The sequence below is a fragment of the Lepus europaeus genome, chromosome 15, assembly GCF_033115175.1.
Source record: "Lepus europaeus isolate LE1 chromosome 15, mLepTim1.pri, whole genome shotgun sequence".
Classification (NCBI taxonomy): domain Eukaryota; kingdom Metazoa; phylum Chordata; class Mammalia; order Lagomorpha; family Leporidae; genus Lepus; species Lepus europaeus.
In genome coordinates this window covers 53,326,878-53,615,235 of record NC_084841.1, presented here as the reverse complement: position 1 = coordinate 53,615,235, position 288,358 = coordinate 53,326,878, and the positions used below count along the sequence as shown (strand labels likewise).

At 42.2% G+C, this 288,358-nt stretch overlaps 3 protein-coding genes and 1 pseudogene across 15 annotated transcripts; 2 read left to right on the top strand and 2 right to left on the bottom strand.

Moving 5' to 3' along the window:
• Positions 1–3,947: 3,947 nt before the first annotated feature.
• Positions 3,948–61,695, bottom strand: SREK1 (splicing regulatory glutamic acid and lysine rich protein 1). Of its 5 annotated transcripts, none has more exons than XM_062212144.1 (12): positions 61,454–61,695; positions 52,298–52,431; positions 46,377–46,492; positions 41,516–41,680; positions 41,227–41,405; positions 39,876–40,006; positions 38,906–39,020; positions 31,846–31,965; positions 31,083–31,460; positions 18,455–18,550; positions 11,302–11,443; positions 3,948–8,431 (listed from the first exon to the last, which is right to left on the bottom strand). In XM_062212144.1, the coding sequence occupies exons 1-12, from the start codon at positions 61,612–61,614 to the stop codon at positions 8,282–8,284; spliced, it is 1,887 nt and encodes a 628-aa protein (XP_062068128.1). In that variant the 5' UTR covers positions 61,615–61,695; the 3' UTR covers positions 3,948–8,281. The 5 variants fall into 5 exon arrangements, with proteins under 5 accessions (XP_062068128.1, XP_062068127.1, XP_062068126.1 ...); XM_062212143.1 differs by having other exon boundaries at positions 11,302–11,446; positions 61,454–61,694; XM_062212142.1 differs by having other exon boundaries at positions 11,293–11,443; positions 61,454–61,694.
• Positions 15,182–16,804, top strand: LOC133774695 (solute carrier family 41 member 2-like). The gene is made up of 2 exons (XM_062212601.1): positions 15,182–15,216; positions 15,870–16,804. Exons 1-2 carry the CDS (start codon positions 15,182–15,184, stop codon positions 16,666–16,668), a joined length of 834 nt encoding a protein of 277 aa, XP_062068585.1. The 3' UTR covers positions 16,669–16,804.
• Positions 27,973–28,426, top strand: LOC133774446 (large ribosomal subunit protein eL28-like; annotated as a pseudogene).
• A 43,216-nt stretch (positions 61,696–104,911) lies between the features above and the next one.
• ERBIN (erbb2 interacting protein) lies at positions 104,912–257,290 on the bottom strand. Of its 9 annotated transcripts, none has more exons than XM_062212131.1 (27): positions 256,894–257,290; positions 207,964–208,011; positions 203,235–203,432; positions 199,430–199,547; positions 187,690–187,768; positions 186,466–186,555; positions 185,435–185,491; positions 181,202–181,265; positions 180,177–180,251; positions 178,432–178,576; positions 177,527–177,599; positions 176,894–177,023; positions 176,457–176,572; positions 175,144–175,213; positions 163,477–163,576; positions 147,356–147,477; positions 146,271–146,444; positions 144,730–144,915; positions 132,485–132,599; positions 128,434–128,617; positions 123,499–125,047; positions 115,318–115,461; positions 112,287–112,397; positions 109,316–109,444; positions 108,248–108,340; positions 106,898–106,972; positions 104,912–105,595 (listed from the first exon to the last, which is right to left on the bottom strand). In XM_062212131.1, the coding sequence occupies exons 3-27, from the start codon at positions 203,421–203,423 to the stop codon at positions 105,488–105,490; spliced, it is 4,296 nt and encodes a 1,431-aa protein (XP_062068115.1). In that variant the 5' UTR covers positions 203,424–203,432; positions 207,964–208,011; positions 256,894–257,290; the 3' UTR covers positions 104,912–105,487. The 9 variants fall into 9 exon arrangements, with proteins under 9 accessions (XP_062068115.1, XP_062068116.1, XP_062068113.1 ...); XM_062212132.1 differs by having other exon boundaries at positions 109,316–109,522; positions 128,434–128,503; XM_062212129.1 differs by having other exon boundaries at positions 109,316–109,522; positions 256,894–257,289.
• Positions 257,291–288,358: the final 31,068 nt, after the last annotated feature.

Here is a 288,358-nt window from a genome sequence, read left to right as displayed (position 1 = left end):
TACACAAAAATCCATTCAAAATGGATTAAAAATCTAAATCTACAACCCGACACCATCAAATTATTACAGAACATTGGGGAAATCCTGCAAGACATTGGCACAGGATAAGAGTTCTTAGAAAAGACCCCAGAGGCACAGACGGTTAAAGCTAAATTTAACAAATGGGATTACATCTAATTGAGAAGTATCTGTACTGCAAAAGAAACACTCAACAAAGTGAAGAGGTAGCTGACAGAATGGGAAAAACTATTTGCAAACTATGCAACTGACAAAGGATTAATAACCACAATATACAGAGATCAAAAAACTCCACAACAATAAACAAACAACCCAGTTAAGAGATGGGCCAAGAACTTAAACAGACATTTTTCAAAAGAGGAAATCCAAATGGCAAACAGACATAAAAAAATGTTCAGGATCACAAGCCCTCAGAGAAATACAACAATTAGGTTTCACCTCATCCCAACTGGAAGACAGTATGGATACCTCAAAAATCTGAATATAGACCTACCATATGACCCAGCCACCCCACTCCTTTTTTTTTTCCCCATTTTTTTTTGTTCATACTATTTGTTGAACTCTTTACTTAACATAGAGCTAATCATATGTGTATAAATCAATTGAGGATGGATCTCAGTAAAAATTAAGTAGGAATAAGAGAGGGAGTAGGAAGCTTATAACTGTAAAGCTGTATAGTTCACCATACATTCCTATGGACTTACTTCTAAGGGTATGGTTTAAAAACTTGTCATGGGACCCCAAATCCCATCAGGCTGGGTGGTAAAAACACCATCTTAAGTGTTAAAGTAGCCTCTCTGTCCCTTCATCTCTCTCTCAAGCTCTCCTTCTCCCTCTTTCCCTTCTTCACCATTTCCTTCCCATCTGTTGGGTTTCACCACCAATAAACTCTTCCCCTTAAAAAAAAAGGGGGTTAAAGTGATCATATTGTTAGTGATCATATAAATAGAAACAAGTATCTGATAATAATAGAAATTAAAAGGAGAGAATGTTCCAGCCTGGGAAGCAATCCACCCAGCAGACTCAAAGGATGGCAATCGCTTTAAGTAAAACTCTGACCTTAGAATCAGCCCTTAAGGCTTCCTGGTCTGGCTGAAAAGCCCATGACAGCATTTCAGACATGGAAAGCCAAGACACCGTGACAAAAAAATGTCCTACATGAAGCATCTATTTGAGACCCCAGCGGAAAGAAGTGGCCACCAAAGGAGGTACTTTTCTCTAAATCAAGATAACTTCCACTTTGTTTATGGTCTTGTCTAAATACTTATGGGGTTTGTAGATTCAAAAGGCTTCCATACCCCAGGCAGCTCATCAAGAGCCCTGGATGGTCACTGACCTCATACATGAGTGTAAATTGCTAAATTTACAACAGGAGTCACTGAGCACTAACTCTCCATGCAGAACCTCTGGCTCAATGAGTTCTATTATGAGAGTTAAGTGTAAAACTTGTTCTCAGTTTTTTTGTGTCCATGTGTGTGCAAACTGTTGAAATCTTTACTTAGTATAGAGCTGGTCTTCTGTGTACAAAGTTAATTGAAAATGAGAAATTTACTTAGTGGAGAATGAGACTGGGAAGGGAAGAGGGAGGAGAAGGAGGGTTGGGAGTATGGGTGGGAGGGCAGGCATAGTGTGAAGACTAACTATATTCCTAAAGTCGTACTTATGAAATTTGTATTTCTTAAAAAATAAACAACAACAAAAAGGATAAGGTTCAAAAACAAAATTATAGCTAATAAGCCAACAAAGATGAAATGAAAGAATAAAAAGCATTCAACTGGTATAGTGTAGTGCTATAGTGGTATAGCAGGTAAATCCACACCGCCTGCAATACCAGCATCCGTTATGGGCGACGGTTCGAGTCTTGAATGCTCCTCTTCCAATCCAGCTCTCTGCTATGGTCTGGGAAAGCAGCAGAAGATGGCCGAAGTCCTGGGGCCCCTGCACCCACGTGGGAGACCCAGAGGAAGCTCCTGGTTCCTGGGTCGGATAGGCGCAGCTCTGGTTGTTGCAGCTATCTGGGAGTGAACCAGCAGATGAAAGATCTCTCTCTCTCTCTCTGTCTCTGCCTCCCTGTAACTCAGCCTTTCAAATAAATAATCTCTTTAAAAAAAAAAAAAAAAAAGGGGCATTCAAAAAATACAAATGAAAATAAGGGGAAAAATAAGATACTACATTTAAATTCAATGACTTCAATAACAACATTTAATGTAACTGAGCTAAATATTTCAACCAAAAGGCAGAACTTGTCAAACTGGACAAAAGCAAGCTCAATCTCTATGCTTCCCACAAGAAACACATTTTCCATTTAAATCCACAAAGAAGTTTGATGTAAAAGGATACAATAAGACAAAATCAAGCTAATGTTAAAAAAATATTTTAACAGCAATGCTAATATTAACATCAGAAAAAATATTTCAAAGCAAGTAACACTATCAGAAACAAAAAGGATAATTTTAATAATGATACAATAGTCAACTTAATATAAGGACAAATAAAAACCCTAAACATTTATGAACCCAGTAACAGAGCTTCAAAATACATAAAGCAAAAATACTAAGAGAAATCACAAATGTAACAATCTAGTAAGAGATTTCAAGGCCTCTCACTCATGGATGGAAAAGCAGACCAAAAAATCAGTAAGGATATAGAAAACTTGAACATCAGTTACTGAGTGACATGATCTAACATTATAAATGACATCTTTCAACAACAGCATAAACACAATCTTTTCAAATGCACACAAAACACATACCAAAGTAAGCAGTAAAACAAATCTCAGAAAATTTAAGTAATAAATATACACAAATTGTAGTTTTTTTTAAAAAAAGAATTATTTGAAAAGCAGAGATGGGGCTGGCATTGTGGGACAGTGGGTTAAGCCGCAACCTGCAACACCAATATTTCTTATGGGCATCAGTTAGTGTCCCAGCTGTTCCACTTCCATCTCCTTGCTGATGGCCCTGCTACCCTATGTGAGAGACCCAATGAAGCTCCTGGCTCTTGGCTTTGGGTTGGCCATCTGGGGAGTGAATCAGTGGATTAAAAATCTGTCTCCCTCCATTCTTTCTGTATCCCCCTCCATTCTGTCTGTAACTCTTACAAATGAATAAATAAATTACAAAAAAAAAAAAAAAAAAAAAAAAAGACAAGACAGAGTGATGAGATAGATCTTTCATCGACTGATTTACTTCCCAAATGGTCTCAATAGCCAGGGCTGGGCCAGACCAGCCATGAGTCAGGAACTCAATCTGTGTCTCCCATATGGTGGCAGGGGCCCAAGTACTTGGCCCATCTTCCACTGCCTTCCCACACACATTAGTAGTGAGCTGGATGGGAAAGTGGAGCCAAGGGGACTGGCACTCCGATTTGGGATGCTATCATCAAAGGCAGCCACATAATCTGCTGTAGCACTACACCGGCCCCACAAATTGTTCTCTAATCATACTAGAATTAAGTTAGAATTAAGTAACAAACACATCTGTGGAAATTCCCAAATACGTGCATGACTGACAATTTATCATATTAAACAGGAACTCTGGACTCATACTGTCTCCATTCCCCAGGAACCCTGAGGACACAGATCGTGCATCTAATATATACTTCTGATAACTGGGAAAAGGCATTAAGACTGTTAAGACAGGGCAGCAATTTTCCTCATACAAATACCATAGTAAGCAGATTTTATGAACAAAAGGGAAATGCAAAAGGCAGCCATCACTTAATAGAACACCACAAAATGTTTAAATGTGAAAAGCCTTGACTGGAGTTCTGGCCACACCACATGAAGATTGCCCAATATATAAAAACATCAATTTTGGTAGTAATTTTGAACACTGGAAGGGTCTACTGCTACCTTTCAGTTACGAATATAAACTTTAAAACGCAAATAAATGTCCCAGAAATAGGTGAAAATACTACTCAACAGTGGCAAGATTTTAAGATTTTCATTTTATTAAAAATATAGCAACATAATAGCAGCATCATTTAATAAATCTTTACCAGTACCATTTTAAAAGTCATCCTACTCACAAATATACACCACCTATGCAGCATCTTTGTTTACATTTGAAATCTTCCCTTGATAATCCATAGCACTACTCTATTAAGCTAATCAAGATTAACATAATAATTTAACTATTAAGTTTACCTATACAGCTACACCATATACCCAAAGTTAATCTTTTGGGGGAATCAGGAATTATTCTTTTAGGTCATTTGCTAACTGTGTTTGCCTACCTTAAACTGGTAGAAATCAATCTCTTCTTTCAGTGTGATTTTCAAGAATTTGAACTTATATACATATTTAAGCAGTTATCTAACAAATAAAACCTAATTAAGAATAGAGAGAACTACTTCATCCCAATCCTGGAAAAAGAAAATTTAGAGGTAAAATATGAGAAGTCTCCCCCCAAATTAGCAATTTTCAAAATTAAAATGATAGATATAAATTTAAAAAACAAGCAACAAATTAAAACTCAACTTCTAAAAATACTATCTTAAGAAAAGTTATATTAGACACAAACTAATAATTCTAACAAATAAATTGCTACAAATTATGAAAATATCTTAGACTACAATGGAAAGATTATTAGTTATCAAATCCAACCTCAGAGAAAATGGACCAAAAATCACAAATGGCTTTAGCTTATTTTTAAAATAACATATCACTTACTGGGCAAAATTACCAATAAAAGTGTACTTAAAAAAACCCACACCCTCAAACCCAAGAATAATTGTGGAAATTAATTTTATTGTAAAAGATTTTTATCTTTTAAAGGATAAGCAGGTTCCTGCTTCCAGAGATATAATTTAGCCCTTTTAAGAACATCAACTTTTGAAATTATAAGTAGTATAAAAATTTAAAAATATTTAAACACATAAGGAATGTATGATCACTTTACTTTTACTTTGGGAGACTAGATATACTTCATACCCAACCAGATAAAATCAAGTACTATCTTTTAACGAAAATATAAAATGACCCACAGAAATATTACAATTCATCATTCCAAAAGGATTCATTTTGCTAACATAAAAATTAAAGAAAGATGATTAAATCAAACCATGCTCTATATTTCTGGTATCATGTAGATTGAAAAAAAAAAAAAGCCTATAAAAGCCTATTAATATACATATAATCCTTAAATGTGAATGTCTTCAGTGGAGAGCAGGTTTGGATAATACCATATACACAGGCAAGGACAGATTCCTGAAAATGATGAATATCACAAAACAAATTATTTTCATAACCAAAAAAAAACTATTTTTCATTATAAACGGCAGCTTTTAATTGAGCAAATCAAAACTTAAGCCTCTAATGCTCTAGTAATCAACATAGCATACATTAAAGCCCTTCAAAATGGAATTCGAAATATGGAAAATTCTAAATAAGCTGACCAGTGTTTGTAGTAGTTACAAGCTAATTAATTAGATTGAAGAAAAAATAACTAAGGAGGTAAATTAGCAGTTAAAGATTTACAAGCTGTCACACATGAAACTGACTGGCAAGCTTAGGAAGGACCATCCTATGCGGTCAGGTCAGTTTGTGTTGCTGAAAAGCAAGAATAAGAGTTCCAACAAAATTTTCCTAGAATGATGAACAGCAAGTACAATTTAAGGAAAAGCATATACTCTTGCATAATCTAGCTAAAAAAGATAATCAGAAGGTATCAATTGTAAGATGCTGTCCTCTTGGCCTTACCTCAAGTTTTTCTGACAACATCTACCTGGGATGAAAAAGAAGTTTAAAGATAAAAAACAAAGTACCTTGAAAAAAAATCTACAAATGAAAACATTATCAGCTCCAGGTCAACAAAAATCTCTCTCTCTCTCTCTCACACACACACACACACACTCTCACTAGAACCTAAATAGCTTTGCTTCCCTAAGACCAAGTCAAACGTCAAATACTGCATAATAATCTGATATTACTCTCTACAGAACCCTTGTACTCTCATTCATTTCCAGCTTCAATAAATCAGCATCTTTCAAGATTTTTACAATTTTTAAACTGAACAAATCAACAGCAGGAACCAGATTAAATGTTAATTACCAACATGAAAGACATTTAATAGAGTCCAGAGTATAAGAAAACACTCCAATTTCAAATGATAGTTTTATAGACAGCACACAAAACATGCACTCTATATGGCAAAATAATCTCTACGCCAATTAAAAGAAAAGCAGGATGAAACTAAGATGCCCTTTTGAAATGCATAAACAAATAATTTCCTCTAAAATACTTAGCTTTATTAGAGAAATGGTACTAAAAATAACAAAGATTCAAACATTTGCTCTAGTCTACTTACATATCATAAATAAGACAGCTGTTGATGCAAGACACACAATCCTACACAATCTTTCCATATGCACCCAAGCATTCTTATATCAGAATAAGCTGTTTACAGCCAACCGTATGTGGTTGAATGATTAAAATGACCATCTATACTTTACATAGTAAAGCATTTTCCAAAGTTTTAATGTACACAGTGACAAAAAAAAAAAAAAAAAAAAAACACAGTAATTCTGAACACATGAAGAGTGATTAAGCAGCTTCATAATCAAACCAGGCTTCATTACTTGCAGTAAGGGCATCTCTCATCTCTTTCCATTCTCTACCAAATACTTAAACTTCAATAGTATTAACATTAACAGAAAACTCAAGGTGAAACCAAGTAACTAACTGCTACTCAGCTTTTTAAATCTACCTATAAAAGTAACTCTTCCCATGAGGTAAGGCAACTGAGTAATTTGATTGTATTAAACTGCATTAAAATAATTATACTTGATTTTTTTAATAACATGCTAATTATAATGCATTACTTTTTTGGAAATAGAACAGTAATGAAATGAATTAAGAAACCACAACTTAAGAGTTTCGGGGGAAACCTTAGCAATGTTGTCATTTTACTACCTGCACACTTTCAGCAAAAAGTGAGCCTAAGAATGATGGATGACCTGTATCTTAAACTCAAGGAAACATACCCTTGAACATAAAACAACCTCCCGGGTATGTCTATTCTTCCTGAAAGTATAATTTCTGCACATCATTTATGAGAAGATGATTGAGAGGTAACAGTTAAGGCCATCCAATGTAGACAACTAAAAGGTTTCCTTCACTTTAAAGAAAATAACATGTTTCAATTATCACAGTATAAAACTGATGGTCCCAAAACTGCATTGTTGTTTCAAACTCTAGAGTCAGTCTTGAAAATAGGACTTCCTTCCCCTATTAGGTGAACTAAGAAGCTCTTCTGACACATCACTTGCACACTTCTCTATGGATGTAAATAGAATATCCATCTAGATTCCATATGAACTGAGAATGACTAGCACATATAAAATTCTAGAAAACAGTATACCACATTATAGAAGGCACTAAAGCTTCAGCTTGTGCTCCCATAGCCCATTCTGAAAACCCAGTTTCCTTTTGATAAGGGCACCTTTGCCACCTTTAGCTGACAATACACACTGTACTATTATTCATAATAAGCTTGGAAATGTCAAGAAAGTTTAAAAAGAAATGCTCACTTTGTGGGTAGACCCAATGATTCTAAACACTGAATACTAATACAGTATTAGTATTCAACACAGTTACTCTTCCTTTGAAAGAGAACAGTAGCATGCATTGTCAGTTGTTTTTTTAAATCCACTTATTTAAACAATTTTAATCTGTCAAACTATTTTAAAGAAAAACTGCTGTCATAAACAGTGAACAAAAGAAAACACAAGTGAGAATTTAACACAATCACTGTAAATCTTGTGAAGTAAATGTTAAAACTTCTTACATACTTTGCACTTACAAGGGGTGTGTTTATATTTGCACCAATTTCAAGCACATCAAACTGTATATACTGAAACTGTTTTTTTAAAAAGTAAAATACAAAATTCAGTAACCAGCCTTGTTTTAAAGAGCCTCCAAAGCTTATTACCAATATTTAGAGATAGTATAAATTTGGATCTCTGATGTTCTATTTATTTGTAATGGTTCATGGCAAACACTAGTAAATCACATGACAAATGTGTCAGCCACCATGGAATTGCACAGATTTTAGATGAGAAGGTTGAGTAACATCTATTTTCTCCATGTCCATGCTCTTACTCAGAAACAAGATGACCACTAAGTCACCTAACAATTGGAAAGCTGTTAGCTGCTATCTTTATGCTCAACTAGATTTCGTCCCTGCTTACTACATCCGGTTGTTGAGACTTAAAAGCTTTGGATTTGATTTCAGCGTTGAGTGCAGAGGTGCCTTGGTTGGTCCTATACTGTTTCTGTTTTGGTAGCGAGGTTTTCTTCATTTGGCTGACAATTCCCATTTTGCTGGACTTGGTTCTCCTCAGTCCTCGGTGCATCCTTGTCATCTACTTCTTTGCCCACATCTGAATCTGGTTCTTTATTGTGCTCCTTCTCCTACAATGAATATTAATGTATACTTAATATTTTCCTAAGCGTTGCCCACTTGTAAAAGCTAAATTTTGTATTTTTATCTTCTGTGCAATAACAAGACTAAATATTTTTTCCATTGTTTTCATATAAAAAACCAAAAAAGTGTCTATAAATTTGCCCTTTGTACTTTTCATAAAATTAAATGAGAATAAAATGAGTGAACCAAAAGTTGTTTAGAAGCACAGAATAAATCTGACAGAGTTGAAAGAATGGGACAGATTAGAAGAGTGAAATATTTCCAAAAGATGTCAGGACAGATTTGTAATAAGGATACCAAAAAACCAAAACCAAGGAAACGAGGAGCCAGCACTTGCTCGGCAGGTTAAGCCGTCACTTGCAACATTGGCATCCCATCTTGGCGTGCCAGTTCAAGTCCCAATTACTCCACTTCTGATACACCTGCTAATGCACTTGGGAAGGCAGAAGATGGCCCAAGTACTTGGAACCCTGGTACCCATGTGGGAGACCAAGATGGAGTTCTGGATTCCTGGCTTTGGATTGGCCCCAGAGCTGCCTGTTGCAGCCATTTGGGGAGTGAATCAGCAGCTGAAAGATCTCTGTAGCCGTCTGTGTCTCTGTCTCTGTCTCTTCCCCTTTCTCTACCTGGGCTTCTCCCTCTCTGTTGTTCTTTCAAATAAATAAGTCTTTAATTAAAAAAAAAAAAAGGCTTTCAAGAATTACGCAAATTTTGCTTTTAGCCTAAAGAGAAATAAGAACAGTGTCTGCTACATAGAAAATTATCAGTAAATATGACCAACATTACTGATAATAAACTTCTAGCACCATGAGTAAATAAAACTATAAAGTGAAAGTTCTAGAACTCAATTAATTGACTTCCAAATACAAATATACTTCGCCAATAAAAGCATTAACATAATTCATCAAGTACTTAAAATACTTATCCAAGTAGAAGCTTACTTGGTGGAATTTGGTTTAAGTATTCTAATTCAGCAAATCTAATTTAAACTATGTATTACAAAACCAATTACAACACAAAAGTTAAATTCAATAAAAAATATTCAGAAAAATAGCATCAGGTAAAAAATCTTACCAGTATAAAATTAAACACAGAATTCTGAGACTGAACAATAGAGTGATAGGGCGTAGGATATAGCTGGGTCTGGAAAATCACTGTGTCCAGAATCAGCAGCTCAGAGCTCCCTGACTGCCTGGGGTGGGTCACCATGGAGGGTTCCGTGCTCACACTGAGGACTGCACAGATCCTTTATGTGGTTCATGCCAGCACAGGTGAGGGTTGTACCACTGTGGACTAACCCTGGGCATTGAGCATCTTGGAAAGGAGGAGGTGAGGATATGATTATGCCAACAAGTTTGATCATACCCTCCTCACTGCTGACAACAGAGGAGATCTACGACACCCAACTTAGGTGTCACCCTGGATTCTCACCCCACCCTTGTCCACTGATCAGAACTCCCTGGCTCCACACAGCACAGGCCTCTGGGTATTCGCTGAAGGAGCAGAGACTCCACCAAGCCACAGAGGCATAGTTCAAAGATAAAACCCATCAGTGTAGAGAATCAGTAAGTGTTTCCACAAATGCCTAAAAATAAATGCAGAAATACAAGTAACAAGAACATGTAAGACAACATGACTCCCCCAAAGAAATACAACAACACTTTAAAAAAGGAAGTATGACGAAGAGATCGATGAAATGCCTGAAAAGGGGCATGCCATATGGGTGCCACTTTGAATCCTGGCTGCTCCACTTCCAATCCAGCTCCCTGCTAATGTGGCTGGGAAAACAGTGAAGATGGCCCAAGTGCTTGAGCCCATGTATCCATGTGGGAGACCTGGAAGAAGATCTAGGCTACTGGCTTTGGCCAGGATATCCATTAACCAACGACTGGATAAAGAAAATGTAGTATATATACACCATGGAATAATACTCAACCATAAAAAAGAAATCCTGTCTTTTGCAACAAAATGGATACAACTAGAAATCATTATACATACTGAAATAAGCCAGCCCCCCAAAAATAAATGTCATTTGTTTTCCCTAATCTGTGTTAACTAACAGAGTTCAAAAAGATGTAATGGGGGATAGTGCTGTGGCGCAGTGGGGTTAACGCCCTGGCCTGAAGTGCCGGCATCCCATATGGGTGCCAGCTGGAGATCCGAAAGCTCCACTTCTGTTGCAGCTCTCTGCTATGGCCTGGGAAAGCAGCAGGAGATTGTTCGAGTCCTTGGGCCCCTGCACCCACGTGGGAGACCCGGAAGAAGCTCCTGGCTTCGGATCAGCGCTGTTCCCGGCTGTTGCAGCCCATTGGGGAGTGAACCATCGGATGGATGGATGGAAGACCTCTCTCTCTGCGTGTAACTCTGACTTTCAAATAAGTAAATAAATCTTAAAAAAAAATGTAATATGACCACAATTGACATTTTGAGAATTATAAAATAAGCAAAGTATGTCAATGTAAAAACTGAAATAAGAAAGAAGGAGGAGTGAGGGTGTGAGTATGGGTGGGTGGAAGGGCAGGGAGGGAAGTATCACTAAGCTCCTGAATCTGTATATATGAAATATGTTCACCTTATATAAATTTTAAAAAAGGATTAAATATACTCATTGTATATTTCTAGAATTTTTCTCATTGCACATTATTCTGATTCTCGAAGGAATGTAGTTTTAAAATTTTAATTCACTCATATCTTCAAAATTTAATGAGATTTATCAATTTAACAAGTATTTTTAAAAACCAGCAATGTAAAGACACTGTTGCTCCATGAAGTTTCAGTCTAAATGTTTTACATGCAATAAAGAACAATTTCCATTAATTATCCCAAGCCCAGACACTGAATGACTTACATCGCTTACTTTGAGTGCAGTACTGTTCTTCTCCAACTTCTCCTTCCCATCTCTGTCCTCAGAACCTTTTTTTATAGAGGTTGAGCGTTCTCTCTCTCTTCTTTCACTGACATGGTCCCGTTCCTTTTCTCTCTTTTTATCCTTCTTATTTCTGCTACAAGAATATTGGCAATTTGTCAGCTTCTAAGAAATTAAAGATCTACTATAGTCTTGACAAAATACCCTTATCTAACAGAGCAACAACCAAAAAAAAAAAATTCCTTATAATTAGATGTACTAGTAATCAAAAATAGCTGTCCCTCACACAGAATTCTAAATTTTTTCTATTAAGTATGAATAATTTAGAAATACACAAAAGCAACCAGAATAATTAAAAGACAGCTAGAAAACAGACCAAAGTACATATATATGAAAATTTAGTATAATTAAGGTAGTATTTCAGATCACCACAGTTTCTAACAAGGTTTTGGGACATCTGGATAAGCACTTGGAAAGTGACAAAACTGGATCCACATCTCATTACTTCAGGCCCACATATAGAAAGTAAGTGCTGTTGGGATAGAAACCAGAGGTTTTTAAATGAAACTACACAGTACTACAAAAATCAGGGTAAATTCCTTTATAACTTGGATGAAGAGCTGAGCCAATCAGAAGCCGGAGCCAGGAGCTTCCTCCAGATCTCCCAAACAGGTGCAGGAGCCCAAGGACTTGGGCCATCTGCTGCCGCTTTCCCAGGCCATAACCTGAGAGCTGGATCAGAAGAGAAGAATCAGGGATCTGGTGCACAGATGGGATGCTGCTGCTGCAGGCAGAGGCCTAGCCACTATGCCACACCACCAGCCCCAATTGTTTCTAATCATTACTAAAACTCCAAGTACTTTAAAGAAATGATCAGGGGCCAGCGCTGTGGTGCACAGTTTAACCCTTGGCCTAAAGCACCAGCATCCCATATGGGCGCCGGATCTAGTCCCAGCTGCCCCACTTCCAATCCAGCTCTCTCCTATGGCCCAGGAAAGCAGTAGAAAATAGCCCAAGTCCCTGGGCCCCTGCACCCACGTGGGAGACCTAGAAGAAGCTCCTGGCTTCAGATCAGCACAGCTCCAGCCATTGCGACCATCTGGGGAATGAACCAGTGGATGAAAGACCTCTCTCTCTGTCTCTACCTCTCTCTATAATTTTTTTCAAATAAATAAAATAAATCTTAAAAAAAAAAAAAAGAAATGATCAGTACATCTGCCTACAGAAACTTTTATATAAAAACAAAAAGAATTAAAAAACCAACTAAACACTAGTAAGAAAAATGATAAAAGAAAAGCTGCTACCTATTTGTGTGTTTACCTTTAAAAAAAAAAATCGGGGCTGGAGCTATGGAGTAGCAGGTAAAGCCATCGCCTGCAGTGCCAGTATCCCATATGGGCACAAGTTCAAGTCCCTGCTGCTCCACTTCTGATCCAGCTCCCTGTTAATGCACCTAGGAAAGCAGCGGATGACCCAAGTGCTTGGGCCCCTGTACCTACATGGGAGACCCAGAAGAAGCTCCTGGCTTTAGCCTGGCCTAGCCCCAACTGTTCAGCCATTTTGGGGCTGAACAAAGCCAACGGAAGATTCTCTTTATAACTTTGGCTTTGAAATAAAATAAATAATCTTAAAACAAACAAACAAACAAAAACAGTATGATTAGTGCAAGAAGCCAGTAATAAAACATCACACATAGTAAGTCTATATAGGAAAAATTCAGAATAAGCAAATTCAGAGACAGTAGCAGAGGGGCTGGAAGGAGACTAATATAGGGTGTACTGCTAAGGAGTACACACTTTCTTCTACAGTGATGAAAAATGTCCAGGAAGTAAATCCTGGTGGTATTTTCAAAACATTATGAACATAACTAAAATCAAGGACTTCGCCTGCAACACCTCATATCCGGGCTGCCCCACTTCCACTCCAGCTCCCTAATGGTCTGGGAAAAGTAGTGGATGATACTCAAGTGCTTGGGACCCTGCCACCCATGTGAGACCTGAACAAAGCTCCCAGCTTCAGCCTACGCCAGTGCTAGCTGTTGTGGCCAGCTGGGGAGTGAACCAGCAGATGGAAGATCTCTGTCTCAGTCTTTCTGTAACTCTTTCAAAATAAATAAATAAATCTTTTTTTTTTTTTTTTTGGACAGGCAGAGTGGACAATGAAAGAGACAGAGAGGAAGGTCTTCCTTTTTGCCGTTGGTTCACCCTCCAATGACTGCTGCGGTCAGCGCATCTCGCTGATCCGAAGCCAGGAGCCAGGTGTTTCTCCTGGTCTCCCATGTGGGTGCAGGGCCCAAGCACTTGGGCCATCCTCCACTGCCTTCCCGGGCCATAGCAGAGAGCTGGCCTGGAAGAGGGACAACCAGGATAGAATCCGGTGCCCCAACCGGGACTAGAACCCGGTGTGCCGGCACCGCAAGGCGGAGGATTAGCCTGTTAAGCTACGGCGCCGGCCTATAAATAAATAAATCTTTAAAAAAAAAAAAAAAAAAGACTTGCACATCTTAAAGGGTAAATTCTATAAAATGTTAATTATATCTCAAGTTTGAGGAAGCTATGTGGTGCTAAGCATAGTCACTAACCACATATACATACACACACACATATGCAAGCACAAGTATATTGTGCTTTGTGGAGAAATTAAGAAGACACTTGCTTAATTTTGCAAAAAGAAGCAGAGGAAGGAAAATATAAATGACTGATCATGAACAGAAGGCAAACAAGGTTAAGGCATGTATCTTTCTAATGAGATCACAAATGAAAAAAATTTTAATTTTCCTAAGTATTTGTTTCAAAAACACAAATAAGGCCCACCTCTACAATCCTACACTTTCCATTATTCTTATCAAAAAACAAAAACCCAGGGCTGGCGCTGTGGCACAGCCGGTTAAAGCCCTGGCCTGAAGCGCTGGCATCCCATATGGGCGCCAGTTCAAGACCGGCTGCTCCTCTTCTGATCCAGCTCTCTGATATGGCCTGGGAAAAGCAGCAGAAGATGGCCCAAGTCCTTGGGCCCAAGCACCTGCATGGGAGCCCTGGAGGAAGCTCCTGGCTCCTGGCTTTGGATTGGCACAGCTCTGGCTGTTGCGGCCAATTGGGGAGTGAACCAGCGGATAGAAGATCTCTCTTTCTCTGCCTCTCCTCTCTCTGTTTAACTCTGACTTTCAAATAAATAAAGAAATCTTAAAGAAAAAAAAAAAAGAAACCTACAAGCAAATAAACAAAAGGCACCCTCTGATGGAAAAGATGGAAAACATGTTGCTTACAATGTGGTGAAGCTTTTTATACATTTCTCTTTTCTATACTTAGAAAATCAGCTAAATAACTATATGGCCAATAAGCAAGGCAATGGGATTAAACACTAAATATACAGAAATCAGGGATGGGCATTTGCCCTAGAAGTTAAGAGTTCACTTGGGATGTTTGCATCCGGCAGAGTGCCTTGGTTCAAGTCCTGTGCAACTGGAAGGCAGCAGGTGATGGCTCAAGTAGTTTGGTCCCCAGGATTGAATCCTAAGCTCCCAGCTTCAGCTGGGCCCAGACCTCACTGCTGTAGACACTTAGAGTGACAGGACAGGAGCTTGCTCTCTGTGTGTCTGCCTCTCTCCTCTCTAATATATATAAAAATAATAATGATATAGTAACCTTCCTATATACAAACCAAGCCTCCAATTAGGAAAAGACCACTTACAATAGCAACAAAAATGGAAAAATACTTAGAATAGAAAATACATATAACCTGTATGAAATAAGCACTGAATCATTCCTGAAAAATACTAAGGATGGTCTGAATAAAATGAAAAATACACCACATGCCTAGGCAGAAAGATTCACCATCTTGACGCTTCATTTATTAACAAATCTGTTTATCAATGTTCCCTAAATTGATCTATGAATTTGATGCGCTGTAACAGAAACCATCAACAGGCTTTATATAAAGAACATACACAACTGGCATTGATGCCCAAATGAAAAAACAGAACACACCAAAACAATCAGGACAGCTCAAAGAAAAAGCAATGAGAGGTATCAGGAGATCTCAAAAAGATAATTAAATAACAATTTATATTAAATAATATAACTTAAATATAAATATATATTATATGAACATGTATTGTAAAGATATATTAAATATGTGTGTTGAAATATTATCGAATATTATAATTAATGTATAATTAATATAAGTAAAATTAATATAATAATTAAATTATTCTGATTATAATTTCTTCTATGAAATAGACAAAAATCTGTAACTGATAATCTATTGCAAATGGGAATAAAGGCACTATCCTACACAGCTGGTTATAGAGTAGAAACTGCTGCCAGGCCGGCGCCGCAGCTCACTTGGCTAATCTAATCCTCCACCTGTGGCGCTGGCACCCCGGGTTCTAGTCCCAGTTGGGGCGCTGCATTCTGTCCCGGTTGCTCCTCTTCCAGTCCAGCTCTCTGTTGTGGCCCAGGAAGGCAGTGGAGGATGGCCCAAGTGCTTGGGCCCTGCACCCGCATGGGAGACCAGGAGGAGGCACCTGGCTCCTGGCTTCGGATCGGCGTAGTGCGCAGGCCGTGGCAGCCACTTGGTACACCCACTGCAGCTAGTTTTGGTGACCTTATAACTCTGACCATATTAGCTTGGATAAGTCAGGGCTTGTATTCATGTCTTGAGAATTATTACTACATTTCTCCACTAGTTGGTATGATTTTCTTAGCTCTAACTCCTATATGGATTACAGTAGCTGCCAAACATCCAGCCACAAGGACAGTTCTCCACTCAGGCTGGGAACCCGTCATAACTGCCATGGTTATAAGCAGCAGTGGAGGCCTTATTCTGGATACAACTGTATCTGACCCAAACTTTGTTGGCATTGTTGTTTACACACCTGTCATTAATGGTATTGGTGGCAATTTGGTGGCCATTCAAGCTAGCAGGATTTCAACCTACCTCAATTTACATAGCATCCCAGGAGAACTGCCTGATGAACCCAAAGGCTGCTGCTACTACCCATTTAGAACATTTTTTGGTCCAGGAATAAATAATAAGTCTGCCCAAGTTCTGCTGCTTTTAGTGATCCCTGGACATTTAATATTCCTCTACAGTATTCATTTGAGGAAAAGTGGTCATACTTCTTTAACTGTAATCTTCATAGTTGTATACTTATTTGCTGCTGTTTTACAGGTATTTACCTTGCTGTGGATTGCTGACTGGATGGTCCACCACTTCAGAAGGAAAGGAAAGGACCCAGATAGTTTCTCTATCCCTTACCTAACGGCATTGGGTGATCTGCTTGGGACAGCTTTGTTGGCCTTAAGTTTTCATTTTCTTTGGCTCACTGGAGATGGAGATGGAGATGTTGGAGACTAATCAACCCTACAAACTGCTTTCAGATTACCAAGGAGGAAGACACAAGACAACCACTTCTGGCTCTCTTTCAAAACTCTTAAATCAGTAATTTGATTTTTGCCAGGGTAATCTTCAGTTGGCCCTGAGATTCAATTAAATGGCCTTAACATTTTTTTTTAAGGAATTTGTGTTGAAACCACAATGAATAGTATTTGTGCTGCTTTTTGTAGAATAAATTATCATTTGACATAGAGATAGATACATGTTCCAACTTTGAAATTAATTAAATATGAAAAATTTTTAAAAAAAACTAACTCTGCCTGTCAAAAAAAAAACAAAAAACAAAAAACAAAAACAAAAACCTGCTGCCAACCCTTACAGAGGTTCATCTGACTATATCTCTCAAAAATTACAAACATCCTGGAGCCAGCATTGCAGCAAAGTGGGTAAAGCCACCTCCTACAATGCCAACATCCCTTATGGGATCTGGTTCCTGTCCTGGCTGCTCCATTTCTGATCCAGCTCCCTGCTAATGGTCTTAGAAAGCAGTGGAAGATGGCCCAACTCCTTGGGCCCCTGCTACCCACATGGAAGACCTGGAGAAGCTCCTGGCTCCTAGCTTCAGCCTGGTCCAGTCCTGACTGGTGCAACCATCTGGACAATGAGCCAGCAGATGGAAGATCTCTTCCTTTGTCTCTCCCTCTTTCTCTACAACTCTTTCAAACAAATAAATCTTAAAAAAGAAAAACAATTACAAACATCCTCTAATGCAATACTACTGCTGAAAATGTTTCCTGCACATCTGCATGCTACAAGTTACATATTAAGTATCACAAAAATTCTGAAAACTCTTTCTACTGCAGGCTGATTAATGCCTTATTCAAATCCCAGATACTCCACGCTTCTGGTCCAGCTTCCTGCCGATGTGCTTGAGAGGCAAGTACTTGGGTTCCTGCCACCCATATGGGAAACTCAATCAGAATTCCCGGTTTCTGGTTTTAGCCTGGCACAGCCCTAGTTTTTGAGAGTATTTGAAGACTGAACCAGCAGACAGAAGATGTCTTTTTTTTTTTTAAAAGATTTGAGAGGCAGAGTTACAGCCAAAGGGAGAGACAGAGAAGAGAAGTCTTCCATCGGCTGGTTCACTCCTCAAATGGCTGCAATGGCCACAGGTGGGCTGATCAGGAGCCAGGAGCTTCTTCCAGGTCTCTCCTAAGGATAAAGGGGCCCACGCACTTGAGCTGTCTTCCGCTGTCATGTAGGTACAGGGGCCCATGCACTTGGACCGTCTTCCACTGCTTTCCCAGGTCATTAGCAGGGAGCTGGATCAGAAGCAGAGCAGCCAGGACTCAAACTGGTGCCCATATGGGATGCAGGCGTCACAGGTGAAGGCTTAACCTACTATGTCAGGGCACTGGCCCTGGAAGTTATCTTTCAATCTCTCTCTGTTGCTGTGCCTTTCAAATAAATAAATAAATCTTAAAAATGAATAAACAAATAAAAACTGGCAAGTGCATAATAGTGTAGTTTGTACTACTTTTCATACAACCAGGAAAAAGATGGCACATGCTCATCTTCTACACCAAACTGGAAGGATATACAAAAAAATTAATGAAGTCATTACAAACAGGAACAAGGTAATGAGCACATAAATAGAAGCTCAGATTTCTGGAACACCTCAAACTTTCTGAATGATGCGAATACATTTTTCACTCAAATATATACAGTTCTAAAGCAGGCTGAGGAGAATTTGTTAAACTATTTCCTGCTTCCTCCTCTGTAGTGTCAGCAACTGGTTTCAACTTACCCTCTTGGGGAGGGAGACCTGGAAGACTTCCTTTTTATGGTTTTTGATGTTCTTGGGGATCTAGAAGAACTCCTACTCCTCCTCCTACGCCTTTCCCTAAAAGCCAAAAATACATCGTTTTAAAAAACAGCAATCAATATTAAAGGTCAATTCAAATATACAAATGTTGAAAAGCTCCTTGATACTCCCAAGTGCATAGTATTCCTCAGAGGCCAGCTGAAACTCATAACCTTTATGATTCCATTCTATTTCCTAATTTTAGAATACGGGTCTAACAATGAACCCTAAACATTATCTAAGATTTCACATTAGAAAGGGCAGAGGTCCTCCTTTTTTCACCTATTTAAATATTTTTTAAATTAATTTATTTATTTGAAAGGCAGAGTTAGAGCAAGAGATTTCCATCCAATGGTTCACTCCCGAAATGCCTGCAACAGCTGGAGGTGGGCGGATCCAAAGCCAGGAGACAGGGCTTTTTCTGCTCTCCCACACGGGTGCAGGGTACCAAGGGCTTGGGCCACCTCCTGCTCCTTCCCTGGCACATTAGCAGGGAGCGGGATTAGAAGTGGAACACCTGGGACTCAAACCATATGAGATGTAGGCACTGTAGGTGGTGGCTTTACACACTGCATCATATTACCAGTCCCTAAATGATTTCTTGAGTACAGAAACTATATTAATGATATTTCAGATTCTCAAGTTAAAACTAGTGCCGGCGCCGTGGCTTAACAGGCTAATCCTCCGCCTTGCGGCGCCGGCACACCGGGTTCTAGTCCCGGGTGGGGCACCGGATTCTATCCCGGTTGCCCCCCTTCCAGGCCAGCTCTCTGCTATGGCCCGGGAAGGCAGTGGAGGATGGCCCAGGTCCCTGGGCCCTGCACCCGCATGGGAGACCAGGAGAAGCACCTGGCTCCTGGCTTCGGATCAGCGCAATGTGCCAGCCGCAGCGGCCATTGGAGGGTGAACCAACGGCAAAAAGGAAGACCTTTCTCTGTCTCTCTCTTACTATCCACTCTGCCTGTCCAAAAAAAAAAAACACAAACCATCATTTGTCTATCAGAACCTTTAACATGCTTCTAGCTCCTTGCCGTTTCATTGAAGATTATTCTGTAACAGACCCATTGCAAGAACTCAAAGATACCCTTTCAAGAGGTGAACCAGACTCAAATATTTAAAATGAGTACTTACGTTAACATAATTTTACAGAAAAACTGCTTTGCCCTCTAACCTCCTACCACTTCACTATTGCTTTTCTTTTAACTTAAAATTAAAGGGATGGGCATTTGTCCTGGTAGCTAAAGATGACTGCCAGAAAGGCTGCTTAAGTCCCAGTTCCACTCCCAATTCTGGCTTCTTCCTAATGCACACCCTAGGAGGCAACATTGATGGCTCAAGTAGTTGGGTCCCTGCCACCCAAGTGGAAGACCCGGCTTTTGCCTGGCCCACCCTTGTCTACTGCACATATCTGGAGAGTGAATCATCTCTCTCTACCTCTCAAATATATACATACATACAGACACATATAGAGGCAGGTGTGTGCACAGTGGTTAAGTCACCGCTTGGGACAACACCAACAATTGTACAAAGAGTGCCTGGTTCAAGTTTTGGCTTCTCAGCTTCTAGTCCAGCTTCCTGCTAATGTGTACCCCTAGAAAGCAGCAGGTGAGAGCTCAACACTTAGACCTCTCTCCCCATGTGGGAGACCCAGGTTGAGTTCCAGGCTCCTGGCTACAGTTTGGCATAATTTTGGCTGTTGTAGGCATTTGGGGAATGAAGGAGAGATCTCTCTTCATCTGTTTGTCTCATTCTCACCCAGCGCCCGCTTCAAATAAGATAAAAATAAAATTTTTAAATGATAAATATTAGTATTGCATGCACTAGTTACTTAGAAACAAGTAAAACTGTTAAAATTTGGAACTTTAATCCAACAAAGTAAGAAACAGAATAATTATTTACTATTAACACACTATTTAGCTCAGGAGCCAGTGTTGAATTAAGCTGCTGCTTGCAAAGCTGCCATCCCCTATCGGCATGCCAGTTAAGTCCACTCTGTTCCAATCCAGCTCCCCACTAATGCACCTCAGAAGGCACTGGAAGATGGCCCAAGTACTTGGGTCCCTACTACCCATGTGAGAGACCAGGATGAAGTTCCTGGCTCCTTGCTTCAGCCTGGGCCAGATCTGGCTGTGGTAGCCATTTGGGGAATGAACCAGTAGATGGAAGATCTATCTCTGTCTCTATCACTCTGCCTTTGAAATAAATACATCTTTTTTTTAAACAAACTATTTCACTTAACATATTAGCAAATGATTTTATTTATAAGGATGATTAACTTAGAAATAAAGAACTTAATGATTTCCATAATTCAGGAGATGAGGCATGAGGGTATAATTTATTTAATAACCAATCTATCTAATGACATCTCACAAGGAGCTCTGGTATTCAGTGACCACATACGTGAAAGAAAGAAATTTGGAATTCAAGTTCTTCCTACTATCCTCAGTAAATTGATTCTACACTAGTAAAAGCATTTTTCTAAGTTTCTCATTCATAAACAAAGCCTAAACAATGCTCATATGTGATACATGTGGTAGAAGTTTGAGAACACAAATCAATTCAAATTACTAATGCCCTCTCTTCTTCATTATCAAATTTTATTTAAGACACCCTAAAATAGTGTTTCCTACTAGGGAAATTAGAAAAGATATTTCAATCAATGACATTCTGTAACAGTTCAGCATCATAACCTAAAGTACTTTATTCATAGCATGAGAATATCAGTATATTGTAGACTTTAATTTTGCACAAAATGGTTTTGTCTAAATCAGTATAGTTTTTTCCTTGTATGTATAGGTAGATGTAGTTACAATGACTAAGCTGATAATAATGAGTTAACTTTGGATACACAGTAATTTTGACTGTCAGTTATTTGAGAATAATGTTGTGAGTTATATGAACAAGTGGCATTGATTAGACTTAGATTTAAATTTTAATGCCTTATCTTACTAAATACACAACTGGAATATTTAACCTGCGAAATGGGCATAATTCAAGCACATTAGGGTTCCTAGGAGGATACCTGTAAAGTGCCATCAAGCAGACAGTATGGTATGCAGTAGCTGCTCAATTATTTTCTCTTTCCCTTTCTTGGTCTTACTTTTATTGACATTAACATTAATTCTAACATAAGAAATTTTTTTCAAGTATCAAAATCTGATTAAAAAATACAGATTGGGATATAATATTGGAAATTAAAATATTAAGCAGACTATTTTTCTCAGGAGTTAAAATGTTTCCTATTTAATAAACAAAACTCAGAGCATCTGAAAAGCAGAAAACTGCTAAAAGATGAAACCTCTTAACTCTTTACCAATCTCTTCTGAAAGCATGAAGCATTCAAAATTGCTCAACTCTTATGAATTAATGTGTTAACTTTTATTCACTCAGCCCTAGGGACTATACATGAACATCTACACTTTCTTAAAGATCAAGTGACTTAAAATGACCCAGAAAAAAATTAAACATGACAAAGTAATCAGAAAATTAAGTTGAAGTTATTAAAAATTAAAACATTTGGTGCTGGGAAGGTTAATGTCTAAGTCATCACATAAACACAAAGGCATATGCGACACAATCAATAAAATCACCTTGCAGTGAAAAGTAGTCACAAGGCTCAACTGATAACCACAAAGAAGGTTCAATTATTTCTTCAAGTTGTGGTTCAATGTGCTGAAATCTGGCAGTAATCTATTTTGAACCCATTTTAACATATGAATATAAAGCTGATGTCAACTTTATACTTCTGAGGCAGTTTGTTGCTGTGTTTTTGTTTTTCTTATTTGAAAGGCAGAGCGAGAGGCAGAGCGAGAGATACACAGATGGAAAGGAGGCCAGCGCTGTGGCTCAACAGGCTAATCCTCCGCCTTGCAGCACCAGCACACCGGGTTCTAGTCCCGGTTGGGGCGCCGGATTCTATCCCGGTTGCCCCTCTTCCAGGTCAGCTCTCTGCTGTGGCCCAGGAGTGCAGTGGAGGATGGCCCAAGTCCTTGGGCCCTGCACCCCATGGGAGACCAGGAGAAGCACCTGGCTCCTGGCTTCGGTCAGCAAGATGCACTGGCCACAGCGGCCATTGGAGGGTGAACCAACGGCAAAAAGGAAGACTTTTCTCTCTGTCTCTCTCTCTCTCACTATCCACTCTGCCTGTCAAAAAAAAAAAAAGGGCGGAGCCAAGATGGCGGATAGTGAGGACGTGCGCCTTAGCTTGGGAAAATAAAATTTCATAAAAGTGGAATTACTGTAGCCTCAGGAAAAGACTCAAGGAAAAAACTGCAGAGGAAACGCTTCCGGATCTAGTAGAAGTGAAACAGAGGACTTACAGGGAGCTCACCGCGTGGAAAACCAACCGAGACGAGCCGAGCAGCGGGAGAGGAGCCAGAGCCACAGAATCTCGCCAGCGCGGGAACCCAGGAGGGTAAGACAAAGACCTCAGAAACCCAAGACATTGGGTGGGGGGGGGAACAGAGGCCTCTCCCTTCACTCACCAAGCAAAACAAAGAGCACCGCAATTTTACATATGTAAAGCGCAGCCAAACTCAGTAACTTTAGCGAAACACATTGAGGGCTGCATAAACTCTTTGTGTGGTCCCAGGGGTAGATCAAACAAATACTCACAGAGGTCAGATTTCAACTACCCTCAACTCCACTCCCAACTGAGTCAAAAAAAAAAACAAAGAGAGAGAGAGAGCGAGCCAGCAAGGAGCAAGTGAGTGAGCAATCTGGGAGAGTCACTCTCTACACAGCCTTAAACCTGAAAAATCAAGCATAGCTCTCTGGCCACACCCATCACAGCCCCTAAGGATTCAACAAAGCAGACAGCTCACTTAGAGGCATAGTATAACAAGAAAAAAAACACCACAGCAAAAAAAAAAAAAAAAAAAAAAAAAAAACACCATAAATTATCTCCAACATGCCAAACAACAAACATAGAAGCCGAGGTAACAAGAGCAAGGAAGACACTATGACGCCCCCAAGTGAACAAGACACGCCAATGCAAGATTATGAAGATGAAGAGATAGAGGAAATGTAAGAAGCAGATCTCAAAAAAATGATAACATTAAGAAGTTCTCAAAAACAAATTCTTGAACTACAGAAATCCTTAATGGACAAGATAGAAAATCTCTCCCGTGAAAATGAAATATTAAGGAGGAATCAAAATGAAATGAAACAACTAGTAGAACAGGAAACTGAGATAGTGACCAAAAACCACAATGAAATGAAGAACTCAATAGATCAAATGGCAAACACATTAGAGAGCCTTAAAAACAGAATGGGTGAAGCAGAAGAGAGAATATCGGACTTAGAAGACAGAGAACAGGAAAGGAAACAGTCAAATCAAAGAAAAGAAGAAGAAATCAGAAATCTAAAAAATACTGTCAGGAATCTACAGGATACTATTAAAAAACCCAACATTAGGGTTCTAGGAGTTCCTGAAGGCATGGAAAGGGAGAAAGGATTAGAAGGCCTTTTTAGTGAGATACTAGCAGAAAATTTCCCAGGTTTGGAGAAGGACAGAGACATCCTAGCACAGGAAGCTCATAGAACCCCTAATAAACATGATCAAAAGAGATCCTCACCACGACACGTCGTAATCAAACTCACCACAGTGAAACACAAAGAAAAGATCCTAAAATGTGCAAGAGAGAAACGCCAGATTACTCTCAGAGGATCTCCAATTAGACTTACAGCTGACTTCTCATCAGAAACCCTACAAGCCAGGAGAGAATGGCGAGATATAGCCCAGGTACTAAGAGAAAAAAACTGCCTGCCCAGAATATTATATCCTGCAAAGCTCTCATTTGTGAATGAAGGTGAAATAAAGACCTTTCACAGCAAACAGAAATTGAAAGAATTTGTCGCCACTCGTCCAGCCCTGCAAAAGATGCTTAAAGATGTCTTACATACAGAAACACAGAAACACGGTAACCAATATGAAAGAAGGTAAAGGAAGGAAACCTCACAGCAAAAGACCACAAGAATCTCAAACCAGATATTAGAAAATATCTTTGGCAAATGGCAGGGCAAAGTTACTCCTTCTCAATAGTCACATTGAATGTTAATGGCTTGAACTGTCCAGTTAAAAGACACCGATTGGCTGATTGGGTTAAGGAACAAAACCCATCTTTTTGCTGCTTACAAGAAACTCATCTTTCCAACAATGATCCATACAGACTGAAAGTGAAAGGCTGGAAAAAGATATACCATGCCAACAGAAATGAAAAAAGAGCGGGCGTAGCCATCTTAATATCGGACAACATAAACTTTACCACAAAAACTGTCAGGAGAGACAAAGAGGGGCACTATTTAATGATTAAGGGATCCATTCAACAGGAAGATATAACAATTATCAACGTATATGCACCTAATCACAGGGCACCAGCTTATTTAAAAGACTTGTTAAGGGACTTAAAGGGAGACTTAGACCCCAATACAATAGTACTGGGGGACTTCAATACTCCACTCTCAGAGATAGACAGATCAACAGGACAGAAGATCAACAAGGAGACAGCAGATTTAAATGACACTATAGCCCAAATGGATCTAACAGATATCTACAGAACATTTCCTCCTACATCTAAGGACTTTACATTCTTCTCAGCAGTATATGGAACCTTCTCTAGGATTGACCAATTACTAGGCCATAAAGCAAGTCTCAGCAAATTCAAAAGAATTAGAATCATACCATGCAGCTTCTCAGACCACAAAGGAATGAAATTGGAAATTAGCAACTCGGGAATCCCCAGAGCACGTGCAAACACATGGAGATTGAACAACATGCTCCTGAATGAACAATGGGTCATAGAAGAAATCAAAAGAGAAATCAAAAATTTTCTGGAAGTAAATGAGGATAACAGCACAACATACCAAAACCTATGGGATACAACAAAAGCAGTGTTAAGAGGAAAATTTATATCAATAGGTGCCTACATCAAGAAATTGGAGAGGCACCAAATAGATGAGCTTTCAAGTCATCTCAAGGATCTAGAAAATCTGCAGCAAACCAAACCCAAACCCAGTAGAAGAAGGGAAATAATTAAAATCAAAGAAGAAATCAACAGGATTGAATCCAAAAAAAATTACAAAAAATCAGCCAAACGAGGAGCTGGTTTTTTGAAAAAATAAACAAAATTGACACCCCATTGGCCCAACTAACTAAAAAAAGAAAAGACCCAAATCAATAGGATCAGAGATGAAAAAGGAAACATAACAACAGACACCACAGAAATAAAAAGAATCATCAGAGATTACTACAAGGACTTGTATGCCAGCAAACAGGGAAATCTATCAGAAATGGACAGATTCTTGGACACATACAACCTACCTAAATTGAGCCAGGAAGACAGAAAACCTAAACAGACCCATAACTGACACAGAAATTGAAACAGTAATAAAGACCCTCCCAACAAAGAAAAGCCCAGGACCAGATGGATTCACTGCTGAGTTCTACCAGACATTTAGAGAACTAACTCCAATTCTTCTCAAACTATTCAGAACAATCGAAAAAGAGGGAATCCTCCCAAATTCTTTCTATGAAGCCAGCATCACCTTAATTCCTAAGCCAGAAAAAGATGCAGCATTGAAAGAGAATTACAGACCAATATCCCTGATGAACATAGATGCAAAAATACTCAATAAAATTCTGGCCAATAGAATGCAACAACACATCAGAAAGATCATCCACCCAGACCAAGTGGGATTTATCTCTGGTATGCAAGGATGGTTCAACGTCCGCAAAACAATCAACGTAATACACTACATTAACAGACTGCAGAAGAAAAACCATATGATTCTCTCAATAGATGCAGAGAAAGTATTTGATAAAATACAACACCCTTTCATGATGAAAACTCTAAGCAAACTGGGTATGGAAGGAACATTCCTCAATACAATCAAAGCAATATATGAAAAACCCACGGCCAACATCCTATTGAATGGGGAAAAGTTGGAAGCATTTCCACTGAGATCTGGTACCAGACAGGGATGCCCACTCTCACCACTGCTGTTCAATATAGTTCTGGAAGTTTTAGCCAGAGCTATTAGGCAAGAAAAAGAAATTAAAGGGATACAAATCGAGAAGGAAGAACTCAAACTATCCCTCTTTGCAGATGATATGATTCTTTATTTAGGGGACCCAAAGAACTCTACTAAGAGACTGCTGGAACTCATCAAAGAGTTTGGCAAAGTAGCAGGATATAAAATCAATCCACAAAAATCAACAGCCTTTGTATACACAGGCAACGCCACGGCTGAGGAAGAACTTCTAAGATCAATCCCATTCACAATAGCTACAAAAACAATCAAATACCTTGGAATAAACTTAACCAAGGACGTTAAAGATCTCTACAATGAAAACTACAAAACCTTAAAGAAAGAAATAGAAGAGGATACCAAAAAATGGAGAAATCTTCCATGCTCATGGATTGGAAGAATCAATATCATCAAAATGTCTATTCTCCCAAAAGCAATTTATACATTCAATGCAATACCAATCAAGATACCGAAGACATTCTTCTCAGATCTGGAAAAAATAATGCTGAAATTCATATGGAGACACAGAAGACCTCGAATAGCCAAAGCAATCTTGTACAACAAAAACAAAGCCGGAGGCATCACAATACCAGATTTCAGGGCATACTACAGGGCAGTTGTTATCAAAACAGCATGGTACTGGTACAGAAACAGATGGATAGACCAATGGAACAGAATAGAAACACCAGAAATCAATCCAAACATCTACAGCCAACTTATATTTGATCAAAAATCCAAAACTAATCCCTGGAATAAGGACAGCCTATTCAATAAATGGTGCTGGGAAAATTGGATTTCCATGTGCAGAAGCTTGAAGCAAGACCCATACCTTTCACCTTACACAAAAATTCACTCAACGTGGATTAAAGACTTAAATCTATGACCCGAAACCATCAAATTATTAGAGAGCATTGGAGAAACCCTGCAAGATATAGGTACAGGCAAAGACTTCTTGGAAAAGACCCCAGGAGCACAGGCAGTCAAAACCAAAATTAACATTTGGGATTGCATCAAATTGAGAAGTTTCTGTACTTCAAAAGAAACAGTCAGGAAAGTGAAGAGGCAACCGACAGAATGGGAAAAAATATTTGCGAACTATACTACAGATAAAGGGTTGATAACCAGAATCTACAAAGAAATCAAGAAAATCCACAACAACAGAACAAACAACCCACTGAAGAGATGGGCCAAGGAACTCAATAGACATTTTTCAAAAGAGGAAATCCAAATGGCCAACAGACACATGAAAAAATGTTCAAGATCACTAGCAATCAGAGAAATGCAAATCAAAACCACAGTGAGGTTTCACCTCACCCCTGTGAGAATGGCTCACATCCAGAAATCTACCAACAATAGATGCTGGAGAGGATGTGGGGAAAAAGGGACACTTTCTGTCTCTGGCAACCACAGTGTGAGGAGTCACTGCTACCGTCATGTCCACGCACCTGCAGTGGATGATCGTGTGCAACTGCTCCAGCTTCCCTACCAAGAGGAAGAAGCAGAACACAGCATCGAACCAAAAAACCTGAAGGCCCACAACTCATTCTGCTACTTTTTTCCCTCTCCCCCACCTCTACTGCTCAAATAAATTAATTTTCTAATTAAGTAAGATGCAGACCACATGCACTGGAAGACCATGGGCGTGGAGCTGGCAGCTGACAGCAAGGGTGTCATGGTGGTCATGGAGCAGAGATCTGGTCAGCAAAAACCAGCCACCTCATACGTGTGAAATATCATCAACAAGAATGTGCGGGCCACCCTCAGCAGCATTCGGCACAGGATTCACAAGAACAAATACCACACTGATCTGCGCATGGCTGCCATCAGCAGAGCCAGAAGCCGGTGATGGTGAGAAGGAAGCACACCCACCCTACCTAGAACTCCTGAGCCTCCCAGCCCCAAAACAATAGTCAGACTTGTATCACCAAAGAAAATAAACAAAACAAAAAGGTTCCAAAAACTGATGAGAAAATTTTAAACCAAATCTCTAAAAGGAAGAATAAGGACAGACGTTGTGGTACAAAGGGTTAAGCAGCTACTTGATATGTTGACATCCCCTATCAGAGTGACTGGGATTGAATCCTAGCTGCTCCACTTCTGATTCAGTTTCCTACTAATGCATCCAGGCAGCAGCAAATGATGTGATGGCCCAAGTACTTGGGCCCTTGCCACCCACACAGGAGTCTCATAGAGTTCATAGCTCTTGGCTTCAGTCTGACCCAGTCTCAGCTATTGCAAGCATTTGGGCAATGAACAAGCAGAAGGAAGGTCTCCAGCTGTCTCTCTGTCACTCTCACCTTTCAAATAAATAAATCTTTAATAAAAGAAAAAGAAAAAATAGAGCTACTGAACTTCTGATACTCAGCACAGTCCAGGGGCAGACTTTTAACCCAGCTTAGACACCAATGAAGAGGTCCGCATCCCACATCACAGTAGCTAGGTTCAACACCTGGCTCCAGCTCGCCACTCCTGCTTCCTGCTAATGCAGACCCTGGGAGACAGCAATAACTGCTCAAGTTGGGTTCCTGCCACCCTAGAGGAGACCTGGATTGAGTTCCAGGCTCTTATCCTGGCCACTGCTGGTATTTGGGAGTGAACCAGATGTAAATGCTTGTTTTCCCTCTCCTCCACCTCCACTGCTCAAATAAATTAATTTTCTAATTAAAGTAAGATGCAGACCACATAAAAAATTTCCTCTAAGCTTTAGTTTCCTCATGTTTTGAAACAATAATTACAGTCTTCACATGGGCATACTTTGTGGATTAAATAAGGTAAAGCACGAAAATATACTGATATATAAAATTTGGCAAATGATACTGTACACCAAAAATGTCTGCCTTTATCTTTCAATACTAGTCAACAGCTAGTATTTAAAACAAGCTATTAAAGCACCAATTTTAAAGATAAGAAACAGGGCTGGCATCTTGGAGTAGCAGGTAATGCCACTGCCTGTGACATCTGCATCCCATACAAGTGCCAATTCATGTCCTGGCTGTTCCACTTCCAATCCAGCTCCCTACTAATTGCCTGGGAAAAGCTGAAGATAACCCAAGTATTTGGGCCTCTGACACGTTGGAAGCTCCTGGCTCCTGGCTTTAGCCTAGCCCAGGGTTGGCTATTTGCGGACATCTGTGGAGCAAACCAGTGGATGACAGATCTCTGTCTCTCCTTCTCTGTTACTCTGATTCTCAAAATAAATAAATCTTATTTTTTAAAGATTTATTTACTTATTTGAGAAGCAGAGTTACAGAGAGAGATAGAGAAAGAGAGAGAGGGAAAAGACAGAGGTCGTCTATCTGCTGGTTCACTCCCCAAATGACTGCAACAGCCGGAACTGGTTCTACTGCTTTCCCAGGCACAGCAGCGAGCTGGATCAGAAGAGGAGCAGCGCGGACACAAACTGGCACCCATATGGGATGCTGATGCCGAAGGCAGACTTAACCTATCATGTCAGAGTGCCAGCCCATAATCCTTTTTTTAAAAAAGAGAGAAAACACATGTCCATTTCTCTCAACTTGCTTTCTATAAAAAACCACCTTTAAAATAATTTTTAAACTTACATATTTATTTTTAAGAGACAGTTTATCACAAGTTAGGAACCACAAGTATTTATAGTTATAGTATCATCTAGACTAGGAGATGTGGGTTTAGGTAACTGTAAACCTCATGGAAAGTTCTCATTCTGCAAATGTTACTATGGCAACCTGCTGCCATCTGGTGGCAGTGTACCTATTAATAATAAATTGAGACTAGTCCAGAGGGAGTAAAAAATGTAACCTTTAAAATTTACAAATAAAAGAGAATCCATATTTAAATATCATGCACTCAACAAAATGGAGAGATAAAAATTAACCTAGATGAGGGAGAGGGCATTTAAACTAGTGGCTCTGACACCAACGCATCACAGTGTCTAGGTTTCATTTCTGGCTCCAACTCCTCACTCCTGCTTCCTGCAGGATGGTTTGAGCAGTTGGGTTCCTGCCATCCACATGGGAGACCTGGATTGCATTCCCAGGCCTGCGTCTTTGGACTGTGTCCCAGCCTCAACCATTTTTGGCATTTGCAGAGTGAAACACCAGATGGGAGCTCTATTTCTCTCTCTTCCTCTCAGAAAAGTAAATAACCTAGATGACAATAAGGACAAACACTACAACATTAGAAATCATTTGGCATAATAATACTACACCATTCCAAAGAAAGAAAGAAACTTGAGATCAAATTCTATATTTTTAAAAAATATTATCTTCCCTTACCTTCCAAGAAAATCACAACAAGAATGAAAAGGTTAAAACAAAAGATTACAAAGGACTGCTAAACTTTTCAAACACCTTTGCCCAATATTATCTCGTCCTCTTCACACGTTCAATACTGGGGTAATCCCTATGCTAGAGAAATGTTCTAGTCTGCAGTCAGGGGAAAATGTTCTCATGTGACTGTACAGGTTTTACTTGCATAGAACCACCTTGTCCCCTCTCCGTTAAAAATGCATGTTTTCATTGGTTATAAGCAAACCCCTCGGTACACATTTTAAGCATTATCAAACCTGCTGGAACTACGAGATCTTCTTGATGCATTGTAACTTCGGGGTGGTGTTCTGGATTTTTTATCCTTCTTTCTTTTTTCATCTATCTCTTTGGATCTGTCCTTTTCTCGTTCCTTTTCTTTGTCCTGTTCTTTTTCCTTCTCTTTGTCTCGTTCCTTTTCATCTTTGTCCCGCTCTCTCTCTCTGTCCTTTTCCTTGTCTTTTTCCCGGTCCTTTTCCCGGTCTTTGTCCCGGTCTTTCTCTTTGTTTTTACCCCGCTCCTTTTCTTTTTCACGTTCCTTTTCCCTCTCTCTCTCTTTTTCCCTTTCCTTTTCTCTATCTTTCTCTTTCACTCTTTCCTTTTCCTTGATCTTTTCTCGTGTATCTTTTCTCTTGTCCCTTTAAAAACAAAGAAAAATTAATTAATCAATTGATAACTAAAGCAATTCTTCCCCACCCAAGCAGGACCTCCCTCTCTTTCCTTAACAATTATCAACACTAAATCATTTATAATGGCTATAAACATAACATACAGATTTCTATACAACTCAGGTGTACACAAAGCTGCTATATGAAGCAATTACCAGGCTGAGTGGAGAAGTTTGGAAACCTCATGAGTCATACTGACCATCAGATTCAAATCAATGGCAACCAATATTAATCCTAGATTATTAAAACAATCAGAAAAAAAGTTTTATTTCTCTCATTTAAAACCTAAGCCACAACAGATTTTTAACAAATGAAGCCAATCAAAATGTTTATCTTAATTTCCCCGAAAACGCACCGTGAACGTGAACGACTCCTTGATTTCCGTCGTTCTCTTGATTTAGAACGTTTTTTATGTGGGCTCTTAGATCTGCGTCTGTCTTTCTGTCGTGAACGTGATCTATTATGGGATCTACTCCTAAAGAAAAAAAAATTGTTAGAATATCAAAACCTAGTCTTAAAATTTTTAATTTTTTAAAACTGAAGATGTCTTTCAAATGTGAAAATTTTAAAATCTACCCACAAGTATTTATCAACTTCTATAAATTTCCCATTTGTGCTTTAGATGACCAGAAACAAGTTTATTTATTTGGAATATTACCAGATGTTTCTCCATCTAGAAGGCAGAAAATAGAAATAGGATTTAAAAGCTACCTTCTACACCAGACCTACATTATTTCAGGTGTGGCTTTCTTTTGCTGCAATTAATGAAATGCTTCAAATTAGTACAGACGGTTTCCCCCACAGTCCAGGTTTTCATACCATAAATTGTCTTTAACTCTTGACTCACAAGTCATTTGGCTATAATTCATCTTAGTTTTATGATTCAATAGTTTCTATAAATGGTTATGTTAATCTGTCCTTACAAATATATTAAGAACATATAAGCACAGTATAATGACAGTGCTAGCTCCATAGGAAAATAAATATCATTACTCATGAGTTAAAACCAGATAAAATCAAAGATTAGGTTGCAAACTGACATTGTTGCTGTACCTACAAACCCATCTACTAAAGAAATCTTTATTAGAATTAGCATTACAGCACAGCATGTTAAGCTGCCTTGCAATGCTGGCATTCCACACTGGAGTGCAGGCTGGAGTCCCCCAACTGCTCTGCTTCCCATCCAACTTCCTAGCGATGTGCCTGGGAGAGCAGCCCAAGTGCCTGAGCTCCTATCATCCATGTGGCACCCACATGGATCTCGTGGTTCCCGTCTTTGGCCTGGCCAAGCCCTAGCCATCGAGGGCATTTGGGAATGAATCAGAGGATGGAACAAAAATTCTCTCTCTCTGCCTCTCCTTCTTCTGTTTCTCTGCCTTTAAAATCTTTTTTTTTAAAAAAAGAAGTCATTACTAGAACTCTTGCAGGAAAAGTAATTAATATAATTTTGACTGAGCCCCCTCACCCTCTGAAATATTTGCTTTGGTAATGTTATCCTCTTTATAATGAACTATCTTATGCACTACTTTTTTAAATAGAACAAAACATGCAGCCAGCATTGTGGTTTGTATAAAGTTAAGCTGCTGCTCACAATGCCAGCATCACAAATGGGCAGTGGTTAGAGTCCCAGCTGCTCCACTTCCGATCTAGCTCCCTGCTAATGGCCTGGGAAAGCAGCAGCACATGGCCCAAGTGCTTGGAGTCCTGCCACCCATGTGGGAGACCCAGAAGAAGCTCCTGGCTTTGGCCTGGTCTAGCCCTGGCCATTGCGGCCACTTGGGGAGAGAAGCAGCAAATGGAAGATTCTGCTCTCTGTTCCTCCCTCGCTGTAGCTCTGCCTTTCAAATAAATAAATCTTAAGGAAAAAATAATAAATATAAAATAAAATGTGTGGGGTGGTGCTGTGGCACAGCAGGTAAAGCCACTGCCTGCAGTGCCAGCATCCCTTATGGGCATCTGTTCGAGTCCTGGCTGCTCCACTTCTGATCCAGCTCCCTGCTGTGGCCTGGGAAAGCAGTAGAAGATGACCCAAGTCCTTGGGCCCCTGCACCCGCGTGGGAGACCTGGAAGAAGCTCCTGGCTCCTGGCTTTGGATAGGCGCAGCTCTAGCTGCTTCGGCCAATTGGGGAGTGAACCAGAAGACGGAAGACCTCTCCCTCCCTCCATTCTTCCCTCCTTCCCTCCCTCCCTCCCTTTCTCTCTCCCTCCCTTCTCTCTCTCTCTCTGCTTCTCCTTCTCTGTGTAAAACTTTCAAATAAATAAATAAATCTTAAAAAAAAAAAAAAATCACACACCTACCTCTCTCCCTAGTGCTGTCATAAGGATTAAATCCGATAATGTATGTAAAGCTGCCAAGCACTGACACAAAGTAAATGCTTATTAATTCTTCACTCTCATTATCATCATCATTTAAAATTAACCAACTCTGTATTTTTATTTATTCCAAAAAGGTAATGAACTTGGGCCAGCGCAGTAGCGCAGTAGGTTAATCCTCCACCTATGGCGCCGGCATCCCATATGGGCGCCAGTTCTAGTCCTGGCTGTTACTCTTCTTATCCAGTTCTCTGCTGTGGCCTGGGAAAGCAGTGGAGGATGGCCCAAGTCCTTGGGACCCTGCACTCGTGTGGGAGACAGGAGGAGGCTCCTGGCTCCTTCCTGGCTTCGGATCAGCGCAGCTCTGACTGTTGCGGTCATTTGGGGAGTGGACCAGCAGATGGAAGACCTTTCTCTCTGTCTCTCCTTCTCACTGCCTGTAACTCTGCCTCTCAGATAAATGAATAAAAATCTTAAAAAAAAAAAAAAAAGAGGTAATGAACTGCCACAAGTATGCTTTATGTATCTAAAACTCATCCTAATATTTTAATGTTAGAAAAATCTATAAAATAATATACAGTTAAATGACTGCTCGTGGTAGAAGACCAAAATTATCTTTAATCTTCAATGATGAAATTTTATTTTAGACATATTTTTCAGTTAATCAAACTTTGGTTTCCAACAGCTAATTTTCAGCTGAACTACTGATCTGGTATACAGCTTTAAAAATAACACACTTCAGCTGGTGCCGTGGCTCAATAGGCTAATCCTCCGCCTGCGGCGCCGGCACACCGGGTTCTAGTCCCAGTTGGAGTGCCGGATTCTGTCCCAGTTGCTCCTCTTCCAGTCCAGCTCTCTGCTGTGGCCCGGGAAGGCAGTGGAGGATGGCCCAGGCACTTGGGCCCTGCACCCGCATGGGAGACCAGGAGGAAGCACCCGGCTCCTGGCTTCGGATCGGCACAGCGCACCGGCCATAGCAGCCATTTTGGGGGTGAACCAACGGAAGGAAAACCTTTCTATCTCTCTAACTCTGTCAAAAAAAAAAAAAAAAAAAAAAAAACCACACACACACACACTTCAGGGTTGACATTGTGGCATACTAGGTAAAGCCACACCTGTGATGCCAGCATCTTCAGACACTGGTTCGTATCCCAGCTGCTCCACTTCTGATCCAGCTCCCTAATGGTCTTTGAAAAGCAGTGGGCCAGCACCGTGGCTCACTTGGCTAATCCTCCGCCTGTGGCACCGGCACCCCGGGTTCTAGTCCCGGTTGGGGCGCCAAGTACTAGTCCCGGTGCTCCTCTTCCAGTCCAGCTCTCTGCTGTGGCCTGAGAGGGCAGCAGAGGATGGCCCAAGTGCTTGGGTCCCTGCACCTGCATGGGAGACCAAGAGGGGGCACCTGGCTCCTGGCTTCAGATTGGCGCAGCGCCCGCCGTGGCAGCCATTAGGGGAGTAAACCAGCGGAGGGAGGACCTTTCTCTCTGTCTCTCTCTCACTGTCTAAAACTCTCTGTATCTCTCTAACTCTGCCTGTTAAAAAAAAAAAAAAAAAAAAAAGAAAGAAAAGCAGTGGAAGATGGCCCAAGTGCCTGCACCCCTACTACCCACATGGGAGATCTGGAGGAAGCTCCAGGCTCTTGGCCTGGCCCAGAGCTGGCCACTCCAGCCATCTAGGATTCCATCAGTGGATAGAAGACCTCTCCCTGTCTTCCTTTTACTCTTTCAAAATAAATAAATCTTTAAACACACACACACACACACACATACGTCTTCATACCACATGTTTCATGCAAGAAGATAATTCATAGTCTGGTGAACTCTTTGTTACTAAGAACCTCAGACACAAAGGTCAAGTAGCTGGTGTTATAGTAAACTACAAGAACATTTTAGTCTACTTACAGATATTACAAGGAGCAATCTTTAAAAAAAAAAAAAAAAGGATTAGATTTATTTTGAAAGTCTCAAGTTACTGAGAGACAAAGACATCTTCCGTCCACTGGTTCAATCACTAGATAGTCACAATGACCAGGTCTGGGTCAGACTGACTGAAGTCAAGCTTTGAAAAGAGCCTTGGCTTCTATGAACTTAATAAGAAATGTTAGTATAAGATTTCTGTTCTAACTAGAACCTTGCTAAACATATAATATTTTGTTTTCCTTAAGTATTTTTCAACCTTAAGTAAGCAAAGAATTTTTTAAATAAATTAAGCACAGCAATTATAAATAACAAAAAGCATTGATCCTTTTCTTACCACCTTACCCTGCAGCTCCTGAGTGCAAAAAGTCACTGCCCAAGAGTGCTTACTGAATTTTGACATTAAATATTTCCTCATCTCTGTCTTATGCACCCACTAGCTGTCTGATTAAGAATTAATCAAAAATAGATCTAATCTGGCTAAAGATCTATCTTTAACACTTTTTATGTTTAATAATTTGCAAAATCATAGTTTTAAATAAAACTGTAAATAGCAACTTACCATCATGCTGCATCAAAGTTCACTTGTAAATCAGTTGCTTTCCATTAAAATATTATAAAATGTCTTAATAGTTCCTATGCTGGTCTGTAAAGATCACTTAACTTAAAAATATAACAATTATAGTACTACCCACCTTTTCTAACATCATCTCTATGAATAAAACCAAGTAGCAAAATTTTGACAAAGTGAAAATATATCTCCCAAGTCCTAGGCAAGGTCACAGGGACAGGAAATCTCTTCCTGTCTCACCCTAAGAGAAACGAATAGGGAAAGCAGAAGGAGAGTTTGGGGATCGGATACCATAGCTCATTATCTGTTTTTTAATTGACACAGAAGAACTATACATATTTTTAAGTATTGCACTAATTCAATACAATATATGCATACCATATGAAATGATCAAGTCAGGGTAATTAACATTTCCATCTTAAACATTTACCATTTCTTTAGTTAGGAACCTTCTGAATCTCTTCTGGTTCTTTATAAAATACATAATAATTTGTTGTGAACTAGTCAGTCTACTGTGCTGCAGAACAATAGAACGTACTCCCCAATCTAACTGTACAGTATTAGTCACTGTCCAACCTCCGTCTTCTACCTTCCCAGCCTCTAGTTAGCAGAATTCTACCCTCCAATCCTGTGAAATCAAATTTTTTAGATTCCCCATTAATGAGAAGCAGTATTTATCTTTCTGTGACTAGGGAAGCATAGCTTTAGAAGCATCTGAAAATTCTAAAGAACGTGGGCTCCTACAACCTACGCTCCTCTAAGTCTAGTGAGCAAGACCTGCGGACAACAACTCCGACCAGCAGAGGAGGGAAAGCCAAAAAAAGGCCTGTCCCCCCTCCCTGTGTCCTGGAGCATGGGGTGTTCTCCTAGGTCAAGATCTTTAAGTAAAATGTTTTTATAACCTCCTTTAAAAAGAACTATTGCCCTTTTGTATTTAAGAACTTAATCAAGGCTAAATGGATTTCTATAAGCAAGTTTAATGGTAGAATATGCTGACCAAAAAAATACATATACATACCAAGAGCTAGTCATTGCAAATGCTACATAGATAGATCTACATGAGACTTCCATGAGTAAGAACAGTAATTTTAATTTAGACTGAAAAACCCTCCCTCTCAACCCTGTAAGGAGAAAATATTCAAATATATAGTACTTAAAAACAAAGACCTTAGTTAGCTAAATTATGAAAATTTACCATAATTTCAAAAAGCAGATAAAACTTCCCATAGATTGTCATCAAGCAAAAATTGATGTTAATCACCATCAAGTTTTAGTTTGTTTCAGCCTTGGACCCTAGTAATATCTTAAAATCACAATTAAGATTCAATTCATTGGTCTTTCTTCCAACAAGTTACCACTTTTCAGTTCAACTGTATGTTTCTTCAACCTCTTTTACTCTCATGCCAAGCCATCCGCATACGGAAGTGTCCAGTCTCACACCACTGCTGCTTCTGGAAGTCTGCTTTCATTCAAGACTGACTTCTACTACACTGCCTATTTCCTATACACCAGCTTCCTTCACCACTTGGCTCTGAACTTGCCTTACTATATGAGCTCAGATAGAGAGATAGTAAAACCATATTCCAAAGGAGATTTTGCAAATCAAGAATAATGGAGAAGTATACACTAGTAAATAGCTAGAAGTACAGCTCACCAGACTTGAAGAAAAGCATCCTATTTTCCTATCTCCTTTGATTCTCCTTCATTATCACAGGAAAACAAACTTGAGCTTGGGGGTGATACTCAACATACAAACTGCACATTTGTTCCTTCCTTCTTGCCCTCCCCTGAAACCCACTTCTTTATCTAACATCCTTACAACATTCACACATGTATGCCCACATTACTTTTCCTCTCTTTTCTTGACACATAAACGTGTATGTACATGCAACATGCAATTAAGATCCACTGTATACATTTTAACATTTCATTTCCAATCAAGATCATGTTCCAAGTTTACTTTTTGAGTTTCCCCTTGAGCCAAATGCAAAGCAGTGACAGACAAAATAAGAGGAAATTAAAATGACAAAGCTATGACAAATCAAGACAGAAACAGTTTAAACACAGCACAATAGGTGGATCTGAAGCTGCAAGTTAACTCCTGTGTTTCAGGTCCAAAAGTGGGCAGAGGAGGCTCCCATCACCAGAAGTGTACCAAGACTCAAGTGCTCCATTTGACACATTGTACTGGAGACAGGGAATTGCTTGCAACCAAGATCTGGGGTGGTGTTCCCCAGGCCTGGACTACACTGGGAAAAAACAAAGCTGCAACTTAAGCAATATTTTCAGTTTCGCCACTAAGTTTCCTGTCCTCAATTTGAATAAAAAGTTTGTCACTTCTGTATAAAAACTAGTTTACTCTTAGAAAAACCAAGAATAGACCATCTTTACCTAGAAAACTTCTAAAATTGATAATTAGTTGAAATATTAAGAATTAAATATGAATTAGACAAAATTTAACTACATTATAACTAGAGTAATATTTACTGGAAACCACACTTCCAGGTGAATGCTACTGAAATTTCTAAACTGTTATTTTGACAAAAATTCATAAAATGTTTATTATTTTAAATATAAAAACTGAGAACAATATAAAATATGAGAGTCGGAATTCTCACCTGTGTTTTGACTGTGATCTTTTCCTTCTAGAATGGGATTTTGAGCTAGACCTGGATTTTGAGCGAGTGTGGGAACGAGATCGACCGCCTTTTCTTTCATTGCTCTTTCCAGACTCTGGGAGGAAAAAACCACTTTGCAGTGTAAGCTCAGAACAATTAAAGATCCCAGTTAATAATTAGGCACAAGTGGAATGTACCACATATAGTGCAAGGGGCCTACTCTCTGTACATCCTCCTCCTGTGCAATTATCCTTCAGAAACATCCAAGAAAGTCATTGCAAAAACTCGTTGAGTGCAGCCACCCTGCAGCAGTACATATAAACCAGATAATTATAAACAGGTGTTCGTAATATTTTGTTGCTGCCATAACGTACGATTATAACATGTCTGTAATTCCTATGACAGTGATTTCAAGTCTCCATTATTTTCCTAGAATTGAAGCTTAAATTCTGAATGCTAATTTAGAAAATCTGCTCAAATGTAAACTGCCTAAACATTTTTAGATTGGATATTAAACTTATTTTAGCAACACAAAACTGAGAATTAGTGTTCTTCTCTAATTGCTAAAACAGAGTATCTGTATTTTATCTAAATCATGGGCTCTCATCTGATTTTAAAATTAAAATTTGGAGAGTAAACCTGCTTAACTATAACATTTTAAATATATTTACTTGTTTCCAGCTTCAGAGTAACATACTTTGCTTGTAACAAATCAGTTTTGAATACTTAGTTTTCAATTAATATATAAAGAGCTGATTAATTCAGGCTAATGCGTCTCAGTTGAGAATCCTGGAAAGTCAAGATTGGTGCTAAGTTGTACTCTGACATGAGTAGGCCACTCATTATTTGAGTCTCAGTCTTCTTCTATGTAAAATAAAGGGACTGAACAAAATAATTTCTAAAATCCCTTCCAGTCCTAAAATTCTATGATCTTTAAACTATGATCTATATAACAACACTATGGCCTTACCTGGTTCAATAGCTGCTGAGATAAATGACTGAGCCTCTCGTACCCGCTTCATTACTTCTTCTAACTCCTTAGCTGCAGCCTGAGGTGTCATCTCAGGGGGTTTTACTATTGCATTGTTGGAGTGATTTATTCTAAATTAAAAATATTAGCATATCACAAATACACACCATAGTTTACAAGACATGAAATAATTAAATGCTCATATGATACTTATAAATCTGAGGACATCTCAAAAGCATAGTAAGAACGATATAGCAAAGTAATGGTCAAAAACAACCTCAAAACCATGAGTAAACCCTTAGCCCTCACCTGCCATTATCTCTTGCTAACAAAGTCAAATCAAAGAAAAAGAAAAGCTGAACCCTGGCTGATCTCTTCAACAACTCAAATAGGCTCGAGGAAGTGTCTTCCCACCTGGCTCAGAATTATAATGAATTAATATGTTGATACCAATGAAGCAATTTTATTCTTAATTTAAAAAATTAAGATGTTGATACCAATGAATAATTTGTTGATAATCTGGGCCCTCTGGGAGGATGAAGGGAAAGCTATATATCATGTGCACCATTTCTATTAATGCTGAACTTTGGCTGACTCAAACACACCTTCAAACCTGAGAGCCTTCTGACAAAACTCTTTGCCTAATACAAGCAGCTTTTCTAACGCACATAATTCAATGTGCCTCACTTCACCCCTTCCATATTGAGAAGACAGACACTCATTAAGAACAGTTATTTCTTCTATAATAGCAAATCTTGATCAAACTGTGAAACTGAGGGAATCATCTACAGAGTTCAGACAAAACTGTGCCTCAATAATCACAGGAAACAGAATTTCTAGTCTTGAATTTCTAAAAAGTTATTTTTTTACAACCAAGGATAGGAACAATCCTAAAAGTAAAAATAATTGGTTTAAAACACTTCTAGATACTTAATATTTTTTTCTGCAATTCTGAATTTACCAACGTTCTTATTACTAGAAATACTATAGTTCAAACCACATGAGAAGTTACCCCATTAGTCTAGTCATAATACAAAATCAACTTGATTTTGCTATAACTTATAGAAAGAGACACAAGTGTTAGGTAGAGTATATAAACAACAACAACACTGGATTGGACCTTAGAAATAGAAAATTAAGAAAATAAGATAAATGTCTTCAAATATAACTTCAGGAATTTAAAGGCTAAAATGGTAATTATCTCATGTATTTCATTTATACTTAACACAAAGTCTTCCTTTCCACACATTGCCAATTACTAGTAAAAAGAAAAAAAAAGGCCTTCATTACATCAAAGATATTTTAAATTTGTTTCAAAATCATTAAAATTTCTTTGTTTAAGATTTCTTACTTCAGTGGCCTGTCTCCAAACATAACTCCATTAAAAGCAAGGGCCCTTGGTACAGAATTTTGGTCTGCAAATTCCACAAAAGCAAACCGAGTTGGCTGAGTCTCATCACCTGCCATCCGTACAAACTTTACTTCTCCGACTTGTTTAAAAAATTCAAGTAGTTGATCAGCTGTGGTTGTCTAAAGAAACAAAGTGACACTTTAATAAAGTACACACTTCTAAAAAATCAGGTAAATGTTTATCAAGTGACAGAGTTTCTTAGACGGTCCCTCAATTGCTCATTAGTTACCTGGGAATTCAAATTTCCAACATAGACTGTTCTCCTAATTTCATCAATTTTGGAAGGATCCACATTTCCCATGAGTGGCGGCTGTGGTATCTCTCCAAGTGTCGCAATGTTGGGGTCTAGTGCTGCTGCTGGTATAGCTCCCAAACTACTAAGTGACACACCAAGCTATAACAAAAAAAAAAGAAAGAAAGAAAGAAAAACACACATAACAGGGCAGATATTTTCTATTAGTATTCAAAATTACCATTCTCCAATCTTAGCAAGAATTCAATCAATCCAACAAAAATGAGAAGAGCCTTATAGACTCCTAACTTTAGCACACTTATATTTTTGAATTTTAAGATAGTGAAGTCACATTAGTTTTGAATCCAAATAGATTTATATATATATATATTTTTTAAAGATTTTATTTATTTCAAAGGTAGAGTTACAGAGAGAGAGGGAGGGAGAGACAGAGAGAAGGGTCTTCCATCTGCTGGTTCACTCCCCAAATGGGCACAACGGCCAGAGCTGTGCTGATCCGAAGCCAGGAGCCAGGAGCTTCTTCTGGGTCTCCCACATAGGTGCAGGAACTCAAGGACTTGGGGTGTCTTCCACTGCTTTCCCAGGTGCATTAGCAGGGAGGTGGATCACAAGTGGAGCAGCCGGGAGCCGGAACTGTGGTACAGTGGGTAAAACCACCGCCAGCAATGCTGGCATCCTGTATGGGTGCCAGTTCAAGTCCTGGCTGCTCCATTTCTGATCCAGCTCTCTGCTTTGGCCTGGGAAAACAGTACAAGATGGGCCAAGTCCTTGGGCCCCTACACCCACGTGGGAGACCCAGAAGAAGCTCCTGGCTCCTGGCTTAGGATTGGCGCAGCTCCAGATGTTGCAGGTAATTAGGGAGTGAGCCAGGGGATGGAAGATTCCTCCCCACCCCCCTCTGCCTCTCTGTAACTCTGAATTTCAAATAAATAAATAGGGGCCAGCACCGTGACATAATAAGTTAATCCTTCACCTGCGGCACCGGCATCTCATATGGACGCCAGTTCTAGTCCCGGCTGCTCCTCTTCCCATCCAGCTCTCTGCTGTGGCCTGGGAAAGCAGTGGATGATGGCCCAAGTGCTTGAGCCCCTGTACCTGCATGGGAGACCAGGAGGAGGCACCTGGCTCCTGGCTTCGGATCAGCACAGCTCCAACCACTGCAGCCATTTGGGGAGTGAACCAATGGAAGAAAGACCTTTCTGTCTCTCCCTCTCATTGTGGCTCTACCTCTCAAAAAAAATAAAATAAAAAATCAAATAAATAAATAAATCTTAAAAAAGAAAAAATGGAGCAGCCAGGACTTGAACTGGTGTCCTAATGGGATGCTGGCTCTGTATGCAGCAGCTTTACCTGCTGACGTCACAGTGCTGGCCCTAAGATTCATATTTTGCAACTGAGTATTTCATGAATGTTTAAACTTGACACTAAACATGGACAATTGAGTCTCGTTGTATCATCGTATGTTAGGCAGTTATGTTAAATGAAGCTGCCATGAACAATGAACTCATATTATTGAGTACTGAACAACTATTTCTGGGAAAATATAGGGTTAAGTTACCGGGATATTCTGGTCATAATTTTGCCAATTGATACATACGCATAACCTTGCTTTATATATATATATATATTTCTGTTTAAAGTTACTTTAAGGTATGCTGTTGATTCATTAACATAAATCTCATGCCCAGCAGCACTGTAACTCCTGACAAAACACGTATTTTCTCCATAAAGCATACCAAAGTATTCCTGTACTCAGGAATACCACAGAACACTTTGGTACCATGCTTGGAAGCTGGTCTATATGATGAAGTCAATAAGAAAAAAATAATTTCAAAAAATGTGGCACTAGATAGACTGTAAAAAGTGTGCATGTTTAAAGTATGAGTGTTGAAACAAGACAGAATGTCACCTTGTTTGACTTCATCTGGGAATGTACTTATCAATTAACTCAAATTGTGTCACTATTTGTGTCCATAAGCGATCACAAAGGATTTTGCAGTTGAAAAAAATGTTTAACCTCGTAAGTGAATTCACAAATACACAACTGAGTCTGATGGTAATTCAAAAGAATGACTATGAAGAATTCAAAAAAGTCAACAATCATCACAGCAACTAATTTTGCTCAGTGATTATTAACTATGGGGTAAGCATTATGGCAAAACAAGTTAAGCCACTGTTTTTGACACCAGCATCCCAGCTGTTCCACTTCAGATCAAGCTCCCTGCTCACAGCCTGGGAAAAGCAGTGAAAGAGGACCCAAGTGTTTCGGCCCCTGCTACCCACATGGGAGACCGGGGAGAGGCTCTGGGCTGCAGCCTGGCCCAGGCCCAACTGAAGACATCTGGGGAGTGAACCAAACCAGTGGGTGGAAGAGCTCTCTGTCTCTCTCTTTAACTCTTTCAAACAAATAAATGAATCTTGGAAGGAAGGAAGGAAGAAAAGAAGAAGAGGATAGCAAAGGAAAAAGGAAAGAACTTAAGAGAATTAAATGATTTTCCCTAAAGCTACTGAGCTACCAAGTAGAAAAGGCAGGGTATCATATGGTCAGAATAAAATTGAAATACAAAATTCATTCAAGAAAACAAATTTAAAATATCAAGTCCTTACCTATCTTAACATTACTAAATTCAGTCTTTACTTCAAGCAATATGTAAACTTAACACTAGAAGAGCTAGAACATCTCAGAACAGGAAAATGTCAAGTTTTTTTTTTGTTGTTGTTGTTTTTTTCCAGAATTAATGACGTTTTAAGGAAAAGAAACAACCAGTTTCATTTCCACTTATACAATTAAAGAAAATTTTGACTACTGAGAGATATGTAAGTACACACAGCAGCATATAGTATACAAACATTTAAGTAAGCTGTAAAACTATTAATTATTAACAACTATTTCCTACAGGTGAACTCAAGTTCATGAAACCAATGTAGCACATACTCTTGATACAGCAGCCAATCTGATTTATAAGACATGTCAAATCATGTCCCCACTTAAAACATATCAATTATTTCTAAATACCTTAAGAAAACAATTTAAATTCTTTTCCTCAATCTAGGAAATTCCACATAACCAGTACTCTACCCTCCAAACTCCAACATCCACTATCTTCCCTCTCCCCTTACTCACTTCAGCCATACTGACCATCTTTCTGCTCCTTAAACACAAACATTCAGTGAGAAAAGTGTTTACCTTCCCTTTATAAGTAAATTAAAAATAAAAAATTATGAAAAAATTGCATAAGTTTCAAAAAATTTTAAAGCAAAATAAACGTAACTTTTAATTCCTTTAAAATAAGATAAAATGACTACCTCTTTTGAAAAAAAGAAAACCTAACGTCACGATTACAGGGCAGTCTCCAGAAGAACAATGTCATATAAACTTTTTTTTTTTTTTTTTTTTGACAGGCAGAGTGGACAGAGAGAGAGACAGAGAGAAAGGTCTTCCTTTTGCCATTGGTTCACCCTCCAATGGCCGCCGCCGGTGCACTGCGGCCGGCACACCGTGCTGATCCAAAGGCAGGAGCCAGGTGCTTCTCCTGGTCTCCCATGGGGTGCAGGGCCCAAGCACTTGGGCCATCCTCCACTGCACTCCCGGGCCATAGCAGAGAGCTGGCCTGGAAAAGGGGCAACTGGGACAGACTCTGGTGCCCCGACGGGGACTAGAACCCGGTGTGCCGGCGCCACTAGGCGGAGGATTAGCCTATTGAGCCGCGGCGCCGGCCTTGTCATGTAAACTTTTAAAAGTCCTAAAATTCAGCCAGTGCTGTGGCTTAACAGGCTAATCCTCCGCCTTGCAGCGCCGGCACACCGGGTTCTAGTCCCGGTTGGGGCACCAGATTCTATCCCGGTGGCCCCCCTTCCAGGCCAGCTCTCTGCTATGGCCTGGGAAGGCAGTGGAGGATGGCCCAAGTGCTTGGGCCCTGCATCCGCATGGGAGACCAGGAGAAGTACCTGGCTCCTGGCTTTGGATCAGCGAGATGCGCCGGCCGCAGCGGCCATTAGAGGGTGAACCAACGGCAAAAAGGAAGACCTTTCTCTCTGTCTCTCTCTCTCTCTCACTATCCACTCTGCCTGTCAAAAAAAAAAAAGTCCTAAAATTCTGCACTTAAGAGTTTCAGTAACCACATCTAGAATTTGGATAAATTAAAGAAAAACACAAAGTTGATTTATTAGTTCACTCCCTACCCCACATTACAAAACTTCCAATTAAGGTAAGTTTTGTATTTTGTTTTGGGTTTTTGTACTATTTTTTTTTTTAGAAAAATAGCCCTTCTTTTTAAGTGAATAATACCCAAATCTTAAATGCGAAAACCAAGAGTCCAGTAACAGTATTATCTTTACCTCTACTTGAAGACCATAAATATAGCATTAAATCACAATTTAAAGGAAAAAATATTTTTGCCATGTTTTCACCTTGCTACATTTCTCTATCAGAAAAATGCTCCTCTGCCATATTTTTTCTCATTGTGGATCATCTATTTTTTCAGTAAATTTTTTAAATGGATTTCTAATCTTCATGATCTGGGAAATTACATTATAATGTGGAAGTTACCTAGATCTTCCAATTCTCTATGCAATCTAAAATACTGAGTTTCAATATCTGATTTTCTAATGAGTAATCTGAGTTCTCAAATTTTAACAAATCCCCAATTACTTTAGAAGCAATTCTAAAAGACAGTGTAAGTCAGTGACAACCTGAGGAAAAAACAAAGACCTTTAAGTAGAGATTTCAAATTCTCTCCAAAAAAAGGTCCAAAATGGAAGTAATTTTCTGAGCTCTTCATTCAAACAATCCATAGCTGCATGTTCTGCCACTCATTGGAGGACTGGAAGTACTTACTGTAGTCAAGGGACTGGGGGTTGGTATGGGAAGCAGTCCTGCACCAGGCATCAGACTTGTCATGGTTGGAGCAGGAGCCAATAGAGAGAGGGCTTTGGATTCCTCTGGGATTTTACCTGCAGAGGCAAGTTCCAAACATTAAAGAAAGCAGAAACACCACACAAATGTTACACTATCATTTTACAATTACCCTTGCACTTAAAAAATAATAATAATAAATGAGAATCTATCTATCAGATCCATACAAAGAAATAAATAAGAACTTAAGTCTTTCCTTTTATCCTGCTCTACTAGGAAAAATAAAAGTGAGCAAAACTTCAAAGACTAACAATCTCATTAATGGAATATTATTTTAAAAATTGAATAATGTAGACAATTATTTAACACTTTGAGCTATGGGTCACCTGTACTGGAAACTTAATGTTCATGAACCAAACGATATCAAGCATGGACGCTTTCCCAGGGCGGTGTTTTCGCGGTGATCGAAAGTTGTGTTACACATGACAACCGTTCGTGTTGGCTGCATCACTAATAGCACACAGAACATCAGATACAGAAAAGAAGAACATTTTTTAAAGTTTAATCCCCAGAAATGGCAAATAACCAAATCAGTCAAAAAAAAGAAAAAGAAAAAACAAATTATGTGCGAATTGAAATTTGTTCCTTAATGAGTGCCCCTATCCTGTTACTGAAACTACCTACTTGTGATGCAAACAATTCTGATAACCTTCCATTTGATTCCATCCAATTTCAAATAAACAAGAAAACAAAAATCTATTTCACATAATCAAGCTGCAATTTAAAACAAAGCCTACACACATTCAATTAATAAGGCAGTCCACCAATATCCAGGATGCCTAAGAGTCCAGTTCCAAGAAATACGCCTCGTAAAATTGTTAAAAGTTTGGGGAATAACTAACTGCAACAAAAAAAGTTCCCAACTCTCAGGAAACTGCTTAAAACATTAACTTGTAGAGTCAATTTCAGTATACTTATCTGAAGAAGGGTGGCCTAAATGTCTTATAAACATTTTAATTGCCTAATAACAACAGGTAATTCTAAAATAATCGTAGAGACTAAGGGGAAAAAAAGCCTAAAAGCTGAAAAATTCACTTTGAATAAGTACACTGATTTGCCATATTTGTTGAACTTTAATCAATTAATTTTGGTAAGAACCGTAACTTTTACACATTTTTCCTCACCTACAGTTTAGCCAAAAAAAAAAAGTATTTCTTAAAAAGGTGACTACATACATAGGAAGAACTACTCATGTGGTAGTTAGCTACACATTTCCATTATAACTTTCTTCAGGTGTTTTAAGACAGTGTACAAAATCACACTAAGCTGAAACACAGCTTATAGTAAATTTTCAAAAAGCAATTCAATGCTTAATTTCAGTGGTAAAAATCCTACTTAAAAAAATCAGATGTGAAGACACAAACCTCTAATTAATGTTTTCTGAATATATTTCTAAACACGGATAAATTCAACATGGAAGTTAAAGCTTGCTTTAAATAAGTTGTATCTTATTTATAGGAACAGAATAAAACATTTTATTAGCTTTAGCAAATGCCTACTATTTTCTAACTTTGCAGCATGTAAGTTTATATTACTCTAAATATCTTATTTCAAAGTAAATTCTGGAAAAAAGCTTTCTAAACATGCATAAACAAAAGGTAGGTAGCCTCACTGAAGACATCAAATAACAGTAACCTATCTTATATGTATTAGTTAATAATAAACACATGTATTCATGAATATCCCAAATATACTGTTTATATTAATATCACACATTTTACTGTTACAAACAGATATTATTTCTGAAAAAGATTTATAAAACCTGAACACACTGGATAGATCAACTGAAGTTCTGAGGTACAAATCCTATGCTTTACTATCCTAATAACTGCACCTAAAAAAAGTAAGAATTCCAACCCAGTAATTTTCCAAATTTAATATTACTCGCCAATTAATAACCAAAACTATTCATAAAGACAGCGTGGGAAGACTAAACAAACAAAAAAGAGTATTCAACACATGCCAAAACATTCTGCATCATGAAGTCTTTCTCTTCTGGCTTAAATAAAGCATCAGCAGGTTGTCAAATTTGGACTTTGATGACAGTAATACACTATAAATCTCTAACTATAAATGTAAGCTAATATTTTTGTCTTACTTTAATTATCATTAAAGATACATTAACCCATTAAGTCTCAAATTCTGAATTCTGTAAATATTCAACAACATAATATTTACTTCAAAGTTACCATAAGCAATTTATTTCTTGCTCAATTTGTTTTTATATGTCCATATATATAGCACAATGGGACATAATGGTTTAAGAAAAGAAAAAGTTCCACAGTTTAATTTCCAAGATAGAACACTACCACATTCACTCTCCAAACCTGAGGGGGCTTTTAAAAAAGTTCATGGAAAATTTGTCTTTATCTCTTTGCTCAAATTTTCCACTAATTTTTTGAAGTCCCCAATTAGTGTGCATAGAAGTATAAAATGCATTTAGCATTTTCCCATATTATACTCCTCAATGACAACTGAGAAGAAAACATCTCTCATGGGATTAAAGTCTAAATCTTAATATTAAAATCCAATTAAAACTGTAATCTCAGAAACATTTTCAAAAAAAAATTTCAAGCAAACAGAAAAACACACACAAAAATAAGTAACCAATGCTTCTCAAATATCCATTCCCCACATAGGCAAAAAAGAAAAAAAAAATGAAATCTTTGTAAGTCAAGGAAGAAAGTTAAATTCTATAATGAATATCCATCATATAAGTAAAGGCTCCTTTCTCCTCCACTCAAACTGTTATAAGATATCCACTTAGTTTCCCCGATGATTTTGTAAGCCTAAAGGTCTAAGGGGAAGGATGAACATTAGAAGCAATCAGTTGGCTGCTATGTGAAATGTGGACTTGGAAAAAAACTACAAAAAAGGTTACCTTGAGATCAGAAAGTGTCCCTTAAATTCTTATCAGTGTTCTAATGTTTTGAGAACAAAATGTATCTGATCAGTCTACAAACACCAATGAGTTTTAAAAAACTATATCCTAATTTACTGCATGAAAACTTATTTCATCTTAAGGCTGAACTCTTCTAATCATCTCCCAATATAATTTGCAACACATTATGACCTTTAATGGAATACCATTTACAAAGAACTGGAGAACCAGCTCACAAGTTAAAGTGAAAGAGATTTTAACAAAACAAAAACAAAAACAAACAAAAAAAAAGGGACAAAATAAAGAAAAAGAAATGAAATTAAAGCAAAACAATAAAAAACAGAGACAGGGCGTCCATCTTCTGCGGTTCAGACTCCGATCTCATTTCCCCAATGAAGGTTTCACTTGACGGCAGGTTTAGTGGCATGGCAAACAATGCCTAACTCAGGCAAGTGTAACAGGTCTGCCTTGGCCAGTCTAGTCATCTAATAATGCACAAATATCACATAGAGAAAACATACAAAACCAAATTAATAGTCAAAATCCATCTACCAAAAATGTGGACATAAAGTTATGACTGATGATTATGCTGACACCCTTTTTTGTTTGACCTTATCCTTTTCTAAGTGTTAACATTTATTTATAAAAGAAATCTGAAATGCACGCAACAACAAAAAGAGGTCATATCTGGACAAGTATAATGAAAGTATGTTTTATTTTGAAACGGCCTATTTTATTAACAGCTAATGCTTCCAATGTATGAAACTGTTACACATCCAACACTACTTTTACAGCAAAATCTTCTCACTTCACTGTCTGCACTAAAAAATAGTCAATGAAAGAACTAAAAATACTTTTCTGAATATTTTTCCTACTGTTTTTATCATTTACGTCATGATGCTGTTTCTATAAGGTCAAGGAAAATAATGCAGCCGGGAAGTGAACAGAAGACTGCATACAGCATCACGGTGTTTCTCTGCTTCCAGAACTTACTGCACTGGGATACTTTCCTTTGGCTTTTTCAAACTCATCGCTTTTGTGGTAGAATAATACATTATTTCTTAACTTGCCGTGCATAATCAGACTTTCAACATTTCACAGAAAACCTTCATGTTTCATAAACTCATCATTGCTAATTTAATATAACTAATGAAAATATATCTGAATGCTTTTCTAATACCAGTTATAGTTTAATTAAAATTTTCACTTATAACCAAATTTCAGTAAAATTTTATAGTCTCATGTTCAAAAATAGTAAATTTTATCTCAAAACAATAGTAAAAATATTTTTAAAAAGCTGTAACTGACTTTGCATTTATTAATTATGTAAAACAAACAAAAGAAACCCCTATATACCCATAACCCTAAATATCTATGACAAACCAAAAGGGTTCTTTGCTGCATCAAAAATTCTATGGGAATATATCCAAGGTTCCACCAAAGCAATGATAAAATTCTTTCTTCCAATTAGTAAGGAGCTAATTAATAAAAGACCCTGTTGTGTTGGTGGGATAATTTTCTGTTTACTAAATCCTTCTACCTGATTTTTCTCTCTTGCAGCTTATTGGTATGAAATTTCAAGGATGAAGAACTAAACCATTAACTAGCTCCTTTCCCACCTCCCTATCCAATTTTGGTTTCACTGTACCCTTACAGATCAGCAGATAAGGATGTATTTAGCAAATAATTAACTTTGAATAAATTTTTACTTTCTCTACTCACTGTAACCCATCAAGCATGGGAAGTATACTCTGAATGTATCTGAAAAATTCCAGAACATCCTATTCTGGGACTTCAAAAATACCAGCCGAACTACGCACTATATTTGAGTGTAAGGTTTTTGACATCCCAAAATAGGCACTCTGAAATAACCTAAATCTAAAAGTATAGCAAACTGATTATATATGATGTTACATTAATGTTAACTTGGCCAATAAAACAGCTTTTAAAATTACACATGAAAGCCCATTAAATGATTTCTAGTGAACTTTTATGTTGTAAAACAGTTACCATTATCCACCAGAGAAAATCTATTTTAAGGACATTTAAATTTACAATAATCTAATACTAAAATTCATATACACATGCCATAGTCAGTGCTCTGAATAGAAGTTAATTACACACCAGAACTGTCAAAATTCAGCACAGTCTATTGTATGTGAGTGGCTCTGCAAAAAGAAGTCACTAAAAATTATTAGTAATAATTAGCTCTTAAAGCAGTGTGTCATAAAATTTAACAAGTAACTCTAAGGCCTCTAGCCTTCCTCCTATCTTCAACAACTATTTCCTTGATCGAGGCTTTGGAAAGCAGGTGGTGGGGGAGGGGGCCAGAATAATTTTTTCAATTACCACCTACCAAAAGCCAATAAAAGAAAAAAATAAATTCTAGCTGCAAACAATTATACTGAATATGAAACAATAGTCTCATAAGTAATAAAATAAGAAGATACCTGAAAGCATAAATTATGAATATGTTTCTTATAAATACCACTTAACCTCTATTTGGCAAAATGTGTACACTATTTTTATTTGTAATACTATTAATATTATACACACAGGGTAAATATTTATTTACATATACAACTTCTCATATCAAGATACTATTTTTCTTAATTTCAGGAAGCTTTCTTTACAACCTGAAAATTGACTACAAGAAAGCCAAAGCAAAAATAGCGAAGCCAAATAACACAAATTTTTTAAATGTTAAATTATAAAATCTGAAATAAATCAAGCAAACCATTTTAAAATAATTTACTATTGGATAAAAATCCCTTCCTTCTCCAAATTTCATTCTTGGTTTTACATTAACATTCTTTCTCTTCCTCTCTCTCTCTCCTTCACATATATACGATACATACATACCCACACACCAGTAACTGTCTACCTGCCATTTCTACGAAAGTCAAAGGCAGTGACAAGACAAACATTAAACAATAGGAAAAAAAACATGTAAGATACCAACCTTCTGCACAAGGAACAACTATCAGAGCTCTGTCAATAAAAACCGTGTTAGTTAGATGCTGGGCCACACCAACACTTGATGGGTCACGAAACTTAACATAACATACTTTGGAGGAAAAAGCAAGAGGTGTGTTGCTGTAAGATAAAAAAGAAACACAATTATAAACATTTGCTTGGCTCTGTCATTTGCATTTAAAAGTTCTTTCTTGTATCTTTACATAGTCTTACATAATCAACACATAAGAAGTTTTTGGTGCTAAGGATCATTAAGGCATAAAAAATTACATTTAGTCATTTAATGCTGATCTGCCATTGCAGAGGCAATATAGGCCGGTCTCTAACCTTACTTTTAAAACTTGAAACTCAAATTAATCAGTAAAATATGAAAACAGCTGATATAACTCACAGACATTTACCCAATATATCATCATAAATGGCCAAAATCCCTTTATAAAACCCCTAATCCTTAGGACTTCAATTTTTTTTATAGTAACACCTTTCAATCCAGCTGATGATATGAACGCAAAACACTTAATTTAAGAAAATCCCAGGCAGTTCCTAGAGTACTACTACAAATACAGCCTCACCTACAGTAAAAAGTGAAACCATTCAATCATTTTGCTCATCACCAAGACATCAAATTTTATAATTACTCCAACTCTGTGATTCTTTAGCATTTAAATCACTAAAAATTTCTCAATTGTCTTATAAACAACCAGATAACATGGACCAAAACTAAAGTCTTCTGCATTTAACAGACTGCTTTAAGCTAGACAGCAATGTGACTTTACAAACAAAAGGTCTTACCAAAACAATTTTTCATATTTTATATGCAAAAAAGCATAAACTCCAGCCCTAGTTGATCAAGTTCAACCTAGGCAGACTTACAATAAAAATGAAGCAGACATAGCACAAATTTTTTCGTAATACAAATCCATCTTGCTAGATTATGACATTTACCATCTTTGGGGCCGGCACTGTGGCATAGCGGGTTAAGCCGCCGCCTGCAATGCCAGCATCCTATATGGGCGCCAGTTCTAGTCTTGGCTGCTCCACTTCCGATCCAGCTCTCTGCTGTGGCCTGGGAAAGCAGCAGAAGATGGCCCAAGTGCTTGGGCCGCTGCACCTGCATGGGAGACCCAAAAGAAGCTCCTGGCTTTTGATTGGCCCAGATCTGGCCATTGCAGCCACTTGGGGAGTAAACTAGTGGATGGAATACCTTTCTGTCTCTCTCTCCCTCTGTAACTCTGCCTCTCAAATAAATAAATAAAATCTTTAAAAAATAAAATAAAATAAAATTTACCATCCTCATGGACAATCATTTTTCAACTTCTCATTAAAGTCCATAATTCTTCAGCAAAAAAAAAAAAAAATCCAACAAGCATATACCTTATCTATAACAAATGTACAACCTTTTGAAACTGTTCACACTAAAAAAGCACAGATCACTTGAAAAATGTTATATATGACCTGGACAATAATTGTAATTTATTTTGATTTACAAAACTGATAGGGAAGTTGACTATAATGCCTTGAACAAGCAAATGGCACATAGGATTTAAGACTAATCATCTAATTCCAAAGCTCATGCAACCTTATTTTTCAACTAATCAAGAATTTTTAAGCCATTCTGATACACTACGTAATTACTAGTTCTACAAATAATTTTTTAAAGATTTATTCTATTTATTTGAAATGGAGATTTAGAGAGAGGCAGAGTAGGAGACCTTCCGTCCTCTGGTTCACTCTCCAAATGGCTGCAATAACTAGAGCTGGACAGATCCAAAGCCAGGAGCTTCTTCCAGGTCTCCATGTGGGTACAGGGGCTCAAGTACTTGGGCCATCTTCTACTGCTTTCTCAGGCCACAGCAGAGAGCTGGATTGGAAGTGAAGCATAGGAACTCAAGCCAGCACCCACATGGGATGCCGGCCCTACAGGCAGCGGCTTTACCCATACACCACAGTGCCAGCCCCAACATTAATTATTAAAATTCAAAAATCAGCACAGCTCCAGCTGTGGCAGGTGGATAAAACTATCTTTAAACAGTATAGAATAACCACATTAATATTACCCAAACACTGTGATAATAAACTATATCTACATTTAAAACTTGAAACTATATTATTGGGGCTGGCGCTGTGGCACAGCGGGTTAACGCCCTGGCCTGAAGTGCCAGCATCCCATATGGGCGCCAGTTCGAGTCCCGACTGCTCCACTTCCGAGCAGTGGAAGATGGCCCAAGTCCTTGAGCCCCTGCACCCACGTGGGAGACCTGGAGGAAGCTCCTGGCTCTTGATGGCACAGCTCCAGCCATTGTGGCCATCTGGGGAGTGAACCAGTGGATGGAAGACCTTTTCTCTCTCTCTCTCTCTGCCTGTCCTCTCTCTGTGTAACTCTTTCAAATAAATAAATCTTAAAAAAAAAAAAAAAGATATTATTAATGTACTAGTACTGCTGACTAAAGCTGCAAAAAAAAAAAAAAACATTTCTACCTCTTTGCCACCCAACTCATTTCTGCCTAAAGCCACTGAATTTGGGATTCATGCTAAGGAACACCAAAAATCCCCACTTATCTGACATATAAGTCAAAGCACTTTATGTATTGTCACTTAAGTAAATACTTCCAAACTTCAATTTAACTCACCACCTTTAGTTACCAAATCTCCAATTTAGTTCTTTCCTGAACTCCAGACACCCAGATCCAAGCGCCTGCTGCAAGATTACACCTTGGTAGTCATGAGGATCCACCCCTTCATTTAGTAAGTGCAAAATACATTCACCAACCTCATTCCTTACCAATTCTGCCCTCTCCTATACTTCATATCTCAGTTAAAGATACCATCACATTGCCCAAGTCTGAAAGCCAAGAGTCACTAGTGTGACAGATATTAATGTTGCTCAAGTATTTCCAAAGTTCCTTCTGGGTACACAGTAAAATTCCATTTTTGTTGCTAGAATTTAGGTGCGGCCACATAACTCACTTTAGTCAATTAAGTATGAACAGAACTAGTAAAGTATCACTACTTGTTAAAACTAGTAGAGTCTTAGGCCGGCGCCGCGACTCACTAGGCTAATCCTCCGCCTTGCGGCACCGGCACACCGGGCTCTAGTCCCGGTCGGGGCACCGATCCTGTCCCAGTTGCCCCTCTTCCAAGGCCAGCTCTCTGCTGTGGCCAGGGAGTGCAGTGGAGGATGGCCCAAGTGCTTGGGCCCTGCACCCCATGAGAGACCAGGAGAAGCACCTGGCTCCTGCCATCAGATCAGCGCGGTGCGCCATTGGAGGGTGAACCAACAGCAAAGGAAGACCTTTCTCTCTGTATCTCTCTCTCACTGTCCACTCTGCCTGTCAAAAAATTTAAAAAAAAAAAAATTAGAGTCTCTGCCACAGTGACCGGCAAAATTCAAGACAGGTGACTGACTCAAAAATTTCATACCAGTGATCCAATGAGTAGAGTTCCTAACCCTACCAACCAAGTGTAACAATTAATCTATTTTGTAAAACTACTAAGACTTCAGGAGTTGTTTCCAAGATTCTGCCCATACTGACTTAATCACTACTGGTCAATAAATTCTGCATAGATTCTCAAATATGTGTCATATTACTTCTTTCTTCATTTCCATTGTCAGTGCCTTAATCAGGCCCTCAATTTCTCACATGTAATACCACAATGGCTCCTAACCAATCATACTTCAACCCTTTACTAGTGACCAAAAAAAAAAAAAAACACCTGCCAGAGTCATCTTTCTAAATCCTAAATGTTGTTATGTCACTCCACAGCTTAAGCTTCCTGAAAGGCACCGTTCTGACCTTGCTGCACCATCTAACTGCACCCCAAATCCAGGCATATAAACACTGCTGATTCTGAAAACACATGGTGGCAGCTGAGTCTGTCCAGGCTATTCTATCTGGCCTCCTAACTCCCTTTTTTGAACGGTAAATTTCACTTTTCTTCAAGGCTCAAGTTTCAAGCTTTCTGGTAAACCATCTTAAGATACCAAAGGGATTAGGTAGCCCCCTCCCCACAGTGCTAGCAAGACACTCCATACAGCTTCAGCATAGGCATTACCACAATTTCCTTAAATTGAGTGAAAACCCTCAACAGATCTTGTAACCTTCTCTAGCCACAACAGATTTGCTGTCTGCCACAAGGACCCATTTCACAGGCTGAGCAGCAACCTGTAATTTGGGTGGTCAGGCTTGACCAAAAGAGCTCAGAACAATCAGATTCTCTCTGTGGGCTGGAAAGTGACTTAGAGTCATCTTGGGCCAGACGATGAGTACAATTTAAGTCTGCAAAGAAACAGAGCAGCTACACAGAAACAAACTGGGCTGACATAAAGCCTTGTGAGAGACTCTCACAGCTGATACTGATCTGGGTCCCAGTCCCAGTTCCCAAGTCTTTATCCTTCCATGTGGTGCAACCTTTCTTTCTAATAAGGTCCCTTTTTTAGTTAGACTGAGAAACACTGTTTCTGTCCTTTGCAACCAAAAGAATCTATGGTTACAATAACCTACTAAAGCCCTAGCCATTGTAATAGGTAGTAAACTCTTGTTGCCCTAAATCTTCAAGATCCTGAAAACCCACCACCAAACCTACATTTCCTAAACTGACAGATTCTCTTGTGAAAGAATGAAAACCTAATCATTGCTGAGAATCAAAAATATTTCCAAATATTCCCTAGTTGAAACTCACTTCATTTTTCATTTAATAACAATCGCAGGAAGAGGAAATCTGAGCACGTTTTTTAAAGCAGCTAAAGCTTGGGAATGAGGTCCAGTGTTGGGTCTGTTCTGAATGGCATTACCATGGCTACATAGATACTAAGTATAGGTACCTCCCAACTTTAAGCCACAAGCTGAAAATTAAATTCTAATCTCCCAAGCAATTTTCTTAGTCTTCACCTCCAATTACCTTCCTTAAAACAGAAAGAAGGCCAACTTATATTTCCTTTGTATACATGTAAATATTTGAGCTTTTCAGCAAAGGTAGTAACTATTTTAAACTTATAAGCTAAAATATGATATACTGACAAGTCTACAAGTGGATAATGAATATCTCACCCAGAAAAGTACTCATAAATTGTATATTTTCAAATCTAGATATTTCAACTGTATCTAAACTATCATAGATATACTTTTATTAAATAGGATGACTATTTTAAAATGTAGACTTGATCTAGCTTTAATATTTTTAAAGAAGTTTCACATTCCATTTGGTCCAAATGCATGTTTTTATGCCAAGCAGCAGTACCAAAACTTCACAGATTTTAGCTTGACATCAAATTGTTGTTTTTCACTATAAAACCTTACCCTTGAAAAGAAAATTAGAAATTCTCACTGGATGTTAATTCCAGACATCAAAGAACCAGCTTTTCACATGTCAGGAAAATCTGGGCCCTAACTGGTTATTCCTATTTTTAATTAACTATGGCATTGGCATTGTACAATTTTTTTAAAAACTCAAGGTGGGGACCAGCGCTGTGGTACACGTAAATCCTTCACCTGCGGTGCCATCATCCCATATGGGTGCCAGTTCTAATCCCGGCTGCTCCTCTTCCGATCTGGCTCTCTGCTATGCACTGGGAAAGCAATGGAAAATGGCCAGGAAGAAGCTCCTGGCTCCTGGCTCCTGGCTTCAGATCGGATTAGCTCCAGCTGTTGCAGACATTTAGGGAGTGAACCAGCAGATGGAAGACCTTTCTCTTAGTCTCTGCCTCTCACTGTCTGTAACTCTAAATAAATAAAATAAATAAAATCTTAAAAAAAAGAAAAAAATGGGCTGGTGCCGTGGCTCACTTGGTTAATCCTCCACCTGCAGAACCACCATCCCATATGAGCACCGGGTTCTAGTTCCGGCTGCTTCTCTTCCAGTCCAGCTCTGCTGTGGCCCGGGAAGGCAGTGGAGGATGGCCCAAGTCCTTGGGCACTGCACTCGTGTGGGAAACCAGGAAGAAGCACCTGGCTCCTGGCTTCATATCGGCGTAGCTCTAGCCGTAGCGGTCATTTGGGAAGTGACCCAATTGAAGGAAGACCTTTCTCTCTGCCTTTCTCACTGTCTGTAACTCTACCTGTCAAATAAATAAATAAAAAAAATTTTTTTAACTCCATGTGGGGCCAGCACCGTGGCTTAACAGGCTAATCCTCCGCCTTGCGGTGCCGGCACACCAGGTTCTAGTCCCGGGTGGGGCGCCGGATTCTATCCCGGTTGCCCTTCTTCCAGGCCAGCTCTCTCTGCTATGGCCCGGGAAGGCAGTGGAGGATGGCCCAGGTCCTTGGGCCCTGCACCCGCATGGGAGACCAGGAGAAGCACCTGGCTCCTGGCTTCGGATCAGCGAGATGCGCTGGCCGCAGTAGCCATTGGAGGGTGAGCCAACGGCAAAAAGGAAGACCTTCCTCTCTGTCTCTCTCTCTCACTGTCCACTCTGCCTGTCAAAAAAAAAAAAAAAAACTCCATGTGGTACTATCATGTCTAATATCTTATTAGCACATTCTAAAATATCCTGTAGACAGGGGTGTAAAATATCCAGTCCAGGGACCATACTAAGCCAGCAAAATCATTGGGTCTGGCCCTGCCAAGGCAACCACAGGGCGGCAGGACTCAAAATTCAACAATCTACAGCAAACTAACTTTTAAGCTGATAATTTTGTATGGCTTGCAAATGGTAACATAAATATCCAAAAATGGGTATTTAGCCTAGTGGCTAAGATACAAGCATTCCACATACCAATACCTGGGTTCTTTTCCCAGCTCCTGATTCAGTTTCCTGCTGATGCAGATCCTGGAAGGCAACAATGATGGCTCAAGTACCTAGGTCCTGTCACCCACATGGGAGACTGGATGAAGTTCCTAGTTCCTGGCTTTAGAATGGCCCAACCCTGGCTGTCACCAGCATTTAGGAAATTAATGAGCTAATGCAGATCTCTATCTCTTTCTCCCTCTCTGCCTTTCAAATAAAATAAAAATGAAAAAAAGTTAAATTAGAAAAAAAGGGGTGGGGAGGGAGCCTTTCAGCCTGGCAGTTAAAACACCCACATCCCCATCAGAGTGGTTAGGTACCAGTACCAGCTCTGCTCCTGATTCCAGCTTCCTGCCCTGGCTGTTGCAGGCATTAGGGCAAAGAACTAGATGAAGGAAGGTATCTTCCCCCTGCCACCATCACTCTTTCAAAAATATAAAAACATAAAATCTTTCACAAAATTTTAGTAGCTTATTACTATCAGGAACTGGTAGACAGTTCATGCAAACACAGGTTTTAAACACCACAAATGCTGTTATGTTAGCAAAGTATTCTGCGATGTGTATCTTCTACCTACCACAACCTTGAAAGCAAAATCATTTTACCAAAGTTCACCTACAGAATATTTTACTGATTCCAATTCTTGAATGATGCAACATTCCTCCAAACACTTCTCAATTATTAAAAAAAATGTTCTGAGAACTTAAAATTGAAATAGTTGAAAACATTTTCAAAAGATATCAGGGCCAGCAATGTGGCATAGTGGGTTCAGGCACCGCCCGCAGCACCAGCAGCCCATATGAGCTCTGGTTCAAGTCCCAGATGCTCCACTTCTGATCTAGCTGCCTTCTAACACGCCTGGGAAAGCAGCTGAAGAGGGTCCAAGTGCTGGGATATCCCCCTCTCCACTCAACTCCCCCACCCCTGCACCCACATGGGAGACCCAAATGAAGCTCCTGGCTTCCTTCTGGCTCAGCCCTGAGGGGTTCAGCGCATTTGGGGAGTGAATCAGCCCAGGGAAGACTTCTCTCTGCCTCTGCCTCTCTGTAACTCTAGTGTCCAAATAAATCTTAGAAAAAAAAATTTAGATTGCTAATCAATCAAAAACATGAATAACCTATACAACCTTCGATTACAGCTCCAAGACAAGGCAAACAAGACTAAGTATCAATGTCATAAAGCAGTATTTAACAGGGGGCTGGCTGGGAGGGGGTCTTCTACATTTGAAGGAGATAAGTAAATGCTGCGGGTGGTCTGATTATACACCAGATCAAAAGAAGGGAAAAGGGCATTGTAATAACAGGAAATTCTAATAATTAACTGTAGCAAAAATTGATGAACACACGTCTAGGGAACACACATGCTCAATATATCATCGTTCCAACTTTTCTGTAGGCATGAACTATTTCTCGAAAGAGGCGAAAAACTTAAGTGAAACTTAAATATCCAAATATGTAACAACTTTTACCAGTATGTACGCAGCGGCACTTTATGGTTTACACCCATTACCATAAAATAAGGTAAATAAATGTCACTTGTTTGAAAGAGAAAGAAAATCGTAGGCAACGACTTCCTTCAAAGGACTGACACATTCAAGAAAATGCTGTCGATCTTAAGATTCCAAAAATCCACGATTTAAAAAAAAAAAATGCTTCTGCATGTACGAGTGTGAGCGATTCGCAAGCTTTGCAAGAGAAACGCCAAGTCTGGCATTTCAAGCGCGCATACCGCAGGGACAATCCTACACCGACTCACCCTTCCTCCGAAAGGTCTCGAAAAGTGGGACCTTCCCGAGGGGACCTTTTAATCCGGTGTCAACAGGGTGACCAGACACGCTGCTGACCGTGGACGGGCTCGGTTAGGGAGAGCGAGATGCTAAGTTAGCGAAGCCGCCTCCTAGCGAACAAATGCGGCCCTAACTCCATTTTGCACCGGCCGCAGGCTTCCCCGTCAGCACTAACGGTCCGACCCTAAGGCCTTGAGAACCCGACGGTGGCTCAGATGCGGTCTCCACGACTCTCGGAGGGCAAAGAAAAAAAAAAAAAAAAAAAGGCACCCAGGGCAGGCGTTTGCCATGAGGACGAGCCCAGGCCCACCTGCGGCCATCTTAAATTCGGGGAGGAAAAGCGGACCGGGGCACTGCGTTCCACGACCCCGCGGCGAGCACGAGGCCGGCGACACGGAAACCGCAGCCTCTCCCAATCCTTTTGTAAAGGCCGGGGGCAGGCGCAAACCCCCAAAACACGACTCACGCGGAGGCGAGCCCCGCCGGCCCGGTGCCCCACTCAAACATGGGCACCGGGGCAGGCACCGGCCGTCACGTGACAGGCCCCGCGCGCCCGCGCCGCGTCCGCTCGCCCCCACGCCGAGGTCTCGATGGCGCCCGCGCCCCTCCCCCAGCCGAGCCCCAGCACTTACTCCGGGGGGTAGAGCCGCAGCTCCTCGATTTCTCCTAGGAAGGAAAACAGCGTCCGCATCTGCTCGCTGGTCACCGCCGACGACAGGTTCGTCACCTGAATCACCGCCGTAGGGATCAGGCCGAAGCCCAAACCCAAACCGAAGGCGCCTCCGCTGTTCATCCCGCTCCCGCGGCCGCTGCCTTTCCGCTCCCCAACGTCTGCGACGCGGCAGTGACGGAGCCGGGAAAGCGGAGACCGCGCGGCCGCGAGCGCGCTCCCGCGGGCGAATTCGCGGCGCCGGGCAGGTCTAGCCGCCCATTTCACAACTCCCCTGCTCCGCGGCTGCGCGCGCCGGCCGGAAGCGTCGCCCCGGCAACCCCGCGGGTCTCGCGCGGCTGCGGCCCTGGATTCCGAGCGCCTGGGGAGGCCGACGCCTGTGTTTTCCCTGATGAGATGTGTATCGCTGTTTTGTTTTGCCTTCAGACGCGGGCGGTTTCTTGCTCTCCTGTCAACACGGAAGACCCAGCTCTCTGCTGCCTGTAGGAAGTGAGCGGGCTAGGAGACCGCGCGGCTGGCCTGGTGGCGCGGGGCCGTGAGGCGGGAGTGACGCGGGCGTCGCCCGTAAATGCTTGACCGGCGCTTGGGCGTCGTGGTTAAGCACCGACAGCTCCCACCCCACCTTTATCTTTTAATTGGCAGGCGCCCTAATTGTGAAAAGACATGGAAAATTTTACAAAACAACGTAGAATCAGATTGAGTAAGGGAGAAGCTATGCCGTTGTGTTTACAAGTTGGGATTCATTCGCCCCTTCTGCAAGGGCGTGTAAAAAACGGATACGGAAGGTCCACGCACAGCTTGCAACCTAAGTAGAGAAAATAAGATTAAGATGTTTATTTGGGGCCGGCGCCCTGGCCTGAAGCGCCGGCATCCCAAATGGGCGCCAGTTCTAGTCCCAGCTGCTCCTCTTCAGAACCAGCTCTCTGCTGTGGCCTGGGAAAGCAATAGAAGATGGCCCAAGTCCTCGGGCCCCTGCACCCGTGTGGGAGATTCGGAAGAGGCTCCTGGCTTCGGAAAGGCTCAGCTCCGACTGTTGCGGCCACCTGGGGAATGAACCAGTGGATGGAAGACCTCTCTCTGCTTCTGCCTCTGCAGAATGAAAAAAAAAAAAAAATGTCTATTTGAGTCCAAAGAAATTTTGAACTCCATGCAGAATGGTCTCATGTGCCCTTCCCATTTTTTATGACCCTTCTCTTAGGAGATCCTAGACCAGCTGTTCCCAAAAAACTTCCATGTTACCCTGAGGGTCCCAAATTCTTTCAGTGGCTCTACAACATCAAAAGGATTTTCGTAATAAAACTAAGGTTTTTATTGACCAGTCTGGCTTTGTTGACATTTGCTCTGTTCATCTGATTAATAGCAGTGCTTGATTAAACTGCCGACACCTTAACCGGAATCAAGGCTGTGACGCCACACTGGGCCAGTATGATGTAATCGTCACTTCCAACCACCTAAAGCATACAAAAGTTCAGAAAAATGGGTAAAGAGAAGTTTATTACGTTACACCCTATCATACAGTTCTAAACAGTGCATTTAAGGACGTGGAAAGTATTTCTGCTATGTCTGAGAGGGATAGCTGTCTTCGGTAAACATACTGTGTGCTTGAGTTTTCACACAAAAATACAGATCTTGTTATACTTGTATCTGCCACCTTAGCTTCACAGTTTGCCAATACTTAAAGGCTTCTCTGCTTAAGTCACCAGGAATATAATAAATTTGTTACTGACATTTTACAGTGAAATAATGTCAACATTCAGCCCATCCCTACAACTCAGTGAGCAGCCACTTTCCACATGACCAACGGGGGCTATAACAAAATCAAAAAGGGGACCTGACATTGTGGCACAGTGCCTACAATGTACCCAGATTGAGTCCTGACTGCTCTATTTCAGCTTCATCCTGGCCCAGCCCTGACTGTTGTGGCCATTTGTAGAGTGGACAAGCAGATGGAAGATCTCTCTTGCTCTCTCTCTAACTCTGCCTTTCAAATCAATAAATATATCTTTCTACAAAATAAAAAAAAAATTCTAAGAGGTGCAAAACACTGATGGATTTCAATATAACAATATAAAAGGTTAACTGATGGTTTCAGACTACATTACAACTGCATGCTAAGAAGCTACCACATGTCAAGTTTGGTGTTGTATCAAAGAAGATATCTAGAATTATCTAGAAAGGCTATGAAAATAGTTTTCCCTCTTCCAACTCCTTATCTGTGTGAGATCAGATGTTCTTCATACATTGCAATCCAAACAGAACACAACAGATTGAACATACAAGCATCCAAGACCTGAGCTGCCTCCCATTAAGCCAGATATTGCAGAGATTTGAAAAATAAAACAATACCACCCTTCTCACCAACTTTTAAAAATATCATTTCATCCGGGGCCGGCATCTGGCACAGCAGTTAAGTCACCAGTTGAGATACCCGCCTTCCATTTCAGTGAGTCCCAACTGCTCCGCTTCCTGTCCAGCTTTCCGCTAATGTGTACCCTGGGAGGCAGCAGGGGATGGCCCAAGTACCCAGGTGCCTGCAAACACATGGGGAACCGAGATTGAATTCCAGGCTTCTGGTCTCAGCCTAGCCCAGCCCTGGCCGTTATAGGCATTTGGGGAGTGAACTAATAGATGCAAGATCTCTATCTCTGTATTTCAAATAAATAGTAAAATTTTTTTAAAATTTTTTTTCACAGAACGCATCATTGAGCTCTCTCTCTCTTTCAAATAAATCAATAAATATTACAAAAATAGAAAAGCAATTTTAAACTTAGGTGTTAATATCAATGATGAGAGTCTTCCATCTGCTGGTTCACTCCTCAAGTGACTGGTACAGCCAGCGTTGAGACAGGCAGAAGCCAGGAAAACAGGAGCTTCTTCCAGGACCCCCAGGTGAGTGGCAGGGGCCCAAATATTTGGGCCATCTTCCACTGCTTTTCCCAGCCATTAGCAGGAAGCTGGCTTGATAGTGGAGTAGCTGGGACATGAACCGGCACCCATATGAGATGCCAGAGTCCCAAGCAGTGGCTTTACCTACTACACCACCACACTGGGCCCTAAAATCACTAGATTTAAAACATCAAACTTGTTCATTTTAATCTCTCATGTCTAAATATAGATATATATCCCATAAGTAAAAGGTCTTTATGATCCTCCATAATTTTTAAGAGTGTATAGGAGTCTTAGGGACCGGCATTGTGGCACAGCGTGTTAACGCTGGCCTGAAGCGCTGCATCCCATATGGATCGAGACCTGGCTGCTCCATTTCCAATCCAGCTCTCTGCTATGGAAAAATGGGAAAGCAGTAGAAGATGGCCCACGTCCTTGGGCCCCTGCACCCACATGGGAGACCCAGAAGAAGCTCCTGGCTCCTAGCTTCAGATCAGCACAGCTCCGGCTGTTGTGGCCAATTGGGGAGTGAACCATTGGATGAAAGACCTCTCTCTTTCTCTGCCTCTCCTCTCTCTGTGTAATTCTGACTTTCAAATAAAAATAAATACAGCTTTAAAAGAAAAAAAAAAAGAGTGTATAGGAGTACTAAAACATCAGTGTTTGAGAATTGCTATCACAGGGATAAGGACAGGGGAAACTAGCCACTTAAATTTAGTCCCAAGAGAAGACTTCTCAGAAGAGATAGTCCTTGAGCTGATCCTGAACAAACACGATTTCAAATAAATCAATAAATTAAAAAGTATATACACACCATGAATAATTTCACTTCCTTGGAATGTGTTGAGACTTGCCTAGTGGATCAGTGAGCTTTTCATGACTATGACAAAATACCTGACACAGGCTACTTAAGAGGAAGAGGTTTATTTTGTTTATAATGTTGGAGGTTCCAGGGCAGGGCACTGGCATCAGGTCAGTACTGGGAAGGGTCCTCTCTCCACTGCATCGTGTCGTGGCAGACTGCAGCGGCCAGGGTGCCTATCAGGGCAAGCGTTTATACCTCACACCAGGAGCAGAGAACGGCAGGAGCAGGTTAAACTCAGTTTTTAGAGAATTACCAAGGTGCCCCATGAGAACCACTCCCAATACCTAAGGACCACCCACTTGGCTCCACCCCTAAAGGGTTCCACAGCAGTTTCCCATCCCAGCAGCTTCCAATCACAATGGACGCTCAATGGACCCACACCACAGCACCTACCATATGTTCTGGAGATTGCCTGTGTGCCCTTTGTAATGTGCTCTGCTCTTGTTTGGTTTATGTTTTGTAAATGTCACTTAGGTCACATTCGTTAATAGTGTTAATTCAGACTTTTAGAATCTATGAAACATGCTGCGCAGGATCCAAGCACTGGTGAAACTGCCCTTCCTGCAGGGTGGTGGTGGTGGGCAAGCACAGGCACTGCAGGAGCCGACTGTGCTGAAGGCACACCTTCCACAGGAGTGAGTGAGTACATGCTCCATACAGTGAGAAGTGTGCCAGCGCCAGGAAGCAAAATCCTTTCTGGCTGCGTTAACTCTTCAGCGCCCTCTACTGACAACGTTTAATATTGAGCCATCTTGCAAAGGCCCAGATTCACGTTCAAAGAGCTAAAAATCAAGGGTGAGCTTGGAGCTAAAGGAGCAATAGAGAAAATAACTGAATCTGTCCCCGCTGTGGTATATGGCCATTAATGTCCCTGCTCAGTTTTTAGAAATTCTTACTTTGAAGTTTTAGCTTACTTCCTAGGTGATGTCTCTCTGCCTATATAGCCTGGTAAGCTGGCTGCTGAAGGGTCTGAGAGATTGGCCTAAATGCCTCAAGCTAAGTTCTCCCTGCCAAAGGACTTGTACCTGGGTTAACAAATACATTCAAAATTCATGCACTTGGGAGGTCTGTCCCAGGTTTGACCTCATCCTAGGCCCTCTCAGGCTTCCTCTGCAGGTGCACGCTGACTTCCAGGCAGCTGCACATGTCTACAGAGTTCAGCAGGCCTCCCTATGGTTCTCTCACTCCCAGGGTTTATCCTTGTTATGCTTCTGGCGGGTCAACAGATCTACCACGTATCCAGCCAGATTAGCACAGCTGTGGGCCTTCCCCATTGGTTTGCTGGTAGGTTTGCTCCCTCTGTTGAAAACACCAGGTGGGAGCCAGGGCTGTGTCATAGCAGGTAAAGCCACAGTCTGCAGTGCTGGCATCCCATATGGGCACTGGTTCGAGACCTGGCTGCTCCACTTCTGATCCAGCTCTCTGCAATGGCCTGGGAAAGCAGTAGAGGATGGCCCAAGTCCTTGGGCCCCTGCACCCACGTGGGAGACCTGGAAGAAACTCCTGGTTCCTGGCTTTGGCACAGCTCTAACCATTGCAGCCATTTGGGGAGTGAACCAGTGGATGGAAGACCTCTCTCTCTCTCTCTCTCTCTGCCTCTCCTTCTCTCTGTGTGTAACTCTTTCAAATAAATGAATAAATCTTTAAATAAAAAAAGAAAGAAAACGCCGGGTGATACTATCTGCCCTTCTGTCCATATCAGTCAGCCGCTCAGCAGGAAGTGCAGGACTCCATGTGGTCAGCCATGCCCGCCCTATGGAGCCTCCAGGCCTTTGGAGATAAGATGGGAATGGAACGGAAACAGGCTAGGCAAGAGCCCCTGAGGCTCCCACTGTCCTTACCTGATGTCTAACAGCTTTTCATAAATAAACGCTTCTCAGTTTGTTTGCCTTTAGTAAACTTTCAGAGCCTTTAAATGGCTGTTCCCGATCATTTTGTCCCGTTGTTCCTGGGGAGACCACGTGCCAAGCTCTTCACTCCAGGAATTCGTGCCACTGGACTTTAAAGTGGAAATCTTCTCTGGGAACAGTTTTATGGTAAACACTTGTCATCTCTGTGGAGCTGCTACAGAGGCCCCAGCCATACGATCAAAGCTCCAGAAAGCTGTGCTGAGCGCTGGCCGCGGGTCCAGCTGCTCTCCTGGCAGCCTTCCAGAGGCTGGGAAGCCTGTCCCAGGCCACATGACCGCCAGGCTGAAACTCCAGTCTGTTTACTCCCAGCACTTTCCACTTCGCCCTTCGACAATAACTTAGGTGTGAATACCTTCAGTGGAAAGTGAATTTTGAACAAACTTACTTTGTTTAATACTCGTTAGAAACCTCTGAAGTATAAATTTTGATAAAGGTTAATCTGAGGCATAAAAGGAATGCTTAAAAAGAAAAAGACACACCAGATTCCAGCACAGGCTTTCTAGTTCCTAACTATGTCCTTTATTCATTGAATCAGAATTGTTTAGAATATACACCTTAAGCAGATCACTTACACTGTGTTCTTTTGGTTTTTCAAAATTTGAATAATACATGTAAAGAACTCAATTCAAAAGATATGAAAGGATGAATAGTTAAAAGCCTCTCTCAGTCCCTTTTCCCAGCCATCCAGTATTCCTTTCATGAGAGAATAAATTATGCCATTTGCTTTGATCCCTCTTGGTCAGGCACTGAACTGTGTACCTAATGGGTTCTAACCAAAGAGTTTCAAAGTCAGCCGCGCAGTGAGTGTCTAGCCTAAGGGCTGAAACAGCCACGTCCCACATCAGAGTATCTGGGTTTAAAAACTGGCCACTCCTGACTCCAGCTTCCTGCGAATGCCAACCCTAGGAGGCAGCAGTGGTTGATGTGAGAAAGGTCAGGGAGATAGTTCATGAGCTGGAGGCCACACCTGGCCCACCCCATGTAATCCTATCATCAATCAGATGACCCCTCCCCTTACCTGGGACCTGGGGGCAGTTCCACAGAAGCCTGGGGAAGGGGAGGGGGCTCCCTCCCTTTTTTCTTTCTCTCCACCTCGTGGGCCCAGGACAAGCAGAGCAGGGTCTGAAATTCTACTTTTTTTTTTTTTTTAAGATTTATTTATTTATTTATTTGAAAGTCAGAGTTACACAGAGAGAGAGAGGCAGAGAGAAAGAATTCTTCTATCCACTGGTTCACTCCCCAATTGGCTGCAATGGCCAAAGCAGCGCTGATCCGAAGCCAGGAGCCAGGAGCTTCTTCCAGGTCTCCCACACAGGTGCAGGGGCCCAAGGACTTGGGCCATCTTCTACTGCTTTCCCAGGCCATAGCAAAGAGCTGGATCGGAAGTGGAGCAGCTGGGTCTTGAACCGGCGCCCATATGGGATGCCAATGCTTCAGGCCAGGACGTTAACCTCCTGGGCCACAGCGCCGGCCCTCATGAAATTCTCCCTGTTAACTTTCCTGGCCTACTCTCCCTAAATGAAATTCTCATGTGCCTACGTATTCCTCTCGCTTTCTTAATAAACGTTATCATGCTGCATGCCGTGCTTGTGCCTGGACTCAGAATTCTTCTCTGAGTAAAAGGCAAGAGCCTGGGATATGAATTTGGCCCAGCCCAGCCCACAACAAAGTGCCTGGGTTCCTGCAACCACACAGGATGCTCAGATTGAATTACTGACTCTCAGATTCCTGCAGCCATTTGGGGAGTGACCCAAAAACATGAGATTCTCCCTCTCTGTTTCTCTCATGTCTCTCAAATAGACATTTTTTAAAAGTGTCTTCTAAAGTAACCACATATATGCAGTATAAAGATAGTTGGATTTTTTTAGAAACTTTTTAAAAAAGATTTTATTTATTTGAGAGGTAGAGTTACAGACAGTGAGAAAAAGAGACAGAGAGAAAGGTCTTCTTTCTGTTGGTTCACTTCCCAAATGGCCGCAAGGCCAAGAGCTATGCCGATCTGAAGCCAGGAGCCAGGTGCTTCTTCCTGGCTCCCATGTGGGTGCAGGGACCCAAGGACTTGGGCCATCTTCTGCTGCTTTCCCAGGACATAGCAAGAGCTGGATCAGAAGTAAAGCTGCAGGGAATAGAACCGGTGCCCATATGGGATGCCAGTGCTGCAGGCAGAGGATTAACATACTTCGCCACAGCGCTGGCCCCTAGAAACAACATTTTTAAAAATTGCACAAAAGGTGGGGAGAGAGAGAGACAAAGAGAGACTGATCTCCATCTGCTGGTTCACCCTCCAAATGCCCATAACAGCCAGGGCTGAAGTCAGGATCTAGGAACTCAAATACGTGAGTCATTCCCTGCTGCCTCCTGAGTAGCAGGAAGCTTGAACAGGGAGTGGAGTTGGGCCTGGAACTCAGTCAGTCCAGTCCGGGACATAGACATCCCAAGCAATGACTGATGGCTGTGCCAAACATCTGCCCGTTGGATTTTTAAAATGTCTTTCCTGACATCCAAACACAAGAAATTGCATTAATTATATTAATGAAGCTAATCAGTTTTCTACCCTAAACTAAAACTTTCTACCCTAAACTAAAACTTCCTATTTGTCCTCATTTTGTGCTTGGGGAAACAGCTCAGAAAGAATTACTGCTTACAGGTGGTCTGGAAGAACAAAATGCATAGTCTTGCAATACAATTACAATAGAACCCAGTACTGGTAAGATGAGGTAACAGAGGATAAAGGTGGGGGCCTTGTGGTACAGCAGGTTAGGCTGCTGCTCAAGAGGCTACATGCCGGGCCAGCGCTGTGGCGCAGTGGATTAAAGCCCTAGCCTGCGGCGCTGACATCCCATTTGGGCGCTGGTTCGAGTCCTAGCTGCTCCTCTTTCGATCCAGCTCTCTGCTACACTTTGCAGTCATTTGGGGAGTGAACCAGAGGAATGGAAAACCTCTCTCTGACTCTACCTCTCTCTGTATTTCTGTCTTTCAAATAAAATAAAAATAATTCTTAAAAAGAAAAAAAAGAGGCTATATCCCAGCTCAGGGTGCTTGGTTGGATTCCTGGCTACTCCACATTTCCGATCCAGCATCCTGCTAACGCACCTGCTAACACACCTGCAAGGCAGTAGGTGAGGACCCAAGTGCTTGGCTTCCTGCCACCCACATGGAATACATGGATGGAGTTCCTGTCCCCTGACTTTAGCCTGGCCTAGCCCTACCTGCTGCAGCCATCTGGGGCTTAAATCAGTGATGGAGAATATATCTAGTTGTTCCTAGTACTAGCTGTCAACTTTCTCACAAGTTTGAAATTTTTCACACACACACACACGCATACAAAAGGGAGCTCATGACATATGGAATTTTAGCACGCTTAAATTTAAGTCAGGTAGGCCAGCGCCGCAGCTCACTAGGCTAATCCTCCGCCTGCGGCGCCGACACATCGGGTTCTAGTCCTGGTCGGGGCACCGGATTCTGCCTCGGTTGCCCCTCTTCCAGGCCAGCTCTCTGCTGTGGCCCGGGAGTGCAGTGGAGGATGGCCCAAGTGCTTGGGCCCTGCACCCGTATGGGAGACCAGGAGAAGCACCTGGCTCCTGGCTTCAGATCAGCGCGGTGTGCCGGCCGGAGCAGCCATTGAGGGGTGAACCAACGGTAAAGGAAGGCCTTTCTCTCTCTCTCTCTCTCTCTCTCACTATCCACTCTGCCTGTCCAAAAAAAAAAATTAAGTCAGGTATGTTTCACCTTGTCAAAATACAAAGTGTTGGGTAGGAAGACAGAAATTAGCCCATGAGTGTGACAGGAGCCTAAGGAAAACAAAGCACCTGCCGAGAGGAGCGTAGCAGCCTCCAGCAGCCTTGCAAGCAGCCACTGTTTTATACTCCAGAGACCGCCCAAACCCCAGCAACGACACAGGTGGCCCCAGCCTCCCCTCGCCGGCCCCCATCACCACCACCAAGGAAAGCACCCAGAACAATCCTCTCTGCCCAGCTCCAAGTAGGCTACCCAGTCTGATGATATTGGGCAATAAGCATTGGGAGAATTTTCACCAACTTCACAGCCAACAAACCCTTTGTCCAGGTGGGAGTCGGGGATAGAAAGGGAGGGAAGGCCTTTGAGGCCCCAGAATGGATACCAGCTGCATTGTCAGGGATGCCCGTTTGCTCTGTCTGGTGTATTTCTCCTAGCTTGGCTCTCAGTTTTTGGCTCTGATGCCCACCTGGCCAGGCAGGTGTATTCTCTCCATTAACCTGTGTAACCTTGCTTATCCCAGCCTGAATGACTGGACACTCACTCTCTGATTCCCACTGGAGAGGTGTCCATTCATTCTGACAGGTGCTCTACCCCATTAAACCTTTTTTTTTTTTTTTTTTTCAGATGGAGTTACACAGTGAGAGAGAGAGACAGAGAGAAAGGTCTTCCTTCTGTTGGTTCACCCCCAAATGGCTGCTACGGCCAGAGCTATGCCGATCTGAAGCCAGGAGCCAGGTGCTTCCTCCTTGTCTCCCATGTGGGTGCAGGGCCCAAGCACTTGGGCCATCCTCCACTGCCTTTCCGGGCCACAGCAGAGAGCTGGACTGGAAGAGGGGCAACTGGGACAGAATCTGGTGCCCCAACCAGGACTAGAACCCGGCGCCCATATGGGATGCCGGCACTGCAGGCAGAGGATTAACCAAGTGAGCCATGGCGCCGGCCCCCCATTAAACCTTGCTACCTTGCTTGCTGCTACCCTCTGTCTCATGCCTGAATTCTTTCTTGCATGAAGACAAGCCATCTCCACTAACAAAAGGAGCATGCTAAAATTCTAATTTAATAATAAGAGGAAAAAAAATACTTTGTAGTGACACAGCAGGCTACACTGCCACCTGCGACACTGGCACCCATGTCAGAGCACTGAGTCAAATCTCAGCTGCTCCACTTCTGATCCAGCTCCCTGGAACACACCTGAGAGGCAGCAGACAATGACCGAAAGACTTAGGTCCCTGCCACACATGTGGGAGACCTGGATGGAGTTTCTGGGTCCTGGCTTTGGCCTAGCCCAGTCCCCACTATGGCAGCCATTTGGAGTGTGAACCAGCAGATGGAAATTCTCTCCCCCCTCACCCGGTCTTTCCTTCTCTCTGCGTCACTCTACCTTTTAAATAAATAAAATAAACTTCAAAAAAAAATCAAAGAACTAAAATCACTCTAGAACCATTTTTTAAAATAATCTTTACTTCACAAGAGGGACCTTAACTTTATGATACAGTCACCTATCACAAATATTTTTTAAAAGATTTATTTATTTATTTGAAAGAGAGATAATGAGAAGGACAAAAAGAGAGAGCTTCCTCCACTGGTTCACTCCCCAGGTGATCACAACATCTAGGGCTGGGCCAGGCCAAAGCCAGGAGCCAGAAACTTTTTCCAGGACTCCCACGTGAATGCAGGAGCCCTAGCACTCGGGCCATCTTTCACTGCTTTCCCAGGTGCATTAGCAGGGAACTGGATAGGAAGCGGAGCAGCTGGGACTCAAACCGGCACCCATTTGGGATGCTGGCACTGTAGGTGGAGGCTTAACCTTCTATGCCTCAGTGCCAGCCCCACAAATGTTGTTTTACATGGGTCACAAACATTCATACTGAGTTTGGGTGAAGGATACATATATTAACATTCGAGTGAAGTGAGCCTCCAGGATATATCTAGTAACTAGGTCTTGAGTTAGAAAACTTGAATTAAAAACAGAAATTGCAAAATAAATTACCTATGTACACAAAGGAGAGACAAACTTTTTTTTTTTTTTTTATTTGCCAGGCAGAGTGGATAGTGAGGGAGAGAGATAGAGAGAAAGGTCTTCCTTTTTGCCATTGGTTCACCCTCCATGGCTGCTGCGGCCGGCGCGTCGCGCTGATCCAAAGCCAGGAGCCAGGTGCTTCTTCCTGGTCTCCCATGCGGGTGCAGGGCCCAAGGACTTGGGCCATCCTCCACTGCCTTCCTGGGCCATAGCAGAGAGCTGGCCTGGAAGAGGGGCAACCGGGATAGAATCCGGTGCCCCAACCGGGACTAGAACCCGGTGTGCCGGCGCCGCAAGGCGGAGGATTAGCCTGTTAAGCCACGGTGCAAGCCAAGACAAACTATTTTATAAATCACTCAAAAGCCTCTACCTCGGCCGGAGCCGTGGCTCAACAGGCTAATCCTCCGCCTAGTGGCGCCGGCACACCGGGTTCTAGTCCCGGTTGGGGCGCCGGATTCTGTCCCGGTTGCCCCTCTTCCAGGCCAGCTCTCTGCTGTGGCCAGGGAGTACAGTGGAGGATGGCCCAAGTGCTTGGGCCCTGCACCCCATGGGAGACCAGGAGAAGCACCTGGATCCTGCCATTGGATCAGCGTGGTGCGCCGGCCGCAGCGGCCATGGAGGGTGAACCAATGGCAAAAGGAAGACCTTTCTCTCTGTCTCTCTCTCTCACTAGCCACTCTGCCTGTCAAAAAGTAAAAAAAAGCCGGCGCCGTGGCTCAATAGGCTAATCCTCCGCCTAGTGGCGCCGGCACACCGGGTTCTAGTCCCGGTCGGGGCACCGATCCTGTCCCGGTTGCCCCTCTTCCAGGCCAGCTCTCTGCTGTGGCCAGGGAGTGCAGTGGAGGATGCCCAAGTGCTTGGGCTCTGCACCCCATGGGAGACCAGGAGAAGCACCTGGCTCCTGCTATTGGAACAGCGCAGTGCGCCGGCCGCAGCGCGCTACCACGGCGGCCATTGGAGGGTGAACCAACGGCAAAAGGAAGACCTTTCTCTCTGTCTCTCTCTCTCACTGTCCACTCTGCCTGTCAAAAAAAAAAAAAAAAAAAAAAGCCTCTACCTCTAGAGGCAAGAACATATCTGAAGCAAAGAAAACCAAGTTAATCATCCCAGAAATAGAAGCTGAGAGATTTTTAGAGCTAAGTTTGATTAAGACCCAATTATTTTAGCACTGAATTACCTGAGAGCTATTATATAAGGAATTGGGATGAGAAATAGGAAAAGAGCAGAAATTTCTTCTCTAAAAGTAACAGTTATAAAATTCCATTATGAAAGTAAGACATTTTCAACATTTTGAAAACATATAGAAGCACAAAATAATTTGCTTATACATTCAGAAGACTATCAACATTTTTGCTTAACACTTGCCCTTTTACATAAATATAAAATATATAAATTTATAATATTACTATATTATATATAATGTAGATTATAAATATTTGTAAAAAATGTTTATTTGAGAGGTAGAGAAAGAGACAGAGAGAGCTCCCATCCACTAGCTCACACCCCGGAAGCCCATAGTGGCCAAACCTGGGCCAGCCAGGAGTCAGTGAAGTCAACACAGGTCTCCCATGTGGGTGGCAGGAACCCAATCACTTGAGTTACCATAGCTGCCTCCCAGAGTCTCCATTAGCAAGAAGCTGGAGACAGGAGCCAGAGCCAGGCATCAAACTCAACTACTCATATACCGGAAGTAACACTAGGCTGGGCAGGGGCTGACGGGCGCAGTGGGTTAAACTGTTGCCTGCAATACTGACTGGCATTCTACATGGGTGCTTCTTCAAGCCCTGGCTGCTCCATTTCCCATGTCTCCTTCTCTTAAAAAAAAAAAAAAAAAAAAAAGCCATCTGCGGGACTAGCATTGTAGCCCAACAGATTAAGCCACTGCTCACAACACCTAGCATCCCACATAGGAGCACAGGTTCAAGCCCAGATGGAGGCTCTTGGCTACAGCCTGGTCCAAACCCAGCACATGTGGGCATTTGGAGAGTGAACCAGCAGATGAAAGATCTCTTTCTGTCACTCTACCTTTCAAGAAAAAAACAAAATACATCTTTTAAAAAAACTTTTTTTTAAAAAAAGAAAAGCCAAAAAGAAAAATATGAGCTTTTTTTCTTTTAAAGATTTATTTTAACTTTACTTGAAAGGCAGTGAGAGAAAGAGGGAGACAGAGAGACAGAGAGATCGATTTTCCATCTGCCAGTTCACTCCCCAGGTGGCCACAATAGCTAGGGTTGGATCAAACCAAAGCCAGGAGCCCAGAACTCTATCCTAGTCTCCTGCATGGGTGCAGGGACCCAAGCACTTGGGCCATCTTCTTCTGCTTTTCCAGGCACATTAGCAGGAAGCTGGTTTGGAAATGGAGCAGCCAGGATTCAAACTTCATGTCACAGGTGGCTGCTTAATCCACTGTGTCACAACACAGTCCCCTGAGCTTTTCTTTTCATCTTATGGTGTCTTCAATATTTTAAAGATCTGTAATGATGTTCCTTTTTTGCATTTCTAATATTATGTCTCCTCTTTTTTTTTTTCACAATACCATTCTTACCAGAATGCAAGAATTTAAAATAAATAAATAAACAAGCAAAATAAAATAAAATAACACCCACTCGCATTGTAGTCAAATTACTGAAAAAGAATAATCAAGAAAAAAAAAAAGTAGGGGGGCATTATGGTGCAGCAGTTTAAGCCACCATCTATAGTGCTGGCATCCTATATAAGCACTGGTTTGAGTCCCTGCTGCTCTGCCTCCTCTCTAGCTCCCTGCTAACACGCGGGGGAAAGCAGTAGAAGATGGCCCAAGTACTAGGGCCCCTGCATTCATGTGGGAGACACAGATGGAGTTTTTGGCTCCTGGCTTCAGCTTGTCCCAGCCCTGGCCATTCTGGCCATTTGGGGAGTGAACCAGCAAAGGGAAGATCAATCTCTCTCTCTCTCTCTCTCTCTCTCTCTGTTAACTGCCTTTCAAGTAAACAAATCCTTTTTAAAAAGAAAAAATAACCAAAATAGACAAAAAAATTACAGTTGGCATTTTTGCCAATCCATATTAAGTTATTTTACTACTAGAAACATGAGAGATTAACTGTACAAAAGAATCAAGTTTAAAAGCATTTTGTAGGGTACATCATTTCTGTAACCGTACAGTGTATTAAGTGATAGCGATAGGAAGTGAACAAACATCTAAGAAACGTACGCACTGTGAAATGTAAATTATTCTTAGAACACATTCACTAGGAGTAACATTGCCCTTTTAGTGCCGTTATTTGAGAGAACTATCTTCTGGCCATAAATATAAATTGTCAAAAATCATATTTTTAAAAAGTTATGTGTCAGTGGGCTTTTCCTTGATAATTTATCCAATCTAAAATATTTAGAGGTTTGTTGGACTTTCATAAATTCAATACAATCTTTATATTGGTCTACCTGCTACTATATTGAATGATTTTTTAAAACTGCAGAAATGTAGATCTTGCTAATATCAAAAGAAAACTATCCTAATAGATTCACATTGTTTTCTAGTGAAGCTATAAATTACCAGCTAAGTACTGATCAGTTCTTGTCTAACAACTAGAGTTGATTCATTTGAGCAGTATGATTTATTTATTTTTAAAACCAAACACCTCCTCAATAACTTACAATGGTTTTGCAGAAATGTGTATCAGATCTGAAGCTCTGGGATACATTATCTCTAGGATGACAACATGTTTCAAGTGGTATTGAAAGGTGTACTAATGGACACATAACAATAAATATAGCTGTTATTACATGAAAAAGAGCAGAGACAAAAGAAAAGGAAAACACTAATGAGAATAATGGCTGCCTCCTCATCAGAATCCATGCAAATTAGAAGGGAATGGAGCAAAGTTATAGTACTAAAAGGAGAAATGACAACCTAGAATCCATATATCCTGGACAAAAATGACTATGAAATAAAGGTGAAATAAGAACTCTTTATAGAAACGGAAGCTCAAAGAAACTGTAGCCAGCAGATCTCATTCTTTAAAAATTCTTTCATTGAGTACAGAATTCCATTCATGCTCTTATGTTTTCTTTCTTTCTTTATTTTTGAGATTTATTTATTTGAAAGGCAAAGTTATAGAGAGGGAGGGAGGGAAAGAGGAGGAGAGATATCTTCCATCCACTGGTTCACTCCCCAAACAGCCGCGATGACCAGAGTTGAGTGGATCCAAAACCAGAAAACCAGGAGCCAGGGGTTTCTTCTGGGTCTCCCACCTGGGTTCAGAGGCCCAAGCACCTGGGTCATCATCCACTGCTTTCCCAGGCCATCAGCAGAGAGCAGGATTGGACGTGGAGCAGCCAGGACTCAAACCAGCGCCCATTTGGGATGCCAACGACACAGGCAGAACCCTAACCTACAATGTCCAGTGCCAGCCCAAAGGTGGGGCCCAAATACTCAAGCCATCTTCCTCTGCTTTCCTAGGTATGAGATACAGGCAGTGCAGGTGGCAGCTTAACCCACTGCAGCACCACGCAGGCCCTCATTTCCATACTTTCTGATTTCCATTTTTGCTATAGAGAAGTCAAATGTGAGTCTATTTGTTAATTACTAGCCTTAATGATCTGTCGGTGATGTTTTATTCTTCTGGCTACTCTTGAGATTTTCCCTTTTATTTTTGTATTCTAAGCTTTTTTTATTTTTTCTTCTTGGGTTTCATTTGGCTTCTGAACCTGGAGATTTTTCTCTGGACAGTTTCCTCCGCTGAGTGCCCGTGTTTGCTTTAGTTTGGGCCTGAGCATTCTGTGTTTCCTCAACAACTCACAGATGCATTTAATATTTTGTTAAAAAATATTTTATCTGAAATTTTCTCATTGTGGAACTTAGTTCTACTGCATTAACCCAGATAAACCTCTCTTCGGGATATGTAATTTCAGCAACTGTATTTAAAATCTCTAAATGTGCTTTCTTGCTCTCTGTTCTCTTTTTTAAATTATGGTATCTAATTCTTTCTAAGGACGCATGGTCTTCCAAAAGTCTTGGAAGAGAAATGTCTTCCTAGGGGTTAATGTCTGCATCCCACATCCCAGTACCTGAGTTTCAGTCCTTTCCCTGGCTTCCTGCTAATGGGGAAACAGCAAGTGAGCACCTGAGAAGAAGCGGGTGATGGCCCGAGTAGCTGAGTCCCCACCACCCGTGTGGGAGACCCGGATTGAGTTCCTGGCTATTGTGGGCTTTCGGGGAATGAATAAGCTGTTGGAAGATCTCTCTGTCTCTGTCTCTCTCCCTCTCTCTAAGTCTCTTGAACTTCAAAAACGCACAGAGCTACTTACTGGGAATACCTCAGGAAAAAGATAGCTTCTCATGACAGTGTTTGGCAGAATAAACATTGGTAACGTGGCCTCCGTCTCACTTCCTCTTAAAAAAAAAACAAAAAAGAAAGAAACTTGGATGAGATGAGCAGGCTTTTGGCCCAGCAGTTAAGCTGGTTGATGCCGACATCCACAGACGAGTGCCTGCGTTTACTGCGGCTGTATCAGCTTCCTGCTAGCACAGATCTTGTGGGGCAGCAGCCACGACTCCGGTGGTTCAGTCCCTGCCATACACATGGGAAGTCTGCATTGAGTTTCCAGTTCCTGTCATACCCCAGCACAGCCCAGCTGTTGTGAACACACAGGGAGGGAACCAGGGGAAGGAAATGTGATCTCTCCCTGCCTCCTTCTCTCTACCTCTCAAAAAGATCTTTTTTTGTAATCTTGGAAGATACACTTTTTTTTTTTTTGGTCAGGCAGAGTTAGACAGTGAGAGACAGAGAGAGTTATAGACAGTGAGAGAGAGACAGAGAGAAAGGTCTTCCTTCCGTTGGTTCACCCCCAAAATGGCTGCTACGGCTGGTGCTGCGCCGATCCAAAGCCAGGAGCCAGGTGCTTCCTCCTGGTCTCCCATGCGGGTGCAGGGCCCAAGCACTTGGGCCATCCTCCACTGCCTTCCCCAGCCACAGCAGAGCTGGACTGGAAGAGGAGCAACCGGGACAGAACCGGTGTCCCAACAGGGACTAGAACCCGGGGTGCCGGTGCCGCAGGCGGAGGATTAGCCAAGTGAGCCACAATGCCGGCCGAAGATAGACCTTTGAACTTTAAAAAACATAAAGTTCATTTATTGGGGCCAGCGCTGTGGTGTAGCAGGTAAAGCCACTGTCTGCAGTGCCAGCATCCCATATGGGCGCCATTTGGAGACCCAGCTGCTCCACTTCCGACCCAGCTCTCTGCTGTGGCCTGGACAAAGCAGTAGAAGATGGCCCAGTGCTTGGGCCCCTGCACCGTGTGGGAGACCTGGAAGAAGCTCCTGGCTCCTGGCTTCGGATTGGCCCAGCTCTGGATGTTGTGGCCAATTGGGAGTGAACCAGCAGAAAGAAGATTCTCTCTCTTTCTCTTTCTCCCCCTATGCCTCTCTGTAACTCTGCCTTTCAAATAAATAAATAAATCTTAAAAAAAAAAAAAAAAAAGAATCTGAGGAGAGAGTCAGCTGATAGAAGTACATAATAGAAGGGGCTGGCGCCAAGGCTCACTTGGTTAATCCTCCTCCTGCGGCGCCGGCATCCCATATGGGCGCCGGGTTCTAATCCCGGTTGCTCCTCTTCCAGTCCAGCTCTCTGCTGTGGCCCGGAAGGCAGCGGAGGATGGCCCAAGTGCTTGGGTCCTGCACCTGCATGGGAGACCAGGCAGAAGCACCTGGCTCCTGGCTTCGGATCGGCGCAGCACCAGCCGCAGCTGCCATTTGGGGAGTGAACCAAAGAAAGGAAGACCTTTCTCTCTGTCTCTCTCTCACTGCCTATAACTCTGCCTGTCAAATTAATTAATTAATTTAAAAAAAGAAGTACGCAATAGAAATTGGTCTATCTCACTTTCAAATAAATAAGCTTTAAAAAAAAAATCCCCCTTCCCCAGCTCTCTGCTTGACTCTTTCCCGGCCCTGTGGGGGACCACAGTTGGATGTCTTGTGACGCTCTAGCTGCTCACACAGTGGGAGCCGCCCTCAGAGCAAAGTGGTAAGAGAGAAAAAACTAACCGTGACTTGTGACTTCCTGCACATTTTTTGGACGCAGGATTCCCTCTATCAGTTTCCCAGTTTCTCTGGACCAGGAAGAGGGTTTCTTTTTCAGAAATCACCTTTTTTTTTTTTTTTTTTAATGTGTTTCCTTGACAAAGAGAGGGAGAGAGAAAACTTCCATCCTCTGGTTCACTCTGCAGATGGCTGCAGCAGCGAGAGCTGGGCTGATCCGAAGCCAGGAGCCCGGAGCTCCACCTGCACCTCCATTGCTACAAGGCAGCTCTGTGACTGCGGCCACCCTAGGGAGGAAAAATAGGGAAAAACAGCCAGCGCCGTGGCTTAACAGGCTAATCCTCTGCCTTGTGGTGCCGGTACCCCGGGTTCTAGTCCCAGTCGGGGCGCTGGATTCTGTCCTGGTTGCCCCTCTTCCAGGCCAGCTCTCTGCTGTGGCCCGGGAAGGCAGTGGAGGATGGCCAAGTGCTTGGGCCCTGCACCCCATGGGAGACCAGGAGAAGCACCTGGCTCCTGGCTTTGGATCAGCGTGATACGCTGGCCGCAGCAGCCATTGGAGGGTGAACCAACGGCAAAAAGGAAGACCCTTCTCTCTGTCTCTCTCTCTCACTATCTACTCTGCCTGTCAAAAAAAATGAATAAATAAAAATTTTTTAAAAATAGGGAAAAACCAGGTGTCCTTGCAGATCGTCCAGCACACAGGGACCCCATTCACCCTCCCTGGCACAGAACGGCGGTGCTCATGCTCCTTTCAAGACGCCACATCATTGCTGCCCTGAGGTCAAAACTGGAAGATAAAACAAGAAAAAAGACGCCTCCTACAGGCCACTCTTCAAATTCTGGTTCTTCTCTCACTGTGCCTGCAACTGTTAACTCTCCACGGAGCTCAGCAAGAAGCTTTCGTATTTTGTTTAAGAGAGCTAGGCTGTCCCGTGTGACAGAGATGGGGCATCAAAAAGCAATCATTCATGCAATGTCTTTTCTACTCCATTCAACACTCCAGACAGAGCTCTCTCTTCATAACCTCTCAGCGCATGTGGGCACAAACTTTTTTCATCCAAGAGGATGAGCTTTTGGAAGCACTAGGCTCAATGCCAAGGTGTGGTTCTAGCTCCCCCAACTCCCAGTGGCTGGGGAGATGCCTCCAGTGAGGTGGCTGGAACCAGCCACCTGCCCTGTTCTGGATCCTATAATTGGGGAGCCAGGATGACTGGTTGCCAGTGCTAGATTTCCCTTTCTGTCTTCATTTCTAGAGGATTTTTCTTCTTCTTTTTTATTTTTTATTTTTTATTTATTTATTTGAGAGGTAGATTTACAGACAGTGAGAGGGAGAGACAGAAAGAAAGGTGTTTCTTCCGCCGATTCACTCCTCAGATGGCCGCAACGGCCGGAGCTGCACCGATCTGAAGCCAGGAGCCAGGAGCTTCTTCCTGGTCTCCCCATGGGTGCAGGGGCCCAAGGACTTGGGCCATCTTCTACTGCTTTCCCAGGCCCACAGCAGAGAGCTGGATTGGAAGAGGAGCAGCCGGGACTAGAACCGGCGCCCATATGGGATGCCAGGCCCCCTCTTCTTAGTTTTATGCTCCTCATTCTTTTATCTTCAACCATCCATTTGGATCATTTTTCTTTTGTTTGAAAAATAATTTTTAGAATCTCCTTTATTTCAGAAGCCCTGGTTCTTAGTTTTTGTTTAACAATGACTTTCTTTGGGCTGTGTTCACCAACTATAGGATTGTATATGAATGATTGTTTTCTTTCAGCTCATTAAACAACCCTTCAACTGCCTTGAGCATTCATTGTTTTGATTTGCAAGTCAATTGCCTATCAAACTATGGCTCCTTTGAAGTTAACTTTTTTCAATTGGATTTTAATATTTTTATCTTCATCTTCAATTTTCTGCAGTTTCACTGTAATGTGTTTTGCTGTGGAGATTAGACACTGGAGACTTACCATCATTTTGAAAATCTCAGTCTCTATCTGAGACTATTATTCATTCAAATGTGCTCTGTGCCCCATTTTCTTAAGCTTTATTTATTTGAGTGGCAAAGTGATGAGAAAGTGGAGGTGTTAGAGAGAGAGAGAGAGAGAGAGAGAGAGAGAAAATCTTCAAATGCCCACAATAGCCAGGGTTGGGCCAGATCAAACCTAGGAGTCTGGAACTCCATCTGGGTCTTCCTTGTGGCCCAAGTAATGAGCCATCGCCTGCTGTCTCCTGAGGTTCACATTAGCAGAAGCAGAATTAGAAGTGCAGAGTGGTGGGGAGTCAAACTGGGCACTCTGGTATGGGATGCAGGTGTCCCAGGCAGGGTTAACCCACAGCACCACAGCACCTGTCCCACACCACTACCTTTTTTTTTTTTTTTCCAATTTGAGGCTTTATTCTAATTTCTGGCTATGCAAGTTCATTCCTACTGTGTTTTTTGTTTTTGTTTTTGTTTTTTAAATGAGGAGAAAGAGATGGGAAGGAAAACCTTACACTGCCCCCAAAGAAAACTTATTTAAGGAATACAAACTTCATGCATTTCATAAGTACAACTTTAGGAATAAAATGACTCTTCCCACCATATCCACCCTAAGGTAGGTTTATTTATTTGAAAGGGAGAGAGACACAGAGAGATGGGGGGGGGGGGGGAGAGAGAGAGAGAGAGAGAGAGAGGGATAGAGAGAGAGAGGGCTCCCATTTGCTGCCTGACTTTCCAAATGGTTGCTACAACCAGGGCTGGGCCAGGCAGAAGCCAGGAGCCAGGAGTCCAAGTAGTTGGGCCATCATCATGCCTCCCGGGTGCATGAGCAGGAAGCTAGATTGGAAGCGTGTGAGCCACGACTCAAACCTGTCACCCAAATATGGGATGTGGGCAGCCCAAGTGGCAGCTTAACCCACTGTGTACAACGCCTGCCCTTCACCCATTGTCTTACTGGTTCTCAGGTCATCCTTTTGCTTCTGGCACTTGTTGATGATGCTTTCTTTTTTGTGAAACTGGATATACATTTGTAACGGGTAAACATTTTTATATAGAATTGTAAGTGCTTGTAGCAGGAGGTTTTCAACTTTGCAGGTTTTTTTTGTTTTTGTTTTTTTGTTTTTTGTCTCGGCCCCGACTTGCTTTCCATCCTTGGCATTTTCTCTGCATGGAGTCAGTCATACCAGACTACAGAATTCTCCTTGTGTCTTCCATATTTCTGCTCCCTCTTCTCTCTCTCTCTTTGCTAGACCCTCATCATGGTGCCAGGTTTGAGTCCCAGCTCCTCTCCTGATTCCAGCTCCTGCTAATGTGTACCTTGGAGGCAGAGAGGAAGCTTAAGGAATTGTTTCTCTCTGTTTTTATTTGTTTATTTATTTGAAAGTCAGAGTTACACAGAGAGAAAAGGAGAGGCAGAGAGAGAGAGAGAGGTCTTCCATCTGCCGGTTCACTCCCCAATTGGCTGCAATGGCTGGAGCTGTGCCAATCTGAAGCCAGGAGCCAGGATTCTCCTCCGGGTCTCCCATGCGGGTGCAGGGACCCAAGGACTTGAGCCATCTTCTGCTTTCCCAGGCCACAGCAGAGAGCTGGATTAAACAAGCTAGACAAAATAGATTTTTTTTTTTTTGACAGGCAGAGTGGACAGTGAGAGAGACAAAGAGAAAGGTCTTCCTTTTCTGTTGGTTCACCCCTCCAATGGCCGCTGCAGCCAGCACTGTGACGTAGCTGGTTAAAGCCCTGGCCTAAAGCGCTGGCATCCCATATGGGCGCCGGTTCTAATCCCGGCTGCTCCTCTTCCAATCCAGCTCTCTGCTATGGCTTGGGAAAGCAGTAGAAGATGGCCCAAGTGCTTGGGCCCCTGTGCCCGCATGGGAGACCCAGATGAAGCTCCTGGCTCCTGGCTTCCAATTGGCACAGCTCCATCCATTGTGGCCAATTGAGGAGTGAACCAGTGGTTGGAAGACCTCCCTCTCTCTACCACTCTCTGTAACTCTGTCTTTCAAATAAAGGGAGTCTTAAAAAGAACTTATATCCTTATATTATGGTTCATTTAAAAAATTATCTAGGGGCTGGCATTGTGACGTAACAGGTAAAGCCATTACCAGCAATGTCAGCATCTCACATGGTTGCCTGTTTGTGTCTCAGCTGCTCCACTTCCGATCCAGCTCCTTGCTAATGCACCTGGTAAAAGCAGTGGAAAGTGGCCCAGGTGCTTGGGCCCTGCACCCACATGGGAGACCCAGAAGCAGCTCCTGGTCCTGGCTTCTGCTTGGCCCAGCCCCGGCCATTGTGGTCATCTGGGCAGTGAAGCAATGAATGGAAAACTTTCCCTCCCTCTCTTGGTAATTCTTTCAAATCAATCAATCAGTAAACCTTGTAAAACATTTTCAAATTACCCAGATTCTTTCTTTCTTTCTTTCTTTTTTTTTTTTTTTTGACAGGCAGAGTGGACAGTGAGAGAGAGAGAGAAACAGAGAGAGAAAGGTCTTCCTTTTCCATTGGTTCACCTCCCAAATGGCTGCTACGACCAGCGCATCGCGCTGATCTGAAGCCAGGAGCCAGGTGCTTCTCCTGGTCTCCCATGCGGGTGCAGGGCCCGAGCACTTGGACCATCCTCCACTGCCTTCCCAGGCCACAGCAGAGCTGGCCTGGAAGAGGAGCAACCAGGACAGAATCCGGCGCTTCGACCAGGACTAGAACCCAGTGTGCCGGCACCACAGGTGGAGGATTAGCCTATTGAGCCGCGGAGCCGGCCAGATTATTTCTTATTGTTACAGAAATTTTCTTCTTTTAGATTTTTCAGAGTGAGGGAAAAACAGTCAACTTTTTTGTTATCAACTAAAATAAAAAGATGCCCAGTGACTAGTAAACAGAAGTAAATGGTCACTTGATTTTTCCTAATGTACTAATCCAGTGGACTCCTTCCTTTTTGAATGTTTTGATACAAACTGGTTCTTATTAATATATTTTTAATATAATAAATTCTTGACAAATGAAATTCTGAGCTTATGAGTCATATCTCCAAAGCAGTTGCATAAATAATGTTATGTATTTATTGAAATTTGTATTTGCTCGATTTGAATGGCAGAGAGAGAGAGAGCACTTCCATCTCCTGGTTCACTCCTCAATTGCCTGCAGGGCCTGGAGCCATGCTGAAACTAGGAGCTGGGAACTCAATATGAGTCCCCCAAGTGGGTGACGGAGATGCAAGTAAGAACTTGAACTGTCACCTGCTGTCTCCCAGGACGTACATTAGCAGGGAGCTGGAACTGGGAGCAGAGCTGTGACTCGAAGCCAGGTACTCCCATATGTGGGCAGCTTAACTGCCAGACCAAATCCTCAAGTAATGCTATTGATTTTTAAAGCATTTTTATTAATTTTATTTTTATTTATTTGAAAGACACACACACACACAGATATTCCATATACTGGTCCACTCACCAAACACCTGAAACAACAGGTGCTGGCCAAAGTCTGGAACTCAATCCAGGTCTTCCATGTGGGTGCAGGGACCCAAAATCTTGGGTCAACACCTGCTGTCTCCCAGGCTGTGCATTTAGTAGGAAGCTGGAATCAGAAGCAGAGGCAAGACTCAAACTCAGGCATTGCAACAAGCGCTGCAGGTGGCCCATGCATCAGCTGAACTGCAGTACCAAACACCAGCTACCAACAACGACCTTGGAAATGAGAAGACTACATACCAGAGCACACCACTTTTCCAACATAGCAGCGAGAAGGTTTTCGAAAGTATTTAGATAGGATAGCTGATGTTCTAGATACTCACGCCAGTTAAACCCAACCCATTTTTAACCCTAAAGAGAGGAATCACAGTAGAGAGGCATTTGCCTTTTCCCCTCAGTTGTGAGGAAACTGAGGATAAAGAGCAGATGAGGTTTTTGGCAAACGTGAGGCCAGTCTGCCTGCCGGCAGCAGGAACTGGCTAGCGCCCCGGCAGACGGTGCTGGTAATTCCTCAGTCAATTAAAGAAGTGCCATCCGCGATTTGCCAGTCGGAAGACATCTTAACTACTTTTTGTTAAAGCCAAGAGCAGCTCCTTTGGCACCTCCTCCAGAGCCACGCAGCCAACCTCGGATTCCCTTTTGACAGCCTGTGGATGTCAGTCTTCCGGGGAAGGTGTGGTGATGCCTAGAGATACCGCTCACATGCACTGTAGCTGCTCCATGTGACAGCGTGTCACATCTGAACAACGCGCGCATAAAGCAGCCACGTATCCACAAATATTGCCTGAACTGAAGCGCTGAGTGCTTGAATATATACAGAACGAAAAACTGATTCTGCCCCCGGTCAGCACGAGGCGTTGCAGGAATGCAAGCAGCTCTTCCTGCTCACCTGTCTTCACAGTATGCATCGCTTTCTTTTTATCCTCTTTCCCCCAACGTCAAGGTTGTCCTTATAAAGGCCTAGAAGACCCTCCACAAGCTTCCCTTTTGTGTCTCCGTATTTTGACCTTTCTCTCCTCCACGCCTCTTCTTTCTAGGTGTGGGTACAATGTGAAACTCCATGGTAGGGAAACAAATCATCCTTTTATTTTTATTTCCTCAAATATTAAAATACTTTTTTTTTTTTTTTTGCCTTACAAAAATACTAACAGAAAACCTTTGCTGAAGAGTGGAACACAATTTTTTGCTTCAAAAACCACAAATGAGGGGCCGGCGGCCGCCTGCAGGACAGACATCCCAAATGGGCACTGGTTCGTGTCCTGGCGCTGCTCCACTTCTGATCCAGCTCTCTGCTATGGCCTGGGAAAGCTGTGGAAGATGGTCTAAGTCCTTGGGCCCCTGCACTCGCGTGGGAGACCCGGAAGAAGCTCCTGGTTCCTGGCTTTGGATCGGCACAGCTCCAGCCATGCCGATTTGTTTGAAAGATATTTATTTGAAAGATAAAGTTAGAGAGAGAGAGATAGAGCCAGAGAGAGAGAGAGAGGTCTTCCACCCGCTGGTTTACTCCACTCAGAAGTGGAGCAGCTGGGACTAGAACCAGCACCCACATGGGATGCCAGCGCTTCAGGCCACAGCGCCAGCCCCAGATATCTTTTTAAAGAGAGAATGGTTCTAGGGGCTGGCTCCGTGGCTCACTTGGTTAATCCTCCGCCTGTGGCACTGGCATCCCATGTGGACGCCGGTTCTAGTCCCGGTTGCTCCTCTTCTAGTCCAGCTCTCTGCTGTGGCCTGGGAAGGCAGTAGAGGATGGCTGAAGTGCTCGGGCCCCTGCACCCACGTGGGAGCCCGAGGGTGGGGACACCTGGCTCCTGGCTTTGGATCGGCGCAGCGCCAGCCGTAGCGGCCATTTGGGGGGTGAACCAATAGAAGGAAGACCTTTCTTTCTGTCTCTCTCACTGCCTAACTCTGAAAAAAAAAAAAAAAAAAAAAGAATGGTTCTATCTGAGTGCTGGAATGACAGGCAATGTAATGTTCTTACTGTGCCTTCAACAACTTTCAAAGTACAGATCATCCTTTTTATGGTGCAGAGTACCTACTGCACATCCAGTGCCACAGAGTGGATATAAAAGCCTCTTCTGTGAAGTTTCCTGTAGTTTTAGAAATGAGACTGTGTAATACTCATGACAAAGTGAGAATACACAAACTGGTGCTAAATTGCATGGTATAAATTTTAAACACCACAGAATGGAACTGTTCTGAGTTTAGAAAAGGCACAAGGAGGCCATTGGAGGGTGAACCAATGGCAAAAGGAAGACCTTTTTCTCTGTCTCTCTCTCACTGTCCACTCTGCCTGTCAAAAATGAAAAAAAAAAATTAAAAAAAAAAAAGAAAAGGCACAATAAGGACCATCTCCTTGTAGAGAGTTCTCAAGGCCTCCAAATCTTTATCTCAATCCTTTCTCTGGGTGCTGGGTGGGCATTTCTTTTCTTTTTTTTTTCTTTTTTAAATTTGACAGGCAGAGTGGACAGTGAGAGAGAGACAGAGAACGGTCTTCCTTTGCCGTTGGTTCACCCTCCAATGTCCGCTGCGGCTGGCGCACTGCGCTGCTCCGAAGCCAGGAGCCAGGTGCTTCTCCTGGTCTCCCATGGGGTGCAGGGCCCAAGCACTTGGGCCCTCCTCCACTGCCTTCCTGGGCCACAGCAGAGAGCTGGCCTGGAAGAGGGGCAACCGGGACAGAATCCGGTGCCCCAACCGGGACTAGAACCCGGTGTGCCGGCGCTGCTAGGTGGAGGATTAGCCTGTTGAGCCACGGTGCCAGCCTTGGGTGGGCATTTCTAAATGTCCCGAGCTAAGCAAATGCAACACAGGACTTGTCATTCCTCGTTTCCGTTAGTGTCACCACCACCGTGCCTCATCCGCATCCCGAACCTTGAAGTCACCCCTAGTTCCTCCTGCTCTGCATCTTAACTGCCTGACACTTGCGAAGGATGCCCAGGATAAACATCCTCCTTTTTCTTTTCTTTTCTTTCTTTCTTTCTTTCTTTCTTTCTTTCTTTCTTTCTTTCTTTCTTTCTTCTTTCTTTCTTTCTTTCTTTTTCTTTCCTTTTTTTTTTTTTTAAGATTTCTTGATTTGAAAGGCAAAGTTACAGAGAGGCAGAGGTAGAGAGAGAGAGTTCTTCCATCTGCTGGTTCACTCCCCAGATGACCACAACAGCTGGAGCTGCGCTGATCCAAAGCCAGGAACCAGGAGCTTCTTCCAGGTCTCCCACACAGGTATGTGCAGGGGCCCAAGGGCTTTCCACTGCTTTCCCAGGCCATAGCAGAGAGCTGGATTGCAAGTGGAACAGCCAGGACTCGAACCGGTGCCCATATGGGATGCTGGCACTGCAGGCGGTGGCCTTACCCGTTATGCCACAGTATTGGCCCCTCATCCTCCTTTCTAAACTCCCAGTGCCAGTACCTTAGCTGGGGCCAATAGACTGCTGCCTTCTAACTCTGCCACCAGCTCTGAGCTTTGTACTCCAGCCACTGCTCCCCTATCCATCTTACAGACAGCAGAACGAGTGCTCCTTCCAGAGAGCCAAGCACATAGGCCACTCCCTGTGATCCTCAGACTAATATCCTCTGCGTGACATCAATGGACTTCCTTGTTCCACATCCCTTCCAGATGCCATTCTGGATGCTCTCGGGGTTGATGGAAGGGAGGAGCTGCTGTTCCAGTGATGGAATCCAACAAGCCCTGCCGGAGTCCTCGTCAATCAAGGCACCTGATCCGAGGGGGTGGGGCAGGTCTGGAGGAGGGACTTTGGTAATGCGGTTCCTGGCCAGGGTTCCAAGCTCCTGGAGGCTCCACCCCTGCCTTGCTGGGTGGTGCTGCAGCAGTCAGGGAGCAGAGGAGGCCCCTGAACTGGGCTGGTTGTCTTCATTCTCTGTTGCTGTGACTACCAAGGGAGCCGTTCAAGCTGCACATGTAAATTATCTCATAGTCGCTGTGGGTCCAGAATACGGTATGGCTTGGCTGGGACCTCTGCCCAAGGTCCCATAGGCTGCAGGCAAGATATAGGCGGGGCCAAATTCTCATGCTCAGCTGGAGTTTGGGGTTCTCGTCCAAGTTCACATGAGGTGGTGGAATCTGCTTCCTTGCAGTTCTTGGACTGAGGCCATCGACTCCTAGAGGCTCCCCTCTCCTGTGGGCAGTTCACAAAGTGGTTGTTCACTTCTTTAAGGTCAGCAAGACTTTCAAGCCTTTCTTTCAGAGAAGGTCTAGTCTCTCTCCCTCCCTCTCTCTCTGTCTTTCCATTTATCTTTGATTCGATAGCTCCTCCATTTTATTAGCCCTTCCTCTCTGATCCTAGCTGTAAAATGACATTATGGGAGGCAGGGGTTTGGCCTGCTGATTAAAACACCGACATTCCATATCCGAATGCCTGGGTTCAAGTCCCGGCTTTGCTTCTGATTCAGCTGCCTGCTTATGTGCACCCTGGGAGGCGGAGGATGGTGGCTCAAGCATTTGAGTCTCTGCCGCTCATGTGGGAGACTCCCGTTGAGTTTCTGGCTCTTGGCTTTGGCCTGGCCCAGCCCTGGTGGTTGTGGGCATTTGGGGAATGAACCAGCAGATGGAACATCTCTGTCCTTCTATCTTTGCCTTTCAAATAAATAAATAATTTTTTAACAACTTCATTGTGGGGGCCAGCACTGTGGTGCACTGGGTGAAAGCCCCAGCCTGCAGTGCCGGCATCCTATATGGGTGCTGGTTCAAGTCTTAGATGCTCCACTTTCCAATCCAGCTCCCTGCTAATGTGCCAGGAAAAGTAGTGGAGGATGGTTCAAGAACTCAGGCCCCAGCACCCAAGCTTGGGCCATTGCGGCTATTTTAGAAGTGAACCAGCAGATGGAAGATCTCTCTCTCTCTCTCTCTCTCTCTCTCTGTGTCTCTACCTCTCTCTGTAACTCTGTCTTTCCCATAATGGTACTCACTTTTTTTTTTTTTTTTGTCAGGCAGAGTGGACAGTGAGAGAGAGAGAGAGAGAGACAGAGAGAAAGGTCTTCCTTTACCATTGGTTTACCCTCTCATGTTGGAGACTGGCACTTCAGGTGGTAGCTTAACCTGCTACACCACAAATTTAGCTCCTCTTGGTAATTTGTTGAACTATTACTTTCACCCATTAACCCATTGTCTAGGTACTATTACCAACCCTCTTTCGCATATGGGTGAGACAGAAACTTCAGAGAATTTGCCTAAGTTCACGTAGCCATTTGTAGCTAGCTAAAGAGACACTAAATGCAAAAGAATGAAACAAGGAAGAATACCTAGAGACAGAAGACTCTCCATAGAGTTGCTTATGTAGGTTTCAGGTGAGAGGGCATTGGGTATAATGATTTTTTTTAAAGATTTATTTATTTATTTGAAAGTCAGAGTTACACAGAGAATGGTAGAGACAGAGAGAGAGGTCTTCCATCCGCTGGTTCACTCCCCAATTGGCTGCAATGGCCAGAGTTGTGCCTATCTGAAGCCAGGAGCCAGGAGCTTCTTCTGGGTCTCCCATATGAATGCAGGGGCCCAAGCACTTGGGCCATCTTTTTTTTTTTTTTTCCCAGCAGAGAGCTGGATTGGAAGTGGAGCAGCCGAGACTTGAACTGGCGTCCATATGGGATGCCGGCACTGCAGACGGCGGCTTTACCCACTAGGCCACAGCGCTGGGCCTGAGGATGATGATATCAACCTGGGGTTTCCTCTGAAATGGTCTCGATGTCGCCTGTGTCTACCATCCAAACAGGAGCTACATGATAGGGATAATGAGATCAGATCTGCTGTGAGACTCTTGTTTGAATGGAGGGATAGAATGAAGGGCCAAACTCACTGCATTTTTTCCAGTGACCCAAATGAAAAATAAAAAGCATGCATATCATATTTGTGGATCACAAGGAATTAGAAAGGATAGCAACTTCATCAACTTGCAGAACAAGGTTCCAAAAGATCTCAATAGGCAGGAATGATAAACCCCAGCTTACAAAGTGAAATTCACTGGTAATAAATAAAAGGTTCTGGGGCTGGTGCTGTGGCATTGCGGTTAAGGCTGCTGCCTGCAGTGCCAGAATTCCATATGGGCACTGGTTCAAGTCCCAGCTGCTCTACTTCAGATCCAGCTCTCTGTTGTGGCCTGGGAAAGCAATGGAAGTTGGCCCAAGTCTTTGGGTCCCTGCACCCACTTGGGAGACTCTGAAGATGCTCCTGGCTTTAGACTGGCCCAGTTCTGACTGTTGCGGCCATTTGTGGAGTGAACCAGTGGCTGGAAGACTCTCTCTCTCTACCTCTGCCTCTCTGTAACTCTGCCTTTCAAATAAATAAATAAATCTTTAAAAAAAATTAAAAAACAAAAGGTTCTGCCTTTGGGCTTGACATTCTTTTATTTAAAAACTGTGGTTAAAAAAAAAAACAAAACCATGACATTAAGTTTACCATCCTAACCATGTTTAAGTCTATAGTTCAGTGGTGTTAAGTGTACTCATACTGATGTGCAAGAGATATCTAGAACTTTCTCATCTTGCAGCACTGTAGCTCTATATACACTAATTCTCTCTCTTTTCTTCCTCTAGCCCCTGGTAATCGTCTTTCTTCTTTCTGTTTGTGCTATTTTGACTACATTTGATATTCCATATGCATGTAGTCACACACTATTTCTTCCTTTATGACTGGCTTATTTGACTTAGCATATCTTTGTGGTGCATCCACCTGGTAGCCAGGCCAGGATTCTCTTTCATGTCTTAGAGCTGGAAAATATTCCATTGTATACAGGATAAAATGTTAACTGTGGTGAGATACCCCTTGTAGCCCCGAGAGGGGGTTCAAAGATCCAAGGCAATCAACTTGGCAGGAGGAGGAAGGCCCATGTCCCATTTGATGTGGCCTCTCCCATTGTGAGACAGTTCTTGGCAGAAGTAGTAATGCTGGCATGCAGGGGAAGCCTCTGTGTCATAAACTGAGAGTTCACTCTTTTGTTCCCAGGATACAGTCTTACCCAGTGCCAGGAGGAGTCCAGGAAGTAACTGTGGCATCTGGGTGCAACAGGCCTCATCAGCAGCCTGCTTTCAATCAGTCTCATTGGAATTTGGGTCCTTGGGGCCAGCACTGTGGCGTAGCAGGTCAAGCCACTGCCTGCAATGCAGGCATCTCATCTGGGAGCACCAGTTCCAGTTCTGGCTGCTCTGCTTCTGATCCAGCTCCCTGCTAATGCATCTGGGAAAAACAGCGGAAGATGGCCCAAATACTTGGGCCCTTGCCTCCCATGTGGAAGACTTGGTTGGAGTTCCAGCCTCCTGGTTTTGGCCTCTCCAGCCTTAGCCATTGCAGGCATTTAGGGATTGAACCAGCAGATGGAAGATATCTGGGTTTGTCACTCTGCCTTCCAAATCAATCAATCCTGTCGATTGAGTCTTTATTGAGGACATCTAATTGACTGATCCAGCGTCTCCAGTTGACAGCCAATATTTGTTTCTATAGGCCACAAAGAAGGATGTCTTAAATCTGCCATTTACAATTTTCCATGTGGCAAATCAAACAGATCAATGATAATAACCTAAGATTTAGGAATAACATAGGTTTGTCAAGGGGGAGTATTCTCTTAGAGCTATGAGAACGGCCTTGGTCCTGTCCACTGCGTGGAGTCCATGTCCACTGTGGGTTCTGCTTAGCTGAGGCCAAACAGTCTCACTGGCCCTGTGGAATCACAGGGTTTCAGTTTAGCTGAGCCCTAAGTGAAATAAATCCCAGGCCTTCAGAAAAATCTCCATGAATCAAGTGCGCCACTGGGCCAAGGACTGCTTTTAGTAGAGAAGTCGGTGGTGGTGGTGCAGGGAGAGCAGAGCTGCCAACTTGTCAGGTACAGCTGAGATTCTACCATGGCCAGACCAATAGCATCCTGGAACACAGCACTGCTACGCTGACAGATGAGGCACGCTCAGCACTTCGCATCTTATTAGTCATTCAGTTCAACTCGATCCACCCCCAAATAGGATAGTATCTGAAACAGGCTAGGGACTCACAAGGCCTCCATGGTTTCTCGGGAGCAAATTACTAGTTGCTTTTCAAAAGAGGTGTTCCTTAGGGCGGCGCTGTGGCGCAGTGGGTTAACGCCCTGGCCTGAAGTGCCAGCATCCCATATGGGCACCAGTTCAAGACCTGGTTGCTTACTTCCTGTCCAGCTCTCTGCTATGGCCCGGGATAGCAGAAGATGGCCCAAATAAATAATAAAAATAAATAAAATAATAAAAATAAATACATAAATCTTAAAAAAAAAAAACAAAAGAGGTGTTCCTGGCAACTCTATCATGGAGATGACAAGTTCAGCACGTCAGAGGCACTGCCAGAATCTCCGGTGGGCACAATCACGCTGCTGAGGCTTAATGCTCAAAAAGGTCTGAGAGTTCAGGAACAGGCAGGTAGGGAGCTTGCCACAGATGGCTTCACAGCTTCGATGCACCACCGTGGTTTGGGTCTCACCCATACAGCCTATTGTGCATAAATGACAAAGTATAGTGTCCAAGCGAGGCACATGCTGTTCCTAATATTAGACTGGAAAGTTCAATAAGTTGCTAGGCCTGTGCTTTTGTGGAGAGATGCTGAAGAGAGAACGGTTCTCCCTTCATTGCCAGAAGGACTAAGCATTATGAATGAGCCACATTGTCACTAAGGACCCTGAATGTTTTTAAGGTTTATCCTCCCACCCCTACTGCCTTCTTGGTGGAGGTACAATGACACTGCCTTCAGGACCATTGAGATCACATATAGTGAAAGCTTCCACACAGTGAAATCCTGCCTGGAAGAGAATGAGCAACAATTCTACAGACTTGTTTCAATCCCACTGTTGCTACCCAGCCACTAAACATTCATTAACAGGTGCATCAGAGGGGATTCTTATACTGACCACTCACTACCAACCAAATGGATGACATGAGATGTTAGAAAGTTCTCTCACTTGCCCTCACTGGATCACCAGGGACCTTTCCTTTCTTTTCCAGAAAGCACACATCTTTAATACCAAAAACTGACAAATATCATATCAAATATCTGATGTTTTAGTGCAGTTGCAAATTCACAAGTTTGCCTGGCACAATTTCATGGATGCTGGTAAAAGATGTGAAACTTTTGGGTCAGACACGAAAGACTGGATTACTGACAGCAAAGCAAGCACCATGAGTTTCATATCAATGTTGGTGCCCCCTCCCCACTGCTCCCCATCCTGGGATCCATGGAAGTGACACAGAGCAGCCCACAGAGATGGTGCCTAGGCAGTGGGATTGCATGGAAGCTGAAGAATCTAAAGGCTGGGAAAGCTGAAACTTTTATAAGGGGCCAGAAGAGAATCAGCCTAGACTTTGCCCTAGAGGAAAACATTGTCTTTAGTACATTGAACAATAGATAACTCTGCCCTCTGCTCCAGGGGAAGCCACTTTCTCTGTCTCACAAGGATGTTCACTACACAAACATCTTGGACAAATCATCCAGGTCAAAGGTACCCAGTGCATCACCTCTGAGATGTGCAGAAATAAGACACTCACAGAGAACTGACTCCCAGCAAGAACTTCCATGAACATAAACACAAAATTCTTTACCAAAATATTAACAAATAGAGCAACATAGAAAATGGTTAATAAGTAATTGCCACATAGGTAGTAATCCATAAATGCAAGCTTATTTTATTCAGAAATTAACCAATGTCAATGCACATACTAACACATTAAAAAGAGAAAAACATATGGTTGTCTCAGTAGATATAGAAAAAGCACTTTTTTCAAAATTGAACATCCACTTACGATAAAACTTTTTTTTTAAAGATTTATTTTATTTATTTGAAAGACAGAGTTACAGAGTGAGAGAGGTCTCCCATCTGCTGGTTCCCTCCCTAGATGACCACAACAGCTAGAGCTACACCAATCTGAAGCCAGGAGCCTCTTCCCAGGCAGGTGCAGGGTTCAGGGGCCCAAGGACTTGGGCCATCCCCTACTGCTATCCCAGCTAATAGCAGAGAGCTGGATCGGAAGAGGAGCAATGAGGACTAGAACTGGTGCCCAAGGCTTCAACCCACAGCACAGGCCTCACGATAAAACTCTTAATACAACTAGAAAGGAACTTTCACAATCTGATCAAAGACATCTACAGAAACAAAACAAAACAAAACAAAAACCTGGCAGCTAGCACAATACTCAAAAACTGAGTTTTTTCCTCTTCATATCAGGAAGAAGTGAAACCATGGCCAGCAAAGGACCCCTCTGCCCTTAGTTAACAGCGAGCTTCCCTTAGCTGCCCAACACGTCTGCCTGTTGCATAGTAACTGTTACCCCATAATAGCTGTCTCTGCTGGAAACTTGCTGAGCTGTTCTCTTGGGCTCCTTGAGAAAACCAGACAAAACCAGCTGTAGCCAAAATTGACTGGTGCCTGTGCAGAGCAGCTACAAATTGCCTGAGTGTGACCTTATGGTTCATTGCAATGTTAAATGATGCCCAGATGGTGTGTCCGTGGCCGCCTCTGAGGCGCAGTGCTTGCGAAGGCATACTTGTTACTGTGTGTGCCCGAGGGAGTTTCAGACTCCTCTCCTCTGCACCTAAGGTGTTCCGTCACTTTGCTTCCCCAGTTACACTCCATTTACCCTAACTCCATAAATTCCTGAACCACTTTCTGACTAGGGAGGTGAATTTGGGTTTGTTTCCACCCCTTCCGTTCACCCCCTCACCTCCGCCATGTCCTTATAGAGCCTTACACTAAAGCTTCTCTCAGAAGATACAACATGTGGTGTGGTTTTCTAGCAGTAGCGGACAAGTAGGGTGGGCCTGTTGCTTGGTCACGAAAGTATGTTCTTACCACTTCTACTCAACATGGGACTGAATATTCTTGCCAATGCAATATGGCAAGAAAAGTAAAGGTATACACATTGGAATGAAAAATGACAGATACATCGAAACTGAACTGCATGTTACAGGGTTCCCCTTGATGCCCCAAACAAAATTCTCTTGTTATGCTTTCCCATTGAGTCTGATCATTTTTTTAAAAAAGATTTAGCTGTTTATTTGAAGAGCAGAATTACAGAGAGAGGAAGACTCAGAAGGAGAGAGAGATTGATTCCATCTGTTGGTTTACTCCCCAAATGGCCACAACGGCTGAGCCTGAGACAGGCTGAAGCCAGGAACCAGGAGCTTCATCTGCGACTCCTACATGCGTGCAGGGGCCCAAGGATTTAGGCCATAATCTGCTGTCCTCCCAAGGCTCATTAGCAGGGAGCCTGAACTCGAAGTAGCTCAGTGCATATACGGATGCCAGAGTCCCAGGCAGTGGCTTAACCCACTGCACTACAACGCCAGCCCCAGAGATTTATTTATTTATTTATTTATTGACAGGCAGAGTTAGACAGTGAGAGAGAGAAACAGAGAGAAAGGTCTTACTTTTCCGTTGGTTCACCTCCCAAATGGCCGCCACGGCCAGCGCACCACACTAATCCAAAGGCAGGAGCCAGGTGCTTCTCCTGGTCTCCCATGGGGTGCAGGGCCCAAGCACCTGGGCCATCCTCCACTGCCTTCCTGGGCCACAGCAGAGAGCTGGACTGCAAGAGGAACACCCGGGACAGAATCCAGTGCCCCAACTGGGACCAGAACCTGGGGTGCCGGCCCCACAGGTGGAAGATTAGCCTAGTGAGCAACAGCGCCGGCCTATTCATTTATTTGAAAGGCAGAGGAATAGAGTGACCTTCGATCCACTGGTTCACGCCCCAAATGTCCACAACAGCCACAGCTGGGCCAGGCTGAAGCCAGGAGCTCCAGCTGTGTCTCTCACATGGGTGGCAGGGGCTCAAGCCCCTGGGCCATCCTTCACTTCCTTCCCAGGCCCAATAGAGAACTGCATTGGAAGTGAAGCCAGGCCTCCGATCTGCACTCAGGTATGAGATGCCAGCAATGGCTTTACCACTGCCCCACAACACGCCCCTGATCGTATTTTTGAAGTCTGTGCATTTTAGGACAAGGCCATGCCTGTGCAGAGGGAACCTGGAGCAGGGAACTGTGGGTCGTGCAAGCTGGGCATGCGCAGAGGAAGGCGGCTCTGACTGGAGGAACTAGAGAAGCCAGGGGCAACACTGAAACTTGGGAACACCAGATGCGTTTCTGAAGCGAGGGGTCCCTCAATCACAGAAATACAGAATTTAAAGCCCTCTTCCCATGCTGGCCTGATTCCAAGCCTCTCCTACCAGGGTTTGCCTTGTCAGGCATTGCCACTTGCCAGTTGACTCCCACCTAATGAATAAAGTTTCTCCTCTCCTGAAACGGGGGAGGCTGATGAGACAGATTTCTCTGGCTTCTTTATCTGCAAGTGATAATAATAAAGCCCTTCTCTTCTCAGAAGACCTGCTTCATGGAGCAGCGGGCAGGAGGCCTATCACAATATGATGTTAACAGACGAAAAAGCTCCTGGAACTGATAAGATTAGAAAAGTCACAGGAAACAGGTCAATATATAAAACCGATTGCATTTCTGTACTTATCAATGATCAACTGAAAATGAGAATTGGGGCTGGCGCTGTGGTGTAGCAAGTAAAGCTGCCTCCTGCAAAAATGGCATCCCATATGGGCCTCAGTGTAGGTCCTGGCTGTTCCCTGCTAATCAGCCTGGGAAAGCAGCAGAGATGGCTCAGGTACTTGGGCTCCTGGCACCCATGTGGGAGACCTGGAAGAAGCTCTGGGCTCCTGGCTTCTGCCTGGCCCATCCCTGGCCTCTGCAGCCATTTGGGGAGTGAACCTGTTGCTGGGATACTAAGACACCCGAAGCTTTAGCAGAAAGCGTAACTTGTTTACCTATTGATACTGGCATAAGGCCCACAAATCAGAGCCACAGACAAAAAGGAAATTGCCTTAAATACAATCTTAGTTGTTTTTTTAAGATTTATTTATTTGAAAGTCAGGAGTTACACAGAGAGAGGAAAGGCAGACGGAGAAAGAGGTCTTTCACCCAATGGTTCATTCTCAATTGGCCACAATGGCTGGAGCTGTGCCAATCTGGAGCCTGGAGCCAGGAGCCAGGAGCTTCTTCTGAGTCTCCCACGCAGGTGCAGGGGCCCAAGCACTTGGGCCATCTTCTACTACTTTCCCAGGAAATAGCAGAGAGCTGGATTGGAAGTGGAGCAACCGGGTCTCAAACTGGCACCCATATGGGATGCCAGCACTTCAGGCCAGGGTGTTAACCCACTGTGCCACAGTGCCAGCCCCTACAATTTTAGTTTCTTTAGCTCCCTTATATGGTGACATACATTACAGTTGGGTACATTAAGGCTATAGTGTCGCTATAGGGTTACCCATGCATACTTAGTTAATGGCTAGGCCACTGTTGTCCTTTGTTCTGGGAGAGTCCTCAATCTTTCCTTTGATCTGGGAGAGCCCTTAACTTTCCTTTTGGAAAGTTTCCACCTCAAATCAGCATATAGAGGGCCTCTCTCTCACTCTCCTCTCTGTAACTTTCCAATAAATCTTAAAAAACAAACAAAAAAAACTATACATCAAAATCTACAAAATATTAGTGAGAGAAATTAAAAGCATCAAGTTATCTAATGATCATAGACTGGTAACTGATCTAATAAATAAGATTCCCCAAATATAGGATCGATAAAATCCAAGCAAGTCTTTTTGTGTTGAAACTGTCAAATTCAAGGGTGGCATTTGGCACAGGAGTCAAGACACTGCGTGCAATGACAGCATTCCACATCACAGTGTGGAGTCTGAATCTCAGCTGTGCTCCTGATTCCAGCTTCCTACTAATATGCACACTGGGAAGTTGTGGTGATGGCTCAAGTAGTTGGACTCCTGCCCCTACGCTGGGGACCTGGATTGCATTCCAGTCTCCTGGCTCTGGCCTGGCCCACTCCCAGCTGCTGAAGGTATTTGGGGAGTTAAACAGTGCATGAAAGGTCTGTCTCTGTCTCTTTGCCTTTCAAAGTTAAAAAATTTTTAAATCAACAAATTCATTCTAAAATTTATTTGTAAGTGCAAAAGACTTGAAATAGCCACAATGATTTTCTTTTAAAAAAATGTTTATTTGTTTGAAAGGCAGAGTTAGAGAGAGGCAGAGGCAGAGGCAGAGAGGTGTCTTCCGTTCACTGGATTACTCCTCAGATGGCTGCAGCACCCGGAGCTGTGCTGATCCAAGGCCAGGAGCCAGGAGCTTCTTCAGGGTCTCCTACACGGGTGCAAGGGTCCAAGCACTTGGGCCATCTTGCACTGCTTTCCCATAGCAAAGAGCTGGATTGGAAGTAGAGCAGTCGGGACTCAAACTGGTACCCATATGGGATGCAGACACTGTAGGTGCTGGCCTCAACCAAAATGATTTTCAAAAAAAGAAAAAAAAAATTGCAAGAATCACTTTTCCTGACTTCAAGACTTAATGTAAATCTCAGTCATCAGGACAATGTGGTTCTGTAACATCTTTTCTTTCCCTTTTCACACTCACCTTGTGACTAGCCACAAACCGAAACTGTAAAAAAAAAATACATCTTCCTCTCCTTTTCACATTTTAATGAACAACAGCTAACTGCTAATCTGAATGTTTGTTCAACTGATGACTAACACTTTTCTAAGAATTCCAAGGACTAATTTCAGGGAACAGCAGACCTCAGGTAGGGAAGGAATTCACGATCACCAGCTACAAACAGCCAAGCTTCACAGCAAACAAACCTCTGCCACAGTAGCTCAGGATAGCCCACCTGGAAACCCAACTGACCATCAGCCAACCAGACCCATCATCTTGCCGAAACTCCCCAATGCTCCTCTTTGAAAATCCTTCTGCTAACTTGCAAATTGGGAAAAGCACTTTTGAAACTGAACATGTCTGCCTTTTTCCCCCTGAATGCTAGCCTCCTGAATAAACCTGTTTCCTTGCATCAACTCTGGGGAACAGGCTGTCCAGCTATCAGGTAAGAAAACAGATTTAGCCTACGTTTGTGAAAGGAGCCTAAGGAAAACAGAGCCTGCAGAAAGGAATGTAGCAGCCTCAGAATCATGCCTTGGAAGCAGCTCCGCATTTTATACAACAAAACCCTGCCCAGGACCCCAGGACCTTTATAGGTGGTCCCAGCTTCCCCTCTTAAGAAAAGCACCCAGGAAAAAGCTACCCAGTCTGGTACCAGTGTGTAACAAAACCTTGGGAGGAATTTCACACCCAGGTAACCCACTGCCCAAGGGAAGAAGGTGGGGGAAAGGAGAAATGGAAGAACTGGACCCCACACCTTTATAAGACCCCAGTATGAATGCAAATTGAGCTCTCACCTGGCCTGCCAGGGGTATTCTCTTCACTGAATTTTGCTCCACTGCTTACCCTGGTCTGCATGTAGACTGCGCACCCAGGTCCATCTGGCAGCTGGTGGAAACCTGGCTACCTTGCTTACACCAGTCTCAGGTCTGAAATTCGAACAGTAATAAGCCGTCCAAGACTAATTTTAACAGTGTCTTGTATTGGCATAAAGAAACAGATATATGGAACAGCACACAGCTTATCAAAACACCAAGGTGATTCGATAGGGAAAGAACACTGGTTTTCTTTTCAATTTTATTTACTTGAGAGGCAGAGTTATAGACAGTGAGAGGAAGAGACAGAGAGAAAGGTCTTCCATCCACTGGTTCACTCCCAGGATGGCCGCAACAGACGGAGCTGCGCTGATCCAAAGCCAGGAGGTAGGAACATCCCCCCAACTCCCATATGGGTGCAGGGGCCCAAGGACTTGGGCCATCTTCTACTGCTTTCCCAGGCTACAGCAGAGAGCTGGATTGGAAGAGGAGCAGCCGGGGCTAGAACCAGTGCCCATATGGGATGCCGGCACTGCAAGTGGAGAATTAACCTACTGCGCCAAGGCACTGGCCCCAAAGAACAGTGGTTTTCAATGAAAGGTAATGAAACTGTTGGCTCTCTGTGATATTGTGAAATTTGTATTTGGTCTTTGTTCCAGTTCCTGGCATACACTCCTAAAAGCCTTGGAATCGCCAAGGTGATAATGGCTCGTCGTGTACTACTGAGTTCACTGAGGGCTGGCAGCTTCTAGGTAGCTTCAGGATGGCAGACACTCACAGGAGACAACAGCAGGTTAGAGGATTGGGAACGGGCAGGGGCTGAAGGTTTAAGCCAATGGCCAATGATTCAGTCACTCTGATGTAATGAAACCTCCATAAAACCGTGAAAGGGGAGCCTGTATGCTGCGTTGTAGCTGGTAAGCCTGCCACCTGCAGTGCCGGCATCTCACAGGGGTGCCGGTTCGAGTCCCAGCTGCTCTACTTCCAATCCAGCTCTCTGCTATGGCCTGGGAAAGCAGGGAAGATGGTGCAAGTCCTTGGGCCCCTGCCCCTTTATGGGAGACCTGGAAGAAGCTCTTGGCTACTGGCTTTGGATTGGCACAGCTCCAGCTGTTGTGGCCATTTTGGGAGTGAACCAGTGGATGGAAGACCTCTCTACCTCTCCTCCCTGTGACTCTGACTTCTTTTTTTTCTTTTCTTTGACAGGCAGAGTGGATAGTGAGAGAGAGAGAGAGAGAGAGAAAAAGGTCTTCCTTTTTGCCGTTGGTTCACCCTTCAATGGCCGCTGCAGCCGGTGCATCGCGCTGATCCAAAGCCAGGAGCCAGGTGCTTCTCCTGGTCTCCCATGTGGGTGCAGGGCCCAAGGACTTGGGCCATCCTCCACTGCCTTCCCGGGCCATAGCAGAGAGCTGGCCTGGAAGAGCGGCAACTGGGATAGAACCTGGTGTGCTGGCGCCGCAAGGCGGAGGATTAGCCTGTTAAGCCACGGCACCAGCCAACTCTGACTTCTTATAAATAAATAAAATCTGAAAGGATAGGGTTCAGAGTTTTGGAAGGGCGGCACATGGTGGGTTCATGGTGGGTGATCTCCTGGAAAGGGAATGGATGCTCCACACCTCTTCCTCTGTACCCTGTCATCTGTATCCTTTACCATCCTTTATAACAAACCAGCAAACTCGGCGTAGTAAAGCCGTCACCTGCAGTGCCAGCATCCCATATGGGCGCCAGTTCGAGTCCTGGCTACTCTCACTTCTCATCCAGCTCTCTGCTATGGCCTGGGAAAGCAGAATATGGCCCAAATCCTTGGGCCCCTGCACCCGCATATGGGAGACCAGGAAGAAGCTCCTGGGTCCTGGCTTTGGATCAGTGCATCTCTGGCCGTTGTGGCCATCTGAGGAGTGAACCAGCAGATGGAAGACCTCTTTATCTCTGCCTCTCCTTCTTGCTCTGTGAAACTCTTTCAAGTAAATTAATAAAAAAAAAAAATCACTGAAAAACCAACTGTTCTTTGGGACTTAGTTCCTTTTCCAAATTTGTACTCTATGTATCTAGAATAAAGTAGCTGAACACTTCACAATTGTATCTGTTTCATGTATTCCTGATCAAAAGCACAATGTAGGGGCCGACACTGTGGCATAGTGGGTAAAGCCACTACTTGCAGTGCCAGCATCCCTTATGGGCGCCAAATCCTGGCTGCTCCACTTCCAATCCAGCTCTCTGCTGTGGCCGGGAAGGCAGTGGAGGACGGCCCAAGTGCTTGGGCCCTGCACCCGCATGGGAGACCAGCAGGAAGCACCTGGCTTCTGGCTTCGGATCAGCGCAGCGCGCCGTAGTGGCTATTTGGGGGGTGAACCAATGGAAGGAAGACCTTTCCTTTTTTTTTCTTTTTGACAGGCAGAGTTAAACAGTGAGAGAGAGAGAGAGAAAGGTCTTCCTTTTTCTGTTAGTTCACCCTCCAAGTGGCTGCTACGGCCGCGTGTTGCAGCCGGCGCACCGCGCTGATCCCAAGCCAGGAGCCAGGTGCCTTTCCTGGTCTCCCATGCAGGTGCAGGGCCCAAGCACTTGGGCCATCCTCCACTGCCTTCCTGGGCCACAGCAGAGAGCTGGACTGCAAGAGGAGCAACCAGAACAGACTCTAGCGCCCCGACCGGGACTAGAACCAGGGGTGGCAGCGCCGCAGGCAGAGGATTAGCCCATTGAGCTGCGGTGCCAGCCGAAGGCAGACCTTTCTCTGTCTCTCTCTCACTGTCTAACTTTGCCTGTCACACACACACACACACACAAAAGACCTCTCTCTCTCTCTGTTCTCTGTGTAACTCTTCCAAATAAATGAATAAATCTTAAAAAAAAAAAAAAAAACACACACACACAACGGGACTGTGAAAATTTAAAAACAATAGAGAATGTGAAGATTTTAGATAATCTACGAAAAAAGGGAACACAGAGACTTGTTTTAAAGAAGCTGTTTGTCATTCTTTTTTTTAGAGATTACAACACACATACAATAAGTGAATTTTATCAAAATACAGCACATTTCTTCTACTATATCCATAAAAATCAATTCCTATGTAAATAGTACTGAAAATCAACTAAAATGAGTTAAAATTTACAAAGAGTTGTTAAAGGGTTTCAATCAAAATTATTAAAACTATACAGTACAATAACCAATTGACAACATCTTGAAAGAAGTGCAATATTTGAGTTCACATATTTTAAAAAGTGCTGCCTATTTACTTTGACTAGCATATGTGGAAAATGAATCCAACTTACTCTTGCAAAAATAATGCAGGTCGGTGTTTTATCGCTAGTCCTATAAGAATTTTTATTAAATCAAAGTTAAATAAAGAATAAAGCATAACATATTAAAAATTCCCCAATTCTCTTAGTAATTAAAAATGAATTGCAAGAACTGAATATTGCTCTAAAGACTAGCTTCAACTAAAACATTTATTGGTCTTCTATGGCACTTTTTTCTGGTCCAAATAACCATGCATTAATTCTTACCATTGCATGTTACTCAAATTTTATTTGATTACATAGAAGAAAAAAAAATTAATGGTTTGGAAAAACAAAATTAATAAACCTCTATCATCAAATATTTGTTACAGTAACGAGGAACAAAAGGCAGTTGGTGGTAAAACACTATTACACTGATAAACTTAAGAAACCCTTTAAAGACTCTGAAGTGTTGAGTTCACATTTAACGTTACCTGTAGGAACAGCCCTTTATTTGAACATCTTTACATACTAGCAGGTCTCAAGGACCCTCCCTTTGCTCTACAACTCTCCACAGCGATTCTCACAAGCTTGCTTTGGTTTCCTAGCTCCGTGCGTGCTCCATGTTTCCTTTTACTTTACCAAGGCAATGCAAGGCCAAACAGAAATCAAAAGGCTTTCCTAAATCTCCTTACATTTTGTGTTACAGGTAACACAATCTTAAAACTGGCCATTTTAGTTTCACTTGCTGCTTAAAATAAAAAAATTATAAATTAGATTTAAATGGAGTACTATTATAAAACAGATTGCAAGTACCACCATTTACAAATAAACAAACAAACAAACAAACAAAAGTCAGGGGATTTCCATAGCACAGAAAATGCATGGACATGCATCCACAGTAGAGTTAAAAAATTTCCTGTGACTAAAAAATTAAAAACTGAATCACCAGTAACAAATGTATAGTCAATTACTATGACAAGAACAGATCCTGTAGAGCTCTTAAAATGTAATTATTGTCTTTTCCACTCCTTAAAAAAGACATTACATATTTTATTGCATTATTCTATCAATAAAAACACATTGACAGCTTTTTGCTTCCAGATCTTTATAGGAAATAACTTTTAATCTGGCCTTGGAAAGTGAACCCATCAGCACCACCTTCACCTACTCACTCTTCAATTCAATATGCACATAGCAAAAGCCAACACTTCAAATCTCTGCCCACATTAAGAAAAGTAGTTTCAGCAGAAAACATTAATACCAGTCAAATAAAAATAAGGGCATAAAAGCTAAGAGATAGATGGCTCTGCCATCCGTCTCTGGGCTACAATCAAGGCTAACTATTGCCTTGCACACAGTCATGTATATGAAATCCAAAAATAAAACTACCATCTATACAAAAACAACATAGGTTTGTTTTTGTAGCCTTGATTGCTATGTTTAAAAACCTAACAGTAAGTTTTATATGGTATGAATCCAACAGTCTTCTTTATATTCTGTACAGTGGTTCTTTCCCTCTAACCACAAGCTCCATTATTTCATTAATGTACAAATTTGAACATAATTTTTTGAGTTCTTTATATATAAAAATAGTCAAAATATTAATTTCCCCTGCAAGTATCTTCCAGTAAATCTTGCTGTCTTCCCCCTTGCTTGTCCACAGTGCTTATGAGGGAACTTCTCGTACAATGATGAGTTCTACTGTATTCTGGAAAGTTTTAAGCAAGGACACTGCTTGTCCATGTTCAATATTGATAAAACTGTAGCCATTAGCCTAAAAGAAAGAGGAAAAATTTCTTTAAGAAAAACATTTCATATAATTTATTTGCAATTCTGTACTTAAATTTCTGCCAAGTAGTTCACAAACCTGGCAGAAAATAACAATCACTTTGGCAACTTAAAACACACCAGGCTTATAGGTCCTACCCCATACCTTTGTAAATAAAATCTCTGAAGATGCAGTCCAGGAACCCGCATTTTGTCCATGTTTTCAGACAAATCTTATGGAGCAGCCCACTGTAGTAAACACTTGTCTAATTCAGTGTCAGACATGGTCCTGTCTCTGTGTGTGTCCTAATGTAGCCTGAAGTGACCAAACTGCAAGGTAGGGGGCGCTACCCTTCTTATTTGCCTTATCAGATGAAGACCACCAGACCTAGAATTAAAGCTGACATTATTGAGGTCTTATTATGTACCATGCACACAGTTCTAAGTGCTTCAGCACATGAATTGAATTCCTTGATTTTCATAACAACATTCAAAAGTTTTTCATCTTCTAGAGGAAAAAAAATCCAGGCATGGAGAGGTAAAATAATTTCCTTAGTCATAAAAATTGTAATGGATTCCCAAATGGTTCAGGAAAAATAAGTGTATATGAATGTGTGTGTGTGCATGGAGAGGGAGGGGAGCAGGAAGGGAAGAGGACAAAGTCTAAAGACAATGTGGCAAAATATGAGCAAATGGTGACAAAAAGAAGTGTACACAGGTGTCTGCTGTAATATTTTCGTAACTTTTAAGTTTGAAATTAAAGACTTTTTAAAATTATATGTATAAAAAACTTAAAAATTACTATATATCTCCCCCTAAATTATATTTTTAAAAACTGTTAGATCCAGGATCAAACTCAGGCAGTCTCAGTCCCAGAGTCTGTACTTTTGGTTAATAAGCTTAACTACCTAAGATGCCACCTGGGAAACCTGCATCTCAAATCAGAATGCCTGAGTTGGAATCCTGGCTCCAGCTCACGTACTTAAGTTCCTGTCACACATTCAAGGAACCTGAATTGAGTTCTCAGCTCCTGGCTTCAACCTGGCCCAGCCCCAGCTGCTGCAAACAATTTGGGAATGAACCAGCACCAACAAATAGGAGCTCTCTCTTTCTGTGTCTCTGTCTCTCTTCAAATAAGAAAGATGAATATCTGCACTATCAACAATGAAGGCAGGAATAGAAAACGAGAGCTGTATTTCTCTTAGCCTGTCTTCTAAGTCAGAGCTACGCTGTGCATGTTCAGGTAAAATGAGTACCTAAAGAAACACTGAAAAAGAGGGGACATGGGAAAATAAAAAATCTTAATTACCTGAATAATTTTATCACCTGGTTGCAGTAATTTTGACGCTGGCCCTTCAGGCTGTACTCTTGTTACAAATATACCCTTTAATCACAAGAAAGTTATTTACCACAAAACAATATGCATAAACAACAGAGTACACAGAGCAATCTTATTTTCGTATCATGTAAATATGTGAATCATGGCCCAAGATTTCTTAGAGTCCTAGTGTGACAATCATTTATTTTTTTAAAACTTATCTTTTAAAAAATACTTATTTATTTGAAAGGTGAAGTGACAGAGTGAAAGTGCTTATGTGAATGTGAGCAAGCACTCATGCGAAGATGGAGATATACCATTTACTGGTTCATTCCCCAAATGGCCAGGGTTAGGCTGAAAGCAGGAGGCCAGAATTCCATCCAGGCCTCCCACATGTGTGGCAGGGGCCCAAGTATTTGGGCTACCATTTGCTGCCTTCCCAGGCAATTAGCAGGGAGCTGGATTAAAAGTGGAGCAGCTGGGATTTTGAAGTGGCACTCTGGTAGGTGATGCTATTTTTGCTAGTGGGAGGCTTAATTTGCTGTGCCAATAGCTAGTGCCAACCAGCTCCCTGCTGATGCTCCTGGGAAAGCAATGGAAGATGGCTCAAGGGCTTGGGCCCCTGCTACCCATGTGGGAAACCAGGATAAAGTTCCAGGCTCCTGGCTTCAGCCTTTCGGGGGGTAAACTAGTGGATGGAAGATCTTTGTCTTTCCCTCTTTCTCTGTCATTCTGTCTTTAAAATAAATCTTTAAAAAAGGGGGAGGTGTGGCACTGTGGTGTGGTGGGTTATTACTGTGATGCCAGCATCCCATATGGATGCTGGTTTGAGTCCTGGTCGCTCCATTTCTGATCCAGCTCCCTGCTAATGTGCCTGGGAAAGCTGTGGAAGATGGCCCATGTACTTGAGCCCCTGCACCCATGTGGGAGACCCATATGAAGCTCTTGGCTCCTGACCACCCAAGTCCCGGCTGCTTTGGCCATTTGGAGAGTGAACCAGTGAATGGACAATCTCTATCTCTCTCTCTCCCTCTCCGTCTCTGTAACTCTGCCTTTCAAATAAATAAATCAATCTTAAAGTAAAAAAAAAGTTACAGAATTACTTTCACAGAGGTATGCAAAAGCAGTAAGAAAATTAAAAAGCACTTGATATTATCATGAACATACAAAATTTCTGGTTACATTTTCTTTCTCAATTACTTTGAACTAATCAAATTTCAAAGCCAAAGCTAAATAATACAGAGGGAAATTTAAAAAATGATATCTATCTAGATTTACAGAAACATCTATTCAATTTTCACTTATATACAAGAGATATTGGAATTAATAAACAAAGCTTACATCATCATCAGGTCTGAATGGGTTTCCTCTACCTCCAACACCTCCTGATATGCTAAATCCAAGTTCTGGATCCTTTTCAACTCTTACTCGAATCTGAGTTAACATGAAAATAAAGAACACTACTATAACTATTCCAAAAAAAGCCACAACATGACAATATTCATATTAAATATTGGTGAATTAAATTCAAATAAATATGTAAGGATTCATCAAAAATAAACATTTGGGCAGATGAAATGACACTGTAACACAGAACATTATGTTAATGAGTTAGTGAGTTAAAGGCACAGCTAGGATTACAAAGCATAGCTCCTATTTTTTGCTTGTCTTAGGAAATTAATGTTGACCCTATTTTACTTTTTAGATACCATGGATTCTAATGACATAAGCACAACACAGGTACTATCAGTTTGTACTTGTGGACCGTCTAAAACAGTATCTCCGTCTACTGGCTTGTTTCACAATAAATCTAAAATATTCATTTGTGGTTTTGGGATAATAACTCTTCATTTCCTGAAATTGATAGTGTTTATAACCTAGCTATAAAAATGGTATCAAAACTAAACTTTTTCACAGATTATTCCCTTTTATCAGAGACTCAGCCAAGACAAAGCACTTGATCTTTATCTAAGTTCTTAACAGCATTTATCATTTTAACAATAAATTACCAATATATATGAATGGCCTAGGACTTTTGAAGTAATTTTTAAGATTAAATATTTACTATAGTATGTAGACTTCTAGTCCAGTCAAATTTTAAAATCTGAGGAATGAAGCCTGTGTCACAGCTTAATAGCCTAGTATTTATACTCCTATAGAAGGTCTAAATACTGGAATATTATCAATTAGTTCTAGAAAAGCAATCTCCTTGAAATAAAAAAAAGCCACTCCAGAAATACTAACTTCTGTGATATGATCTATGAAGTTTAACATCATATAAACAATATAAAACTAAACCTTTAAACAAATGCTAAAACTCTATATAGCATTATTGCTAATAATTAAATAACCTATTGAAACACATGACAAGCTTAGTCTCATATTTTAAGTAGTCTTGATTATTCTTACCTCTTGTTTTGCCAGTTCATGGCCTTGTCTAGGAGAACAATGGGGCTGTGTATGTGGAGGCTGGTGGGCCACTTTCAGCATCAAGTAATCAATTAGTTGTTCTCTAGAGGGATGCCTTGCCACAGATGCCTGAGGGGGGTGATGTATTTGACTATAATTTGCCTGAGGCCTGAGAGGCTGGCCCATCTGTCCATTACTCAAAGGCATCTAAGAAAAACATGAAGTATCTTAAAATGACCAATAATAATGTCTTATTACAAATATTCGGATTTTTTTCTTGGAGCATTATGAAAGTACTAAAGCACTAGAGTTTTAACATTCTAAATTACATAACACCATGCCACTTACTATTTTTCTCTAATTTTAAACCTTAAAACAAAGAAGATATTAGTGTCTTAATTCTAAATTTTCCTGATAGTCACTCTTTTAAGCTTTCAAATGAAACTATATCATATCTATACTTTAAATTATTGCTTTGTTAGACTTGAATTGCCAGCATCCCATATAGGTGCCAGTTCAAGTTCCAGCTGCTCCACTTCTGATCCAGCTCTCTGCTGATGTATCTCAGAAAGCAGAGGAAAACAACCCAAGTCCCTTGGCCCTTGTATTCATGTGGGAGACCCGCAAGAAGATCCTGGCTCCTGGCTTCAGACTGGCTCAGCTCCAAGCCGGTGTGGCCATTTGGGGAGTGAACCAGAGGATGGAAGAACTCTCTCTCTGTAACTCTTTCAAATAAATCAAATAAATCTTTTAAGTGTATATCCATTCATTTTTCTTCAGATAAAAGTTAACTTTGTGGTACACTTTTCCTTAATTTAAATTTAATTTTCTACATTTATTCTTTTCCAGATTTAACAACCCAATTCAATTATCTATGTGGCAGAAAGTTTCTTTATTCCTCATATGTGTATTCATGAATTAGAAATTTAAAACTCTTATAATATAAATCTCATATTAATCGCAAGAATCAACTGTTAACATTTTACTTTATTTCTCACAAACCAAACAAAAACTTGAGATTATTAGTTTATCATGGTTAAAGAACTATCTTTGCTTTAAATGCTGCTCATTTTTTAGTGACTGAGCATGAATTTTAGACTTCACCTTTGCAGTTTATTAGTATGAGGGAGAAAAACAGGTTATATTCATGTTATAAATATTTGCATACAAAAATATTTTTGCATAAAAAGGGGGAAATAAATACATTTAAACTATTCAATCACTTAAAACTTTGTTAGAAAAGTTTGGAAACTGGTAACATTTTTAGACTTGCATGTTAATTCTTATGTGAATGTCTAGCCTTGCTGAAAGATACACAAAAGTCAGACTTAGGTGAAGAAAATGTATACTTTTTAAAAAAAAAGAACTCTTGGGGCCAGCGCTGTGGTGTAGCAGGTAAAGCCACCGCCTGCAGTGCTGGTATCCTATATGGGCACCGGTTCAAGTTCTGGCTGCTCCACTTCCGATCCAGCTCTCTGCTACGGCCTGGGAAAGCAGTGGAAGATGGCCAAGTCCTTGGAGCCCTGCACCCTCGTGGGAAGACTGGGAAGAAACTCCTGGCTCCTGGCTTCGGATTGGCGCAGTTCCGGTCATTGTGGCCAACAGGGGAGTGAACCATCAGATGGAAAACCTCTCTCTCTGTCTCTGCCTCTCCTCTCTCTGTGTAACTCTTTCAAATAAATAAATAAATCTAAAAAAAAAAAATGTACTTTTTCATTGTTACACCTGAGAACTTAGTACAAAATTGTGAGTGAGATTTTATGACACAGCACAAAGATTATACTACTGTAGGACAAATCTTGTATTGGTGATGAAAAAGAAAATAAGGAGGCATATTATCCCCGTATCTTTGAAGAAACTATGGTTATTTGTTACCTGGTCACTATAGATTTAAAGTACTTGATTTGCCCAGAAGTAATTAACTGGTTGTGCTGTTGCTTTACTGTACACAGTTCTGCAGATATCCCTTGTGTTTCTCTAAGTTTGTATCATTTATTCCTATGTGCAGGTTCAGCATCTTTCTCCCAAGTAAAATCCAGATGATAATTACTACTGACCTAAGAGTCGTTCACAACTGGATTTTTGGTCTTGCCTATATCAATGTTAAACACACACATGAACTATATTAGGCTATGATTACAAGATGGCTGGGAATATTAAAAAGTATAAAATAAACTTAGAAATCCAAACCATACAATGCGTATGACACACACACACACCAAAAAAAAAAAAAAAAAAAAAAAAAGAACTGGATGACACAGTTCAAATAAAAGAAAACAAGCTCAAGTAAAACAGATGTGTCTAACTTATGTATCAGATGCCTGGGTATCTATTCTCAGGAGCAAAAGTTTCATAAAATAAATAATTATGCTTTATAATTATACTTGGTTATACTAGAAGGCATGGGATTAGTTAATAAAATAAGAAAAAATAGCTGAGGGAAAATAGTAAAGAATTAACTATCTGGCATTGGCCACAGATAATCTATTTCCAAATAAGCAACATTTTTTTTGGGGGGGGGGGCTAAAAAGGGGCTGAGAACACAACCATTATCTATTTCATATACAAAAGCCAAGGTGATCGCTAACAACATTTGAGGAACATTTAATAACATCTGGTAGTAGTAAAAGATCCTAGAATAAAGAATTTAAGACAAGTTCATCTTCAGCTCTCCAAGAATGACAAAAAGCCCTTGCTTCAAATGATAATATTTATAAGTAGGCAGTACTACAGAAATTCAAATGCATCAATAAAACAATTTTCCAATATGGAAACTCATGAAATAAACCAAGAATAACAGACAAATTCTGTTTTATTTATTTCTGAATTTAAAAAAACCTAATTAATCATTATGGGAAGGCCCTCTCAAAAAAAGTATTATCAGTTAAAGCATAAATGGCAGTTCTCGTTCAAAAGCTGCAAAACACAGTAAACTCACAGATACTACTTCATTTATTTCCTGAGCACCTACTTTTATCAAGCTGTCTGGAAGAACATCTTTGTGACTAAGTGTAGCTGACGAGTAGTTCTGCTGTCCTGAAATGAATGTATCATCTTGGCAAGGATCTCCTGGACTGGATGTCTGGGGATGGTTCAAATGAGGAGGAAATAAAAGGTAAACAAATAATGTTCTTCAAGATGTGAAACCAAAATGATGATGACACTGAGAGAAGATTATCAAAAAATAATGCTAGATAGTGGAAAGATGATGTCCCAAATTGAACATTATCATCACCAGTGCCATCAATTAATACCTTTAACTTCTTCCAAAGGTGCATGGCAAGATGTTTGTTCTTGCAATGTGTGAAAAAAATGATAGATGCATACTATTAATCTATTTCTTAGTAATAGACACACATAGAAGACAAATTCTTCTATGTTTCTTTTTAAAATACAATACACAATTTTTTACACTTTTTAAGAAACAAATTATTAAGCAAAGTAAAGGGTCTCAAATTTTAAGAGCAACTTAAACATACTATTGATGAGCACCACAAAAAAATTTTTTTGGTAAAAAAATTAACCACTGTTCTTTTAATAGCATGGTACCACATGGGATTTTTTTCCCCCTAAACTTTTCTTATTAGCAGCACCAATAAATTTATGGTCTTATAAAACTTACTTTAGCTTAATTCTGTCCCATTATTTTAAAAGCACTGATTTGGGGAAATGCTTCTAAAAATTTGGAGAAATGCTTCTAAAATCAACTAGTTCGTATCTTCATATGCTAAACAATATTTTCATAATTCAGCTTACTAATTGGTTTAGAGAAAAAACAGACTCAATCTCATTATCCCTGAATATTTCATATTTTAAGAAATAAGACATCTGTATTTTTCACTATAATTTAGTTCTGAGCACATCTAGACATATATTAGTAAACAGATTATGATAAACAGCACTATTTTCAAAACAGTACATGACTAGCAACAAAGAAATATAAATTACCATGTTGAAAAATAATCTGAAATCTACTTCATTAGAAATTTATATCTTAGAAATGATTTTTGCAATATATCTACCTTGAAGAGCTAGTTGCTAGTTCAAACCATGGCTTAGCAATTTTGGACATGGTAGCTAATTTTGTGTGTACAAGCAATGAATATTTTCCTTCTTGAGGTATGCTTTTAGAATATGTAATAATCAACTTGCAGCTTGAAATTTAAATCCAAGCCTGAAAGTACAATTATGTTTATCTACTCCTTAAAAGAACAAGCATATTATGAATGAAAAAAAATTCAAAGGATTTAAGAAAAATAAGCACAAAATTTTACTGTAAAAAGAATATGGAAAGGTAGGCATTTTGGCCAAGGGTTAAACTGCCACTTGGGACCCATCTATATTAGAGTGCCTGGGATGGAATCCTGTCTCTGCTTCTGATCCAGCTTCCTGCTAATAAATCTGCTGGGATGCAGCAGATGATGGCTCAAGTACTTAGGTCCCTGCCACCCACGTTGGAGACCCAGATACAGTTCCTGGCTCCTGACTCCTGATTTTGGTCTGGCCCAGCTCTGGCTGTTGTGGGCATTTTGGGGTAAGATGGAGGGTGAATCAGCAAATGAAAAATGTTTCTTCACATGATTCTGTCATTTTGCCCTCCAAATAAATAAATAAACTTCAACAGCACAGGAATCAATTGTGCTAGGTGACAAAAGACAGGGTTAAGACTAGGTCAGATGGTAGCCAGTGAAAAGTAAACCAAAGAGAGACTGTTCCTGTTCTAGAACACAAAACAGGAATGTAGAAGGGAACTTCAAAAAGTTTGTGAAAAAATGGAGTTAAAGATAGTTTATTTTGAAGTGAAAAAAGTTTGAAAACCATGCATAGACTTTTCATAACATTTCCAAGAAGTTTTTGAAGACCCCTTATATTCAAAAAAAGAAGGGTGATAGTGACACTAAGGAAAAAGTGAAATACAGGGAAGTAAGCAGTCAATATGGAAATAAAAACTATGAGAAAGGGGATGAAATAGTTATGGGGGGAGAAAAATCTTTTCATTTCAAGATGGGAGGAGGGAGCAGAAGGAAGTATCTGTTTAGAAGATGTGCTACTTCTAGTTGTTACGGTGATGGGGCTGGTAAGCATAAGGTTAAGCTGTTGCCTGCAGTACCAGCATTCCATAAGGGTGCCAGTTTGTGTCCCATATTCTGGCTGCTTCACTTCTGATCCAGTTCTCTACTAATGCACCTAGGAAAGTAGTAGAAGATGGCTCAAGTATTTGGGCCCTTGCCACCCACACAGAAGACCCGGATGAAACTCCTGGCTTCTTCCTGGCCCATTTGGGCAGTTAACCAGTGGATGGAAGAGCTCTCATCTCTGTCACTCTGCCTTTCAAATAAATTAAAAAAAAAAAAAAAAAAAAACTTAAAAAAAAAAAAAAAGTTATGGTGAGAAAAACTTTGCTACAACTGCCAAGTCAGAGTTGGTCAGATCTTTCTCTGCCCTTAAATTAAAATAATAAACCTTTCCATTCACTACTTAGGACTATGGTGAAATGTGAGTGTGATAAACGATCTGGCCTTTGCTTTCTCACCAGTACTACTATACCTTCTCCAGTATCATATTTCATCAGACTCAGTGAATAATGATTAAATTTAGTTCCAATCACTGAAAGTAAAATTATTCCTTCCTCAATGAGCTCTATGGATTTAATATGGCATAGCCTTAAAATCCTGAATAAGGGAGAGTTAATTTTACTATTAAAAGAAAAACCTATAAAGAATAATAGTTTTTAAAAAGCCTCTCAGATAGCTACTCCTATTGATAAGCTTTTTGCATAAATAAAAAAGAATACTACATTAACTTATGACCAAAGAAAATGAAGGGTTAGACTAAATCGGCATTGAAGAAAGTTTTAGAACTAAGCCATGGAAGAACTTGGAGGAAATCAAGATTTCTAATCTATAGTAAAGAAAACTTCTTCTAGAGCCATGTAAAAACATTTAAAATTTGGGGTTTTCTCTTTAATGTGCTAAAAATATTCATCTACTATAGGTACTCACTCGAAAAATGTGCCCACCAGAACCTCTTCCGTCTGCAACACTCAAGGCAAGACTGCCCTGGCTGCCATGCAGATCCCTAGAGCTGCCATAGTGAAAACTGCTTACAGCAGTCAAATTGGAATTAAAGGACCTTGACAGCATGCTCTGAATGAAGAGGGGATAGATTTAAGAGATTAGTGTAGCATGCAAAATCCACAAGACATGTTATGTATATAGACTTATTTACGAGTAATCCCAATACCACACAGAAATCTCATGCAAGTTGAATTTGTCTAGATGCACAGAAAGAAGTGGTCAGAGCCACTGAAAGACATACTATTTACCATATATTTACACGACAACACACAAATATAACATATAAATTAAGAACAAGGGAAGAATTTACAAACATAGTTCTTTTATCATGCTATTATTTCCTAACACATTTTTTATGCTTCAGAAAATAGAAACTGACACAATATTCAAGTATATATTTATATAGTCATGCACAAACTGATTTCTCAAGATAAAGATGAATTTTACCAAGTTAAATGGACTTCTAGAGCATTCACTTCATTTTACAGAAACGAATTCTATTTTACTAAGTAAATTGAGAGGTTAAACATACATACTCTAACGCAAAATATATTTGTGAGAAATATCTGACTCATGGCAATTTCCATTTCTATAAAATGTTATTTTCCACATTTATAAAAATATCTGACATTAAAGTTTAACACACACACACACATTTTAGTATAAAACTTTTGAAAGGTTCCTGCTGCTCTACAATACCCAGAAGAAAAAAACCTACAAAATGCATGTGTAACACATTTTTCCCATTCAAAAAGATCTCTACTTTGGGAGTACTGGTAGACTTTTCTGCCTATACTTGAGGAGCCACTCATGGAATCCTCCCACAGACTGAGTTCAGAGGTGTTGGGTGGGAAGGTACACAATAGCCCATGTGTGTGAAAGAGCCAAAGGGAAAAAAGTTGACATGGCAAAGAACACATTAGCCTTCAAAGTGTGCTGCCCATGCTCAACAACCTTGTTGAGGGTTCCCAGCCTTCCCCACTTCTCTGTGACATCACAGAGAAATCTTCCTAGCAGCACCAGGAGGGCCTATTCAGTTTTATACCACCGTGAAAATAAAACCTCAAGAGGATTTTCATGAATTTCACTGGAAAAAGCTCTGCCTAGCAACATCCCAGAAAATGAAGGAAGGGCAAGGAGAAACAGCAAGAAGTGGACCACATACCCATATAAACCTCAGTCTAAATGCACACTGGACATCAGTTCCTTGCTGAGCTGCCCCATCTAGCCTGTTGGATGTACTGCTTCATCAAACTTTATTAGCTTGTTTATTGCCACTTTGTTTCAGATCTGAAAACTCTTTTCTTAGAGAAGGACAAGAACCTGATTCAGCCATCTCTGGTAGTAAATGTACCTTCAGTAAGTGCACTGTCTGGCTTTCACTTTTTGCTACGGTGTTATGGTGTTATTTCATGTGAATGCTTTAAGTCATGTTCATGAATACCAAGCTCTTGATGGTCAAATTGGGAAACCCATATTTTGTGTGCATGGTCTGTTAGTAGGAAATACAGAAATTGGGGCTGGTGCTGCAGCGCAGTGAGTAAAGCTGCCACCATGGGCGCTGGTTTGAGTCCTGGCTGCTCCACTCTTGATCTAGCTCCCTGCTAATGGCCTGGGAAAAGCAGCAGCAGGTAGCTGAAGTGCTTGGGCCCTTGTCATCCATGTGGGAGATCTGCATGAAGCTCCTGGTTCAGCCCTGGCCTTTGCCGCTATCTGGGAAATGAACTAGTGGATGGAATATCTAACTTTTCCAAGTAAAATAAGTAAATCTTAACAACAACAACAACAAAAAGTGCAACAGACCTATTTAAAAAATAAAAAAGAAATATAGGAATGTTCTAATAAGCATATAAGCATAACTCTTAGGAAATATAGACCTCCAGATTCTGAAGTTGGTACTGAAAAATCAAGAAACATTAATACATGATTCAGTATGAAAAGATCTATAAAATTATCATCTATATTTTTATTTTGTGTATCCTAATGTAATGACAAAGAAAAGGCTAAACTTAATAGCTCAGACCTGCATTTCCCCAAACCATCTCAGCAAATCTAATACTTAGCAGAGGTAGTTTGCACTAACATTAGATTAGAATCTAAAAATAGGGGACGGCGCTGTGGCTCACTTGGTTAATCCTCTGCCTGCGGTGCCAGAATCCCATATGGGTGCCGAGTTCTAGTCCCGGCTGCTACTCTTCCAGTCCAGCTCTCTGCTGTGGCCCGGGAGGGCAGTGGAGGATGGCCCAAGTGCTTGGGTGCTGCACCCGCATGGGAGACCAGGAAGAAGCACCTGGTTCCTGGCTTTGGATGAGACACTTGTGTCCCATAAGGGAGTGCCTAGGTTTCACACCTGCCTCTGCTCTTGACTCAAGCTTCTTGCTACTGCAGATCCTGGGAAGTAGTGGTGATAGTTCAAGTAATTGGGTCCCAGCCACAGGTGGGAAACCTGGATTGAGTGCTGGGTTCCTGGCTTCAGCCTGATCACTCCTGGTTGTTGCTGACATTTGGGGAGTAAACCAGTGGTTTGAAGATCTCTCTCTCCATCTCTAATAAATAAATATATATATATATATATATATTTTTTTTAAATTACATACACCAAACGCTATAAATGACACACAGAGTTTTAACATGTTGTTAACTAAGGTGGTCTTTTTTAATGACATGCAGGTCCAGAAATATACAGGTCTTTTTCTGTCATCTCTGAATACATATAAGCTTATTATAAACACTTAACTAATAAATAACGCTGAAGCTCAAAACAGGACTGATCTTCATTTCAGGCTTATACACAGACATCCAAATAAAACTGTACTCTAGGGACCAGCGCTGCAGCGCAGGGAAGTCGCCACCTGCAGTGCTGGCATCCCATATGGGCGCCAGTTTGAGTCCAGGCTGTTCTACTTCCAATCCAGCTCTCCACTACACCCTGGGAAAGCAACAGAAGATGGTCCAAGTTCTTGGGCCCCTGCACCCGAGTGGGAGACCTGGAAGAAACTCTTGGCTCCTGGCTTCAGACTGGAAGAGCTCTGACCATTGCAGTCAATTTGGGAGTGAACCAGCAGATCAAAGACCTTTCTTTCTCTCTACCTCTCCTTCTCTGTGTAACCCTAACTTTCAAATAAATAAACAAATCTTAAAAAAAAAAAAAAAAAAAAAACAACTGTACTCTGTCACAATCCATTGTGCAGAGCTCAATTAAATGTTTGGGAGACCAGGATAAGCACCTGGCTCCTGCCATCGGAACAGCGCGGTGCGCCAGCCGCAGCGCGCTACCGCGGCTGCCATTGGAGGGTGAACCAACGGCAAAAGGAAGACCTTTCTCTCTGTCTCTCTCTCACTGTCCACTCTGCCTGTCAAAAAAAAAAAAAAAAGTTAGGCAAGATGTTCTCGGCAATCTTGTTCATTACATGCTGACAGTTGCATAATACAAACCAACATGGCATTTATCATGTTGTGTTAACCATATTATGGTTTGGAATGCTTCATATTTGAATTTTCATATGATAAAGAATATCACAAGTGCTAATATTAATAGTAATTCAGTGAAAATCATTTTTTAGGCTGGCGCTGCAGCTCACTAGACTAATCCTCTGCCTATGGCGTCGGCACCCTGGGTTCTAGTCCCGGTCTGGGTGCCGGATTCTGTCCCTGTTGCTCCCCTTCCAGTTCAGCTCTCTGCTGTGGCCCGGGAAGGCAGCGGAGGATGGTCCAAGTGCTTGGGCCCTGCACCCTCATGGGAGACCAGGAGGAAGCACCTGGCTCCTGGCTTTGGATCCGTGCAGTGCGCCGGCCGCAACACGCTGGCTGTAGCGGCCACTTGGGGGGTGAACCAACAGAAAAAGGAAGACCTTTGTCTCTCACTGTCTAACTCTGCCTGTCAAAAAATAAAAATAAAAAAATAAAAAAAGAAAAAAAAAGAAAATAATTTTTTAAGAAGTTCTTATTCCTTATTAGTCTGATATGGGATGTCAGCATCACAAGTGGTGGCTTAACCTGCTGTGCCACAACGCCAGTCCCTGCAATAATAATGTTTTTAGAACTTTTTTTTTTTAAAGGTCTATTTCTCTTGAAAGAGTTGGAGAGACAGGGAGAGAGAGAGATCTTCTATCTGTTGGTTCACTCCCCGGATGACCACAACAGCCAGCACTGGGCCAGGCTGCAGTCAGGAGCTTCATTTGGGTCTCTAATGTGAGATACTTGGGCTATCTTCCACTGTTTTTCTCAAGCCACCAACAGGGAGCAGAATCAGAAGTGGTACAGCCGACGTTAATATGAAGTGTTGTCGTCACAGGTGATGGCTTTACCAGCTATGCCACAATGCCTGTCCCTAGAACATTGTTCAAAGTATAAAAACAAAGCATCTTTAAAATCTACATGGGGGCAGGTGTGTGTGTGTGTGCACACGTGCGCGTATGTGCAGCGTTGTCACATAGCTACACAGTGCGTTAAGCTGCTGCTTGTAATGTCAGTATCCCACATTGAATTGCATGTTTGAGTCCTGGCTGCTTTACTTCCAATCCAACTCCCTGCTAATGCTCCTGAGAAGGCAGCGCAAGATGGCTCAAATATTTGAGCTACTGTCACCCACATGGGAAACCAGGATAGAATTTCTGGCTCCTGGTTTTGGCCTGGCCCAGACATAGCTGTTGAGGCCATTTGGGGAGTGAACAGTGGATGGAAAATCTACCATTCTGCCTTTCAAATAAGTAACTCTTATTTTTATTGAATGAAATGATTTTTAGGAAAATGGTGGCAGAATTGCTTAATCTACTGTACCACAACACTGGCACCAAGAATATATCTTGAGATATATCTTAAGATAAAACTTTTATATAAGATCAGGTAAAAGCAGTCTCTTATGTGAATTCTTAAGATCAGGAAGAAGCAAAAACCAAAATGCATCTTTAACAGAGAATAATAAAATACCCTAGAAGGAATACAACAGAGCTACTAACAGCAGTGTATTTCCTAACCAATGAGCTAGAATATACCACAATGCACTAACTAGTCATCATGTGGTCTGGGAGGTGAGTGTCTTGGCAAATCTATTATGGGAAAGAGCACTCCTCTTAACTTCAAAGTATGATCTATGCAATCTTAAAAAGATAGGAATTACCTATCAGCTGTAGATTTGTGTTCAGTCTGCCCTTGTTTCTTTTCTTACACATCTTCTTTTGCTTTTATTGAATTAATTCTCATCCAAATTACTCGTGGACACAGCTAGGTAATTGTCATATACTCTCAAAGAAACTGTACTGCAATTTTTTTTTTTTTTTTTTTTTTTTGGACAGGCAGAGTGGATAGTGAGAGAGAGAGAGAGAGGCAGAGAGAAAGGTCTTCCTTTTTGCCGTTGGTTCACCCTTCAATGGCCGCTGCAGCTGGCGCATCTCGCTGATCCGAAGCCAGGAGCCAGGTGCTTCTCCTGGTCTCCCATGCGGGTGCAGGGCCCAAGGGCTTGGGCCATCCTCCACTGCCTTCCTGGGCCATAGCAGAGAACTGGCCTGGAAGAGGGGCAACCAGGAGAGAATCCAGCGCCCCAACTGGGACTAGAACCTGGTGTGCCGGCACCGCAAGGCGGAGGATTAGCCTGTTGAGCCACGGCGCCAGCCGTGTACTGCAAATTTTTAAGTATGTATTTTATGCAGCAGGAAAAAAAAAGCTAAGTGGTACTCATAACAATGAGGTGGGGGCTGGCCATCGTGGCACATAAGATTAAGTTGCTGACCGCAACACAATGGCATCAGACACCAGAACACAGGTTAGCATCTGGGCTACTCCACTTCTGATCCAGATCCCTGATAACGCACCTGGGAAGACAGCAAAAGATGGCTCCAGTGCTTGGGCCCCTGCCACCCATGTGGGAGACACAGATGGGATTTTAGGCTCCTGGCTTTGGCCTGGCTAAGCCCCAGCAGTTATGGTCATTTGCGGAGTGACCCAACAGATACAAGATCTCTTTCTCTTTGTCTCTATCCTTCTGCCTTTCAAATAAATACATTTTTTAAAAAGATTTATTTATTTATTTGAAAAGAAGAGTTTATATAGAGAGAGCACAGAGAGACAGAGAGAGAGAGAGAGAGAGGTCTTTCATCCACTGGTTCACTCTCCACAGCCAGGGCTGGGCCAGACTTCAGCTAGGAGCCAGGAGCTGGTTTCAGGTCTTTACATGGGTGGTGGGGCCCAAGGACTTAGGCCATCTTCCATTGCTTTCCCAGGGGCATTAGCAGAGAGCTGGATTGGAAGTGGAACAGGACTTCAACCAGTGCCCATATGGAATGCCAGCATTGCAGGCTGTGGCTTTACCTGCTATACTACAACCCTGACCCCTAAAATAAATTTTTTTAAATTTTTTTTATTTTTATTTTTGACAGGCAGAGTTGACAGTGAGAGAGAGAGAGAGCCGCAAGGCGGAGGATTAGCCTGTTGAGCCACGGCGCCGGCCTAAAATAAATCTTAAAGAAAAAAAAAAAAGAAGACATAGAAAGCAATGTGACAGCTGGCTGCTACCTGCTTTCTATTCGCTAAAGTTCAGGCACATGTCTGATAGGAAACGAGGCAGAGAACAGTCTTAGAAATAAACTACATAGGCCGGCGCCGCGGCTCACTAGGCTAATCCTCTGCCTTGCGGCGCCGGCACACCGGGTTCTAGTCCCGATCGGGGCACTGATCCTGTCCCGGTTGCCCCTCTTCCAGGCCAGCTCTCTGCTGTGGCCAGGGAGTGCAGTGGAGGATGGCCCAAGTGCTTGGGCCCTGCACCCCATGGGAGACCAGGAGCAAGCACCTGGCTCCTGCCATCGGAACAGCGCGGTGCGCCGGCCGCAGCGCACCTACCGCGGCAGCCATTGGAGGGTGAACCAACGGCAAAAAGGAAGACCTTTCTCTCTGTCTCTCTCTCACTGTCCACTCTGCCTGTCAAAAAAAAAAAAAAAAAGAAAAAGAAATAAACTACATAGAAAATAATAAGCAAAACTCATCTCTTCCTCCAAATCTGCTACTTTTCCTCTATGTCCAGTAATTGCAAATAGTATTCCCCAAAACTGTTTTATTTATTCAAGACAAAAATCTCAAGGTTTGTCCTCTTTCCCTAGTGACTGCTTATAGGAACACTCAATCAGAAGTAAACTCTTATAAAAAGTCTGTTTCAGAATTGGCTCCTGAATTCATTCCTTTGTCTCAGCTCCACTAATAACAGTTCATATTTCATTTCCTATCTGGATCACTAAATGGCATCGTAATGCAATCTCCTTGACTACAGCCAGTTCTACACTATCACCTGAAGTTTATTTATAAAACACAGATATGTTACTCCTCTGCTTAAGAAATTTCCAAATTTCTTAGGAAAAGTACAAAAGTTCAAATAGCCTCAACAGTATGTAGTTACAGCAGAAACAAAAAGGACCGAAGAGAATAAAGCAAACTGACAGACACTCAGCTATTTAAAGTTGAGAGGATCACACTAGAAAGAACTAAATATTGGTTGAGATTCAAAGGAAGATACAGTGCATTAATCATATTTTAGGTATCTTTCTGAAAATTTAAGGAATTAAAAAAATAATAACTGAAGCTGAACATGGTCAGAAATGCAGTTCAGAAAAGTCAAGAATGCCATGCCAGAAGCCTTCTGCGTCAGTAACAAGGTTAGTTCAAGATAACATAGATGGAGGGAAAAAAAGCCCTTGGGCAAAAAATTTACACTTGCAATACATTTTCTGTTGTTTTGTTAACTACACAAGTAAACTGCTATTTTCTTACAATATTTACAAGGTCAACAATAGAGAACAGGAGGTCAGAAAATCCTAAATGGAGGTACATATGTATTATTTCTCATGTGTGCACAATCTGAAAGAAATACATACATAAACATGAAAAGTGAACATTCACCTATCAGAAAAAACGGGGAATGAGAGGGAAAAGAAGCACACACTACCACCTCAAGTGTCCTGGTTAAGTTTAAACTTAGAACTCTCAGTATTAGGGAAAATCTCCTAGAACATAAGACAGATAATCAGTGATTTAGAGTATCCTGTTTTATCTTATTTAAATATTTCATGAGACAATAGTTAAGCTCACAAAGAAGAGAACAAAAAATTTATGTTCAGTTACCTTTTCTAACTTTTTGGCCTCGATGTGTCGAAGTACTTGTTCTCGCCAATCATGAGGAACTTTACTTTTTCCTGGAGGCTCCAATAAAGAATGTTCAGAACCCACCCTTGTATTTGGTCTTTTTGAAGGGCTAGTCCGTGAATAATTGAAATCACTAACTGACATAGTTCTCTCTGGTATTTCATTAACAGAAGGCCGAGCACTCTGAGGCCTTGATGCATTTGGACCATCAACACTGTATGTTCGTGCAGAAAGAGGTCTCTGTGATCCTGACATCACTGGAGGAGTTCTTCCCACTGCATGTAACTCTCTGTATGATAAATAATCTCCTTCAGGAATTTGGGCCCTCCTTGTGGGACCTAGATCACCAAGATTTATAGAGGCTGTGGAGGACACACTACTTTGTCGCTGAATTGTACCTCGAGTTACTGCAGGAATGAGTCGTTCATTTGGTGAGATGGCCCACATTTCCCCATGTCTTGCTGGGCCAAGTCTCTGATGTAAATGGTATGCAGTGTTAGCTCGAACATTATTATGGTTAGAGAAATTCATATTGGCAGAATGTTTGGCATAGCTGTGATTTTCTGTGCTCTCTGATCTAGGAAGGCGCTGAGGAGGAAAATTTACTTGATCTACTTGTGGATTTTGTTTAGAATGCCACAAAGTGTCTTTGACTGCAGGATTGCTACTGTATTGGATGTTATATTGTGGGGGACCATATATTTGAGGCATAGATTGTGGGCCACTTGTTGTGGGGCCTCTTACTGTATTTGGCTCTTCAGGATTATGGTTTGAATCAAACTTGAAAATGGCTTTTGTACCTGATATTAAATCAGAAGATGAAGAAGAACCAGTAAATACTTGCAATGGTTGATCATATAACAGTGTGGCAGACTTGCTCCTGACTATATTTTTTCCATCAACAGTAGATGTGATTTTAACTGCTGCACTTGGTTGCTGAGGCCCATTATCACTAAGAATGTCGTAGATTTTTAATCCTCCAGTTTCCATATTGGTTATGCTATGAGATTTCACAACAGATCCAACTGGACCACTTCTCTGAGGAGAGAGATCTTCAGTGCTTTTAGACATACCCACGTCAACAGCAGCATCAACGCCATGTGGTTCAGTCCTACTAGGAGACTGTGGTGTGTCCTCAGAATGTCCATTTACTTTGTTTGTGGATTCCAAATTAGGATACTTATTTCCATTTTCCAAAGGCTCAGCTTCTCTTTTAGAATTAATGCTTAAAAAGTTGGTTCCAAGCACTATATCTTGAGTCTTTGATCTTCCCGCCGTATCAGTTTGAAATGTTTCATTAGTTATAAGTTTATTAAAATTCATATTGAGATGGTCTAATTTCTGAAATTCATTGGATGTGGCTGTTGATTCAACACCTTTATCAAGCAGAACTAATCGCTCTTCAATATTCAGATCATATTCAGGTAAGTCAAAATCTTTTTTATCATGAACCTTGAATTTTTCCTCTGTTGAATTGTTTAAAATATCTCCATTCTGTAAAAGGCTGTTGAAATTTTCATCTTCTTGCCTAAAATAAAGATAATTTTATGAAAAACAAAAATTTACGTATTCTTAGCAACTAGGGCTATTAGTATCTAGTTAGTACACAAGTTAAAGAGTTGATGAGTAGCACAGATGAAATGCATTTATTATCAAGAATTAATTTTAAAATATTATCTTAATAGTCAAGTAATAATGATTTATAGTAGTTGGTAACAAGTAAAACATAATTAAAAGAGGTACCTACATTAATTGTGACCAATGCATTAAAGCTAATTTTCACAAAACGGCTTAATATGGCTACACTACAAAAACGATATTATAGGGGCCAGCGCTGTGGCGCAGTGGCTTAAAACTTTGGCCTGAAGTGCCAGCATCCCATATGGGCGCCAATTCTAGTCCCAGCTGCTCTTCTTCCGATCCAGCTCTCTGCTGTGGTCTGAGAAAGCAGCAGAAGATGGCCCAAGTCCTTGGGCCCCTGCACCCGCACAGGAGACCCGGAAGAAGCTCCTGGCTCCTGGCTTCCGATTGGTTCAGCTCCAGCCGGCCATCTCGGGAGTGAACCAGCGGATGGAAGACCACTCTCTGTCTCTACCGCTCTAACTCTTGTCTTTCAAATAAAATAAAATAAATCTTCAAAGAAAAAAAAAAGATATTATAAATTCTCTTCTACAGCTCCACCTTTCCATAAACGTGCTAAAAAATGAAATGCTTGAAGGTGAGCAGATCAATGGTGAAAAAGCCAGTAACTTCAATAGCTAGATAAAGGGTAAGGGATTTTCATAGGTTGTTCTTTAAAAAAAAAAAAAAGATTTATTTATTTGAAAATCAGTTAGAGAGAGGAGAGAAAGGGAGAGAGATCCTTCATCTGTTCACTCCCCAAGTGGCAGCAATGGCTAGGGCTGTGCCAGGCTGAAGCTGGGTCTCCCACTATGGGCAAAGGACTTGGGTCATCTTCTGCTGCTTTTCCAAGCACATTAGCAGAGAGCTGGATCAGAAGAGAAGCAGCTGGGACTTGAACCAACACTAATATGGGATGCTGGTGCCATAAATGGCAGCTTAACCTGCCACAGTGCCAGCCCCTCAAAGGTAATTCTGAAGCCTTATATTTATTAATTGCCATTTACCATAGTTAATCATATTAACTAAGCAATTACTAAATACAAATATGTAAATAAGAAAACTGCATAGGGGCCAGCCAGTGCTGTGCCGTAGTGGGCTAAGCCTGCACCTGCAGTGCCGGAATCCCATATAAGCACTGGTTTGAGTCCTGGCTGTTCTCCCGATCCAGCTCTCTGCTGTGGCCTGGGAAAGCAGTAGCAGATGGCCTGGGTCCTTGGGCCCTTGCACCCGCACAGGAAATCTAGAGGTGTCTCCTGGCTTTGGATTGGCCCAGCTCCAGCTGTTGCGGCCATTTGGGGAGTGAACCAGCAGATGGAAAGCTTATCTCCTCTCTACCTCTGCCTCTCCATAACTTTCTGTCTTTGAAATAAATAAATAAATCTTTTTAAAAAAGGTAACTACACAAAGCAAAAAACTAAATAATTGCCCGAAGTTCTTCATTAGAAATACTAAAGTCAGGGGAGTGGGTGGGCATTTGGCCTAGTGGTTAAGATACCAATGCAAATGAATGATGCCACATCATAGAGTGCCTGCATTTGATTCCTGGCTCCACTCCTGATTCCAGTGCCCAAACAATACAGACCCTGGGAGGCATAGGCAATGGCTTAAGTACCTAGGTCAGTGCCACCCATGTGGGAGACTGGGACTGAATTCCTGGTTCCAAGCTCCAGGCCATTACAGCCATTTGAAGAGTGAACAAGCAGATGGAAACTCTCTGTCAGCCTCTCATGCACATGTGAACGTGTGTCCCCCGCCTTTTTTTTTTTTTTTTTTTGACAGGCAGAGTGGACAGTGAGAGTGAGAGAGAGAGAGAGAGAGAGAGAAAGGTCTTCCTTCGTCGTTGGTTCACCCTCCAATGGCCACACCAGCCGGTGTACTGCGCTGATCCGAAGCCAGGAGCCAGGTACTTCTCCTGGTCTCCCATGGGGTGCATGGCCCAAGCACTTCGGCCATCTTCCACTGCACTCCCGGGCCACAGCAGAGAGCTGGACTGGAAGAGGGGCAACCGGGACAGAATCCGGCGCCCCGACCGGGACTAGAATCCGGTGTGCTGGCGCCGCAGGTGGAGGATTAGCCTATTGAGCCGCGGCGCCAGCCCCCTGCCTTTTGAATGATTAAAAAAATGTAAAAGGAATCAAAAGAGAAATTAAATCTATTATTCTTCCACATGGCTATGCTGTACTTGGGAAATATCTTTTGAATGTGTCATGCTAAAATCACAGAAAATATTTTATTTCCATGTGATGGCATGCAAATACATTCATATCCTCTTATATAAATATTCAAGTTATGTTTCCACAAATATTTCTTAATACTGATCTTCACATCAGGCAAAGATAACATTTATATTAGAAATAAAGCATAAAAAGTATAGTTATATTCTTTGTTGAGCTTTTAGTTCATCACATAAAAAACAATTTATACAATACCATACTACTTCCCCACAATAAATAAAATCAGTAAAATTTTAGTACTCAACAAATAAATCATTATCTTAACATTTAAGGGGTTATTTTGTAAAAATGCTAGGGTCACAGCTTCAAATTCAGGACAGAAGCGATTAATCCTAACTATAAAACTAAATGCATTTTTAGATATAAAATTTCTTACTTTTATGACAATACAATATATTAATTTTACTTACGTATGCCTGGAATTTAAAAATAATTTAAGTCTCAACAACAGTAAAAATATATGTACAATAAGCTTTCAGTTTAGTAGCAAGGCAAATCTTTCTCTCAAGCAGACTCTAGCTGACACATTAAGACCAAGGTACCATGATGGCATACTCTTGCTTTGATAAATTAACTTCTTGGAATATCAAATAATAAAAATTGTTCTAAACTTCTACTAAATTCCAGGCAATAGGAATTAAGCTAACATATTTCTTTCAGAGAGTCTGTCTTACAAATTAAGTCTAAGAAAAATACAGTCTAGAATATCTGAACTGACCTTTGAATGGCATCCCCCAAAAGGATTCTGAATTTCTAAGTACAAAAATATCTTTTTCTACTCATTTACCTAGAAATATTGTATAACTTGTTCAAACTTTGAATCAGAAGATTGAGAATCTAACTGAATTCTTTATTCCTCCATTTAAAAAACTTATTTGAAAATGGTGATTATAAATTTAAGTAGATAATTAGTAATAAAATAGCATAGAAAATATACATTGCTAGAATCTTTTTTAGAACCACTTTTATAGTTATTTGTGAAACACTTTATGATTTTTAAAATTTATTTGCCCATTACTACTTATTAAATAAATTATTTTCTAAAATGTTCACAAACCTGATTTTGGCATTAATATCAATATGAGTTTGTTTCACTGGAGAGCAGAGAGAGGTGTCTTGACTACTATCTGTATTAAGAGAAACTGAATCAGACATCCGAGATGGAGAAGAACAATTGCTGTTATTCTGATTGCTATTGTGTGTAACTTCATCTGATAAAGAATCTGTATCCTTTATATCATCTGAAACAAAGAATTTAAGACCAATGATAAATTCACTAAGAATTTGCATGAAATGTTTTTTTGCTGATGACAAATGGCATTTATATGGTTCTGATTGCATATATGAGATAATAAATCATATGGTAAGAAGATAACAAGAGAACATCACTAAAAATTCAGTCTTTTTTTTTTTTAAAAAGATTTATTTATTTGAAAGGCAGAGATATGGAGAGAATAGAGAAAGAGACTGAGAGAGATCTTCTACCCACTGGTTCATTTCCCAAATGGCTGCAACGGCCAGGACTGGGCCAGGCTGAAGCCAAAAGCCAGGAGCTTCTTCCAGGTCTCCCATGTGGATGCAGGGGCCCAAGGGCATGAGTCATTTTCCACTGCTTTCCCAGGCCCATTAGCAGGGAGCTGCATTGGAAGTGGAGCAGCTAGGATTTAAGTGCCCATGTGGGATGCCGACACTGCAAGTGGAGGCTTAACCTATGGCACAACACCAGCACTGAAAATTCAGTTTTAACACAAAGATAAAATAATTTTAAAACAGAAATACCACTATTTTTAAAAATTTAACTATTAATGCTACCTAGAATTTTAACTAGTGATATGCTGTTTTCTAAGAACATCAATTTTAGTGAATATGCCTTCTATCAATTCACAAGTTGAAAAACTCATCATAAAAATAGTTACAGTTTTTACAACTTTTAAAAACTTATCTGGATAAAAAACCATTTCGCCGGCGCCGCAGCTCAATAGGCTAATCCTCTGCCTGTGGTACCGGCACACCGGGTTCTAGTCTCGGTCTAGTCCCAGTCAGGGCGCTGGATTCTGTCCTGGCTGCCCCTCTTCCAGGCCAGCTCTCTGCTGTGGCCCAGGAATGCAGTGGAGGATGGCCCAAGTGCTTAGGCCCTGCACCCCATGGGAGACCAGGAGAAGCACCTGGCTCCTGCCTTTGGATTAGTGTGGTGCGCTGGCCGTGGCGGCCATTGTGGGGTGAACCAATGGCAAAAGGAAGACCTTTCTCTCTCTCTCTCTCACTGTCCACTCTGTCAAAAAAAAAAAAAAATTCATTTCATACATGAGTGGATTTTTAAAAATCTAGTAACAGAAATGAACAATGCAACCAATCTACTACAACCACCAACCGAAAAACCAAGGAATTTTCAAGATCAGCTCTTTCATTTCTTTATGTTTTTCACGCATTTCATAACGTGAGATGGTTGTGTAAGAATTATATAAGCAGAAACAGACAGTGGTCATATTCTATTTTGGACAGTTGATGTAAAAAGTAGTTACTTAAAGCAGTGAGAAAAGGTTGTTTTCCCTCAAGTCTAGCCAAACCATGGAAACAGTATAAGCAGACACATCCATTAAGATTATATGAATTAAAGATATTTTTACTGATCTCAAATCTCAGGAGCACAGCTCAACTAGTCTTATAACATCAACTTCAAGGTATTTGGGTCTTGGATTACTAATTTTAAGAAATATGGTTAAACTGGATGTTTGTTAAGTTCTTTCCTGGACATATTCTACTTCCTCTTCTTTATCACAGGGCTATCTAGAAAATAACATGCAAAATATTTAGCATGGTATCTAAGTAAGTACTAAGTGAAACACTCAATGCAGGGCTGGTGCTATGGTGCAGCAGATTAAAGCCCTGGCCTGAAGTGCTGGCATCCCATATGGGCACAGGTTCTAGTCCCGGCTGCTCCTCTTCTGATCCAGCTCTCTACTATGGCCTGGGATGGCAGTGGAAGATGGCCCAGGTCCTTGGGCCCCTGCCACCCGCGTGGGGGATCCAGAGGAAGCTCCTGGCTCCTGGCTTTGGATCAGCGCAGCTCCAGCAGTTGCGGCCATTTGGGGAGTGAACCAGTGGATGGAAGACCTATATCTCTCTATCTCTACCTCTCTCTGTAACTCTTTCAAATAAATAAAATAAATCTTTAAAAAAACACTCAATGCATACTAGGTATCACTATCATAATTATGAACACAAGCCATCCAACGGCCACTTTGACATCAACACTGATGACATAATAGCTAAAGGCTGGATAAACATTCGATAGTAATGAAGAGATAATTGGGCTTTGGTGGAGTAGGATGAGGGAAGTAAGGACATCCTTCAAAAATCATCTCATGTGTGAGATTCTGTTGCATGAAAAAATAGCTGGTGGGGTAGTTTAAAAAATGTCCTGGAATAATTAAAGAGTAAAATAAGGCCAGCGCCGCGGCTCACTAGGCTAATCCTCCGTCTTGTGGCGCCGGCACACCGGGTTCTAGTCCCGGTCGGGGCACCGGTCCTGTCCCAGATGCCCCTCTTCCAGGTCAGCTCTCTGCTGTGGCCAGGGAGTGCAGTGGAGGATGGCCCAAGTCCTTGGGCCCTGCACCCCATGGGAGACCAGGAGAAACACCTGGCTCCTGCCATCAGATCAGCGCGGTGCGCCGGCCGCATCACGCCAACCGTGGCGGCCATTGGAGGGTGAACCAACGGCAAAGGAAGACCTTTCTGTCTGTCTCTCTCTCTCTCACTGTCCACTCTGCCTGTAAAAAAAAAAAAAAAAAAAAAAAGAGTAAAATAACAATGAACATCAGGTACTGTATTGGATGTGAATAGTTTACATAATTGTCAATTTGATATAAAATCTTTCATTAGTCTCACTGTATGTGAAATTAAATATATTCTCATACATATGGATGAAATTAAGTAACTCAAGGATCATGTGGTAAATTATATAAATGGAATCACTTGTAAAATTTAGGTTTCTCTGTGAGGTCCATGTCCCTATAAGTAAATTTGTTTGAGGGGCGAGAAAAGATCTATTAAGGGGACTTGTCATCATGATACAGCAGGTTGGTTAAGTCACTGCCTGCAATGCCAGCACCCCATATCAGAGCACAGAACGAGTCTCTGCTGCTCTGCTTCAGATTCAGCTCCTTGGTTCTGTGCCTGGGAAAGCAGTGAAAGATGTTCCAAGTGCTTGGGTCCCTGCCACCCACAAGGAAGACCAGGATGGAGGATCCAGGCTTTGGTCTCGCCCAGCCCTGGCTACCATAGCCATTAGGGGAGTGAACCAGCAAAAGATCCCTGTCTTGTCTGTCTGTATGTCTCTCTGCCTTTCAAATAAATATAGTAACTCTTTAAAAAATATTTTTAAAAAATCTTTCTTTAAAAGTAAAGCTGCTGCCTGTGATGCTGGCATCCCATATGGTGCCAGTATAAGTCCCAGCTGCTCCACTTCTGATCCAGGTCCCTGCTAATGGCCTGGGAAAGCAGCAGAGGATGGCCCAAGTTCCACCCACATGGGAGACTCAAATGAAGCTCCTGGATTTTTTAAAATTTATTTATTTGAAAGGCAGAGGCAGACACAGAAAGAGAGGTTTTCCATCTGCTGGTTCACTCCCCAGACGACCACAATGGCCAGAGCTGGTCTGATTAGAAGGGAGGAGCCAGGAGCTTCCTCTGGGTATCCCACGCGGGTGCAAGGGCCCAAGGACTGGGGCCATCTTTTACTGCTTTCCCAGGACACAAAAGAGAGCTGGATCGGAAGTAGAGCAGCCCAGACTCGAACTGGCAGCTATATGGGATGCCGGTGCTTCAGGTGACAGCTTTATTTGCTACACCACAGCGCCGATCCCAGAAACTCCTGGCTTCTGCATGGCTCAGTCCTGGTCTTTGGGGCTACTTGGGGAATAAACCAGCAGATGGTTTTTCTCTGGCTCTAATCTTTAAAAAAAAAACCCAAAAAACAAAAACCACTTGTTTTAAAAGTATGTTTTAAACAACATGACATTCAATGAATCTGCCCATATAGCCCACTTCCCCCCATTTATAAATTTTCCTTTAGGTCTTTTCTTTACTGCTGTCCTTCAATAGCTAACCTTTTTTGTTATTACTAAGTGCTACAACTTTTGGCTGGTTAATAGAGGTTTCAATTAATGGTGGTCTCATCTCTGCCATTTTCATCTCCTCATCAGAAGAAAGGTCTTCAGATTCCTAGTTCAAAGAAAGAAGGGGGAAACACAAAAATTAAATTTTGGTTTCTTTAAATGAGTATTACATCATAAGAACTTCAAAGGGAAAACAAAGAATATTAACAACACATATGAAAACTTGTCATGATAACTGTGACTGAAATTAGCATATGAATGCAATTTTTCAAGACATGGCAATAAAACTATGGCAATCTTTTGTTGTTGTTGTTTATTTTTTTTTTTTAAGAGCCTGGGCTCTTTTTTTTTTTTTTTTTTTAATTAATTTGACAGGTAGAGATATAGATAGATAGAGAGAGACAGAGAAAAAGGTCTTCTTTCCGTTGGTTCACCGCCCAAATGGCTGCTACAGGAGCCAGGTGCTTCCTCCTGGAGCCAGGTGCTTCCTCCTGGTCTCCCATGCAGGTGCAGGACCCAAGCACTTGGGCCATCCTCCACTGCCTTCCCAGGCCACAGCAGGGAGCTAGACTGGAAGAGGAGCAACCAGGACTAGAACCCGGTGCCGATATGGGATGCAGGCGCCGCAAGCAGAGGATTAACCAAGTGAGCCACAGCGCCGGCCCCCAAACTATGGCAATTATTAACAATATGATAATGTACCTATGGGATAATTTTCTTAAGCAAGCCTTAATTCAAGTATATTAATCACTACCATGTTCCTTGTACTATGTCAAGGGCAAAACAAACAAAAAAGAATAACAGCCAATTCCTATCTTTATTTTCATTTTATTTATTTATTTATTTTTTTGACAGGCAGAGTGGACAGTGAGAGAGAGACAGAGAGAAAGGTCTTCCTTTTGCCATTGGTTCACCCTCCAATGGCCGCCGCGGTAGCGCGCTGCGGCCGGCACACCGCGCTGATCCGATGGCAGGAGCCAGGTACTTCTCCTGGTCTCCCATGGGGTGCAGGGCCCAAGGACTTGGGCCATCCTCCACTGCACTCCCTGGCCACAGCAGAGAGCTGACCTGGAAGAGGGGCAACCGGGACAGGATCGGTGCCCCGACCGGGACTAGAACCCGGTGTGCCGGCGCCGCAAGGCGGAGGATTAGCCTAGTGAGCTGCGGCACCGGCCCCAATTCCTATCTTTAAAAAACTATGTTTATGGGGCCGGCGCCATGTTTTTATATATATATATATATATATATATATATACACACACACACATATGTATATATATATATACACACACACATATGTATATATATATATATACACACACATACATACACGTGCTGCATATGAAATAAACTCTCTGTACGTTAAATCATTGGAAGTGAATATGATGAAAATAAATGTCCTTAAGAAAAAGTGGCCAGTATATATTAAATGTATGAAGTTGTATTCCTTAAACAAACAAACAAAAAAGAATGGTGCCCTGTTGCCTAGCTGTTTAAAAGAAATGTTAAACGGATCTAAAGACATAAACTACAATACAACAGTAATATGGGTCTTCAACACTCCACTTTCATCAATGGATAGATCAACCAGACAGAAAATCAACAAAGAAATAACAGAGCTAACAGAAACGATGAATCAAATGGTCCTAACTGCTATCTACAGAACTTTTCACCCCACAATTGCAGAATACACATTTTTCTCATCAGTGCATGGAACTTTCTCTAGGACAGACCATATAGTATATAGGCATAAAGCAAGTCTCAGCGAATTAAAAAAAATTGAAATCATACCATACATCTTCTCAGATCACAATGGATTGAAGCTGGAAAACAACAACTCAAGAATCTCTAGAACATATACAAACACATGGATACTAAACAACATGCTCCTGAATGAATAGTGGGTCAAAGAATAAATCAAAAGAGAAATCAAAAAAATTTCCAGAAATGAAGGAAGATGACAATATACCATATCGAAACTTGTGGCTACAGCAAAAGAAATAATTAGAGAAGAACTAAACAAAATTGAAACCAAAAAAATAACACAAAACATCAGTGCAATGAAGAGTTTGTTTTTTTAAAAAATAAACAAAAGTGACACATCATTGGCCCAACAAACCTAAATAAATAAATAGAGAAGACAAATCAATAAACTGGAGATGAAAAAGGAAATGTAACAACAGATACCACTGAAATAAAAAGAATCATCAGGAATTACTACAAATAGTTGTATTCCCACAAATTGGGAAACCCAGAAGAAATGATAGATTCCTGGAACATACAATCAACCAAAATTGGGTCACAAAGACACAGAATACCTGAACAGACCAATAAACAAGATGGAGACTGAATGAGTAACAAAGACCCTTCCACAAAGAAAACCCCAGGTCCTGAATTTTAACAGACATTGCTGAATTTTAACAGACATTTAAAGAAGAAATAATTACAATTCTCAAAGCTACTCAAACAATTAAAAGGGAGAGAATCTTCCCAAACTCCTATGCAGCTTGCACCACCTTAATTCCTAAGCCAGAAAAAGATACGACAGAGAAAGAAAACTATAGACCAGGTTCACTGATGAATATAGACACAAAAATCCTCAACAAAATACTAGCCAATCGGGCCGGCGCCGCGGCTCACTAGGCTAATCCTCCGCCTTGCGGCGCCGGCACACCAGGTTCTAGTCCCGGTCGGGGCACCTATCCTGTCCCAGTTGCCCCTCTTCCAGGCCAGCTCTCTGCTGTGGCCAGGGAGTGCAGTGGAGGATGGCCCAAGTACTTGGGCCCTGCACCCCATGGGAGACCAGGAGAAGCACCTGGCTCCTGCCATCGGATCAGCGCGGTGTGCCGGCCGCAGCGTGCTACCGCGGCGGCCATTGGAGGGTGAACCAATGGCAAAAGGAAGACCTTTCTCTCTGTCTCTCTCTCACTGTCCACTCTGCCTGTCAAATAAATAAATAAATAAACAAACAAAATACTAGCCAATCAAATCCAACAACACATTAGAAAGATCATCCACCTGGATCAAGTGGGATTTATCCCCGGTATGCAGGGATGGTTCAACATTCACAAATCTATAAATATGATACAACACATTAATAATCTGAAGAACAAAGACTATATGATTATTTCAATAGATGCAAAGAAAGTATTTGATAAAATACAACACCCTAACACCCTTTCCTGATGAAAACCTTAAGCAAACTGAGTATCGAAGGAACATTCCTCAACATAATCAAGGCAATCTATGACAAACCCACAGCCAGCATCTTATTGAATGGGGAAAAACTGGAAGCATTCTCACTAAGATCTGGAACCAGACAAGGATGCCAACTCTCTCCACTGCTATTCAATATAGTCCTGGAAGTTTCAGCCAGAGCCATTAGGCAAGAAAAAGAAATCAAAGGGATATAAATTGGAAAGGAGGAAGTCAACTATCCCTATTTGCAGATGACAACATTCTATATATAGGGGATCCAAAAGACTCCACTAAGAGACTACTGCAACTCTAAAAGAGTTTGGTAGAGTAGCAGGATAGAAAATCAACACCTTTGTATATACCTACGATGCCATGGCTGAGAAAGAACTTCTAGGATCAATCCCATTCACAACAGCTACAAAAAAATGTAAATATCTTGGAATAAATTTAAGCAAAGATTTCAAAGATCTCTATGATGGAAATTACAAAACATTAAAGAGAGAAATAGAGAAAGAAAAAAAGTGGAAAAACCTTTCACAATCATGGATTAGAAGAATCAATATTATCAAAATGTCCAAACTACCGAAAGCAATCTCTAGATTCAATTTGATCCCAATAAAAATACCAAAACATTCTCCTCAGATCTAGAAAAAATGATACTAAAATTCATATGGAAACACGAGAGACCTCAAATAGCTAAAGCAATCTTAAAAAACAAAAACAAAGCTGGAGGCAACAAAATACCAGATCTCAAGGCATACTACAGGGCAGTTATAATCAAAACAGCTTGGTACTGCCATATCTGTTTGATGTGTAGACCAATTGAACAGAACTGAAACTCAAGAAATCAATCCACACATCTACAACCACCTTATCTTTGATGAAGGAGCAAAAATCAATTCCTGGAGCAAACAGTGCTCGGAAAACTGGATCTCCACATGCAGAAGTATGAAGCAAGATCCCTACCTTACACAAAAATTCACTCAAAATGGATCAGTGACCTAAATCTATGACCCGATACCATCAAATTATTAGGGAACATTGGGGGAAACCCTACAAGACACGGCATAGGAAAGATTTCTTGGAGAAGACCCCAGGGGGCTGGCACTGTGGCACAGCGGGTAAAGCGCCGCATGCAGTGCCGGCACCCCAAATGGATGCTGGTTCGAGTCTTGGCTACTCCACTTCTGATCCAGCTCTCTGCTATGGTCTAGGAAAGCAGTAGAAGATGGCCCAAGTCCTTGGGCCCCTGCACCTGCCTGGGAGACCTAGAAGAAGCTCCTGGCTTCGGATTGGTGCAGCTCCGGCTATTGCAAACAACTGGTGAATGAACTAGTGGATGGAAGGATGGAAGATCTCTCTCTCTGTCTCTGCCTCTCCTTCTCTCTGTGTTTAACTCTTTCAAAAAAATAAACAAATCTTAAAAAAAAAAAAAAAACAAACCCAGAAGCACAGGCAATAAAGCCAAAACTGTGAAATGGGACTACATCAAACTGACAAGTTCTGCACTGCAAAAGAAAACACCTGGCAAAGTGAACAGAGAACCAACAGAATGGGTGAGAATATTTGCAAACTATGCAACTGATTAAGAAACTCAATAACAAAACAAACAATCCAGTTAAGAAATGGGCAAGGGGCCGGCGCCGCGGCTCACTTGGCTAATCTTCCACCTGCGGCGCTGGCACACCAGGTTCTAGTCCCAGTTGGGGCGCCGGTTCTGTTCTGGTTGCTCCTCTTCCAGTCCAGCTCTCTGCTGGGGCCTGGGAAGGCAGTGGAAGATGGCCCAAGTCCTTGGGCCCTGCACCCGCATGGGAGACTGGGAGGAAGCACCTGGTTCCTGGCTTTGGATTGGCGCGGCGTGCCGGCCACAACAGCCATTAGAGGGTGAACCAACAGAAAAGGAATTTCTCTCTGTCTCTCACTGTCTAACTCTGCCTGTTGAAAAAAAAAAAAAAAAAAAAAAAAAAAAAAAAAAAAAGAAATGGGCAAGGTACCTGAACAAGCATTTTTCAAGAGAGGAAATTCAAATGGCCAACAAATGCATGAAAAAATGCTCAGGATCACTAACCATTAGGGAAGTGCAAACCAAAATGACAATGAGGTTTCATCTCATTCTGTTTGGAATGGCTTTACAAAATTCTATTAAATGTTGGTTTTTGGGTACTGTAGTTTCCTGAATCTCATCCCACCTGTCTTCTTTACAAACCACATTTTTTCCTCTCTTAATTCTTCCCCTTCAATATTGCATTTTCTTCAATGATTATATTTCCTACAGACAATTATTCAATTTAAAATCTAGCTTTTTTTTTTTTTTAAAGATGTTTATCTATTTTAAAGTCAGAGTTACACACAGAGATAAGGAAAGGCAGAGAGAGAGGTCTTCCATCTGCTGGTTCACTCCCCAACTGGCCACAACGGCCGGAGCTGTGCCAATCAGAAGCCATGAGTCGGGATCTTCTTCCGGGTCTCCCATGGGGGTGCAGGGGCCCAAGGACTTGGACCATCCTCTACTGCTTTTCTAGGCCACAGAAGAAAGATGTATCGGAAGTGGAGCAGCCAGGGACTTGAACTAGTGCCCATATGGGATGCCAGCACTACAGACCACGGCTTTATGCACTATGCCGCAGCACCGGGCCCTAAAATCTAGCTTTATTTTTTGAGATGTCTGTTCGATATGTCTAAATGATGGTCCTACCAATTGTTCAAATTTCACATATCCAAACACACACCTGTTTTGTTCCCTTAATACTATTCTGTTAATGGTATCTTTATTTATTTATTTATTTGACAGGCAGAGTGGATAGTGAGAGAGAGAGGCAGAGAGAAAGGTCTTCCTTTTTGCCGTTGGTTCACCCTCCAATGGCTGCTGTGGCTGGCGCATCTCGCTGATCTGAAGCCAGGAGCCAGGTGTTTCTCCTGGTCTCCCATGGGGTGCAGGGCCCAAGCACTTGGGCCATCCTACACTGCCTTCCCGGGCCTTAGCAGAGAGCTGGCCTGGAAGAGGGGCAACCGGAATAGAATCCAGCACCCCAACCGGAGGATTAGCCTATTGAGCCGTGGCACCGGCTGGAGATGTCTTTCAAATAAAATAAATACACATTATTAAAAAAGAAATTACACCAAATGAGAAATAAGTTCACTGGGTCAAACTTTCTAACATTTAAACAGACTATGTTATATTAGCTTAGATGTACACAATATGATATTGGGTGGTGTTATCCATCTAAAGTAAATTCAAAAGCCTTAGATTTTTCTTTCCTCTTTAGTAAAGGCTAGGTCACAAGATAATCATGAAAATAAGTGATGTGCTTTAAATCCATTTAGAATTTTTAGAAATACGTATGCTATTAAAACCCACAACATCACTTTTTCTGCACATCAATGCTTTCCAAGAGAACTTTCTACAGTGACAGAAATGCTCTTTATCTGTGCTAGTGTGTGTTAGCGGTAACCAATAATGAGCCAGTTGTACCTACAAAACATTTAAAATGTGGTTAGTGTGACTGAGAAACTTAATTTTTAATTTTATTGACTTAATTTAAACTTAAATAGCCATTTATAGCTAGTATTTGTTACAACAGACCAAGCCCATAAATAAATTCAGCAGTATATGGAGATAAAATAAAATGGCACAACAACTTGGGAAAAATGTTTGGCAGTTCCTCAGTTAAACATAGTTATTGAATGATCTAATAATTCTTCTATATCCATGAAAAATGAAAACAATATCCACACAAAAACCTGTACACAAATGAGAGTACTTCAAAGTTTGTGGAAAAAAGGAATTAATAGGTAAAGTTTATTTTGGAGCAAAAGATATAAGTCCATGCCTTCAAAAAGTCCCATTTTCTTTTCCACAAGCTTTGAAATATTCTGGTATTCAAGACAGTCTTGTTTATTACCAACAAAAAAAGTGGAAATAACCCAAATGTATACCAATGAAGAACAGATAAACAACATGGAATATATGTACAATAGAGTATTATTCAGCCATAAAAATGACTGCAAAATTGATATATGCTACAGGATGGATAACCTAGACAGTATCAAGCTAAGTGAAAGAAACTTGTCATAAAGTCAACGCATAATTCACTTCATGTAAAATGTCAACCATAGGCAACTTTAGGCAACTTTATAGAGGCACAATGTAAATTTTTGGGAAGTGACAGTTAAGGAGTATGGGATTTCTCTCTGGGATGTTAAAATGTTCTAAAATGACTATAATGATGGCTACACAACCTTGTAAATAAAATAAAAGACACAAACTGTATGCTTTAAATGAGTGAATTGCATAGTATGTGAGAGATATCTCAATAAAATTGTCCTTTTAAGAAAGTTATAGGAGAGGAATGGCTTCAAGATGGCGGAATAGGAAGGGAGCACACTGATAGTTCAGCAAGACACACGGGTTAATAAAAGTGGAGATACTGCAGGGTCAAGGAAGAGTAGGGGAAGAAACAGCAGCGGAAACTCTTCCGGAACTAGTGATTCACGGTGGACCTGCGTGGAGAGCGTGGGAGCCCAAGTTCGGGACACCAGCGGCAGACTCAACCCACCAGCGCTGGAACGCGAGGTGAGCCGAACCTCAATAGCCCGAGACATCGGTGGGCAAGTGGAAAGAGGAGACTAGAGGGAACGAGGCTTGAAACTCCGTGGGGAAAAGTTCACCAGGCTAACTAGAAGAGAGAGAGGAAAAAAAAAAAAAAAGTGACCGATACGGACACGAGTTTCTCTCTCTCCGCTCACCCCTCCAAGGCGAGCAAGACAAAGAGCAGGCGCCATTTTGGACATACCTCATAAGCAGGGCGACTCAGGTCTGCACCGGCCCTGAGCCTAGCAGAAAAAACCTGACTCTGGGGGGAGGGGTGAAATAACAGGAGATTAGCATCTAACTTGGCAACCCAGTGGGAGACTGCATGAGAATTGGAGCCCACACTGAGGGCAGCACAGATTCCCTGTGTGGTCCTTGGGAAAGAGCTTCCAATCTCTGGCTCCTGTGGGTATATCATTCGCCTGCTAACTACCTCCAATTACGTTCAGCTGTGCGGAATTACTTTCCTTTTGAATAAAAAAAAAAAAAAAAAAAGAGAGAGAGAGATTTACCACGCCTAACCTGGGAGTGTCATCTTTGACACACCCTCAACCCTGAGGAATCAAACACAGCTCTCAGTCCACACTTATCTCAAGCCTCTAAGGCTCCACTGAAAGCAGACAGTCCACTTAATATAGAGCCATAGTGTAACAAGAAAAAACACCACAGTGAAGAAACCAAATATCTCCAACATGCCATACAACAAACGCAAAAACCGAGGTTACAAGAACAAGGAAGACACTATGACGCCCCCAAATGAAAAAGACACCCCAATTCAAGATTATGAAGATGATGAGATCGAAGAAATCCAAGAAGCAGATCTCAAAAAATTGATAAGAACATTAAGAAGTTCTCAAAAACAAATTCTTGAACTACAGAAATCCTTCATGGACAAGATAGAAAATCTCTCTCATGAAAATGAAATATTAAGGAGGAATCAAAATGAAATGAAACAACTAGTAGAACATGAAACTGTGATAGTGACAAAAAACCACAATGAAATGAAGAACTCAATAGATCAAATGACAAACACATTAGAGAGCCTTAAAAACAGAATGGGCAAAGCAGAAGAGAGAATATCAGACTTAGAAGACAGAGAACAGGAAAGGAAACAGGCAAACCAAAGAAAAGAAGAAGAAATTAGAAATCTAAAAAATATTGTTGGGAATCTACAGGATACTATTAAAAAACCTAATATTCGGGTTCTAGGAGTTCCTGAAGGCATGGAGAGGGAGAAAGGATTAGAAGGCATTTTCAGTGAGATACTAGCAGAAAATTTTCCAGGTTTGGAGAAGGACAGAGGCATCTTAGTACAGGAAGCTTATAGAACCCCTAATAAACATGACCAAAAGAGATCCTCACCACGACACATTGTAATCAAACTCACCACAGTAAAACATAAAGAAAAGATTCTAAAAGGTGCAAGAGAGAAACGTCAGATTACTCTCAGAGGATCTCCAATTAGACTCACAGCAGACTTCTCATCAGAAACCCTACAAGCTAGAAGGGAATGGCGAGACATAGCCCAGGTAATAAGAGAGAAAAACTGCCAGCCCAGAATATTATATCCTGCAAAGCTCTCATTTGTGAATGAAGGTGAAATTAAGACTTTTCACAGCAAACAGAAACTGAAAGAATTTGTTGCCACTCATCCTGCCCTGCAAAAGATGCTTAAAGATGTGTTACACACAGAAACACAGAAACATGGTCACCAATATGAAAGAAGGTGAAGGAGGGAAACCTCACAGCAAAAGATCACTGGAAGCTCAATTTCTCTTTGACATAGAATTAAACTCTGATGCTCTGTTAAAGCAATGTGTTAAATTAATCTAAAAACAAAAAGCAATTCAAATCAATTGGCAATCTACAAAAAGAGTTAAAGATTTTAAAAGCTATTATTAAAATTGCTATATTGGTCTATTATGCTATGTTATATGTGTGTACATATTGTATGTCCACATAGGAAATTTTATTAAGAGTTTTATTTTAAATGGCTTATAGATCAGATTGTCCATAAATTTAAGCTGCTAAAATCAATCAAAGATACATTTTAATTTGTGTGACCTGAATCTGTGTATCATATGGTTTAAACTTGTTGGTAGAAAGAAACTAAAAACATTTTATATGGTTGTGCTTCAGTTTACTGGTTAAACAAACTACACCATGTTAGATATTTAAGAGGTGTTTTCAAATACATGATTCTTAAAATTTATAGAAGGCATTGGACCTTCTGGTAAATGTTTTCTTAAGTTGTTATCTAATGGTCGAAATGGTTTGCTAAGTATTCATGTAATATTGCTATTGTCAGCAAGCGATCTAGGACTTGCTCCCTCATTTCTCTATTCTAAGCCCAACTTGTTCTTTCATTTCTCTATTCTCTTCAAGCTAGGAAACTAATTCTATTATGAAGGAATCTGTAGGACGCACAATTTAATCTTTAGACCTTATAAAAGAGATGGCTAACATTTTTCTGTAATAGCATAGCCAAAATAAGAACTTAAATAATAATCTCATAGCTAGATTCACTTCGCCATCAGCCAAGTATACAGTAAGTAGAAAAAACCTCCCTTTCAGACCAAAGGGAAAGAAAGTTTTAAAGTGAGAATATAATTTTCCTCATGGGCATTGTCTACCTTAGAAAAACTACTACAGAACATGCCTGTGACTATAGACTTGTAGTTCAGGCCACCGAAGATTAGAGATGGGACACGGGCACTCCCTTGACTTGCATCCTCTGGTCTGCTTTAACAAAAACCAGGAGGAAAAGAAAGCTAGGCATCAGAAGCAATGGGTGGCAGGCCTATTAATGGCTGATCTATACAGTGATCTGCCCTCAAGGAGACCCAACAGGCCAGTCCACTGCAGTGGCTTTCAGTGTGGTAAGCCTGGGCTTCAGCAGAAGTCAGCTTGTGAAGAGCCCTGGCAGCTCTGCCAAGAGTTGGATCACTGGAAATGGACCTGCCCTGGAGTCGAAGGATGCCCAGGTCAGAGCCACAGATCTTATTGGCTCTAAGCTGAAAAGCCCTACACTCAGCCCAACTTCCAAAGTGACCACTGCAGCTGAGGGGATGGTCAAGTAGGGTCAGCAACATTGCAGGCAGAACTGTAAATTTCTTATTAGAGATGCCCCCTGCCTTTACCTGGCCAGCTCTCCTCCCAGGCCAGCCAAGTAATGAAAGTCAACAGAGTGCCTTCCCCTAGGAGGTTCACACCTCCCTTAGGATATACCCCATGTGAAGAGATAGATAGGTCTGGGCCTCTGAACTTACAAGGCCTAAAGCCCAACAGATTATTATCAAGCCCCTTCTATCAGGTTCTATTTGCCTCTCAATCAGAAAACTTAATTGTAGCTTAGATAGCACCTTTCTTAGCTCCTCTAATAATGACTCTGTCCTTTCTTCTAGACCCTGTCTAGCACACTTGGGCCTCATTCCTTTGTAATCATAACCTCTACTCTACCACCAATGGCTCTATTCCCAACCTGTGTGTACTGATGGTCCTCTTCCCCACTTAATGCTGTATAATTGTTCAAACCTGGTAAATGCCACTCTTAGGATCCTTGGTTACTATCCTCACTCTGTCTTTTATGACCTTGTCTAAATATGATCAGAGTCGGCAAACTTGGAAGGCTTCCATAGCCTTGGCAACTCATGACGACAGCCTAGGATGGTTACTGGCGCCATAAACTAGAGTGTCAATTTGTTGGGTCAACAACAGGAGCCACTGTGCACTTGCTCCTCATGTGGGATCTCTGTCCTTAATGTGCTGTACATTTTGATTTAATGCTATAACTAGTACTCAAACAGTATGTTTCACTTTGTGTTTCTATGTGGGTGCAAACTGTTGAAATCTTTATACTAAATTGATCTTCTGTATATAAAGAGAATTGAAAATGAATCTTGATGTGAATGGAAAGGGAGAGGGAGCGGGAGAGGGGAGGGTTGTGGGTGGGAGGGAAGTTATGGGAGGGGGAAGCCATTGTAATCCATAAGCTGTACACTGGAAATTTATATTCATTAAATAAAAGTTAAAAAAAAAAAAAAAAGAAAGTTACAGGAAACACCACCTCAAAAAAAAAAAAAAGTCTCAGATATTTAGCAAAAAACACCCTTCACATTCAGTGATAAATGCTTAAATAAGTCAAAGAATTGAGTATAGTTACAGTAGCAGCCTTTTCATTTTTAGGTTACAGAAATAAGAGTAAATGTAATTATGTATTTTACAGTACATATATCCTCCATAATATAACTGACATAGTAAACACATGAGCAAAAAAGGTACAAAAGTGAGAAGTTTAAAGCAATGTGAAGAATATTCTAGAAAATATCAATAATGAACTTATTAACATTATTTTCCATAGTCAGTATCAAGCTTCTATCTTTAGCTAGCAAACAAATATTAACTTGCAAAGTCTTATGACTGCTCCAGAATGATTATAAAATCATACCTCAAAAACATCATCATGGTTAACAATATGCTTCACATTCTCAGAGGCTTTCATATTTGCAGTCACTGATAAACTCCCAGGACTGATCTCAGTTTCAGGTTCACTGATCTTCAAAATCGAATTTCCTATCATATACTTTTCTCTTTCATCAACTTTGCTTTTTATTGCAGCAGTACTTTCTGAAGTCTAAGTAAAAGAAAATATTAATTCTTATATCTATTTTTGTGTTAAAGTTTAGATAAAAATTTGCAAGTAGCTTGTCAACTTTCAGGAAACTTTATAAACTTAGAAACTTGTCACACTCAGATAAAAATACCCATTTGGGGAACAGGTGGCCTCTAAAGATTCACATGCCACATTATAATTGATAATTCAGCTAAGGCTACTCTTCCCCTTAAAAGCTGCCAGGCTGCCGTAGAAAAATCAGTCACTTAACTGGGCAAGCTCCACACTGATGGTCAGAATTGTTTTCTGCTCATTGCGGGATATACAATAATTGCAATGATCTGATAAAATCTTATTCAAATGTCTGTTTTAACAATTACCTTTGAAATTAGAATTGGATAGGTTGGATCAGTATTACTAGAGGGCAAAAATAATATTTTCCCCAATAATCATTTTCCAGGCATATTCTTCGTTCAGGCAATGATTTTTTTGCTTTTAAATATTTACTTTATTTATTTGAAAGGAACAGTTACAGGGAGAGACAGACACAGACAGAGATCTTCCTGGCTGCAACGCCCAGGGCTGGACCAGGCTGAATCCAGAAGCCTGGAACTCTGTCTGTCTCCCACTCTGCTGGCATTAGCCCAAATACTCAAGCTATATTCCACTGCCTTCCCAGGTGCATTAGTAGGGAGCTGGATTGGAAGAGGAGCAGCTGGGACTCGGACTGGTACTCATCTGGGATGCTGACATTGCAGGCAACAGCTTAATCTGGTGTACCATGAGGCCATCCTCTAGGCAATGGTTTTTTTCAGAGACTTTTTTTTTTTTTTTTTTTTTTTTTTGACAGGCAGAGTGGACAGTGAGAGAGACAGAGAGAAAGGTCTTCCTTTTTTTGCCGTTGGTTCACCCTTCAATGGCCGCCGCGGCAGCGCTACGGCCAGTGCATCGCGCTGATCCGAAGCCAGGAGCCAGGTGCTTATCCTGGTCTCCCATGTGGGTGCAGTGCCCAAGCACTTGGGCCATCCTCCACTGCACTCCCGGGCCACAGCAGAGAGCTGGCCTGGAAGAGGAGCGACAGGGACAGAATCCGGCGCCCCGACCGGGACAAGAATCCGGGATGCTGGCACTGGCCTTCAGGGACTATGTTGACACTATCCTGCCAACCTGGAAATTGCACAGCCATGGAATGATAATAATAGCAATTAGGGAGTTCATTATCACCATAGCTTTGCAGTTCAGGTAGTTGATAACAAAACCATAAACTTAGAAGTACATCTAGCATATACAGAAAGGATCAATTCATCATTTATAAGTTAAAATTTTTAATGAACTTGATACAGGCTTTATCAATCCTTTGAATTGAGTTTTCTAACCTTTTCACCCATATCTTTGTTTACAACTTGCTGATCTTCATGTGGTTTTAAATCTCTTCCAGAGTCTTCATTGGTCTCTTCATCTTTTAATCTATGTACAATGGTTTGAACAGTTTTGACCATATTCTTAAGCTCATCTGGGTATGGTGTTGGATATCTCTTTAAATTTCCCTCCTAGAGAAATTAAATAAGTTAAACAAAGTATAAATATTTCTAATGTCAATCTCAAAAAATTTTATAATCCATCTGAACTACACTAAATACCTACCTCACAACTCTGAGGACAGATGACAGGTTTTAAAAATATTTTAGACTTTAAAAAATATGGTTTTTGCACAAAACAGTTAAAAACTTAACTAAAAATTTTAGTGTTTTGAAATCTTTTTCCAACAGACTTAAATATTTTCTATTTGGAGACATAGTGGGGATACGGACAAAAACTGTGTCACTTGGTTTTGAAACAGATATGCTTTCTACCATCTAGGCATTTATCCAAATGTAAAATTCACACACTTATACACTTAAGTCTCATGTGCCAGGAACAGAACTCTGCCAAGGTCAGCCTAATCATCATTTTCTGGGATTCAGCTAAATACATAAGTGGCAAATAATTACATCCTTAAGTAAACTGTAAATATGTACTTTCTAATATCATTGTGACAAAGGTTCTCAATCCCATAAGGAATCGAAATATCTGTAACAAAAAGTTATTAATTTCTGGGATTTATTTAATTAAATCTTAAAGGAAAGGGGGAAAATCACTATAAATTTAGGGAGCAGGGAAGAAAATTCTACTCGAGTTTTAAAAGCCACTAATTAGAGACAAAGTTATGGTTAATTTCCCTAGCCTACAAGAGGAGTCTGGTTTTCTCTTAAATTAACTTTACCAGAAATTTAGCTTTTAATAACATCATTTTATATTGTGCTCAAATGTTTTCACATGTGAAATATTTTGGATTAATAAGTTCCCTGAAGACAAGGAACGAATTCAGTAGTTTTTCATAATACCCAATAGCACAGTACAGGTATATAGTACCAATTTAAATATTAGCAGATCTGTTTTAAATCTGAAGGCACAGACTTACCCGTGGAGGTGCTTCCCTTTCATCTTTGTCTTCATCACATTCAAATGCCACTTGAGCTCGCTGTTTCCTCTGTTCCTCCCACAATGAAGGATTAAAACTTTCATTATCTGATATGAACATAACTAGAGAAAAAAAAAACCAAAATACTACATATTACTGTAATTATAGAAAACCACTATTTATTCATAATTTTCTTTATGTGTTATGTTCTTTAGAGCAAGTCTAAGTTAAGGCTGGTCAAGGATAGCAGCAATAAAACCCTAAGGTAACTATCAGACTGTGATTCTAAGGTTTCTTTACAAAGTAAATCACATTATCCTTTTTTCTCTCTGCAGCTGATTTGTCTCTTATTTTTATACCAGAAGGGGCCCTGAAGAGAATCTATTAATTAAAACACTAGATAGGTAGTTCTGTGTACTACCCTGAAAGGTAACATGGTAATACTGTATATAAAATATAATTTTGTTCAAGTTTGCATTTTTGTATCTTCTAATTCTAGTAGTTTATTACGTGTATGGGGGCATGGGAAAGTTTGATAACATTAAGATATTTTGATAAAGAGGATTACCTCAATGGCATGCCATCTTTGCATTAAACATTATATAGAAGGTAGATCACTAAAAATGTTAGGAATTAAAAAATCCTTTCAACTATTATACACTCTACAGAAACTGTGTAATACAAGAGAAGAATCACAACTCTTTTACCCATTAAAAAAATGACTATCACTACTTAAAAAGAGATTAAAAGCGGCCGGTGCCACGGCTCACTTGGATAATCCTCCACCTGCGGCACCGGCACCCCAGGGTCTAGTCCCAGCTGGGGCGCCGGATTCTGTCCCGGTTACTCCTCTTCCAGTCCAGCTCTCTGCAGTGGAGGATGGCCCAAGTGCTTGGGCCCTGCACCCGCAAGTGAGACCAGGAGGAAGCACCTGGCTCCTGGCTTTGGATCAGCGCACTGCGCCGGCCGCAACGGCCATTTGGGGGGGTGAACCAACAGAAAAGACCACCTTTCTCTCTGACTCTAACTCTGCCTGTCAAAAAAAAAAAAAAAAAAAGAGAGAGAGAGATTAAAAGCACCAAAATTAGCTAATAAGAAAACTGAAATTCTTGGAATACCCATATATGGTTAATTTGAATGTTTATATGAAATTAGGCCGGTGCTGCGGCTCAATAGGCTAATCCTCCGCCTGCGGTGCCGGCACACCGGGTTCTACTCCTAGTCGGGGCGCCGGATTCTGTCCCAGTTGCCCCTCTTCCAGTCCAGCTCTGCTGTGGCCCAGGAGTGCAGTGGAGGATGGCCCAAGTGCTTGGGTCCTGTACCCACATGGGAGACCACGAGAAGCACCTGGCTCCAGGCTTTGGATCAGCGCAGTGCACCGGCCGCAGCGGCCATTGGAGGGTGAACCAACAGAAATGTAAGACCTTTCTCTGTCTCTCTCACTGTCCACTCTGGTTGTCCAAAAAAAAAAAAGAAACTAGCATAATGCTAAAACTAAATTATCATTTATATTAAGCCCTTGTTGAAAGCATCTTACCCTTTTAAAATCTCATGTCTATACTAAGTATGCCATGAAAACAAATACTATTCATGAGAACAAAACTTTCTGATTTATCCTATTCTCTGTATTCATTATTCAGTTCAAAAATTTTTTCTACTTGTTTGGTTGCATTGCTTAACATTTAGTCACCAATCAGAATTTTTGTTGTTATTCAAAACAAATGTGGGCTATGGTTTAAACTCCCATTGATACACCTTTGTGGTATCCTTAATGAGGGAAATAGAGTCAAGTAGTATCCAACAAAGACTATTTCTGGGATTCATATAAATCTCTTTCCTATTTAAGGTAGTAATTTCAATCACTAGACTCACCCAGAGATCACTACAAGTGTTGGATTATATTAACATAATTTTGCACAATATTCAGAACCCCAAGGTACTCACAAGCAACCTCACTCCTATCAACTTCTATCTATTCTCTTTTGACCATAAATCTCATACCTTCGATGACAGGTGGTTATTATTATTATTATTATTCAGGTGATTATTCATAGGTAATAACGCTCTGTCCCTATTCCAGAGGCTTCGCAACCTGGTAATCCAATCATATACTTTCATTAAGGACTCAAGTATTTGGCTACAGATTTTCTCTCCAGACCCGCCAATATCCTGAAAGATGTGATGACCCCATCACCAACACTGTGATTTTATAGTTCCTTGATGTCCTCAATCCAAATGTCCATCTAGGTGACTAATGATCATTAAGATCATGGCTTTCCTAAAACTTTTCCACTTCCCTATCACACCTGCCTCTGCAAATCATTTACTTCTTTATTATTAATGCCAAATTTTCAGTTCCTTAACCACCTTTTTTTTTTTTTTCTCCCTATTAAAACCTCTCCAGGTTTTACTTCCTTCTCTATTAGGATAATTTCAATACACATTGATCTTTACCAATTGCCTCAAATGTCCTTTCCCCAACCTCCAGAGGCAAATCACACTTCACTGTGAAAAGAAATGTTATGAAAACCCTCAGACTGACATTCCCTCTTATATCTTGTGTTCCTAGCTATACATATTGTTACATGGATGTGTAGATAATAAATTTATTAAAGACTTGAAGGCAATGACTTTTGTTTTTAAATATTAGTTGTACCACACTGCCTATTACATAAGCGTGTTAATAAAAATGAACTAAAAGTGAGCAAAGTGTTTAATGCTCTCTAATAGGTATAAAACCCAAACCCAAGAATATACTGCCTAACTTACCTATTTCTTAGAGGGAAGAAAAAACTTTTCATGCAACTGAAAAGAAATTCACTGATCTCATCACACACCTACAGTCTCCAATTCAGCATTTTAACTGCATTGTTGAATGCACTGCTTAAAACATCCAAAGTAAGAAACTTGGAAGTGATGTTATGACTTCTAAGAGCACTCAAATTACTATAATTGAACTTATATTTCAAGCTTTTCCATTATATACTCTGTGCTACTCTAAAATTAACAATGGCAAGATTTTGTTCTATTCTTCCTATCAGAAAGAAATTTCTTACCTGAATTATGATCTCATTTAAGAATAAACAGAAAGAAAATACAGCGAAATGATAGAAAAATGAGGCCAGGCAGATGTGCATAGTGAAAATAGAAAACAATAGTAACAGAACTCAAGACATGAATATACTCATCATTAAGATGGCTTAATGCAGGATTTAGAACTATCTCTATAAAGGTCCAGATGATATTTTAAGTGTTGTGAGCCAAGAGGCAATCGACGGTAACAGTATCTATTTTGGAGGCTGTTGTAAGCATGAGAAATTTAATGGATACATAGTAGATAGCACTGTTTGATTCAAACTGGCTATTATTTTTCTCTTCTGTCTTTATAACATCAGGAAAATTATTTTATATTAATAGCTATTTTAATCATATTACATTATATAATGGTCACTTAGTCATTTTTCCATTTTTATTTTTTGCCAGGCAGAGTTAGACAGTGAGAGAGAGAGACAGAGAGTTATAGACAGTGAGAGAGAGACAGAGAGAGAGTTATAGACAGTGAGAGAGAGACAGCGAGAAAGGTCTTCCTTCCGTTGGTTCACTCTCCTAATGGCAGTTACAGCCGGCGCACTGCGCCGATCTGAAGCCAGGAGCCGGGTACTTCCTCCTGGTCTCCCTTGCGGGTGCAGGGACCCAAGCACTTGGGCCATCCTGCTCTGCCCTCCCAGGCCATAGCAGAGAGCTGGATTGGAAGGGAGGCAACCGGGACTAGAACTCAGGGTGCCGGTGCCGCAGGCTGAGGATTAGCCAAGTGAGCCACGGCACTGGCCCATTTTTCCATTTTTAAAAAAATATTTATATTTATTTTAAAGGCAAGAGTTATAGGTAGAGAGGGAGAGAGAGATCGTTCATTTGCTGGTTCAATTCCCAAATGGATACAACAGCCAGGGCTGAGCCAAGCTGAAGCCAGGAGTTTCATCTGGGTCTCCCATGTGGGTGGCAACAGCCCAAGCACTTGGGCCATCTTCTGCTGCCTTTTGCAGGCCACTAGCAGAGAGCTGGATTGGAAGTGAAACAATTGGGAAATGTACTAATACTTATATGGAATGCTGGTGATGATTTTACCTGCTACACCACAATGCTAGCCATCATTTTTCTGTTTTTTAAGAGAGACTTACTCATCTATATTTGAAAGGCATAATGACAGAGAGGGAGAACAAGAGTCAGACAGACATAATGACCATCCCCTGGTTCACTCCCTAGATGGTCACAATAGTCTGAGTTGAGCCAAGCCAAAACCAGGAACAAGGAATTCCATCAAGGGTGGCAGGGGCCCTACTATTTGGGTCATCTTTCACTTCCTTCCTAGACGCTTTAGCAGGAAGCTAGATTGGAAGCAGAGTAGCTGGGACTCAGACCAGCAATCCAGTATGGGATGTGGGCATTGCAAGCAACATAACCTGCTGTGCTACAACACCAGGCCCAATTTTTTCTAAGTTTTCTTCTTCTTCTTCCTTTTTTTTTTTTAAGATTTATTTATTTAAAGTCAGAGTTACACAGAGAGAAAAGGAGAGGCAAGAGAGGGAGAGAGAGAGAGAGAGGTCTTCCATCGGCTGGTTCACTCCCCAGTTGGCGTCAATGGCTGGAAATGCGCTGATCTTAAGCCAGGAGCCTCTTCCAGGTTTTCTATGCGGGTGCAGGGGCCCAAGGACTTGGGCCACCTTCTGCTCTCCAAGGCCATAACAGAGAGCTGGATCAGACGTGGAGCAGCTGAGACTCAAACTGGCAATGCAGGCAGCAGCTTTACTCGTGACGCCACATTGCCGGCCCCCTGTTTTAAAAATTCATTATTTTGAGGCTGGCATTGTGGCACAATGGGTTAAAGGCCCAGCCTTCAGTGCCAGCATCTCATATGGGTGCCAGTTTGAGTCCTGTCTGCTCTATTTCCCATCCAGCTCCCTGCTAATGTACCTGGGAAAGCAGCAGAGGATGGTCCAAGTCCTTGGGAGCCCTGCACCCTCTCTCACTGTCTAACTCTATCTGTCAAATAAAAAAAAAAAAAAAAAAAGAAAAGAAAAGAAAAGAAAGAAAGAAATCTTGGACCTAAAAAATTGAATATATGAAATTAAAAAAATACAGTTGACAGCCTCAATAGCAAAATTACCAGACAGAATGTGTGAGCTTAAAGATAGAGCTTCTGAAACAACCCAGTAAGATAGTTTCAAAAAAGGAACAAAGAAAAGTTTCTAAGACTTATGGGACATCATTACGTGAATAAGCCTATGCACTGGGGGTCTTCTACAAGAAGAGTAGGGAGGCTAATCCTCTGCCTGCGGCGCCGGCACACCAGGTTCTAGTCCCGGTTGGGGCGCCGGATTCTGTCCCGGTTGCTCCTCTTCCAGTCCAGCTCTCTGCTGTGGCCCAGGAAGGCAGTGGAGGATGGCCCAAGTGCTTGGGCCCTGCACCCGCGTGGGAGACCAGGAGGAAGCACCTGGCTCCTCTGGCTTTGGATTGGCACGGTGCGCTGCCTCAGCATGCTGGCCCTAGCGGCCATTTTGGGGGGCGAACCAATGGAAGGAAGACCTTTCTCTCTCTCTCTCACTGTCTAACTCTGCCTGTCCAAAAAAAAAAAAAAAGAAGAGTAGGGAAAAGGCAAAGACAATTTATTAACAAAACTGCTGTAAACATTCCAAATTTAAAAAAACATAATGGATATTTAGATTCAGGGAGTTCAAAAGATCCTAATAGATTCAACCAAAAAGTATCCTCTCTGAGGCATACTATGGTCAAAATGTCAAAAAAAAAAAAAAAAAAAAAAAAGCAAAAAAACAAGCCACAAAAACTGAATTCCAGGAATAGCCATGGGGGGGGGGGGGCATTTATCCTAAGATGTCCACATCCCACACTGGAGAGCTGTGTTTGCTTCTCAGCACAGCTCCCGACTCCACTTTCTTGCCAGTGCAGGCCTTGAGAGGCAGTGGTGATGGCTCAAGTAATTTTCCTATCACTCACATGGGAGATTCTGACTGCACTCCTGGCTACTAGCTTTGGCCCTGACCCAACCTGGATGCTGTGAGCATTTGGAGAGTGAACTCTGCTGAGTTCACTGTATGTGTCTGTTTCTGAAAACCAACTAACCAACCAAAACAAAAATAAGGAAAATTTCTAAACAACAAGAGAAATGCATCCAGTCACTTTTGAGGCAGACTACTCAGAAGAAACCCTACAGGCCAGAACAGAATGGATGAAATAGTCAAAGTCCAAAAAGAAAAAATTGCCAACCAAGAATACTATACCCAGCAAAAGTATTTTTCAGAAATAAAATCTTCCTATGATAAGCAAATACTGAGTAAATTCATCACCATCAGAGCAGCCTATAAAAAATGCTTAAGGGAGTTCTACCACTGGAAGTGAAAGGGTGGTAAGTAACATTACCACAACAAAAACACATGAAAGTACGAAATTCAACAGTAGAGCAGGTAAAAGATAAAGTGAATAAATCCTATCGGAAAAGGAACCTACAAACCAAAGACGGATAAGAAGAAAAAAGTATACACAAAATAATGAGAAAAAAATACACAATGACAGAAGTATGCCTGTACTTATAAGTAATAACTCTGAATAGAAATTAATCAAAATTTCCAATTAAAAGATTAAAGACTAGCTGAATGGATTACAAAAACAAGAGCAAACAACATACTGTCTATAAGAAACTCATTTACCCAGTAAAGACACACACAATTGAAAGAAAGGCTGGAAAAAGACATATCATGCAAATAAAAATGGAAAGTGGGTAGCAGTAGCTATATTTACATTAAACAAAATGAAATTTAATTCACAACAGTAAAAAAGAGATAAAAATGGCCACTATATAATGACCAAGGGATTAATACAACAAAAGGAATTAACAATTTTAAATATATACAGATCCAATTATATAAAGCAAACACTATTCCAAAAGTCATAAGTTGATGGTAATGAGAGAATGGAGGTTTGATCCAGTTAATTATGGTGTTTAAGAAGTGAATCAAGGGGCCAGTACCATAGCACAGGTTAATCCTCCACCTACAGTGCCGGCATCCATATGGGTGCCGGATCGAGTCCTGGCTGCTCTACTTCTGATCCGGTTCTTTGCTGATGGCCTGGGAAAGCAGTAGAAGATAGCCCAAGTACTTGGGCCCTTGCACCCACATGGGAGACCAGAAGAAGGCTCCTGGCTTTGAACTGGCCCAGTTTCAGCTATGGTGGCCATTTGGGGAGTGAACCAGCGGATGGAAGACAGACCTTTCTCTCTGTCTCTGCCTTTCACTGTCTGTAACTCTGTCAAATAAATAAATAAAAGCTTAAAGAAAAAAAAAAGTGAACCTAGCAGGTGGTTGTTGGAACACTGGGGGCAAGCTGTTGGAAGGTTGTTCTTATGATAATTGGATGCAAAGCCTAAAATTTTGGGGGCTAGTGTGGCCTTGTGAGTTAAGCTGCACCCTGCAATGTCAGCATCCCATATAGGTACTGGTTCAAGTCCCGGACGCTGCACTTCCAATCCAGGTCCTTGTTAATGTGCCTGGGAAATCAGAAAAGCATGGCCCAAGCACCCATGTGGTAGTCCTGGAAGAGGTTCCTGGCTCCTGCCTGGCCCAGCCCCAGCTGTTGTGGCCATCTGGGGAGTGAACTAACAGATGGAAGACCTTTCCCTCTCTGTCTCTCCCTCTCTCTCTCTGTAACTTTGCCTTTTAAATAAATAAAGCAATGGATGGAAAAATCTCTCTGTTGCTATACCTTTCAAATATTAAGAAATAAAACTAAGAGTTACATACTTCAAAATTCCACTCTCATCAATAAAAACCAATCCAGAAACATTGGAGTTTAACTATACTTTGGACTAAATGGACCTAACAGACATTTATTGACCATTTCATCTAACAGCTGCAGAAGACACATTTTCATCAGCACAAGGCACATCCACAAGGACAGAGACTACATGATGTGCCACCAAGCAAGTCTCAACAAAGCCAAACTGATATGGCATGACTAATACTAGAAATTGTACAAATACACAGAACTCAAACAACATTCTCTCTGAAAGATCAACTGGCCAATAAGTCAAGAGAAACTTAAAAATTTCTTGAAACCAATGAAAATGAAAACACACAATATACAAAACCTATGGAATATTGCAAAAGCAACACTAGGAAGAAGATTATAGGAAGTGCTGACATTTAAAAACAATAGATTACAAATAGATAACCTAATGATAAAACTCAAGGAACTTGAAAAGCAAGAAGAAACCAAACTCAAAGATAGAAGGAAAGAAATAACAAAGATCAGAGCATAAACAAAATAGATGAAAAAAATACGTAAGATCAGTAAAATAAAGACTTGTTTTTTCTGAAAAGATGAATGGATAAACTTTAGCCACACTAATCAAGAAAAAAAAAAAAAAGAAGAAGAAGAAGAATAAAAGAACCAAAGAAATGCAATCAAAAGAACCAAAGAAAGAGGACACATAGCACCCGATACTACAGAAATACAAAGGCCTGGGGTTGGCACTGTGTCACAGTAGGTTAAGCCGCTGCCTGCAACACCATTATCCCATATGGGAATGCTTGTTGGAGTCCTGGATGCTCCATTTCTGAACCAGCTCCCTGCTAGCACACCTGCAAAGCAGAAGATGGCCCAAGTGCATGGTTCCCTGACTCCCAAGTAGGAGACCCAGATGGAGTTCCAAGCTCCTGGCTTTAGATTGGCCCAGCGCTGGCCACTGCAGCCATTTGAGGAGTACACTAGCACATGAAAGATCACTCTCTCCCCTCGACCCCCATAATTTTGCCTTTCAAATTAATAAATCTTAAAAAATAAACACAAAGGCTCATTAGGGACTATTATGAACAACCATATGCAACAAACGGGAAATCCTAGAAGAAATAGATAAATTGCTGGACAGATTAACATACCAAAGTGAACCACAAGAACATAGAAAATATAAACAGATGAATCAACAATGAGATTTAATCAGTAATAAAGTCTCCCAACAAAGAAAGGCCAATGCTAAGCCACCTCACTTCTGAATTTTTCAAAACTTTTATTTTTTTAAAATTTTTTTTAATTTTTATTTTTTTGACAGGCAGAGTGGACAGTAGAGGGAGACAGAGAGAAAGGTCTTCCTTTTTGCCGTTGGTTCACCCTCCAATGGCCGCCGCGGCTGGCGCGCTGCGGCCGGCGCACCGCGCTGTTCCGATGGCAGGAGCCAGGTACTTCTCCTGGTCTCCCATGGGGTGCAGGGCCCAAGCACTTGGGCCATCCTCCACTGCCTTCCCGGGCCATAGCAGAGAGCTGGCCTGGAAGAGGGGCAACCGGGACAGGATCGGTGCCCCGTCCGGGACTAGAACCCGGTGTGCTGGTGCCACAAGGTGGAGGATTAGCCTACTGAGCCGCGGCGCCGGCGAATTTTTCAAAATTTTTAAAAGACACCAATTGTTTTCCAACTATTCAACAGTATTGAAAGGGAAGGAATACTTCTAAATTCATTCTATAACACCACAGTATTTATATTGATACCAAAAGCAGACAAGGACAAAAGAACAAAAAACACTACAGACTCATCTATGATGAAGAGAGATGCAAAAATTCTAACCAAATATTAGCAAATCAAATCCAACAATACATAAAAAAGATTATATATTATATCAAAGTAGAATTTACCCCATGGATGCAAAAATGGTTCCACATACATAACACATTACAAATATGGAATGACGGATAAAAAGCAAATATTCATCTCTATAGATGCAAGGAAACATTTGATAAAAATCAAAATTCTTTCATGACCAAAACCCTCAAAACAAATAAAAAAAAAAACAAACCCAACACAGAAGGGGCTATATATGACAAATCCACAGCTTACATCATATAGAAAGCGAAAACCTGTAATTGTTTCCTCTAAAATCAGAAACAAGACAAAGATGTCCACTTTCACCATTATTCTTAAGATATCATTGGAAATCTTACAGCAGCAAGACAAAAGAGAGAACATCATCCAAATAGAAAAAGAGCTCAGATATCTCTGTCCCCAGATAACATATTTTAAAAAAATTTTTAACTGAGATGCAGAGAAGAGAGCATGCCACTACCCTAATGCCAGCAATAGTCAGGAGGCCAAAGCTGAAACTCAACCCAGGTTTCCCATGTGGGTGGCAGGAACCTGAAATCAGAAGCCAAAGAGATGTGCTAATTGGCAGGTTAACTGTTATGCCAAACCACCACTCTGGCAATATGAATTTAGATATTGAAAAGCCTAAAGCCTCACCAAAAATTTATTAGAATAAACAAATTCTGTAAAGCTTCAGGAAACAGAATCAGCATATAAAAATCAGCAGCATTTTTAAATACCAATCACAAAACTGTTGAGAACAAGATAAAGTGATTTCATTCACTACAGGTATAAAAAAGATCTTAAAAACCTAGGAATAAATTTAACCAAGGAAATTGAAGGCCTTTATGATGACAACTATAAAACACAGATGAATAGAACTGAAGAACAACAAAAAAGGGAATTACATCCCATGTTTATGAATTGGAAATTATGCGCCGGCCGTGGCGGCCATTGGAGGGTAAACCAGCGGCAAAAAGGAAGACCTTTCTCTCTGTCTCTCTCTCTCACTATCCACTCTGCCTGTCAAAAAAAAAAAAAAAAAAAAAAGAATTGGAAATTATTTTTTTAAATAATGCAGTTGTGTCTGCATTTTTTTTTTTTAATTTGACAGGTAGAGTTATAGACAGTGAGAGAGAGACAGAGAGAAAGGTCTTCCTTCCATTGGTTCACCCCCTAAATGACCACCACAGCCGGCGCGCTGCACCAATCCGAAGCCAGGAGCCAGGTGCTTCCTCCTGGTCTCCCTTGCAGGTGCAGGGCCTAACCACTTGAGCCATCCTCCACTGCCCTCCCAGGCCACAGCAGAGAGCTGGACTGGAAGAGGAGCATCCGGGACTAGAACTGGTGCCCATATGGGATGCCGGTGTCGCTGGCGGAGGATTAACCAAGTGAGCCACGGTGCCGGCCCCATGAATTGGAAATTATAATGTCTGTAGTAATTCAATTCAATTCAATTTCTATCAAATACAAATGACATTCCTGACAGAAACAGAAAAAAGCATTTCTAGAATGTATATGAAACAAAGACAATGAATAGTGAAAGCAATCTTTAACAAAAAGAACAAAGTTGGAAGCATTAGAACACTTGACTTTAAATCATACTATAAAGTAACAGAAAGCAACACAGTATGGTATTGGCATAAAAACAAACATAGACTGTTGGAACAGAAATAAGTCAATGTATATACAGCAAACTGATTTCAACACAACCAAGAATGTACACTGATCTTCAAAAAAGCATGCTGGGAAAATTGGCTCTCCATATGCCGGATCAAGAAGCTAGACCTCTAGTTTTCACCATTTACAAAAATCAACTCAAAATAATTACAGACTTAAACATAAGACCTTAAACTATGAAACTACTAGAAGAAAATAAAGGAGAAATGCTTTAGAACATTACTCTAGGCAAAGAATTTTTGGATATAACCTAACTACTCAGGCACCAAAATGAAAAACAGAACAATGAGATAAACCAAAAAGTTTCTGAACAGCAAAGCAAACAGCAGAGTGAAGGTACAACCCACAGAATGGGAGAATATATCTGTAAACTATTCACCTGACAAGGATATATAAGGAGCTCAAAAGCTGCAAGAGCAAAATCACCAAATAATTTTACTTTAAAAATGGGCAAATGATCTGAATAGACAATTTTCAAAGGAGGATATATAATGGCCAGTATGTGATAAAATGCTCAACATCCGTCAAGGAACTGTAGATCAAAACCACCATATACTATCACCTCTTCCTAGTTAGAACAGCTATCACCAAAAAGGCAAAAAAAGGAGTGTTTAGCCTAGTGAATAAGATGTTGGCTTTCCTCAGTGAGAATGGCTGTTATTGTAGATATAAGAAATAGTGATGGGTGTTGAGCCTAGTGATCAACATACCAGTTAAGACCTCTGGGTCCTGCTCTGGAATACCTAGGATTGATTCTTGCCTTTGGCTCTAGATTCCAGCTTCCTGCTAATTTAAATCCTGGGGGGCAGTGGTGATGGTTGAGGTAATTGGGTTTCTGCCACCCAGATCAGAGACCTTGATTGAGTTTCTGCTTCCTGGCATCAGCCCTACCTAAGTGCCTTGACCACAGTATTTGGAAAGTAAATCAGCAGATAGGAGCACTCTCTCACATACATACATGCATACACACATACATAAATAATGTTTAAAAGATTTACTTATTTATTTGAAAGGAAGAGTGAAAGTGAGAAAGAAATACTTTCTACCCACTAGACTACTCCCCAAATTCTCAAAACAGCCAGGGTTGGGATAGGCCAAAGTTAGGAGCAAAAAACTCCAAACAGATTGCCAATGTCGATGGCCAGGGGCCCAAGAAGTTGAGCCATCATCTGCTACCTCCCTGGAAGCATTATCAAGAAGCTAGAGGGGCTAACGCTGTGGCTTAGCGGGTAAAGCCACTGCCTGCAGTACCAGCACCCCATGTGGGTGCTGGTTTGAGTCTCGACTGCTCCACTTCTGATCCTACTTTCTGTTATGGCCTGGGAAAGCAGTGGAAGAAGGCCCAAGTCCTTGGGCCCCTGTACTGGTGTGGGAGACCTGGAAGAATTTCTGGCTCCAGGCTTCAGATCTGTGTAGCTCCAGCTGTTGCAGCCAACTGGGGAGTGAACCATTGGATGAAGACCTCTCTCTCTGCTTCTGCCTCTCCTTCTCTGTGTAACTTTGACTTTCAAGTAAATAAATGAATCTTAAAAAAAAGAAGCTAGACTGAAGTGGAGTAGAAGGGACTAGAACTGGCTCTCCAATATGGGATGTGGAAGTCCCAAGCAGTAGCTTGCTTTTTTTTTTTTTTTTTAAAAGATTTATTTATTTATTTGAAAGAGTTACAAAGAAAGAGAAAGAGGCAGAGAGAGAGGTCTTAACCATCCGCTGTTTCACTCCGCAATTGGCTTTAACAGCCAGAGCTGTGCCAATCCGGAGCCAGGAGCAAGGACCTTTTTTCGGGTCTCCCATGCGGGCGCAGGGGCCCAAGAAGTTGGGCCTTCTACTGCTTTCCCAGGCCATAGCAAAGAGCTAGACAGGAATTGGAGCAGCTGGGACTTGAACTGGTGCCCATATGGGATGCTGCACTGCAGGCAGTGGCTTTTTCCTGCTAAGCCACAGTGCCGGCCCCGCAACAGCTTAATTTAAAGCACCATAATATCCACCTCGATAATAATTTAAAAAAAAAAAAAGAATAATAATAATAAGAAGAAGAAGAATTGTCATCAAGGAAGTGGAAAAGAGACCTTTATAAACTGTTGGTTAGAATACAAATTAGTGGGGCTGGTGCCGTGGCATAGTAGGTTAATCCTCTGCCTGTGGCGCTGGCATCCCATATGGGCACTGGTTCTAGTCTTGGCTGCTCATCTTCCAATCCAGCTCTCTGCTATGGCCTGGGAAAGCAGTAGAAGATGGCCCAGTACTTGGGCCCCTGAACCTGCGTGGGAGACCAGGAAGAAGCACCTGGCTCCCGGCTTCAGATTGGGGCAGCTCTGGCCGTAGCGGCCATTTGGGGAGTGAACCAATGGAAGGAAGACTTTTCTGTCTCTCCCTCTCACTGTCTATAACTCTACCTCTCAAATAAATCAATAAAATCTTAAAAAATATATATATAAATTAGTACAACCATTATAGAGAAGTGCATGCAGTTTTCTCAAAAAACTAAAAAAAAAAAAAAAAAAAAAAAGAACTACCTATCATCTACCCAGAAATCCCAATACTGGGAATACATGCAAAGGAAATGAAACCAGTATACTTAAAGGACATCTGTATTTGCATATTTACTGCAGCACTATTCATAGTAGCCAATAAAGGGAATCAATCTAGGTGTCTGTACAGAAGAATGGGTCATGAAACTGTGTAATATTACTCAGCTATAAAAGAAGGATGAAGTCCTTGAAGTCCTGTCATTTGTACCAACATAGTTGGAACTATAGGACATTTCCTTAACTGAAATAACATAGGCACAAAAAGACAACTAATGCATGCTCTCACATGTGGAAGGTACAAAGTTGAACTCAAAATATTTAAGAATACATCTGTTTTTACTAGAACCTGAGAAGGGTATAGGGGAAAATAGGATAGAGAAAGCATAGTTAACAGGTACAGAGATGCAACTACACAGGAGAAGTAACTCCTAATAATTCAATAGCACAGTGTTGGGGCCGGCACCGTGGCATAGAAGGTTAAGCCTCTGCCTGCGGTGTCGTGATCCCATTTGGGCATCGGTTCAAGTCCCAGCTCCTTCACTTCCAATCCAGCTCCCTGCTAATGCACCTGGGAAAGCAGCAGAAGATAGTCTAAGTACTTGGCCCTCTGCACCCACGTGGGAGACCTGCAAGAAGCTTCTGGTTTTGGTCTGGCCCACTCCAGCCATTGTGGCCATTTGGGGAGTGAACCAGTGGATGGAAGATCTCACATTCTCTGTCTCTTTCTCTATCTCTGCCTTTCAAATAAATAAACCAATCTTAAAAAAACAAAACAAAACAAAACAAAAAAAACACCACAGTATAATAACCATAGTTTAAAACAATAACAACTTTAATATAAAGTAATAGGGTTTTTTTAGTGATAGAATTTTTTTTTAAAGATTTGAAAGGCAGAGTTACAGAGAGGCAGTGAGGCAGAGGCAGAGAGAGAGGGATCTTCTACCCACTGGTTAACTCCCCAAATGGCCACAACGGCTAGAGCTGGGCCGATCTGAAGCTAGGAGCCAGGAACTTCTGGGTCTCCCACATGGGTGCAGGGGCTCAAGGACTTGAGCCATCTTCCACTACTTTCCCAAACCATAGCAGAGAGCTGTGTAAGAAGTGGAGCAGCTAGATCTTGAACTAGCACCCATATGGGATGCCAGCACTGCATACAGTGGCTTTACCTGCTACGCCACAGGGCCGGCCCCCAGTAATAGGATTTTGAATGTTCCCAAACATACATATCTGAGGTGATTGATCTGAAGATGCCCTGATCTGGTCTTTATATATTATGTTTGTGTGTGTGTATATATCTTAAAATGTCACAAATATGTACAATTACTATGTGTCAATCACAAAAAAAAAATTAAAAATTCTTTAGAGAAAACAGGGAAACTGGAGCTAAGTAACTTGATTAACTTGCTCATGATATATTAGAAATTAAAATCAATGATTAATTGGTATTTTTCAGGGGCTGGCGCCATGGCTCACTTGGTTAATCTTCCACCTGCGGCGCCGGCATCCCATATGGGAGCTGGTTTTAGTCCCAGTTGCTCCTCTTCCAGTCCAGCTCTCTGCTGTGGTCCGGGAGGGCAGTGGAGGATGGCCCAAGTGCTTGGGCCCCTGCACCTGCATGGGAAACCAGGAAGAAGCACCTGGCTCCTGGCTTCGGATCGGTGCAGCGCCGGCCGTAGCGGCCATTTCGGGAGTGAACCAACGGAAGGAAGACCTTTCTCTCTCTCTCACTGTCTGTAACTCTACCTATCAAAAATAAATAAATAATTTGTATTTTTCAGTGTTTTGATACCTAAAGAGTTAATGTATAGACAACTTTAGATAATAGATTTTCACTGTTTCAGGAAGATAAATAAAAAACATTAGTGGCCAACAGTAATTCTCTTTTATTGGGTAAAATATATGAAAGAACTTACAAATAACATTTATTGCCAGAGTTCTACAAATTATCCTGATCTAATGTAGAAATCCAAGGATAGCTGAAGTTTATCACAGGAGTGAGTGAAACATTTCCTGGTTTTATGCAAAACTTAACATACATTTTTAACATACAGCTGAGTTCCAATTATGTAAAACTTAACATGCATTTTTTAACTTACAACTGAATGATTTGTAATACAAAAATCTATAATAAAGTTTTAGAGAACATTTTTATCAATTCTTCAGAGTTCCGCCAAACTATTAAGTTTTTGAGACTTAAAATTTGCTTCATACCTTTGCTTTACTCAGTATTTGTTTTTGAAAAGAAAAAAAAATTCTTAAGTTCCTACCATCCTCAGTCCTTGGCTGCTGAGGGAACATGTAGTTAGTAAGCACCATTTTCTGAGTCTCTGAATCAGTTTCTTTTTGAAGAGGTATCAGGGGTTTGGACTAGGGAGAGAAAATAAATGTTTAATTTTCATTAACCCTAAAGCAAATGCATATCCAGCAATTCCTCTAAATAAGTATCAATGTGCAGGTGACAATAACAAATTTAAATATACATAACAACACTTTAAGCACTGACTTAACTTGGAGGAATAATTCCTAATGTGCAACAGCACAGTAGAGTAACTATAGCTGACAACAAATAATTGAATATTTGAAAATAGTTAATAGAGAGGATTCTGAATGTTCTCACAGATACATGTCTGAGGAGATAGATACAATGGCCTTGATCTAATCTTTAATTATTGTATAAAATAAAGGAATACCACAATGTATACCATAAATGTGTTATTTCTACATGTAAATGAAAAGACATACTAAAATTTTTTGAATGATATAAAGATCCAAATTAAAAAAGTAGCTTTTGGTTTAAAGCAAATTTATTTTGTATTGCAATTATCATTGAAATACTATTAGCTTTAAAAGATTTCATACACTAGTGCTCGCTTCGGCAGCACATATACTAAAAAAAGATTTCATACACTAAGCACATTACAGTCTAATAATTATTATCACACTCATTTAATAAAGTTGTAAAATAAGCCTTTTCATTTTATGTTATTTTGTACTCTTAATATTTCCCTTTACAAAAAGTATTTTAGAAAAATCATCTGGAAGATTTAGTCTGGCTGTGTGAAGGTTTATTCTGGTTAGCAGATAAATAATGAGTGCTTAAAACAATCCCCTCTTGTCTCATGACTCCATTAAAGACACCAAGTGTCACATCACCCAGGTAATTTTGGACCTCATTTTTTCTTAAGAATTTTTCCTTTGCTGGTTAACAAATACCAATCTAGTTACTTAAGAGTCCCACCAAAAAAAAAAAAAAAAAAAAAAGCACTGATTCCAAACTCCCAATCCTCCCTGTTATGCCACCCTATAAATTAATTCTTTGGACCTACACCTGTGATAACCGTCTAGCTAGTTAATTCCAACCCATTATTCACTGTTTGCTTTTTAAAAAAATTTCAATTACTGTCTTTTATTTGAAAATCATATATAACAAAAGAGAGAGAAAGAGACAGATCTTTCAACTGCTGGTTCACTGCCTAAATGCCTGCAACAGCTACAGATGGGCCAGAATGAAGCCAGGAGACTGGAACTCAATCCTATTTAAACATTTTCTCTGTGCCCTCTCTTTGTTCTGCAGCGAACTTGCGAGTATGTTTTCCTTTACTTCCACAGACAATGAAAGTTGCAACTCTACTCTTTTCCCAAAACAGTTCTTCCCCAAAGCTTCAAACACAAGTTGGCTATTTTCCTACATCTCGTTCACTCTCTCCAGGTGGGGGTAGTACTTACAATGTTGTGAGAGCATTACTGCTCTAACCTCAAGTTTAAATTCCTTTTGAGGCATATAACCCTTGTATCTATACTCCCCCATCCCCCCCAACATCTACTGATCTAATCATATATAGACTGAGAATTTCTAATCCAAAAATCTAAAATGCCCCAAAAATCTGAAGCTTTTTGAACACCAACACAGTGCAACAAATTGAAAATTCCACACCCGACCTTTCGTGATGGAACATGAAGTTAAAATGCAAGGTATACCAAAAATACTGCATAAAATTGCCTTCAAGCTACATGTATAGGGTGTATTTAAACATAAATGAATTTTGTGCTGAGACTTCTGTCCTATCCCTAAAATACCTATGTATATGCAAAAATTTCCAAACCCAAAATACTATGGTCTCAAGTATTTCAGGTAAGATAATTTTAACCTCTATTCTTTTATCTTTTTTTTTTTTTTTTTTTAAGATTTATTTATCTATTTGAGAGGTAGAGTTAACAGAGAGGGAGGGATGGACAGAGAGAAAGGTCTTTCATCTGCTGGTTCACTCCCCAAACTGCTGCAACAGTCAGAGCTGAGCCAATCCGAAGCCAGTAGCCAGGAGCTTCCTCTGTGTCTTCCACGTAGGTGCAGGGATCCAAGCACTTGGGCCATCTTCTACTGCTTTCCCAGGCCACAGCAAAGAGCTGGATCAGAAGAGGAGCAGCCGGGACTAAAACCGGCACCCATATAGGATGCCAGCACCGCAAGCAGAGGTTTATCCTATTGTGCCACAGCACCATCCCCCACCTCTATTCTTGACTCTCAACAAAAATTATTTTACTTATTTGAAAAGCAGAAGTAAAGACAGGAAGGCAAAGACAGGAATACAGAACAGACAAACCTCTCCTATCTGTTAGTTCATTTTCCAAATGCCTGCAACAGCTAGGGCTAGAGGTGGACCAGGATGAAGCTGGGAGCCAGAAACTCAATCTGGATTTCCCGTGTGGGTGGCAGGGACACAACTATTGAGCCATCACCTTCTGCCTCCCAGGATGTACATAAACAGGAAGAAGGAGTACAGAATAGAGGCAGGACTCTAATAAACCAGGTACTCCAACACAGGATGCAGGCCTCTCAAGCAACCTCTTCAACATTAAGCAAAATGCCTGCCCCATGAAAAGGCTTGAAGTTAGCATGGTATTAAGATGCAACTAAAGGACTGAGATATAGTGTGGTTCAGAATGGAATTCACATGACAAAGTATTGATAGTGATGGCAATAGTGGACATGAAGACCTATTAGAAAGCCATCTTAGGCTGGCGCCGTGGTTCACTTGGCTAGTCCTCCGCCTGCGGTGCTGGCATCCCGGGTTCTAGTCCCGGTTGCTCCTCTTCCAGTCCAGCTCTCTCCTGTGGCCTAGGAGGGCAGTGGAGGATGGCCCAAGTGCTTGGGCCCTGCATCTGCATGGGAGACCAGGAGGAGGCACCTGGCTCCTGGCTTCGGATCAGCTAAGTGTGCCGGCCATAGCAGCCATTTGGGGGGGGTGAACCAACGGAGGGAAGACCTTTCTCTCTGTCCCTTTCGAACTCTGCCTGTCAGAAAAAAAAATAAATAAATAAAAGCCATCTTAGTAGTCTAAGCACTGTCCAACTGTATGTTACTGAACTATGTATCACAGAACTGTATGGAACCAAAGAAAATTTCCAATTTTTTAGTAACTGCAATTCTTTAAAAGGCAAAAAAGAAAGTAATTTTTATAATGCATTAAATTTAATTTTATACATATTCAAAATATAATTTACCAGGTAATCCAAAATAAAAAAAACTATGAATGCGGTAATTTATATTTGTAGAAAACTATAAATTACACTTATACCACATCTCACTTTGGACTAATCCCATGATACTAGCGGCTACTCTACTGGAAAGCGTTAAGTCCAAGTCAAACAGGATTGTGGGCAGCACTTAAGGGAAGTGGCTGTAGGAATAAAAGCAAAGCAAATAAAGATTAGAGATACTGAAGATTCAACAGAACTTGGCAATGGCTCTTGGCTCTTGGTTCTTCTCTCTTGGCTCTGCTCTCCTCTCTCCTCTTCTCTGCTCTATCTACTCTCCTTGCTAGCTCCTCTCCTCTCTGTTTCTCTCTTATACTCTCTTTCTCTCTTTTCCTTCGCCGCCCCTTCACTCCGGTCTGTTGGGTGTTCCCCAATAAACCCTTTCCTTTAAAAAAAAAAAAAAAAGAACTTGGCAATGAATTGGACTGAAGTACAGAGAAAACAGAAAATAACATCAAATACTTTTCACTGAGCTAAAGAGTCTACCACTATGAGGAATAGAAAAATATCTGGGGCACAAGTTTGGGCTGGTTGAATTTCAGACATGTAGGTGGCAATGAGCCATATGAATGTGAATTCAGGCAAAGACATGGCTGAAGATACTGTTAGGAACAATGAGGATATAGATAATTTTGGGAGGAAGCATAAAGAAATTAAAGTAGAGCCGAGAATACCAGGAGGACCTCCAACATACAAGGCGACTGGCAAAAGAAATGCCTTAAAGAAAGATACTGTATACAGCAAAAGCAGTGTTAAGAGGGAAGTTTATAGCAATTAGTGCCTACATCAAGAAACTAGAAAGTTACCAAATAAATGAGCCGTCAATGCACCTCAAGGACCTAGGAAAAAACCAACAACAAACTAAACCCCAAATTAGTAGTAGGAAAAAATTAATTAAAATTAAGGAATAACTAAATAAAATTGAAACAAAAAATACAAAAGATCAATGAAACGAAGATCTGGTTTTTTGAAAAAATAAACAAAATTGACACATCATTGGCCCAACAGAAAAAAAAAAAAAAAAGAGGGAGAATCATCAGGAATTACTACAAAGAGCTGTATGCCAACAAATTGGGAAACCTCAAAAAAATAGATTGATTCCTGGACACATACAATCTACCAAAATTGGTTCACAAAGACACAGAATGCCTAAACAGACCAATAAACAAGACAGATTGAATCAGCAATAAAGACCCTTCCAACAAAGAAAAGCCCAGTTCCTGAAGGCTTCACTGCTGAATGTTGACGGACATTTCAAGAATTCCAATTCTTCTCAAGCTATTGAAAACAACTGAAATGGAGAGAATCCTCCCAAACTCCTTCTATGAAGTCTGCATCATCTTAATTCCTAAGCCAGAAAAGATGACAGAGAAAGAGAACTACAGACCAAGTTCCCTGATGAACATAGATGCAAAAATCATCACCAAAATATTAGCCAAACAAATCCAACAACACATCAGAGAGATCATCCACTCAGACCGAATGGGATTTATTCCAGGTATGCAGGGATGGTTCAACCTTTGCATTTAAATCCATAAATGTGATACAACACATTAACAAACTGAAGACCAAAAACCATATGATTATCTCAACAGATGCAGAGATAGCTTTGATAAAATTCAACGTCCTTGGGGCATAGCACAGTGGGTAAGGCACTGCAGTCAGTGCCAGCATCCCATATGGGTTCTGGTTCGAGTCCCAGCTGCTCTACTTCTGATTCAGCTCTCTGTTATGGCCTGGGAAAGCAGTGGATGATGGCCCAAGTGTTTGGGCCCCTGCACCCACATAGGAGACCCAGAAGAAGCTCCTGGCTCCTGGCTTTGGACTGGCACAGTTCTGGCCATTGTGGCCATTTGGGGAGTAATCCAGCAGAATGGAAGATCTCTCTCTCTCTCTGCCTCTGCCTCTCTGTAATTCCATCTTCCAAATAAATAAATCAATCTTTAAAACAAGTCCTGTCATTTGCAACAAAATGGATACAATTCGAAACCATTATACTTAGTGAAATAAGCCATTCACAAAAAACAAATACCATATGGTCTCTCTGGTTTGTGGTAATACATTATTTAAAATGTAATCTATAGAAGCAAAACTGACACCTTGAGATGCGATGATTCTGAACGCCCCTTTCCCTGACTGTCAAGGAACAATGTTTTTCTTGTTTGTTTTTGTTCTTTTTTCTTCATATTATTCAGTGAACTCGACTTAGTATAGGGTTTATCTAATGAGTACGAGTATAAAATTAACTGAAAATTGATCTCTGTAAAAAATAAGAATGGGAAAGGAAGAGGGAGGAGAAAGAAAGGTGGGCGTATGGGAAGGAGGGAGGTGGGGGAGAAGAATCACTATGTTCCTAAATGTATATATTAAATGTATGAAGCTGTATTCCTTAAAGAAATTTTTTTTGCCTTTTAAAGGGACAACCAACAGAATATGGTGATAGACACTAAGTAGCTCTCCCACTCCAGTACTGCCACAATACTTGCTGTTCACTTAAGATTGTTAGCCCCTTGATCTTTCAACATTTTCCTCATCCTTTACTCCTTTCTTCACTTCCATTTTTGTACCACACCATTTCAAACACTGTCATTAATCAAGGTCTACTATATCTTTCTCTTGCACATGGCATGGCAAAGCTGTAGCCCAGAATCATCCCAATTCTGTTTTCTCAATATGACACAGCTGGTAAGTACAAACATAAATAATACCAACAGTACTTCAATAGAACACTCAATGTTGCCTAAAAGTCATTCTACAATTCTTAAACTGTATTCTGAAGATAACTACTTTTAAAGTATCCCCTAAAGTAACAGAGGATTAAGAATGGCTACAAGTAGCACAACTTCCTTCCAATGGTCTGTAAAAATGCTCTTACATTAAGAGATCCTTGCTTAACTTGTACCTAAATACTAATTTATCTGTTACTTGTCATCTAACCCATGTTGGTTATAGATTTGGGAAAGCAGCAGTAGATGGCCCAAGTGCTTGGATCCCTGTCTTTAAGGTGGGAGACCTACACGGAGTTCTAAGCTCCTGGTTTTCGCTTGGACCAGCCCTGTCTATTGTAGCCATTTGGGGGGTGATGAAAGATGGCTTTCTCTCTGTTTCTCCCTCCCTCTCAATTATTCTGCCTTTCAATTAAATTAAAAAAAGGAAAGGGGAAAGGAGAAAAGCGAAAGGGGAAAGGGGAAGGGGAAAGGGGAAAGGGGGAAAGGGGAAAGGGGAAAGGGGAAAAGGGGGAAAAGGGGAAAGGGGGAAAGGGGAAAAGGAAAGGGAAAGGAAAAGGAAATAATGGACTAAACAAATTCCATGTTACCAATCTTAAGGCCAAGAAATTTTTAAAATAAGCAAATAGTCTAAACAGTATTAGAAAAAAGGAAATTATGTTACCAGGAGCAATTGTAAGAAATTTCTGAGGGTCAGAAATTAAAAGAGAAAGCAGTAGTACAGAAACCCTAGCCTGAAATAAACCCGGGGATTCACACAACCACCAGCTAGTTCTATACTTATATATTTGGATATAACAAAGACACTTGTAACTCAATATGCTTAAAGAGAGTCAACATCTTCCCATAAACATATTTCTTTTCCTTGTGATTCCTCTTCTTGTTACTTAGCTACTCAAGCCAATTTTCTGATACTCAGCTTTCTGTTATTTCTCTTTCTTCCCACATACATGCATTATTCATATTTTACTGACGAGACCTTTTAAACTATTCCTTAAAAACACCTGGCTCTTCTCTGGCCCTTCTATCATTACTTTAGTTCAAGACAACATTTTCTGCCTCCTATAGTACTGGCAACATCCTACAATTCAGTCAAGCCTTCATGCTTCAGCATCACTCCTATTAAGTGCATCTTTCACAACGCAGCCAAAATAGCCTTTCTAAAACATCAATGTGACCGCACAATTTGCCTTTACAAATGTTACACTGGTTCCCATATGCTATATTATCATAAGGATTACCTCTTCATTACTTATACTCATGGCAGATATAAATAACTGATCACAGATAGAATGACCAAATGCCCAATTTGCTATACACAGACACGTTTCATACATGTTGTTCTGGCATAATTATCAAAGAAATCCCTTTAACTCTCCAAAGTATCCTATTATACAAGAGATAACATGAACATCTTAATCAAAGCAATTTTCCACTGAGCTTGAATGCGCTAAGACTCTTCAACACAATTTTCAGGAGCCACTAATAATGGGTCAGCATTGACATACAACATAAAAATAATCTACTTGCCATCCTTGAAGTACAATATAAATTCCTTTGTATGGCATACAAGGTTCTCCATAAACTGGTCTTTGTATGCCTCTGTGGCATTTCCTATCTCTTCCGTTTCACAGATTATGTCTAATCACAATGAACTACTTGTACATTGATTAAAAATACTAGGCTGCATTGCAACTAAATGCTCAGGCTCTTGATTTTCCTTCTAGTCAAAGCACTGTTGTCCTTTGTCTTATTTCTCTTTCAGAGTTCATTCAGGCAGTGCAGGCACCTCCTTGTCTAGAAAACATGCTCCAGTTATCCTCTTCATTTGGGATCTCAAAGCCTAATCCTATTAAGTATTTCACCACACTGCATTTAAATGTCTTTCTAAATATCACTGTTTCCCTCATCTTAGACTGCTGGGCACACAGCAGATGTTCAACAAATGGTTTTTGAGAATCAAAAATGAATGAAAGAATAAATTAATAACTGTTCTGCTCATGCCTTTGGAGACTCAAATTACTGCAAGTATCGTCCTACATAAGTCAGCAGATCAACTTACTTCCATAATTCATATCCCAAGTTCTTTTGTATACTTTCACTCCTACACTTTGTTCTTTTACAGAATAATTAAGGCTTCCATACAACAAAGGCCATCAGGTACAACTGGTAAGTTTTACTAAATACTATGTCAAACTTTGAGAAACAAAGATCTTACCAATTTCTGTTTTAAAATAATTAACAAGGGAAAGTGGGGAGAAAATGACAGAACACTAAATATGAAGAAATTACAGCACAGACTTGTCAATTTCACTAAAATGAGCCAGCTGGCATAATTTGTCAGCTTTAATTTATCTGCAAAAGTACTGCCATAGTAATTTAGTCTGAGAGTCCCCGAATATCAGGACCTATGCTTCATTCACACTTTAGTTAGAAAACAGCTTAAGAAAGGTTCTAACAAATGTTTTCTTAATTCAGCTGCAAAATTCAAATTTAAATTTTTAATTAAGAGAAATAAGCTAAAAATCCAACATAAAATAATCACCAGCACTCACATTCTAATAAAAGCAAATACATCATCATTTTAATATTTTCTTGCCAAATTTGAAAAGCAGGTAAATATTGGTTGATTCACAACCATACATTGAGATCAACATAAGGATTTTAGGACCTTAGTAATAGTTAGGTGGGAAAGAGGTCTCTCAGTTCAAAAGACTGGAGAATCTTTAAATGCAGATAAATCGATTTCTTTACCATGGCAACAATTCTGGGCTGTTAATATAATCCATAAGAATTATATAATATAGCTTCCCAAGTAAATCTGGCTATGATACTTGATGAGTATCATATGAGAACAGTATATACAAACCCTGAGAAATACATCTTCAGATAAATTATTATAAAGTTGCTCAAAATCAAATGGCATGCTTTATTTTTGCTTTGTTCTTTTTTTTTTTAAGATTTATTTTATTTATTTGAAAGACAGAGTCATAGAGAGAAGTAGACAGAGAGGGCTTCCATCCGCTGGCTCACTACCCAGATGGCCTCAACGGCCGGAGCTACACCGATCCGAGGCCAGGAGCCAGGAGTTTCTTCCGGGTCTCCCACGTGGGTGCAGGGACCCAAAGATCTGGGCCATCCCCCACTGCTATCCCAGGCCATAGCAGAGAGCTGGATTGGAAGAGGAGCAGCGAGGATTAGGACCGGCCCCCATATGGGATACCTGCGTCTCAGAACAGGGTGTTAACCCACTGAACCACAGCGCTGGCCCTCATAGTATGCTTTTAAGTTAAAACTTGGTATTTTATTTTAAAACGTTTATGAGGAACTCCAGCACACCAATGATAAGAATATAAATTAGTCATTAGGGAAAATAATTTAGAAGTTCCTCAAAAAATGACACAGAACTACCATGTGATTTAGCAGTCCCAATACTGAATATTTATCCAAAGGCAATGCATGTCAAGGAGCTATCTGGACTCTCATGTTTAAAGCAGCATTACTGACAATTACCAAGATATGAAATCACTGAAGTGCCCATCAATGGTTAAATGGATAAAGAGAGAGAGTGCATACACACGGATGTATATGGAATATTCTTTAGATCTTAAGAAGATGGAAGTCTTGTAATCTGCAACACCATGGACATTACATTAAGTGAAATAACCAGGGCAGAAAGACAAATAATCCACGATCTCACTTATATATGGATTCTAAAAAAACGGCAATTTCATAGAAACATAAAGTAAAATGGTAGTTACTAGGAGATGGTGTGTAATGGAGAGTAAACTGGGGTATGCTGGTCAAAGGGTGGAAAATTTGTTTTAGACAGGAGGTGTAAGTACAAGAGAGCTATTATATAGCATGGTGACTATGTTAATGACAATGTATTGTAATCCTGAAAATTGCTGAGTATATTCAAAGTGTTCCACCAGAAAAAAAAGACAAGTATGTATATGAGACAATGCTAACAAAATCTGGGGGTACCAAGTGTGATTTCCTAATCTCTAAATATTTTTATGGATTTAGAAGAAATGAGGCAAATACAAGAGGATTTATACCTATTTTACAAAAATTACCAAACTTCTTTCTGAGACTTTCATTATATATATAAGGGGACTTCAAAAGGTCTGTGGAAAATGGAATTAAAAGATAGAAACAAAAATATAAACCTTATTTCTCAACATAAGTTCCATCAAACTCAAGACACAATACTTTAAGTGGTCACAACCAGCCATTTAGTCCATCTCTACAGGAATGAGAATCCTAGAAATTTAACTAGGTAAATGCAGTCTTTTGTACATCAGTATCTGAAGAATAGGTGTCCTAAAAAGATTTTCTTAGTATTATGAAACAAGTATTATGAAACAAGTTACAAGGAAGGTGAATGCCAAATGATACTCTTCAAAACCCTCACAAAATTGCTTGTTTGAGAAGAGGAATGAAATGAGCATTGCTGTAGTGGAGGACTCTTATCTCAGGAATTTTTCTGTTAAAAGATTTTGCAACCATTCTCAAAACACTCTCCAGTAAGTAGATGTTATAATTTTTTTGGCCCTCCAGAAAGTCAACAAGAAAAATGCCCTCAGTATCTCAAAAAACTGTTGCCAAAAACACTGTCCAACTGTATTGGCATTGACTGGACATTTCTACCTCTTGGTAGGAGTGCTTTGATGGGGCTTTGTTATTAGGATCATACATGTAGCTTTATCATAAATATAGCTCTAGCTATATTTCATCTCCTGTTATAACTCTTACAAGCAATGCATTAAGATCTTGATATCACTTATTTAAAATTTCCATTGAAAGCTTTGCTCATCTTCAGCTGACTGGGGAGCTTCTGACATCCAATGAATAGAAAATTTCCTCTTCAATTAGGGCCCAAAAAATTAAATTTTTTCTTGCAAGTTGATATGGATAGTTTGTCACTATGAGCTTCAACTCCAGTATGGACTAGTCTCTTCTTAAAACAAGTTATCCATTTTTAGACTGCTGATTTCCTTCTGTAGGTTACTGTCCCCAGAAACTTTCGTACAGCATCAATGATTTCACCATTCTTCAACAGAGGCTTTATTTACCATCAATTTTTGTTTGTCCTTGCTTCAGTTATAGCTGAATTCATGTTGATGTTCTTATCCTTGTTTTAAGATTTATTTATTTATCCAAAAGGCAGGGTTAGAGAGAGAGAGATCTATCTGCTGGTTCACTCCCCAAATACTGCAACAGCCAGAGCTGGGCTGATCTGAAGCCAGGAGCCTAGTTTCCTCCGGGTCTCCCACAGAGATGCAGGGCCCAAGCACTTGGGGCATCTTCCATTGCTTTCCCAGGCCATAGTAGAGAGCTGAATCAGAAGTGGAGTAGTTGGGACTCGAACCAGCGCCCACTTGGGATGCTGGAGCTGTAGATGGCAGCTTTACCTTATCCCTCTTTTCGAACTGATGTCTCATCCCTCCTAGTGTCTCAAAACTAGATCCCAATCAGATTTGTTATAAAAAGTTAGTATGAGTTCATTTTGGTGCAAAAAAAAAAAATTATAATGAAGTCTATGCATAGTGTCTGCATAATACATGTATACCAGTGTATAAATGCTCTTAAATGGCCCAATGTAAATTGGAGTGCCTAATTATATAACATAAATGAAATTTAAGTAATTTACAAAACCAGAATACCCACCTGATTATCTGAGAGCCACATAGCTGTCAATTGCTGTAGCTTTGTAAAGCTAAAGGGCAGATTCTTTAATCTGCAGGGAAAAATATAGAAAAATTAAATTTTAAAATGAATGAGAGCTAAATCTAATGGTCTTCTGAATGCTGTAAATCTGCATATGAAACCAGGATAAAAAGATCTTTGTACAGGACATATGACAAAATATAATTTAGTTTTTAAGAATTAATTTCATAAAAGAATTTTTCATTCAAATCAATCCAACATGCAAGAAAATGATAATTTAATGATTTTAAAGAAATCTGTTAAAAAAAAAAAACCACAGCTGAGTGTCCTTACCTTAGAGAAAAGACAAGAACACATTTAGACACATTAGGCAATGTCTCATAAAACTGATTTGAGCTTTTCATTTCTATTCAGAGAAAACTGTTACAAAAAGTACTCAGTGATAGCATGTTATAAAAGCTGTACTGCTACTCTGTATCTTAGAGCTAGTACTTATATAACCAAGAAGCCTATTCTAAAATAATAAAACAAAGTACATAAATACTCATTAAATGTCAAATTTAAAAGCACCCTATACATATACACCTTATATGTATATCGTCTTCTGTGTCTATCTTTCAAGGCAATTTGTCAGAACCTAGAGCTCTAGTTTGAGGGTAGGAAGGTATGGACAGAATTTTATTTAAAAAAAAAAAAAAGCGGTGGTTCTTTTTAATTAAAATTTAACAGTAAACAGTTAGAAAACCGAGTTTAAGTGAAAGTTCTACCATGCAAGCTATCTGAGTCACCCTTAATCAGAGTCTTGAACTTCTTCACAAAATGGGAATACCTGTTGTATTATTTAATAGGCTTGTTCTGAAGACTTGGTTAAGATACCATGAAAAGTAAAACAGAGAAGCACTGTACAAATAATGTTTTATCATCATCATTAGTATCTTTACTTCCAGAAAAAGTATAGATTTTCTGTTTTAAATTAAAACAATATTCTAATAGGCTCAGATAGGCTCAGTTCCAGTCATTGCGACCATCTGGGAAGTGAACCAGCAAATGGAAGACCTCTCTCTCTCTGCCCCTAACTCTGCCTTTCAAATAAATAAATCTAAAAAAAAGGGAAAGAATAAAAGTTGTATGGCTAAGTAGAGCTAAAATGAACAGTGACAACCCTAGCATGATAATTACATCAGAAAAAATTAGCATGTTCTATTAAAAATATAAATATGTAAAATGGAATAAGCATAAGCTTTGCTATCACACACTAGAAGAAACTTTAATTTTACTCTATAAACCAATTGATGAATACAGTATCAACAAACCTATTGTCACTTAAATTAATGACTTTTAATTTTTGCATATCACCCATCTCCTCTGGAAGTAGCTCAAGCTTATTAGAATGGAGAAACAACACAGTTACATTTTTCCAGTTTCCAATCTGAAAAAGAAACATAAATTTGGGGGTCACAAATTTGGACTTTAGGCTAATCAACAGATGAATAATGTCATTTTTGGAAACTATAAAAAGTAGGCTTCACGTTTATAAAAATAATAATGCTTTTCTTCCCCTCCTTAATGATTAATTTTCAAGTACAAAGGAAAGTATTTAATATATGTCTTCTAAATTAACATAGCTTGCTATACTCATATTCAGAAAAAAATGAGAAAGAAAATTAATGAAATCACAAGATAGCTTATAATAAAGACACTTCGAAAAAAATGAAAGGACAAAATACAAAACAAATTTAAAATATAATACCTCTGGGGGTAACTGCTGTAAGTAATTATGATCTGCAGCAAAAGTTCTTATGTTAGTAAGTTGTCCAATAGAGGAAGGCAAAGCTTCAACTTCATTGAAACTACAATCCAGTTCTTCTATTGATATTAACCTTTAATTTAAAAAGGAAATGGACATTACGAAAGAACTTTTCTTTATATAATCCAACATTTGAACTTGGCTAACAAACCTTAGTGAAACTTTACAGAGCTAAACTTAACCAAAAATAAACAGATTGAGTCCAGCATTGTGGTGTACAGGGTTAATACCACATCGGCATCGTTGGAGTTCTGGTTTGAGTTCCAGGTATTCTGCTTCCAAAACAGCTTCTGGCTAATGCACCTGAGAAGGCAGTGGCAGATGGTTCAAGTACTTGGGCCCCTGCCACCCATGTGGGAGACCAATATGGAGTTCCTGGTTGTTGGTTTCAGCCTAACCCTGCCCTTTGGCCATTTGGGGAGTAGACCAGCAGATGGAAGATGTTTCTCTCAATCTCTTCCTCTGTCTCTGGCATCTTAAATTTATTTCCTTCAGAGATCATTTATGCAAATATCTGAATATATATAGTATGTTGAAATGAAAGTAAAATCTTCTGTATATTCACAAAAAGCTTACCCTCCTATAGAGTCTGGTAAATACATTAATTGGTTTTCGTCTATTTTAAGAGTTGTTACATTCTTCAGTGAACCTATTGAGAGAAGATATACAATTTTTCAGCTCAAATTAGAAGCAAGTCTACCAATAGTCAATGTGATATACATTACATTTGATGTATGAATTAGAAAGAAGTGTCCTAATTAACTTACCTAGAAGAGTCACTACCCCTATCTCATTCACTCTATTGTTCCTTAACCCTTTATTTTCAATTTACACCCACATCACCACTTAACACAGTACATTGCTATTAACCTCCACTCAAATATGAGCTTGACAGAGTTTGGAGTTTTGGTCTGTGTCATTCATTCCTGTAGCTCTGCTCCTAAAAACAATGTATGGCACAGAGAATACACACAATACAAACTTGCTGAAATAACGGATTTCAAAAAATGAGTGGATGAAGGCAGTTTATATGGGTGTAAAACTATTCTATATAGATGAGATACTAAAACAGTAAAATATATTTTAATCTAAAAAGCAAAAAATTATTGATTAAATCAAAACAGAGTAGCATGCTGGTGGATTTGTAAAATGTACCTTAGCTAAAACAACTATGTACTTAAACAGAGAAATACGTAAAAATATATTTTGGTGTTTATTTAAAATATCATGAAGATGCCAAGAATGAAAATTTTGGTCTTTTCATCAAAATAATTCCGTTTTGGGAAGGGCATTTGGAACTAGTGGTTAAGATGCTGCATAACATGCTCATGTTGTCCACTGGAATATCTGGGTTCAAACCTGCCTCTGGCTCCTGACTGCACCTTCCTGCCTTGTAACAAGTATGTAAAATTTGAGTTTACAAGGAAGAAACTCTTCCATTTACTTGAGAAGGAATTACATAAATTTAAAGCAATACTAACCAATAGTCTCAGGCAGTTGTTGAAGTGAATTGCTTGATAATAGGAGGTCTTGAAGGTTTTCACATGCTGAAATTCCTTCTTCAACCATTTCAATATTGTTTTTAGAAACATCCAAATATGTGAGCTGTTTCAAACTACCAATAAACTATAAGTGAAAAAAGAAAATCTAATAACTCAATCAGTATTAAATAAGCTGTAAAAAAGTTCAAATATTTAACCTAGTATCAAGTTTTTATTCATAATTAAATGTTTATATGAGAAAGAAGACTCACAAAATGTTTTTTAAATGCCAACCAAAAACAGATATAAAACTAAGAATTTCTATTAATTTCAGCCTAGCCATGTGACAAAGGATTGATCAATGGGAATTCAGCTGTTTATCTCCCTTAGGGATCTATGTGGGCATTTTTATTGGTTCTTTAGGTCTGGGAGCACACAATGTGTTAGTTGATAAGATAGAAAGCTTATGGAAAACACCCCAAGTTTAACAATTCCTTAGGAAAACTTAATTAGGATATAAATTCAGTTGCTACCTCTGGAAATGACACACTCTATAGTTTAAAAAGAGACTACTTGAGAAGGCATTGTGGCACAGTGAGTTAAGTGACAGCTTAGGTTATCTACATCCCATATCAGAGTGCCTGATTCTAGTCCAGGCTATTCCATGCTTACAATCCAGCTTCCTGAGAGGCAGCAAATAATGAATGGCCCAAGTACTTGGGTTCCTGCTACCCATATGGGAGATCTAGTTGGAGTTCTTAGTTCCTGGCTTTGACCTGGCCTAGCTGTAGTGGTTGTGAACATTTGGGGAGTGGATTAGTGGATGAAAGGTATCTCTCTCTGTCTCTGTCACTCTGCCTTTCAAATACATAAATATTTTTTTAAAAAAGAGACACTATTTTAGGCTGAGCATCTAGACACAGTAGGTTAAGCCACTGCTTAGGTTGCCCACACCCAGAACTGGTGTGCAGGTCAAATCCTGGCTACTCCACTTGTGATCCAGCTTCCTGCTAATATGACTGGGAGGCAGGTGATGGTTCAAATACAAGGGTCCCTGGCACCCACATGGGAAATCCAGAGTTCTGGGTTGTTGTGGGCATCTGGAGAATGAACCAGCAGATGAAGATCTCTCTCTTTCTTTCCCTCTTTCTCTTTCTCTGTCACTCTGCCTTTCAAATAAAATAAAATTAAATTAAAAGAGACTATCTCACACAAATGTTTCTAATGAGAATTTTGAATTTTAATAAAAAGTGTTGTTTTTAAAAAAGTATAATTTGTGGCCAGCGCCGCGGCTCAATAGGCTAATCCTCCACCTGTGGCACCAGCACACAGGGTTCCAGTCCCAGTCGGGGCGCCAGATTCTGTCCCAGTTGCCCCTCTTCCAGGCCAGCTCTCTGCTATGGCCCAGGAAGGCAATGGAGGATGGTCCAAGTGCTTGGGCCCTGCACCCGCATGGGAGACCAGGAGAACCACCTGGCTCCTGGCTTCCGATCAGTGCAGTGCGCTGGCCGCGGCGGCCATTGGAGGGTGAACCAACGGCAAAAGGAAGACCTTTCTCTTTGTCTCTCTCTCTCTCACTGTCCACTCTGCCTGTCAAAAAAAAAAAAAAAAAAGTATAATTTGTTTCTACTTAAAGAATTAACAATTTTTTTCACTAATGAAAAATAATTTTTAAATACACAATTTGCAAAAACTTCAAAGGAGTGACATCAAAAGTGAAGCCATTAAAACTTTCATACACATACCCCTGGAATAAAAGTCAGTCTATTACCATCCATCCAAAATTCTTTCAATCCACTTAGCTGCTCAAGTACTTCAGGCTGTTTGGGTAAGAAGGGGAAAAATCCAATTAATTTACATAAATTGGGAAGCAGGCTACACAGCAGACTCATAGAATGACAAATGTCCTAAACAGCACTGGCCTTAGAAATGGCTCTTAAGTGATTCGGATCTGGCTAAAAAGCCCATGAGAGCATTTGAGGCATAGAAAGCCAAGACACTGTGGCAAAAAAACGACCTACATGAAAGCTCTCTGTGAGTGAGATCCAGTGGAAAGAAGGGGCCATCAAAGAAGGAGCTGCCTTTCTCTGAAGGGAGGAGAGAAATTACATTTTGATTATGGCCAGTCTAAATAATGTCAGAGTTTGTGGACTCAAAAGGCTTCCAAAGCCTTGGTAGCTCATGACAAGAGCCTCAGGTGATCATGGACGTCATAAATAAGAGTGTCAACTATTAAATCAACAACAGGAATCACTGTGCACTTGCTCCCCATGTAGGACCTCTGTTCTTAATGAGCTGTACTATGAGAATTAACAGTAAAACTAGTCTTCAAACAGTATTTTATACTTTGTGTGTCTGTGTGGGTGCAAACTGTTGAAATCTTTACTTAGTATAGAGTTGATCTTCTTAATGAAGAGTGCGATGGGAGAGGGAGTAGGAGGTGGTACAGGAGTGGGAGTGGGAGGGTGGGTATGGGGGAAGAACCACTATAGTCCTGGCCATTCCACTTCCCATTCAGCTCCCTGGGAAAGCAACAGAGGATGGCCGAATGCGTGGGCCTCTGCACACATGCAGGGTACCCAGAGGAGGATCCCGCCTCCTGGCTTCAGGATCAGCACAGCTCCAGCCACTGCAGTCATCTGGGGAGTGAACCAGTGGATGGAAGACCTCTCTTTGTCTCTACCTCTCTCTGTAACTCTTTCAAATAAATGAAATAACTCTTTTAAAGGAAAAAAAAAAGGATTTACAGAAACAGACTGTGACAACTTACCACTTCTGTGAATTCATTACTTCCCAAATCCAGTCTTTCCAGCTGGGTCAGTCTATTCATAGTCCTAATCACAATGGAGCAAAATAAAAAATTAAATATGCAGCAATATCAATTACATGGAAGCTTTCAAATTTTATAATTTAAAACATTTTTATGTAATGTGTAATATATTATATATATAGGCTTTCACATGTAAATTTAAAAAGTAAAAATGTTAATTTTCTAAGAAAAATAAGAAAAGTTGTATTTAGTATCTATACAAAAATAATTAGTAATTATTCCTTAATTTTGGCTTCTCTCTAGACTTTTCATTTTTACTACTAAGAAACAATGTAAAATTAAAGCCACAGGCCAGAATAACAAGTTTCCACTTTTTTTATAGAATTTTCATGGAGTATAAATCAGTAAATGAATTACACAATTTGGAAGACACATAGTAATTACTATCATAATTCCAAAAAGTGTTTTTCAGGACTGCTAGCTCATATATTTATAAAACTCCAAGATAACTATAACTCTGAAAATTAATTTCAAAATGATAAGAACAGTAAAGGTAACTTTGCTCTCCATATGTTCAAATTACAACTCAAATTCAAAAGAAACTTTTATAAGAATTACAAATATAAACAAATGTTATTTAATTTAAATTAAAGCAATTAACACCACTTTAAACTTCTGACAATATCAATACGTCTCTGTAATTACAGGAACTTTAAAAACATAGGAAAAAAGGCACATTTGGAAACTAACTGCTAATTAATTGAAACAATCAAATTTTAAGAAACATTAATTAATACACTGAGATTCTACCAACTACAAAATAAGAAACTATTAATAAACTTTTGGGGTATGACAAAAATAACAGGAAAATGTAATTATACTGTTAATATATTGATACATTCATACTTTGGAAATCAGCATCATTTAAATCCACAGACATGGGGCCGGCGCTGTGGTGCAGCGGGTTAACACCCTGGCCTGAAGTGCTGGAATCCCATATGGGCGCCGGTTCTAGTCCCAGCTGCTCCTCTTCCATCCAGCTCCCTGCTATAGCTTGGGATAGCATTAGACAATGGCCCAAGTCCTTGGGCCCCTGCACCCACGTGCGAGACCCGGAAGAAACTCCTGGCTCCTGGCTTTGGATCAGCACAGCTCCAGTCATTGCAGCCATCTGGGGAATGAACCAGACCTCTTTCTCTGTCTCTACCTCTCTCTGTAACTCTTTGAAATAAATAAAATAAATCTTATTTATTTATTTATTTATTTGAGAGGTAGAGTTACAGACAGTGAGAGGGAGAGACAGAGAGAAAGGTCTTCCTTCCTTTGGTTCACTCTCCAAATGGACACAACAGCTGGAGCTGCGCTGATCCAAAGCCAGGAGCCAGGAGCTTCTTCCAGGTCTCCCACACGGGTGCAGGAGCCCAAGCACTTAGGCCATCTTCTGCTTTCCCAGGCCAGAGCAGAGAGCTGGATTGGAAGAGGAGCAGCCAGGACTAGAACCAGTGCCCATATGGGATGCCAGTGCCGCAGATGGAGGATTAACTACGCCACAGCGCTGGCCCCTAAAATAAATCTTTAAAAAAAAAATCCACAGACACCATAAATGATTGCAAAAGAACACAGACTACTTCTATCTTCTTGAAAATGTACCAAAAATTTATGAGTAAAATAAAACTCAGCTGGGGCCAGCACCATGGCATAGCAGGTAAAGCCACCACCTGCAGTGCCGGCATCCCCTATTGGGTGCCAGTTCAAGTTCTGGCTGCTTCACTTCTGATCCAGCTCCCTGCTAATGCACCTGGGAAAATAGTGAAACATGGTCCAAGTCCTTGGGCCCCTGCATGTGGATGGGAGACCAGAATGAAGCTCATGGCTCCTGGCTTCAGAAAGAACCAGTTCTGGCCACTGTGGCTATTTGAGGAGTGAACCAGTGGATGGAAGATCTCTCTCTCTCTGCCTCTGCCTCTCTAACTCTTTCAAATAAATAAACAAATCTTTAAAAATATAAAACTCAGCTACAACACTTGTCCAGCTTGTTAATGAAAGAAATTCAGAAAGTACTATAATTGTAACAATACTATGTTGTTTGTTTAAATTAGAAGCAGCTAATTTTTCTCAATCCTTACATTTTAAATATGCCATTTTACTACCACTCCTTTAACAGAATCCATCACAAAATGCCAGTTTTTCTCAAAGCTTTGATACAGATTGAGTACTCATTCTTATATACTATATTTCTAACGTCCCTTACTGATATCTTTGTCCAAAAAAGTTGGAAGCTCTATCTTCTTCATAGCAAAGCAAAAAGTATTCTCAGAATCTTTCTCCAGATGTAAAAAGTTATATTCTATGAAAATAAGCTCTTATATTAAGTAAAGAGGGCAATGGGGACAGGGGGAATTGAAAGGGCGAAACATAATCTTACATTTCTTGCTTCAATATTATCATAATGACAAGACAGTAAGTTTTAGAAAAGTACAAAAATAAAAAGCAGTGCATTAGAAAAATTCGATTACAGACAATGTCCCAGAAAAGTTATGTTTTTAAACAGATTTAGGAAAATATGCACAAAACACATAAGCAATAAAAAAGAGAAATTCTGACAATACTGTAACATCAGAAAGTATCTCAACCTCAACTCTCTGCAGCTATTATCAGCTACTTTGGTTCCACTCATGCATTTCAGAAATTTAAGAAGTAAAATTTCATCTTAAAAGAAAATTCAGCTTCCTAATTCAGAGAAAACAGAATCACTGTCCTTCAAATTTCCACCCATCTACCTCTAAAATCCATTTGTAGATAATTTATTTTACCTTTTGTCCTGTCTCATGGGAAGAGTACAACATCCTTTGTGTTCTTGGTACTATGCCCACCAGCATTTTTTCCCTCCAAGATTTATTTATTAAAAGGTAGAGGGAAGACAGAAAGAGATCTTTCATACACTGGTTCACTTCCCAAATGGCAGCTGTTCTTGAAATGGCACTATCTCAAGCCCCAGATGCCATATTAGTAACTTTGTATACTAAGTTCAGCCTCTCCAGGACTCAGCCTGGCTTACTAGGGGTCAAGTGACCAAATGGCCCAACCACAAGCATCAGCTCCACCCTTACCCTAATGGGATTCCTTGTTCCCATTTCCTTACCCCTCAAGGTTGTACCAGAACCTGCTTCCCACGCTCAGGCTCTGCTGACCTCTCTCCCTTCCTCTCCCTTTTTGCCCTCTCTCGCCCTTTGCGTCCAGCCTGTTGGGTTTCCCCCAACCTTGCAATAATCTTTCCTTTAACTCTGATGTTTGGTGTGTTTTGTTTTGGCCTTTCAGCAGCAACAGCCAGGACTGGACCAGGCCAAGGCCAAAGCCTGGAATTCCATATGGGTTTCCTACGAGTGGCAGGGCCCAAGTTCTTGGGCCATCTTCCATTGCTTTCCCAGGTGCGGGAGCTGTATAGAAGAGGAGCAGCCAGGATTCCAACTGCCACTCCAATATGGGATGGTGGCATCCAGTTAGTGGCTTGACCTGATGACCTGATGTATCACAATGCCAGCCCCTTGCCATTGCTGTCCCCCCCCCCCCAAAGATTCATGGACTTATTTGAAAGGTAGAGTTACAGAGAGAGGAGGGACAGAGATAGTTCTTCCATCTAATGGTTCACTCCACAAATGGCAATGATGGCTGGGGCTGGGGCTAGACCAGGCTGAATGAAGTCAGGATCTAGAACTCCATCTTGGTCTCCCACATGTGTGACAGGGGCCCAACCACTTGGGCCATCATCTGCTGCTTTCCCAGGTGCATTAGCAGGGAGCTGGATTGGAAGTAGAGTGGCAAGGACTTGAATTGGTGCCCATATGGGACACTAACATCACAGCATCACAGGTGGAGACTTAGCCTGCATTGACAATGCCAGTCCCAGGCCACTAAGGGCCTAATTACTCCATTTCTAATTTACAATAAATTAGAATCAGGCTTCACTCAAAGACCATATGAATTGCTCTAATGAGTAGTATGTATGAGCTCTAGCATGCGAATTTGGGATCTCTATTTGGGACTCAGGTGGGCTTCACATATTTTTGTGTTAGAGAAAAAGAGTATGTATCAGAGCTATAAAATCACTATTAACAACAGTACTATGTTAAATACCAACAACAGACACATCCGTTTTTTATATTTAATATTAATCATAATTAAATGACCAAATATGCTAGTCTTTAAAAATATCTGGTGGTAAAGTTTACTTACTTAGGCAACATTTTCAATTGGTTTTCTCTGAGTTCTAATATCTGGAGTTTAGTTAATCTGCAAAATAAAAAACAAATCAAGTATCTAATGACAAAGAAAAGGAATTAACAAATTAATAGCACAATCTAAAGCTCTGTGATATAGCGTATTATGTGCAGACTAATTAAAAATTACAGAGGAACACAAAAAAACAAAAAGGAAGAACAGATTTGTGCTCCTCATAGTTATGGTGGAAAAATTAGGTAAGCACTACTAGATATCTTCAAAGGGACAAAGTAACTATCCCTAAGTATCAATCCTAAAGCATTTCATGCTTTTTACTTAGAATATCTACAAAAATTGCTAAGCACTGGTGAATTAGACATTAATAATTCAACTCTATAGTGCAGTTCTGAGAGAAAAAAGGGAACATCAGGAGGAAGAAAAACCCTCTGGCACTTCTGTGATACACACCCTCCTAAAAAGTAAGAAAAATAAGTGTTGCAAACACCAGAAACAAAAGAGGAATCTAACCAAGTACCCCAGTAATTTTTAGACAAAATATAAAATTAACATACGTAGGATAGCACTTTATCTAGTAATTAAATTCAATGATAACCTGACACCTATTCACTGGTTTAAAAAAATTATTCAGGGACTTAGGGAATTGAGATAGATTACAGAAACAATTTCTCTTTTCTTAAGAATTTTCATACTAGTGGAGAAGACAGATAAACAGTTTTAAAATTATTTTAGAATGAGATAAATGCTAAAAAAATAGCATTCAGTATTGCAATTTTACAGAAATTACAACCTTTATTCTAACCTTAAAAAAATCTTTTTAAATCTTAAACTCACATGCTATTGTTTACTTCTGAAAATAAATTTCTACTCAAAATCACAAAATCCAAAAAATATTGTACAAATCACAGTACTAGAAATAATTATAGAAGAGCTTATGAAATTTTAATTAATAGTATTACTAAAAAGCTTATAGGTTTGTAAACTTTATAAGAACCAACTCAATAGTTTTAGAAGAAACTGTAGTTTACCTGCCAAAATTAGCTGGCAAGAACTCAAGGAAAGCATCATTCAAATACAACTGGGTCAGGTTTAACAGCTGAGAAAATCCATCAGGGAGCCTATATAAAATACACAAAAATTTAAATTAAGAGTAGTGTTTTCAAGTATCACTTTATATGTTTACTATGGATTTTAACAAGTATAAAAATCCTCAAGCAGGCCAGCGTCGCAGCTCACGTGGCTAATCCTCTGCCTGCGGCACCGGCACCCTGGGTTCTAGTCCCGGTTAGGGCACCAGATTTTGTCCCGGTTGCTCCTCTTCCAGTCCAACTCACTGCTGTGGCCCAGGAAGGCAGTGGAGGATGGCCCAAGTCCTTGAGCCCTGCACCCGCATGGGAGACCAGGAGGAAGCACCTGGCTCCTGGCCTCAGATCAGCACAGCGCGCCGACCCTAGCAGTCATTTGGGGGGTGAACCAACGGAAAGGAAGACCTTTCTCTCTGTCTCTCTCATACTGTCTAAATCTGCCTGTCCAAAAAAAAAAAAAAAATCCTCATACAGTAAGATATATCAGACTCTGACTTATTTATTCCTCTATTTTCACACTGCTCATCTTCCACTTCAAGTGATACCACTCTGGAAATACTGTATTAACATATGAAAGTTGGACTGAATATTCAACTCAGCTACCCTTCATTTTGTTCATCTTTTTTATTACCATTTCATTTCTGCAAAATTTACTAGCTTTGAGGCCAAGAAAATTTTCTATTTATAACCATCAGCATCATAAAAGAACATACATAACTTGTGGGCTATGATAAATCAATCATGTTTTTGTTTTTATTTTCCCCCCTCTCTTTTGTTGTTTTGCCTTCTTGATCCTTCAGTTTCTTTTATTGTTTTCAAAAGTTTGAATGGGTCATAAATCTGATTCAAAAGCAAAGACATTCTTATATTGTGCAAATAACTCTGGATGAGGAAACCCGTATTCTAGTCTCATTTCTGACATTACTTATCTGTGACAACTAGACCAAAACTACATGCATTATCTCTTTTGGATTTTAATTTTATGTTTGTAATACATGAGGTCAGATAGATTACTTATAAAGTTTCCTTTTATTCACTATAATGGAAATTCTATATGAATTTAAAATTGGTAGACAATTTTCATTAAAATATTTTAAGAGATAGTTCCCTGTTGTTTTCTAATTGTGACATTCACAAAAATAACCTATTTAAATGAGAAGAACTTACTTGGAAATAGGGTTTACACTGGCCTCCACAACTGTCAAAACCTTACAATTTTTTATGTTTTCTGGAAACTCTTGTATTCCTAGAAAACAAACAATGATCAAATTAAAAGACTATTACAAAGGCCAAAATAATGACAATAATTAATATATACATTAGATATGAAAGTAAACTGCAATTAAGCAGGAATTAACACCAGTGCCAATCCAATAGAAACACCATGACAATTTCTCTTTCACTTTTTCTTCATTTGCCTCTTCATAACTTGTTTAATTTGATTTTACCTTTCCTTCTCTTAGCTCTTCTGAAAACAAGAGCTTTCTCCATGTGATGATGTTAAGAACACAAAATGTGAGCCGGCCCTGTGGCTTAACGGGCTAATCCTCCACCTCGCGGCGCCGGCACACCGGGTTCTAGTCCCGGTCGGGGCACCGATCCTGTCCTGGTTGCCCCTCTTCCAGGCCAGCTCTCTGCTGCGGCCAGGGAGTGCAGTGGAGGATGGCCCAAGTGCTTGGGCCCTGCACCCCATGGGAGACCAGGAGAAGCACCTGGCTCCTGCCATCGGAACAGCGTGGTACCGCGGCGGCCATTGGAGGGTGAACCAACGGCAAAAAAAGGAAGACCTTTTTCTCTGTCTCCCTCTACTGTCCACTCTGCCTGTCAAAAATAAAAAATAAATAAATAAATAAAAGAACACAAAATGCAGAACATTTAATATTCTATTTCTCTCACATAAAAACAAGTATTTTCAATGCCACTCTCCAGATTGAGCTGGTCTCTCTCTCTCTCCCTCCCCCCCCCTATATATAAACTAACATAGTTGAAAACAAAGCTGCAGAGAAAAGCTGTGGAAAAATCTGTATCAATAATGTTCCTTTGTTATACATTCTTTTTATAAGACAACTCTGAGGTTTACACTAAAAATGAAGCTCCCATGGGCACCGTGGCTTAACAGGCTAATCCTCCACCTTGCGGCACCAGCACACCGTGTTCTAGTCCCAGTTGGGGTGCCGGATTCTATCCTGGTTGCCCCTCTTCCAGGCCAGCTCTCTGCTATGGCCCGGGAAGGCAGTGGAGGATGGCCCAAGTGCTTGGGCCCTGCACCTGCATGGGAGACCAGAAGCACCTGGCTCCTGGCTTCAGATCAGCGCGATGAGCTAGCCGCAGTGGCCATTGGATGGTGAACCAACGGCAAAAAGGAAGACCTTTCTCTCTGTCTCTCTCTCTATCTCACTATCCACTCTGCCTGTCCAAAAAAAAAAAAAAAAAAAAAAAAGAAGCTCCCACAAAATATGTGCATCTTCTTCATGTCACTCTCATTTAACTACAAAAGAACTCTTTATTTCTGACACTTAGGAGCTAGTCTGTTATCAACTAGTCTTCCTTCTTAATACAATCAGCCTTGTATTCAAATGCAGCCTTGGTGTTTTCCTCTTACACTAAACTATTTCCTGGAAACAACAGTGTCAGACTAGGCCATGACACATTAAGGTAAAAAACAAATCTATAACCTCAACTGAACAAAGATAAAACATAAAACATGCTCACTGTCCAAAACAAAACGTAAAATATTCCCTGTCATGGCTCATAAATGACTGCTGATATTATTAACGAATATAGCTTTTGGCCTTGCTCTAACCTGCCCTCCTAATAGATAAGATACCCAATCACAGAATTACTCTGCTTCTTGGCAGTATCCCAATTCAGAGAAAACCCTCATATTCCTAAACATCCCTCCAAATATCCTAACATAAGTTTATATTCAATGAGTCTTTTTAATAAAGATTTATTTATTTGAAAGGCAGTTACAGAGAGAGAGAGGGAGAGACAGAAACACCTTCCATCAGCTGGTTCATTCTCCAAACGGTCACAACAGCAAGGAGCTTCTTCCGGGTCTCCCACACAGGTGAAGGGGCCCAAGGACCCAATTGGGCCACCTTGTACTGCTTACCCAGGCCATAGCTGAGAGCTGGATCAGAAATGGAGCAGCCAGGACTTGAACTGCACCCAAGTGGGCTGCCAGCACTGCAGGCGGTGGCCTTACCTGCTAAGTCACAGCGCCAGCCCCACAATTCCTGGTTAAGGAGTTCTGACTAAAGCTCAGCATTTTATTCTGCTGTATTAATTATCAGAGCTTTTAAAGGGTACAGACACAGGAAGGAATTGCACTGGTTTTTGTAGAGCAGAGCAGGGAACACCCAGCCTGCAGGCCATATACCAAGGCAATCACAGGCAAGACTCGAAATCCAGTAAATCCATAGCAGTCTAATGTTTTGAGTTGATAGCTTTGTATGGCCTACAAATGATGTAAATATTCAAATAGAACTTGGCAGATTAAAGGTTCCCTATCTTGGTGCACAGGTGACAGGTATGGGTCATTCTTCTGCATGCGAATATTCAGTTTTCTCAGTTTCATTTACTGAACAGACTGTCATTTCTCCATTGTATATTTTTGGTATCTTTGTTAAGAATCACTTAATATAGTTAATAGGTTATATCTGGTATTTCCATTCTGTTTCACTTGACTGTGTTGTCTGCCTTCATGTCACTACCATGTTGTTCAGCTTACTTTAGCTCTGTAGTATGTCTTAACAGGTGTTGTGATGTCTCCAGCTTTGTTCATTTTCTTACAATTTGCTTTGGCTATCCAGGGTCTTTTGTGTTTCCATATGAATTTTAGTAGTGTCCTCTCTTTTGTCTCTGTTAACTCTTTAAAAATAAAAAAATAAATCCTTTTAAAAAAAAAAGATTAGGAATTATAGTTGCTGGAACTTATATTAGGCAAGATAAAAGTCCTGACACTATTGTAGTGTCTTGTCTCTTCTTCAATTCAAGAACAAAAGGGAAAAAAACCACAAGAAACAAAAACAAAGGGACTGGCCGGCGCCGAGGCTCTCTTGGCTAATCCTCCGCCTGCGGCGCCGGCACCCCAAGTTCTAGTCCCGGTTGCTCCTCTTCCAGTCCAGCTCTCTGCTATGGCCTGGGAGGGCAGTGGAGGATGGCTCCAGTGCTTGGGCCCTGCACCCGCAAGGGAGACCAGGAGGAAGCACCTGGCTCCAGATCGGCGCAGCACGCCGCTGTAGCAGCCATTTGGAGGGTGAACCAACGGAAGGAAGACCTTTCTCTCTGTCTCTAACTCTGCCTGTCAAAAAAAAACCAAAAAACAAAAAACAAAAAAACACACCAACAACAAAGGGACTGATTTCTGCAACATAAAGAATAGAAAGGATAAGGTCATTTTTATGTGAGTGATCACAGAAAAAAAGGAACATAGCAATTTAACTTTTAGTCACAATATGTTTTAAGATTTTACTGGCAGTAATAAGCAATGTCATTTCTCCAGGCAGAATAATTACATACTTATTCTAAATCTTTTCATCTGATTAAAAGTATCTTCAACTCCTCATAAATATTCACATGGAACTATTATTAATAAAATTCAAAAAATTATTCAAATAAAAAGATCATTTAAAGCAGGTCTTTGATATAAGCAACAAGGAACTCCTGAAATAGATGATAAATGTGATACTCTGTGGTCTAGTAAGCTGTCATAACTGTAAAATAAGTAACTCTTTATGCAGTATACGAAGGACGGCCAGTGATGTGTGGTAGGTTAAACTACTGCCTGCAATGCTGGTATTCCAAATGAGTGTGCATTCAAGTCCTAGTTGCTCCACTTCTGTTCCAGCTCCCAGCAAATATGCCTGGGAAAGCAGTGGAAAATGGTCCAAGTGCTTGGGCCCCTGCCACCCATGTGGAAGACATGGATGGAGTTCCAGGTTCCTGGTGGCTTTGGCCTGGCTCAGCCCCAGCTGATGCAGCCATTTGTGGAGTGAACCAGCAGACAGAATACATTCATACATTCATTCTCTCTCTCTCTCTCACTCACTAACTCTGCATTCAAATAATACATGAAAGTCTGAAATATTAATTTAATGAAAGTAGAGCCATAACACCACTATTTTTTTTTTAAATTTTTATTTTTTGACAGGCAGAGTGGATAGTGAGAGAGAGACAGAGAGAAAGGTCTTCCTTTTTGCCGTTGGTTCACCCTCCAATGGCCGCTGCGGCCGGTGCATTGTGCTGATCCGAAGCCAGGAGCCAGGCGCTTCTCCTGGTCTCCCATGCGGGTGCAGGTCCCAAAGACTTGGGCCATCCTCCACTGCCTTCCCGGGCCATAGCAGAGAGCTGGCCTGGAAGAGGGGCAACCGGGATAGAATCCGGCACCCCAACTGGGACTAGAACACGGTGTGCTGGCGCCGCAAGGCGGAGGATTAGCCTGTTAAGCCACAGCGCCGGCCCATAACACCACTATTATTTTAAAGCAGTAACCCTATAGTAAAAGCATTTTCAGGGGGAGATATCTGAAAGAATTTACTACTGAGCAAAGCAATATATTTATACAATCAAAACTAGTAACAAAGTTTATTAAGTACAAACAATTCCAGATGCATGAGAGTTTATTAATAATATATTATCTCAAGTCTCTTTCTTTAAAACTATAACATCTCCCATTTTAAAAAGTCAAAAAGTAAATAAAGACAACTCTTTGGGATGGAAGAGTAGACTAGTTGACTTTTAAAGTCACAAAAAATTCTAAAATTTTTTAATGCTTTAGATTAACTTATCTATCAGCATATAGACACACATGGTAGCAAATTAAATTCATTTACTTTTCAACTTCAATCAAGTAAAAACTGGCACTACACTAGGCACTAGGGACAGAAATAAATTCTTCATAAGGAGAAGTTTCACATGGTGGTCATTTATTTAATCTTGAGTGAAATCATATGGGAAGGCCGGCGTCGTGGCTTAACAGGCTAATCCTCCACCTTGTGGCGCTGGCACACCGGGTTCTACCCCCGGTTGGGGTGCCGGATTCTATCCTGGTTGCCCCTCTTCCAGGCCAGCTCTCTGCTATGGCCCGGGAAGGCAGTGGTGGATGGTCCAAGTCCTTGGGCCCTGCACCCGCATGGGAGACCAGGAGAAGCACCTGGCTCCTGGCTTCAGATCAGCGCGATGCGCCGGCCACAGCGGCCATTGGAGGGTGAACCAACGGCAAAAAGGAAGACCTTTCTCTCTGTCTCTCTCTCTCACTATCCACTCTGCCTGTCAAAAAAAAAAAAAAAAAAGAAATCATATGGGAAAAAGTCACACAAATTAAACACCAACTGATCTCAACTTTTAAACAATGGCAATGGGGAATAGGTATTTGGCTCAGTGGTCAAGAGCCACTTGGAGGGCCACACTGTGGCACAGTGAGTTAAGCTGCAGCTTGTGAAACTGGCATCCCATATAAGCAGCAGCTGGAGTCCTGAGTCCCAGCCGCTCTACCTCCATGCCAGCTCCTTGCTAATGCACCTAGGAAAGCAGGAGAAAGTGGCCCAAATACTTGGGCCCATGTGGGAGAACTGCCTGGAGTTCTAGGCTCCTGGCTTCAGCCTGACCATGCCCTAGCCATCGAGCCCCTTTGGGGAGTGAATCAGTGGAAGACGTGTGTGTGTGTGTGTGTGTGTATCTCTCTCTAACTCTGCCTTTCAAATAAAAAAAAAATTTTTTTTAATCACTTGGTATGCACAAATCATAGTGCCTGGTTCAAGTCCTGGTTACTTCAAGCTTCCAACCCAGCTTACTACTAATGTGCCTGGGAGGCCGGCGCCGCGGCTCAATAGGCTAATCCTCCACCTAGCGGCGCCGGCACACCAGGTTCAAGTCCCGGTCGGGGAGCTGGATTCTGTCCTGGTTGCCCCTCTTCCAGGCCAGCTCTCTGCTATGGCCCGGGAAGGCAGTGGAGGATGGTCCAAGTGCTTGGGCCCTGCACCCGCATGGGAGACCAGGAGAAGCACCTGGCTCCTGCCTTTGGATCAGCGTGGTGCACCAGCAAAGCATGCTGGCCGCGGCGGCCATTAGAGGATGAACCAACGGCAAAAGGAAGACCTTTCTTTCTCTCTCTCTCTCTCCCTCTCTCTCTCACTGTCCACTCTGCCTGTGGGGGGGGAAATGTGCCTGGGAGACAACAGATGATAGCACAAGTACATCCACATGGGAGATGCAGACTGAGTTCAAGGCTTCTGGCTTCAGCATGACCAGCCACAGCTATTTTAGGATTTTGGAGAGTATGCCAGCAGACAGAAGAGCTCTGTTTTTGTCTCTCTTTTGCCTTCCAAATAAAATTAAACAAAAATGTATAAAAAAGATGGCAATGTCATTTAAAAGATGGTCAAACTGCTCCCGAATCTGAAAGACTAGAGACACAACTACATACAATTTTTAATTTGCAAGAGGTAAAGTGATTAAAAAGTTGAAAGGTGCATTATTAGGCAACAGGAAGAAATATGATGCTAAATTTCTTGTGAGTATAAAGATACTGTAGTTATGAATAAGGATTGCCTTATTCTTTTTTTTTTTTCTTGAAGATTTTATTTATTTGTTTGAGAGGTAGAATTACAGACAGAGAGAGGGAGAAATTGAGAGCGAGGTCTTCCATCTGCTGGTTCACTCCCCAAATGGCCACAATGGCTGGAGCTGGGCTGATCTGAAGCCAGGAGCTTCTTCCAGGTCTCCCATGTGGGTGCATGGGCCCAAGCACTTGGGCTATCTTCAGCTGTTATCCCAGGCCATAGCAGAGAGCTGGATTGGAAGTGGAGCAGCCAGGACATGAACTGGCGTCCATATGGGATGCCGGCGCTGCAAGCAGGGGCTTAACCTTCTACACCACAGTGCTGGCCTCACAGGGTTTCCTTATTCTTAGGAACTACATATTCCAATATTTAAGGGTGATTTCATGAGGTCTGCAATTTAATCATGTATAGCAAGAAGAAACTTCACATAGATAATATGTTTAAAACTTTTTCCTCAACATATTTAAATTTATATACATGAAAAAGAGCAGGAAGACAAATGTGGCAAAATGCTAACAAATCAGAACTGGTAAATTCACAGGTATTCTTCCATCTTTCATGCAGGATTACCTAGCTGGTATTTTTCAAATAAGGTGGAGAAAAAGCATTAATGTGTTGCAGCCTGTGCAATACATGAAAGGTGGAGAATAAGTATGAATGGTGGGTAGATTCAAGATGGCTGAGTAGAGAAGGCCAGTGTTAGCCTCTCACTCCGTGGAGAAGTCCTAAATCAACTGTGTTCTTGAGGTGAGTGCTCAAGGAAGAACAACTGAGCACAGTAAGGAAATAGTGGGAAAACAGCTGTAGCCTGAGTAGCAGCACACAGAGATGACTCCCAGTTGCAGAGGAAAAGGGTGAGCAGAACCCCGAGAAATCCCATTTGCAGGAATACTTAAACCCACAACCCTCACTAAAGAGGAATCTACTCACTACAAAGCAGCAGTTTAATAAGGTGAGCTCTCTAGAAAACCCACAGCTACTTTGTTTCAGAGAAGGAACTCCTATTGTCTCTTCCCCAACCCTTCCAGAGCACAGGCTGCAATAAATACAGTGTGGTGCTACCTTGTCAGAAGCCATACCATGCTGAGACAGATATCTTTTTCCCAGGAGCCTCAGACACATTCCTGCATTCCAACAAGGAAAACAGCCCCACAGGTCCAACTGGGCACAGCAGAGTAAAGGCAACCCCAGTACCCTAGTCCATAGAGCTCTTTGCATATTATCGGATAGTAGAAGAGCAGCAAGGATACTCAGCTCTTAGGAACCTAGAAATACAGATGCCTGCCCCAGATTTGGGAATCATTGTCCTCCCCACTTCTTTCCCTCCTCTTGACTACTTAAAACATCACTGGTTGATGTAAAAACTTGTGCACACCAGGACTAAGGTTCCTATGCCCCCATTCTGTCTGCCTATTGAGGCTCAGAGCTCCCCATACACTACAGACAAGTTCTTGCAATAAAGCCTGATCATGGAATAGGAATGTGCTTGTATTCAGGCAATGCACACATCTGGGAGGGTGAAACACCCAGGACTGTGCACTCACTCTGAACGATGAATCAGTCCATTCCCAACATTAGCACAGAGAAGCACCTGCTGACTAAGCTCTATACCATTCAGCCCTAGCCCCTGAAACTAACAGTAGCCAGAGTTTCTGTGCCACACCCAACATAGGCATCTCTCTGAACTCTTGCACCTTCTGTGAAATATTCAATACCACTACCATCAGGGAAATGAGAATAAAAACCAAGAGACACAATCTCAATCCAGTTAAATGGCTATTAACCAGGCCATCATCGAGGCACAGCAGGTAAGCTGCTGCCTACAATGCCAACATCCTGTACCAGAGTACTGGTTCAGGTCCTGGATGCTCCACATGCAATGCAGCTCCCTGCTAATACATCTAGGAAAGCAGTAGATAATAGCCCTAGTACTTGGGCCTCTGAAGACTTAAATGGAGCTCCAGGCTGCTAGCTTCATTGCAGCCACATGGGAAGAGAACCTCTTTAATTACAAGATAAATACAAATATTAATATCTCACACCTGTTGGAAAAGTTATTATCAAAAATGACAAAAATTGGGACCAGTGCTGTGGTACAGCAGGTAACGCCACCACCTGTGGTGACGACGTCCCACATGGGCACTGGTTAGATTCCCAGCTGGTCCACTTCCAATCCAGCTCTCTGCTATGGCCTGGGAAAGCAGAAGATGGCCCAAGTCCTTGGGCCCCTGCACCCGCGTGGCAGACCTGGAAGAAGCTCCTGACTCCAGATCAGTGCAGCTCCGGTCATTGCGGCCATCTGGGGAGTAACCCAGCAGATAGAAGACCTTTCTTGCTCTCTCTGCCTCTCCTCCTCTCTCTGTGTAACTCTTTCAAATAAATACATAAATCTTAAAGAAAAAAAAGAAAAGAAAGATCTCCCTCTTTGCCTCTCCCTCTCTCAGTAACTCTTTCAAATAAATAAATAAAGCTTTAAGAAAAAAAGAAAAAATAAATAAGTGCTGCTAAGGATGCAGAGAAAAGGAAACCCTTGCACACTGCTGATGGGAATGTAAATTTTCCATAATAAAGCTATTATGGAAACACAGTATGGAGGCTCTTCAAAAATTAAAAACAGAACTATCATAAGATCCAGCAGTCCTGGATAAAATAAATATAAACAAATAAAATAAATATAATAAATCTTCAAAAAAAAAAAAAAAAAAAAACCAGCAGTCCTACAACTGGGTATATGTCCTCTACTAGTTCATTTTTTGTTACTGTAAAAAAAAAAAAAATTACAAGGCAAGCTACGTTATAAAGAAAAAAATTTATTTTGACTCACAGTTCTAAAGGTGCAACATTCATGGGCCTTGTCTGGTGACAGCCTTCTTGCTGGCAGAGTATTAAATGGCAAGAGACAGGGAGTGCATGTGTCTAATCTCTATCCTTCTTATAAAAGCTATGCGGGAGGGGGCGGGGGGATTGGTGCTGTGGCTCAGCAGGTTAATGCCCTGGCCTGAAGTGCAAGCGTCCCATATGGGCACTTGTTTGAGACCCGCTGCTCCACTTCCAATCCAGCTCTCTGCTGTGGCCTGGGAAAGCAGTGGAGGATGGCCCAAGTCCTTGGGCCCCTGCACCCACGTGGGAGTCCCGGAGGAGCTCCTGGCTTCGGATCGGCACAGCTCCGCCCGTTGCAGCCAATTGGGGACTGAGGATGGAAGACCTCTCTCTCTCCCTTTCCGACTTTCCTCTCTCTGTGTAACTCTGATTTTCAAATAAATAAATAAATCCTTTTTTTCTTTCTTTTTTTTAAAAAAAAAAAAAAAGCCATCTGTACTCAATCATGGGGGCTCTACTCTGATCTGATGTAAACCTAATCACCTTTAAGAGTTGAACTGAGTTTCTAGTCTCTTAAGACCATTAACATGATTTGAGAGATTCAACTCATACATGAGTTTCATGGGACAAACCATATTCAAAACACAACACATCTAAAGGAACTGAAACACGAGTCACCATTGTGACTGATCCTTGCAATGCTGGCACCCTGCATCATATTGAAGTGCCAGTTTGAGTTCCATCCAGCTCCCTAATACACCCAGGGCCCTTGTCTCACACATGGGAGTGGAGCTCCAGGCTCCTGGCTTTTCCTGTCTCAGCCCTGGCTATTGTGCTATTTGGGGAGTGAGACAGCAAGTAGATCTCTCTCTCTCTGCTTTATACCTTTCAAATGAATAAGTATTTCTTAAAAAGGAACTGAGGGGTTGGCATGGTGGCACAATGGTTTTGAGTGGCTGTCTGCAGTATCAGCATCACATATGGGTACCAGTTCAGGCCCTGGTTGCTTCAGCAACTTCTGATGCAGCTCCCTGCTAGTATGCCTGGGAAAGCAGCAGAGGATGGCCCAAGTGCTTCGGCCCCTGCAGCCATGTGAGACCCAGATGGAGCTCCTGATTTCAGCCTGCCCCAGCACAGCACCAGCCATTGCAGCCATTTGGGGAGTGAATCAGCAGATGGAGGACTTATCTTTCAAATACATAAATCTTAAAAAAAAAAAAAAAAATGGAAACAATGTCAAAAAGACATCTACACCTCCCACGTTGACTGTAGTATAGTTGCACTGTTCACACAATTAGTATGTGTAATCAACCTAAGTATATAATGGAAAAAGAAAATATGGTATAGGTGTGGGTGTGTGGTGCAGTGATTAATACATTGCTTTGGATGGCCATCCCATACTGGAGTGCCTTAGTTCCAATTCTGGCTCCATTTCCAATTCCAGCATCCTGCACACCCTGTGAGGCAGCAAGTTCCAGTAGTAAGTCCCTGTTATTCACACAGGAAACCGACACTGAGTCCCAGCCTCCAGCCAGGCCCACTATCTGCTGTTGGCATTTGAGTGAACCAGCATATGCAAAATATGCCTCTGCCTTTCAAATAAATAAATAATTTAAAAAAAAAAAAAGAAAAGAAAAGAAAGAAAAAAAATGTGATAAGAATTTCAGGGCCGGCGCTGTGGCGCAATGTGTTAATCCTCCACCTGCAGCATCAGCATCCCATAAGGACGCTGGTTCTAGTTCTGGTTCTAGTCCCGGCTGCTCCCCTTCCAATCCAGCTCTCTGCTATGGCCTGGGAAAGCAGTAGAAGATGGCCCAATTCCTTGGGCCCCTGCGCCCATGTGGGAGACCAGGAAGAGGCACCTGGCTCTTGGCTTCAGACTGGTGCAGCTCCGGCCGTTTCAGCCACCTGGGGAGTGAACCAACGGATGGAAGACCTTTCTGTCTCTCTCCCTCTCAAATAAATGAAATCTTAAAAAAAAAAAGAGAATTCCTATCAATGTGACAACGTGGATGAATGCGGAAGACATTTTAAGTAAAGTAAGACAAATACTGCATGATCTCATTTATATATATAATCTTAAACAGGCAAACTCACAGAAGCAGAGAGCAGAATGGTGGTTAACCAGAGCTTGGTGGGGAAGGAGTTGGAAGATTTGGATATGTTGGTCAAAGGGTCAAAGGGTACACAATTTTGGTTATGAGGTAAGTTCAAGAGATCTACTGTAAAACATGGTAACTAGTTAATAGTTTTAAAAAAATAACTTACATAATCTCTATCTGCTTTAAAATTTCAAATTTTATATTTAGAAATAAAATATAAGCCAAGAATTCTATATGCTTTAAAACAGCTTCTAAAACTTTTAAAATGGATAAAACTGTATATACATATACAACGGATTTCTTCCTAGATGAGCTAATTTAACACGTTACAATCAGACTTTGAAAATTTTATATTTTCCTTTGTGGTAACAACAGAAATCTTAATAATGAAACATGTTTGGAAGAAAAAAAAAATCTTACCATTTTTGCTGACATCCAGTTCCCTGAGATTAATAAGATTTGCAATAGATGCTGGTAATGTGGTTAAATCATTGTCTGGTAAACTCAGTTTGTGTAGAGACTGACAGTTAAAAAGTTGCTATTGAAAAAAGGAAAGAAACAATCTTGATTACCTTTTAAGTTGCCTTAAATATTTCACATACTAACTTTAATACTTTAAAACTTTAAAATAAATGTTATTAGTCATATTAAAACTGAATAACTTATAATTACACCAATACCAGGGAAGATCTTGAATACAAGTGAAACATTCAGAATGATTTACAGCCTTCATAATTCAACCCTAACAAAAACAAACTTAGTGAGAATAAGTACATGGCTACATTCTTTGCTGAGGTAATAAAAAATAACTGGCTATTAAATATAACAAACTCTGGGGCTTGCTTCTCCAACAGCCTATTCCAAAGTAAAAGCTGTAACATTGTTACCAAAGTATAAAATTTTTAGGTATGATTGGATGGATAAATGATTCAGTTATTTGCATGGTTATATCAACTTCTCTCCTTTCAACACAATCCCCAGACTCAGACTCCACTGGTGGGGACTAGGAAAGTAGATTAATGTTGCATTTTCCATATTCTTGAGCAGAACTTGCTAAGGAAGATAAATTACTTCCTGAAGAATGACAGAGTAAAAAAGCCTTTTGCACAGGCCATCTAGCATGTACAGAAACACACAGAAATCTAAAACAAGTACTTCAAGAAAAAAGGCTATATGCAACACATAAATTTTCTGTTCTATGCTATTAGGATCAACAGATGCAATACAGGATTCTCAACTAAATTTGGATTTCAAGTAAATAGTAACAAATTATATATATATTACATATATATATATATATTTTAGTAAAGAACATACAAGAATATGTTGAATGCGGCATACACTAAAAGAAGAATTATTTCATGTTTGAAAATTCCAATTAATTGGTGGTCTACATTTTAATTTTTTGATTCATTTTTTTTTTCTCTTTTTCTTTTTTTTTAAAGGAGCATGATCTGGGCATTATCTGCTTCTAGGCTTTTTCTTTATTCTAAAGATTTATTTATTTATTTGAAAGAGTTACACACAGAGAGAAGGAGAGGCAGAGAGAGAGAGAGAGAGAGAGAGAGAGGTCTTCCATCCACTGGTTCATTCCCCAGATGACTGCAACGGCCGGAGCTGCGCTGATCCGAGACCAGGAACCAGGAGCTTCTTCCAGGTCTCCCACGGGGGTGCAGGGGCCTAAGCACTTGGGCCTCCTCCACTGCCTTCCCAGGCCAGAGAAGAGAGCTAGATTGGAAGTGGAGCAGCCAAGACTTGAACCAGTGCCTATATGGGATACAAGCATTGCAGGCGGCAGCCTTATCAGCTACGACACAGCGCTGGCCCCTCATGTTTTCAAAATCTGGCCACACATACAAAATATGAGTCACTAACGGGTCTCTACCCACAATTTCAAAAGCATTACTTTTTGGGTGGCAAATGATCCCAACAATGAAGTCAAAGCTCCTGCAGCTTTTCCTTAAAACACAAGAAACCAGATAAAGGATAAAGGGCTAGGGGCCGGCACTGTGGTGTAGTAAGTAAAGCTGCCACCTGCAATGCTGGTATCCCATATAGGCGCCGGCTCAAGTCCTGGCTGCTCCACTTCTGATCCAGCCTTCTGCTATGGCCTGGGAAAGCAGTAGAAGATGGGCCAAGTCCTTGGGCCCCTGCACCTGTGTGGGAAAGGTGGAAGAAGCTCCTAGCTCTTGGTTTCGAATCAGCCCAGCTCCGGTCATTGCGGTCACCTGGGGAGTGAACCAGCAGATGGAATACCTCTCTCTATCTCTCTGCCTCTCCTTCTCTCTCTGTGTGACTCTTTCAAATAAGTGAATAAATCTTTTTAAAAAAAGAAAAGGATAAAGGGCTAGTATTTAAGAGAAAAGTATGGCCGGCACCGTGGCTTAACAGGCTAATCCTCCGCCTTACGGCGCCGGCACACCAGGTTCTACCCCCAGTTGGGGCGCCAGATTCTATCCCGGTTGCCCCTCTTCCAGGCCAGCTCTCTGCTATGGCCCGGGAAGGCAGTGGAGGATGGCCCAAGTCCTTGGGCCCTGCACCCGCATGAGAGACCAGGAGAAGCACCTGGCTCCTGGCTTCGGATCAGCGAGGTGCGCCGGCCGCAGCGGCCATTGGAAGGTGAACCAACGGCAAAAAGGAAGACCTTTCTCTCTGTCTCTCTCTCTCACTATCCACTCTGCCTGTCAAAAAAAAAAAAAAAAAAGAGAGAGAGAGAGAAAAGTACACAAAAAATAAGGTGATAATTTAAGACAGTGTGTTTCATGACAATAAACCAATTTGCTCTTCCCAAATACTAGATTTCAGAAATGGAAGTCCTTCCAAACATTTCCAAACTATAAATGGATGAAAACAGAATATGCCATTTAAAAGTAATAAACAGTGGAGTCATGATGTGATAGCTCAAACAACTATCCTCAATTGAAGCAATGGATACCAAGAGAAATTATCAATTTTTATGAAAACTAGAAAACAATAGGACTAATTTAAGTTCGTTGTCTAGAAATTGTGTAGTGTCATTGTCTTAGTGGCTATAATACAAATGGAATTAAATACAAAACTTTAAGCTATTTCTGTAAGTATTCAAGCGATTAATTTGAAGAGATAAGGTTTAAAATCTACTTTTTAAAGGCACAAATTGTGGGGACCAGTGCTTCGGCAAAATGGGTAAAGCTATCACCTGCAAGGCCGGCATCCCATATGGGTGCCATTGATGTCCTGGCTGCTCCTCTTCTGATCCAGCTCTCTGCTTATGGCATGAGAAAGCAGAGGAGGATGGCTCAAGAGCTTGGGTCCCTGCATCTGCATGGGAGACCCAGAAGGCTCCTAGCTTCAGATTGGCTCAGCTCCAGTGGTTGCGGCCATTTGGGAAGTGAACTAAGGAATGGAAGACCTTTCTCTGTCTCTCCCTCTGTCTGTCTGTAACTCCACCTCTCAAATAAATAAAGTGTTGGCCGGCGCCATGGCTTAACAGGCTAATCCTCCGCCTTGCGGCGCCGGCACACCGGGTTCTACCCCCGGTTGGGGCGCCGGATTCTATCCTGGTTGCCCCTCTTCCAGGCCAGCTCTCTGCTATGGCCCGGGAAGGCAGTGGAGGATGGCCCAAGTGCTTGGGCCCTGCACCCCATGGGAGACCAGGAGAAGCACCTGGCTCCTGGCTTCGGATCAGCACGATGCGCCAACCGCAACGGCCATTGGAGGGTGAACCACTATCCACTCTGCCTGTCAAAAAAAAGAAATAAATAAAATAAAATAAAATAAAATAAAGTCATTAAAAAAAAAGTCAATTGTGGCATATACCCCACGATAAAATTATACCAAAATATGAAAACAACACAAATTGGGGTGGCACTGTGGCACAGCAGGTAAAGCCACTGCCTGCAGTGCCAGCATCCTATATGGGCACGGGTTCGAGTTCCAGCTGATCCACTTCTGATCTAGCTCTCTGCTATAGCCTGGGAAAGAGAAGATGTCCCAAGTCCTTGGGCACTTGCACCCACGTGGGAGACCTGGAAGAAGCTCCTGACTCCTAGCTTCGGATGGGCCCAGCTACAGCTGTTGCAGCAAATGCGCAGTGCAGCAGCAGATGGAAGACCCCCCCCCCCCTTTCTGCCTTATAAATAAATAAATAAATCTTTTTAAAAAAAGAACAAATTTATATGGATACTATTTTGGTAATCAGGTAACAACAACCAAGCATAATTCTTGAAAGACATTATTGACATACCTTTGGAAGTTCTTCAATTTGATTAGCATCTAAATAGAGTTCTTCCAAAGTTTTTTCAAAAGTAAAAATCTCTTTGGGAACTTGTTCCAAACTGCAATGAGAATAATCCAGAGTAGTGACAGTCTCCTCTTCCCCTCGAAGACAGCGACATGGTACCAACCGCACAAACAAACTTCGTTTTGTAGTCATTTTTAGACACTGCAATATTCAAATAAAAAATCTAATTATATACACGTTACAACAATTTTTCAGAACAAGTTATTCCTATTCATTTGTCACAACTCATATGATAATAAATCAACACCTCTTCCTCGACCAAAAGCAACCAAAGAGAACTGATTTAACACTGCTTTTGAGGCTGTGGTGTAGTGGATAAAGCCGCCACCTGCAATACCAGCATCCCATATGGCTGCCAGTTCTAGTCCCAGCTGCCCCACTTCCTATCCAGCTTTCCGCTAATGCACCTGGGAAAGCAGTGGAAAACAAGCTAAGTACTTAGGTCCCTGCACCCATATGGGAGACCTAGTCCTGGGCATTGTGGCCATTTAGGAAGTGAACCAGCAGATAGAAGCACTCCTGCTCTCCCACTCTCTCTCTCCCTCCCTCCTTCCTTCCTTCCTTCCTTCCCTTTCTAACTCTAACACTGCCTTTCAAATAAATAAAGTAAATCTTTTAAAAAAAAAGTTGCTTTAACACATTTACATCTGTAGGTTTTCAAATTACACTCAAATATTATGGCACTTTACAATCTGAAGTAACCATTTATATGTTTCTACAAAAAAATAAGTTTTGTGTGTCCGCTTCTTAGTTCTTAAAAATTCTAACCTAACATTTTTCCTTCAATTTCTGGCTCTAAAAGTCCCATCATTAATTAAGAATGTGTGCAATTATGAGTAGGAAATAAAAATACAAAGACACTTTAGGATTCCTAACCAGCCATTGGGGGGGTCACCCTGCAACTTTCCTATGATTTTCCCACATGAAAATTTCCATGTTCTTCAAGTACATTTTCTTTCAGTGAAATAATAGCCTTACAAGTCTTAAATGTGTTCACACAGGAACACAAACTTGCTTAAATAAAGTATAGACTTCAGTTTAACTGAGGGAAAAACCAATTCTGAATCAGTAAAAATTTTTATCAAGGCTAATTTTATTCTTTTTTTTTTTTTTTTTTTGGACAGGCAGAGTGGACAGTGAGAGAGAGACAGAGAGAAAGGTCTTCCTTTTGCCGTTGGTTCACCCTCCAATGGCCGCCGCACCGCGCTGATCCGATGGCAGGAGCCAGGTGCTTCTCCTGGTCTCCCATGGGGTGCAGGGCCCAAGCACTTGGGCCACCCTCCACTGCACTCCCTGGCCACAGCAGAGAGCTGGCCTGGAAGAGGGGCAACCGGGACAGGGTCGGTGCCCCGACCGGGACTAGAACCCGGTGTGCCGGCGCCGCAAGGCGGAGGATTAGCCTAGTGAGCTGCGGCACCGGCCTATCAAGGCTAATTTTATTAAGTACACAATGTAGGCACTTAATTGCACATAGGATGAGATAAGATTAGCAATAAAAACTTACTTCAATAAGAATGACAGAGTGTTATCAATTCTTTGTAAGTAAAATAGTAAAATTTTTTTTTCAAAACAGATTTATTTTTATTCATGTGAAAGAGTAACAGAAAGGGAGAGTGAGAAAGGTCTTCATACACTGGCTCCTCCCCAATGGCCAGGCCAAAGTCAAGAGCCTGAAACTCCATCTGAGTTTCCCATGTGGGTGGCTAGGGCCTAAGTACTTGGGCTACCTTCCACTGCTTTTCCAGCCACATTAGCAGGGAGCTGAGTCAGATGCAGAGCAATGGAGACTTGAATGGGCACTCTAAAATATGAGATACCCACATTCCAAGTGGTGGTTTAACTCCTTGCACCACAACGCCAAACTCAAATGAAAAACTTTTTTTTTCACTTTTTTTTAAAGATTTATTTATTTCAAAGTCAGAGTCTCAAACCAGCGCCCATATGGGATGTCAGCACAGCAGGCGGTGGCTTTATCTGCTATGCCACAGCACCCACCCCAACAAATGATAAATTCTTGACCTAGGCAGAAGATTATATACTACAATTGGTGCCACAGGTTAAGACTGTGCCATTTTTCCCCCTCTCTCTCTGCCTCTCTGTGTAATTCTTTCAAATAAATAAATCTTTAAAAAAAAAAAAAAAGGGCTGGCACTGTGGCACAGTGGGTTAACACCCTGGCCTGAAGCACCAGCATCCCATATGGCTGCCGGTTCAAAACCAGACTGCTCCACTTCTGATCCAGCTCTCTGCTATGGCCTGGGAAAGTAGTAGAAGATATCCCAATTCCTTGGGCCCCTGCACCCTGTGGGAGACCTGGAAGAAGCTCCTGGCTCCTGGCTTCAGTGTCACTCAACCCTCACCATTTCAGCCATTTGGGGAATGGACCAGTGGATGGAAAGTCTTTCTCTCTTTCTCTGCCTCTCCTTTTTCAAAAGAGGAAATCCAAATGGCCAACAGACAAATGAGAAAATGCTCAGGGTAACTAGCCATCAGGGAAAAGCAAATCAAAGTCACAATGAGGTTTCACTTCATCCCAGTTAGAATGGCTTTCATACAGAAATCAACAAACAAATGCTGGCAAGGAAGGGTGGGGGGTGGGCACAAAAGGTACCCTAATCCACTATTAGCAGGAATGTAAACTAGTACAGTCACTATGGAAGACAGTATGGAGATACCTCAGGAATCTGAATATAGATCTACCATATAACCCAGCCATCCCACAACTGGAAATCCATGCAAGCAAATGAAATCAGCATATGAAAGAGTTATCTATACCCCCATGTTTATTGCAACTCAATTCACCATAGCTAAAATATGAAATCAACCCAGATGTCTGTCAACTAAAGACTGTAAAAAGAAATTATGGGATGTGTACACCATGGACTACCCAGTGGTTAAAAAAAAAAAAAAAAAAAGAGATCCTATCCTTTGCAACAAAATGTATGCAACTGGAAACCATTATACTTAGTGAAATAAGCCAGTCCCAAAAAGACAAATACCATGTGTTTTCCCTGATCTGTGGTTAACTAACAGAGTATCTAAAAGGTAATTTACAGAAGTGAAATTGACACTTTGAGATGCAATGACTTTGAAGAGCCCTTGTCTGGACTATTGAGGAACAGTTTTTTTCCCATACTATTTGTAGAACTCTTTACTTAATGTAGGGTTAATCTTATGTGTATAAAGTGAACTGAAAATAGATCTTGGGGCCAGCCCTGTGGCATAGCAGGTAAAGCCACCGCCTACAGTGCCAGCATCCCATATGGGCACCAGTTCGAGTCCCAGATGCTCCACTTCCGATCTAGCTCTCTGCTATGGCCTGGGAAAGCAGTGGAAGATGGCCCAAGTCCTTGGGTCTCCACACTCATGTGGGAGACTCGGAAGAAGCTCCTGGCTTCAGACTGGCACAGCTCCAGCCATTGTGGCCAGTTGAGAAATGAACCAGCGGATGGAAGACCTCTCTCTCTCTCTCTCTTTGCCTCTCTGTGTAACTCTGGCTTTCAAATAAATAAATAATCTTTAAAAAAGAAAATAGATCTTACTGGGGCTGGCGCTGTGACGTAGTGGGTAAAGCCACTGCCCACAGTGCCAGCATCCCATATGGGTGCATGTTCACATTCTGGCTGCTCTATTTCCCATCCAGCTACCTGCTAATGTGCCTGGAAAAGCTGCAGAAGATGGCCCAAGTCCTTGGGTCCCCACACTCATGCAGGAGATCTGAAAGAAGCTGCTGGCTCCTGGCTTCGGATAGGCCCAGCTCTGGCCGTTGAGGTCATTTGAAGAGTGAACCAGCAGATGAAAGACCTCTCTTTCTCTGCCTCTACCCTTCTGTAACTTTGCCTTTCAAATAAATATATAAATCTTTAAAAAAAGAAAATCGATCTTAGTAAAAATTAAGAATGGGAATAGGAGGGGGAGGAGGAAGAAGGGTGGGAGTGACGGTGGAAGGAAGGGGAAGAGTAGGGTGGGAAGAATCACTATGTTCCTAAATTTGTATTTATGAAATGCATGAAGCTTGTATACCTTAAATAAAGATTTCTAGGTATAAATAAATAAATAAAATACAACAGAATGAGAAAAGAAATTATAATATGAAAGATAAGTAAATGAGTAACAATATGCAAAGAGATCCTCCGTTACAGAATAATTCAAGGAAGTAATCCATAAGGGAGAAATTCTAGCCTGGTTTGAAAAGGGAACTGATCAACATGGCAACAGCTAAGTAGAGTTTATGGGTTATGCAAAGAACTACTTTATAATTCAGAAATTGGGTGATGCCATTGTGGCAAAGCAGGTTAAACCACTGCCTGCATCTCATATGTACCAGTTTGAGTCTCAGCTGCTCCACTTTCAATCCAGCTCCTTGCTGATGTGCCTGGCAAAGCAGCAGAAGGTAGCACAAATGCTTGGGCCCCTTGATCCAGGTAGGAGACAAAGAAGAAGCTCCTGGCTTCCAGTCTGACCCAGCCCTGGCCCTTTAGGGAATGAACCAGCAGATGAAGAGCTCTATATATAACTCTCCCTTTCAAATAAATATATTTTTTAAAATGCTCAGAAGTCATGCTGTAGACACAGGGTCTTCTAAACACAATGGAAGAAAAACAGTCAATCCAGAAAAGGGGCACAAAAATGAGCCAAAAACCTTGGAACAGAAGAAACTAAAACTACTTACCACTGGGTTGAATTTATTTCCCTGGTGTTTCTTAATTGAGCCAACATTCTGTGGTAAGCAAAAAGAGAACCAAAATTAACAATAAAAATGGGTCTTTATTGATTATAATGAAACATCTCTTCTTCTAACTTTGAATTTATACCAAAAGATAAATTAAAATTATAAAATTTGATCACTGTTAACTGAAAATAGTTTAAGAACAAACAGTAAAAATACTAGCTTCTTAATATACTCATCTAGGTGCATTTGACATTTGGTTAAGATGCCACTTGGGGTGCCTGCATCCCATATCAAAGTGCCTGGGTTCAAGTCCTGGCTTGACTTCCAATACAGCTTCCTGCTAATGTGCACTCTTGGAAGCAACAGGCGATGGCTCAAGAACTTGGGGCCCTGCCACCAATATGGGAGATGCAGAAGGGATTCCAAGCTCCTGCCTTCAGTCTAGCTCAGACCTGGCTCCTGTAGGCATTTGGGGAGTGAACCAGCTGCTGATGGAAGATCTCTTTCTCATGTGTGTGTGTGTGTGTGTGTGTCCTGCTTTGCCTTTCAAATAAATACATTTTAAAAAACAAAAGAGGGGACCTGATATTGTAGCACTGCCATCTGCAGCGCCAGCATCCTGTACGGGCACCAGTTCAAGTCCTGGCTGCTCTGCTTCCAATACAGATCCCTGCTGGGAAAGTAGCAGAGGATAGTGCAAGTCCCTGGGCCCCTGCCACCCATGTTGGGTGACCCAGAGAATACCCCTGGCTCCTGGCTTTGACATGGCCCAGCCCTGGCCATAACAGCTATTTGGGGAGCAAAGGAACAGATGGAAGTTATCTTTCTGTCTCTCCTCCCTCTAACTCAAATAAATAAATCTTTAAAAAAAAGAAGAAACACACAAGTGCACATATACTCACACAAATGTGCTCTTAAATAAACAGCTAGTTTCTTAAAAAGTGTATTGTTCTCAGACATTTGTAATGTTGCGAACTGGGATCGGCACTGTGGGTAAAGCTGCTGTCTGCACTGAAGGCATCCCATATGGGCCATGGTTCCAGTCCCGGCTGTTCCGCTTCTGATCCAGCTCCCTGCTAATATGCATGGGAAAGCAGCAGAAGATGGCCAAGTTGGGGGACCAGGAAGAAGCTCCAGGCTCCTGCCTGTTGTAGCCATTTGGGTAGTCAACCAGCAGACAGAGACCACTCTTGTCTCTCCTCTCTCTCTAACTCTTTCAAAGAAATAAATAAATCTTAAAAAAGAAAACAGACCTAAAAACATTGAAATCCATCATCTGTATATTTAAAATCTTTTCACCGAAAATTATAAGGCTGACTGATTTTAACTTACTGAAAATAAAATTTTTCTATACAAATAAATTCTATTTCAGGTTTTTTTTTTTTTAAATAAATGATCTCTGTATTTATTTTGAAAGAGTTAGAAACAGCAAAAGGTACAAAGAGAGATTTTCCATGTGCTGGTTTACTCCCCAGATGGCCACATAGCCAGGGCTGGGGCAGGGAAAAGATAGGAGCTTCATCTGGGGCTCCCACTTGAGTGACAGGAGCCTAAACACCTGGGCCATCCTCTGCTTTTCCCAGGTCATTATCAGGGAACGTGATCAGAAGTGGATCAAACCAGGACTTGAACCAGCACCCATATAGAATAGGCAGGTGAGGGCTTTATCCGCTATGCCATAAAGCCAGCCCCTAAATTTCAGTTGTTGATGGTTCTATGTGGTAGGCACTGATAACTGCTTCTTGGATTTATTTTCCATTAAGAATCTTGACTGTTCAAGAGCGGTAATGGGCTCAGCTAATTTCTTACTTTTGAGCTTTTCAGGCCAGGAAGAGTAGACAGGGATAGGTAATGTAGTTAAGATCAAAGACTTATACAAAACTTACAAGTATGTCTCTTGAGGTAGACTCGGGACTGATTCTGGGAAAGCATTTGCTTTCCTGATGAGAACAAAAGTGTCTGACACTACCAGTCTCCCACTTTCTAACTTTGAATCTGTATACAATGTCCAGTGCTACAACAATCATATTATCATAAGCAATAGCTATGAGGATTAAAAGTTTGTGAAATCATAAGACTGACATAATAGAGAGGTAAAATAAGCTGGGGATCTGTAACAGCACTGCCCCACAGCTGAACCAAGGCTAATTACGCCTACTTCTAGATTTCCTGGCATGTGAAAAAATTAAGTCCTTTATTTGCTTAAACCACTGCTAGGCTTTCTGTACTTGCAGTCAACACATTCCAAAGTGGGACAGCCTAAAACCTAAAACAGTGATCTTAATAAAAAGTATATACATCATGAATATTTTTCTTAAAAATTCAGGCTGACAGCCATAAACATGTATTTCAGAATTTTACAGAATCACCCTAATATAGTCATTTGTCTATGCTGAATGGTTCAGGATTACTGTACTGAGTTATTTAAACCTTCACCACAAATTCTACACATATTGAATACCACACACACACAAAAAAATACTTTTGTGTACTTCAAGTAAAGACAGCTACCAAATCTTTTATCATTCAATATATTTCCACAGAGAATGAGGCAGTCTGGTAGAATAGAGGTGCCAGTAAATTAAAATAGAGTAAGACCATGGTAAGAGTAATTTTAGAAGAAAAGTGAGATGCTTGTGTTTAAAGCCTTAGTTTGAAATATCGGAAAGATACTACGTAGAATCCTCAGTAGGCAACTGTATACGTACAGAGAGCTAGGGAGAGATCCAAGCTGAGAACATAAAATTTAAAAGTCATCTGCTTACAGATATTTAAAGTAATGATATTAGATGAAATCATCAGGATTATTAGGGGAGACAGAAAACAGGTCTAAAACTGAGCCTCAAGACATATAAACTTGGGGCCTGGGCTGTGGTATAGAAGGCTAAGCCTCTGCCTGTAGTGTCAGCAACCCATATGGGTGCAAGTTAAAGTCCTGGCTGCTTCACTTCCTATCCTGCTCCCTGCTAATGCACTTGGGAAAGCAAAAGGTGGCCCAAGTACTTGGGCCCCTGCACCCATGTAGGAGACTCAAAAGAAGCTCCTGGCTCCTGGATTTGGCCTGGTCCAGCACTGGCCATTGTGGCCATTTGGGGAGTGAACCAGTGAATGGAAGCTCTCTCTCCGTCTCTGCCTTTCAAATAAATAAGTAAATCTTGGCCACAGAAAGTACGATGTTCCCTGGTGCAACGGTGGTGTGCCCTCTCGGAGATTTCGCCAGATGACCAAACCTAGCGCCTCCTTGATCTTGGACTTACGGGTCTCCAGAACGTTTCCAATGCGAACTAAGAGGTAGAAGGTACAGGTAAATGACAGATGAGGAAATTGGAGGACATGGTGAAGGCAGAGTTAGAGAGAGAGACGGAGAGAGGGGTCTTCCTTTCGTTGGTTCACCCCCCCCCCCAAATGGCAGCTACAGCCAGAGCGCACGCCAATCTGAAGCCGGAAGCCAGGTGCTTCCTCCTGGTCTCCCATGTGGGTGCAGGGCCCAGACACCTGGGCCATCCTCCACTGCCTTCCTGGGCCACACCAGAGCTGGACTGGAGGAGGAGCAACCGGGACGGAATCCGGCGCCCCAACTAGGACTAGAACCCAGGGTGCCAGCACCGCAGGCAGAGGATTAGCCTAGTGAGCTGCGGCGCTGGCCAAGTCATCTATTCTATTGAAGTGACTTTCCCTAGTAGTTTATTTTTATTCCGTGTTTATTTTAATGTATTAAAGATTTTTGCTTTGTGGTAAAAAAAAAAAAAGTAAATCTTAAATGATTTTTAAAAAGAAAACATATAAAATTGAGGGTTAGAAGAGGTAGGATCACCAAAGGATACTAAAGAGATCAGAAGAGAAAAACCCAGGAAAGTATGGTATCCTCAAAGCCAAGTGAAAAAAATTCAAAGAGGAGTAAGGAAATTATCAAACTCTGTGAAAGAGAACTTAGCACTGTCACTAGCTATTAATGTAAAAATCACTGATAATCTTGACAAAGTAACTTCTAGTGATGAGGTAAAACACTGACAGGAATCCAAGAAAGAACATAATTGGTGTTATGATTTAGATCTGGTTTGTTCCCCCAAAAGTTCAAGTATTTGTTTCCAATGAGCTTAATGTTAAGAGGTGGGGTCTGTGTGTGAGAGTGTGAGTGTGTGTGTCAGGGGGCAAAGTCCTTGTAAGGGATTAAGGTAGGTCCCCTATGAGCAAGCTATTAGAAAAGCTTAAGCCTGGGGCTGGCGCCGTGGCTCACTTGGCTAATCCTCCGCCTGAGGCGCTGGCAACCCCTATGGGCACCGGGTTCTAGTCCCAGTTGCTCCTCTTCCAGTCCAGCTCTCTGCTGTGGCCAGGGAGGGCAATGGAGGATGGCCCAAGTGCTTGGGCTCCTACACCCGCATGGGAGACCAGGAGGAAGCACCTGGCTCCTGGCTTCGGATCGGCATAGTGCTGGCCATAGTGGCCATTTGAGGGTGAACCAACAGAAGGAAGGCCTTTCTCTGTTTCTCTCTCTCATTGTCTGTAACTCTACCTGCACCCACATGGGATACCAGGAATTAGCTCCTGGCTCCTGGCTTTGGATTGGCCCAGCTCTGGCTGATATGACCATTTGGGGAATAAACCAGTGGATGGAAGACCTTGCTGTCTCTCCCTCTGAAACTCTCTCAAATAAACAAACTTTAAAAAATATATCCATTAAGTGAACCAACTGATGGAGGACCTCTCTCTCTCTCTGCCTCTCCTCTCTCTGTGTAACTCTGAATTTCAAATAATAAATCTTTAAAATATATATATATATATATATATCCATTATATTCTTATATTTATCTAAAGACATCACAAGATAAACCTGGCTGGAAAGAAATTTTACATTGGTGCAATCTTCCGAAGTGAGTTCCAATATTAAGACAGGGAACAAAGGTCCCTCAGGCATGCCCACAGCTATTAAATAGTATTTGGTGGTTGTTTAAGATCATTTAGCTTACCCATAATGAAGTGAACACATTCTAAGAATACAGATGGAGCGGGCTGGTGGAGTGGTATAGTGGGTTAAACCACTGCCTGCAATGCCAGCATCTCATATGGATGCTGGTTAATGTCCCAGCTGTTCTACTTCTGATCCAATTCCCTGCTAATGGCCTGGGAAAGCAACAGAAGATGGCCTAAGTGTTTGGGTCCCTGCCACCCACCTGGGAGTCCCCAGTAAAGCTCCTGGCTCTAGGTTTGGCCTGGCCCTGCCCCGGCCATTGCAGTCTTCTGGGGAGTAAAGCAGCAGATAAAAGATCATTCTCTGTCTCTCCCTCTAACTTGTAAATAAATCTTTTTTTAAAAAATAAAAGAGTACAGATGGAAAAAGCATACTTCCATGTAACCAAAAAGAACTATTTTCATCACCTCAGTATGTTCACACTTGCCCTTTTCCAGTCAAAACTCTAACCAAGGCAACCTATTCTGAATACAGGTGCTATTATATTTGTTATAAAAACAGGGGCTTCAGTTCTCAAGTGCAAATGACACTGCTGGGTCACAGTCTAAGAGTATGTTTAACTTTCTTTAAAAAACTATTCTTTTAGGAGCAAGCACTTGGTCTAGCTGTTAAAATGACACACAAAATGCCGGTAACCCATATAGGAATGCCTGGGTTTGAGACCCTGGGAAGCAGTAGGCAGTAGCCAGTAGATATTCAGGAGTAATTGGGTCCCTATCATTCACATGCCACTTCTGGTTGAATCCCTGGTTCCCAGCTTCAGCCTGGGCTGGTCCTGGCTGTTGCAGATATTCTGGGAATTACCTGGCAGATGGGAGGTTTTTTTTCCTCAAATTTTTAAAAACTAACGTTGTACAGATAGTTTTATCATGTAACACTCTCAGTGAGTTCCAATTACATCCTCACTAATCTCCCTCTCTTAATCTTAGCCTATGTACTGGGTGTGCAGTAACATCTCTTTTTTTTTTTTTTTTTTTTTTTACTTTTTATTTTTTTATTTTTTTGACAAGCAGAGTGGATAGTGAGAGAGAGAGAGACAGAGAGAAAGGTCTTCCTTTTTGCCGTTGGTTCACCCTCCAATGGCCGCTGTGGCTGGCGCACCGTGCTGATCCAAAGCCAGAAGCCAGGTGCTTCTCCTGGTCTCCCATGGGGTGCAGGGCCCAAGCACTTGGGTCATCCTCCACTGCACTCCCAGGCCACAGCAGAGAGCTGGCCTGGAAGAGGGGCAACCGGGATAGAATCCGGCGCCCCAACCAGGACTAGAACCCTGTGTGCCGGCGCCACAAGGCAGAGGATTAGCCTGTTAAGCCATGGCGCCGGCCTCTTTTTTATTTTATGTTTCTTGAACTACAAATGGTGTTGAGGAGCTTTACCAGTACCTGGACTTCATTTAGACAATGAGATAGGCCAGCGCCGCGGCTCACTAGGCTAATCCTCCGCCTTGCGGCGCCGGCACACCGGGTTCTAGTCCCGGTCAGGGCACCGATCCTGTCCCAGTTGCCCCGCTTCCAGGCCAGCTCTCTGCTGTGGCCCGGGAGTGCAGTGGAGGATGGCCCAAGTGCTTGGGCCCTGCACTCCATGGGAGACCAGGAGAAGCACCTGGCTCCTGGCTTTGGATCAGCGCGGTGTGCCAGCCGCAGCGGCCATTGGAGGGTGAACCAACGGCAAAAAGGAAGACCTTTCTGTCTCTCTCTCACTATCCACTCTGCCTGTCAAAAATAAAAATAAAATAAAATAAAAAAAAAGACAATGAGATAGATGTTGATCATCAAGTCTTTCATCCTAATGGCATAAGGCTTTAGTTGAAGAGTGATCAAATTTTACATAGCGGCCAGCGTTGTGGTGTAGTGGGTAAAGCTGTGACCTGCAACACCGGCATCCCACATCGATACTGGTTCTTGTCTCAGCTGCTCCACTTCCAACCCAGCTCCCTACTAACTGCCTGGGAAAAGCAGTGGAAGATGACCAAAGTGTTTGGGCCCCTGCCACTCACAGAGACCTGGAAGAACTTCCTGGCTTCTGCCTGATGCAGCAGTGGATGTTGTGGCCATCTGGGGAGTCAAACAATGGATGGGAAATCTCTCTTTCAAATAAATAAATAAATCTTTTTTAAAAATGTATGTATCAGTTATTGCAAGAGAGCACAGTGTATTGGCAGGCAAATCCCCATAAATATCTCAAGTTTCTGTGTCTGGGTCTTCTGCAAAATGCACTTTATAGCCACTTTAAGATAGCTGTATAGGGGCCAGCATTTTAACACAGCAGATTAAGCTGCTGCCTGCGACACTGGTATTCCATGAGTGCCTTTTCAGGTCCAGGATGCTCCATTTCTGGTCCAACTCCCTGATAATGGCCTGGGAAAGCAGTTGAATAGGGTCCAAAAAGTTGGGCCCCTGCCGTCCATGTGGGAGACCCAGTTGGAGTTCCAGGATCCTGGCTTGGGCTTGGCCCTGCCCTGGTAGTTGTGACCACGTGACCATTTGAGGAATGAATCAGCGAATAGCGTGCGCGCGCTCTCTCTCTCTCTCTCTCTCTTTCTCTGCCTTTCAACTAACTAAGTAAAATCTCAGAGGGGGGTGGGGGACAAGACATTCCAGGATAATAATGCTTATCAAAATTGAGACAATGGGCTGGTGTTATGGTGTTGTATAATGGGTTAAGCCAAGGCCTCGTTCAAGTACTGGCTGTTCCACTTTCAATCCAGCTCTCTGCTAATGTACGTGGGAAAGTAGTGGAAGCTGGCCTAAGTACTTGGGACCCAGCATCAAGAGGGAAGATCTGGATGAAGCTCCTGGTTCCTATCTTTGGCCCAACCCAGTCCTGGCCACTGCAACCATTTGGGGAGTGACCCAGTGTATCAAAGATCTCTGTCTCCTCTCCGTAATTCTGCCTTTCAAAGAAATAAATCTTAACAAAAAAATATTCAGACAATACAATTCCCATTGTCCAGAAAATACTTGCTAACCCAAAGGAAAGGACAAAAAGGTTATCAGTGATCCTAACCACATTTACTATTTTGTGGTTCCTCTCATCTAACACATAATACTGTATGTACAATTACTATATGACCTGTATATGTCACTATGTAGAGAATAAGGATCTGAGAACTGACACAAAGAACTGCTTTAATTGCTGCTTGGGTGATGGGTAATAAACTTTGTCTCTGATCTACAGTCTTTGTTCTGGTAGGCTTCATTTTCAGTTTAAAAGAAGAATCATCATTGCTTCTGACACAACTGAAAAACACAGACAGTATGTTTCAGCGCCAGCCCCGTTTTATCTCCTTGTATGACCATATGCAACTTTTTTTGGTTACTCTAGGAATTTACAATATGCATTCTTTAGTCATCATAGCCCATGTTCATATAATATTATCTCACTACCTATATAATCTAAAACCTATGGAAGAATATACATTTACTTCCACCTTTTCTGCTACTGTCTTATATTTTACTTCCTCACATTATAAATTCTATAATAAATATAATTTTTTGCTTTTTATACTATCTACTATCATTTATATAAAAACCAGAAAATATTTTTAATTCACACACTTACCATTTCCTGCATTACTTCTAATTCTGTTATAAATGTACATATGTATCGATTGATTTGAATGGCAGAGAGACAAAGACAGAAAAATAGGGAGATCTTCCAACAGTGGAGGCTGGGCCAGGGCTAAGTCAGGAACCAGAAACATAATCTGGGTCTTCTACATGGGTTGCAGGGACCCAAATACTTGAACCATCAAATGCTGCCTCTGAGGATGTTCATTAGCAGAAAACAGGAAGCAGGCACTCCAACACAGTGGGTGTCCCAAATGACACCTTAAATCACTATGCCAAATGCCCACCCCTCAATCTTTTTTTTTTTTTTTTTTTTTTTTTTTTTAAAGATTTACTTATTTGAAAGCAGAGTTACAGAGAGAGAGAGAGGAAAGAGAGAGAGAGAGAAAGAGGTCTTCCATCCACTGGTTCACTCCCTCAGTGGCCACAACTGCCAGGGCTGGGCCAGACTGAAGCCAGGAGCTTCTTCTGGGTCTCCTATACACCTGAAGGGACCCAAGCGCTTGGGCCATCTTCTGCTGCTTTCCCAGGCACATTAGCACAGGGAGCTGGATCACAGTAGAGCAGTCAGGAATCAAACAGGCGCCCATTTAGGATGCTGGCATGGCAGGTGGTAGCTTAACCTACTACACCACAGCACCAACCCCATTCTTTCTTATGATAGACCTGTTAGGCCTAGTTTGAACAATTTTTGAATTTAATATGTATTTCCAAGTTCCAAAATAGGCATTTTTTTTATTTTTCAGAGTCTTCAGTATTGTCCTAAAATACCCAAACCTTCATATATTATCCTGTCAATTGACAAAATGTCCTTATCTACTTAATAATTGGGTCACCTATAAATCTGTTTTTATTAACTGTTTTCTCTTGATTTTATATATACAATTACCTTTTCCTGCTCCTGTTTCATAATTTCATAATATTCTAGACACTGTAAGGTAACAGCCAAAAATTTGGTATTAATATTGTTTCATTGTTTTTCCCCCCAATGTAAGCTCTTTCTGCTCTTCTCAGGGTTAAGTGGTTGGCTGATGATTCAGAATGGCTGCAGTTTTAATTAGATAATCCACATGTAATTAATTTAACCTCTAATTTCTCTACTGCAATAGCCACCTTTTGATCTTGTCAAAATCCCAGGTAGTAGGAGTTTGGGCTGTAGTTCCATACATTTTTGGTTCTCAAATTTCAAGCACCCTCACCATTTACAGGACCACACAATTGCTCCATTCCTCCCCTATTGCTACTCTTGGGCAAAATGCAGTGGGTATGGTAGATGGAATAATCAGGCTTCATTACTGGATTCTGCCTTTGGCACTGTGTCAGAGTCTCATTCCTTCTCTAAAGCCCACAGTGTCATTCAATGATCAGATCATTTATCCCCATCTCTTCAATGTCTTCCCATTCATGGCATCCTCTCCTCTATCTGCCTAGACTAATACCAGGTATCTGTCACCAGGCAAGAAAACTGCCACATTTACCTACCTACCCTTGGTTCATGTATCTCTGAAATTCAGACCACTAGGCTTTCCTTGAATCCTATTAAATTTTGCTAGCAACAGATACCTGGTATTAGTATTTTTTATACCTAGTGGGGTTTTGTTTGTTTGGATTTATGTATTTATTTGGAAGTCAGAGATAAAGAAGAGATCTTCCATCCATTGGGTCACTACCCAAATAGCCACAACAGGCAGGGCTGGGCCAGTCCAAGGCTAGGAGTTTCATCTGGGTCTCCAATGTACCTGGGCCATCTTCTCCTGCTTTCCCAGGCACATTAGCAGAGAGCTGGACTGGGACTCAAACCAGGGCCCATATGGGATGCTGGTGTTGCACGTGGCAGTTTAACCCACAAAGCCCCAACAAGCCCTATTTTTTAAAGTATGATTTTTATGCAAGTTGTTCTTTTTGTTACCATAAACAAATACAGAAATTAAGATTTAGGGAATTCTGTCAATCAGTGATTCTCAAAAGGGTTATTTTGAAATATGTGAGGACCTTTTCTGTTATCAGAGTAAATGGACTTGCCAAAAGCCAGGGATGGCTGGTGTACTGTAATGGAGTGATCCCTTAACTTTCAATGTCCTCCAGTCACAAAGGAGAAAAACTCTTTACAATCTGTGCCTAGAACCTAACTCTATAAGCATAAAAACACAATTTTTATTTTTCTCACATTGTTTTAATATACTGTAAATACCTAATAAATCAAGATTAAACTTTGTTTCATTTCAAATTTTACTAAGAGTTGTTTCTCCATTTCATTAAATCTTGTCAGGGATAGCAAGACCTCTCCTAATTAAAATTTAGTTGCCAATACAACATTTCTGCTTTAATCTCCATGTGTAGCAACTGTACTCATTGCAAGCTACCATCTAAGAGCAAATACCTAACTGTGGCTGCAACATGAAGATCATCTATGCTCAGGTCAAAACCCTAAATCCATTAAACCAGAATCTCTCATACGATATAGGTGTATTTTTGCTTTATTTGCATCATTTTTGAGGTAAAATTTATATAGAATGCAATGCACAGTTCTTAGGTGTATAATTCTCCTGGAAAAATAAATACTCCAATCAAGATATAAGATGTTTCCACCACCTACAAAGTTCTCTCATGGCCCCCCAACCAGCCAATGATAGTACTTTCCACAGGCACTCACTCTCTAAAGCTTTAACTTAGTTTCTGAATTTCATATAATCATATAGTATATACTACTTGATCTCTGATTTCTTTCACTAAACATAGTATTTCTGAGGTTCATCCATACTGTATCAGTAGTTCATTCTTTCGATGGCATTCTTTTCCTATCAGTGTGTGAATAGTATTACAATTTGTTTATGCAGTCTTTCTGTTAATTAACAGCTGAGTTGTTTTCATCTGAAGACTAGAAAACTGTAACAAATCTCCCAACATACTTGAGAGACAATTTTTCATTTCTCTTGATCGAACACCTATAGCGATACATGACTGATACATGTATACATTATATTTTAAAAGGAGCCCATATCAGGGCTGGAACCATGGCACAATAGGTTAATCCCCCTCCTGCGGCACCAGCATCCCATATGGGCACAGGTTCGAGTCCCGGCTGCCCTTCTTCCAATCCAGCTCTCTGCTATGGCCTGGGGAAGAAGTAGAAGATGGCCCAACTCCTTGGGCCCCTGCACCTGCATGGGAGACTGGGAGGAAGCCTCTGGCTCCTGGCTTTGGATCGGTGTAGCTCCAGCAGTTGCGGCCATCTGGGGAGTGAACCAACGGAAGGAAGACCTTTCTCTCTGTCTCTCCCTCTGTAACTCTTCCTCTCAAATAAATAAATAAAAATTTAAAAAAAAAAAAAAAGGAGCCCACATTGAAGTTCTCCAGAAACACTGAAATTACTTAGTGACATTTTCTAATGAGTTATAGTATTTCTATTACAAAGTTTTTTTCTTATATACAGTTTGCTCCAATCAGTAGGAAATCATGTTTTTCTTTTTAAAATATTTGTGTCAGAGTTGGTAGATAATGTTATCTATGATTTCATTTCAAAAAGTAAAGAGGGGCCAGTGCCACGGCTCACTTGGATAATCCTCCGCCTGCGGCACCAGTACTCCGGTTTTAGTCCCGGTTGGGGCACCAGTTCTGTCCCAGTTGCTCCTCTTCCAGTCCAGCTCTCTGCTGTGGCCTGGGAAGGCAGTGGAGGATGGCCTAAGTGAGATCAGGAGGAAGCACTTGGCTCCTGGCTTCGGATTGGCGCAACGTGCCAGCCGTAGCAGCCATTTAGGGGTGAACCAACAGAAGGAAGACCTTTCTCTGTCTCTCTCTCACTGTCTAACTCTGCCTGTCAAAAAAAAAAAAAAAAAAAAAGAGGAGCTGGGGTCAGTGATGTGGTGTGGCAGGTTAAGGCACTGCTTACAGCACCAGCAGCATATATTGGAGCTGGTTCAAGTATCCGCTGCTCCACTTCCAATCCAATTCCCTGCTAGTGCAGTTGGGAAAGAAGCAGAAGATAGAGAAGATGGTCCAAGTGCTTGAGCCCCTGCACCCACGTGGCACACCCAGATGAAGCTCCTGGCTCTTGGCTTTAGCCTGACCCAGGCCTGGCTGTTGTGATCATTTGGGAAATGAACCTGCAGATGAAAGACTTTTTCTCTCTCTGCCTCTGCCTCTCCTTCTCTGTAACTCTGACTTTCAAATAAATAAATCTTTAAAAAAAAAAAAAAAAAAAAAAAGGAAAGGGGGACATGCTGGATATGCTCTATAAATGTGGGGAGAGAGGGTATAAAGTCATGGAATCACATAAACCTTTGTTAAAACTAGGTAAACTTAACTGAACCTGTCAACAAAAAATGAAAATTTATTCATAATCCCACTTTTTATTCAATTTGTAATTCTGAACCAAGAAGCCTATCCTCTGAAAACTCATAAGTCCATGACTCAACCCCAATTTAAAAACTCCTTTAGGCCGGCGCCTCGGCTCACTAGGCTAATCCTCCGCCTTGCGGCGCCGGCACCCCGGGTTCTAGTCCCGGTCGGGGCACCGATCCTGTCCCGGTTGCCCCTCTTCCAGGCCAGCTCTCTGCTGTGGCCAGGGAGTGCAGTGGAGGATGGCCCAAGTGCTTAGGCCCTGCACCCCATGGGAAACCAGGAGAAGCACCTGGCTCCTGCCATCGGATCAGCGTGGTGCGCCGGCCGCAGCGCGCCTACCGCGGCAGCCATTGGAGGGTGAACCAACGGCAAAAGGAAGACCTTTCTCTCTGTCTCTCTCTTACTGTCCACTCCGCCTGTCAAAAAAAAAAAAAAAAAAAACTCCTTTAAAAAAAAAAAGATTTTATTTATTTGACAGATAAGAGTTACAGTGTGAGAGAGAGAGAGAGAGAGAGAAGAGAGAGAAGTCTTCCACCCGCTGGTTCACTCCCCAAATGGCTGCAATAGCCAGAACTGGGCCGATCTGAAGCCAGGAGCCAAGAGGCTCCTCCAGGTCTCCCATGTGGGTGCAGGGACCCAAGCACTTGAGCCATCTTCTACTGTTTTCCCAGGCCATCAGCAGAGAGCTGGGTTGAAAGTGGAGCAGTCAGGACTAGAACAGGTGCCCATATGGGATGCCAACACCATAGGCAGAGAGTTAGCACAGCACCAGCCCCTAAAATCTCCTGTTCTTAATCATTAGTACATTGACATCAAATTCTTAGCCTTGACTGCATTTTGTCTAAACCAGAGTTAGAAGTCATAAATCATGGGGCTAGCACTGTGGCATAGCGGGTAAAGCCGCTGCTTGCAGTGCCAGCATCCCATATGGGTGCCACTTCCAGTCCTGGTTGCTCCACTTTCGATCCAGCTCCCTGCTATGGTCTGGGAAGGCAGTGGAGGATGACCCAAGTCCTTGAGTCCCTGTACCTGTCTGTGTGGGAGAACCGGAAGAAGCTCCTGGCTTCTGGCTTCAGATCGGTGCAGCTCCAGTGAATCAATGGATGGAAGACCTCTCTCTCTTCTGCCTCTCCTCTCTTTGTGTAATTCTTTCAAATAAATAAATAAAATCTTAAAGTCATAAATCACTGACACATTAAACTAAATGACAAAGTATACTATCAATTTTCTTAAAGTTATGAATGTAAACAATCTGCAATATTAAGTCTTCTAAACCAGTAAGAAAAAGATGGTGAAGTGCTGCCGTTGATTTCTCAACAATGTTGCAGTGGATTCGTTTCTGAGAGGAGCAGCGTGGTGGGGGCAAGAGGCGCAGAGTCAACACACAGACCCAGGGAGTCGGGTGAAAGCAGGCTTGAGGCGAGCAGCCCGCAGACTCGTTTATTACAGTTGGTACAACAGCTTATATAGCCAAGACCAGCCAATCTGGTCAAGGGGCTGTCTATGCCCCAACCAATCACAGCCTGTTGCCAGGCAGTTTCAAATCAATCCAATCACAGCCTGTTGCCAGGCAGTTTCAAAGCCATCCAATCACAACCTGTTGCCAGGCAGGCTCCGTTGCCAGGTGGGTTTCAAAGCCATTCCTGAGTAACTGACGCTAGCTTGCCAGTGGCCACCTTGGCATGGCCTTCTCATTCCACTACAGTGAAGTCAGTTAAGCTGCCATCCGTCACGCTAGATCCCATATCTGAGCGCTGGTTTGAGTCCTGGTTGCTCTACTTCCAAACCAGCTCCCTGCTAATGCACCTGGGAAAGCAGAGGAACAGTCCACAAATTTGGGCCCCTACCACTCATGTGGAAGACCCAGATGGAGGTCCTGGCTCCTGCCTTCTGCTTGACCCATGCTCAGCTATTGCTGTCATTTGGTGAGTAAATCAGTCGATGGAAGATCTCTTCCTGTTTCTCCCTGTCACCCTGCCTTTCAAGTAAGTAATCCTTTTTTAAATCAATGTTATATAGATTATTTCCAAAAAAGTATATATATATATATATATATATATATACACACATATACACACATATATATATATCTTCAGTAATTCTTCTTTCAGCTATGAAAAAACCCTTATTTTTGTAATTTATCTTAATTATACTTTTTCCACAAGCTCCTAAAAATTTTTATTTTTATTTATTTGAAAGGCAGAGAAACAGAACAAGAGAGAGATCTGTCATCTGCTGGTTCACTCCTTAAATGCCCACCACAATAGCTAAAGTTTTATCAGGCCAAAGCCAGGAGACAGGAAACTCCATCAGTCTCCCACATGGGCTGCAGGAAGTACTTGTGAGGTCATCTGGTGCCTTCTAGGATATTCAGTAGCAGGAGCTGGATCAGAACTGGAGGTGGAACTCAAATCTAGACACTCCAGTAAGAGACACGGGCATCCCAAGTTCTGGCTTAATCCCCTGCATCACAACACTCTCCACAAAACCCATGCTCAATTTTTTAAGAGTTTTGTCTTGGAGAAGTGCCAATCTCAATAATCACATTACAGTGTATTTACCAATGAAGTTCCGGACTCCTAGCTTACAGCCTTGCTTAGACCTGACTGTTGCACGCATCTGAGGAACAAACCAGTAGATGGAAGATGTTTCTTTTTCTACCTTTGCAAAAAATAAATAAATAAAAATTTAAGAAGAAAAAGGTATGTTTGTTTTGGTGTAAAAAATTTTCAAATCCATTTCTTCATAATATTCATTTACCACAAATTATGACAAAAAAATTTTGCATCAAAATAAACTCACTTTTCATTCCATTTTTCCATTAACTTTCAAAACCTGTTTCCATTATTTTTTTAAAAAAATTTATTTATTTATTTGAAAGTCAGAGTTACACAGAAAGAGAAGAGGCTGAGAGAGAGAGAGAAAGAAAGGGCTCTTCCATCCACTGGTTCACTCCCCAATTGGCCGCAACAGCCAGAGCTGTGCCGATCCGAAGCCAGGAGCCAGGAGCTTCTTCTGGGTCCCCCATGTGGGTGCAGGGGCCCAAGGACTTGGGCCATCTTCTACTTCTTTCCCAGGCCATAGCAGAGAGCTGGATAGGAGCAGACAGGACTTGAACCGGTGCCCATATGGAATGCCAGCACTGCAGACGAAGGCTTAACCCACTATGCCACAGAGCAGGCCCCATTATTTATTTTTTAAAAAATTATTTACTTTGGAAGAATTAGAGACAGAAATCGTCTATCTGCTGGTTCACTCACCAGATGGATGCAACAGCCAATGATAGACCAGGCCAAAGCCAGTAACTAGCAGCTTTAACTGGATCTCCCACATGAATAGCAGGAAACCAAACACTTGGGTAAACTTATACTGCTTTTCTCGGGCCATCTTCAAGGAGCTGGATCAGGAAACAAACCAGCACCCATACAGGATGCCAGGACTGCAGGCAGCAGCTTTACCTGCTATGCCACCTCAGTTCCTTTTTTTATTTATTTCAGACAAAGACCTTTGCTCTCATCCAGGTACAAATTTTGCTCCCAGGGTACAAATTAGTAGGAAGCTGAAATCAGAAGCAAAGCCCGGATTCCACTCAGGCACTCTGATAAAGGGTATGGGACTCTAGGCCTAACCATTAGGTCAAATGCCACCCCCCATTCTCTCTTTAAAATGCCAATGAAATATTTTTATTATTATTTTTTTTTATTTTTGACAGGCAGAGTGGACAGTGAGAGAGAGAGACAGAGAGAAAGGTCTTCCTTTGCCGTTGGTTCACCCTCCAATGGCCGCCGCGGCTGGCGTGCAGCAACCGGCGCACCGCACTGATCCGATGGCAGGAGCCAGGTGCTTCTCCTGGTCTCCCATGGGGTGCAGGGCCCAAGCACTTGGGCCATCCTCCACTGCACTCCCTGGCCACAGCAGAGAGCTGGCCTGGAAGAGGGGCAACTGGGACAGAATCCGGTGCCCCGACCGGGACTAGAACCCGGGGTGCCGGCACCGCAAGACGGAGGATTAGCCTAGTGAGCCGCGGCGCTGGCGCCAATGAAATATTCTTCAAAAAATAACTGGTACTGTGAGAAAAGCAAATTACAGAATAATGCTAAAATTACTAGGCAAACCTTTATGGAGAAACAGGATAACAATACAGCAGCATAGCAAAAGAATATTAGTAGATGGGGCTGGAGCTGTGGCATAGTGGCTAAAGCTGCCATCTGCAGCACCAGCATCTCAGATTTCATGACAATTTGGGAATTCTGCATATCAACAGACACTATTAACAAAATAAAAGGGCAAACCATAGAATGGGAAAAATATTTGTAATTCATTTGTAAGAGATTGATATCTGGGGCTGGCCTGTGGCAAAGCAGGTTAAGCAGACACCTGGAGAGCCAGCATCCCATATGGGTACCAGTTCAAGTCGCAGCTGCTACACTTCTGACCTAGCTTCCTGCTAATGCACCTGAGAAAGCAGTGGAGGATGGCCCCTGCACCTATGTGGGAGAAGAAGCTCCTGGCTCCTGGCTTCAGCCTGGCCCAGCTCCGGCCATTGTGGCCATTTGGGGAGTGAACCAGTTGATGGAAGATCTCTGTCTCTGTCTGTCTCTCCCTCTCTCTATAACTCTTTTAAATAAATAAAAAATAAATCTTAAAAAAAGACTGATATCTACTACAAACAGATATCAACATAATATAGGTAACAGCATACAAAGATCTACAACTCAACAATAAAAAAAAAAAAAAAAAGCTGATTCAAATTGGGCAAATTGGTCGGCACCGCAGCTCACTAGGCTAATCCTCCGCCTTGCAGCGCCGGCACACCGGGTTCTAGTCCCAGTCGGGGCACCGGATTCTGTCCCGGTTGCCCCTCTTCCAGGCCAACTCTCTGCTGTGGCCAGGGAGTGCAGTGGAGGATGGCCCAAGTGCTTGGGCCCTGCACCCGCATGGGAAACCAGGAGAAGCACCTGGCTCCTGCCATCGGATCAGCGTGGTGCACCGGTCACAGCGCGCCAACCGCAGAGGCCATTGGAGGGTGAACCAACGGCAATGGAAGACCTTTCTCTCTCTCTCTCTCTCACTGTCCACTCTGCCTGTCCAAAAAAAAAAAAAAAAAAAAATGGGCAAATGATTTAAATACACCAAAGAAAATATACAGCCAGCCAATAAGCACATGAAAATATGCTCAACCTCATTAATGACTGGGGAAATATAAACAGCCATTAGGATGGCTACTATACTGGCTGGCGCTTTGAAGCGGCGGGTTAATTTGCCATGTGCAACAATGGCATCCCATATGGGCGCACATTCCTCCGGCTGCTCCGTTACTGCGCCTGTGAAAGCAGTGGAATTGAGCCCCTGTACCCACATGGGAGACCTCCATGGAGTTCAAGGCTCCTGGCTTCAGTCTGGCCCCGCCCTGGTTTTTGTGGCCATTAGGGAATGAACCAGCAGATGGTAGATTTCTGTCTCTCCCATTCTCTGTAACTCTGCCTTTCAAATAAATTTAAATATATATACCATGTTATCTATTACATATATTACAAGAAGGAACATCAACATCAATGAAACAAGTAAACAGAAATAAATCCCAAGATGTTAAGTAGTGACAAAGATCCTTTAGGAAACATTCATTATACATAAATTAAAGAGAGTTTGGGGCCAGCACTGTTGCAAAGTGGGTTAAAGCCCCAGTCCACAGTGCCCACATCCCATTTGGGCACTGGTTCAAGTCCTGGTTGCTCAACATTTAATCCAGCTCCCTGCTAGTGTACCTGGGAAAGCAGCAGAGGATGTCCCGAGTCCTGCACCCACAACAGGAGGCGCAGAGGAAGCTACTGGCTCCTGACTTTGGATCGGCCCTACTCCAGCAGTTGTGGCCATTTGCAGAGTGAATCAATGGATGGAAGACCTCTCTCTCTCTCTCTCTTTCTCTCTCTGTAGCTCTATCTTTCAAATAAATAAAATGGATCTTAAAAAAGTTTACCATTACAATACAAAAAGGACCAAAGTAGCCATGATTTAATGATATTTAAAATCTTTACTGTTTATCACACTAAATTTCAAGCAGCTCAAGGAAAGGTTTAAAAATTGGTATTAAGAGAGAATTCTGGCCGGCGCCGCAGCTCACTAGGCTAATCCTCAGCCTTGCAGTGCCGGCACCCCGGTTCTAGTCCCGGTCGGGGCACCGGATTCTGTCCCGGTTGCCCCTCTTCCAGGCCAGCTCTCTGCTGTGGCCAGGGAGTGCAGTGGAGGATGGCCCAAGTGCTTGGGCCCTGTACCCGCATGGGAGACCAGGAGAAGCACCTGGCTCCTGCCTTCGGATCAGCGCGGTGCGCCGGCCACAGCACGCTGGCCGCGGAGGCCATTGGAGGGGGAACCAATGGCAAAGGAAGACCTTTCTCTCTGTCTCTCTCTTTCTCACTGTCCATTCCGCCTGTCGAAAAAAGAGAGAGAATTCTAAAAGTAGTGAAGGAACAGCAAAACTTAGGAGGTTAAGCCAGGGATCAATATTGAGGTGTAGTAAGTGGCCCCACCTAAAATTCCAGCATCCCTTGATCAGTTCCAATCCCAGCTGTTCCAGTACTTTTAAAAAAAAAATATATATATATATATATATATATATATATATATATTTGAGAGGCAGAGCCACCGAGAGAAAAGAAAAGACAAAATAAGAGATTTTTCATCTACTGTTTCACTTCCCAAATGGCTACAATGCCAGAGCTGTGCCAGGCCAAAGCCAGAGCCTGGAGCTTCATCCACATCTCCTTTGTGGGTGCAGGGATTCCAGGATTTGGGCCATCTTCTGCTGATTTCCCAGGTGCATTAGCAGGGAGCTGGATCAAAAGTGGAGCAGCTGGAACTTGAACTGGCACCTGTATGAGATGCTGGTACTGCAGGTGGTAGCAAGTCACTACACCACAGTGCTGGGCCCGTGGCTGCTCCACTTCTAATCCAGCTCCCTAGTTTTGCATCCAAGAAAGCAGCAGTGTGGGCTCCTGCCACTCTAAGGGAAACAGCCCTAGCCATTGTGACCATTTGGGGAGTGAAACAGCAGACGAATATATCTCTTTCTATGCCTCTTCCTCCCTCTCTGTGACTCTGCCTTTCAAATAATTTTTTTTTTTTTAAAGGTTAAGCAGCCGCTTGTGACAGTGGGGCCCTGTATAGGAATGCCAGTTCAAGTCCCAGCTGCCCCACTTCTGATCCAGCTTCCTACTACTGTACCTGGGAAGACAGGGAGTTAATACTTTATGCTAGAGAAAGTGAGAGCAGTACAACCAAATGGAAGCCCTTAGGCAGCATAAAAATCTCCCATCTAATCCTAATAGCTATCCTGCTATTATTGGGAGATAATATCAAACAATGGAAGGGAAATTATTTGTAGTTTAAAAATAAAGGTTATTGGCCGGCACTGTGGCTTAACAGGCTAATCCTCCGCCTTGCGGCGCCGGCACACTGGGTTCTAGTCCCGGTTGGGGCGCCGGATTCTATCCTGGTTGCCCCTCTTCCAGGCCAGCTCTCTGCTGTGGCCTGGGAAGGCAGTGGAGGATGGCCCAAGTGCTTGGGCCCTGCACCCCATGGGAGACCAGGAGAAGCACCTGGCTACTGCCATCGGATCAGCGAGATGCGCCGGCCGCAGCGGCCATTGGAGGGTGAACCAACGGCAAAAAGGAAGACCTTTCTCTCTGTCTCTCTCTCTCACTATCCACTCTGCCTGTCAAAAATAATAATAATAATAATAAAGGTTATCAAATAACCTGGGCAGGTATGTGGCACAGCCTGGGATGCCCACATCCCACACCAGAGTGCATGGTTCAAGTTCCAACTACTCTGCTTGTGACCCAGCATCCTGCTAATGAACATCTGGGAGGCAACAGGTGATGGCTTAAGTACTTAGGTCCCTGTCACCCACATGAGATCCTGGCTTTGGCCTGGCCCAACCTTGGCTATTGTAGGCATTTAAGGATACACACCAGAAGATCAAAGAGCCAGTCATCTATATATGTATGTGTGTGTGCATACACATGTGTATTTCAAATAAAAGGAAAAGATAAAATGTTTAAGAAGTACTCATTATGCATCTTAAATCATGAAATATTAGAATATACTATATAATACATTTATGATCAATTTTAAAAGGTACTATTAGTAATGAATTTATAATTATACACACAAAAAACACAAGCATATCAAAACAGCTCAGTGTTTTAAAGTCATCAACAAGTAAAATACGAAAAATGACCGGGAGCTGGCGCTGGGGCGTAGTGGGCTCAGCCTCCACCTGTGGCACCGGCATCCCATATGGGCGCCAGTTCTAATCCTGGCTGCTCTTCTTCTGATCAGCTCTCTGTTGTGGCTGGGCAAAGAAGTGAAGATAGTCCAAGTACTTGAGCCCCTACACTCTCATGGGAAACCCTGAAGAGCGCCCCTGTTGCGGCCATTTGGGGAGTGAACCAGCAGATGGAGGACCTTTCTCTGTCTCTTCTCCCTCTGTCTGTAACTCTACCTCTCGATCAAATAAATAAAATCCTTTAAAATTTTTTTTAAAAAATTACTTCCCTCTATTTTAAATATCCAGGTAAGAACACAACTGATAAAATAGCTACTAACAGCATCTCTCACCCTCCCTGAAAATGTTTTTAGAAATAAACTTAAAATATATGTCTTTCATAAAAAGAACAAGTATGCACAGTAACAAAAAACAATGATATGACAAGAACAAAGTCATAAGTCACTAACAGGCATCAAATGAAAAATGTACCTTTCTAGGAATAGATATGCTACTGCAAAGTTTTGATTAACGACCTCTTAACTTAATATATAAATTCAAATCACTCAATTAACCCAGCAACAAAAACACTGGGGGCTGGCATTGTGGTGCAGGGAGTTAAGCTGCCACATGGGACACCAGCATCCCATATCAGAGTACTGGTTTTGAGTCTTGGCTTCTCGGCTTCCAATACAGCTCCCAGGCAATGCACCTGGGAAAGCAGCAGAGATGGCCCAAGTGCTTGGACCCGGCCACCCACATGAGAGACCAGGATGAAATTCCTGGCTCCTGGCTTCAGACTTGGCCATCTGGGGACTGAACCAGTGGATGGAAGCTCAATCACTCTCCCTTCCTCCCTCTCTGTGCCATTTTGCCTTTCAAATAAAATAAAACAAAAATTTTTCAAAATGGTGTTACTACTGGTAAGAATTTAGCAGGGGTAGGGAATGTCCAAATAGCAGGCCATTAGGTCTACAAAATAATTTGTTCTGCTCCTGCCAAGGCAATGACAAGTGAGACTCAAAATTCAATATATTTATAGTAGACTAATTTTTAAAAAATATTTATCTTATTTATTTGAAAGGCAGAGTTACAGAGAAAGAGGAAGAGAGACAGAGAGAGAATGGTCTTCTATCTGCTGGTTTACTCTGCAAATGGCCACAAGGCCAAGGCTGGGCCAGGCTGAAACCAGGAACTTATGAGTCTCCCATATGGGTGCAGGGTCCAAGCACTAGGGCCATCCTCTGCTACTTTCCCAGGCGCATTAGCAGGGAGCAAGCAGACTAATTTTTAAATTGATAATTTTGTATGGCCCAAAGACTATGTTAATGATATACAAATGGTCCTTAGCAGAAAAAAGGTTCTTCACCCCTAAATAAAACTAGATGATTATTTCCAAAAGCCCAAATAAGAAAAATTAACTTTATTACTTTTTTCTTTTCTTTTCTTTTCTTTTTTTTTTTTGACAGGCAGAGTGGACAGTAAGAGAGAGAGACAGAGAGAAAGGTCTTCCTCTTCCCTTGGTTCAACCCCAATGGCCGCTGCAGCCAGCGTGCTGATCCGAAGCTAGGAGCCAGGTGCTTCTCCTGGTCTCCCATGGGGTGCAGGGCCCAAGCATTTGGGCCATCCTCCATTGCCTTCCCAGGCCACAGCAGAGAGCTGGCCTGGAAGAGGAGCAACCGGGACAAAATCCAGCGCCCCGACTGGAACTAGAACCCGGTGTGCCGGCGCCACAGGCTGAGGATTAGCCTATTGAGCCGCGGCACTGGCCAACTTTATTATTTTTATAATCTCAGTGCTAAACCATTTCCAAGAACAGCATTAAACCCAACATGCCAAATGACTGACAAATCTGATTACTTTAACTTAAACTACTACATGGCAAACAGCATAACCAAGGCATAAGGGTAAGCAACAAGCCAATAAAATCCATGTAGAACACATAAGATATACAAAGAAGTCTTACATTTAATTTGCCAGTATCATAATTTGTCAATTAAAACTGAGGCCATCTGACTCCAAAGCCTGTGTTTTTCTTTCTTTTTTTTTTTCCTTAAATTTATTTATTTTGAAAGTCAGAGTTACAGACAGAGATCTTCCATCCACTGGCTCACTCCCCAAATGGCCACAATAGCCTGGCTGGGCCAGGCCAAAGCCAGGAGCCAGAAGCTTCTTCAAGTCTCCCATATACGTGCAGGAGCCCAAGCACTAGAGTTGTCCTCTGCTGCTTTCCCAGGCCATTATCAGGGAGCTGGATCAGAAGTGGAGCAGCCGAGACTCCAACCAGTGCTTATATGGGATGCTGGCACTGCACGCAGAGGCTTAACCATCTATGCCATAGGGCCAGCCCCTAAAGCCTGTGTTCTTAATATACCACACCATATTGCCTACAAGACCTACACAGGTATAAACAACTAATATTCATTTTGGCCAAGAATGCACAGAAAGATGTATTCTTATATACTATTGGTAGAAATACAAATTGATACAAACTCTTCAGAGGAAATTTAATTCTTTCAACATTAAGTGATACATAGGAATATATCTGGAAGATAGCACTATGGAGAATTTTTTCTGTTACACATTTCTGTACCTGAATTTTTACAGTAAGATTATTGTTAGGGTGGCCAGTGTTGTGGTAAAAAGTTAAGCCACTGCTCGCAATGATGGCATCTGATATGGGCACCAGTTCTTGTCCCAGCTACTCCACTTGCAATCCAACTCCCTGCTAATGCACCTGGGAAAGCATTAGAGGATGGCCCAAGTCCTTGGGCCCCTGCACCCATGTGGGAGATAGAGAAGCTCCTGGCTCCTAACCAGCACAGATCCAGCCATTGCAGCCAATTGGGGAGTGAACCAATGGTTGGAAGATCTTCACCCACCCTGCCTCTCAAATAAATAAATCTTTAAAAAAAAAAAAAAAAAGATTAAAACAACTGTTTCAGGGCCAGCGCTGTGGCATAGCCGGTAAAGCCACTGCCTGCAGTCCTGGCATCCCATATGGGCACTAGTTCAAGTCCTGGCTGCTCCACTTCCAATCCAGCTCTCTGCTGTGGCCTGGGAAAGCAGTAGAAGATGGCCCAGTGCTTGGGCCCCTGCACCCATGTGGGAGACTCAGAAGAAGCTCCTGGCTCCTGGCTTCGGATTGGCACGGCCCCGGCCACTGTGGCCAATTGGGGGGTAAACCAAAGGATGGAAGACCTCTCTGCTTCTCCTTTTCTGTGTAACTCTTTCAAATAAATAATTAAAAAAAAAAAAAAAAAAAAAAAAAAAACACTGTTTCAGTCCTTCACCTATCAAGGCTTTCACCTAATGTCTCTTATCCAGCTTCTTACCCTTCCTTAAAACACCTCCCTTTATTTGTATACAGGACAGACTGATAGAAATTATATTGGTTTCAATAACTAAGGCCAAAAAGGTAAGAAAGACAACTTCAGGGTTTCTAGCTAGGGAAGGATCTCAAAAAAAAGATAAGATAGGATACTGGCTGATATCAGGTATCCATGACAAATCAAACAGGATCTCCTATACATAAACAATCCCTGCTATACTGTATGTAGCATAAGAATAATTAACTAAATATTTTTTGAATCCCAGGATATCAATGGGACACCTAAAGGATCCATTTGATGCTAATAGGATCTTTTTATCTTTTCCTGGAAGATTGAGAACAGATCTTCTCTAGTCACAAAAGGATATCCCAGGATGTCTCTTAAGTCATTTACAAAATCTCCAAGAATGAGGAAGTCAAACCAACTTATTCTAGACTGGGTGATAGCCTTGGCCATTAGGAGATTCATTTTTAGATTACAAGTTTCTTGTACCAGCCCTAACACAAACATGACCTGCACACTCTTCACTTCCACCTCAAGGTGGAGAACTGACCTAAGGTCTGAAATTCAAAGGACACCATTACCAGAAAGGTAAATGCTCAAACTGTTCATGACAACAACATTACCTCAATATGGAAAAACATCCTTGCCAACAAATTACTGCACTCATACTGAAATCAAGAAATTAACTAAAGGAAATTATCTAATGCAGATAATAAAAGTACTAGATTCTTTCTTTCCACCTTTCAACATAACCCAAAATATTTCACCTAAATGTTTTTAATTAATGCTTGTTTAAAAAAAAAAGATTTATTAATTTGAAAGAGTTACAGACAGAGCAGAAGAGACTGTGAGAGATATTTCATCCACTGCTTCACTCCCCAAATGGCCACAATAGCTGGAGCTGGACTGGTTCAAAGTCAGGAGTTACTTCTGGGTCTCCCACGTAGGTACAGAAGCCCAAGCACTTGTGCCATCTTCCACTGATTTCCCAGGTGCATCAGCAGGAAGCTGGATCAAAAGTGGAGCATCCAGGATTCACACAGGTGCCCATATGGGATGACAGCACTGCAGGCAGCTTTACCCACTAAGCTACAGTGCTGGCCCCAATGCTTATTTTTTACATTTTAGAATTTTATCCCCTTAGAAATATGTCAGAAATTGTACTGCAGAGCCTTCTGGCTCAAAATGTCTGAACAAATGTTTACAACTCTCCCCGCCATCCCCACCAAACACAAAGCACAGAAACAAAATCAGTTCTCACTGTCAAGACATAAATACAAGTATGGGAAGAAAAAGAAACTCTAGAATGAACCCTGTAGAGATGAATTAGAATTATTATTGGGAACTTGGTTTTCTCACAGAAGGAGGGCTATAGATGTAAAAATGTGCATATAGAAAAATACTTATTAGCTCTATACACTGCCTGTGATAGCAAAACTCCAGAAACAAAGAACAAGTACTCAAATCCTGGTTTCTAACTACCATTTTTCCACTAAAATTAACCAGAGAAAATGAAGTTTAGTACACTGTATTATGTTAAAAAGTAAGGACATTCTCAAAAAAGGAAGTGACATATCAAAAGAAATAATAAAAAATAATAAATTAGCTTGATGGAGTTCTCACTGACCAAATCAAAAACAATTTAATCAGGGCTGGCACTGTGGCATAGCAGGTAAAACCACTGCCTGCGATGCCGACATCGGCATACCACATGGGCACCGGTTCATGTTCTAGCTGCCCCATTTCCAATCCAGCTTCCTGCTAACAGCCTGGGAAAAGCAGTGGAAGATGGCCCAAGTGCTTGGGTCTCTGTCACCCATGTAGGAAACCTGAAAGAAGCTCCTGCCTCCTGGTTTCAGACTGGCCAAGGCCCAACTGTTACAGTCATCTGGGGAGTGAACCAGTGGATCAAAGGTCTTTCTCTCTGTTTCTCCCTCTCTTTCTATAATGCTTTCAAATAAATAAATAAATATTAAAAAAAAAATGTGACCATCAAATAAAGGGGCAGGCACTGTTGCAGAGCTGGTTAAGCCAACAACTGTGATGTCTGTATGCCTATCAGAGCACCACTTGAGTCGCAGCTACTTCTCTTCCAATCAAGCTTCCTGCCAATGCACCTAGGAAAGCAGCAGATGATGGTACAAACAGTTATGTCTCTGTCACTCCTGTAAGAGACCCAAGTGGAGTTCCAGGCTCCTGGTTTCAGCCTAGCCCAGCCATGGTTGTTGCAGGAATTTGGGGAATAAACCAGCAGATGTCACTCTGCTTTTGAAATAACTTTTTTCTAATGATAATGGATTATAATCCTATAAGTATAGTAGAGAACCATTAGTTCCCTAGATGCAGAATTAAAAGATGTAAATAAATGAACTAAAAATCTGAGGAGGACTGAAATAGGTTCAAAATAACACTCCCCATAATATTTATTAATTACAAAGGAAGAAACAGTACCTTGAAAAAGGAGAAGTCTAGCAGTCACAACTTTAATCATATAATTTAAGTATCAGTAGTTGAACAAACTGAAATTGCCTGCCACCTGATAAGATGCAATGAGAAAAATGTACCATCATGTCTGTAACACTGCCAAAGACCTAATTACAGAATCTAGTAAAAGACCAAATCATTAAAAAAAAAGTCAAATGAAAATTAAAGGATATTCTACAGAATAACTAGGCCTATAATTTTCAGAAGTATCAATACCTTGAAAGGAAAGACAGAAAACTGTTCCAGATTAAAGGAGAATAAAGACATGTGACAATTAAATGTAATACATGCACTATGGTTTAAATTTAACAAGGAAGAGGGGTAGCATGTGGCACAGCAGCTTAAGTCACCCTCTAGGACACCCACATCCTATAGCAGCAGAATGCCCAGTTCAGGCCCTGGCTACTCCACTTCCAATGCAGCTTCATCATGATGCACGTCCTGGGAAGCAGCAGTGGTATCTGAAGTACTTGGGTCCCTGCACCCAAGTGGGAGACCCAGATTGAGTTCTGGGCTCCTGGCTCTGGTTTTGGTCTGACCTTGCCCTAGCTGTTGTAGGCATTTTAGTGAGGGAACCAGCAGATGGAAGATCTGTCTGTCCTTCTGTCTCTCTGCCTTTCAAATTAAAAAGGAAAGTTATTAAAAATAAAAATAAATATCTGACTCCTAAACTCATGCAGGGCTTTAAACCCAAAGTCATAAATCAGTGGTACAAATCCAGTTACGGTGTTCAGAAGGTGAGCCAAGGAGAAGGTCCCTAGATTGTTGCAAAGGTGTTGGGGGGGGTGTACCTTGGTGGGTAATTGTCATAAAAAGGCTGGTTGAAATAAGCTGAATTCAGGGGCTGGCACTGTGGTGTAGAAGGTTAAGTAGCCATCTGCAGTGTTAGCATCCCATATGGATGCTAGTTCAAGTCTGGCTGCACCATTTCTGACCCAGCTCCCTGATAATATGCCTGGGAAAGCAGTGGAGGATGGCCCAAACACTTGGGTCCCTGCACCAATGTGGGAGATCTGCTTGAAGCTCCTGTCTCCTGGCTTCAGCTTGGCCCCGCCCAGGCTACTGCAGCCATTTAGGGCATGAACCTGCAAATGGAAGATCTCTCTGTCTCTCCTCTCTGTAACTCTTTTTCTTTTTTTTTCTTTACTTTTTTTTTTTTTTTTTTTGACAGGCAGAGTGGATAGTGAGAGAGAGACAGAGAGAATGTAACTCTCATTTTCAAATAAATAAAGTAGTAAAAAAATCTTTAAAAACAAAACAAGCCTACAGTACTACTAAAAACCTAGAGAAGCATATCCACAAACAAGGGCAAAGGAAATTTGTGGATAAAATAAAATGTGTTGGATGAGTAATGAGAACAAAACACAATACGGTAACCCCATAGGTGGATTTGCTTTCTACTATTTTAGTTACCCATGATCAACCATGGTCCACAATTATTACACAGAAACTTTCAGAAATAAACAAGTCATAAGGTTTGAATTGCATTATAGTTCATATGGCATGGTGAAATCTTAAACCATCTCACTCCATCTTGCCCAGGAGGTGAGTCATCCCTTTGTCCAGCATATCCACATTTTAATCTGCCATCTCCCTATTAGTCACTCAGTTATGTGTAAGAATCTCAGTGCTTGTGTTCAAGTTATCCTTATTTTACTTAATAATGGCCCTAACATGCAAGACTAGTGATGCTACTAAGCTGAATATGCTTCCTTTAAGTGAAAAGTTGAAAAATCTTTGTGATTTAACAAGGAAAACAAAAAAACTGGGTGCTGAGGTGGCTAATATCTACAGTAAAAATGAATCTTCTGGGATTGAGTTCTGGGCTCCTGGCTTCAGCATGGCCCAGCCCTAGCTGTTGCAGGCATTTGAGGAGTGAACCAGTGAATGGGAGATTCCTCTCTCTATCCAAAAAGTAGTAATTTTTTTATCTGACAGAATTAGACAGTGAGAGAGAGAGAAACAGACAGAGAGAAAGGTCTTCCTTCCATTGGTTCACCCCCCAAACGGCCACTACGGCCGGAACTATGCCGATCTGAAGCCAAGAGCCAGGTGCTTCCTCCTGGTCTCCTATGTGGGCGCAGGGGCCCAAGCACTTGGGCCATCCTCCACTGCCCTCCCAGGCCACAGCAGAGAGCTGGACTGGAAGAGGAGCAGCCGGGACTAGAACCTGGCACCCATATGGGATGCCGGCACCGCAGGCGGAGGATTAACCAAGTGAGCCACGGCACTGGCAATAAGTGATAAATTTTTAAAAGACTATTCTGTGGAATTGCAAAACAGAAATTTCTGCTAGTTTTGCTGTTAAACCTCACATTACAAAAGATACAGCCACAGTACATGATTAAATGCTTAGTTAAGAATGAAAAAGGTCATAAAATTATAGTGCTTGGAACTATCCATGGTTTCAAGTATCCAACAGAAGTTTTGGGGGCTGGCACTGTGATGTAGCTAGTAAAGCCGCCGCCTGCAGTGCCAGCACCCCATATGGGCACCGGTTCAAGTCTCAGCTGCTCCTCTTCCAATCCAGCTATGGCCTGGGAAAGCAGTAGAGATGGCCCAAGTTCTTGGGCCCCTGCATCTCTGTGGGAGACCCAGAAGAAGCTCCTGGTTTTGGATCAGCACAGCACCAGCCGTTGTAGCCAATTAGGGAGTGAGCCAGCAGATAGAAGATCTCTCTCGCTCTCTCTCTGCGCCTCTCCTTCTCTCTCTGTGTAACTCTTTCAAATAAATAAATAAATATCAAAAGGGGGGAGGGGTGGCACTGCAGTGCCCTGGCCTGAAGTGCCGGCATCCCATATGGGCGCCAGAAGATGGCCCAAGTCCTTGGGGGCCCCTGCACCTGTGTGGGAGACCCAGAAGAAGCTCCTGGCTCCTGGCTTTGGATCAGTGTAGCTTCGGCCGTTGCGGCCATCTAGGGAGTGGTCCAGCAGATGTAAGACCTCTCTGTCTCTACCTCTCTCTGTAAGTCTTTCAAATAAATAAAATAAATCTTTTAAAAAAATGAAAAGAAGTTTTTAACCCTAAGTGGGGGGACTATACACATCTGGGAGACCTGACACCCAACACAAGCATAAAGTGAGATCCTCAAAAGAAAGAATTGGAAGACCTGTGTCCTGGTCAGTCAGCCAAGTAATAAAACCATAACACTTAATTATTAAAGCCTCTGTACAGCTCTGCACTATGAGAGATCGGACACTCAGACAGTATGACTGTAAAACCGAGAACATCTACAAAAGGACAGGACATTCATACACTAAGAAGTTAAGCTACCCACATACCCTAAAAGAGAAACCTATTAGTTAAATATTCCTTTCTTCCTTCTTCTAAACAATTACCAAAGCCAGAAAAACAGGGATTCATTTAAGCTGGGAAAACACTTTAAGAGAGTCCATAATACAGAACTTTGACCATCATGAGAAATCTAACATTTGAGGAAAAATGAATAATAAGATCAAATTTTCTCTAGTGTTAGAACAGGAAACAGGGATTCAAGTTTCCATGGATATCAAAAATAGAGCTAAAGCAGATCAAAGAGTTAAGTTGTAGCTTGAGGCACCATCATCTCATGTTGGAGCACTGGTTCAAGACCCAGCTACTCCTCTTCCAAACCAGCTCCCTGCTAATGAGCCTGGGAAGCAGCAGATGACAGCTCAACCACTTGAGTTCCTGCCACTACTGTGTGAGACCCAGATGGAGTTCTTGGCTCCTAGTTTCAGCCTGGTCCAGCCCCAGCTGTTGAGACCAGTTGGAGAGTAAATCAACAGATGGGAAGACCTTCAGTATCTCTGTCACATTGTTTTTCAAATAAGTAAATCTTTTTAAAAAAATACAGCTAAAAAGTATATTTTTTTAAAAAGGACTAAAATAACTGCATAGAACTAAAAGCAGAGTGATCTCAAAGATCAAGTCTCAAGATTCTCCCAGACCTGGAGGAAACTCTTGGCTCCTGGCTTCGGATCGGCACAGCTCCAGCCATTGCGGCCATCTGGGGAGTGAACCAGCGGATGGAAGACTTCTCTGTGTCTCTATCTGTCTCCATCTCTCTCTGTGTAACCCTGACTTTCAAATAAATAAATAAATCTTAAAAAAAAAAAGGAATAATTAAAAAAATAATGTTCTCCCAGAATGTAATACCAAAAAACAAAATAAAATAGTAAAAGTTCTATAAACCCCAGCATTGACCTAAGTTCCTAAATTTTGGCTCAAAGTCCTGGAAATTCACAAACTTAAAGAATCCCTGAAACACTTTTAAGAAGTGCATGAGGTCAAAACTATTTACATGATAATGATGAGGCATCATTTTTCCCCTTTTCCATTACACTGACATTTTATATTGATAGTAAAGGCAGGTAAAACTGCTAGCACCTTAGCAAGAACAAAATGTCATCAAGTTACCAGCACCATCACACACTCTAGATTTATTTTTTATTTAAAGATTTATTTTATCTGAAAGGCAGAGAGAGAGAGAGAGAGAGAGAGAGAGAGAGAAGCAGTCAGAGAGATATCTTCCATCTACTGGTTCATTCCCCAAATAGCCACAACAGCCAGTGCTAGGCCAAGTCAGAGCCAGGAGCTTCCTCTGGGTTTCCCATGTGGGTGGCAGTGAAGGACCCTTATGGGGGAGAGGGACAAGAAACTAGGCCTGGGCAAATATCAGGGGCTTCTTAAGAGGTTAGATGTTCCCCAGAGTCTAGCGGGCAGGATGTTCTCTGGGAAGGAAAAGTCAATCCCCTTCAGAGAATCTCTAGGCGCCCAGAGCAGAACTGCCCCTCCCCTCCGGGAAACCTCTGGGCGCGCCCAGAGCAGAGCTGCCCCTCCCTTCGGAGAGTCTCTAGGCGCACACTTATGATGTCACTGCGACCGGCCAATCCTGTAACACCTCAGCACTCTCCCTCAGCACTCTCCCTCAGCATTCTCCGGTATGCTAATTGTCCCTCTGAACCAGCCAATCCCGTGCCACCTCTGCATTTTATACCAGCACTCTCCACCAGCATTCTTTCCCAGCATTCTCCCATATGCTAATTCGTTGCCTATATAACCTGTGTGTAACTGCCGCTCAGGGCTCCTCACTGCTTAAGGTGGGGGGCCCGTTTGCGCAAACGTACAATAAATACCTCATGCTTTTACATCAACTGGTTTGGAGTCTGGATTTTTGGGCGTCCTCTCGAGCAAGTGGGCATCTCTACTACTGAGAGGTCCAACATTTGGCGCCCAACGTGGGGCTTGAGGTCGCCCTCAGACCCATTCTCTGCGGACCAGTTGGAGGTATAATTAAGTGTTTTCTGTCTGTTGTCTTCGTCTTGAGTATTTTGAGTATTCTGACTGGCCAGTATCTGACCTGACTCTGTGGGACCAGTGGGGGAGGCAGGCGTGCCCAGCAACCCCTGGCCCGTTCCCCGGAGGACGCTCCGGGATGAGAGGGGAAACCCTCGGTCCGTTCCCCCGGAACACGCACCCGGGGTGGTCTGGAGGTGGGTCGGAGACCAAGTCTCCCTCCTTCCCGGGGAGGGCTGGTCAGGCAGCCGCTCCCAAAAATAGCGCAATAGCGTTCGATTTGTCCTAGCCATGTGGTTTGTCTTGTTTACTGTATGTGTCTGTGTATTGGCTGTTCTTTTTGTTTGGGCTGAAATCCTTGCACACATGGGTCAACAAATAACCACCCCTTTAAGTCTCACTCTAGATCACTGGAAGGATGTTCGAGAACGCGCGCGCCACCTCTCAGTGGAGGTTAAAAGGAAACAATATTCTGTTCCTCAGAGTGGCCGGCCTTCGAGGTCGGCTGGCCAAGGAACGGCACTTTTAACCTCGATATTATTTTACAGATTAAGGCGCGAGTCTTTCAGCCAGGATCCAATGGATACCCTGATCAGATGCCCTACATTACCACGTGGGAGGATCTTTCACGTAACCCCCCTCCCTGGATAGAACCCTTCTCCTTCCCGACGGAGCCCATACGGACCCCGTTACCCCCTCCTCCTATCTCGGTTGTGCCAACCTCCTCCCTATACCCTCTGAAGGAGATTCGAGATCCAAAACCTGACAAGCCACCGGTTCTTCCGGCTGATCAGGACTTTCTGCTCTTTGACTCTCCCCCACCCTATCTTCCCGGCCAGCCTGCTCCCCCGCAGGAACCCCCACAACAACCAGAGCGGAATGTGCAACCTTCTGCACCATCCCCTGATTCCTCCTGGGCAGGGGAAGAAGTCTCAGCGCCTTCCCCGCCCTCCAGCCGCCTGCGCCTCCGTCGGGGGCAGGCAGGGGGCTCGGGAAGCGTCTGGACTTCGCAGGCTTTTCCTCTTCGCTCGGTGGCTGGCCAGATGCAGTACTGGCCATTTTCTGCTTCCGATCTTTACAATTGGAAAACCCATAACCCCTCTTTCTCTCAAGACCCCCAGGCTCTGACTGGGCTGATCGAGTCAATTTTATTGACTCATCAGCCCACCTGGGATGATTGTCAGCAGCTTCTGCAGACCCTCCTCACTACTGAGGAAAAGCAGCGTGTCTACCTGGAGGCACGGAAAAACGTCCCTGGAGCAGATGGCCGACCGACCCTACTGCCAAACGAAATCGAGGAGGCGTTTCCTTTAACCCGTCCTGATTGGGACTACACCACCGTTGCTGGTAGGGAGCGACTTCGTCTTTACCGCCAGATTCTCCTTGCGGGTCTCAGAGGGGCTGGAAAGCGCCCCACCAATTTGGCCAAGGTACGTGCAGTAGTGCAGGGGGCTGAGGAAGCGCCGGCAGGCTTCCTAGAAAGATTAATGGAAGCCTACCGTATGTACACCCCGTTTGACCCCCTGGCAGAGGACCGGCAGGGAGATGTAATCATGTCCTTTATAGGACAGTCAGCGCCGGACATCCGCAATAAATTGCAGCGGCTAGAGGGGCTTCAGGGGTATACCATACAAGATTTAATAAAGGAGGCAGAAAGGATTTACAACAAAAAGGATCCACAAGGAGCAGGAGGAAAGGAAAGACAAAAGAGATAAAAGACGTAATCGAGAGCTTAGTAGAGTTTTGGCCACCGTAGTGCAGGATACAGAAAGGAGTAGACCAGGACAGAATAGGGACTTGGGAGACAAACGAAAGCCTCGGGTGGAAAGAGATCAATGTGCCTATTGTAAAGAAAGAGGACACTGGGTCAAAGACTGCCCAAAGAAAACACAGGGACCAAAAAAAGAGACCAGTTCCAATCCTGTCCCTGGAAGAAGACGACTGGGTGAGTCAGGGCCAGGGCCCCCCCCCCCCGAGCCCAGGATAACCCTTGAAGTGGGGGGCAGACCGGTAACCTTCCTGATTGACACGGGAGCCCAGCACTCGGTACTGACTTCAGAAAAAGGGCCTTTAAGCTCCAAGACTTCCTGGGTTCAGGGGGCAACTGGAGGGAAGTTATATCGCTGGACAACCAATCGAGAGGTCCAGTTGAGTACAGGACTTGTGACACACTCGTTCTTACTAGTGCCAGACTGCCCCTACCCCCTCCTGGGCAGGGACCTACTCTCGAAGGTAGGAGCCCAAATTCACTTCCATGAGAAAGGAGCTACCATCACAGACTCAGGAGGGCGGCCCCTCCAGGTGTTAACACTACGCTTGGAGGACGAACATCGATTATTCGAGAGGCCCTCGTCCACCATGGCTCCCCTGGATCCCAAGTGGCTCGCAGATTTTCCTCAGGCCTGGGCAGAGACTGCGGGAATAGGGCTGGCCGTCAACCGGCCTCCCTTGATCATAGATCTGAAGCCCACGGCCATTCCCGTGTCAGTTCGTCAATATCCGATGGGCAAGGAAGCTAAGGAAGGTATCCGGCCACATATCCAGAGACTGTTACACCTAGGCATTTTAAAACCTTGTCGTTCACCTTGGAACACCCCCCTACTACCAGTAAAGAAGCCTGGTACGGGTGACTACCGCCCGGTACAGGACTTGCGGGAGGTTAACAGGAGAACGGAGGATATGCATCCCACAGTGCCCAACCCCTACAATCTGCTAAGTACCTTGCCTCCGACCCACGTATGGTACACTGTGTTAGATCTAAAAGATGCATTCTTTTGTTTAAGACTGAGCCCTCAGAGCCAATCCATCTTTGCTTTTGAGTGGAAAGACCCAGAGACCGGGTTTTCGGGACAACTCACCTGGACAAGGTTGCCCCAAGGATTTAAAAACTCGCCTACCTTGTTTGATGAAGCTCTGCACCTAGATTTGGCCGACTTCCGAGTCGACCATCCAGACCTGGTCCTCCTGCAATATGTGGACGACCTCCTCCTTGCCGCTGAAACTGAGCAGGACTGCCTAAAAGGTACCGGGGCCCTGCTACAGAGACTGGGGGAATTGGGCTATCGAGCCTCCGCGAAAAAGGCCCAAATATGTCAGAAACAGGTGGCCTACCTAGGCTACCTCCTAGAAGGAGGGCAACGGTGGCTGACAGAGAGCCGAAAAAGGGCGGTTGCTCTAATTCCACCCCCCACCGATGCCAGAAAGATGCGGGAATTCCTCGGGAGTGCGGGATTCTGCCGCCTTTGGATTCCTGGGTTTGCGGAGCTGGCAGCCCCATTGTACCCCCTCACGAAGTCCAATGCTCCCTTTCAATGGAGAGAAGAGCAACAGCGGGCGTTTTGACAACATAAAAAAGGCCCTATTGTCAGCCCCAGCCCTGAGCCTCCCTGATATGACCAAGCCCTTCACATTATACGTGGATGAGAACAAGGGAGTGGCGAAGGGAGTGCTAACACAAATGCTTGGACCCTGGAAAAAGCCGGTGGCGTACTTTTCAAAAAAGTTAGACAATGTAGCGGCCGGCTGGCCTCCGTGCCTCTGCATGATAGCGGCCGTGGCAGTTCTGGTGAAAGACTCGGATAAATTGACTCTAGGCCAACCTCTCACCATAGTGGCACCTCATGCTGTGGAGACAGTTACAATTGAGTCCACCCAAGTATCGAGGGAACCACCTTTCCTCTATTCGGACCAAGACTTAGATACGATCCAGCGGCTCGGTGCAGAGTATGATGAACAAATAAGGGTTTGGAGGCTCGGAGAGAAAATAGTCCTGCCACACCAATTGGCTAAAGAAATAATTACCAGCCTCCATCAATGGACTCATTTGGGACACAAAAAACTAAAAGCAGCCTTACAGGAAGATAGGCAGTCTTATTACATCCCCGGACTTGACTCTTTAGTCCAGCAGGTGACTGAATCCTGTGTTCCGTGTGCCAAGGTAAATGCCAGACACCTCAAGCTCCCGGAGGGAGCTAGGGTAAGAGGAGACCGACCAGGAATCAACTGGGAGGTCGATTTCACTGAGATAAGGCCGGGCAGTTATGGAAATAAGTATCTTCTAGTTTTTGTAGACACCTTCTCCGGATGGACTGAGGCATTCCCCACAAAACGGGAAACCGCCCGGGTGGTTGTCAAGAAGATCATAGAGGAGATCTTCCCCCGGTTCGGCTTGCCTAAGGTAATCGGGTCCGACAATGGCCCAGCGTTTGTCTCCCAGGTAAGTCAGTTGGTGGCCAAAGCATTAGGCATAAATTGGAAATTGCACTGTGCCTATAGACCCCAAAGTTCAGGACAGGTAGAAAGAATGAACAGAACAATTAAAGAGACCTTGACCAAATTAGCGTTGGAGACTGGTGTTAAAGACTGGGTCCAACTCCTCCCTATGGTGTTGTTCCGGGTCCGAAACACGCCCTCTCATTGCGGGCTGACACCATACGAAATCCTTTATGGAGGGCCCCCACCAGTAGCAGGCTTGCTTGACCTTGCCAGTGACTCTGTTGCAGATGCCCCTAAATTACAGGCCCGGTTGAGAGCGCTCCAGATCATCCAGAACCAGGCCTGGAAACCTCTTGCAGCAGCCTACCAACCAGAGACGACAACCATCCCACATCCTTTCCAAATCGGTGATGCTGTGTATGTCCGAAGGCACCAATCTAAGACTCTAGAGCCCCGGTGGAAAGGCCCCTTCACTGTGCTGTTGACAACTCCCACCGCTCTCAAGGTCGACGGAATCGCTGCTTGGGTCCACGCCTCACACGTGAAGCGAGCACCACCTCCCCAGGGCCCCGAGGATCCGGATAGACCAGCCAAATGGAAGCTCCAGCGCACTCAGAACCCACTCAAGCTAAGACTTTCAAAAACTGTTTAATATTTATGATGTTCCTGGTTTTTCCCCATTGTTTTTCCAATCCCCATGCTCCATAATTGTTAACGTGGAACCCAACCCAGTCCAGCAAGAACAGAGTTCCCTCCCTCCAGTGAGGCAGGCTCTCCCCAGGCCAGTCCAATAGATTTTAGGATTAAAATCTTTGCAAAAAGAAAAGGAGGGAATGAAGGACCCTTATGGGGGAGAGGGACAAGAAACTAGGCCTGGGCAAATATCAGGGGCTTCTTAAGAGGTTAGATGTTCCCCAGAGTCTAGCGGGCAGGATGTTCTCTGGGAAGGAAAAGTCAATCCCCTTCAGAGAATCTCTAGGCGCCCAGAGCAGAACTGCCCCTCCCCTCCGGGAAACCTCTGGGCGCGCCCAGAGCAGAGCTGCCCCTCCCTTCGGAGAGTCTCTAGGCGCACACTTATGATGTCACTGCGACCGGCCAATCCTGTAACACCTCAGCACTCTCCCTCAGCACTCTCCCTCAGCATTCTCCGGTATGCTAATTGTCCCTCTGAACCAGCCAATCCCGTGCCACCTCTGCATTTTATACCAGCACTCTCCACCAGCATTCTTTCCCAGCATTCTCCCATATGCTAATTCGTTGCCTATATAACCTGTGTGTAACTGCCGCTCAGGGCTCCTCACTGCTTAAGGTGGGGGGCCCGTTTGCGCAAACGTACAATAAATACCTCATGCTTTTACATCAACTGGTTTGGAGTCTGGATTTTTGGGCGTCCTCTCGAGCAAGTGGGCATCTCTACTACTGAGAGGTCCAACAGCAGGAACCCAGGGACTTGTGGCATCCTCCACTGCTTTCCCAAGCACATTAGCAGGGAGCTGCATCTGAAGTGGAACAGCCAGGACTCGAACTGCCATCCATATAGATTGCTGGCATTGCAGCAGGGACTTAACCAGCCTTGTTTATTTTTAAATGCCACTTTCACTTGATTATCTTCAATGAGAGTAAAAAGTAATTCTCTTGTCTTTTTCTGCTACAGCATAATGACATGTTAACATTTGAAAAATATGTTTAACACAATGAATCAGTATTTTCCAACTATCCAATGCATGTTACAAATCATGAATTAGCAGATTTATCAAAAGTGCAAGTCAAACCAATCAATGGACCTTAAAGTAACAAGAAAGGAAAAGTTCACTGTTACAACTGCAGACATGTCACTCACAGTAACCTTTAAAAGACTACTACTTTAGGTTCACATTTGGCACAGCAGTTAAGATGCCATTTGGGACACCCACATCCCTTATCAGAGCGCCTGGTTGTGTCCTGGTTCCTATACTTCCAATCCACCTTCCTGCTAAAGTACACTCAAGGATGAAGCAGATGATGGCTCAAGCACTTGAGTCCCTGCCACCCATGTAGGAGACCCAGACTGAATTCCAGCCTCCTGACTTCAGCCTGACCCAGCCCTCCCTGTTACGGGCACTTAGAGTGAACCAGCAAATGGAAGATCTGTCTCTCTGCCTTTCAAATAAAACAGAAAATAAATACTGTAAAAAAAAAAAAAAAAAAAAAAGCCTACTACTTGTCAAATTTTGTATCAAAGAGTATCCACAATAAACTAAAGACTATGACAATAGGGGCCGGCGCTGTGGTGTTGCAGGTTAAAGCCCCAGCCTGCAGTGCCGGCATTCCATATGGGCACCAGTTCGAGTCCTGGCTGTTCTACTTTCAATCCAGCTCTCTGTTATGGCCTGGGAAAGCAGCAGACTGCCCAAGTCCTTAGGCCCCTGCACCTGTGTGGGATACCCGGAAGAAGCTCCTGGCTCCTGGCTTTGGATCAGCACAGTTCCAGCCGTTGCAGCCAAATGGGGAGTAACCCAGCAGATGGAACAACTTTCTCTCTCTCTGCCTCTCCTTCTCTCTCTGTATTACTCTTTTTTTTTTTTTTTTTTGACAGGCAGAGTGGATAGTGACAGAGACAGAGAGAAAGGTCTTCCTTTTTGCCGTTGGTTCACCCTCCAATGGCCGCTGCGGCCGGCTCATGGCGCTGATCCGAAGCCAGGAGCCAGGTGCTTCTCCTGGTCTCCCATGTGGGTGCAGGGCCCAAGCACTTGGGCCATCCTCCACTGCCTTCCCGGGCCATAGCAGAGAGCTGGCCTGGAAGAGGGGCAACCAGGATAGAATCCGGCGCCCCAACCAGGACTAGAACCTGGTGTGCCGGCACTGCAAGGCGGGAGGATTAGCCTGTTAAGCCACGGCGCCGGCCTCTGCATTACTCTTCCAAATAAATAAATTTTGGCCAGTGCCGTGGCTCAATAGGCTAATCCTCCACCTGCAGCACCAGCACACCGGGTTCTAGTCCCAGTCGGGGCGCCGGATCCTGTCCAGGTTGTTCCTCTTCCAGTCCAGTTCTCTGCTATGGCCCGGGATGGCCCAAGTCCTTGGGCCCTGCACCCGCATGGGAGACCAGGAGAAGCACCTGGCTCCTGGCTTCGGATCAGCACGCCGGCTGCAGCGGCCATTGTGGGGTGAACCAACGGAAAAGGAAGACCTTTCTCTCTGTCTCTCTCACTGTCCACTCTGCCTGTCAAAAAATTAAATAAATAAATTTTTAAAAAGACTATGAAAATATTCCTCCCTTTTCATACAATGTGGCAGGGGGGAATGTACCTGTACTGAAAATGGGCAATATTTTCTTTTTTGTCACTACCCTCTAAACAAATGCAAGATAACAATTACGAGTATTGACATAGTATTATAAGTAATACAGAAATCATTCAAAGTATACAGGAGGAATGGTATAGGTTATATACAAATACTGTGCCATTGTACGTATTGTTTAATTTTTATTTGAGACAGAGAGATTAAGTTTCTTCCTGCTAGTTCACTCCCCAATTGCCTGAATAGCCGGAGCTGACCAGGGAAGGAGATCTGAGCTCAATTCAGGCCTCCCTTATGGGTGCCAAGGACAAAGCTACTTGAGCCATCACCTGTTGCTTCCCAGGGTCTGCACTGCCAAGAAGCTGGACTCAGGATGCAGAGTAAAGAAGTAACTCCAAGCACTCCAATATGGGATGCAGGTATCTATCTTAACCTCTTGGCCAAAAGCTCATCCCACCTTGTCATTTTACATAAGGGATTTGAACATCCAAAGATTTTGCTATTCCCAAATAGAAAGGGTATTCTGGAATCAACCATGCACAGATATCAAGAACAACCATATTTAATTTAGCAAATAGTTTTCTTATTAAAACAATGTTAACATGCAGTGGCTTGCAATATTTAATTTTTAAATTTGTTTTCATTTCTAATAAAAGAAATCTGATAGATAACTCACATAAACCAAAACTGCTAGGAGTCCTCAATAACTTATAAAAGTATAAAGGGATTCTAAGACCAAAATGTTTAAGAACAACAGTCTTAGGGCTCATACACCGTAACGGAATGAATCCTCCAACAAGTAAATGAAATATGTAAGGCACTCTACTCAAAGTTGTCCCAGACTATTCTACTGATGTTCTGACCTATCATTTATTTATTTATTTATTTTTTACTCTGATTGTGCGAAAGCCATACATTTCGCTTCAAAATTTGAATTCTGGGGCCATGGTTGTGCCACAGCATGTAAAGCCACAGCCTGGGACACCAGCATCCTATATGGACGCTGGTTTTTGTCCTGGCTGCATCACTTCCAATACAGCTCCCTGTTAGTGGCCTGGGAAAGCAGAGAAAGGTGGCCCAAGTGTTTGGGTCTCTGCATCCACGTGGGAGATTCACATGAAGCTCCTAGCTCCAGGCTTCTGCCTGGTCTAGCCATGACCGCTGCAGACATCTGGGGAATGAACCAGTGGATAGAAGCTCTGTCTCTGTCTCTTCCTCTCCATAACTCTTTCAAATAAATAAAATCTTTAAAACAAAATTTGAATTCTGATCTTTTCCCTGGTTAGCAACATGCAGCACAATAATCTCTGACGATACTGGGCAGCAGTAAACCACAGCAGCTGGATACACAATCATGAGGAGAAACAACCAACATTCTACAAAATACTGTGTCAGTAGAGTTTTCTGCATACAGGTATTCAATGAACTACACAGGATAACCAACACTTCATTATAAAATAGGCTTGTATTAGGTGATTCTGCACAACTATAGGCTAATGTAAGAATTCTGAGCACATTTAAGGTAGACTAGGCTAAGTCATGAAGTTTGGCAGGTTAGGTGTATCAAATGCCTTTTTGACTTAGTACTTTCAAATTACAATGGGATGTAACAATTGGGATGTAACCCTCCACAAGTTAAGAGCATCTGTATTTTCTGAATTATTCCATTTGCCTTCCATTTTTCTATAACTTTACTATCATGCCTTATTTTCACAATCTTATAATTTACTTTTCTCATCACTTCCAAGACACCAAAAAGGCAAGAAACACCTCACTACAAAAGTAAACGGACTTCGAATAAGGATATATTTATGAATAAGGCTCCAGACTTTATTGTGCTTGTTTTGATTACTTAAGGTGTCCTTTTTAAGGTATTTCTAGTTCTTCTACATTCTTTTTTTAAAGAATTACTTATTTATTTGAAAGATGGAGTTACAGAGGCAGAAAAAGAGAGAGGTCTTCCATCCACTGGTTCACTCCCCAGATGGCCACAACAGAGCTTCTTCCAGGTTTTCCACATGGGTGCAGGGGCCCAAGCACTTGGGCCATGTTCTACTGCTTTCCCAGGCCATAGCAGAGAGCTGGATCAGATGTAAAGCAGCCTGGACTCGAACCAGTGCCCATACGGGGTGCTGGCACTGCAGGTGGTGGCTTTATCTGCTACACCACAGTGCTGGCCCCTCTACTACATTTTTTTTTTTTTTTTTGACAAGCAGAGTGGATAGAGAGAGAGAGAGAAAGGTCTTCCATTTCTGTTGGTTCACCCTCCAATGGCTGCTGCAGCCGGCACACCACGTGGATCTGAAGCCTGGAGCCAGGTGCTTCTCCTGGTCTCCCATGCGGGTGCAGGGCCCAAACACCTGGGCCATCCTCCACTGCACTCCCAGGCCACAGCAGAGAGCTGGCCTGGAAGAGGGGCAACAGGGACAGAATCCGGTGCCCCGACCAGGACTAGAACCCGGTGTGCCGGCGCTGCAAGGCGGAGGATTAGCCTATTGAGCCGCGGCACCGGCTCTACTACATTCTATGTATCTAAAGTCATAGATGGATAAATAATCTCCAGATAAGCAGCTTATTTTATTAAGTTCCAGATATTCTTTTTTAATGTCATATACTATCATTTATAAAGACTAGTAAGGAAAGTCTTTACCCAATGGTGTCTGGAACAAAATTTGAAGTGATAAGAATAAAGAATGTGACAGAGTTCCAGTGCACTTATTTCATGAAAGCAGAAGACAACTGTAAATTTTAGACACTGACAAAAAAGACATCCAACTTGAGAGGTAGGAAAAGAGACAGGAACAAAAAGGAAAATGGAAAGTGCACAGCAGTGTTTGTATGTTTAAAGAGATCAAAAGCATAAGGTAGAAGGGGGTTATAGAGGGTCTTTTTTTTTTTTTTTTTTGACAGGCAGAGTGGACAGTGAGATAGAGAGACAGAGAGAAAGGTCTTCCTTTGCTGTTGGTTCACCCTCTAATGGCCGCCGCGGTAGCGCGCTGCGGCCGGCGCACTGCGCTGTTCCGATGGCAGGAGCCAAGTGCTTCTCCTGGTCTCCCATGGGGTGCAGAGCCCAAACACTTGGGCCATCCTCCACTGCACTCCCTGGCCACAGCAGAGAGCTGGCCTGGAAGAGGGGCAACCGGGACAGGATCGGTGCCCCGACCGGGACTAGAACCCGGTGTGCCGGCGCCGCAAGGCGGAGGATTAGCCTGTTGAGCCACGGCGCCGGCCAGAGGGTCTTAATATGTAAGAATATATGACCTGATATGACCGAAACAGTTAATTCTGGGGACATTAAGGATGAACAAGATAATTGAAAAACAAAATTCAAGTAAAAAAATACATTAATATCAAGCTTAATTACAGTTATATACACTGAGCTGGAATACAAAAAGAATATTCAGAATTCAATGGGTTAAGTCATCATCTATGATGTCAGCAACCCATGCAGCTGCTCCACTTCCAATCCAGCTCCTTACTATATGTCTGGGAAAGCAGGAGAGGATGGTCCCAGGGCCGCTGCATACACATGGAAGACTTGGATGAAACTCCAGGCTTCAGCCTGGTGCAGCCCTGGCCACCATAGTCATTTGGAGAGTGAACCAGGGGACAGATCCCTCTCTCTCTTCCCTTCTCCCTCTCTTTTCAAATAAATATATTTTTTTAAAAAAAAGAATGGCCGGCGCCGCGGCTCACTAGGCTAATCCTCAGCCTTGCAGCGCCGGCACACCGGGTTCTAGTCCCGGTCGGGGCACCGATCCTGTCCCGGTTGCCCCGCTTCCAGGCCAGCTCTCTGCTGTGGCCAGGGAGTGCAGTGGAGGATGGCCCGAGTCCTTGGGCCCTGCACCCCATGGGAGACCAGGAGAAGCACCTGGCTCCTGCCATCGGATCAGCGCGGTGCGCCGGCCACAGCATGCCTACCGTGGCGGCCACTGAAAGGGTGAACCAACGGCAAAAGGAAGACCTTTCTCTCTGTCTCTCTCTCACTGTCCACTCTGCCTGTCAAAAAAAAAAAAAAAAAAAAAAGAATTAAATGGGGCTGATTATGTACACTTATACTTTATGTTATGAACAGTTTCTTTAAGGGAAAAACATAGTCTGATAAAGCTTGGAAAAGAGAGGAAAAAAATATAAATAAGAAACAAGTGACCAATATGGAAAAAATAGAGGAAGTAAACAAACCTAACTACAAAAATAGGAAGCCAGGGGCCAGTGCTGTGGTGTAGCGAGTAAAAATGCCACCTGCAATGCCAGCACCCATGAGTGCCGATTCAAGTCCCAGCTGCTCCACTTTTTTTTAAGATTTATTTATTTTACTTGAAAGTCAAGAGTTACAAAATGAGAGGAGAGGCACAGAGGCAGAGAGGGAGGGAGGGAAGAAGGTATTCCATCCGCTGGTTCACTCCCCAATTGACCGCAACGGCCAGAGTTGCGCTGATCCGAAGCCAGGAGTCAGGAGCTTCTTCCGGGTCTCCCAGGCGGGTGCAAGAGCCAAAGACTTGGGCCATCTTCCACTGCATTCCCAGGCCACAGTAGAGAGCTGGAACCGAAGTGGAATAGCCAGGACTTGAACCAGCGCCCATCTGGGATGCTGGCAATGCCGGCGGCGGCTTTACCCACTGTGCCACAGCCCCAGCCCCAGCCCCAGCCCCTGTTCCACTTTCGATCCAGCTCTCTGGTATGGCCTGGGAAAACAGTAGAAAATTGCCCAAGTGCTTGGGCCCCTGCACCCATGTGGGAGACTGGAAAGAAACTCCTGGCTCCTAGCTTCAGATCAGCCCAACTCTGGTTATTGCAGCCATTTAGGGAGTGAAAGAGCAGATGGGAGATCTCGCTTTCTCTGCCTGTGCCTCTCTGTTAACTCTTTCAAATAAATAAACCTTTTTTTTTTTTTTCCTTTGTACAAACAAAACAGAAGGGGCCGGTGCTGTGGCACAGCAAGCCACCTCTGCAGTGCTGGCTGTGATCCCATATGGGCGCCAGTTCAAGCCCCAGCTGCTCCACTTCTGATCCAGCTCTCTGCTTTGGCCTGGGAAAGCAGAAGATGGCCCAAATCATTGGGCCCCTGCACCTATGTGGGAGATCCAGAAGAAGCTCCTGGTTCCTGGCTTCGGATTGGCACAGCTCTGGCCATTGTGGTCAGTTGGGGAACGAACCAGCAGATAGAAGGCCTCTCCCTCTCTCTGCCTCTCCTCTCTCTGTTTAGCTCTTTCAAATAAATAAATCTTTAAAAAAAAAAAACAAAAACAGAAAGCTAAAGGAATTAGAAGAGTAAACTGAGTTACAGCTAATTTTTAAAAAAATATTTAATTAATTTATTTGAAAGAGTTACACAGAGAAAAGGAGAGACAAAGAAAGAGATCTTCTGTGTGCTGGTTCACTCCCCAGATGGCCACAACAGCTAGGGCCAAAAAACAGGAGCATAGTCTATCCATGTCTGCACCTATGTGGGTGCAGAGGCGCAAACACTTGGGTCACTTTCCACTGCTTTCCCAGGCCATCGGCAGAAAGCTGGATGGGAAGTAGAGCATCCAGGACACAAACCAGTACCCTTATGGGATGTCAGCATTGCAAGTGGTACTTTACCCACCATGCCACAACGCTGGCCCATAGATTTCATTTTTATAATTAGAAAACCAAAGAGAAAGGGGAAAGCTAATAGGTAAATTTGGAAAATAGGGTAGTATAAATCAAGAGTTAGTGATGACAGGCACTCAGAAAGGAAGAAAAAAATAAAGAAAAGTAGAAGGCTGAAATGCTGAACTTATCTCCTTAGAAAATCTAAAAACAGGTATTACAGAGCATAATTCATATATGTATACATCTTCTATGCAAACAGAATACAAAAACTGAAAAATCAATCTCTTAAGAATAGCTAAACACAAAAGGCAGAGACATCTTTAGCAGTTTACATAGAGGCTACCAGAAGAAAAATAAAGCATGTAACAGAAAAACAAATGAAAAAGAGTCAAAGGAAAATGCAAGCAACAAAGGTATTTAAAGAGACTAGAAAAGTAGCAATTACAAATCAGAAAATTACTTTGCGGGCGAGAGCGATATGGCCTGGCCTGAAGCACCGGCATCCCATATGGACGCCGGTTCAGGTCCCGGCTGCTCCTCTTCCGATCCAGCTCTCTGCTATTGCCTGGGAAAGCAGTAGAAGATGGCCCAAGTCCTTGGGCCCCTGCACCCATGTGGGAGACCCAGAAGAAGCTCCTGGCTTCGGATTGGCACAGCTCTGACCGTTGCGGCCATCTGGGGAGTGAACCAGCGGATAGAATACCTCTCTCTCTGTCTCTACCTCTCTCTGTAACTGTCTTCAAATCAATAAAATAAATCTTTAAAAAAAAAAAAGAAAATTAATTTGCTTTGTAACATCACTAAAATTCTGGATAATACCAAATACTTTGTAAGTAGTGCCATAATCTGTTTCTGCAACAATTCAGTTTAAACTCTAAATCAAATATCTACAAGCAATTTTTTTAAATACATGCCTAAATATGCACCTAACGTTCTAAAATTTTAAAGTGTTTCTCAGAAGCTATTATTTAGGGGCCTGCAAGTCTGTAGTGCCAGCATCCCATATGGATGCTGGTTCAAGTACTGCCTGCTCCACTTCCAACCCAGCTCCCTGCTAGTATGCCTGGGAAAGCATTAGAGGATGTCCCAAGTCCTTGGACGGCACCAGAGTGGGAGACCTGGAAGAAGATCCTGGCTCCTGGCTTCAGATCAGTACAGCTCTAGCCATTGCAGCCATTTGGGGAGTGAACCAGTTGATGAAAAACCACTCTGTCTCTCTAATTTTACCTTTCAAATAAATAAAGAAAATCTTTGAAAAAATGAAAAAAGCTATTATTTACTACCAATACTTCAACTTCACCAAGGTCAAAAGTAACTGAATTTTAGTGATTTACCAATGATATGTCTCTATAGTTATCACTTAATTTACAGCACACAATGAAAATCTGGCTCCCATATTTGAACCTCTGTAAGCTTTTTATACATAAATTTTTGTTACAGTTTAACCTCAAGTGGCAAAGTGATTTTGTAACTTAGTACTTGAATTGATTGAAGTTCTGAAAACTCATGATTACCTTCAACAAACAGATCTTTTAAACTGTATTTTGTGCAAATAAGTAAACACACAATTTATCCTAAGAAAGTCTATACAATAATAAGAATATCCAGATTCTGAAGTCACTTAAAATATTTTAACTGATTGCTTTTCTAAACATCTCTTCAAACCTCACATTTTAAACAAAATTTTGAATATACAGTTCAACATGTAAAACCTAAAATTTAGTCTGTTAATTCAATGCTAAGTAACAGAATTTTAAGTAAACCAGATTAAGAGGTAAAAAGGAACCAAAGACAATTACAAAAGTTAACACCTCATTTTTAAAAATGTGTTGCCTGCCTGCAAACATACCATTCTTCTCCAGGAGGAGGGGGAAACCAAGAACTTTATCAAAAACCAGGTTCTTTAGTCATTATCAGGTGCTACAATAATTTTTATATAAAATTTATGAAAACAAATACCTTTGTAAAGTGGTAATTCTGGGTCAAACTTGCTCTATTATGGCTTTGCTGCTCTGAGGCCAAGTATGAACCATATAAGGAAACTGAAGTTCAATGTCATTTATTTTGTTCCATTCTTTCAGATGCCCAACAATAACCTCCTTTGCTGCCTAATACATGGTCTGAAATCATAAAGCAGATCAGCTGTGCACTTTAAATTCCTTGATAAGACTAATTTGGCTTAAAAGGAATTACATGATGGTTCACAATTTAAACAAAAATCCAGAAATCACGCTCTCAGAAAAAAAACAAACAAAAAAAACATAGCAATACAGTTGAAAGTCTCCCATTTTGAATAGTACTTTTAAAAGATGAAGTAGCAAAGATCAAGTTGTGAAATAATTTGATCCTGATCTTTAAAATTTACCTTTTCTCTCAGAACGGAAGTCAGCTCTTTCTCCTCGGGTTTACAGTAATTACTATGTTAGTATTTGATAAACTAAGCATCACTTTATATTCAAATGATTCAACAGATGATCCTATTTTCCTAGCATTTACTCAAAAATACTTTTCACTACCTTTACCACAAAAGTACTGGGGAAAAAAATAAATTTGAGACACTAAAACGCCGCTGAAAGCAGTGAGTGGGTTTGCCATGACCCAAACTCGTTGACTCTAGGAAGTCTACCCATTGGCTCAGAGGTGTTCAGAGCTCTGCCTGCTGGTAGTAGGTCTGTCATGCTTCACGGAGTCCTGCCCCACACTAAGTTCCTCTCCCTAATAAGGCCGAACCGAACGAAACAGTTGGGCCAACACAAAAATGTAAATATCGTAGTATTCAAAGGCACAGCTTTTTTTTATATCCCAATCAGTGTGGTTCCCAAGAAAATCTTTTAAGCGTTTTACTTCCCTCCCTATATAGTCTGTGCTGACCTGCACGGCAGTCCGATCAAATCAAGCTGCTTACAGGTGTTTGTTGCGTTTTAATTATACATCTTTATGTGTAATCCTCACTCCCTCCTTTTCCATCCTAATGGTTCAGTTACAAGAAAAGTCTAACAGACGCTTGCTTTCAATTTATTAAGGAAATATTTTAGGAGTCAACACCTGAAAAGGACAAGTTAATACAAGTGAAAAAAAAAATATTACTTGCCCTGAAAACTAAAGTTGGAAGAAAGTTTTTTGTCCCTAAAATCCAATAAACTAGACGCAACAAGGGTCTGAACTGAAAACAGTCTCTATGTGCGATTAACTCAAAAGGCAAAACCATCGCTATCAGTATAAACAAACGCGGCAGCCATCTCAATAACAGCAAATCACTCGCGGCCGCGACGGAACTTTCCTCCAAACGCAAGTCGCCAGACACAGGAGCTTAATAACACATCGCACAGGTTCCAGAACACGAAAACTTCTGGAGCTCGCGCGGAACAAAGGCACTCTTTCTTCAGACTGCTCAAACTTTTCGTCCCACTGCACTCTTACAATCTCTTCTAAACAAACCACAGCCCAGATGGTAGAACGGGGCACACACACACACACAACACAGCTCTACCACTTCACCACCTAAAATACTATGCGCTCCGATCCGAGAAAAGAATTTACGGTAACTTGGGGAAAAGGATCGCCTCTTTTCCGGTCCGTGAACTCTGTGTCTTCTAAGACACTTCTCGCGAAAATTACCTTTCGGTCGGACGGCGTCTCAGGGCTGCTTTTTCAAGGCTTCGCTGGCCATGATTCCCTCGCCGGTGTTAGTCACTTCGCATCCAGCCGAGTCTCTCCGGTGAGAACGGATGTGCAGTGGCCGCCCGCAGTAGCAGAGTAGGTTGCTTTGGTGGGGGTTGGGATGCGGGCTGGCTTCCTGGTCTCGAGTTTGCAGGAGTTTCCCAGCCCCAACTAGGATCTCCGCCGAGAGGAGGAGTAAAAAAAAAAAAAAAAAAAAACTTTTTCACTCGTGACACCGCCCGGAATTGCCGTGCGAAACTCACTTCCTGCCTTGGCGAAAAGCAGGATCCAGCTCCGTCCAGGGGAACCCGGAACAGCAGCTCCGCGCGCGCCGCGGAGGGGGAGGGGCGGGGCCGCCGGCCGAGAGCCCCGGGCCCCGGGCGCCCCGCACACCCGACGGCGGGCCCGGGCGCTCGGCGAGCCGCGGCCGCGCTAGGCCGCCCCCTGCTCCTCGCCGCCGCCCCCGGAGCCGAGCGGCCGGGTTATTGTCTCGATAGCGCCTGCCGCGCCCTTCGCCCGCGTCCGCGCCGCCGCCTCCGCCGCCCGGAGCCGGAGCCGAGGGGCCGGGCAGGCTCGATGGCGGCGCCCTCCCCGCGCCGTCCGTCGGGCCGTCCGTCCTTCTGTCCGTTCCTCCCAGCCTTCGCTACTCGCCCTCGAAAGCTTCTCTCGTTTTCCCGCCGCCGTCCCTCCACTCCCCTCCTGCTGCTGCTTCCCTGGCGGCGGCGGCGGCTCCCCCACGGAGCGCGGGGCCGCGGGTGGGCGGCAGCCCGGTCCTCCTCACGAGTTCGCGGGGCCGCGGCAGGGGCCGAGGCTGCGTCCCGCGCCGCCGCGCCACATTCGCTCGGGCGAGGGGAGGGGACTGGAGGGAGGGAGAAGAGAGAAAGGAGGAGGAATGGGGCTGGGGCGGAGGGGAGTCACTGCCTCGCAGGCCGCGGCCGAGGCAACAGCGCCACCGCCCCGGCGGCGAGGGGGGAGAGGCTGCGCGCGGCCGCTCGGCGGAGGGGGCGGGGCGGCCTCCCGCGGGCTGCGCCCCAACCGCCAACAGCCGGGCTGGAGGCCGGCGCGAGCCAGTCAGCGCGAGCGCGCGCGCGCGCGCGGGGGCTGCGCGGCCGACGTCGGCGGCGGGGGGCGGCGGGGGGCGACGGGGCCCGCGGTCCGGGGGCCTGGGGGGAGGGGCCGCTGCCGTCCGCGGGTTCGCGTGCCGGGCTCGGCGTGAGGCCCGCTCCGGCGCAGGTCCCCAGAGGCCTGCCTGCGTGATCCCTGCAGGCTGCTTGACCCCCCGCGCACGCCGGCTCCTCAGCCTGTGGCGAACGCAGACGACGACGACACCGACCTCGGCCGGCCCCCCGCGCTCAGCCCGGGAAACGCGGAGCCCTCAGGCCGCCGCCGCCGCCGCCGCGCTGGCCGGTTGAGTTTCTTTGTACACAGCAATCGGTGCACGGGGGCTGTTCGAGTCCAGCCCCGATTTGCAGGCAGCAGGTATCCGTTGCGGCCGCAGCACTCCAACTTCTTCTAATGGCACGCTCAGGTTGCAAGCAGCCGCCGCAGCGGCCCAGCCGAGCTTCCCACGCCAGCCCTTGCTCGCTCGCTCGCCCCGCCGCGCAGCTGGGGCTCCTCCAAGGTTCAGCCTCGCACCGGCGGGGAGACAAAGCTGGCGCTGGCCAGGGGAAAATGGCCCGCGAAACTGCCTCGAGCTCGTGCCTTTGTTAGAAGAAACGCTGGCTGCCCTCTGAAGGCGCCGCAGGCTCCGGAGCCCAGTGGTTTCGGTGGCGCAGTGGTTGAATTGCGCTGGCCCTCGTAATTCATCCTGGCGGCTTTTGCGTTTAGAGAGAGACTCTTTAGCGTCCTGTCAACACATATGGCATAGAGAGCGTGAGCCATAATAGTGCACAGTTGTTGCAGTTACTGCATTAAATGTTGACAGACGGCCTTGTTTTACCCGGAGGAGGAGCGGAATGGGTACGCCGAGAGCTTCCCTCCACCCCCGCCTCTGCTCTACTTCACTGTACAGCGATGGTGCTTTGGGCCCCCAGGTCCCCGAAGTCACTGGTTCAGTTCTTCCGTCTGTATTCCAGAGATAATTGCTTATTATCAAGTTTGAATAAAGAGCTATGTGCCTTACAGACAATTCTTGGCCTGCATCCAAAGGGAAGAATTCATAAAGTGCACAAAGAATTACTTACCTAAATGAGTTGTACACAAGTGACAAACACTGGAGATAACTCCGGTCAACTTTTAAGGGATGGGAACATTGTCACTGCTTCCAGAACTGCTGGCATTGACGCAGGTATTAGTCCCTTGGTGTAGAGCATAAGTTGAAAATTAGTACCAAAATGTACAGGTATATTTAGTGCTGAAACAGAGGCTAGAGCATAAACTGGAAGCTAAGGAATGGCAAGCAGGCAGGTATCTATTTTATATGAATATTAATCGTAACCATTGCATAAGAAGCTAAAGTTAGCATATTGTACAAGCTATTTTTAATTGTCGCACTTTGGAAAACTAATGAGTCTGATCAGAACTTAGTGGCATAGCTCTGAACTAAAAATGTCACCCTCCTAAAGCATACCAGGATGGAGTGACTCCCATACCAGTGAGCAGCCAGCAGGACTTTGGCATTCCAGGGTTGCATCTGCTCTCAGGTTGATTCTTGGCCCCCCTCCACACAAATGTGATACCACAGATACAAATAAACTTAACGCCCTTCCCCAGAACCTAAATAAGGAAGACCAGTCCATATCTAGGATAAGGATTGCCTTGATTCTAGCCTTTTTGACTGAAACTAACACTCAGAATCAACTTGGCTAATTACCATTGGGATTAGAAAGTCTCTATAACCAAAAACCCCTTCTCCAGTTCACCTGAAATTCTGCTATTAGAGTTTTATCCCTTTGAGTAGTTTGTTTCTCCAAAGCCATAATCCCAGGAAAAGTAATAGTTTAAGCCCTATTTATCCCTAATTCATCAGATGGTCTCCCTAAAGCAGCTTTTGATGGAAAGGAAAAATACAGATAACATATGCTGATGCTGAGTAGATAGATAAGAGGAGAAAATGTGATTTCATTCCTTGGAGCAATATTTGGAAAGTAGAGGCGTATAGTTAATGAAATAACCTTCGTTTGATTGTTACGTCCAACTTACTCTTACCCAAACTCCAGCATTAAGAGGATGGAAGCCAGGATACATTTATCAGGAGATATCTGTTCTGTGAGCTATTTCTCTGGCAGTCCCTTCTCCTGAATTCTGCACTGGTGTTCATACAGAAGAGTGAAATGATGTTATATGATCAAGGCATCCAATAATCAGAAATAATGACTCGTTTGTGTTACTCATCATTGACTGCTTAGTTATAATTCATATGAACAGCACACACAGATAGAGCAAAATCTTCCATTGGTTCTTCTTTACAAAGTGTTCCTGTTCCATGCTTGTACTGAATAGTTTCCGTTGAAAACCCTCCCATAGGACCTTGAACTAAGGTGGACTTAACTTTTTGGTTATGATCAAAACAGGAACTGAATCCCCTACCCCACCCCGCACCCCCAACAAGGCTGCCTATGAGTCTGTAATGATTGAGTGATATCTAGGACCATCTTAGAGAGAGAGCTAATAAATGTTTTGTTGATAGGGCAGCTTCATCTTCCCCACTGTGGGTCTCTAAATAATTCTCTGGGAAAGGCAATCTTTTCTTTGGGATTCCCCTTCCCGGTGGCTGGGCTCAGGAAAGTCATTACTGTCTGATACAGGTAAGCTGCTTCATATGGAGGAAAGCCTCAAGGGAGTGAGCACAGCACCCATTAAGGGGAATGAGCCCCAAGAAAGGGCCAATCTACTGTTTTGCGGGCATTTGGCCTAGTGCTTAAGATACCAGTTTAGACCACCTGCATCCCATATCAAACTGGGTTTGAGTTCTGTCTCCAGCTCCTGAGTCCACCTTCCTGCTAATGCACACCCTGAGAGGCAGCAGGTGACAGGTGATGGCTCAAGCTGAGTCCCTGCCACCCATGTGGAAGACTTGGTTGGAATTCCCGACCCACCTTCGTGGCTAGTCTCAGCTGTTTCAGCCATGTAAGGAGTTAGCCAGCAGATGGAAGCGTCCCTCTCTCTCCCTCTCTGCCCTTCAAATCATGAAAATCAACACTTGAAAAGGGTCCCCTGGCATTGATACATGCCAGCCAAACAAAAGATAGCAGAAGGCAGGGAAAGGTGTGGGACAATTCTTTTTTCCTTTTCTCAACCCCTAAAGCCAAAGGTTTTATCAAAGCGGTGTTTGTGGAAAATAAATCTTCAGCCTAGAATAGCGTTAGATTCAGAAGAAGTCTGGAAGCATTGGATCAAATAGGTCAAGGTGCATTGTAACATGTATTTTTAATAGGAATGTGATGTCCTGTGTCACTTTCAGCTTAGCCACTTGCCGGAGCTGCCAGGAGGGTAGGGTGGCAAGGCTAGAGAGAGGAGACTCTTGGGCGTGAAAAGCGTCCGTGCAGGAATCAATGTTACACTCCCATGGTTCTACCTTTCAAGCATATTTTCAGTGTTATTTTATGAATCACAGGGAAAGTCTGCCTCTATTTGTGCAAAACTTTCTAAAAAGTTTTAAAATCTTTTTCCTCTAGTACAGTAGTTCCCCCCCTTATCTTCAGGGGACACATTCAAAGAACTCCAGTGAATTCCTGAAACCACAGATAGTGACAAAGAATTATATATATATATGTTTTTTCTACACATACATACTATGATGAAGTTTAGTTAATATATAGGCACAGTAAGAGATTATGATAAAGCTAACAATAAAATAGAAAAAATATAACAATAGCAATTATGTGAAATGTGGTCTCTCTCAAAATATCTTATGTTGTCCTTAGCCTTCAGCTTGAGGGTATATGAGATGATACAATGCCTACATGAAAATATGGAGTTGAACAATATAAGCATTGTGATATAGCTTTGGAATACTAAGTAAGGGTTACTGGAAAACAAGCACTGTGATACTGCAGCGGTGGATCTGATAACCAGTTTAGCCATTCAGTGATTAATGGTTGGGTAGCATATATGGTGCAGACACACTGGACAAAGAGATGATTCATGTCCTGTACAGGACAGAGTAGGTTGATTTCAGCACACTAATCAGAATGGTATAAACTTGAAAATTAATGAAGTGTATTTCTGGAATTTTCCATTTAATATTTTCAGACCATGATTTTCTGAGAGTAACTGAAACTATAAAAGCAAAACTGCATATAAGCAGTGTGGGGGGGGGAGGACTTCTGTATAGGCTTGATAATCTTTTTTTCTATCCTGTACATTTTTGTTAACTGTTAAGGTTAAATTTATTTCAGATGTTCTATACATGTGTTCTTTCTTTTTTTGCCCTATACATTTTTTAAAAATGGCGAGAAAATAAATAATGCATGTTATTTGTGTGACTTCTGAAACAAAACTGCTTGAATTAGAAATTTGGCTGCTGACTTTTTTGGGCAAGTTCGTGAACACATATGAACATGAACTTGAGCTTCTTTTTCTCTAGAATGGGGACCACGAACATTTATTTATTTATAAACTACCCTGTAGATTAATGAGAGAACAATGCTCATAAAGTGCTTGTGCACAGTGCTTGGCACACTCAAAATTATCAACTATTATTCGTAGTACAATTTAAATGCACTGATATTATGTGCCGTGCATGATAACATGTACCATCTTTTTAATTTTTTTTAAAATTTATTTATTTATTTGAAAGGCAAAGTTACAGAGGGGCAGAGAGAGAGCGAGAGAGAGAGTCTTCTATCCACTGGTCCATTCCCCAGATGGCTGCAATGGCCAGAGCTTTGCAGATCAGAAGCCAGGAGACAGGAGCCCCTTCCAGGTCTCCTACGTGGGTGCAGGGACCCAAGCACTTGAGCCATCCTCTACTGCTTTCCCAGGCCTTAGCAGAGAGCTGGATTGAAAGTGGAGCAGCCAGGACTCCAACTGGTGTGCATATGGGATGCCGGCACTGCAGGCAGCAGCTTTACCCCGCTACAAGCCAGCTCAGGCCCCCATGTGCCATCATTTCTAAAGCAACTAATGTTCATCATCCAAACTAAGATACTTTGTGAGTGAAAACAAACATTATTAGGAAATATACACAAGCAACAAATGTAAACGAGGACTGTCCTAGCCCAACTGGGACAAATAGTCACCTTAATAATTTTCAACTCTGTTCCTTCTTCCAAGTCACTTCCTTTCTCCAGTACTCCAAAGTGAGAATCAAAATTTATTTCCATCATAATACAATATGCATATTACACATCATAGCAAATGGTAACCTTCTTTGGGTAACAAAATTGCATTTTTCCTACTCATTTAATCCCATACTTAAGATATTTTATTTGAGGAAGCAAGCATTTGGCACAGCAGTTAAGATAAAGTTTGGGACACGTGCGTCCCATATCAGAGTACCTGGGTTTGGGTCCTGGCTCCAGTTCCTGATTTCACCTTACTGTTAATGCATACCTGGGAGACTACAGGTAATGGTTCAAGTACTTGGGTGCCTTCTAACCATGTGAAAGCCCCAGATTAAGTTCCTGGCTCCTAGCTTCAGTTGGTATAGCCTGGATGTTGTGGGCTTTTGGGGTGTGAACCAGTACATTAAAGCTCACTCTCTTTCTCTGTCTTTCAAACAAATTTAAATAAATTAACTAAATTTCCCCGTAGCATTTTATTTTAAAAAAACTAGTTAGCATCGGCTGGCACCGCGGCTCACTAGGCTAATCCTCCACCTGCAGCACCAGCACCCCAGGTTCTAGTCCCAATTGGGGTGCCAGTTCTGTCCCGGTTGCTCCTCTTGCAATCCAGCTCTCTGCTGTGGCCCAAGAAGGCAGTGGAGGATGGCCCAAGTCCTTGGGCCCTGCACCCACATGGGAGACCAGGAGGAAGCACCTGGCTCCTGGCTTCGGATCGGCGCAGCGCACAGGCTGTAGCGGCCATTTAGGGGGTGAGCCAATGGAAGGAAGACCTGTCTCTCTCTCTCTCTCTCTCTCTCTCACTGTCTAACTCTGCCTGTCAAAAAAAAAAAAAAACTAGTTAGCATAAATAATATGAAAGTGTTAATATTGATATATGGTTATTAAACATAATTTGAGGTGTAATACGGGTAATGCCTTACTCTTAAATGCAAGCCAGCTATATTACACAAAAACTTTTTTTAGTTAGGCATCATATTATTCCTATTTCAAAGTAAGAGTAACTACCTATTTGATCAAAGATTACCAAATAATAACCAGAATGCTGTATAAATCTCAACTAAATCTTGTTTAATTAGTTTTTTAAAAAATGTATTTATTTATTTGAAATGCAGAGTTAGAGAGAAAAAGGGAGACACAGAGAAAGAGAAATCGTTCCTCCCTAAATGGCTACAACAACCAGGGCTGGGCTACACTGAAGCCATGAGCCTGGAACTTCATCTGGGTCTCCCATGTGTGCGGCAGAGGCCCAAGCAGTTGGGTCATCTTCTACTGCTTTCACAAGTGGGGAGCTGCAATGCAAGTGGAGCAGCCAAGTCTCAAACCGGTGTTCATATGGGATTCCCGTGTCAAAAACTATGGCTTAACCCACTAGACCGCAATGGTGGCTCCTGATCAGTATTTAGAAAATTATCTTTGTCAACTGGATTATCTAAGATAATGTTAGAGGAGGGCATTTACAGTTGAGTCACCCACCTCCCACAGAGTACCTGGGTTGGAAATCTAGCACTAGTTCCTGAGTCCAACTTCTTACCACTGTAGACCTAGAAAGCACCTGTGATGGCTCAAGTAATTGGGTTTCTGCCACCCTCATGGAAGACCTCAGTTGAGTTCCTGGCTCCTGGCATTAGCCAAGCCCAGCCTTGGCCATTGTGGGCACTCAAGAAATGAACCAGCAGATGGGAACTCTCTCCCCGCCCCCTTTTCTGTTTCTTTGCCTCTCAAATAAATATACAAAATTTTAAAATAAAACCAAATAATTCCAGATATATTTTAATGCCCATACTTTCTTCCCTTGGAAAGAACATTATTTTCTAAAAATTAGCTACAAGTTTTGTTTAAAAAAATGCTAATCTAGAGGCAGGCATTTGGTCTGGCAGTTAGGATGCCAGCTAAGATTGTCTGGATTCTGTCCTGGCTCTGCTCGCAATACCAGCTTTCTGCTAATGCACACCCTGCGAGGCAGTAGGTGATGGCCAACAGAACTGAATCCTTACCACCCACATGGCAGACACAGATGGAGTTCCTGGGCTTCAGTCTTGCCTAGCCTCTGCCACTCAGGGCATTTGGGGAGTGAATCAGTGGAAGGGAGCTCTCTCTGTCTAAGAGAGAAAGAGAGAGAGAGAGAGGGAAAAAGGAGGGAAAGAGAGAGGAAAAAAGGAAGGAAAGAGAGAGGGAGGGAGGAAAGAAGGGAATAAAGGAAAGGAAGGAAGGAAGGGAGAGGGAAGGAGGAAGAAAAGAAGGAAAGAAGAAAATTTAAAATAAACAATTAATATTTGAATAAAAAGACTATTTCAAGTCGTAAATCTATGCTCACTTCTGTCTTTTTTTTTAAAGATGTATTTATTTGTTTGACAGAGTTATGAGGGGAGGAGAGAGAGCAATCCTCCATGCACTGGTTCACTCCCCTATGCCTGCAATGGCTGGAGATGGGCCAGTCTGAAACCAGGAGCCAGGAGCTTCTTCAGGTCTCCCACACAGGTGCAGGGGCCCAAAGCTTGGATCATCGGCTGCTGCTTTTCCAGGTGCATTAGCAGGGAACTGGATTGGAAGTGGAGCAGCTGGGACTCGAACCAGTGATCATATGGGATGCTCATATTGTAAGTGTTGGCTTAACTCACTGCTCCACAACGCCAGCCCCAGTGGTCTTTTTTAGAAATTATGCTAGACCTAGTTTGGTTTTTTGTTTTTTTCCTCTTCTACTTGACCCTTTTGTTTTTTTCTCTATTATTTGTCTTCACAGTGGTTGACAGGAAGCAAATTCGAGGAAATATGAAGTAGAGAAAATCAGTATTATAAACCAACCTTTCTGAGGAAACAGTTATAGAGAATCATGCCTAGTCTTTGGTTTAAGTGACTCGTTAATTAATTAACTTTAAAAAAAACATATATACGGCACTGACTTTGTGGTGCAGTGGGTTTAGCTGCTTCATGCAGCAGCATCCTGTATGGGAGCACAGGTTTAAACCTAAGTCTTGGTTGCACCACTTCCTATTCAGCTTCCTGCTAACGGCCTGGGAAGGCAGCTGAGGAGGGCCCAAGTGCTTGGCCCCTGCCACCCATGTTGAAGACCTGGATGGAGTTCCTAGCTCCCAGCTTCTACCTGGTCCAACCCTAATGGTTACGGCCATTTGAGGAATGAACCAGTGGATGAGAGATTTCTCTTTCCCTCTCGCCATCACTCTGCCTTTCAAATAAATAAAATGCATCTTTAAAAACCAGAAACACTCTAGCAGAGAAGCAGAGCAACTGCCCATGGTTGCTTTGTGTTTGGAGGAGCGGAGAGGGCACTAACAATAGAAATACTTTCTTCCTCAGCAGGTGTTATGTTTTTCTCAGTTATGTTCCTAACAACACAAATTTGGGTTTGATTAAATCTTACATTTATTCATGAATTTAGAAATGCAGTTGCTTTTATTTAAAACTGACTTTTTGCTAATTCCATGAGCAACCACAACTTGGAATTCATTGCTGACACCTTCTTCCTCCAGCAAGCACACATGCAGGCTCCACCCGCAGTTCCCCCACACTCTTCCCTCCTCACCTCAGCTCTCAGTCTGGTTGGCACCCTCGAGTACGTTTCCACAGAGTAGGGCTGCAAGGGCTGCATTATGGTTACAGAGTACAGATGCATTGTGTTTACATACTACTCTGCTTTTTCTTCTTTGACTAAGCATTGGTAGCTTGTATCTTCCAAGGAATTTATTCACCTCATCTTTCCTTCTGAACTTACTGGCATAAAGTTGATGACAGTCTTTCCTTATTCCACTTGTAATGTTTGTAGAATCTACAAGGATGTCCCCTTTCCCTCCTCCTCCTCCACTTCCTCCTCCTCTTTCATTTTTAAAGATTTATCTATGTATTTATTCGAAACGCAGAGTTACAGAGAGGCAGATACAGAGGCAGAGCAGGGCAGGGTGGGAGAGGAGGGCCCTGGTACTTGGGCCATCCTCTGCTGCCTTCCCAGGCCGTAGCAGGGCTGGATCGGAAGTGGAGCATCCAGGACTTGAACCGGTGCCCGCTATTCCACAGCGCCAACCACCCTCCCAAATTTCTGAGCCACAAAAAATACATCAATAAACCCCTCCCTCTCCTACTTCTACATCTCTCCTTGAGTTCTTCCATAGGATTTGTCAGCCCAGACAGAACCCTGATGCCTTAGCCTGGGGAATTTGAGAGCTATTTCCTTCCAGGCTTTAAGCCCCTTACATAAGCAGAATTTTTGATTTGCTGGAACAATTTCCTACCATCTCACACGGTTCACTTTATTTTGAGGAACCAAGTGTCTGAAAATCCATGGTTTCCAAAGTACATAATCATTGGAATTTGTGCAAACTGTGGCACACACATCCCTGGGAACCAGTGTTCTGGCCTAAAGGGGTATGCCCAAGGAGAAAGCCACATGTCCATGCCTAGGCCTGATTCTTCCTTCCTGACCTCCGTGGAGGCGACACCAGGACTCTTTGTGGGGCCATGTCTGAACCACGCAACGCCAGCCCGCACACTTGTCAGGTAGGAGCACGCTTTGATTATTGGCCAAGGGAATTCTTCCTGCTTGAGAGAACTGAAAAGCAGTCACCGCTCTAGCTGCGGTCATAAGCAGTGAAAGATGGCCGGACTTTCCATTACCCTGCTTTTTAATAGGTTTTACCCACATAGATATTAAAACCCTTACATGTTTTCAGACGCTCTTTGTATTTCTTTTTTGTAAACTGCTGGTCTGTGTCTTTTGTAAACAGTTTAACTGGATTGTTATTTTCTTCTAGACTCAAGAACTCAAGATTACAGATATTGATTGTTTCTTTTCTTACTTTTTAAAGATTTATTTATTTATTTGAATGTCAGAGTTACACAAAGAGAGGAGAGGCAGAGAGAGAGAGAAATCTTCCAAGGATGGTTCACTCCCCAATTGGTCATAATGGCCAGAGCTGCGCTGATCCAAAGCCAGGATCCAGGAGTTTCTTCTGGGTCTCCCACGTAGGTGCAAGGGCTCAAGGACTTGGGCCATCTTCCACTGCTTTCCCAGTCCATAGTAGAGAGCTGGATCAGAAGTGGAGCAGCCGGGACTTGAACCAGCACCCATGTGCGATTCCGGCACTGCAGGCGGTGGTTTTACCCACTATGCCACAGTGCCAGCCCCTTTTCTTTATTTTTCTTAAGATATATTTGTGTACTTGAAAGGCGGAGTTACAGAGAGGCAGAGGTGGAGAGTGAGAGAAAGAGAGAGAGAGAGAGAGAGAGACAGAGAGAGAGAGAGAGGTCTTCCATCTGCTGGTTCACTCCCCAGATGGCTACAGTGGCTAGAGCTGTGCTGATCCAGAGCCAGGAGCCAGGAGTTTCTTCCGGGTCTCCCACACAGGTTCAGGGGCCCAAGGACTTGGGCCATTGTGCCATCTTCTACTGCTTTCCTAAGCTGGGCCATGGCAGAGAGCTGGATCGCAAGTGGAGCAGCCAGGATCCTAACTAGTGCCCATATGGGAAGCCAGCACTGCAGGCCGGGTCTTTAACCTGCAGCACCACAGCACTAGTCCCTCATTTCTCTTTTTAAAATAAGTTTTGGGAGCCAGCGTTGTGGCATAGTGGGTTAAGCCACCTAGTATGTTGGCATTCAATATGGGCACTAGTTGGAGTCTTGGCTGCTTCACTTCTGATCCAACTTCCTGCTAATGCACCTGGGAAAGCGACAGAGGATGGCTCAAGTCCCTGGGCCCCTGCACCTATGTAGGAGGTCCGGATGAAGTTCATGGTCCCTGGCTTTGGCCTGGCCTAGACACAGGTGTTGTGGCCATTTGAAGAGTGAACCAGTGGATAGAAGACCTCTCTGTGTCTGTCTGTCTGTCTCTCTCTTTCTCTCTCTCTCTATCTGTAACTCTGCCTTTCAAATAAAATACATAAATCTTTTTTAAAAAAGTGTTACATATTTGTATTTATTTCAAAGAGAGAGAAAGAAAAAGAATGAGAGTGAGAGAGAGATTGAGAGATTTTCTATATACTCCCCAAATGCCTGCAACAGCTGGGGCTGGGCCAGGCAGAAGCCAGGACCCAGGAACTCCATCTGGGTCTCCCACTGGGTTGCAGGCACCTAATTACTTGAACCATCACCTGCTGCCTCCCTGAAAGTGCATCAGCAGGAGACAGGATCAGAAGTGGAGTGAGGAGCTTGAACTTGGCACCCTGATAAAGGATACAGGCATCCCAAGCAGTGATTTAACCTTAAATCACTGTGCCATAATACCCATCCCAAGAACTGAGTTCTAACTATGTTTTTGCCAGTAACCAGTTGTGTGATATGGGGCAGGTCTTCAAATCTGAGTTCCCTCACTTTTAAAATGCAGTTGAGTCACAAACATGATGACCTCTAAAATCCCTTCCTGCTTACTCAACTCCTACAGAAAAGTCTTAGATTCTAAATTTTTAAAAGCTTATTTTCAGGCCAGCGCTGCGGCTCAATAGGCTAATCCTCCGCCTTGCGGCACGGGCACACCGGGTTCAAGTCCCGGTCGGGGCGCCGGATTCTGTCCCGGTTGCCCCTCTTCCAGGCCAGCTCTCTGCTGTGGCCCGGGAGTGCAGTGGAGGATGGCCCAAGTGCTTGGGCCCTGCACCCCATGGGAGACCAGGACAAGCACCTGGCTCCTGGCTTCGGATCAGCGCGGTGCGGCGGCCACAGCGCAGCAGCCACGGTGGCCATTGGAGGGTGAACAACAGCAAAAGGAAGACCTTTCTCTCTGTCTCTCTCTCACTGTCCACTCTGCCTGTCAAAAAAAAAAAAAAAAAAAAAAGCTTATTTTCTCAGGGCTGGTACTGTGGCATAGAGGGTAAAGCTGCCGCCTGCAGTGCCTGCATCCCATATAGGGGCCAGTTCAAGTCCAGGCTGCTCTACTTCCAATCCAACTCTGCTATGGCCTGGAAAAGAAGTAGAAGATGGCCCAAATCCTTGGGCTCCTGCACGCATATGGGAGACCCAGAAGAAGCTCCTGGCTTTGGATTAGCCCAGCTCTGGTTGTTGTGGCCATCTGGGGAGTAAACCAGCAGATGGAAGACTCTCTCTCTCTCTCTCTCTCTCTCTCTATCTCTCGCTCTGTCTCTACCTCTCTCTGTGACTCTTTCAAATATATTAAATCCTTAAAAAAAAGTTTAAATAAATAAAAATTATACATAGGGGCCAGCATTGCAGTGCAACAGATAAAGCTGCTACCTGTGACACCTGCATCTCATATGGGCACCAGTTCAAGTCTGGGCTGCTCCACTTCCAATTCAGCTCCCTGCTAATGCACCTGGTAAAGCAGTGGAAAATGGCCCACTGCCACACATTCCAGGCTCCTAGCTTCAGCCTGGCCTAACCCTGGCTATTGTGGCCATTTGGAGAGTGAACCACCAGATGGAAGATCGATCTCTCTGTCTCTGTCTCTCTCTCTCTCTCTCTCATTTTCTCTCTCTCCCTTTCCCTAACTCTGCCTTTCAAGTAAATAAATCTTTAAAATAAAATAAACAGACCTACTAAACAACATTTAATATACCTTATGATATTATATTCCTACTGATGTAAAAAAAAAAAGGATAGTTTTTATTTACGTAGTGATTGTAGTATGCTTTCATGTTCATCACCTCATTTGGTGCCCACAGTAACCCTATGAGATAGATAAGACTGCATGTACCTTTTCATTTTGTAGATCATGAACTACTGCATAGAGAGTTTAAGTGATTTATCCAAGGCCACCAGATAGTAAATGCTAAAGCCATTGCCTGGGCTTTTCTGAAAGAGAGTTTATTGGTTAGGTTTTATTTCTACCACAGACAAAACAGAATTATCAGTTATCTGTGAAGTAGGCTAGAAGCCAGGCAAATAGAGTAAAATAGCAAAAATGAAAAAAAGTCATATTCAAAATTATAATATATATATATATATATATATATATATATATATATATTGGACAGGCAGAGTGGATAGTGAGAGAGAGAGAGAGACAGAGAGAAAGGTCTTCCTTTTTGCCGTTGGTTCATCCTCCAGTGGCCGCTGCGGCCGGCTCATGGCGCTGATCCAAAGCCAGGAGCCAGGTGCTTCTTCTGGTCTCCCATGCGGGTGCAGAGCCCAAGCACTTGGGTCATCCTCCACTGCCTTCCCGGGCCATAGCAGAGAGCTGGCCTGGAAGAGGGGCAACCGGGATAGAATCTGGCGCCCTAACCGGGACTAGAACCCGGTGTGCCGGCGCTGCAAGGCGGAGGATTAGCCTGTTAAGCCACGGCGCCAGCCTAAAATTATAAAATATTTAAAAACTATTTCTTCTCAACACATTTATTTCTACCTAAAGAAGCTTAAATAAACAACTTTTTAAAAGGAAGTGGTATGTCTGAATATTTTAATATGCTGTATAGCAGAAAAAGCAAGAGAAATATATAAAATTTTGTATAAGTAAATGAAAAGCCTCATATGATTTATCTGATGTTTGTCATTTTTTTTTTTTTTTTTTTTTTTTTTTTTACAGGCAGAGTGGATAGTGACAGAGACAGAGAGAAAGGTCTTCCTTTTTGCAGTTGGTTCACCCTCCAATGGCTGCTGTGGCTGGCGCATTGTACTGATCCAAAGCCCGGAGCCAGGCACTTCTCCTGGTCTCCCATGCGGGTGCAGGGCCCAAGCACTCGGGCCATCCTCCACTGCCTTCCCGGGCCACAGCAGAGAGCTGGCCTGGAAGAGGGGCAACCGGGATAGAATCCGGCGCCCCAACCGGGACTAGAACCCGGTGTGCTGGCCCCGCAGGTGGAGGATTAGCCTGTTAAGCCGCGGCACCGGCCGTTTGTCATTAATTTAAGCGTACAAAAACAAAGGAATTGGGCTAAGGAAGAACAGAAGAGAAAGAAAAAATTGAAAAATATGCTACTATTTAGATCATCATTTAAAAAATTTTATTTTTGGTTTTTTTTTAAGAGTTATTAATTAATTTATTTATTTGAAATGCAGAGTAACAGAGAAAGAGCAATGCTCCATTTACTGATTCATTCCCAAAGGCCTGGAATTGCTGGGGCTGGGCCAGGCTAAAGCCAGGAGTCCAGAACTCCATCTGGGTCTCCCATATGGGTGGCAGTGGCCCAAGCACTTGAGCCATCACCTGGTGTCTCCCAGCATACATTAGTAGGAAGTTACATCAGAAGTGGAGGAACTGGAGCTGGCACTGTGATGTAGAGGGTTAAGCTGCAGCCTGCAGTGCCAGCATCCCATATGGGCACCAGTTCAAGTCCCTGCTGTTCCACTTCTGATCCAGCTCCTTGCTAATGTGCCTGGGAAAGCAGTGGAAGATGGTCCAAATCCTTAGGCCCTTGTACCCATGTGGGAGACACAGAAGACGCTCCAGGCGCCTGGCTTCGGATCAGCTCAGCTCCAGCCTTTGTGACCATTTGGGGTTTGAACCAGGGATGGAAGATCTGTCTCTCTGACTCTCCCTCTCCCTTTCTCTCTCTGTAACTCTGCCTTCCAAAAAAAAAAAAAAAAAGTGAAGGAATTGGAACTTGAACCAGCACTGGATATAGGATGTGGGCGTTGCAAGTGACAGGTTAGCCAGCTACACTACAAAACTTGCCTCTAAAATCTTTTTAAAATATCAAATGAGTTTGTAGAAGCAATAGCAGAGGAGAAAAAGTGAGAGTTAATAATCACTCACAGCAAGCGGTGGGGAAAAAAGTTTTAGGGTTAAACTCTCTTAAAAGCCAGAAAATGACATTGATTGAGGGGAAAAAAAAAAGTTAAAAAACAACAGCAACAACCGTAAATAGCACTGACATTAAGAGGAGTGGGGGGGGGGGGGTAGCGCATGGGAGACCAGGAGGAAGCACCTGGCTCCTGGCTTTGGATTGGTGCAGCGCCTTCTGTAGCAGCCATTTGGAGAGTGAACCAACGGAAGGAAGACCTTTCTCTCTCTCTGTCTCTCTCTCTCTCTCTCACTGTCTCTAACTCTACCTATCAAATAAATAAATAAATAAATAAGATTTAAAAAAAAAAAAAAAAAGGAAAGCCCTGAACCCCAGGTCTTACGATCAGAGGGCTGTGGGCTGCTCTGTGACTAGAACCCCTGGGCCTGGTGCCATCCTTAAAAAAAAAAAAAAAAAAAAAAGAGGAGTATGGGTACAATTTTTAAATATATAATATAAAAATAATAAAACAATCATCTCTATGAAAGTTACAAAGAAAGAAAACTCTAAACACCATTCAGTTTCTGATGAGTCTGATTTCCCCAGGAGGCAGGGTCCTGTTGCACCAGGCATCTCCTGGTGGAGCCTTAAACACAGTTCACTCTGAACTCGCCCTTGGATGCTCCGGCTCCTGCCCCCAGTTGTCCTCTGTCCGACTTTGGAGAGCTCACACTCTAGCTGACTCACAGCACAGCCTCCATACCCTTCTTCCTAGACCTTTATTCCCTTCTCTTCCTCAGTAGGTCCTTATCAGCATAATAAATCGTGATGTCAGTTAATAGATAACCGGCCTGTACAGGATCATCTAGGTAGGAAGTCACAGAGCTGGAATGTGACCCGAGCAACCTGAGAGCAGAGCATACGCACTGGCCAGGAAACTACATGTAATTCTGTGACTACTTGTAATGCCTGTATCTTAGATTTTCCACACCACATAGAAGCCAACATTTTCACTTTTAATCACGGGGGATTTTTTTCATAATCCACAATCTTCTGTCAAATAAAAACAAAAGGTTTTAATTTCATCTCAAAATATTTCCTGTTTCCTCATCTTCCTCATCTTCTGTTTATTTAAAACAAAAGTTGGTCCATTCCTTCTCTTTTTTCTATTGTGTGTGTGTTGGGGAAAAAAAAAAAAGCTTTACAAAATATACAAAGGAGAATGAAAAAACTCCACCAAGTACAAACAGCTAAAAATAGGACCCTGATAATGATGTTATTCAGTGCCTTGATGTAACTGTATGGACTAGGTGATTTCAAGGCCGTTTCTCCAGAACATGATGTTCATTTTTGGGTAGCAGCAATGAGCAACTGTTCTAGATCTATAACTACACTCACATCTTAATTTGTGGGACTGAATGAAAAATGAGCCAGTCCAATGTGGTTCTGCAGTAGCTTACCTTGAGGTAAAGATAGGTGTTTTCTCTCTCTCTTTTATTTTTCTTTTAAGATTTAATTATTTATTTGAAAGTCAGAGTTAGAGAGAGAGAGAGAGAGAGAGGTCTTCCAATCCTCTGGTTCACTCCACAATTGGCAGCAGCTGTGCCTATCCAAAGCCAGGACCAGGAGCTTCTTCTGGGTCTCCCATGTGGGTGCAGGGGCCTAAGGACTTGGGCCATCTTCCACTGCTTTCCCAGGCCATAGCAGAGAGCTGGATCGGAAGTGGAGCAGCTGGGTCTCAAACTGGCACCCATATGGGATGCTGGCACTACATGCAGTGGCTTTACCTGCTATACCTCCAGTGTTTGCTCTTAACTTTACTTGTAGTCATACCATCTGGCTTTATCAAAAAGTCATTCATTGGGGCTGGTGTTGGGGCATAGTGGGTTAAGCCACAGCCTGTGACTTCGCTGGCTTCCCAAATGGAGCCTGGCTGCTCCACTTCCAATCCAGCTCCCTGCTAATATGCCTGGGAAAGCAGTAGAGGAAAGAGACTGGGAAGATTTTTCTCTCTCTCTCTCCTATCTCTCCCTCTCTCTGTAACTCTGGCTTTCAAATAAATAAAATAAGAATTAAAAAAAAAAAAAACACCATGTGTGTTGGAATCTTGCTGGTATGTGTAATGTGTAATGTGGTATGTACATGTGTGTATTGTAATATACAAAGATAGAGTGAGCATGGCTCACTCATTACTGATTTTCAATACTGATACATTATAAAATCTAAGTTCTTCTCTTTTCATGTGCATGGATTCATTGATGCTTCTCAGTTACAACTGGAGAAGATAGTTTAAAAAATCATTACCAACATTAAATTTCTATTCACAGTCTACCTTTTACTTTCTCACACCACCTCATTTAGAGCCTTGTGTTTAGACATATGTAACAGCCCTACAAGAAGGTATTATGTGGTTCATCTGCCTTTCCAAAAGAAGCAAATCTAGACTGTTAACCTGCTGTGTAATCCCCGCACAGACTACAGCGCCTTTCAGTGGGAAGCCAGGCTCTGCCAAGTGCAGGGAGGACTGCAGTTTAAACATTATGGGGTCAAGTTCAACATTTGTTCCATTCACAGAACCCCCACTGACATCAATGGGAGTTTTGTGCAGTGTAGAATTTCTTCCTCAGTTAAGTAACTTCTGTAACGCCTTCTGTTTTCTAGAACGGATTCCACGAAGAACATAATAAAGAAAATATATGTAGTACTCCTCTTTTTTTAGGCCTATTCTAGCAGTAAAATGCCATCTACAAAAAATGCAGAACATGATTTAGAGGGTAAATAAGTGATTTTACAGAGAATGTAAAGAGACTTCTACATCATTCTAGATTCATCTGTTTGCAATTCTTGAGACTTTTTTTAAACATGTGATATAAAAAGCACAATTGAATTCAGTCAACAGCTTTTGAACCTCTGAGGTTTTATGCCTCACAATATACCATAATTGGCTGATTGGGAGCATAGAGTTCTCAAGCTTATTAGATCTAGATATGTGGATCTCCATATCAATTCCAGAAATATCCCTAGGTAAATAAAGGTTGCTAAATAAAACAAAGAAAGTCACTGAAATTTGTATAATTATTGGAAGGATAGGCAACCTGTGTTACTGAAGTTGAAAACTATGATATAATTTTATTATTGTTAAGTAATATAATAGCATTGATGAAAATTACTAAGGCATTAAATTAAAATAAACAAACACTTTTAATTTATAATTAGCCCATTATTTATGTGACATAATATGAAAAGAACTTTGTTTGATAGACTATTCGATTAGAAAATCTATATATATTATGATTCATAGTATCTGTCAGTTTGAAAAATTATACATTACAAATGAATTACAATGTCCAACATCATAATTTAGAGTTATTTTTTACTTTTAATACTTTAAAAAGTGGGGCCGGCGCTGTGGCGCAGTGAGTTAACACCCTGGCCTGAAGCGCCGGCATCCCATATGGGTGCCGGTTCGAGTCCCGGCTGCTCCACTTCCAATCCAGCTCTCTGCTGTGGCCTGGGAAAGCAGTGGAGGATGGCCCAGGTCCTTGGACCCCTGCACCTCTGTGGGAGACCGGGAAGAAGCTCCTGGCTCCTGGCTTTGGATTGGCACAGATCTGGCCGTTGCAGCCAATTGGGGAGTGAACCAGCAGATGGAGGACCTCTCTCTCTCTCTCTCTCTCTCTGACTCTCCTCTCTGTGTAACTCTGAGTTTCAAATAAATAAATAAATAAATATTTTTTAAAAAAGACTTTAAAAAGTATTTATTTATGGGGCTGGCACTGTGGTGTAGTGGGTAAAGCCACCGCCCACAGTGTCGGAATCCCATATGGGCTCCAATTCAAGTCCCGGCTGCTCCGCTTCCGATCCAACTCTCTGCCGTGGCCTGGGAAGCCAGAAAAAGATGGCCTAAGTCCTTGGGCCCCTGCACCCGTGTAGGAGACTCAGAAGAAGCTCCTGGCTCCTGGCTTCAGATAGGCACAGCTCCAGCCATTGCAGTCAATTGGGGAGTGAACCAGAGGAATGGAAGAACTCCTCTCTCTCTCTCTCTCTCTCTCTGCCTCTCCTTCTCTCTCTTAAAAAAAAAAAAGTATTTATTTATTTATTTGTAAGGCAGAGAGGAAAGAGAGAGCTCCCATCTGCTGGTTCACTCCCCAAATGCTTGCAGCAACCAGGGCTGGGCCAGGCCAAAGACACTAACCAGGAACTCAATCCACAACTCCCACTTGAGTGGCAGTGACCCACGTACTTGAGCCATCATTGCTGCCTCTCATGGTACACTTTAGCAGAAAGCTGGAATCAAGAGTGGGAGCTGGGCCTCCAGCCTAGGCGCTCTCATATGAGATGCAGGCATCCCAGCTGGTGTCAACTATTGTGCCAAACACCCCCTTTTTTACAAAAGGCTTTAAAAAGAAAATCTAAGATTTCTTATAGGCCAAGTAAATACTCTAAATTGTAAAGAATCTGGCATATGTTTTGCTTAATCTTCAGAAATATTTTAAAACAGATTGCATTCTAAACATAATTAGTATTCTCTGAAAAGCTTTGGCATGATGCATTGATACTGCACATAAGGAAGATCCTTCCATTTTCCTATCACTCAGGAAAGTTGATTTTTTTTTTTTTTTTTTTGAAGATACAATGCTGGGGCCGGCGCTGTGGCGTAGTGGGTAAAACTGCTGCCTGCAGTGCTGGCATCCCTTATGGGCGCCGCTTCGAGTCCTGGCTGCTGCACTTCCGATCCAGCTCTCTGCTACTGCCTGGGAAAGCAATAGAAGATGGTCCAAATCCTTGGGCCCTGCCCCCATGTGGGAGAACCAGAAGAAGCTCCTGGCTCCTGGCTTGGATTAGCGCAGTTCTTGCAGCCATCTGGGGAGGGAACCAGCAGATGGAAGACCTCTTTCTCTCTCTCTCTGTCTGTTTCTCTCTCTCTCTCTCTCTCTCTCTCTCTCTCTCTCTCTGCCTCTCCTTCTCTTGCTGTGTAACTCTGACTTTCAAATAAATAAGTGTTTTTAAAAAAAGATACAATGCTATGTCTCTGGACTGGTAGGGGAGTTTTTCTAGCCTTCTCTTTTATTTATTTATTTAGTTAGTTAGTTAGTTAGTTAATTTAAAAGACAAAGAAAGAGGAGAGAGGGTGAGCCAGAGAAGGAAAGGGAGAAAGTTAGATCTCCTCTGTGCTGGTCAAGTCTGCAGATGCTTGCAGCAGCCAAGGCTATGCCAGGCCAAAGCCAGGAGCCCAGAATTCCATCTGGGTCTCCTATGTAGGAGGCAGAGACCCAAGTACTTGAACCGTCACCTGCTGCCTCCCAGGTGTGCATTATCAGGAATTTGGAAGGGAAAACAGAGTTGGGACTGGAACCAGGCTCTCCAATGTGGGCAGCAAGCATCTCAAGGGGCCGCTAACCCACTGAGCCACTGAGCCACATGTTCACCCCAGGATTTTCAAAAAGATAATCTGGGAAAGAAGGAAGCTGATACAAAGATTTTTAAAAAGGCAAAAACGGCCGGCGCCGTGGCTTAACAGGCTAATCCTCCGCCTTGCGGCGCCGGCACACCGGGTTCTAGTCCCGGTTGGGGCGCCGGATTCTATCCTGGTTGCCCCTCTTCCAGGCCAGCTCTCTGCTATGGCCCGGGAAGGCAGTGGAGGATGGCCCAAGTGCTTGGGCCCTGCACCCACATGGGAGACCAGAAGAAGCACCTGGCTCCTGGCTTTGGATCAGCGCGATGCGCTGGCCGCAGCGGCCATGGAGGGTGAACCAACTGCAAAAAGGAAGACCTTTCTCTCTGTCTCTCTCTCTCACTATCCACTCTGCCTGTCAAAAAAAAAAAAAAAAAAGGCAAAAACAAAGTTAGGGCTATGACCTATGCAATAACTCACTCCCTGTTGTATCCAAACATCATGCCATTGCAACATTTTATGACTAATTTAATTACTAGTGACTTCCCATTCTTCTTTCAAAATGTAATTTGTCAGGTTTTTCAGAGCATAGTGAGCTCACACCAACTACTATTTATTAGTGGTATGCTTACTAAGTAAAAACTTCCGGGAATTCAAATAGTATCATATATCACCAGTGTTTACAGAGTGTCTGTTATGGAAGCAGTGTTAGGCTGGGCACTTCATATGTGATATCTCATAAAGGAATGTAAGAGAAAATAAGTTATAAAGCTTTAGGTAAATCTGCAAGGGGTATAGCAATTCCAAAGGGAATCGTAAAAGTCCCCATTTATAACCAAGAAAGAGTGTCCATTCTTTTTATTTTTTTTAAATATTTATTGATTTATTTGAAAGGCAGAGTTACATAGAGAAGGAGAGGCAGAGAGAAAGAGAGAGAGAGAGAGAGAGAGAGAGAGAGAGAGAGAGGTCTTCCATCTACTGGTTCACTACCCAGATGGCCACAATGGCAGGAGTTGCGCCAATCCAAAGCCAGCAGCCAGGAACTTCTTCCAGGTCTCCCACGTGGGTGCAGGGGCCCAAATACGGGCCACCTTCCACTGCTTTCCCAGGCCATAGCAAAGAGCTGGATTAGAAGTGGAGTGGCCAGGACTCGAACCATCACCCATATGGGATGCTGACAGTGTAGGTGGCAGATTTACTCACTACACCACAGCACTGGCCCCAGAGCATCCATTCTTTTGTGGCCTTTGGAGTTGGTACAGATCACCAGATGTGTGACAGTATTAAAATACATCCACAAATTCTATGACAGTGTTCTCGCGAAGAGCTGCAGCCTATGAACTTCCTCCTTGAAGATGATTCTGCCTCAACCAATTCAGTTCAGAAGAAATGACACCATAATCCCCCAGGCGAGGGCATGGAAGGTAACATAGCTAACATTTTGTTCACTGTTTGCTGTTAGAGACATCAGCTTTTAAATGAGCTTTCTCCTTGCCCTGAGGTCACCATGTGTGAGAAAGGCCCAGCCTCCATGGAAAGACTACACGGAGAGACCTGACAATGACCCATAGGAATTGAAGCGAGAGGCCTGGCCAGCCTCCTCTTGCACTGTACCCTCCACTTCCTCCAACTGTACAACTCCAACCAACATCACATGAGAAATGTCAAGATCCAGAATTGCCCAGCCAAGTCCTTCTGAAATTTCTGACCCAAGCACAACATGTGATCTAGTAGTAATTATCACAGTTTAAGCCAGTAAGTTTTGGGGGTGATTTGTATAGCAATAATAGCCAGAACAGATGTTAATTTTTTGTTTTTGAAAATTTTCAAATATATATTTATTTACTTGAATAAGAGAGAGAGAGAGAGAGAGAGAGAGATCACATTTGCTCATCCTCTAATGCCTGCAAAACCCAGGTCTAGGCCATAAGTTGGAAGCCAGGAATAAATCCAGGTCTCCCACATGGGTGGCAGGGACCCAGCTACTTGATTGAGCCACTGAATGGAAGATTTCTCTCTCTCTCTTTCTCTCTCTCTCTCTCTCTCTCTGTCTTTCAGATGAAGTGAATATAACTAAATAAGTCACTCCCCCAACTCCCCTCAACTAGTTACAGAAACCAACTAACCTGCCTGAAGAATGTTGGCTTCCTTGTGTTGTCATTTAACTTGCTCCTTTTGCCCCTATAATTCCTGCAAAGGAAAGTGGGCTCTAATGTATTGGTTAGATTTGGGGTCAACATTTTCCCCCCAACAAGGAAATGATAGAAGTGCTGTGTGCTTTAAAATGCACCATGTCAGGAGGCACACAGAAATGTGGATTCATCAGTCATGTGCTGATAGCCTCATCCTCCTGCAAAGCCCCCATCAGCCTTTCAATGAACAGCTTCATCCAACAATGACTGCTGCCTGAATCAAGTCTTTCATCATTGCTACTGGGTTGTCATTGTTTCTATGCCTCTTCAGCCACTAGTGCTAGGAAATGCATATACAAGGAAATAAGTATACAGATTCTCCATGACTTAAGCTACCTTAAACATCAACAGAACACTCACATTGGCTTATACTTTGGCAAAATCATTTAACACAGCTGTCTTTTGTTATAAAGTGTCGGATGTCTCATGTAATTTTTTTTTTTAAGTATTTATTTGAGGGGCTGGCGCTATGGCGCAGCGGGTTAACGCCCTGGCCTGAAGTGTCAGCATCCCATATGGGCGCCAGTTCTAGTCCCGACTGCTCCTGTTTCAGTCCAGCTCTCAGCTACAGCCTGGGATAGCAGTAAAAGCTGGTTCAAGTCCTTGGGCCCCTGCACCCACGTGGGAGACCCGGAAGAAACTCCTGGCTCCTGGTTTCAGATCAGCGCAGCTCCGGCCGTTGCGGCCATCTGGGGGAGTGAAGCAGTGGATGGAAGACCTCTCTGTCACTACCTTTCTCTGTAACTCTGCCTTTCAAATAAATAAAATAAGTAAATAAATAAAAAAGTATTTGAGAGACAGAAAAACTGACAAAGAGCTCTCCCAATAGCTGGTTCACTCCCCAAATACCCATAATAGTTGGGGTTAGACCAGAGTGAAGCCAGGAGTCAGGAACTCAGTCCAGGTCTTCCACATGGATGGCAGGGATCCAAGTACTTGGGGAATCACCTGCTGCTTCCCAGGGTACACATTAGAAGGAAACTAGCATTCTGATATGAGATGCAGGCTTCCCAAGCAACACCCTAACTGCTGTGCCAAACACCCACCCCAAGTTCTGATTATTTATTTATTTATTTTTAATTTTAGCTCCCACATACAAGGGAAAACATGTGGTATTTGTGTCTCTGAGTCCAGCTTATTTCATTCAACAGGATATCCTCCAGTTGCATCCATTTTGTTGCAAATGAGAGAATTTCATTCATTTTTATAGCTAACTAATATTCCATTGTGTATTTTTACCACATTTTCTGTATCCATTCATCTGATGATGGATACCTTGGTGATTCCATATTTTGGTTATTGTGAGCAGTGCTGCTATAAACATGGTGGTACAAGTATGTCTTTGATACAGTGTTCGCATGTATTCTGGGTACATACCCAGAAGTGGGATTGTTGGATCATGTGGCAAGTCTATTTTTAGTTTTCTAAGAAATCTCCATACTATTTTCCTCAGTGGCTGTACTACTTTACCTTCCCACCAACAGTGTATAAATGTTGCCATTTCTCCACATCCTTGCCAGCATTTGTTACTGTCTCATGTGATTTAATGAATACCTGTATCCAGAAACCTCTGGTGACACAGCACCAGGGTTGTTTGCCCTTGTGGTTGCAGGACTGGCTAGGTACTGCACTCACTGGCCTTGCCCAGAATTGTGTGATAGTATCTACTGTGTATCACTAAGCCAGGAAAAGACATCATTCGAAATTTAAAGTACAGTTTATACTGAATGCATATTTGGCTTTTGTATGATCATACTGTCAAAAGCTTGCAAATCACACCATTCTAAGTCCAAGATTATCTGCTTCCAAAAAGGAAAAAAATGATTACAGTAATGATGTTTCTAATTCAAATTTTTAAGAAATTTATTTATTTATTTGAAAGGCAGAGTTGTTACAGAGAGGTAGAGGCAGAGAGAGAGAGAGAGATCCTCTATCTGCTGGTTCACTCCTGAGATGGCCGCAAGGGCCGGAGCTGCGCTGATTCGAAGCCAGGAGCCAGGAGCTTCTTCTGGGTCTCCCACGTGGGTGCAGGGGCCCAAGGACTTGGCCATCTTCTATTGCTTTCCCAGGCCATAGCAGAGAGCTGGATTGGAAGTGGACCAGCTGGGATGCTGGCACTGCAGGCAGTGGCTTTACCCATTACGCCACAGCGCAGGTCCCCCAATTCAAATTTGACATTTTAACACTGTAAACCTATAGGATTTGCTTTTACTTACACTCTTTGATTTTCCACTTGTTTCTGCTCCACGGAAATTCTTTCCTCTTAATCTTAATGTAGTTACTTATTTATTTTAATCTATAATGTATTTTAAAGTTTTGAAATGATAGCAGTATTACCTCTAGCAATTAGGATGCAGGATACAACTTATGATTTCTTTGTAACTCTCTTTGTTCTTAAAATTTGTTCTGTTACATTGTAGTGTAGCTGGTAAAATGGTAGCCTATTAGGCAGGCATCCTATATGGGTACGGGTTCATGTCCTGGCTGCTCCACTTCCCACCCGTCTCCCTGCGAATAGTCTGGGAAAAGATGGCCCAAGTGTTTGGGCCCCCTGTGGGAGACCTGAATGGAACTCCTGGCTCTGGCTTCAGCCTGGCCCTGTGCTAACTGTTGGCAGACATCTGGGGAGTAAACCAGAGGATAAAAAGATCTCTCTGTGTGTGTGTCTACTCTTCTCTCTGTAACTCTGCCTTTCAAAATAAGTAAAAAAAAACTTTTTTATTTTTAAAGATTTATTTATTTATTTATTTGAAAGTCAGAGTTATTCAGAGAGAGGAGAGGCAGAGAGAGGGAGGTCTTCCATCCAATGGTTCACTCCCTAATTGGCCACAATGGCCAGAGATGCACCCATCTGAAGCCAGGAGCCAGGAGCTTCCTCGGGGTCTCCCACATGGGTGCAGGGGCCCAAGGACTTGAGCCATCCTCTACTGCTTTCCCAGGCCATAGCAGAGAGCTGGATTGGAAGAGGAGCAGCCAGGACTAGAACCAGCACCCATATGGGATGCTGGCGCTTCAGGCCAGGGCGTTAACCTGCTGAGCCACAGTGCCGGCCCGGTAAATAATAAAATATATAATAAAAATATATATAACAGTGAAACTAAAACTGGTAAAAATGACTTCTTAAAGGAAGAGTACAGGGTGGAAAGGAAAAGTATTGCTGTGACATCTCTGGATTTGTATTTTTATATGGTTTGACCATGTAAAGTATATAAATGTTTTAAATGTAAAGAAAAATTTTAAAAGCAATCTACCACATACCTGTATCTGACGAATGCACATTGTACACCTGTTTTGAGATGTCACACTCTACCCCATAAGTAGATGCAATTAATGTTAAAACACTTTAAAAAAATCAATTAAAACACTTTTTAAAAAAATATTTGGCCTGCGCTATGGCCCAATAGGCTAATCCTCCACCTGCGGCGCCGGCACCCTGGGTTCTAGTCCCGGTTGGGGCGCCGGATTCTGTCCCGGTTGCTCCTCTTCCAGTCCAGCTCTCTGCTGTGGTCCAGGAGGACAGTGGAGGATGGCCCAAGTGCTTGGGCCCTGCACCCGCATGGGAGACCAGGAGAAGCACCTGGCTCCTGGCTTCGGATCAGCGTGGTGCACTGGCTGCAGCACACCGGCCGCAGCGGCCATTGGAGGGTGAACCAAAGGAAAAGGAAGACCTTTCTCTCTGTCTCTCTCTCTCTCACTGTTCACTCTGCCTGTCAAAATATATATGTATATATATATGTATATTTATTTATTTGAAAGGTAAAATTATGGAGAGAGAGAGAGAGACAGACAGACAGACAGACAGAGATTTTCTATCTACTGGTTCATTCCCCAAATGGCCATGGCTGATAAAAAAATTTTTTAATGGTTAGAAAACAGAATTCATAATAGTATTCCATTTTAAACTTTTTTTTTTTCTGCAAGAGGAAAACTAGTAACAACTATTACCAAAATATTGATGCTGCTGTGGGCATTTGGCTTTAGTGGTTAAGATGCTACTTGAGGTACCTGTATCACATAGCAGAGTGTCTGGGCTGGAGTTCTGGCTCTGCTCCTGCTTCCAGCTTCCTACCTATCTGCAACCCAGGAGATGGCAGCTGATGGCTCAAGGTGGGTCTACCTCTCACATGCAAGATCTGAATTGAGGTCCCTGCTCCCAACATTGGCCTGGACCAGGTCAGCTCTTCTAGGCATTTGGGGAATAAACTGGAGGATGGGGAGCCCTCTCTCTGCCTCTCAAATAAATAATGAACAAAAACATTTTAAAAACCCCAAACAACCATGCCACTTATTTGTGGAGAGTGAAATTTTAGATATTTTCATTTTTATTTTTATCCATATTTTCTAATTTTCTATGTGATGATATAGTTGTACATATTAAAAGTGAAATATATGGGCCGGCACCGCGGCTCACTAGGCTAATCCTCCACCTGCGGTGCCAGTACTCCGAGTTCTAGTCCCGGTTGCCCCTCTTCCAAGCCAGCTCTCTGCTGTCGCCCGGGCAGGCAGTGGAGGATGGCCCACGTCCTTGGGCCCTGCACCCGCATGGGAGACCAGGAGGAAGCACCTGGCTCTTGGCTTCGGATTGGCGCAGCCATTTGGGGGGTGAACCAACGGAAGTTAGACCTTTCTCTCTGTCTCTCTCTCACACATCTGACTCTGCCTGTCAAAAAGAAAAAAAAGTGAAATATGCGTTCCTTTATATAAAAAGAAAGATAAAATAATCATTTTAAATGACTACATGAATGTGGATTATTATTTGATGGGTACAGAGTTTCTGTCTGGGGTGATATAAAGCTGTAGAATCAGGTCGCGGTGATGGTTTTACAACATTGTGTATGTACTTAATGTCACTGAATTGTACATTTAAACATGGTTAAAATGGTCATTTGAGGGCCGGCACTGTGGCAGGTAAAGCCGCCACCTGCAGTGCTGGCAGCCCATATGGGTGCTGTTCCACTTCTGATGCAGCTCTCTGCTATGCCCTGGGAAAGCAGTGGAAGATGGCCCAAGTGCTTGGGTCCCTGCAACTAGGTGGGAGACCCAGAAGAAGCTCCTGGCTCCTGAATTTGGATTGGAACAGCTCCTGCTATTGTGGCCATCTGGGGAGTGAACCAGTGGATAGAAGACCTCTCTCTCTCTCTCTCTCTCTCTCTCTCTCGCTTTACCTCTCTCTGTAACTCTGCCTTTCCAATAAATAAATAAATATCTTTTTTAAAAAAAGGTAATTTGTTATATATATATATTTCTTTTTACTACAATTAACAAAAATAAGGTAGTTTTAAATTCCTGCAGATTATGCTAAGCACTAAGTGAAAGTAAGTACCATGATTTTTTAAAAAAGATTTATTTTATTTATTTGAAAGACAGTTACAGAGAGAGGTAGAGAGAGAGAGAGAGAGAGAGAGAGAGAGAGATTTTCCATCTGCTGGTTCATTCCTCAGATGACTGCAATGGCCAGAGCTGAGCTGATCCGAAGCTAGGAGCCAGGAACTTCTTTCAGGTCTCCCACGCAGGTGCAGGGGCCCAAGAATTTGGACCATTTTCTACTGCTTTCCCTAGGCCATAGCAGAGTGCTGGATCAGAAGCAGAGCAGCCAGGACTCAAACCAGCACCCATATGGGATGCTGGCACTTCAGGCTGGGGCTTTAACCTGCCGTGCCACAGTGCCGATCTCAGTATCATGATCTTATCTTGCTTTAGTTAGGTTCTTTAAAGGGGTCCAAAATATTGTTAATTACTTGGTATATAAGAATAATAAACATGAACTAATATTTATTGAGTGGTCAACTAAGTATCATATACACAATGTGTCATTTAATATTTCCAAAAGTTTATGAGATAAGTATGCTTATTATCTCCATTTTAAATACAAAAAAAACTGAGGCTAAATGTTTACATCATTTGACAAAGGCCCCACTAGTAAGAGGCAAAACCAAGGTTTGACTCAGGTTTGTTGGACATCAAATCATTGCTATTCAGCTCTATTTTGCCATATAGGGGCTTGCTACACACCATCCTTGTGGTTATAAAAAATTCTTTCATAACTTTCCAGCCATGAATTTACTTAAGAGGTCTGTTATGTTTACTTGTAAATGTTTGAGTTTCTGCTATGTTTAAAAAACTGATTAATTAAGCTTTCATGGAAATAATTCCAGATTATTATTCTATTAATTTTATAATCATGTTAAGTAGTGATAAGTATGACATGCTTACTGTATTTTGGCTAGAGATAGAGTCAACAAGAAGGTGCAATTTATGATGCATTTTGGACACATTTTTCCAACATGAGGTCAGCAATTTTCTGGAAATGCTGGAGAAACAAGTCAACCACCATCTTTCTAAGTCCAGCAACCTCAGGGTATACAGGGTTTGGGTTAGGCCTGCAGTTAAGGAACATAATCAGCTCACACTTTTTTTTTTCCAGTTTAGTAGATTAAAATGTATACTGTTATATGTTCCATGTGCAGTGCACTGATTCTAAGACCTGCTCCTCACATCTTCTTCAAGCTCCGGAATTGTCAAGAGTGAGTGCTGGTTAAGGGCTGGTAGAATGTAGACCCATTAGGATCTTTGGGTGTGGATTAGAATTCCTGCCAGGATCCTGAACGAATCCACTCTGTTAGGTGTCATTATGAGTTTAAATTCTGAACGAGACTACCAGACACATCCCTAGATGGACATACCTAGGTGCTCCTTCCCTTGAGCCCCTTGAACTGACCCTTTAGACACTGGAGGCTCCATCTGGGATGCAATGAGCCACCTAGGGTTTGACATGCAGATGAGCAGCCATAAAATGCAAAAGAATCTATGTAAGAGGCCTGCTTGAAACTTTGACTTAATTTTTCCAAATAAAATATAATCATGAACTCATTTAAAATAAGGAATTAAATGCTGCTTCAAGAGCTGTCAAGACAAATGGGAATTTAGGAGCACTGAAAACTCACTACTGAAAGAAATGCAAAAGCTATTAAAAATTATCACTTTTGACCATACTTTTAGTATGAGGATGAGAAAGTAAAGTTCATGCCAGGAATTTGTACAGTCATGCAGAACTGAGCATACAAGTAACTCAGTTAATCAGAGTCAAAGGAGGATAATGAAATCGGCCTTTAAATACTTAAAAATTGGACAAACATGCAGAAACCAGAAAATCCAGAGGCTTGATCCTCTCAGAGTCCAAAAGATTAGACGTTCAGAAGTGTTTTTCCCTCTCCTGGTTAAGCCTCTGCAGGAAGTCCTTCACATGAATTTCTACTGCCCATAAGTGTCACCAGCCATTGTACAAATGACCAGCATTAGTCATTCATATTTGAAAACAAAGTGTGTTCTACTACTCTAATTTGAAGGCTATAGGCCCTTAAATAACCACTGAAAGACATGCACAGGAAATAAAATGCATATTCAATATTCACTGTACCTGTCATGGAGGGAAGCTGTGGAACAGACAATGTGAAACAGAGTAACTCTAATGTCACACATACTTAATTTAATGTACATTTGATAATGTAAATTGTTTCCCTTTTTAATTAATTTAATTTAAACAAAATTTTTAAAGATTTATTTATTATTTTACTTGAAAGTCAGAGTCACAGAGAGGCAGAGGTAGAAGCAGAGGCAGAGAGACAGAGAGATTGGTCTTTCATCCGCTGGTTCACTCCCCAAATGACCGCAACAGCCGGAGCTGGGCCGATCCGAAGCCAGGAGCCAGGAGCTTTTTCTGGGTCTCCCACGCGGATGCAAGGGCCCAAGGATTTGGGCCATCGTCTACTGCTTTCCCAGGCCAGAGCAGAGAGCTGGATCAGAAGTGGAGCATGCAGGACTTAAACAGGCGCTCATATGGGATGTCGGTACTGTAGTCAGTGGCTTTACATGCTATGCCACAACACTGATCCCTGTTTCCCTAATTTTTTTTTTAAAGATTTATTTATTTATTTATTTGAAAGGCCGTGTGACAGAGAAAAAGGCAGAGTGACAGAGAGAGATCTTCCATC

What these genes read in the sequence shown, in the direction of transcription:
- LOC133774695 (XM_062212601.1), top strand. Translation starts at nt 15,182, where the DNA reads ATGTTCCCTAAATTGATCTATGAATTTGATGCGCT. An exon ending in ATCTATGAATTTGATGCGCT is followed by an intron (nt 15,217 to 15,869) that starts GTAACAGAAACC and finishes CGTAGTGCGCAG; the next exon opens with GCCGTGGCAGCCACTTGGTA.
- SREK1 (XM_062212141.1), bottom strand. Translation starts at nt 61,614, where the DNA reads ATGAACAGCGGAGGCGCCTTCGGTTTGGGTTTGGGCTTCGGCCTGATC. An exon ending in TTGGAAATTTGAATTCCCAG is followed by an intron (nt 41,406 to 41,515) that starts GTAACTAATGAG and finishes TTGTTTCTTTAG; the next exon opens with ACAACCACAGCTGATCAACT. An exon ending in CTCAGCAGCTATTGAACCAG is followed by an intron (nt 39,021 to 39,875) that starts GTAAGGCCATAG and finishes TTTTCCTCCCAG; the next exon opens with AGTCTGGAAAGAGCAATGAA.
- ERBIN (XM_062212129.1), bottom strand. Translation starts at nt 203,423, where the DNA reads ATGACTACAAAACGAAGTTTGTTTGTGCGGTTGGTACCATGTCGCTGT. An exon ending in AAATTGAAGAACTTCCAAAG is followed by an intron (nt 199,548 to 203,234) that starts GTATGTCAATAA and finishes TTTTTTCAATAG; the next exon opens with CAACTTTTTAACTGTCAGTC. An exon ending in ATGAACTGGCAAAACAAGAG is followed by an intron (nt 108,341 to 109,315) that starts GTAAGAATAATC and finishes ATGTTAACTCAG; the next exon opens with ATTCGAGTAAGAGTTGAAAA.